General features: G+C 41.9%; 1 protein-coding gene and 2 long non-coding RNA genes across 6 annotated transcripts; 1 reads left to right on the top strand and 2 right to left on the bottom strand.

Moving 5' to 3' along the window:
* The first annotated feature begins 79,191 nt into the window (after window positions 1–79,191).
* On the top strand, window positions 79,192–218,562 carry NRP1 (neuropilin 1). Of its 4 annotated transcripts, XM_047739424.1 has the most exons (18): window positions 79,192–79,657; window positions 80,016–80,558; window positions 84,031–84,205; window positions 136,606–136,787; window positions 142,988–143,215; window positions 149,253–149,408; window positions 151,176–151,342; window positions 176,696–176,851; window positions 180,464–180,608; window positions 187,592–187,923; window positions 192,382–192,526; window positions 195,759–195,863; window positions 200,517–200,576; window positions 206,054–206,191; window positions 210,231–210,505; window positions 211,003–211,099; window positions 213,326–213,376; window positions 215,663–218,562. In XM_047739424.1, the coding sequence occupies exons 2-18, from the start codon at window positions 80,486–80,488 to the stop codon at window positions 215,950–215,952; spliced, it is 2,775 nt and encodes a 924-aa protein (XP_047595380.1). In that variant the 5' UTR covers window positions 79,192–79,657; window positions 80,016–80,485; the 3' UTR covers window positions 215,953–218,562. The 4 variants fall into 4 exon arrangements, with proteins under 4 accessions (XP_047595380.1, XP_047595382.1, XP_047595383.1 ...); XM_047739426.1 differs by lacking the exon at window positions 79,192–79,657 and having other exon boundaries at window positions 79,966–80,558; window positions 195,759–195,842; XM_047739427.1 differs by lacking the exon at window positions 79,192–79,657 and having other exon boundaries at window positions 79,968–80,558; window positions 195,759–195,842; window positions 210,234–210,505.
* On the bottom strand, window positions 163,709–166,032 carry LOC125106013 (uncharacterized). The gene is made up of 3 exons (XR_007129197.1): window positions 165,936–166,032; window positions 164,329–164,395; window positions 163,709–163,873 (listed from the first exon to the last, which is right to left on the bottom strand). It is a non-coding gene; the product is annotated as an uncharacterized LOC125106013 (long non-coding RNA).
* Window positions 172,649–179,192, bottom strand: LOC125106012 (uncharacterized). Its single transcript, XR_007129196.1, has 3 exons — window positions 179,041–179,192; window positions 174,595–174,717; window positions 172,649–172,758 (listed from the first exon to the last, which is right to left on the bottom strand). It is a non-coding gene; the product is annotated as an uncharacterized LOC125106012 (long non-coding RNA).
* Window positions 218,563–288,358: the final 69,796 nt, after the last annotated feature.

The following is a 288,358-nucleotide window of genomic DNA, read 5'->3' as shown; positions in this document are numbered from 1 at the left end:
TTCATACCCCACATCAGTTCGGGCATCTATGACCATGTCTTCCTTCTATCCATCCAACTGTGTCGCCACTAGTAACTGTGATCTCTCGATGACAGGCTGACGGCTTTTCTCCTCAGCAACGCTGCCAAGGCTGGACTCACCTTATCCTCCAGAAGAAGTCAGAAACTGCTCCATGGCTAAAGCTGCCCCTGTACTCTCGACTCTGGAATCTGAATCCCAATGAAACCGTGTGAGTCACGGCCAGAGTTTTAATAATGAAAAGTTCCCAGGACTGGTGTGCCAGTGTGGGCAGACACAGACTTCTTCTTCAGCCCTCGTCCTGATGATGACTCAACTTTTCAGCTCTCGTGATTTGCCGGCTCTTCCCTTGGTCGGCCCAGTTCTCCCTCTGAAACTTGAGAGGAATTAACTGATTAATTCTACCCATGCCAGAAAATTCAATTTCTTCAGCCAAATGTTTCCCCATCCTCGCTATTTTTCCTTTTCCTTCTTCTTCCTTCAAGCAGCAATGACCCTCATGAGGTCACATGTATATATCTCTTCCCTGGCTTTGGCTAGCTGCTCCTGCTAGAAGAAGCACCTCGAATTCTGGGGGGGAGCCTGCATTCTTCCATGACACCCTGCACAAGCCCTGATTTTCTCTGTGGCTCTCGCCCCATCCTTTTCTCTTCTCTCCCACCCCGTCACTCTCCGTGGAACTTGTAGGAGTGCTCTCTCTCCCTCCCTCCTCTTTACAGAGTGGCCTTCAGGGTTTAGCTTATGCATGGATCAGATTTTCGAGAACTTGCCCAGTGTATAAAACCTCAATCACATGACTGGACTTTTAGGGAGACGGTATTTCCCATCCATCCCAAACGGTCACTTCTAGAATGGACAGGGAAACTAAAAAATGGTCAATTTAGTGACAAAACTATTCAGAACAAAACAAAAGTCCTATAATCAAGATGTTGAATTACAGTAGCAGACAGAGTAGCAGTGAACAGAAAGCTATGAACGATCTTTCCTCAGGCAGATGGGCCAAAAGCACATGGTCATCTTCCTTCCTTCACCCTCACAGATGCCAGAATTTTCTCAATAAAAAGCTATTGGGATTTTTTTTTTTCCTAACCGCCTTTCTTTCATAAGCACTCTTGGTGCTACTAATGCTGTAAATGAGGGTAGGTGAGAATCCCTCCCTGGACAGCATTAGGGGCTCGCTAGGAGGAGGAGAAGGCAGCAGCTGAAAAGCCAGACTGGCTTTCTGTGTATCCGCATCACAGCTAATCAGTTTCCTTGTCAGATAAACAATAATCTCATGGATATTGCTCAAAACTCAGTCAATCAGAAACTAGATCGACTTTCCCCCAAAGCTGGCTCACTTTCTATCTCATTCCCCTCCCCCTCCACCCCCCAGTGAACTGTGGTATAGCCATTGTTGAGTTTACTAAGAACTTCCAGTAGGTCTCCCTTCCTTCGCCCAGATATCCAGCTTTTTAGACCCTCCCTCTCCTCCTCCTCCTTCTTCTTCCCCTTCTTTTTCTTCTTCTTACCCTTTTTCTCATTCTTCTTCTTCTTCTCCTTCTCCTTCATCATCATCATTGTCTTCTCCTTCTTCTTCCCTTTCTTCTTCTCCTTATTCTTCCCCTTCTCCTCCTCCTCCTCCTTCTTCTTCTTCTTTGGTTCTTTAATTATTTTACCTCTTGCCACATTAGATCGGAGTTTCACCAACTTACTCCTAGCTTACCACACCTATCTGGTGGATAGGAACTCCAGCACCTTGTGTTTCCTGACTCCTGCCTGTATTTTGAGGCCACCACATCACATTAACCTCCCCAAACCCTGCTCTCAGGACATCCTCTCTTGCTCAAGGGTTCGCCATGGCTTCATTTTACCTATATGCCAAAGCAACTGCAGTTCCTAAATTTAAAGGTGAACCACGATTTTGTACTCCCTACCTGATTTTTGTCAATCTTTGCTTTCTATTGTTCAATGTTTTCCATTAGATATATGCAGTGCACGATTGACCTGCTGTCCTTGTTCTTTCAAGCATTATATAATGTCCTATTTTTGCCCCCATTAATGTTTCAGCCTTAAATTCTAATTTGTCTTATTAGTATTACCAAATTAAATCTCTTTTGGTAAATATTTGTATGGTGATTGTTTTGTTTTGTTTACTCCTCTTCATCTGTTAATCTTTCTGTGTGGTTTTAAATTCTCTTTTAAGCAATGTACACCTAGATGTTTATGATATTATCCAATTGAATGATTGCTCACTTTTAATAGATATTTAACTCGTTTATTTTTATTGAGAATAACCATATATTTGGACTAATTTTCACCATCTTAGTTACAGTTTTTTCCTTGACTTTATTTCACCTTTGCCTTTCCCTGTGATAAAACGTTTCTACATTTTTGTTTGTATGCTTGTTTTCCTCCACTGTTCTGGTAATTGTAGCTTGTGTTTCCATTCTCTTAGTGCCAACCTTTAATTTTTTTAGCATATATATTGTGTCCTTTGATCCTTATGTCCTTCCCCATGACAGCCATATGACGTGAGTTAATAACCACGAAAAATGACCTCCTCTCCTATCTTATGGTTATTGGTTAGATTGTGTTTTACACTTTGTAGTTATTTTATGGTAAAAATAAATAAATAAATGTAATGCCTTTTAATCAAATTTTGTGTTATAATTGCTTTTAACTTACCCGTGCATGTAGTTTTTAATATGCTTTTAAATGTTTTCATTTTGATCTCACTCTTGAGATAGTTTAACTGGTTTTTAAATCATGCTGACAATTATTTTTCTCCAGCTATTTGTTTATCTGCCATTTTGTTCCAGATAATCTATCTTTTTGATGTTGTGGTTTTTAAAATGTGCTCTTTATCTCTGATATCTACAAGTTTATTATGAAGTGAATAGGTATAGATTTGTCTTTATTTCATTTTCTGGATACATAGAATGTACTTTCAATATGAATTGTCATGACAGTCCTTGCTTCCCACCTTTCTCCTCCATTCTCCTTTCCTGGAATTCCTACTAGATGCATATTTGAGCTCTTCAACTGATCTCCCTGTCTCTCAAAGGCTGCTCATGCATATTTTCAAGTTAATTTCTCTCTCCACCCTCTCTTTTGCTGCATGCTGAGTACGTTGTATTTTAGCGATGTCTTCCAAATCTGTGGCATGCTCTTCCACAGTATTGAGTTTATCCTGCCTTTTGAATTTTTATTTTTGTTTAATTACTATATTCCTCAATCCCAAAATTTTAGAATTGGCTCTTTTCCATATCTACCCATTCTAGTTTTATTTCTGCATTTTGCCTCCTAATTATATTTTATGTCCATATGGTTTCATTTATCTCTTCAAGCACCCTAAATGTAGGTCCTGGTCCAGACTTCACCTACGCTGATTTCTTATCCAGATTTTTTTTTTCTTGTATACTGTCTTTCTTACTATTAGGTTTCTCCACAGAGTTTAGAATTTTGTTTTCCTGGTTCACCCTGTTTGGTTGGTTTCTTTCCCTCTTGCTCCCCCTAACAGCCTCACCCTTTCTAGTCCAAATATTTTGTATTTGCTTCCACCTGGTCCCCGGGTCCCAAGTGCATATCCGGACTTTAAAATGGTCATCTGGGGCCGTGGCTTTTTGGAGAGAGAAGGGATGTCACAGATGGAATTTCTACTCCTGAGACTGTGCCTCTACCTCCTAGCCTCCTGGATTTCCCATTGTCATCATCTCTAGCCCCAAGGCAGCAGTTGATAACAATTTTTCCATATCCTTTTGAGAGCACGGAAAGCCCCATCTCAGCCCCTGGCTCTGGTCCGCATCTCCTGAAAAAAAAATTTTTTTTAATCTCCTTTACCCTGTAAGAACTTAACTCCCATTGCCTGCTACCTGACCCGGACTCCATCCCACCCATGGCTTTGACCCTGCTTACCACTTTGTACTTTTGTTTCACTTTTGGTTCATGGAAATGCTTAATGGTACTTCAGCTTAGCTATTGTAGTTTTCCCATTTAATAATCATTTCTTGCTATTTTAAACTGATGGTAGGTTTGCCAAAGGCCTGCCTACCTACTCTAGCTTGTCCAGAGTCCAACATTATTTCCAACTAGTCACCAAAATAAGACCTTTGGTTCACTTAGGAAGTCAAACGCTTCTGCCCATTCTGTAACCAACAGACTTTATAAGTCCTTTGAGCCTTATCCCAACTGCCTGGTTCTTGGCAGAGAATTCACCAACACTCCCAACCCTTTCACCTTCACTTTTCCTTTGAATTTCCCAAGCACTGTAGATCTCAGGTAAATGGAAATGTCACATCCATAGCTTAAGTGATTTTATGAACTATTTAGAAGGCCCAAACTTTACAATAACTTGTGATTTGCTATTATGCATCTATTTCTATATATATAATATAGTCAAAAGTTCATTTTAGTCATAGGATTAATTTTTAATAATGTAATATAGTGTTTAGTTCTACAACTAAACAGTTTTAAGCTTTGAATGGGACCACTGTATTTTTTAACTATATTTTATTGAAGTTCAGAAAGGAGACGAAATGCATTTATAAAGAGTATTTCCAAATCTGGAGGATTTACAAACATCTAGAGACATCTTTCATCAATGTTAAGAGTCTACTCATAAAACATTCCATTTGGTACCCAGAGCTTATCCTCTAATTTTACTTAAGAATTTCACTACTATTTTTAGTCCTTCCAGCAGATTATAATCCCCTTGGTGGTAGAGAATGTCCTACAGGGCCTTAAAGAGGGGGACTCAGCTGTTTGTTCACACAAACCCAGAGCTTGGCACAAGGTTTTGCACACAGATAAAGCTCACCAAACGGTTTATTGTTTGGTTGTTTGCTTTGCTCCAGTGCACAATCAGTTCATTTTTTTCTTCTTCAATCTTATCTGTAGTAGATAAATGAAAATTAGCCAACAAATGCTTATTATTTGTGAATGGCTTTGTTCAATGTGATGCATAAACTACAATCAGGAGTATATTCTTAGGACAGGACTCGCAGACCACAATGATATTATGAGCCACTATTTGGGTTGTTTGCGGGAGCTTTTCATGTATCTTAAAGCTCCTCAGGGACAAGGTTTTGTCTTCTACTTATTTTTACATCTCCCTTAATGTCTAACAAAGGAACGCATATCTACTGAGTACTCAACAAGCTCCTGTTGCATGAATGCCACTTTTAGAGACTCCTATGTGGTGAATTTGAGAGCTTGAACAGCTCCCTGGAGAAGACAACCTAAAATGATGGGATTGGGAAGACTGGCATCAGCAGTAAGGTAATACTTTATTATCAGGTGTTGGACTCCAAGACATACTCCTTTGCCAGTTGGATCAGCGTGTGAAAAGCCCATCTCCAGTGTTAATATTAAATACTCTATCTCTATGTGTACCCTTCCCCAGGTCCCCTAAGTCGTATGGCTTGACACTTTCAGATAATGCAAAACAATGGAAATGCTTGGTCTTTGTCTGATTTGTGATTAGTTTTTCTTGGTTATTTTCGTACTTTAGCATTTCATCTGCCTCTCGAGACTTTGATGCTAGGAACATATTTTATTTATCTGAATTTTAAAACGCTACCATCCTTTGTGAGAAAAGATAAGTAAAAGTGCTTTTTGGTCCCCCTATGGAGCTGTTCTTTGTTTTATCAGTAATGCATGTGCTAGAGAACAACTTTAATGGGATCTGTTCTCAGTGTCTGAAGGACATATGCAGATTGGAATTCATTCCTCAGTGAATTTTCCTCAAGTTTGAGAAGACTGCACTATCCTAGCTCTACCCATGCTTTTGTCTTTGCATGCTGTGGTAGGCTGAGTAACAGCCTCTGCCCCCACCCCCAAGATGTTCATGTCCTGACTCCCAGAACCCGTGAAGATCACTTGATGTGACGAAAGGGTCTTTGCAGATATGATCAAGCTAACGATCCTGAGATGGGGAGAGTATCTTGGATTGTTCATGTGGGCCCAATGTAATCACAAGAATCCTTAGAAGAGGGTAAGTGGAGGGATATTCGATAACAGAAGAGGATGAAGTGATGTGACAATAAAAGTAGAGAGTGGGAAGCACCTGGGTGGCTCAGTGGGTTCAGCATCTGACTCTTGATTTTGGCTCAGGTCATGATCTCAGGTTTGTTAGATCAAACCCCCATTGGGCTCTGTGCTCAGCAGGGAGTCAGCTTGGGATTCTCTCTCTCCTTCTTTCTTTGTCTCTCCCCCACTCAAATAAATAAATTTTTTTAAAAAAATCAGAGGGTGCAGTAATACTCTTTAAAGATGGAAGAAGCCACAAGCCAGAGAATATAGGCAGCCACTAAAGTAAAAATGGCAAGGAAACGGATTCTCCCCTCAGAGCCACCAGAAGGAGCCAGCCCTGCTGACACCTTGACTTTAGCCCTGTGAAAGTATACTCTGACCCCCAGAACCATAAGAGAAACACACTGTGTTGTTTTAAGCCACTGAGTCTATGGCAATTAGTTACAGCAGCAACAGGAAACTAATACACGCTCCATATAGCATCAGCATCCAACTTGCTTACAGAATGATGCAGAGCCCTAGAAGCTCTCATTTAAATGGATCTAACAGCCACAGAGTCCAACAGCCCAAGTGCTGTTTGAATCCCTGCTGGTTATCCATGGCAATAATCACTGGATGGAGAGGGAACCGTCCACCTGGCATATAGTCCAGTTTACCTCTGACAGCTCCATTCGGGGATCATAATACATGGTACAATAGTTTTTCCCAAGAGAACCTTAATACAATGGACAGAGAGAGTCAGAGATAGGTTTAAGGCTCAAATGCACCTGAGACTCCTCATCTGCCCAATGAGGATAAAATCATACCTTATATGGTTGTTGCAAGGATTAGAGATCCTAGCAGAATCTCTGAGCCACTTGCCAAATGATAGGCATCATAATTTTTATTGTGCACCAAATCAATTTCTCCTATAGCTTCACCCAATTGGACAATCCATACTTTGCCACTGTAGAAGAAAAGTCTAATCCTTCCTCTTACATGGAAAGCCTTTCAATACTAAATATAGCAATGTATCTTGTGAGACTTTATGTACCCCAGTGAAACCTTTCCAGATTCTTCAGCTACAGCTCCAATGTCCTGGTTTAAGTCTCCCTCATTATTTTCCAATCTCAAACTCTATTCCACACTTAGTATAAAATAAGGCATGTGGTTGAGTATCCATCTGAGAAGTTCATAGCCCCTTTGCTCGAAGAAGACAAGATACAAACCATTAAGTATACCACCCAGCTGCTATAGGTCAGTGTGGAAGATGGACCTATAGGTGATAACCTGCCAAATGATAACCTCTGTCATTGAACTGACATTGGAAGGAAGGTCTCTTTGTTGCCCAGTGTCCAGAGCATAAGCTAGACTTGAGAAGAAAACCTGATGGTTTTATATATATACATATATATACATATATATGTATACACACACATATATATAAAATAAATGTATAATAAATGTTGCATGTATATGTATGTATATATATATAAATAATCTCTAAAACACAGTGCAGTGGCCTCCATGATTTGACTTTCTTGGAATAACGAGCAAATGGTCTCAGCATGCAACAAATTATTCCCCTAGTTCTGTCTTTCTCATCATGTCATTGGCTTGCATCAGTTGATTAAGACATAGATAGCGGTCTATCTTAGGTGTCTAAGAAAAGACATTGAGAACTGTCTTACTTGGCTCTTGCCTCCTGCTATAGCCTTCACCTCCAGCTGCCTAGAACACATCCCCTATATTGCCACCATAGGAAACTTGCGGCAGCTTGCAAAGTGTCACTTGCCCTCTCCTATGAGCCACCCTGCCTGGCACAATCCTCTCCCCCACCTCTATTTCACCTGCTATTCCACCTTTAAAATCCATCTCAGTCTTCACCTCATTCAGGACTTCCTTCTTTACCCATCCTACCCCATTCATCATGGGGATGAATCAGAGCTCCTCTGTACATGGGCAATACTGTGTACTTGCTGCCATTATAACACTTATTTATATCTTATTATATTTGATGATCATGTGTCTCTCTCCCATGTGAGTTTTTGAACTTTTCAAAGGCCGGGATTTTCCATTTTTATATAGCATGTACTTAGCACAGAGCTAGACTATGGAAAGGGTTCTGTGAATACATGCTGAATGCAAAGGTAAGTTCTCCTGGGTTCTCTGGTACACCTTGGCTCTCTTTGTCTGATTTTCCGTCATTATGTCACCAACAGGGGTTGTCGTGCATCCATCCCACATGGTAGTCTAGATGCCAGATCTATTCTGGTGCAACTTCCCCAGGGAGCAAACGCTCAGAAAGACCCAGCAAGCCCATAACTTTAACAAGTGGAAATGATTTATCCAGGAAAAACAACATGGAGCAATCCTTTGAGCTCTCTAAACCAGTTGGCATCTCGCAAGCTAGAATGTGGTTTCTGATTGATGCTGGGTGCTTGAATTACTTAACCCTGCCTCTCCTTTATTCAATTCATCATTTATAAAAAAGGCAAAATAATATAAATGATTATTTATTTATTGCTTTGATTCCCTTCTTTAAGCACTCTCTAGACTAGTCCATATTTCAGTGCATGTCAGCTCTCTTCAATCATTGTTTCTTGACACACACTGATTTCAGAATTTGGTATTTATTGCAACCCATTTAATGTATTGTAATGTGGGGTAATTTTTCTGATAGCACTTAAAATATGTGTTTATACTTCCATAGGAATTGTTACTAATTTTTCAGTGAATCTTTATGTGTTAATTTTTGTCAAAAAGAAATGGCAAGGTCTTATATAATTCCTTTGGTCATATCCTATGCTGTGCAGAAAACCTGTACAAAAGGCTATCAGTGTAAGTTCAGATGGAGAAAATGGAGAAATCTTCTCTTGCCCTTTCTAGCACGTCTTTAGTAATTTGTATTCCCCTAAATTCACTTATCACTGAGGCTTGATCTTCTCTTTATTTAGTAAGTTGTATCAATGCTGATTCAGCAGTTATGACTTATTTAAGAAAGGCAAAATTTATGTCTGTCTCTTGAACCCATTGGATAAAAAACCACAAACAGTAAATCTAGGACACATTTCACACAAGACCCCGGAGGAGGTGAAGAGTATCAGATGCTGAATGACAGTCTCTTCTGAGTGAGAAAATTCTGTCAGTTTCTAATCAAACACAGGCAGCTATAATGGTTCTTCTCTGCTCCCTACCTGCCAGGCACCTAAGTGCTTAGTCAACAGTTTCCTTTAGAGATGCACAAATAATAAGCTTTCGTTGGGCCTAAAATCAGACTTTTTTTTTTTCCTGCTTAAGCATGAGCCCCATAGAATGAGTCTAAGTAATTAGTTGCTACTCAGCACTTGTGTATAACACAAGAGACTGGGAAACAGCGAGTGGCTTTGAGGGAAAACTAGCAGGCAGGACAAGTCCTATTTGTTTGTACAATAAAATGGCTCACGCATAGTAAAAGTAAGCCATCTAAATGGAATGTGTGGAAGTTTACTGAGACTTTTGATTCTCTTCCATGGAAAAATCTCCTTAGTGAAAACGCAAGATAAAATTTAGACCATTTTCTGATTAGATGAATGCACAAGAGGCTGGGAGTAAAAACATACCAGAATATAACAATCAAATTAGAAAATGGGCAAAAGACATAAACAGACACTTCACTGAAGAGGATATACAGATGGCAAATAAGCACATGAAAAGATATTCTACATCAGTAGCCATTAGGGAAATGCAAATTAAAAAACAACAAGATATCACTGCACACCTATTGGAATGGCTAAAATAAAAAATGACAAATGCTTGTAAGGATGTTGAGAAATTGGATCTTTCAGGCATTGCTAATGGGAATATAAAATGGTACAGGCACTCTAGAAAAGAGTATGGTTGCTTCTTGTGAAACTAAACACATGCTTACTCTAAGACCCAGAAATTATATTACTAGGTGTCTGGAACAGAGAAATCAAAACTCATGTTCGCACAAGAACCTGTACCTGAAAGTTTGTGGCAGCTTTATTCCTAATAGCTAAAGCCTGGAAACAACCCAGAAGTCCTTCTATATGTGACTAATTAAATGAACTGTGGTCCATTGGTACCGTGGAATACTATCTCACAAGAAAAAGGAACTTTGGGGGCGCCTGGGTGGCTCAGCAGGTTAAGCCTCTGCCTTCGGCTCAGGTCATGGTCTCAGGGTCCTGGGATTGAGCCCCATGTCAGGCTCTGCTCAGTGGAGAATCTGCTTCCCCCCCCCCTCTCCGCCTGCCTCTCTGCCTATTTGTGAGCTCTCTCTTTTTGTCAAATAAATAAAATCTTAAAAAAAAAAAAAAGAACTTTGAACTACTGATACATAGAACAATTTGGATGTATCTCAAGGGAATTATTCAAATTTAAAAGGTTATGTATCAACAGACAAATGGATAAAGAAGATGTGGTCCATATATACAATGGAGTACTATGACTCCATCAGAAAGGATGAATACCCAACTTTTGTATCAGCATGGACGGGACTGGAGGAGATTACGCTGAGTGAAATAAGTCAAGCAGAGAGTCAATTATCACATGGTTTCACTTACTTGTGGAGCATAACAAATAACATGGAGGACATTGGGAGATGGAGAGGAGAAGTGAGTTGGGGGAAATTGGAGGGAGAGAAAAACCATGAGAGACTGTGGACTCTGAGAAACAAACTGAGGGTTTTGGAAGGGAGGGTGGTGGGGGGTTGGGTGAGCCTGGTGGTGGGTATTATGGAGAGCATGTATTGCATGGAGCGCTGGGTGTGGTGCATAAACAATGAATTTGGGAACTGAAAAAATAAAATTAAATTAAAAAATTAAAAAATTAAAGTAAATTTTTAAAAAGGTTATATACTGTGTGCTTCTATTTATGTAATGCTCTTGAAATAACCAAATTATAGAAATAAAGGATGTATTGATAGTTGCCAGGGGCCAGAAAGCCTTTATTACCCACCTCCTGCTTCCTTCCTCCCAGTACTTGATACTTCAAGGATTTTAAACTACTTGGAATTTCTATTCCCCACTGCAAGTACTTATGCTTCCATACTTTGTCCAACTCTTCCTTCTTCTTTGAGTGATCCATTCCAACCTCTTGTCTTCCAGGCAATTTTTGGGTCTCCTGCAAAGACCCAACTTAGATACCATCTTCTCTATCTTACCTCCCTTGAAACTCTCAGTAGAATTTATCACTTCTTTTTCTATCTTAAACATACTGTTTAATTTGTAATATCGGCTCGTGGTTATTGTTTTGCATGTCTATTTCCCTTCATAGACTATGAACTCCTTGAAGACAAGTTTTATGTCCTTTCATCTTTATCTTCTTAGGATCACATACAGCATTTATTGAACAATAGACACTTGATAAATGTTTGCTGAACTGAATTAGGGAAAAACTAGGGAACTCCAGCAGTCTGACTGAATTAACTGTGGCCATTTGGTGTCAGTAATGGGAATTATAGCCTTGATTAATTGCAGTGATGGCCACAATTAATAGCTCCCAATTACAACGTGCCTTTGCAGTTTCTCCTTTCAGGAAGGGTAGTCTATTTCCTCATACCTTGATTGTGAGCTGGCCTTGTGATTTGATTTTCCAAACTGAACAGGACAGAAGCATCAGCATGCCAGTTCTGAGCCTGGGCCTTGAGAGACCGTAAGTGATGTTGCTCTCTCTTGGAACCCTGCCCCTCTTGGAACCCTGCCCAGCCACTATGTGAAAGAACAAGGCTGGCCTGCTGGAGAACAGGAGATCACATGAAGGAGACCCCAGTTGTCCTAACCAGACCACACCAGACAAGTCTAAAGTGAGCCAGCCTCTAAGCCAGGCCAAGAAACCCTATCCACATGACCTGAAGCTGACAGGATATATATAAGTGAGCCAGTCGAGACTAAGAGGACCATCCAAATAACCTGTAAATTCATGAACAAAACTAAGTGATTATCATTGCATGCCACTGATGTTTGCTTGTTTCTGATATAACATAAGTTTGGCAATAAATAGCAATATGGAAATTAGTACCAGAACTGGAATGTTGATGTCACCAACATCTAAAGTGTGTAATGTTGATTCTGGAACCAACGAGTGAGTGGAGGATGGGAAAGCAGTAAGCACACTGTTAGCAGAGGCTGGAGAGATGGTGTAAACATTGTTTGCAAAGTTAGAAAAATGGTGATCTGGGTTATGAAGCAGCAAAACTACTTGTAAAAAGATCACCCCTGCAGGTTACATGAAGTGAAAGAAGCCAGTCACCAAAAAAGCCACATATTATATAACTCCACTTGCATAAATGGCCAGAATAAGCCAATCAATAGAAATAGAAATTAGATTAATTAATGTTTGCCAGGGGCTGAGGGAAGGGAGTAATAGGGAGTGACTGCTGTTGAATGGAAGTTTCTTTTTGGTATGACAACAGTGTTCAACAATCAGATAGCAATGATGGTGGTATAAGCACTGAACTGTACAATTTAAAAGGATGAATTTTAGAGTATGTTCATTATTTCTTAGTAATGCTGTTATTGAAAAAGCTATCACCTGCAGCAAAATCAAATATACTTTATCAATTGATAGACTGATTAATCAGTAGACAAAGTAGCATATATAATACTTCATCTATATTTGTATATCTCCATATAGATATATATAGATAACATCCCAACAAATGCTTGGTTTTGGCTAAGTGGATTCCCCAGGCAGAATGTTGAAAGTGTTAACTGGTTGCCTCTAGGTGCATATGCTAAGGTACACAAGAAGATGAGGTGAAGAAAGAACTGGACAATTTATAAGCAGGATGACTTGATGGATTGAAAAATAAAATAGTTACTTGTTTATAATCTCTTCAGATAGCAAAAGATTCTTAATGTAAAATACTGCCTGAGGACACAGATCAAATCAAGGATATCACTGTGCGACCACTCGTTAAAACCTCTAAAATAATTAAGGGACATATTGTGAAAAATGACTCAATTGCCACTGAACCAAAGGACTTCTAAAATATTAATGGTATAATCTCAAAAACCAAATCCCAAAGTAGCAGTCAGTAAATCTAGAGAGACTTATCAACAGAACAATCTTGGGTATTAGCTTTGTCCTCTGAAGTGAATAAAATAATCAGATTATGCCCAGTACATTTTAAAGGAAGTTATAGAGGCAAAAGTGATGCTCTTCTACACTAAATTGAGTCTAAATCTAGATGGAGATTGTCCAAAATGTTCAAAAGACTCTCAGCATCCTACCTTCTATAGGCAGAAGCAGGCTAAGAAAGCCGTTCATCTGCCAACACGGCTATTTCTTCAGATGCAGCCAAGAACGATGATGGTGAGAAAAACAACTCAGAGTCTAAGAGCAGGAGCTCAGAGGATGGAGTAAGAAGTTAAAACAAATAAACAAACAAACAAACAAATCAATCAAAAAACCAGTCACAAGAATAAGAACCAAGGTCTAATCAGGAAACACTCCCCACCCCAGAGCTGGGGGACCGGGTAGCACTTACCCACCGAGATTTCAGAATTGTTATGGATCACTCACTGCTAGTGTCTCCCATCCTTTCTCCTTTTCAAAAGGAGTAATTATTGCAATTGCCTTGGCCCGCTGCCATCATTGTATGTTGGGTCTCTCTGGGCAAGTAACTTGTTTCTGCATTTCACAGACCTTCAGATCAAGAGATGCCACATTCAAAGAGCCACCTGCAGAACTGATATCGAGTTTAACACCATGTTCAGATAAAATTTTGTCAGTCTTAAAAGAGTGTGACTACATTTTGCCTGTAGGAGGAATGTGAATTATTGAGACAAGAGGCAGACTGCTGTGAATTGATTACACAGATAGCCCCAACTAACAGCATCCCTGTATCCACACTCCACAATATGACTTCTTGGCTATTCCCATCAAGAAACAGAGGCTAGCTCCCCAGCCCTGGGATCTGCTAAACTTTCTATTTGTTTTGACTAGTAGAATATGGTGAGACCAATGCAATGCCAGTTCTGTGCGTAGGTCTTGTGACCTTTCACACTTAGACTTTTAGAATCTTTCTTCTGCCATGAGAACAAGCACAACTGCCACAGTGACTTCCTACCCAGCAACTATAGAAATTAACCAGCTTCCAGATGCATAAAGAAGAATACCAACAACTACAACAACAACAACAACAATTTAAAAAAAAAAAAAAGGGCATGCCAAGATAAACCACACACTGAACCCAGTCTAAATCTCTAGTCCAAAGAATTGCAAACTAGGGGTGCCTGGGTGGCTCAGTGGGTTAAGCGTCTGCCTTCTGCTCAGGTCATGATCTGAGGGTCCTGGGATTGAGCCCCACATCAGGATCTCTGCTCAGCAGGGAGCCTGCTTCCCCCTCTTCCCCCTGCCTCTCTGCCTACTTGTGATCTCTCTCTGTCAAATAAATAAATAAAATCTCAAAAAAAAAAAAAAAGAATTGCAAACTAAATTAGTGTTCACGGTTTTAAGCTACCAAGCTTGGGGTGATTTGTTATATAGAAGTAACTTACTTACACAATAGCTAACATAAACTGAGCACTTACTCAATGTTAGGCATTGTTTTATGTACTTTGTAGGTATTAGTTCATTTATTCCTTATGAGAACTCGGAAGTAGGTGCTTTTATTATCTCTGTTTTATAGAGAATGAAACTGAATTAAAGAGAGGTGAAATGATTTGCCAAGGTTACCAGCCTAGAAGATAGTAGAACCTGGATTCACAGTCAGAAAGTCTGGAGCTAGAGTCCAAGCTTTTAAGCAGTATACTGTATGATGACTCATTGAGCAAGCAACTTAGGATAAAGACCTTGATTTATTTACTTTTGCTTTCCCAATGCCTGGCATCAAGTAAGAGCTCTATAAATAATGAATTTTCATTTATATCAAAATGTATGAGTCCATTCTTAATTTCTACATGTTACTAAACATAAGGAGCTTTTACCTGAAGAATAAAGTTCCCCTTTCTCTATATGCTATTCCTTGGAAGTTCTCCATGAGTACTATTTAGGCGTCCACAAGTGTTCAGTAAACATTGACTGAGTATATATGTTATGGTAGGGACTGGTGCTCTGGCTTTTATCCATTAGGGAGGACTCAATTCTCACAACTCTATGAAGTATTTTATTATAATTTATAAATGTGTGCAGGTATATTATTTTTAGGATACAAGTAAAGTTATAAAAACAGAGCCAAAATATCACCGATTTAAGCGATAAAGAAATTTATTTCTCTCTTGTTTAATAGTCCAAAACTAAACTGTCCAGGAAAGGCTGGAAACCCCACAAAGTCACAGATTCAGACAATTCTCTTATTGCTACATTATTCTCAACCCACAATTTTTGCTATATGACCCAAGATAGGTGCATCAGTTCCAGCCATCACATCTGGATTCCCATTATCAAAGAGAAAAAGAAAGGCAAATAAGAATTCATGCTCCTTCCTTTCAAGAAAATGACCCAGAACATACCCACATTTTTTTTCCATGTTCCATAGGATAGAACTTTATTATTAATCTTCACATCTAGTAACAGGGGAGGCTGAGAACTATAATGTTTAGCAGAGTAGCCATGTACCTAGTTTAAAAAAAAAAATTGTGTGTCATGTGAGAATGAGAAAATAGATATTAGGGGCAACTCACCACTGGTGTCACATCCACTGTGTCCCATCCAGGGCACAGAGCTAGAGAGAGATGGAACTGGGATTCAAAAAATGCTGGCCCACCTCCGATGCCTGCACTGGGTGTGCTGGGCTGCGACACTGCCCTCCTCTCTCTTGCTTCCTTAGCAAGTCATTCGTGCTTTTATTGGAGCGTTCATACCGCCTGTGTTATGGTTTTTCTGTGCCTGTTTGTCTCAACCATGAGACTTCAGGACTCCCTGAGGTTACAGAGCTATTTTAGTCCTCATTCTTGCTCCTAAGCCTTCGATATAATCCCAAGGATAATCGTGTGCCAGGCAGTGTGCCAGAGCCTTTGCATTCATTCATTCCTCACATGAAGAATATGGGATTGATATACTCATTTCAGAGGCCAGGGAACAGATACTTCAAGAGATTAGGTAATTTGCTCGAGATCATGCAACTAGAAAGTGTCCAAATGGGGCTTTGAATCTGCACTGCCTGCTTCCAAAGCTCCTTTTACGCTATCCCTCCCAGGCCAAGCTCAGCCACAGAACGTCATGATTTGCATACAGCTCTCCCATGCACGCGGTGAGCCAATTAAGGATACCTCTGAAACTATTCCCTGGGGAATTTTAAAGAATTATTTTTGCCCTTGTTCTCCAAGATTTGCTGGGTTGACTCCATTGGTTTTCTTCTGAGAATTTATTCCTTTTTACGTAGCCTTATACTGGGGGTTCCATTCTGCTGATCTTACTCCTTTCCGGGAGCTTCTTTCTCTCTTTCCTTTAAAGGCAGGTATCACACAAGTACCTTCTCTGAGGTCTGCTTGCCCTTCCTCGTCCTCTCCCTGGAAGATATCATCGGGAGCCCTCCCTGGGAAGCTCTGCTTGGAAAGTTCCTGCTGAGTCTCCATCTCAGCCCCTCCCTGTCTCCCCACTTCTCCCAGCTCACGCCCACCTGCCTATGGACACCTCCTCTTACAATGGATGCTAGCCCCCCAAACTTGCCATGTCCAAAATGAAACAGCCAGCCTTTGCTCCTCCTCCCACCCTAACCCCAAACTAAGATTAAATCGTAAATAAACTGGCTCTTGCTTATTTTCCTTCCTGTTATTATGTTGTCATTCTTTTCTGCACTACCCAAGCTTTTAATGCCATAGTTGCCTCTGACTTATTTTTCTCCTTGTCCAGTCCCTCCCCCAACCCTATAAAAGTACGGTTCTTTTTTTTTTTCCTCACTTTTCTTACTCTATCATTACCCCCCGCCCCCCCGCCACTTGTGACCAGGTATTGACCTCTCACAGACCTCCTTGCTGCCCCCATGTCAGGCCTCAAAGTGTGCAACCAGTGTGCGTTGGGACTTGGGGCCTATCTCCCTATGGCCTTCTGTCTCCCTCCTGGGCTCCCAGAGAACCACACCTGGGCTCCCTGGGTCCAGCTGGCCTCCTCTTCCCAGCTTTTGCCCAGGGAACACAGCTACCCTCCGCTCCCAGAAGGGGGCCAGCAAAGGCTCAGTGAAGGTCACAGTTGGACACATGTGCCTTGCAGGATCCCAGGATGGAGTGTGGCTGTGGCCCTCCCTGATCCAGGCTGGCAGGACCACCCACCATTGAATGGAAACTTGGCAGAGGGGAGTTTCTCATCCATCCTGATCCAGGAGCCTCACACATCTAGGTCCAATGCCCTGAGGTCCCCCATCTGCTGTGGGTTGGGCCAGCAGGCTGTGGAAGGGAAGATGCATGGTGTGACTTCCTCCCCAAGAGCCAGGGCAAAGCTCACTGGTACAGAGACTGCTGGACAACCCAGAGCTGCAAGATGGGCTCTTACCAAGTTGCAGAATGGGGCCCCCCAGGCACCATGGAGCACAAAGGTCCCCTGAGAGTATCTTGTGCCCAAGGATATGCTGGGCTCCCGTATATTATCCCTAATACAGCCCTTTCCTCTAGTATCTCCTTGCTTGCTGGACAACCTAGCAGATGGTCAATCTGCAAGTGCTTCAGCCCAGCGTGTAAATTGCTCCTTGCTCTGGGCACGTGAGCAAAGCCAGAATCATCTCTGCCTGTCTCTTTCCTCTTGCTTCCCTTTGCTGGGGCTGAGCTCCTGTGGGAAATACCAGTCCACGCTTCAGCCCCATTGGATTCTACCTAACCTAAATCCTGCTTGTTGTTCAGGGCTAGGCAAATACCCCTTCCATGAAGGCTCCACGATTCCCAAGGGATGAGCTCTGGCCTCTGAATTCCTGGGTCACTTCTGTACAACTGGCTATTTTATTGCCTTATGTTTTTATCTGTTACATATGTATTTCTTTTTGTTCTAAGGGCATTTTATTTTTTTTTTTAAGATTTTATTTATTTATTTGACAGAGAGAGAAATCACAAGTAGGCAGAGAGGCAGGCAGAGAGAGGGGGGAAGCAGGCTCCCTGACGAGCAGAGAGCCCGATGCGGGGCTCGATCCCAGGACACTGAGATCATGACCTGAGCTGAAGGCAGAGGCTTAACCCACTGAGCCACCCAGGCGCCCCTCTAAGGGCATTTTAAACCCTTTGAGGGAAGGGCCTGGGTCTTAAAGATCTTTGACTACCATCAATCTCTAGCATTGTTCTTGCAGACAGGTGAGTAGCTATTGGTTGTTTGAACTCAGACAAGGCGTGTGGCTCAGTCCGTGGCAGAGGGGCGAATGGTATCTGGGAAGTATTTACATTTAAGGGAGAGAAGGAGGGCGCAGGGAAGGGGGTGGAAGCTCAGAGAGGAGGCTTCTTGACGAGGGCTGGGGGCTCTGGTGGGGAAGTGGAGCGTTTTAAGGAGTCCCATGTCCCCGTACCTAATGACCATGTCGGAGACGTTCTCGAATCCTCAGCACAATTTTGCATTCCCACTCCAGTAGCCCTCAGGTGCTGTTTTCATACACTGATCTTCCTAATTGCATCTCACTGTTGGTTTGAAATGTGACTTGCAAATCCAGCCCACCGCCTCAGAGCCCGGGCCTGGCAACCGCCTGTGACGGATTCACACGGAGCTGTGTGAGGACACCCTCCTCCCCCCCACCTTGCACATGCTTGCCCAAGTCCTGTCTCTCAGAAAGGGCCTCCGTGCCACCATTTTACAATATTTTGGGTAAAATGTTCAGTTTCTTCTTTGTGATTCCAGTCAGATGGAGAAGATCTGAGCTCAGTGTGCAGGAAAGGGCACAGGCTCTGTAACTTTCCTTAAAACGGTTCTTGGCCAGAGCCCTTGTCTAATTTGTATGATGCATTGCTTGACAATGTTACGCAACACCATGCTGGCCTATAAGGCTAATTTATGGAAATTACAAACATGCACAATTGGGTTCTTTTTTATATCATAAAATGGTTTGACGTTTTGAATTTTTGTTGGCTTTTTAGTCGCCAAGGGATGAGTGAGCCCAGAAACTTCCTGACGCTCCCGTACATCAGAATCTTGCTAATCTTTTGGTGGTCTGTGAGTCCAAAGGCAGCAAAGCCTTTGAAAATGCCTCCTGCACTCTGTTCCACATTGCATTTCAAAGTTCCTTTTTGATGATTTTATTTTTGGAGGACCTTCAGAGACCTGTTTGTGAGTTGCCTGTTTTGTTCACCTTGCTTGAAATTTCACTAACATCTCAATAGACAGTACTTTCAGCCAAAAGTACCCTGGACTCATACATCAAAGAAATCCTTAATGAAAGGACATTAAAATCAGCCTTCAGGGTCTGACTTAAATCACTGGAAACACATTTACACTGTAAAAAACTTAATTGAAAGGATTTTCTTTCTTTCTTTTTTTTTTTTCAAAAATATATATAGCCATCTGATCCTAAGTATATTCCAAATCCAAGGTCATCTTTATAATAAAGCTCATAGCTACTGATTTGCCGAGCTTTGATGATAAATTCCATTTTTTTTCTAAGTACAGTATAAACCACCAAGGATTTGTCTATTAGAAAATGAGGATGACACACTGGGTTTTGTCTCGATTTAATATGTAAGTAATTGCTACCTGAGATAGTTTAAATAGGTCCTAGATATTTCTTTCATGCCAAGAAAGGTAACCTATTACCTGTTTTTTTGTAGGTGAACAGGGTTTCTAAATAATAAAAATATATTTTTTGCCTCTTTAATCAACCCCTTCTTCCATCTTAGAGACAATAAAAAGAAAAGCAAAAATCTTTCTTAAAGTCTTTTATTACTTTCTCATCTTCTCCTTAAAAACTCTAATCAATTTATTCCTGAAATCTTCCTTATAATTAAAGTATGGAATATCTTATTTTTTATTCATTCATTCATACCACAGACATTTTCCCTAAGAATTCTCATTTCTCCATTCCAATTTTGGCTTTGCAAGCAAGCCTGCTATTTATTTCTGGTACTGCTCGATGTCTCTCAATTTAATCCTCAAATAATTATATTCAAACACCCAAAGAGCACAAATGTAGCAGCCTAACTATTTAACTCAAATTCTAAATCACTAGTTATTCATGTTAATGGTTATAATGAGTTTTTAAAGCATATATTATCATTATTTAACATGCCAGAAAAGGAGTTCAGTGTTTCTTTTCCTCATGAAATTTCAAAAATCACTAGGATTAAAATCGCACCAGACACTTTTGGCTGACCTGTGGGTGTCACAGGGCTGTGGTCTTTGCGTCCCATGACTTATCACCCTCTTTCTCATTCCGTGTTCTCTTAGATAGAGAAGAAACAGCAGCAGAAGATCAAATAATCATGTCTTTTCCATTTTTTCCATATTTTGTCCATACATTCACACAGGTTTAATTGGGAAGTTATTAAACATGATGATCAATTTCTGAAAAGAGAACTTGTGACATCCTGGACATTCTCCATGCCTTTATGGACACACACACACACACACACACACATCCAGGCACTGTTACTGCTCCCTGGCCTCACACCCTTGTGAACTTGCCCCAGCTGTCTATGCTGGGAAAACTGGGGACACTTCTGTCCTCACTCCACAGCATGTCAGCTCAATCAGACAATGAAAGCCTGGAAGTTAGGACTTGGTATTTGGCTTTGTTCTTCTCCCTAGAAGAATGCAAATACCAGTACAGTGACCAGGCTCTGTACCCTCTTCACCACTTCCTCCCACTTACCCTGCCTCATTGAGGTCACTGCCAAACCCAAGCCTGAACAGAGGTGAAGACCCAAAAATCCTGGGGGCGCAGACCATAGTGGAGCAACAGGTGCAGAGGACTCAGTCGTGATCCCACAAGAGTTTCACGTCTTAACACTGCTTTTGTTATTGGACTGGATTGGGGTCCTTGGACCCAGCTACAGTAGAAATGAGACTGGACCCAGAATTTAAAAGTACAAGCCAAGCTTTGCTGGGGCAACAGCTGCTGCCAAAGGGAGACACAGTCACAACAAAGGTGTCAGGTTGGTTCCCTGAATAGTAGCCAGGGAAAGGTGTAAATTAGGGGCTGAGACGGGAAAGGGATGATGCATAAGCATGTAGGAGAGGGGAGTCCTAGGAAAGTGGGTGTGCAGGTGCAGTTGACAGAGCATGCTATGGGTGTGTTTTTTAGCATTAAAATGAGAAGGAAGATCAGTGAAAGGTCAAGTTCGGTGACCATCCTGTTTTGGATCTGTTTGAACCAGTCTGGGCTGGCTCCTCGGTCCTGCTCCACTCTGGAAGGAAAGTGGTAAGAGCCAGCATGGGGTGCCCTGGTTGCATAGGGGCTGGTTGTCAAGGTCATTTCCTTTGTGTCTCCTGTTGCAGCCAGTGTTCCCATGCACCGTCCTCTAGGGCCAAACTTCTGATTTTCTTTAACCTCTCTTAAGCCTTCTTCTCCCTGCCATCTATCACCATGCACTGTTTCTAGAATTTCTCTCATTTCTTTTCCAGAAGGTGGTCCGGGATAGACTACTGGAGTCCATTCTGTGGATTCACCCCAACTCATCATCCTCTCCTAGATTGCTGGTCTGCAGGGTGATAACTATACCTATGATTCTGGAAAGAATCTCCTTGTTGGATATACCACTTCTCAGTTGTAAGCAACAGTTAGCGGAAGGCTGTTTGGTATATGGGCCTTTGTGAGGATCACCTAACTATTGTGCCTTGCGATCTTATCTGGCACTTCTGAAACATTATCTAAGCCAAACACGATAACTAAAATTTCTACTCACTAAGAATTAGCTGCCCCACCTGCCTCTCTCAACACCAGTGACTCAGTGGGAGCTTCTTTCTATCAAGGTCAGAAGGTCTTTGAGATGTTCTTTTGGCTGTTTCCAATGTCATTCCAAAAAACGTTCCTTTAGTGCTATAATAGAGGCCAGATTTGGTATTCAATAGCACAAAGACTTCTCTTTCCTTCCTGCCAACTTGAGACATCCTTATAGCTGTAAAGGACAAGAATATTCAGTAACTGCCAAGACTGAATGAATCAGGCCCAAAAGCCATAGTGAAAATTATGTAGGCAATAGCTGGCCAAGAAAACCCAGTACAAAACAATGGTCATGTTAAGTGTAAATTTCATGGCCTTTATGTTACAAAAGAAACAAACAAATTAGTAGAGACCTTAGCCTCAAGGAAATTAGCCCAGAATTTAGAAAGTGTGACAAATAAATTTAAAGATTTTAACAAAAATTGGCATTTTTTTTTTTTAGCCAAAGCACAAGTCTTGTATTTCATCAAACTTCTCCTTAGATTATAAAGTGCTCCATTATGAATGTAGTGGAAACATGATGAACTATTGTTTTTGGCCTGTTTGCAAGAAAGCAATAAAGTTGCCTTTTTCTTGGCTGTCATCTAATTGTTGTCATTATCCATGACATTGCGTGAACCTGTATTATCTTTAATTTTGTTTTTGCAAACTAATAGTAATAAGAAAAATCTCCTTTTTTTCCACTTAGTGAGTTAGTTTATTTTCAGTCCCTTTTCTGGTATGATCTCAGCTCCCAGGGAAAAGGAGTTGAGGAACTTTAGGAAACTGACAAGGGCAAGCAGGTAGAGATATGACAAAGCCTTGGTAAATCTATAAAATTTTGGCTTAAATATCTTAAATACCATTGTTGTTCAAAACCTGCCCCAGTGTAATGGTGGTAAGAACAGATTTCCAAAATGGTGGCCAGCTGAGTGGGCATTCCCCTTCCTATGATGACCCAGCCCTGTAGGACGACGTTGCTCAGGAAGCTGAACAATGGTGTCTGACAGGTGTGTGAATGGAAGGTCTGGCATATGAGGAGAAGGGTTTGGGCCAAAGGGGCTAGATGGGTTCTCATTAAGAGAGCAACATAAGTTCTGAGACAAACCCTTTAGTGTCTTCATATTCACCGTCGAGTCCCAAGACCAGCCACTCTGGAATCTCGTCTTGTCTTGTCTCATTGCCTGTGGTTCAGGGGATATTATCCATAGACAAGTTGGGGGCTCATGATGGCAACAGAAAGAGAAAATGATTATTAAAGATATTTCAAGGACCCCTAATCCCTTGCAGGTTTAGAATATGCAAAAGGAAAGCAAAAGGAAAAAGCTTCATGTTTGTCAAACAAAAAAGCATCCTAATGGGGGAAGAAACATGGAAAGCTTCCCACTAAGTTAAGGCAAAAAACAACCAGGGCTGGTAATGTTGCCAGTCAAGGAAGGAGATGGGGGAGATGTGGGCAGACGCAGGTAGCATGTAGGGAGTGAGCTGGCTAATCCAGGGTGTTCCAGGTGGAGGAGAGAAGTGCTTTCCCAGGCCCTTACTTTCCTCTGTCTGTTGGGAGACACTTTATTTTAAAAGCTCAGTTAGTTAAAACTTTAACTATAGTAAAACTGAGCACCTTCCAGGGAAAAAAGGTACATCTATAAACAAGACCCCTGGCCTTTCAGGGGTCATCCTGGAGGATGACAGGAGAGTAGCATAAGAGCCTAGAAATAGAGACTAGTATGAGTACTGTGAGGGGGTCACTGAAACAGACCTTGGGGTGAAGGTGGGAAGATCCCAGAAATCATGCAACTGGCTCTAATCTTACAAATAAAGAAGGAAAAAGATTTGTTCGGGATCACACAGTTACCAGGAGAACCCGAGTCTTCTACTTCCTCTATTATGTGGCACTACCTATCCAGCACACACATTTCTGAGGAATAATGAGGCTAATGGAATTAAATAACTCATAACCCAATTTCTCGTTTCTCAGTGAGGTCAGGAAGGGAAATATGAAGTCAGGATGTGTGTGACAACAAGATAGGGCAGTTCAAAGAAGACCAAGGGTAGATGGGGGTTGTGCTGATATCTATCAGGGAGGTGACTCCTATCCAGGCTCTGGGAAATCTGCAGAGGTGTGCAGAAAGGGCTGAGAATTACAGCAGGTGTGCAGGGAACAGCCACAAAAGTCAGCAAAGCAGGCCAGACCAACCTGTTCAGATATGGTGCTGAGAAATGAAATATTTACTCAACCCAAGTCAAAGGCTCTTTGTCTCCCAGCTTTATGTTGTTAGAAACACAAAAGACTGTCCTGGAAAGAGGCATGCTTTACAGGTCCTGATAAATGCTACTCACAGAAAATACTGGGTATAGGCTTCTAAGAATGAGGATTTAAAGAAGCGAGCAGTCTTCCCAGAATAACCAATTAAATGAGAATTAATTATTGAGAAGAGTGTATGTATATGTTTATCTGGGTCTCTGGAAATAAATAACAAAACTAATTAGAGCTACTTTTCATCCAAAAAAAGAGGGGGAAAAAAAGAAATTTACTGGCAGTATACAAGCCACCTATGGAACCCAAGGTCAAGAAAGCCTCAGACTTCCGTGAGGGACTGGGAGTTGCCAGAACTCTCCATTTGCCCTGCCTGCTTTGCTCTGTGGATTGCTTCGTTCTTCCCTCTCCGCATTCTGACTGCCACTGCTGGCTATCCACACTGGGCAGGAGGCGGTCACCCCCAAAGCTTCCAAATCCACAGGTCACAGCCCAGCCACAAGCAGATTCTGATTGGCAGGACTGCAGGTCTAATGCCAGATCCCTGGGAAAGAGAATATGTTCATTCCAGCTCGATTCCAGAGTCCATCCCTTGCCTAAATGGCTATATCCTGGAAAAGTGCTCTTGCAGAGTGAGATAGAGTTGGGGGCTGAACAGATGGTTTCCGGAAAAAGAAGTGATGGTCGGGCTCTGAGGCATCTACCATGTGTGCATTTCTGGAATTTAAATCTGGGGACCTCCGAGAGCTTCCGGGCCAAACCAGCCATTTTGTAAATGAAGAATGTGAGGCTCCAAGAAGGGAAATGCTTGCCCAAATTTATAAGATACATATATTGCAAAGCCAGAATTAATCTAAAGTCCTCCTAGTCTCTCATTCATTCATTCAACTCATGTTGATCTACGGCTTGTCAGCCTACTACATGTCAGGCCCTCAGCCACAGACTGAAAATAAGTCTGTGTCGCACACCAGACAAGATCTTTTTCTCCTTCCTGGAGTATAGACATGTGCAGACAATCACACAAATAAATAAAAGTATAACTCTAATCAGTGTTAAAGAACAAAAAAAAAAAAAAAAAAAAAAAAAAACAGACAGTGCCAGTTCTCATCTTGCTGTTAGATGTCACCAGCCAGGTCAAAAGAGCAGGTCCCCACATCAGCATTCAGAAGAAGAGTTCCATCTAAAGTAAACTGTGACAGGTGTGACATCACCAAGATGGTAACATAGAAGGTCTCTGACTGGACTTCCTCCTATGGAACACTGAGTATGTAGCTACCCACAGATAAGTTGCCTCTGAGAGATGTCTAGAAGTTGAGTGACTCCTGCACATTGGATGATACAGAAAATACCCACATCAAAACAGGTTGTAAAGTCTGAGACCCACTCTTACCAAAAGTGCACCCAGGGCACAGTGACAAGCCAATGGGAGGGAAGCCCCAACTCTCACTTATCCTTGAGAACCAAAGAGTCTGGACCATACATACAGTATCTTAACTTTTAAGGCTGCCACTCAAGCTTCCCACCCAAGGGAGAGACTCCCAAATCACCTAGCATTCAGAGTCAGTGAGGCTGGCATTTACGAATCCCACGGCACTAGAACAAACAAAGAAGCGGTTGTTAAATGGACATGTGTGCTCTCCCCTTTGGCTATATCCCCAGCTCAGTGCAAAGGGAGCAGGCAAAAACACCCATCCGTCAGTTTCTTCCTGCAAGGTATTTGACCGCGTACTTTCCAAGCTGCTGCCTATGGGTCCAGCTTCTAATCAGCGTGTTTCTAGGTGCTGTCTGGGATCTTCCCCAGAGCCCAAAAGAGCTAGTGGGCACTTTCCTGCTTTCTCCCTCTGGCTCACTCCAACAATAAAACTGAGTCTCAACTTCCCAACATTTGTGGTGGCCGCCCAAAGGGACTGGCCATTAAATTACCTAGCTATGAGAGCCAACAGGGCTCAGCATTTACAGTACTGGATCAAACAAAAGAACTAAATTTCAATGGATGTGCAAGTACTTCCTGCAGCTATCGCCCACCCTGGGCTTAGCCCAAATACCAAATGGAAATAAAGAAAACAATCCCATTTACAATAGCATCAGAAGTATTCCTAAAATACTTAGGAATAAATTAAACCAAGGAAATGAAGATCGGTACACTGAAAACTATAAGACATTGTTGATAGAAATTGAAGAAGGCACAAAATAAAAAGATACTTTGTGCTCATAGGCTGGAAGAATTCACATTGTTAAAATATCCATACTACCCAAAGTGAGCTACAGATTTCAATGTAATTCCTATCAAAATTCCAATGGCATTTTTCACAGAAATAGAAAAAGTAACATTAAGATTCTTCTGGAACTACAAAAGACCCTGAATAGCCAAAGCAATCTTGAGAAAGAACAAGGCTGGAGGCCTCACGCTTCCTGATTTCAAACTACACAAGGCTATTATAATCAAAACAAAGTGTAGTATTGGCATAAAAACAGACACATAGGTCAGTGGAACAGAACAGGAGCTCAGAAATAAACCCATTCATGTTAGTCTCTTATTAATTTTTGACAGGGATGCCAAGAACACACAGTGGGGAAAGGACAGTCTCTTCCATAAATGGTGCTGGGAAAACTGGACACTCACACGCAAAAGAATGAAACTGGTCCCCTAGTTTTTTCTTATACCATAAATAAAAATTAACTCAAAGACCTGAATATAAGGCCTGAAACTGTAAAACTTCTAGAAGAAAACACGGGTGGTAAGCTCCATGACATGGGTATCGGCAATGATTTTCTTTGGCTTTGCACTAAAAGCAAAGGAAACAAAAACAAAAATGTTTCAACCTTACATCAAGATTAAAAGCTTCTACACAGGCATCTGCCTTCTGCTCAGGTCAGGATCCCAGGGTCCTGGGATAGAGACCCACATCAGGTTCCCTGCTCAGTGGGGAGTCTGATTATCCTTCTCCCACTCCCCCTGCTCATTGTGCTCTCTCTTTCTGCCAAATAAATAAATAAAGTCTTTAAAAAAAAGTTTCTACACAACAAAAGAAACCATTGGCAAAATGAAAAGACAACCTATGGAATGTGAGAAAATATTTGCAAACCACATATCCAATAAGGGATTACTATCCAAAATATATTTAAAAAACAGATACAACTCAACAGCAAAATAAATAAATAAATAAAATTTTAAAGTTAAAAAAAAAAATTAAAAATGGACAAAGGACCTGAATAGACATTTTCTGTTTTTCCAAAGGAGACACATATGACCAACAGGTACATGAAAAGATGCTCAGTATCACTAATCATCAGGAAAATGTAAATCAAACCACAATTCAATATCATCTCTCACCTGTTAGGATGTCTATTATCAATAAGACGAGAGATAATGGTGAGGATGTGGAGAAGAGGGAACCCTTGACTACCGTTGGTGGGAACAGAGAATGGTATAGCCAATATGGAAAATGGTATGAAGCTTCCTCAATAAATTAAAAACAGAACTCCCATACGATCCAGCGATCTCCCTTCTGGGTAAATTGCCAAAGGAAACAAAATCATTATCTTGAAAAGATATTTGGATTCCCATGTTCATTACAGCATTATTCACAATACCCAAGGTACAGAACCCTAAGTTCCTGTGAATGGGTGAATAAATCAATAAAATGTGATAGATGCACATATATACATGATGAAATATTATTCAGCCTTAAAAAGAAGGAAATCCTGCCTTCTGTGAGAATATGAATGGACCTAGAGATCATTATGCTAAGTGAAATAAGTCAGACAAAGACAAACAATGCATGCTTCCCTTATGGATGGAATTTTCCTTTTAAAAAAATAGCTTTACTCACACAAAAAGAGAGGGAGACACACAGAGGGAGAGAGTAGAAAAGTGGTTGCCAGGAGTTGCAAAGTAGGAGAAATGGAGAGAGGTTGGTAAAGGAGTACAAACTTTCAGTTATAAGATGAATAAAGTCTGAGGAACTAATACATTATGCGGTGACTAGAGTTGATAATAATGTATTGTGTGGCTGAAACTGGCTGGAGAAGTAGAACTTGGGGGTTTTCTCACATGCACACATGGAAAGTAAACATGTGGGGTGACGGATGTGTTAATTAACTCAATGATTGGCATCCTTTAACAATGGATACATGTATCAAATCACCACATTGTATACTTCATACCACAATTGTATTTATAATAAAATAAACTTGGCCTCTTTATATCTTTGTCAGTCAATACATCACATGTAGATACATTATGCTATTATAAAATCTTGAGAAGGGCTTAAAAGCCTGTCACTATGGCGCAGTCCTCAAACTGTGACCGTTTACCGGCAAACAGCATTGTATCGATAGACAATTATTTTGCTTCATTGGCATTGGCTGAACATTCAGAAGCAATGAAAATATTCTGTCAAGTCAAAATATAGTCCTTTTCAAAGATTCTTATAGTACAAGCATCCTAGCTATTTCTTTTTAGATGCTGGTGACTCTTTAACTGAGACGTTGTCATCAAAAATGTAAAAAGCCTATGAAAAATTAAAATGACTTTGGTTTGGCTGAGGCCCTGAGCTGGAAGGGTGTATCACCACATGTCTTCACTTCTCTTGTATGTATGGGATTATACTTGGGCAATTTTTCTTTTCTTCTCTTCTTTTTGACTGGAACCAAGTCAGTTACAATGTAGCCAGCTGCCGTCCTTCTTAGGAAAGTACTGTTGATTTCTGTGTGTATTGTTCTCTCCTATTACAATGCAGCGGTTTCCTTCTCTAAACAAGTGGCGTTCCCCATCTTTCCTTCCATTCCGTGGGACACAAACCGAGTTGGAAAAAAATAACTCCAAAATAGCATCCTTCTATTTTTGCAGTTTTATATGATTATAACATGCTAGAAATGTCACTATAATTATAGCAACAAATTATTTCAACAATCCTCACAAGTGATGCTATTTATAGACAATTGGAGAAGTGTATGGAGGATGAATCCGTCCTGGAAGAAAACCTGCTGAGTGTGGCAGAGCTGGAGCCTTGGGCTGGGACCACCTGGCTCCGGGTGATCTGATGTGTCCTGTGGAAACAAGAGGTTTGTGTGTCTTCATTCAAATGCAGAGCGTAAGACATGGAATAAATAAAAGAGGACATTCGACTGTTTCTAGCTTGGCATTCACTCAGCATTCCTTGTGTGTTAGGTACTGTTTAAAAAATCATAATCGGGGGCGCCTGGGTGGCTCAGTGGGTTAAGCCGCTGTCTTCGGCTCAGGTCATGATCTCAGGGTCCTGGGATCGAGACCCACATTGGGCTCTCTGCTCAGCAGGGAGCCTGCTTCCCTTCCTCTCTCTCTGTCTGCCCCTCTGCCTACTTGTGATGTCTGTCAAATAAATAAATAAAATCTTAAAAAAAAAATCACAATCGCTGCTTCGCTCTCTTTCAAGACTTCAACCCTATCGTCCTATCAGAGACACCTCGGGTTCCAAAGAGGTAAATGGCAAGAGAGAAACATTTAGGTCAGGAGAAGGAATGAGATAGCTATGCGTCTCTTATCTGTGATCACTTACAGATTATGAAAGCTGGAAAGAAGACAAACAGTTTTTATGGGCCTTGCTTACTTCCTTCATGTCAGCTTAACCAGGGGAAAAGAGTTGGCCGGAAGTGCTTGTTTGTTACCAGGTTTTCCCTTTTTAGTCTTTAGCGTTTTTCCTTTTATGGCTTTTATACAGTTGTACTTAACAAAGCTGTAAATTCAGGGATGAGGTAAATTGTGAAAGCCATTGTGAAAATGGCTCTTGAACCTCTACTACTAGGATGCTTTTGCAGAAACTTCATTTTAGCTCAGGGATCCCGCTTCGGACAAAGTTTAGAGAGGAGGGGAAATCATTTAACTGAAAGCCATCCCTCCGTAAATCACAATTGGCTCCAAATTACCTGTGTTTTTCCATATTGGTTTATGAATCTCTCTCCCCGGGTCACTGAGTAGAGTTGACAGTGCTGTTATCTGGACAGTGATAGGTGAGTAACTTCCCTTCCCTTCCCAAAAACCCAACCATGCCTCTCCGGGACACCTCCCAGGGAAGCATGGGCACCAGCTGAAGTAGCTCATAATGGGAACCCTATGTTTGATTTTCTTTTTCTAGCAGACAAAAAAGATGTCCCTAATTTTCCTAATCTCATTATGAATGTCCACCTCTGTGTCATTAAATGTTCATCTGGACTATTTTAGACTCCATCAAAGATTGCATCTTTCCTACCTGTGTTTCTCTAGTGTGCATTATTGCTTGAGTACGCAAAGGTAAATTTGCCATTAGTTGACTGTCATTATGTGGTGGGAGCGTACATACAGAGTGAAGCTTAATGCAGGGCCAAAGCTGAACTTCAATGACTATAGCATGGTGCCGAGAAAGTGATCTGGGGATACACCTTATGGGTAAATGACAAGTGCAGAAAGGCGCCTCCAAGGTGGAAGACAAAGATTTCGGGAATGAATTGCTAGTAGCTTCTTCTGATCCATGTCAAGGGCCAACCTGGGTAGGAAAAGTAATAACAATAACAACAACAACAACAAAACCTGAAAGCAATAACATGTGTACAGAAGGGACCGCAGCCGCAGCTCCATTTGGAATGAATAAACATGTGTTAATCATTAGAGCTTGAAACTGATCCCAGAGTACGTTGCATTATAGCTACAGACGTGAAAAATGGATCTTTGCACAGACAATAACTACGCATGTTTAGATGGCGACAAAGCCATGCCTAATAACACGGACCTCAGGATGAGCTGGAGAGGACAATGTGATGTAACAGGTCACTTTTAAGGAGGAAGGAGATGAATTTTCTTCAGAGCAGCAGGATGTTCCATGGCACAAAACCCACCGGCTTTGTAAGAGAGCTCCAGATGGATGCTGAGAATAAGATACTAAACACAGCAACACCATGCTCGTTGGACAGCTACCTGACAGCAATTGGAAGGAGCCTGCCGAAAAGGGTCCCTTCATTAAGCTAATAATACACCGGCTTATGTGGTTAACTGAAGCCAAGGGCTGGGGATAATTTTACAAAAAGGAAAAAATTTAGCTGCCATGGTAACCTAGACAGCGACAGATCTTCTGTATGTGACAAGATTCCAGTCTGAATTACACAAAGTCACCATAAGCCCAGAAAGCAAAATGGATTTAATTAGTTGGTTAAGTCTGCAGCACAGGAAAAATGGCAACATTTGTCCTTTATTCTCTTTCCAAACTAACAGTGTTTCACTAGCATGAGAGCATTCCTAGAAAAGGAGCATTTTTAGCTAAGCACGTGATGGCAAAATGATGCTTCGCATGGGAAATCCCCAAATTTAAATTCCCTCAAAACTCCAGATCCAAATTAGCCATGACTACTTGAAGGATGCCCAGAGAACAGGCTTCATTACATGTCATTTCTAAACACTGAACCTTCAAATGTCCCTCCCCATAGCCACAGATGCCAAGATTACCACTTCCTAATTTTAAGTTTATTAAGATAATGATAGCATGAGAACCTTCTTCATCTTATTAATCAAAATATATTTGGTAAGTACATATGGCATTGTATTGAATATTAAATAAAGCAACTCTCAAGAGAGCAGATTCCCATAAACTAAGATTTACTATCAAAATATCAGCCATGTTCTCGTAACCAGATCTGGGGTGGGGAGGAGTATTAAAAGGAAATGAAAATTTTTCTAAAACAGGAGAACTTATGGGGCTGTTGCACATGTATTTTGCCTTCTTATAATCCTCATTTCCTTGTTGTCTTAGCTGTGTTTTATAGATATTAGCATTACATTATTATTAATATTATTATCAATAGTAATTACTATTATTACTATTACTATTACATCTGCTTTTTAAACTCTTCTTTGGTTGTCATAACCCCCATCCTTGAGTACGCTCGGTCCCATTCACAGCTCTTCACAGAATCCCATTCTCACCTGCTCTAATGTCAGCATAGGGCCCTCACCTCCCCTTTCTCCAATTGACAATTCAATAGTTACATGTCTCCCAAAGCATCCTCACATATCTAAAGTGAATTCTTCTCCCTTTTTCCTTTATTTCCCTAGCCTTCTTAATGCTGCCATCACTCTTCTGAGGCTTCCAGTCAGAACTTCAGAATTGTTCGTCTTCATGTCTCATATCCAATCGGTCAACTAGTCCTGTAGGTTCTTCCTTCAGAGTCCCCCTCAAACCTGCCCGCATATTTTACACTTGGCTATGTCAAAGGAACTACAGTTCTGTACGCAGACCATGGTCACTCCAGTCTGCATTCCTCGGAGTATGTGCTTTTCTCAAGTATCATTAGGTAATTAGCAACAGAAACTCAACATAGTTCTCAATAAAGGGATCTGATTATAAAGCTTCAGAGAAATCTCATGGAACTTGAGGTGGGAAGCCAAGACCAGCTGGCATGCCTGGAGCTGAGAATGGGAAAAGTGCCAGGAACTAAGGGGGTGTTTCTCTAGACCTCAAGAGGTGCTTCATTCCCTCAGTTTGCTGGAAGGCCAACTCTGTTTATTCATCAACATGCAAATGACCCCCAGGCATCAAGACCTACCAGCTCTACTTTCTGTCACCACTTGGCAACATGCCTGGGTCTCTTAGTTCAAAGTTCAAGGGAAAGAATAGATTGGACCAACTTACCTGTTTACCCAAGACCACACATGTGCTTGGTTGCTGGACCATCAGTAGGCTTCCCTTGTCTCAGGTAGCATGTACCCCTTAAGCAATCAGCCCCAACTCAAGAAATGGGAGCTGTAAACACCACTGCTGTTTTGGGAGACTGTGGGTGGAGGATGGTCTTTAGAAAGGGCCATGGGACAGGCAACGAAACAATTCTTGTCAAAAATGCTGTTTCCTAGAATACTCTTTCCCCACCCATCCACTCAGAACACTCCTCCTACTCATTCTTTGAAACCCAGAAAGGGTCATTCTTTTGTCCCTCCATTTCACTCATTTTGTTTGAAACCCCAGCAGAAACAATCACACCAGCTCTGTGCTGTTGCTCTTTCTTGAGCTCATATCTGTTACTGCACATAAATCACTAAACTGTAATTATTTTTTGCATGATTGGGTTCCCCACTGGACCAGACATCTCTTAAAGACAGTTTTGAATTTTATTCATCGCAGTATTCCCAACATTGGGCACAGTGTCTGGTAGTAAGTACTCAACAAATGTTTTGTTGACTGAGTTGCTTTTAATATGCTAATTAATTAATTAATATTTATGAATGTTGTCTCCCAAGTCTGCCCCTCACTTTAGGGAATTAATTGTATGTAATTGAAAGGGCAGGAGTTGCAGTTAGAAGCAATGAATTAGAAGCCTCTATAGAAAAATGGACAAATCTTAAAAATCCTTAGTGAAAAACAGAAAGGAAAAGAAGACATATAATTAATAACATTTGCATAATTTAAAGATAAATGCACACAAAATGTAATAATATTTAAGAACACACACAAAAAATACACAACAAACGCACTGAAATTTTTGATTATTGAAAGAGTAATGGAAACAAGGCAAAGGAATTTTTAAAAGGGAGAAAAAATTTTTTTTAAAAAAGGGAGAAAAATAAATAAAGTAAGAAAGGGATCTTGCACAGATCAAAGATGGTAATGTGCCTTGATATGAGGAGAATGATTGACTCAACCATCTGTTTTGACTTCAAAATAAAGAATAATAAATGGAGTGAATGTAACATTATAGAAGTTTAGGTTCCTATCCTAGGTCACGTTTGTGGGTGCATTGATACTGAGAAAGTTACTTACATCTCCTTTCACCTTAGTTTCCCTATTTATAAAATTGGGATATTATTACCGACTTCATAGGGCTGCCTTAAAATTAAGTTAGAAAATGTATATAGAACACATGTCACAGAGTGACTCAAGAAATGTTCATATAAATGGATTCCTACACAGTCTACCTGCCTGCATTTGCCTTTGGGTTCCTCCAGTTCAAATTTATCCACTACCATATCGATCTTCTGAAGACAAAGACATCAAAATATTTCTATTATATCCTGCTTCCAAATTACCTATTTCCCAATTTATTGGAAATTGGGTGGTTAGTGGTAGCAAGGAAGTGTTGTTAGAAATGATATCTTAAATCTTAACTGTGAGTGTGATACAGCGGGGGAGGAAGTGACTGAGGGAGATCATAGAGAGGACAGGGAAGAATTGCCCCTGTACCACAGAGTTAGACCATGAAGTTGGCTACTGGAACACAAATCCCGCACCTGTAATAGGAGTGGAGTGTCACCCGGTGATCCACTAAGCAATGCTTAGTAACTCAAGGCCATTCTTACCAGCTTCCTTTAATAAGACTTGAGGTCCAGGTAAACTGATTTTGTTGTCATTCTCTCTGTAGGAGAATTGACATTTCCTGGTCTGTGACTTTACTGAAGATATTCCACACTTGGAATGTCTTGTCTTTTGTCCCCCTGTTTCAGTATTATCCATTCTTCAGGGACCAGCTAAAACCCCAGCTTCTGTACAAAACTTCCACAGAACACTTCAATTTTTGAATAAGCTCGTTTTCAAAATGGTCACACTTATTTGGCATTATATGCTACCTCCTCATAAATTTGAGTCCTCTGTTCAACCTGAATTATATTTATATTGGTTGTATAGACCTTTATTCATATGGTATCTTTGTACCTAAACAGATATGTTTGTAGTAAACCCTCAAAAATATTGTTTTTACAAAGAAATCACTTCAATAGCTTAAAATTACATTATTTTTCAGGTGGGTTACTTGAAGACTAAAATATCAACTTATTCAATCAGTGAGGAAGTAATCCCATCTATGAGTCAATGAATACATTTGTTCTTTTACATTTCAAGTTTCCCTGTCTTTTTCCTAATCCACAGAAGTTTATGGAGATATCATCTTGGGAAAAGACACAAGCACAATAAGCCTTAGTTTCACCAATTGTAAAATGAAAGTGTGTGAATAAAACTTTCTCCAAGCAAAATCTGACAGGGAAACCCAATCAACAACATACAAACGCACACATTCACACACAAAAGCATAGTTGCTGTGATTGACGTTGGGGAGCAGCTGAGATGCCCATATTCTTGTCCTTGCTCCATTCACTGGCTTCTTGGAAATAGAGTTTGAAAGCCCCAGAATGGATCTAACACGGTCTCTCAGACACTTATTAGTTGCTGACTCCATAACTGCAGGAAAATGAACACCCTCTTCCTTCTTTCATAACACCTTCCCATTTGGCTAGCTTTCAGGATGGTACAAATTACTTAATAGGCCATTCAAAGTAGTAGGAGCTTCACTGCCTTCCCAAGGTTCTATGAAGATCAAGTGAAATAACATAGGTTGAAGTGTTTGCCAATAATAAATCTTAACTTAAAGGCATACTGGTATTAAACATATTTAGGTGGTGATTGTTGTTGTTTTTACTATTTTTATTACTAATTTGCAGCACTATTTTGAGATACTAGTTTCACTTAAAGATGAGAAAATGGGGGCTTAAAGAGGTTAGGTAACCTCAAATAAGGCAAATTATAAATAATAGAACCTTGATTCTAATCACAGGCTTTTCTTATCCAAAATCTATATTTCGCAACAGCATGCTGCTTCAAGCTGAATTTAAAAGGGCTGCCTGAAAGGAAAGATAGTTTTTGAAAAATATGTTTAAAAGAACACAACTTATAATGTCCTTCATGACAAAACCATAACTAATATCTCTGAAGAGTTGGAGTCAGTCTTGTTTGATCCTTAGAGCCACCTTGAGACATGGGACATGTTGGGGGTGATGGTGTAACAGCTTTCCATGGGCTTGGGCTGCAAAAAAAGATGTCAGAGGGAAAACAAACGCTGGGTGATAGAATTTACCAGGAGCCAGATATTAGTGTTTCTGTCCTGAGTAAAACTCTAGTCTCTGGGCTAGTTCCCAGGTTCCTGTTTGTCATCTCCTACTCTTGGTAATGGCTGGACACATTTCCATGCTCAGTTTCTAGGCACTCCCAAGCACATCCTCATAAACGTAATCTTGGCTTCCCATAGATCTGATTAATACCTCACATAGATAAGACCTGCCCACATACACATACATACCTAACTGCCTTGTAATGTCAAACGTACGTACTTGTTTTTCACTCTTGCCAACTCAAGACCTATCAAGCATGACAGGTGACACATTGATATTGCCAACATTACTCAGATGAAGTGACTTGGTCAGGACCATGGGAACAAAGAGACAGATTCAGTGTCTAGACCCCAAATCCAGCTGTCTCTCTGTCACATAGGTTTTGGACGAAGCACTAAAAACTGGCCTGCATATTACTACATTGCCATCTGATGCCATTAGCGACCTATGGGCTATGGGAAATACAGTGTTTTCTTCCTTGGGAAGCCATGTGATTCTCATACAATCAAACACCAAAAATGTTTTATTTCATGTCCTTGCAATCAACATGGACGGTGGTGGAAGTGTGGCTTGTTTGGTTTTAAGAACTCTCTACATGAGGGATGAAAGGGAGCAGGTATTGGTGTATATCCATTTGTGTGACTTCAGTTTATTTTCTTTTGTAAATCCTTTTTTAAATAATTAGCTGGGCCCAATGAATGGGCCTTTCTTTTCTCCTTCCAACTCTGTTCTCCTTCCATAGCCCCCTCTGGGATCCCAAAGACATCCAATCAGAGAAGAGAGCCCAAGAGGCATAGAGAGGGCCATGCTCTGGAGAAAGCCTGCAATACCTGCCCTTTCATAGGGCTCCAGGTGTTTCAACAACTTTACTTCCAGGAAGTGCTAACATGAACAATCAGACTCAGGACAGAGAATCCAAAACCTCTACTTACAACCACCACCCTACTATTTCCAGAGAATCTAACTCTTCCCTCTAAGATTTCATTTTTGGCTACAAAAACTCAAAATATGACATATTTTCAATACAATTCACAAAGGCTGGTTATATTTCATAAATTATTAGTAAAAACTAAATAACTGACCTTCAGTTCAACAAAATATAAACCTAATGCCATTAGATGACTTCTGTATAGAATTTTTAGACTCAACTATGTCGAGTCTAAAACTAATACAAAGCTCTTTCAATTCACCAAATTTTAAATTTTGTATTTCAATTTAGGATTAGAAACAGGAAATGAAGAAAGAAAGAAAATTATTACAGTTTTAAATCTCTAAAAATGTTTAACTTTGTTGTTTTTTTTTTAACTTGGTTTTCATTTTATTCAGATTAGTGTAGGCACTGCAAATAAAATTTTAGAATGCAGACAGAAGGCCTGTGAAGCATAAATTATAGGTGTTTTCCCAACTGGTTTGTATAAAAGATTTGCTAGATCATAAAAGTTTAATTCACTAAAACTGAATTCTTCTGAAAAATAAACTAACTTGGTTTAAAGAATCACATTCATTCACTTTAAGGAATTTATATGGGGTGACTAGAATGTGCCAAACATTGTGCTTAGTACCATGGGAGACACAGATACATATTTCTGACATTAAGAGGTACACAATCTAGAAGTTCGGCTGGAGTTACTTGAAAAAGAGAAGGAGAGGAACAGAAAGATGTATCTATAATATTGGAAATGTTGGAAAATCTAGTTTTTGGAAACATGATATATGTTGAATTTCCTCTGCTGCAATTTGGTGGCATATGTCTTATTTATAAAACAAATGTTTGTCTATTTTTAAGCACTTGTGAAGACACAATAATCCGTCCTCAAGAAGTTTACAATCTTGTAATCAATTTGATAACGAGGTGATTTTCAAGAAAAAGGGGAGAGCTCTCTGTTCTCTCAAAGTAAGGGCGGAGAGCTCTGAATAGAGAAATTAGGGAAACAAAAGAACCAGGCAATATCTGCGTTGGATTTTGTCAAAGGGAGATGGTGTTCAAAAGACTAACAATTAACTTATGAGAGACGAGCTCAACATAGAAGAAAACTAGACTGGGGGGAGCCAATTTCAATTCCTGGGCCAAGAACTGATTATGGTTTGGATGGATGATCCAATCTGAAAGGAATCTGTGAAAATGACCTCTTTTCCTTCACAAAGCTAGATACTTGATCCTCAGTGCCCACATGTTCTTATCAATAACGAACTGGTACCCATTTCTGGTTACAGTGAATGATGACTCCTGTCCCCCGAAAAGAGGTTCAAAGATCCAAGACTGAAGCTCAGAAGAGAGAATTGCAGAATACACACTCATCTTGCTTCTCTACCTCAAGCAGAGTGCACAGGGCCAGTCCCCCTTCTCAGCATCAAGAGACAACTCTAAGCCACTGAAGGGACTACAACATGTCCACGTTAATAGTAACAACCAATTTAGATCCTTAATGACCGTCGGCCGGCGCTTTCTCCCTGTGCAGAATATAGATGAAATAACAACCACATTGGAGATGAGGAGAGTAAGAAATTAAAATCATAAACTTGGGAGCGCCTGGGTGGCTCAGTGGGTTAAGCCTCTGCCTTCGGCTCAGGTCATGATCTCAGGCTCCTGGGATAGAGCCCCGCATCGCTTCGGGCTCTCTGCTCAGCAGGGAGCCTGCTTCCCCCTCTCTATCTCTGTCTGCCTCTCTGCCTACTTGTGATCTCCATCTATCAAATAAATAAATAAAATCTTTTTAAAAAAATCATAAACTTGGACTTTTAAGACTATACCTTAGTGTAACATTTAAATTTTAGTGTTAGAGATAGTCTGTCTACTCATGATATAAAAATAAGACCCAGTAAGACATTTAAAAATCTGGGTCAAAAATTTTTTCCTGAATTGACAGATCTGAAATAGAATCTACGGCAATGTGCTTTCCTGAAAACTTACGGATCAATTAGAAAAGAATTCCAGAGAACCACAGAAACTTAAGGCACAGATATTACCTTAGGAGAAAATATCAGTAATTGATTATGAGATTCTCCCAGAAATTCTCTACTGGGAGTACCCATTCCATTCTGGAGGCTAAGCGTTACCAATCTTTCAATATTCCCCCAACATGTCCTTGACAACAACTGCCTGGGTCAGAATCTGTGTTACTCAACATTCCTTAAAGTGATTTGCAAATGGAATTCTCTGTTTGCCTCCAAGAGTTGGAACAGGGCAATTTTAACAACCACAAAATTTAATTTGATCTAGGAAACACATGAGGGAATTTAGCCATTCAAAGCAGGAAAAAAAAGATGATAAGAAAGGAAGCTTTTCTTTTCCCTCACTTTCCTCAAAAACTTGAACTTCTGGCGTGACGTTGTTCATTCTTTCACTTCTCAAACCCCCCATGCTCTGTTATGAGTATGTATCTTTTTCTTTAATTCCACATCCTCCTTATTTGAAGCCGAATGTGGAATTATTTAAAAGTCATGCTTTTTAAAAGAAATAAAATTTGTAGAATACATACCAAAAAAATGTACATTTTATAAATTAAAAATCTGAGGCATAAGGAATTTAGTGATTTGTTTGAAGTCATACGGGGAACGCATCAAAAAACCAGGAACCCAACTTCTAGGAAGATTATAGTCAGATAGACATTGGCTCTCGAGACAGAATAATAATGAGATAATGCTTGGAGATTAGCTCCAAACCTGGCATAGAGTAAATACCTAATAAAAATCATTGTCATAAGTTTCTGTCCTCAAAGATGTCAGGATGATAAATCCTACAGAGAAAATAAAAAAAGGTGAGGGGTGGAGAGTGGGAAGTAAGGAGGGTTGCTAACTTCATGGAGGGGGATCCTGTATCAGTTCATGATAACCCTGCCTCCTGCCCCTGACATGGCCCTCTTTTATCCTGATTCTTGGCTTTAACACCGTTTTTGCTTTATATCTCTTGCATCATCTACTTCTTTGAATACTAAATGTTGAATACCCACTAAGATAAAAAATACCAGCTCTGCACTCAATAAAGAGAGGTAAGTGACATGGATACAAAAACTACTCCAACAGACTGTGTAGAACTTAGCTTAACGTTTGTCAAATATAAAGGAATGATTTCAAGCTTTAAAAAGAAAATCCAAAATAATAAAAAAAAAAAAAACACTAAGTTTTGTTGAAGGTCCATTAGGCTTTGCTCGTTTGTCTCAGGATAGTTGCAGAAAGCTGAGATCCATTCAAATAAGCAGTGGTCCTTAACACAACATTTTCAAAGAATCATCTCCTCCCCCAAACTCCTCTGCCAGTGTCTCATTGACCTACTCTCATTTTTTTGAGTATCCATCAAATATAATCCCACACACACTGAATTGAAAAAAGAGAGAGCATTCAAGTAACTTAGAATTTCTATAGCAGCTGACATCTATTATTAAACTAATTTTTACCTGTGGAATAAAACTGAAGTGTTTTATGGGTATCTACCATCTTAAAACCTTTATTTTCTTTTTAAAATAACTGAATACATGCTTTGATAATCTCTCTCAGACCACTCTTCTATGAGGAGGGTAGATTCACACCAACTTTGGACTCTCAAGCAGGAGAGTACACTGAGGGACACAAATTTTAATGCCATTCAGAAGTGATCTCATCAAACCTAAGATGGCGGCATGAAGTTGTGAGAAAATCTTTGACCTGAGATTCTGGTAGGGTTGGGAGGGGAGACAAACCAAGGTGCCAAGTGTGCTGGAATTTCCTATACTGTATTTGAAAAGACACTCCTTCATTTTTCTAAGTCCCAATTTCCTCACTGATAAAATGATGGGGTTATGCCAGCTGCCTCTAAGTTCATTCAGCCTTGGGATTTTTGAGACTTTGGGATTTGGTTTCACTACCAAAATACCTTTCTTGTCTTGCCTTCTACCCCAATCTGACTAATGCCATGTACTTCATAAATGGAAACACCACTCACTCACACCTGTCACCTGGAAGATGTCTTCCATGCCTTTCTCTCACAACCCAAATTCAACCCATGAGAAATGATTTCTGAACATATACTAAATGTGGATCTTCCTCTCTGCTCTAATTGCATTCCAAGCCACCTCCCTTTCACTTCTCTTCAAAAGTATTTTCCTGTTCCTGCCATTTCCTGATGGCGCACGGGAGAAGGAGGCACAAACAAGTCGGCTGCAAGAGAAAGGGAGCAGGGACAACAGTAGAAAAGACTGTTGCCCTGAACAACTCCTCAGTCCCGCCTTTATTAGATAGAAACAGTAACCAACAGAAGAGCCGAAGAAGGCCAAACATTAGCCATGTGCCTTGTAGATAAACAAGAAGGAGGGCAAAATATGTCTGGATAAGCAGTATAAAGTTTATAGTTGAGGGCACCTGGATGGCTCAGTGGGTTAAAGCCTCTGCCTTTGGCTCAGGTCATGATCTCAGTGCCCTGGGATCAAGCCCTGTCGGGCTCTCTGCTCGGTGGGGAGCCTGCTTCTTCCTCTCTCTCTCTGCCTGCTGCTCTGCCTACTTGTGATCTCTGTCTGTCAAATAAATAAATAATTTTTTTTTTTAAAGTCTATAGTAGCACATTCAAAGGACTTATCTAACTAGCCACAGGCGTTCTCGGGGCAGGGGTTGGGGGAAGGGGGCGGAGATAACGGAAAAATGAAGCAGGCGGCATTCTGCCCTGAGCAGACCGGGCATCCCCCGCCGCTCACCTTCAAGGCCATACATCGTCGTCTCCCCCAGAGGCCTGTTGCCAGTATGTGTTTTTCTTAAGGCAAAATCAAAACATGCTTGGTAACTAGTAAAATTTCCCATGGGTTATATTTTAAGTAATACATTGTTCTGAGGGACGGTTGCATTTCCCCCTTTTTGTTTGCGCAAAAGTGGAAAAGTCGATTTTGCAACTTCTTGATTCATCAGTCGTTGGAGGGATTTTCATGTACATCTGAGGACTAAGCATAAAAAGATTATAGCAATAGAGAGAATAATCATTCCACCTATAACACCAAGACCAGTTTGTTTGATACAAGTAAAAGGGTTTAAATTAGACAAAATATGTTCATCTTTTGAGCAAAACTCACTCCTGGAACTGATTGTGATGATGAATGAGTAATGCCTTGAATAGTATCTTGAAGTTGTTTAATATCTAAAGTTAGATTATCACTTTTGTACAAATTGTGTGGTTTGAACAGTTTGATGCAAGGTTATTCCTGTAGTGGTAGCTATAGCAGTAATGGCTATAATTCCTAAAATACTTGTTATAAGCAACCCAAGAAATCTTTTTGTTCTATGGACCCAGTCCTTTAAAACTGTTAAAAGTACATGCATATCTGGAGAGCTTTCCCAAACACGGTGGTGTTTCACTGGTAACCAGATGCCTGTTCTTCTTCTACCTATGAGAATGATAGAATTGTCTGTATAAACATTCTCATCTACACAGGTGAACATTTTACATCTGGGACAGTTTATTTCTCTATTGTTATGATCAAAATTCATTTTTCCAATAACAAAAACATGGGGATCTCTAACACAAGCTTTTACCCGTTCTTCACCCATTAGGAAAAAGGAGGACGCATAGTTATTAGACTGATAAATGTAAGAACCGTTCCAAACTCTTATGTGACTTAAAGCGGTGGTGACCTCCCATAAATTCTTTTGTCTTTTATGAGAATTAACAAAAGGGGATGGCACCGAAAGTTCTTGCCCAAACCAGGCCAGAGGTGCATCTCCTGAGGTTAAGGTTTGTGGTAAAATGAGATCATCAAAAACTTGCCATTTTAAATTTCGATGAGAGAGGCAGGGTCCCCCAGTGCACTTGGTGACTGTCATCCCCTTAGGGGACCAGTCCCATACAATTCCATAGGAATCATTAATAATAATTCCAATAATAATCATTAATAACATAAATGATCATTAATAATAATTAATAATCAATAATCAATGTTATTAATAATCATTAATAACAATACTGGGGTGAGAAGCTCGACAATCCTCCCATAGAGGGCTAATTCCCTCATCAGACCACATTTGTGTCAGTTTGCATTTGGGATTAGGGGATGCGGCTGTGGACCCCGATATTCATTGGCTAGGAATCCTTTAGTGGAGAGTAAATGTAACTGAACTTTAGTCAGATAATTATTAGTAGGAAAGTCCACCAACCATCTTTGATCATCAGGGATAATGGAATGATTGCCAATACATATTGGTCTATTTTGATATCCTAAGGTAAGATTAATATTTGTGCCCTCCTCTAGGGCAATAGTGGCAATCTAGGATCCAAAATTCCAGGTACCCATTTTGATACATTCAAATAAATTGGTATTATATTTTCTCCCCACTCTACAGGACAGAGCAGGGGGAGATTGGGTATATAAACCCGATAAATAATTTGCGCATAACATCCAGGAAGACTTACAGCTACCGCGATGAGTGCCTTCATAGTACATCAGATGTACAAATAATAGTAGTTTCAATATGCTGTAAAACATACACTGTATATAAAGAATCAGATAACAGATTAAATGCAGAAGAAACATTTTGAAACAATGTAATAATCGCTATTAATTCTGATTTCTGTGCTGAGAGACCGGTAGTAGATACGACCTTTGAGGTAGGACCATAAGAACAGGCTTTGCCTTTGACAGAGCAATCAGAAAAGTAAGTAGGGGCAACTGTCATTAGATTTTTAGAAGTAATTTTACGAAGGACAAAAGCAGTATGTTTTAAAAAGGAAACAACAGGTAAAGAGGGATAACGAGAAGAAGTGTTTCCAGTAAAGCCACTAAGGGCAATTTGCAAATTTAAATTATTTTGGAATGCTCTTTCAATTTGTGTCTTATTTAAAGGCGGAACAATAACTTGCGGATCATATCCCTGTATTTGGAGATTTCTTTTTCTTCCTAGTTGAATAATACTGCCAATATGGTCTATATAGGTAGTGAGTGTTTTAAAAGTATTATTTGGAAGAAAAATCCATTCTATGATTAGTTTTTCCTGAATAATTAATCCAGTAGCTATATGTGGGGTATGAAAAATAAGAAGATCTAATGGTATCTCAGGTTGGACTCTATCTGTTTGCATTGATTGAATCTGGCTTTCCACAAATTGTAATTCTTTTAAGGCCTCTTTTTTTTTTTAAACAAAAATAAATATTTATTTATGTGCCTTAGATTATAAATTGAGAATGGATTCAAAGAAGCAGAAGAATAACAAGAGCTGGAAGAGCAAATAGTAGCTTTGCAGAAATGGCAGGTCTCCATCTGATACCAAAGGAATGAGCTGAATTTATTTTTTTATTTATTTATTTTTTATTTTTTTTTTTAATTTTATTTTTTATAAACATATATTTTTATCCCCAGGGGTACAGGTCTGCGAATCGCCAGGTTTACACACTTCACAGCACTCACCATAGCACATACCTTCCCCAATATCCATAACCCCATCCCCCCTCTCCCAACCCCCCTCCCCCCATCAACCCTCAGTTTGTTTTGTGAGATTAAGAGTCACTTATGGTTTGTCTCCCTCCCAATCCCATCTTGTTTCATTTATTCTTCTCCTACCCCCTTAACCCCCCATGTTGCATCTCCTCTCCCTCATATCAGGGAGATCATATGATAGCTGTCTTTCTCCGATTGACTTATTTCGCTAAGCATGATACCCTCTAGTTCCATCCACGTCGTCGCAAATGGCAAGATTTCATTTCTTTTGATGGCTGCATAGTATTCCATTGTGTATATATACCACATCTTCTTTATCCATTCGTCTGTTGATGGACATCTAGGTTCTTTCCATAGTTTGGCTATTGTAGACATTGCTGCTATAAACATTCGGGTGCACGTGCCCCTTCGGATCACTACGTTTGTATCTTTAGGGTAAATACCCAGCAGTGCAACTGCTGGGTCATAGGGTAGTTCTATTTTCAACATTTTGAGGAACCTCCATGCTGTTTTCCAGAGTGGTTGCACCAGCTTGCATTCCCACCAACAGTGTAGGAGGGTTCCCCTTTCTCTGCATCCTCGCCAGCATCTGTCATTTCCTGACTTATTAATTTTAGCCATTCTGACTGGTGTGAGGTGATATCTCATTGTGGTTTTGATTTGTATTTCCCTGATGCCGAGTGATGTGGAGCACTTTTTCATGTGTCTGTTGGCCATCTGGATGTCTTCTTTGCAGATATGTCTGTTCATGTCCTCTGCCCATTTCTTGATTGGATTCTTTGTTCTTTGGGTGTTGAGTTTGCTAAGTTCTTTATAGATTTTGGATAACTAGCCCTTTATCTGATATGTCGTTTGCAAATATCTTCTCCCATTCTGTCAGTTGTCTTTTGGTTTTGTTAACTGTTTCCTTTGCTGTGTAAAAGCTTTTGATTTTGATAAAATCCCAATAGTTCATTTTTGCCCTTGCTTCCCTTGCCTTTGGTGATGTTCCTAGGAAGATGTTGCTGCGGCTGAGGTCGAAGAGGTTGCTGCCTGTGTTCTCCTCGAGGATTTTGATGGATTCCTTTCTCACATTGAGATCCTTCATCCATTTTGAGTCTATTTTCGTGTGTGGTGTAAGGAAATGATCCAATTTCATTTTTCTGCATGTGGCTGTCCAATTTTCCCAACACCATTTATTGAAGAGGCTGTCTTTTTTCCATTGGACATTCTTTCCTGCTTTGTCGAAGATGAGTTGACCATAGAGTTGAGGGTCTATTTCTGGGCTCTCTATTCTGTTCCATTGATCTATGTGTCTGTTTTTGTGCCAGTACCATGCTGTCTTGATGATGACAGCTTTGTAATAGAGCTTGAAGTCCGGAATTGTGATGCCACCAACTTTGGCTTTCTTTTTCAATATTCCTTTGGCTATTCGAGGTCTTTTCTGGTTCCATATTCTTTTAAGGCCTCTTTTGATAGGATCCTAGGGCTGTTTAAATTAGGATCTCCTTTTAAAGAGGCAAATAGATGCTGCAAAGTATAAGTGGGAATTCCAATTTTGGGTCTTATCCAATTAATGTCTCCCAATAATTTTTGCAAATCATTCAAGGTTGTAATTTTATCTCTACGGATTTTAACTTTCTGTGGTTTAACTGAGGTCCTATCCATAATGAAACCCAAATATGAGAAAGGTGTAGTGACTTGTATTTTTTCCAGAGCTATAGTTAGTTTGTATTTTTCAAATTGTAATTGAAGGATTTTAAATGCATTCTGCAATTGCATGTTGTCAGAGGCTGCACATAATATATCTTCCATATAATGGATAAGATAAATTTGTGGAAATTGATTTCTAACCGGCTGTATAACTTTGGCCACATACTCCTGACAAATAGCAGGGCTATTTAACATTCCTTGTGGTAAAACTCTCCATTGGTATCGTTTGGCTGGTTCTTTTAAATTTACACTGGGAATAGTGAAAGCAAAACGGGGACAGTCTTCCTTAGCAAGGGGTATAGTATAAAAGCAATCCTGTAAATCTATGATAATTACTGGCCATTTGCGTGGGACTAGATTAGGTGAAGGCAATCCAGGTTGGAGAGACCCCATGGGTTGGATAATACAATTAACCATATGCAGGTCTGTTAAAAGTCTCCATTTTCCTGATTTTTTTCTTAATAGCAAAGACCGGTGAATTCCAAGGACTGTGAAATTCTTCAATATGCCCTTTTCTTATCTGTTCCTCTACTAGGGTTTGCAAAGTAAATAATTTCTTTTGTGTTAAGGGCCACTGCTCCACCCAAATAGGTTTGTCATTCTTCCAGTTTAACTTAATGGGTTCAGGAGCAGTGGCCCTCGGTGAAAAATCTGGGAATCCTCCTTAGGTGATGGTATAATGAGAGGGGCTTCCCACTGACTTAGTAAATCTCACCCCCAAAGGTTAATGGGTAAGTCTACAATATATGGCGGCAGATAACCCTTTTGACCCTCAGGTCCTTCACAGAAAAGAATATTGGAGTTCTGACACACATTGCCAGCCTGTCCTAATCCCATAATAGTAACAGAAGAGGAATTATATGGCCATTTTTCAGGCCAATGTAATGAACTTATGATAGAGACATCAATTCCAGTATTAATTAGACCTGAAAATTCCTTTCCTTGTTTTTAAGATGACAACTTGGTCTATCTTGATAAATTTTCTCAGTCAAATATGCTCCAGTTTTTTCAGTACTTCCAAACCCATTGGAGTTTCTTCGTTTGTTTTTAGATTGACCCTGGAGATAGGGTAAAAGCAGCAACTGGGCAATGCAGTCTCCTTTTTGAAAATGGTATGGAGCCGCCGTAGTTAACATCACTAAAATTTCACCAGTACAATCTGTATCCATAATGCCAGTGTGAACTAGTACTCCCTTTGAAGTAAGGCTAGATCTCCCCAAAAGTAACCCAGTGGTTCCCTTCGGTAAAGGGCCATAAATATTAGTTGGAATTTTAGTGGGAAGCTTGGCAGGCATTAAGAGATAATCTTTGGGAATGGGGATATCTAATCCAGCACTACCAGGCTCTCAAACAAAAATGTCAGATCTGAAAAAAAGTGCAAATGGTAATTGATCGTTCATTAGTACCTGGTCTTGTACTTGGGCCCATGGCCCAACACCCACGAGCTGCTCCATGGAAATAGAAACACTATTAGCTCTGTTATGGGTAGCTGCTGTTTTTGCATGATCTTGCCACCATGTTTTAAATTGCAAGAACTCACTTGAAGATAGAACTGTTTTTGCTAACAAGGACCAACCAGTCGGAATAAGTCGATTGCCTTCTGCGATGCCTTGAATGATTCCCGTTGTAAATGGAGAATTAACTCCATGGTTTTGTACTGCTTGTTTTAGTTCCTTCAATAATTTGGAGGGAAATGGCTCATGCTTGGCCTCATAGATACCATTAGGGTTGTCAGGATCATGTCCCGGAATGACATGTTCTCTATAATAACCCGGAAATTAAAATGTAAGGCATCTAGGTCTCTGGCTCGCTGTGCTTCAGGGAAGCCTTTTTAAATGGCTGATAGCATGGATTTTTCATCTTTTTCACTAGATGGTGCCTTCTTATAGAATGATGGAGCCAATGGCGGCAGTACCATTTGCACCTTTTTTCTGTTATTGGAGGAGGAGGAGGAGGAGATTCCTCCTTTATATATTCCTTTACGATGGCCTTAGTAATTTCTTTCTCCTCCTGGATGGCATGTTCAGGTTCCTCTTTTTTAGTTTCTCCTGAACATTCATTATCGCTCTCCAAATCAGGGGTTTGTAAAGGCTCCAAAATGGAGCGAATGAGGGTCCAAGTAGATCATATAGTAATTGGAATTGGTTTTCCTTTAGCATGCAAAAGTTTTAACTCACGACCTACTTTTTCCCATGTTTGTAAATCTAAAGTCCCTAATATGGGGGACCAGGAGCAATGTTCTTTAATCACTTTTAAAAGCTCTGTAACTTGGCCCTCGCTGACTTTTGCTCCTTCTGCCTATAGGAGCCGTCTCAGTAGGCGAATGTAAGGGCGATAATCGTTTGTGCTCTCTAGATTCCCCATACCCTGCGATAAGTACCCACAGCTCACCAGCGGGGGAAAAGGCGCAGCCGTGCAAAACTCACGTTGGGGCTTCTTCTCCTGTTTCATTTCTGGTCCCTGTTCGGGCGCCACTTGCCGCTTCCTGGCGGTGCACGGAGAAGAAGGAGGCACAAACAAGTCAGCCGCAAGAGAAAGGGAGCAGGGACAACAGTAGAAAAGACTGTCGTCCGGAACAACTCCTCAGTCCCACTTTTATTAGATAGAAACACTAACCCACAGAAGAGCCGAAGAAGGCCAAACGTTAGTCCTATGCCTTATAGATAAACAAGAAGGAAGGCAAAATATGTCTGGTCAAGCAGTAAAAAGTTTATAATTGAACAAGCACATTCAAAGGACTTATCTAACTAGCCACAGGCGTTTGGGGGTGTGGTGGCGGAGGGAGATAACGGAAAAATGAAGCAGGCGGTATTCTGCCCTGAGCCGGCCGGGCATCCCCCGCCACTCACCTTCAAGGCCGGATATCATCGTCTCCCCCAGAGGCCTGTTGCCAGTATGTGTTTTTCTTAAGGCGATATCAAAACATGCTTGGTAACTAGTAAAATTTCCCATGGGTTGTATTTTAAATAATACGTTATTCTGAGGGACAGTTGCATGTTCCCACTTTTCCTCTGGTAAGGTTTGTTCTCTACAGAGACGCCAGAGTGATCCTTTTAAAACATAAGTCAAACCCTGTCCCTTCCCAGAAAAAAAACCTCATCTACAAGCTTCCCTTCAATCTCAGAATAGCTTGGGAAATTCTTACCATCCTCTGCAAAGGCCTACATGGGTCAGTCCTGGCTATCCCACCAACTATATCTGTACTCTCCCTCTGCCTACTGGCCTCCAACCACTCTGACCCCCTTGTTGTTCCCACTCATGGCCTTTGCACACGCATCTCCTCTGCTAGAACCCTCCCCTCTCATACCCTCACGGCCCCCTTTCTATGGCACAGGTCTCTGTCTTATTGTCGCCTCCTCAGAGATTTGTGCTGACCTCCACATCTGAAATAACTGCCTATCACTCTTTATGAATCCCTTCCCCATTGCTTTATTTTCCTTAGTACCCTTTATCACCCATGTGTTAAAATTTTTCCATAGTGGTCCACGATAAATCATGGTTCCTGTGTCTCTGCACATATGTAGCTCCATCCGAGCCTGTGAGACATGAGCAAATATGAGGCACTTGATAAATGCTTGTCCTTTGGTGCCTGTTCCCAGGGAACCCTAGGATCACCCAGGGACAAAAGACCACATAGACATAGGAGTCCAGCCAGCCCAGCTCTGTCAGCTGACCAGCTGACCTTCCAGTTCAAAGCAGTCATATGAGTGAGCCCAGGTGAGGCCAGAAGGAGAACCGAAACTCACCCACAGAATTGTGGGAAGTAATAAACTGTTGTTTAAGCCACTTAGTTTGGGGTGTTTTTTTATATACTGAAATATAATCAATAGAGTTCCAATGGCATATTATTTTTCCTTATAATCTTCCCATTGGACTGTGTAGTCCATATACATGTAGGGACTTGGTGACAGAGAAAGTGATGGCAAAGTGCCAGTGAGGTTAAGAAAGGTATTTGAGAAGGTAATGCCAACCAGAATGAGTGCAGGGCAATCAGAAATGTCTTCACAACATTTCAGTTCATTCACACAGTCAGTGTCCAGGACCATTCTGTCTTCCTGCTGAATTAGAGTTCCCTTGAGCTGAAACCTTAGCTCACTGTATTATTGATTTCTAGAGATTTCCATCACTGAGCTTCTAGATCCATGGACAAAGAACAATGTATCTTTTAAGTAACAGTTATTTCCTTCAGGGTATAACTATAGTTATAAACCTGCCATTCCTCCCACCACATACTCGCAGCTTCTGGCCCTGATGAGTAAAGAAAACCATGTTCATGGAAGGGCTCTCATGATGGTGGGGAATATGGATTCAGAGGCCAGACACAACACCCTGTCCCCTGCACAGTGGCCTGGTAGAGCAAGACTGGGGGAACCAACCAGAGAAACAGGCACCGACGCTTTAAACAGAGCCTTAAGTTGAGCCCATAAGTGAGCTGAATCGGAGAGGACAGTAGACAGCAGATACCACTTGCTTTCCATGGCCACTGCCTTTGGGTACAGCCTGGTGTCAGAAAAGCATATCTGTGAACTAGGGACTTGCTTGCTTGGGAGATGCTCTCAAATCCTCCCACAGGCTGCATGGTCTGGGGCAAGTTCATTCAGCTCTCTGCCTTCCAGTTTTCCTATCTGCAAGATGAGGAAATTGTCCTAGATGAGAACTAAGGTCCTTTTATGCTTAGAATGTTTGAGCCCAAAATCAGTAATATCAGAAAGAAACCATTTACCTCCCACCCAAGAGATGAACAACGAAGTCACTATTTTTAACAATTGTTAAGCACAAATAGTCCTATGAAGCAAGCAGTTCGTATGAATCGGCTTCCTAGGTATTGTATTTGCATCCAAAGCAAACATCATGAATTGACTCATCTGGCATGCGAACACTGACCCCCAATGCACGTCTCCAACTGTGCTAGCACCGGGGCCAGGCGAGAAGCACGGAACACAGCCCCCCACCGTGGAAGGCTGCAGTCAGTTAATAAAGGATCTTGAGTCCCTAAGAGCTTTAAAGGAAGGATTTACTGGTTTAGAGGATGCTCATTCTGGTGTCAGGGCTGCTGGAGGGGGAAAGAGGGAGATGGTGAGGAAGCCAGTAAGAAGGCTGCTGCAGTACTGTGAGTGAAAGGTGAAACATAAAGGTCTTCATCTGTCTTGTAGGCAAACTGTTGTAATGAAGAGATCCTAGCATCCTACAGCTCAACGCAAGAGGCATTTCCTGGGCAGTAGGTCAGCACCAGGGGCAGTTCCTCCACATGGGTTCTGCCATCTGCAGCTGCCCCAGCCCACAGGGCCTCATCATGAGCAATGCTCAGTGGGCAGAAGATGAAAGAGCATGGAAGCCCTCTTCCAGCAGGTTCTTAATGACCACACCTGGAAGGAACACATGCCGTTTCTGTTCTGCATCCATTGCCATGGGCTGGATGACACAGAAGACCCTGGGAAGAGCATGTAGTCTCTGACATGCCCAAGAAGAAAAAAGAGAATGGATTCTGGAGAACTGTTGGAAGTTTCTGCTTAAAGACACAAGCTGAAAAAGTAGCAAAGAGGGTAAGATGGAAGAAGGATGGAATTAGGAGACATTTCTGAGGCTTAATCATAGAATGTAATAACACTTTGGTAGGAGACTAGGGAATGAAAAGGAGACATTTGGTGATGACCCTGAAATTTCTAGCTTGGAAAACTGAAATTAAAAGTATTGCCAGCAAGATAGGATTTTTGGAGGACAACTTAGTGTTATCCATCAAAACTTCAAATGGAGCACACTTTTCACACACACATTCTACTCTAGGAATTTATCCTACAGAAAAATTGACTCTCTATCTCTTATCTCTCTCACATGCACACATGCAAAGACATTTACTGCAGCATAGCTTGCATTAATCAAAAAAAGGAAAACTAACTAAATGTCCATCAAGAGGCTACAATATAATGAATTATAGCCTCATAAGTGACAACCATTAAAAATTTGCAAGGGTAATCTATATGTATCGACAAGAAAAGATGTCTAAGTTTTACTGTCATATTTAAGAAGTTATACATATATATATAGATATAGATATATATATCAGGATGATATATACAACTTCATTTTGGTATAAAAATATATGTATGCATATTCATTGAAAAAAAAACTCTAAAAGAATATACCGAAACCATTAAGTCACTACTTTGAGAGTTACATATTATTTAAGTGTACTTTTATAAAGTTTCTGTCTTCACTTGGATAATCAGGAAAATATATGATTAGGGGTTTATATATCTAACTATCTATCTCTCTATTTTACTTCTTAGAATCTGTAAGGCTGTGCCTGTTCAGATTTAGGGGAAAGGTCAAAATGTGAGCATATTATGTGTGCATGTGTGGATATATGTGTTATTTTTGCTGTTCCTCCAAAACACTTTGTGACTTCAGCAACTTTCCCGTTTTAGAAGAGAAAAGAGCCTCAAAGAAGCTAATGTGCTGCCCCAAAATCACAGGCATCTATCTGAAAGATCTTTCCTTGGGCTCCACGGGAAATATGAAAGCCTTCTTTTGCCGTCCTTCTCTGCCTAAGCCCTCCACAGGCAGGCATTAGTGGCCTGGTGGGACAGGAGGGTGGGTGGAGTGGGCAGGGAGAGAAAGGCAATGATCAAAATAGAGACAGCTGCGTCTTCTTTCTGAAGAACATGTGGAATGTCAGCTAAAACAACCCTCTATTTTCACTTTGCCTAGTTCTTATTTCCCTTTTCTCTTCTTGCTCCTTCTCTCTGACTCTCCCACATTTTTCCCCTTCTGCCTCTCAACAAAAGAAATAAGAAGATGATAAGAAAAGAGATGTAAAAGCCAACAAACCTTTCAGTGGTTTTCTCTATTTTGTAAATGTTGCGTTAGGATTTTTGTTTGGTTGGTTGGTTTTTGGTTTTGTTTCTAATCACAAGCCCTTGAGAGACACGGGTCATGCAATTTTGAAATTCTGTAGGGTGTCTCCTATAGGGACATAGTCATGCCCATAAAATTCTATTATTAAGCTCTTGATCACCAGTACCATCTGAGAAATAAATGGCAGTTGTTGATTTTTTTAGTTATATATTGATTTAATTTTTTGTTTTTCTCTCCTTTCTTCTCAATCCAGTCATCTTTCTCAAAGGCATTGAGTGAAATAAATAACAAGGGTGTACATTTTGTCTTATTGTCTTAATTTTGATGAATCATAAAAGGAACCATATGAAAAATATAAAAGCCATTTCATATGCAAAAGATTTCACAAAGAATGAACCTAAGACATAAAATACCATATATATTTGTATCAGCTCACGGAAGCCTATTATCTCCATGTAGTAAGACATTCTATAAGCTACATGAGAAATCTGTTTCTTAGCTTTATAGTCACTACACACACACACACACACACACACACACACACAGAGGGATACGGAGACTGATTTGGCTTAGCAAATATCACTAATTAGCCAGTATTATTGCAAATTCATCCTTATTGCTTTACTTATAAAATGAATTTAAGTATATATTTAAGTAAGAGGATGCTTTTACATGTAATGTAACAATAAGTTTGTTACAAAAATAATCATTAGAATGCAGATGGTGAGACTTTGTTTCTAAATAAAGTTAGCAACTGTTACTGAAAATGCTTAATTAGGTTAATTTTTAAGTAAATGAAAATGAGACTCAATGTGTGTAGGGTAAGTCTGTATCATGCAGGTTTACTTGGAGCATGAGAATGTATGCTTGCTTCAAAGTTATTGCAGTGTATTTAAATGAGAAGAAAGAAGGTACAATATTTAAATTTGTAATGAAATTCCATGTAATACGCTTTTCAAAAAATATTATTGTGTGAATATCTTAAATGGCTATAATTTCTAGGAATCTTCTTTAGCTTTCTCTGCCCTCAAGAAAATCAAATAAATTACACTAGACCAAGCATTAATTGGTTGCCAAGATTCATTTTTGTAAAAATCATTTTGGAGTTATAGATGTTCACAAAAAGACTAATTGCAAAGTGGTTTAAATTATTGTTATTATGATTTAATTGTTCAAAACAATTTTCCCTTAGGAGTATTTTTTCCAAGTCATTTATTTCACTTTGCCAAATGACCTTTTAAGAAGTTCTATAATCAGCACACTTTGTCAAGCCAAAATACGAAATATGCAGAAATACTCTGGAACTGTTTGCTCTCTTTTCTTCTCTGTTTCTCTCTCTTTCTTTCTCTGGGAAAGCCAGACTTCTTATTATTAAAGTAATTCGAAAAGGTAGCCACCTATAAAATTAAAAATAAAAGTTCCACCTTAATTCTGTTAGGCTCATTTGGCTTTATATGAAAAATAAAAACAGTATTTTACAGCAGGTTACAAAGTATTTAATATGGAAACCATTTCATATAGTTTAAACATGTTATATATAATGTTAATATATAATCTAAAATATAATACAATACACGATATTGAATGTGAATAGATTTATCTATATGTTTCTTTCAAACAAATCTTAATTGTCAGTGGAGTGTAGCATTTTGTACTTAAAGTCTTCCTTATTGGGGAATCTTTGAAAGGCCCAAAAGATTTTCCTTTCCACAGAGTACAATTTAGTAACATTCTCTCTCTGTGCACTGACTTGTACCCAAGCATTTCAATATTCAAAATATGTACAGAAAATGAAATTCAACTCAGTATATTTGCATCTGCCCACTGTGAAAAATTGTATTATTTGTCATCTGAGTTCCCAAAGCAGAGGTGAGGATTGGAACCTGACAGTCTAGCTCGTGGCTCTTTCTCTCCATACATTGAGCACAGGGTCCACAGGGTAAGTATGAAAATGTGGGCCGCCTGAGAACTTCCAATCTTATGAAGAACCTGAGGAAAGTAATAAAGGTGAGAAACAGAATGGGGTTTGTCTACAGATGATCAAACTCAACAATGTTTCACAGCTAAAAGCTGGGTGCATTTAAAATAGAATTTATTCTTGATAATAGTTTGAGAGTTCCATCTGTATAATATTAAATAAGAAAAAACAGATTTATCAGATTCTCTTTTAAATCGAGTCTTGATCTCTGGTCTTCAGACCAAGAGAGTGGTGACCAGTGTCGCATAGGCGCAAAAGGCATCTTCTACCAAAGAAATAGAAATAAATGAAATAACTGCTCTTTAGAATTAGGTGGCCATGGCAGGAATACAGAGGAGAAACAGAAGGTACAAATGTATGTGGATAAAAGGATTTTGTTATGGACTGAATTGTGCTCCTTCCCCCAAATTCATATGTTGATGTCTTACTTCCAATGTGACTACATTTGAATTATAAGACATTTAGGGAATAATGAAGGTCAAAAAGGGTCATATGGGTGGGGTCCTATTCCAACCGTGATGATGTCCTCATAAGAACAGAAAGAGGGGCACCTGGGTGGCTCAGTGGGTTAAAGACTCTGCCCTTTGGCTCAGGTCATGATCCCAGGGTCCTGGGATGGAGCCCGCATCGGGCTCTCTGCTCCTCAGGGAACCTGCTTTCTCTCTCTCTGCCTGCCTCTCTGCCTAGTTGTGATTTTTCTCTGTCAAATAAACAAAATATTAAAAAAAAAAAAAAAAAAACAAGAAAAAAACAGAAAGAGACAGGGGACAATTCTCCCTCCACTCATGCAAAGAGGAATTCCACTCGAAGACACCATGAGAAAGTGGCCAAGTGCAAGCTGGGAAAGGAAGTCTCATTTGAAACCAACCCTAACAGCTCCTTCGTCTTGGACTTCCAGCCTTTTGTTGTTTAAGCTGCCCAGACTGTGATGTTCTGTTATGGCAGCCCAGAAAGACTAATACATGTTTAAAACATGTTTCCATTCATTAGCTAATGGAAGGTGAATGAAAAGTTAAGACAAGCAACAACAGATTGTGCAAGTCCCAGAGGAGACCAGAGAAGATGGAGCCCTGAACACAGATCGCAGAATGCAGAACACAGGTGCTTCTCGTTGAATAAAGGTTCCAGACCCTTTTAAACAGAAGTTAGAGAATTTAATGAGCATTCTGACTTTGGGTAGGTACAGTATTTTCGAAAATGCTTCAAAGTTACACCCTTTCCCCTTTATCTCTGAAGAAGGAGCTCCTGTTCCCAACTAAACTTTCTGCTTATGCTTAGGATTTCAAAACTTCCCACACCCTGAAGACCTCTTAGACTTTCTTTTCATTACATTCCTCGCCAGGCTTCTCTTTGAGTCTCTCCAACCAGCACCCAGACCCACATATCATGTGCCCTGGTTCTGAATTTTCCAGCCTCTTGTGACTTGTGAACCCTTTTTATTTATTTTTTTTTAAAGACTTTATTTATTTGACAGAGAGAGATCACAAGCAGGCAGAGAGGCAGGCAGAGGGAGAGAGAGAGAGAGGGAAGCAGGCTCCCTGCTGAGCAGAGAGCCCGATGCGGGGCTCGATCCCAGGACCCCAAGATCATGACCTGAGCTGAAGGCAGCGGCTTAACCCACTGAGCCACCCAGGCGCCCCTGTGAACCCTTTTTATAATGATCTATCAAATCGTCCCCTTTAAAATTTCTTCACGATATAAAATGAAGAAATTTTAAATAAAAATAAATTTTACATTTTACATCAGTGTGTTATTAAAAACCATATTACAAAATACATTTAATATACTCTTCTATGATATTAATTCTATGTATAAAAATTTTAGCTTTTTCCATTTGCTATATGACATATATTGTTTGATTTACTTTTTTACATAGTAAAAATAAGGGAATGGTTTAGTAACAAATCTAAAAATGACAGTGCATACAATTTGGAGACTGATATATATTAAAATGTAGATTAAAATTTAATTACATGTTACATCATCAGGATTTGACTACTTTAGTAGCTGATATTTAGAACCCTACATTTTGTAGTTTAAAAATCAACTGGTTCATTTATATAATTGTTAAGTTTTAATGATGATATGAAAGGAGTTTTCAGGCTGTTACTTACAAACACTTTCCAAATAACATATTTTTATTAGATGAAAAGCCAGACTCATGATATCTTAATATATCATATCTTATGATAACTACTGTATTTTTATCTCCTTTTCTGTTTTTTTTTTTTTAATGCATCTGAGACATCTTGATGAGTTTTAAAGAATTTTGATGCATGAATTGTGGATCTGGTGATCACGTTGAGGCAAATTTGCAAAATATTATCGTGTGTGTCAATAACTTCTAACTTCAACATTTACTTTATGCCTTAAACCAGAGGTCCCTTTGTCAGCCCCAGTATGGAATTGAAAAAAAATCAATTAAAAATGCTTGAATAATAAAATAAAACTGTGCTTATTCCAATCTCCACTTACCACCACGTTTGGGGACCGGGTGTGTATATGGACTCTGGCATCGCGCGGCCATTGCTACCACGCTGATCCCATGGAACACCTTTGTGAATCTCTGGGTGTCTGCAGATTACAAGTCAGGACACATTGCTGTAGCCCTCTTTCTCTCAAACTTGGAAGTTCTCAAACTTGAATGAGCATCAGAATCAAATGAACAAATGGTTAAGGCACAGACTGCCAGGCCTCGGAAAATGCAACCTTTCTGATTCAGTAAATCTGGGGGCACCCCAAAATTTGCATTTCTTAACAAGGTCTCCAATGATGCTGATGCTGCCAGTTCCAGAGGCCTGCTGGAAGAAGCACTGGCCCACCATTCCAGACTCTTCATGTTTTCCATCTGCATTCCCAGCTCCATGCCTGGCAATTTCCCCCCTGGAATACCTCCTCCCACTCTTGTCACTCCCCAGTCCATCCTCTGAGCTCTCCCCTGGTGACAACTCAACTGTCCTTCAAGGCAAAATTACTGCTGCTCCCTCAAGCCAGCTTTCTATTCTTCCCAGAGTTCCCCATGTTCTCCTCTGAGAGACAGCTAGATGGATGCTTGCCCAGATGCACACATTGAGGACAAACTATGGGTTGGGCTTCAAGGAAAATATCCAGAGCACAAAGAGGTGTGAACTGCAGATCTTCCTCTTGAGGAGACCCCATTTATGGATCTTACTCTCATTGGCTGTGTTGAAAACTCCTGGATTGTGAAAACTATGTCTTATTAATCTTTATGTCCCCTAAAGAGCTTCACGAACATTTAGGCATTTAATAAGGTCACTTCTAATTTTAATTGGCTCGTGAAAAATATTATTTATTTATTCAACAAATACATGTTGGATGTGCCATGATGAATGGGGCAGACCTAATCCCAGCCCTTATAATAATAAAGACAGTCATGATGATTTATTGAGTGCTTATTATCTGCAAGACACTATACTAAGTGCTTTATATTTATTAACTCATTTAAACCTCAAAACAAGTCTATATGATGGGTACTGTAATTACTTTAATTTTACATTGAAAAAGTCTAGATAATATGTTCAAGGTCACACAGCTGGGAAGAAAAGGAACCAGGCTTTAGAGCCCAGGCAGTCTGGCCCCAGAGCTCATGCCATTTACCATGATATTACAGCTGAAGAAACCTATTTTAACAAGGGAGGTGGACAGTAATGATGAATGAATTAAATACAATCCTAATATAAACTATGAATAAGAAGTACAAGATGCTGTAATAGCATATGATGGGGGGAGGGGCAAACCCAGAGTTTGGGGTTGGTCAGGAAAGGCTTTCTTGAGGAAATAATTTCTAAGCTAAAACATAAAGCACAAACAGGAATGAAGAAAGCAAAAGGAGAGAGAGTCAAGCGGTGTTACACATCAAAGAAAGGCCATGTGCTTAGTTCGAAAGGAACTGAATGTTTATATATGAAAAGATGCTGCTGAAGAGAACACAGGGGGCAGATCATTCAGACACTTACATCCTGTTGAGGATTCTGAAATTCACCCTAGGAACAATGAGAAGCCACTGAAGTTGTCTATATAAGGCAGTTGTATGACGGGACCAAAAGCAGCAAATACAAATATGGATAATGGCTGGTAGGTTACTGCTATAGACCAGCCAAGAGAGGAAAATGGCTTATATTATGGTGTTGGCAGTGAAAACAGTGAGAAACGAATGGACTTTAGGAAGATAGAAGAGAGAAGGTAAAACTCATTGCATAAGTGAATTTGAGGGCTGAGGCAGAAGTGCCAACAAGGACTCTGATTTCTATTACACAGAGGGAGGTATAGGGAGTGACTGAAGGGTGACTTTTTTTTAAAGATTTTGTTTATTTATTTCACAGACAGAGATCACAAGTAGGCAGAGAGGCAGGCAGAGAGAAAGGGAAGCAGGCTCCCTGCTGAGCAGAGATCCTGATGCGGGGCTCGATCCCAGGACATCCCAGGACGCTGGGATCATGACCGGAGGCGAAGGCAGAGGCTTAAACTCACTGAGCAACCCAGGTACCCCTGAAGAATGACTTTTAAACTGAAGCCTGAATGATAAAGAAGAACTAGAAATGTAGAGATCTAGGCAGGGAAATTGCAGGCAGAGGTGAAAGCAAGTTCCAAAGCCTGATGTGGGAATGAGTTTGATGTGTGTGGGGAAGAGAAAGATGGCAATATGGAAGGGGGACATTGGGACAGATATTGTGTGGAGGAAAGTAAAAAAGAAGCCTGGTCCTGGATCATCTCAGCCTTGAGAGCCAAGGCAGAGAGTTCAGAATTATTTGAAATGAAATGGGAGCCACGGAGGAGTTTTAGACAGGACAGAGACATAGACACACATGTTTAAAAATTGTTTTAGCTTCTTTATAGAGAATTGTTTGTAGAGAAGCCAAAGTATACACAGGAGGACTTGCAAGAATCTCTAATAATAGATCTGGTGAGAGGTACTAGTGGCTTAAGTCGCTGATGGATTGTACTTAGCAGGTAAAAGAACATGGGTTTTGGATTTGGGCCTGAACAACCTGAAGATGGTGGTATTTGCTATTTACTAATATGGGGTATGCTGGGGAAGACCCACTCTGATGGGAAAATATCAAGGGTTCTGTATCCGATGTGTTGTTTAAGGCACCCAGAAGACTTTCCAGTGGCGTTACACTGACAAGTAGATATGTGGGGCCAGGACTCCAGACCAGAGCTACTAAGAGTACATTTGGAGTTTTATCTAAAGCCGTGGGATTGAATGGGATCACTGAGAGGGAAGGGGTACAACCCTTAGCTCTGGGTCACCTCAATTTGTCGATGTTGGGTAGACATCCAGGAGTAAGACATAACCAGGAAGGTCAAGAGAAAATCGGCAGACTGTGCTGTCACAGAAGCCAAGAAAAGGAGAGAAAGGTCCAACACGGGACCACTGAATGGTTAGGATGAGACTGGAGAAGTGCCATGCATATGGCCACCTGTATGTCATTGTGACCTTGACCAGACTGATGCCATTAGTATGGTGGCAGTGACAGCACCATGGAATCGCAGTGTGGAGAAAAAACATTGGGAGTGATATTGATTACTTCTGTCCTAAATTGTGTCATGACAAAACCCAAGGGTGCAGCCTTGGAGGGGGTATGGAAAATAATAGAGGATATTTGGGTGCCAGTGAGCAAGGGTCAGTGAATAAACTGATGATGTGACAGGGGTTGGGTAGAAAGACAAAGAGAATGAGAGAAAGAATAACTGTAGGACTAAGTCCTTGAGAAGTCCAAAGGAGGTGACAGATGTAGAGGGGATGGCTTTAGACAGAAACATGGAAAGCTCATCAATTGAAACGAGAGAAGGAATCCTCTGTGGGTGCGGACAGTTAGGTTGGTACAGAGACAGAGAGCGGTTGGGTGGGTAGATAAGGTGGAGAGAAGATGAATTAATTTGTTTTCACTCTCTGCTTACATTTTTTCAATGAAGTATGAGTTGAGGTCATCAGCGGAGCAGGAAGGGTAATTGAATATGGATACTTAAAGCAGATTAAAAGGTGTGACATCCTCATAGAAATGAGTGGAAAAAGAAACTACGAGGGGAAATGAAGCAAGGTGTACAACAATGTCCTTTCTTATGAATTTAAGTGAGACCAGTCAGCACAGTCATGTGATTTTTTACCTGCAAGATTCCTCATCTGCTTTGAACATGGACAGATGGCGAATTGGTTGAAACAAGGATAGAGATAGGCAAGGCAGGTGAAATGAAGGAGGAGAGGGGCAATGAAATGAAGGAAGTGGTTGTCATGATGGGTTGTGGAAATTAAGATGGGTGAGGAGGGAAGGAGGAGAGGTCACTAGATTTGAGATCGTGATAACATTTAAGAATGTACTAGAGTACTGGGAGGTACCAGAGCATGTGAGTTAGAAGGACGGGTTGTGGTGTCTCAAGTGGGTGAGGTTTAAAACCGAGATAGCTTCTCTGGCATTATAGCTCATAATCACTTATTCAAAGCTCCTCTGGCCAGATGTATTCACTATTCATAATTTTCAAATTTCTCAAAACATACGTGTATGTGTGTCATATCCCAATGGGATACAGGGACACCCTCCAATCAAACACATTAATATTTCTGTAGCAAAACCATGAATTTTCACACAAAGTAGGATAAAGACAGGCTATTAATAGCCTAGGAACAAATCAGATCAGGACATCTTGCCAAGTGAGTTGTCAGATCTGGTCAGATTTGGCCACCAAATGAGTAGCAAATAAATAAATGAATAATAAACAAACGAACGTGTCAGAGCTATTTGATTTGAGGATTTCAGATAAGGGATTATGAATACAAAAGCTCTCTCTGTCCCCAAGTCACTTGATTTTTAATTTTCTCTTGTTTTCTTTTTCTCCAAGGAACTTCATGTACTCTGTAAGACAGCCATAACACTCAAACAATAGGCATAATTTTAAATGTGCAACTTCTCTGAATGTCACACATGTGTACCATGGCTCATCCAGAGAAATAAAGCCTTACATACAACCCATGAGAAACTTAATGTCCTATAAAAATATGTGAAAAAAGTGGACTTGCTTCCGTAGGGGAGGGTGGGGTGGTAATTATCCCAGAGTACTCCAGCTCTGGAGATGTTCTGGGGTCACCTCAACCTTCTGGTTTATATTCGTGAGGAGGATCCACCCAACAGCTGTGCTTCCATCATCTGTAGAGACACTGTCTCCCATCCCCTACCCCAAGTTAGTGAATTGTAATAAAAAACAGAGTTGAATGTGCTGGTAAATATACATTATGTTCCATTGTGTAACTGTGTAATTACTGTACTATATACATGCTGTACCAGAAAATGACTGAAAACTGAAGAATTAAACAAGTTATGGCTAAGCCTGGACCAAATCCAGCAGGCAGATGAACAGGACAATCCTGATATTTTGCCAAGGGCACGGCTATAGATAACTAGGACGATAGAGCTAGGCATGCAGTAAGTGAAAGAATTAGTTGAGCGCAAATTCAGATTGAGAGGTTGATGAATGTGACAAGTTTGTCCAGAATGATCTCTTAGGATAGGTTGTTAATACAAACAAACAAAGAAAATCACATGAGATATGAATACTATTTTACCAATCAATAAAAAGTTATATAACCTTAAGTTTTAATAATCTATATATCAAGCAATATTTCTATTCCAACATTTAGCAGTGTTTCTTTGCGTTGTTGAAAGTACCAACCTTCTTCTTTTTTTCTTTTGTTGTTTACTGAGGTAAATCTATTTTCTTATATGATAATCTTCCTAGCTCAACGTTACTGACCTGCCAGAGTTTGCAAGAGTGGTCCATTAAAAATTTCATTTTTCCAAAAGCTTAAGAAAACCATATATTTAATTATGATAAGGCTAAGAAGCTAATTAACCCTGCAAGTATATTCCAGAGAAAGAGGGAGTGAAAGCAGAAAGGTAGAAAGATGTACATGTCCAGGGAGTTCATTCCAGAAGGACAAAGTGTGTAGGTTGAATTAATGAAAGTGGAGAGCAGAAATGAATGTCACCAGCCAGTTCTGACGCTCTTAAATGTTAGCCTCACAAATTGGAATTTAGTTAGTTTGTTTGCAAAGGTAATACAAAGGTTTTTGAATAAGACAATGGCATTATCATATTTATATAGCTTTTTCCATAGAATTCAATTTTTCCATAGAATTCACATTCTTCTGAGTCATTAAATATGTCTGTGGCTTTAGGGTAACATCAAGTTAATTTGAGTCTTTGTCCTAGTTTTTACTGACTTCCAAGACCTGGAATCTATAAATTAAGTCTGCCAGTGACTCAAACTCTCTGAACTTCATTTTACTTCTCTGTAAGTGGGGATAATAATACTAATTTTATAAAGGCCCTGTGAGGATCAAATGAGAGAATATGTAAACCACATTGTGTAGTATATGGTACAAAGCCAATGTTCATTATAAGTCAGTTCCTCTCCCAGGCCTTCCATGTCTTCTAATAATTAGAATGATAACATCAGAAAGAAAATATCCCCCATGTAAGCCTTTTCATTATTTCTTTATTCAATTTGAGAGACTTTTATATGACAACTTCCTGGACCCTAGGACACAAAGATGAATAAAATAAGACTCTTTCTCTCAAGAATTCCATAGCCTACTGAAGGAGGCAGAAACCACATCAATAAGCAGAACGCCATGTAAGGAGAATTAACAAAATACAGGGGGCTTCGAGGGTGGGAGCTAATCCTAGCCAGTGGATCTGAGATTTCACAAGAAAGCTGATAGTTTAGCTAGGCTTTGAAGAATGAGGAGGTAGACGTGTGAGCAAATCACAGAGGCATAAAAGGGGAGTTCCTCAAGCAAGAAGGCCAATAGGGTGCACAAATTCAATATGACTCCAAAAGGAATATGAGACCAGGTAATTAAGGAATATATTTATCCTACTATAAGTGTGAGTTTTATCCTGTACACAAGGAGAAACCACAAAAGGTGTTCAAGGAGATTTGATATTTTAGACAGTAGTGCAATAGGATGAACTAGAACTCCAGAGCAGGAACACCTCCAAAATCCATAGAGACCTTCACATTTCCAGCATTGATGTCATGACAGAAATTGTAACCAAGATGAAGGGTTCAAGAAGAAAAGTAGGGGGAAGTGGGTTGAGGAGTGAGATGAAATTATTTCAGATCCCTTAGACTTGAACTGGCTATGGCCCAACAAGACAAAAATCTGAGTTTGAAGTTTAGGAAAAACTCATTATGTGTTCAAGGAATCACAGATTATAGGTGAGGGCTGAAGCCAAGCATGTGACCAGGTCCAACCATGAAAACTTGGAGTGTGAAGGAAAGAGGACTAAGAGTAGAATGATGGGACTTACAGTGTAAACATTGTGTGGAAAAAAAAAAAAAGAGTGATATCAATAATACAGGGGCACCTGGCTGGCTCAGTCTGTAGAGCATACAACTCTTAATCTCAGGGTCGGGAGTTCAAGCCCCACGTTGGGTGTAGAGATCACTTAAAAAAATAACATATAAAATGAAAATAAAATAAATAATACAAATGGAAAGGAACCAAGGAAAAAGAATGTCTAGGAAGTCAACGGAGAAAACCAGTAAAGACCAACTACATTTTAAGCAGAAAGAAGGTCAAACATATTTAGAGGCAGAATACATATATATGTCTTTTTCTTTTATTTATTTACATATATACAAAATAAAATATAATATATGATAACTACATAAAAATAAATAAGTACATAAAATAAATGTATACCATATGCATGTATTACATCAAAAAATATTTTTACTAGCCATTTAAAAAACAGGTGAGGGGCACCTGGGTGGCTCAGTGGGTTAGGCCTCTGCCTTCAGCTCAGGTCATGATCTCAGGGTCCTGAGATTGAGCCCTGCATTGGGCTCTCTGCTCAGCAGGGAGCCTGCTTCCCCTGCTCTCACTGCCTGCCTCTCTGCCTACTTGTGATCTCTCTCTGTCAAATAAATAAATAAATAAAGTCTTTGAAAAAAATAAATAAAAAAAATAAAAAACAAAGTGAAATGTTTATCTGATTTTTTCCATTTCTTATGTAATGGCTCCAAATAGAAACATTTCCTGAGGAGAATATTAATTTTTCTCATTCTTAGATGATCTCGATGTCACCATTCAGTCTTCCTGTGTCCACTCTCTTTATAATACAATCAATCCCACATAGTGACATAAGATACATTTTCTTGAGACTACCAAACTGCTACTTTCTTATTCAAAGAACTTTGAGCTCCTCCTAATTGCTTACAGGATAAAGAATAAATCCTGATGCTCCCTCTGCTTTCTAGACCTTCAATCATTTTTATTTGGTATTTATCAAGCCAGAGACCTGAGGATCCGAGCTGGGCCCCTAAATCACTCTGTAACCTTTGGAAATACCTCGAACTCTTAGTTTACTCATCTGTAAAATGAAATAATTTTCAAGATTCTCAAGTTCCAAAATCATTTTGTGAAAGTAAGCATTAGCTTCTAACAGGGTACCTGGAGACCAATAAAGAGGCAGTCGTGACCACTATCAGTCAGAGGCCCTTCCTGGAAGCAGTCCACAAGAAGTCAAACATCCAAGATGGCAAGTGCAGTAACAGGAAACTTCTGACCAAATTAGGAAGAAAAAGCATGAAACCCTGCTTCCCACCCCAAGTAATGAATATTCCATCTCCTAATTAACAACTACCAATACAAGATAGAAACCCAACCCCCAGGCCATGCAGCTGTCTCTCTCCCTCCCTCTCTCTGTCACCCACTCTCATATCTCTAGAGTATACTTTTTGCTTTCATAAACTTTCCTGCTTGTGTTGCTCATCTGCTGTGTTTTACGTCTCTCCTTAAATTCTTTCTTGAGACAGGACCAAGAACCTTTGGATCTAGGCCCCAGGTCCCGGGGACTCCGCAATTCACCCAGCAACAATTTGACCCTACATGCTGCAGTGTATGTTTAGCTAAAGAGATAGGAACAAAACCAAACCAAACTGTGTTACTGGGTGTGTGCACACATCCAATATTCCAGCAAGGAATGAAATTGAGTATCTTCTAAAGAAATGAATGTGATGATAACTAGGATTTTTGCCAATGAACTTGGGTTTGGGAAAGAACATATATACAAAAAAGAATGACAGTAACAGTCATGAATCAATGCAAGCATATCACAAAACTGGAAACTAAAGGCCTTGAACAAACTTAAGCTTTCAAAACCATTATCAGTAAAATAAATTTAGGGGTCCCTATTGCCTGACTTTGATCTTTGATGACCTCTTGAGGCTCATCTCATATTCCCCTCTCATGCACACTGTCATATATATATATTCTTTTTTTATATATATATTTATTTATATATAATTTATTATATAGATATTTATATTTATATATATTTAGATATAAAGAATATTTATATATATATATTCTTTTTTTCTCCCTGAATTCTCTCTCTTTCCTTTGTGTTTATTTTTCTTTTCCAGTGTTTTGCTTTCATCTTGTAGGATTTTCTCAAATGATTGGTGATCTGCAGTTGGTCCTTCAGACTTAAGATGAGGGAACAAAAACGTTGTTTCTGTATCTGCTTTTCTTACTGAGAAGTAAGGTCTCTGACAGAAAGGATTATGCTTTGCTATTACCTTTTTTCCCCTAAAATGCTTTTGCAAAATTGGTATGCAGTATTTGAATGGCAATATTTAGAAACAAGAACTGACCACGCTTTTCTATTCACACCATATTTGGAGTAAGGGTAACGTGAAAAACCAATGAAGAAGATGAATCGGTTATGAAATCTCTTCTGTCATCAAAAGTTGAATGAATTGAGAGGTTTCACTTGGAAAAGAGGAGGCAGAAGTAAATAAGGGAAATGGAATATGAAAGGAAAATATCTGAATGAGTGTGCATGACTGTTGTACCAATACCTTGTACTATGATGGACACTTGTCCTGTATCAGGCAATATCCTGAAAATTAAATGTGTAACTCTTTCAATCCTATGAGGTAGGTATTATTTTTTGCCCCATTTTACAGATGTGAGATCAAAAGGCAAAAATACTAAGTACTTTGCCCAAAGCCACACTGTTCATAATTGGCAAAGCTAAAATTTGTACCCAGGCTATTCCTAGAATAGTCTTTTAATTTCTGGAGACCTAATTATCATACATTAAGGGCTTTAGAATTTAGAAGTGAGTGAAATTTATTAGAATTTAGAATTTCAATTAGAAATTCAATTCAATTAGAATTTCCCAGTGTTGAACTAATAGAATCAAATGGCAAGGATGTCAAAAGGGCACATTTGCAGTGGTCGAGAAGTTAAGACTTCAAGATCCACTAACAAATCCAAGAGTCTGATGGCAGCTATATGCACATATATGTAATTATTGTCTCCAAATACAATGTAAGATTTAGAGGGTATGGATAAGTTTTTTACCCTTTTCCATGTTCCATGTTCTTCTCTCCATATGTTCTCTACTCATAGTAAGCACAAATATTTGTTGTTTAATTTTGAAATACTTTCCACTGACTAGCCTTTTAGAATGGGGTCGATTATCTCTTCTCTGTGATGTTTAGCATGAAGGCAACAGAACAGATTGATGACTTCTAAAGCTCCCTTCCAGTGCTGTGATTTGGTAGGGGACAAAAATAGACAGGAAAAGGCACCAACATCCTTATGTCCTTCTGTGGCACAGTGGGAGAGTGCTATGCCAGGGTTTCTGATTTTAAAGTTGTTTTAAAAGAGAGAAAGGGAGAGATAAAATGGAATTCTGAGCAAGTCTCAAAATGGCTTATTGATCATGTCATGCAGGTCTTCTAAACTCCATCCTGGATATATACAAGATATCAAATACATGCTGGGAAAAGGAGCTAAGCTTTCTGATGGCCTCAAGGATGTGTCAAAGAGGAGAGCAAGCTATCTAAATATTTCTGGACTACAACATTCAAGACAAGACAAGAGAAGCAATCACAAAGATTTTACAAAACAATTGTCAGCAATAAGAACGTATCTGACAACCTATAGCAGACTTGGGGGTAATATTTCTTAAATGTCTCTCTGGGTTGTTTAAATCCATTTGAAATCATCATTTTGCCTCCAAACAATGACAATTTGATATTACAAGGAGCACATTGTAGTGATTTTAAAGCAAAAGTTCCTGGGGTCACCTTCAAACTCACACTGCACTTGAATACATTATGTTATGTTTTTAAAGGCTAAATGAAAGTGCCAGAGATATTATTGAGTCAAGAAAGGGAGAGTATAGGATAATAATAACCCTTTAAACCTGGTCTTGAAAATTTTAAAATAGTACATTATATATAACTATTTTCATCCAATAGCAAAAGCCTAAAGACATGATTTGAGCAAAGAGAACCAGATGTTCTTGTGTTGAGAGGAAAGTGGAAAAGCATACGTCAAAAGTGTTTGAAAGCATCAAACAATCCTCTAATAGTGAGATATGGTTGCTTGTGAAGTTATAATTATACCCACCTCGATGAAAACAGCTCCTAACCTCCAAATAAGTTGTTTACAAATAAGAAACAATTTCTACTTACCTGTGCCATCACACCCACCCCCCACTGCCCACCATTCCCCAAACCACAAAGCTGTCCCTGGCCTCAGATGTGAGATCAAAAGGCAAAAATATTAAGTACTTTGCCCAAAGCCACACTGTTCATATTACCTCGGACCCTCTTCTTCAAGGGCATGTCTCCATCTTTTAAGTCTCTTCCTTCCAGGAATATGAGTACTGTTAGGACCCCATCCAAGCCACTACTTTGGAACCCCACTATCTAGAAAATTCCCCCTCTCAATCCCAGGAGAGGAACCCAGCTGCCAAAACCTGGCTTTTGTGAGTTTTCCCCTATTATTACTCTATTGACTTAGTGTCCTCATCCTTCTTAAAAATAACCAGGTCTCTCTTAAAAATAACCAGGTTTAGGATCATAAGGGGCCTCACAGCTCAAGGCTACCAATAATAAAAGTTCAGCTGTGGGTGAGTTTAAAATGTCTTAGTGAACGGTCCTGTGGCCTATCTTTTATAACCTTGTCTCTGTAGGGAACCATGTACAACTCTAATCAACTAGTTTTGAAACAGATATCTAGAGCATAACCCATTCCCAGGCTAGGGAACCACCCATAATAATTATCACACAAAATAAGCAGCAGGAGCTGAAATTACAGAATTGAAAATATTCCACCAGAGAAAGAAGAGGAACTAAGATATTGGGGATGTATATTTAATAGTTGTAGCTAAAGAAAGAGAAAATAAATTGGAAAAAAAAAAAGAAAGAAAAAAAATGAATTAAGAAGACTTTTTAGGGCGCCTGGGTGGCTCAGTGGGTTAAGCCGCTGCCTTCGGCTCAGGTCATGATCTCGGGGTCCTGGGATCGAGTCCCGCATCGGGCTCTCTGCTCAGCAGGGAGCCTGCTTCCCTTCCCCTCTCTCTGCCTGCCTCTCTGTCTACTTGTGATCTCTCTCTCTGTCAAATAAATAAATAAAAATCTTAAAAAAAAAAAAAAAGACTTTTTAGGTGAAACTACTAGCTAATAATACTGTCATGGGAACCTTGATAAAATGCTTACATTGCAGTCTAACAGATCCCAGAATCCTCTGATGGTCTAGGAAATCCAGTTATTGAAAACAGTGTCTTTTGTATTTAGAATGTCTTCTTTGCTGTAGGCTAAAAAAAATGTGTCAACGCTAGATGTTAACAATAACTAAAAGGAAAAGAAAGCAAACAAACAAAGACAATAATCAGTCTCTTTCTTCTTCTTTTCAAATGGAAGTACCAGAGAAAACAGAAGCATAACAAGGCCATGGTACTAATCTAGTCGGAATTGAAAGAGACTTAATAAAGGTCACAATTGTGGGGAGTGCATGAACTCAACACCAAGAGGATTTGGAAGTCATTTGGCTTTGACTTAATACTGTAAAAGTGTTTTTGCTTAATTATGGAAGCCCTTGGGGGCTCTTCCTTTTCCCCTTCAAATGTTGGGAGTCATCAGTAATGGAAATTACCTGGTTGTGAGATTAAGGAAGACAATGTACTGTTCACCAATGAGGGGCCAACATGGTTCTGACAAATTACAGCCAAGACTCTCTTTTAGGGCAGCAGGATATCACTCTGGGGGATTTTTCCATCAGCCAAAGTACACCTACCTGGATCTTTGTAGATGTGACCTTCAATTAAGGCAACGATTTCCTCATTGCCCATTTTCCACAGGCTTATTTTACAGAGAAGCTCCCAGGGAGCATGAAATAAGAAAACTCAGAGGGAACAAGAAAGGGGATTTTAAAATCAGGATAGTCATTTCAGGCTCAGGAGAAAAGGAGGAATGTTTTGGGAGCCTTTATAAAACTTTATTTTATTTATATTGTTTTCCAAGGACAACTTTTACTAAGGGATGTGCTTGTTAAAATCACAGCAAAGGTGTGCTCTGTCAGACAGATTAAGCAGCTGTACTGGGATCCCCTCATGGTTTGGACCAGGATGACACTGAGGAACATTTTTATGTTAGCAACAAAACCTACCTCCTGGATTTAATAATATGGGAATATCTGTGAGAGCCAACCACAGTTTAGTCAGCATGAGCCCTTCTAATATTACTATGAAGAACTAAAAATTGCCCCAGAAAATGCTCCTCTGTCAAATGCATGGTACTGCAGAGGTAGACCTTTCAACCTCATGAGCAAGATGGTAATTAAGCTCAAGATTGGTCTGAAAAATAATATACCCTTGATACAGAAGCTACAGGTAACATAAAAGGAAACCCACAAACCAAACGTGTTCTCATTTGTCTTCAGCTTGACCTAGAACGGGCAAGGCTCCATTATTGCTCTCCTGAAGGGAAGTGGGAACAAAGGAGCAGAAACCCAGTCTGGTGCACATTCTGCTTCCACTGATAAGGGTATCCAGAAAGGCGGAGCATTTCCAGGAGCCCATGATCACAGAAATGGAAAGGCAAACAGCCATGCTTTAACCTGTACTTTCTCAATAAACTTTTGCTCAAATTTGTAACCTAGTTGACTCACAAGAATCCTTCATGAGGGAAGCACTCCTTTCCCCAGCTGAATAGGAATCCTGACTTGTTCTATACTTACGAGAAGTCAGGGAGAGAAGAGTTTTGGTGAGGGGTGTGTTGTGGTTTCTTTATCTTGCTTTCTGTTGTGGTTTTGGTCATTCCCTGACATTCCTCCAATAGTACTATTTTATTTTATTTTAAATTTTATTTTATTCTTCCTGAGAGCTGACAGTATATACAGATAGATACAGGACACGGTCTCCAAGTCCATTTCAGAGCTTCATGTTCCATGTTAGAAACACAATTCAGAAAGAAAATACACTGAGAAAGTTTTAAGTATCAGATAAGCAAAGGAGCCATTTCATGCGAGCTACTCCATGAGATGTCTTGGTGCAGCACCCCTACACTCAAGGTCTCACAGAATATTGGATGGTGACAAGCTCCCTCTAATTTTAAAAAATAAAAATAAACAAAAAAATCCCTGCTCTCAAAACAGCAGAATTATCCAATGTTGCAACAGATAGGCCCTGAAAGATTACTGAATCCAATGACTCTCTTTTACAGATGAAAACACGGGTCACCCAGCAGGACGAGGCGATGTGTTCAGAACCTTACATAGTTGTCGTAAAATGGTAGCCTGGACCATCTGGGTCTGGACTCTCAGCACAGTACTCTGAAATTAAGTTGAGCTTTCTGTTACCTGCTGTCGTAGGTGAGAGTCTCCACTGTTCCCATCTCTATTTAAGCATGTATTTCTTAAAAATTTGAAAGGGTCACATTTTATAAAAACAAAAAACAAACAAAAAACAGAAAAACAATCTGGCACTATAAATGTGTGTGGGCATGTTCCAAATATATCTCAATATAGCCAAGTAATTCTTCTGTTCCATGAGGCTTAACACACCTCAAGCAAACGTACCACACAAGATTGGCAGAAGAAAATACTGTTCCAAGTTCCTTTTATGATGTGATTGCTGTTTATTACAAACTTCATACCGCAGTCTACCAATCATGTCACCCTAAAAACCTTTCATTTGTTGAAGAAAACAAGTTGTTTTATAAGTGATTCTTAGGCTCTGTCTTCACACTCATCTCTCCAAAGTAAATATGTCCCAATTTCCCCCTCCAAGGCAGCTTAACACTTTGGAACCCCAGTGTTGTATTCTGACACTAGTGTGCACAGATTCTTTATTCGGATCCTTATAAGGGTATCCTGGAATGTTCCTTGCCTCTTAAGCCTTCCCCACTTGGATGACATGTCCCCTGAAATCTCACCATTCTATGGGTTAAGTCTTGTGTTCTTGCAGTGATCTATTTCTCTAATGACCTTTGTGAAGGAGCAGGAAGAAGAGAAATAAAATGCAGGGAATTCACTGAAAAGAAGGTGGAATTAAAAATGAACTCCTTCACCTACTTTATCATTTTATTGACACTAACCCCAAATGAAGCTTGAAATAAGAACTATGGACTCATGCTCTCTGACACAGATGGATATTTGGGTAAAAACTAAAAACAGGAGCACCTTGGTGGCCCACTGAGTTAAAGCCTCTGCCCTGGGTTCGGGTCATGATCCCAGGATCCTGGGATCGAGCCCTGCTCTCTGCTCAGCGGGGAGCCTGCTTCCCTCTCTCTCTCTCTCTCTCTCTCTGCCTGCCTCTCGGCCTACTTGTGATCTCTGTCAAATAAATAAATAAAATCTTTTCTAAAAAAAATCTAAAAACAAAGGGAAACAAAACAAACACAATACACTGCCATCAACCTGGATAAAAACGAAGAATGGAAAGTTGCATACACTGTCACTCGAAAACAACAAACAACAACAGAAAGAATGGTCTGCCCAAGAGTGGACGCCTGTGGTTTCTGGTGACCTGGGACTCCTTCGGATTTCCTCACAGAAACCAGAGACCCTATTTTTTTTTTCTCTTGGAGAATTCCGTCTGTCATGCGCCCTCACACTCTCATTCCCACAGCCTTGGTGGGCGAGCAACACAGGCTGACAAGATGAACCCACCCCCCCTGACAACTGACCACTCCGGGGATGGGCACGTAATCCAAGTGGAGCCTTCTGGATTTTATGGAAGAGAATTCCATACCTTGGAAGAGAAACTACCCTATCTCTGAACACTTTCTCCTTCTGGAAAGAGGCGTTAAGCATGGAGCCGCCATTAGCCTTGACACTGCCCGGAGAGTGCCTGCTGGAGAATGAAGCCAGCTCAGATGAAAACACAGATATCCTGCTGACTGGCACCAAATGAAACTTTGGCCCAGCTATGCCTGTGCACCTTGATTTCCCAATTATGACCATTAAATCACCTGTTTGTTTAAGCTAATCTGGTTTGACAATTGACAGCCCTGATTACCCCTCATCATGTATCCTGGAATTTATGAGATGTTTCCTTTCATACATGACAGAAAAGTTGCTATTGTCTATCTACATAATAAAAGATATTCACCTCACATGATTAGGACTAATATCAACTGTAGAGATATCAGAGTTGATCTGTCTCAGATAGGTTCCTGCATAAAAACCCAAGGCAGACAATCTCAAACCAAGGTCCAAAGAATCTTAAAAATCAATGAGACAGGAGTTTGTTTGGCAGACACATTAAATTTGAATATCTTGGAGTAAATCTGAGTACAAGTGAAATCTGCGTATGTTTGACTACATCCAGTCCTTGTCTCAACATAATTCCGAAGTCTGAGATATCACATTAAAAATCCAGAAAACAAGCTATAATGGAGAAATATGCCTTTGCATACTAGACTAGAGACAATAGCACAGTATGAATTTAAGATGCCATTTGACTGTATAAAACACAACCTAATGGATATTACTGTAAATTTTTAAAAGAATAAACCAATTGTGTTAAACTTATTTTATAGCTTTACTTCTATCTTCTTTAAAACACAAATATAAATTCAAAACATGAGTTTCCTACAGATTATTCATCACAGAATTGCTGCATAATCTTGCCAAATTTGAACTTTCAATGTATCTTGGTTCTTTTACCTGGCATAACAGCAAGAAATGACAGGTTTAGAGGCTAGTGAGACCCAGGTCCACTTTGAAACCCTGAATGCAAATTATAAGTAGAAAGTTCTGATGGACACTTTTTTTTTTAACTTTACATTTCAAAATGCAAACCTATATATTTTGTCTACTTACCTATCACTTAACAACTTTGTAGGCCTCAACTTTTAACATTTCTGTTATTTTCAATTTCTACAACTAAAAGTTAACACTGAAAAAATTGAGAAGAGAAAATGCAGGAGGGTTTCTTACCAAATATTTTTCCTTCCTGTCTACATGCTATTCCGTCCCTGCCGAGATGTTTTCAACAGTTGTGCAGGAGGAGAATGTGCCTGCAAAAGGTAATAGTCTGAAGACTTTTTAACAATACAAAAGTTCCAAAAAGGCCTGCCTAGTTTTGCATGACTTCCTCAGATCATGCAAACATTGGTGTGGCATGAGGACAAGGCCATCAAAGCAATGACTTTTGTAGCTGAAAATCAACCAGCAAGTATTAATTTATCACTTCTTAAATAGGAGGCAAGGCACTTTGACAATCTGAAGGAGGAAGGCTTTGTTGAAAACGATGTCTGCTTACAAGTACTTACAAGTAGTATACTCAATACACTGGACTGAACTTGATAGGTGGGAAATTGTAGAACAACTCAAAGCAGGCAAAACAATCCCGTATGTATCTATCAAAAGTGTGTGCAATATTGTTGTTGAATCTTGACTTTACAAAATTGAAGAAACGTTTTAGTTTGTTTAATATAGAATATCCAAACAAGCAAGTCTGGGGGTGTCTGGTCTAGGGGGAGAAGGAACATTTAAAATTCTTCTTGAGTCATCTCTAGAAGGATAAAGGACAAAGAAGAGATTAGGTGGGAGTGGATGACACTATTGCAAAGAGTTATGTGGAGGGACACTTTCCTGTACATTAATAGACACATTCATTAATTTGTTATAAATAATAGTTAGAAAATTCCTTTTTCTTCAGTCACTGTTGAGCCCTACATAAGCAAACTTTGTTCCATGAAATAGTAGCCAGTTTTTCTGGGAAAATGTGTTCCTAGCCCAAACTTGCAGCCTACAAAATTATCAAAACAATAACAACAACTTCTCTGGTCAGTCTGCTCTTCATTTCAATTACATTCCTCTCCGGAGACTTTCAATATCTCTCCCTGTCCCTCTTATCACATGAGACAGGAGAAATGGAAGACAGTAGGAAAAAACTCCTAGAAGGACAGACTTCCTTGCAATTATACTCATCAGCTCCTCTTTCCCTACACAGCTATCACAGAGGAGCTGTCCCTCTTCCAATCTAGGGTAAGTCTGCCCATCTGGTCTCTATAGGGTATAGTACCCCTCCCTGCCTTCTCAAACAATTTATATCTTGATTATCTTTTCTGTGACATATGTTCAGTATCTTTCCCAGTACTAGATTCTACCCATTAGCATTCAAGAATGTTTAAGTGTACCCATCTTAAAAGTAAACAAAGAAGACAAAGAACCAACCTCCCTCCACATCTCTTCCTTCCAGATCTATTGTCTGTCTCCCCCACCTTCAGTAGAAAGTTTCAGAGAGAATTATCTTTGCTCATTGTCCCTATTCCCTTACCTTCCCCTCACTCACTGGTCCACTCTACTCTGGCCTCTGGCCCTGTCCCTCCATCACTCAACTGAAAAGGCTCTTGCTAAAGTCCCTCTCAGTAACCATCTGGCACTATACCCAATTGCATTTAAGTCCTTGTCCAACTAGGACTCTCAACAGTATTTAACTCATTTGTCTAGCACTTCCTTTTAGAAATCTCCCTTCTACTTGACTTTTATGACAATATACTCTCCTGGTTTTCCTCCTACCTCTCCAGCTGCTCATTCTCAAGATCTTTTGTTGAGTCATCCTGACAACTCAGCCTTTAAATGTTCTTCATGGTTCTGTCTTGGCCTTCTTTTCCAATTCCCTTAGCAATTTCATCCATTCCTTCCATTGTGACTACTAAATTATTATAGTTATATATTGTGATATCATGATATATTACTACATATCAGCAACTCACAAATTTATACCTCCAATCCAAACCACTCCTCTGTATTCTTACCTCACTTGATTGTCTCGAAGACATGAAACACTAAATCTAGACCAGATCAGACTCATGATCTTCCTTCCACACTAGCCTTCTAGAGTCCCTTGCCTATTTAAAGGCTAAGATGGTTCTTTGACACAAATAAAAATATGCATTTTCAAATTCTAGCCCTGACCTCTAACACCAAAAAATGTTTGGAATCCACTAACACTATCCAAATTTTAGCATTGTTTTCCTGCATCTTATTATTATTGTACATGCTTTAATACAAAAATTCCATATGATAACTTTGTTTTAAATGTTAGATGGTAGAATTTTCTCCAATGTTCGAAGAATTTTGTGAGATTTATTTATTTATTTTGGAGGGAGAGGAGAGAGGATGTGGGGAGAAGGAGAAAGAGCCTCAAGCTGACTCATGTTGAACAGGGAGCCCCAAGTGGAGCTCAATCTCCTAATCCTAAAATCAGGACTTTAGCCCAAACCAAGAGTGGGAGGCTTAACCGACTATGCCCCCCAGCTACCCCAGCAGACGTGTCATTTTTAATAGAAATTTTAAAAATAATAATAGGGGCTCCTGGCTGGCTAAAGAGCATGTGACTCTTGATCTGGGGGTTGTGACACCAAGCCCCACATTGGGTCTAGAGATTACTAAGAATAAATAACCTTAAAAAAATAAAATAATAGTAAATTAATTTAAATTTTGATTTTTAATCTTTTCCCAGTTTCACTTCTCCCATTCTTCTATTTCAAATGTAGGTTAGCTCCTACTAAAAATATGTTGTTTTATTGCTTTTCTGAAATATGTGGGTTTGATGCTTTAAAAAACTTGACTAGACTTGATATAGTTTTGAAATACCAACCTCAATCTCCATATTGCATCAACCTGAAATACTTTGAGGAAGTTAGTGGCTCAAATGGCCCTCTGGGAGCAATGGATCTCATCTCATTTCTGACAAATTGATGAAAGCTTGATAAAAAGAATCTAACATTTACCATCCAGTCTATTCTTAATGATGGGCAACGATTTCAGTTCTTCTCTGAAGGTCTGAGCGCCTTATTCCTGCCGCGGCTCTGCGTGGACGTCTATGGGGCTGGGACTTGCCCACCCAAGGCCAGGACTGGCATTCTGGAAGTGTGCTCCATGAATCTTCGCTTCAGTGGAACTGGATCCTATCTAGTCTAGGGATTTGTGATGTCAGGAAGAGTGATGTGTTCCTAAGATCAAAATAAAATCAACCTAGGAACACTGCCAAATTCTTCCTCTGTCTATCACTTATTCTCATATAAAGGTCGGTCTGTCTCCCGTGCTGGAGAATTGCAGAAATCTAAGGCTGACCCTTTTCAGCACTTTAGCGGAATATAAGGCAGAGGAAAGAGGTTGTTAGCAAGGACAATTTGCTCTGTACCAACCCACTAGCTGGCAATTATCAATCAGTGTGGTAGGGCTCCATTACCCAGTACTGTGGAGAAACTAAGAAGCCTAGAAAAGCCTCAGATCAGGTAAGACCAGAAAAATCAGAGGCAGAACTTAAATTCGGTATTTCCCTCACAGTACATAGTGCATGTCTTATTAGTTGGTTGGAGAAAGCCTGGCAAAAGTGCTCAGACGGTGAGCAAGAAGGCAGATGGGGGTTTCCTGCGTGTTGACAAACTGGAGGAGTCCTTCCCGGGAAGGGCGGAAAGGGAGCCAGAGGTACAGAGGTTGCGGAGTGGGGGGCAGTCCCTCTCTGAGTGCCTGATCCGGTGGCTTTATTTGTTAGCGTGGTGGGTCCAGGCTGGGAAATGCACACTCAGCAGGGAAAGGGGAAGGGAGATTGGCGGCAGTTTTATAAAAACAATACAGCTCAAGTCTCCCGCGTGTGCCCCCTCGCTCACCCCGCCGAAGCACAGTCGGGTAAAAAACGGCTCGCTGGAGCGAGTGCGGCCCCCTAGCTCCCAGTAGGAAGAAGGCGGGTATTTGTGACTCGAGGACGCCCTGACCGCTGCACACACCCCCATTCCCCTTCTCTGTCAACCCGCCAGTTCTAAGAGGCGCCTCTCTCTCTGAGCCTTGGACTAAGGTCGCTCGGGGTCATCCCAAATCTGATGATGCGGCTCAGCCCCCCGCAGCTGGGGACTGGGGCGGGGGGGGGGTGCGCGCTGGAGGCAGAGAGGACGCGGGGAGGAGGCGACTTGAGCCCGACGGAGCCCAGAGCTGGGGTTTCCCTCGCAGCGCTTGCTCCCCCGGGTCTGCGCTGGGCGCGGCTGGCGCCCGGGTCTTGCCTCTCCCGCCCGCCCGCCGCCGCCGGGGCCAGGACTCTGGGCTGCCAGCGGCCCCGCCACCGTCCCTTCCGCTCGCCCCAAGCATTGATTGCCAGGCTCGAAGTACCACCTTCCCACCCAGCGCCTCCCGGAGGTCCGAGAGCCGAGACCCGGGAAACTGGTGAGGGAAAAGAGGAGCCCGGGGGCAGGGCCAGCACTGGGCGCCACCGGGCCGGGTCTCCAGCTTGGAGGCGGGGGCTCCCCGCGAGCGGGGAACCGGGGAGAGAGCGCGGCGAGCGCGGGCGCGGGGGGTGCACCTCCGCCCGGCGCCGGGCCCGCCCGCCCCCACCAGGGGCGCGCTTCATCGCGCCCAGCCGTACCCGCGGGCCTCGGGCTGCCCTTCTCCCGTCCCGCCCCTCGTTCTTCCGCCAAAACCCTTGACCAGAGTCTCCTCGCCAACATTCTTAAATGTCTTTTGCCAGCTCTTTGCGCCAGGTAGGAATAAGGTTCTGCTTTCAGGGTGTGTACCTAAACGCCAATTCCCAGAAGGTGTAGCGACATTTTCACCTTCCCCATGAACTCCTTGGGAGGGGGGGTCCACGGGCATTTACCCTCTCGAGGGCCAGACTGTTTCTGGCCGAAACCTGTTTGTTCCCTGAAATGTCTTTGCTATTCCTATCCTCAGAGGCTCCTGCAGCAGTTCCCGGAAAGCCCCTGGGGGTGGAACTGGGGGGCATCCAGCCCACAGTGAGGACGCGCCGCCGTGAGAGGTGGGGGAGGACAGGAGCTAGATGTCTGGCGTGACAACTGCCTGTGGCCTGGGGTGGGCATTGTGCGACCCCTGCCAAGAGCCCTCCTCCCCCGCCGCTTTCTCCCTTCCCCAGAGAAACAGAGGCCACTGGACCCCTAATTGCCACCTCCCCCCCCCAACACCTGGGCTCCAGAGAGACGTGAGGCTGGGCGGGGTCGGACGACGGCTGCCCCCTAGCTGGAAGGCGCATCACCTCCCACCCTCCAGCTTTCCCTCTGTCCCAGAGGAGAGGGCCCCAAATCTCGGTTAACAATGGAGCCCCCGGTGTGCGGCGGGCACCCGGGCACGACCGGCGCCCGCCAGCGCGCCCCGCTACGGGGCAGAGAGGCGGAGCGCAGCTGCAGCCCAGCCTCGCCCGATCGAGTGGTCTGACTCTGCTTCACGCGGCAGCGACACTGTCGACCCTCGCCGGGCTCTGTGGTGCGCCCACCGTTCCAGCCTAGCTTTCCCGGGTCTCCCCCGTCCCGGCCCCGAGCGTCAGGGTCGCCCCGCTGCTCTCTGCCCCGGGTCTCGGACCGGCACTGCGGGAGTGACGCGGCTGGCCCCGCGCTCCTCGCCGCCGCGGGCCTGGAATTTGGAGTTGTGGGAAGCCCCAGCCGTCTCCACGGCGCGCCGCCTCTTCTCTGGCGGCTGGATCCCGGAGATCCTCCGCGGAGCTGCGGGTCTCTCCCCCCTCCCCGGGTCCTGAGCGAGCACGCAGAGGTAGGCTAGCCCGACCCAGTCGCTGGCACCGACCTCGCAGCCTCCTCTCCAAACACACACCCACACCCACACGCGCTGGGGCGCAGACCCCCTACGCCTCCCTTCCCGCGGAGATCCTGCAGGGCCTTCGGGGGAGACGGACAGACAGAAAAGCACACGGAGGCAAACTTGTTCCTCCCAGACTCCTGTCAGGCAATTACTAGCGAGCCTGTGCCGGCAGAGGGGAGGGAGGAAGCGAGGGAAGGGCTCCAGAAGGGGAGGGGGAGGACGGAGGAGGTGGGAGAGGCGGGGGTGCAGTTGGTGAAACTCCTCTGTCTCTCGCTCATCTTTTCATTGCTTGCTCCTCTCCTTCGCGCAGACACCCCGGATCTCCCCTGGGCGCCAGCTCCTCGGCTCCAACGGGTCCCGAAACGAGCCGGATTTTTTTTTTTTTTTTTTTTTTCCTCCTTTCTGGAAATTGGCTTTGGTGTGTTTCCCTCCCTCCCTCCTCCCCCGACTACCCCCCGCCTCCTTTTTTTTTTTTTTTTTTTTTTTTTTTTTTGAGACATGGCCCGGGCAGTGGCTCCTGGAAGAGGAACAAGTGTGGGAAAAGAGAGAGGAAACCGGAGCTAAATGACAGGATGCAGGCGACTTGAGACACAAAAAGAGAAGCATTTCTCTCGGATCAAGGCATTGCCTCGCTGCTCTCTTTTCTCCAAGACGGACTGAGGATTTTACAGCTCTAGGCGGAGTTGAAGCTCTGCAGATTGTTTAGATTCCCCCTTTGCTCTATTATCCGCCGCACGTTCTCGTTCTCCCGCGTCCGCCTGGGGATCCGGCGAAGGGAGAATGGAGAGGGGGCTGCCGCTCCTCTGCGCCGCGCTCGCCGTCGCCCTCGCCCTGGCCAGCGCTTTTCGCAACGGTAAGTGACAGGCGGAGGCGCGTGTGACAGCGCGGCGGCCGGGCTCCCCGGTTGCCCGCGACCGGCCGGGGTTCGGCTTCCCGCCGCAGCCGCGGGACTCACGCAGAGCCGCCGGGGTGAGCCCGCAATAGCCACCTCCCGGGCGAATGAAACTTTCGTCCAGGAGGAGAAATAAAGAAATAAGATCAGTGGGCTTAGGGCAGGAAGATTTCAAGTCCACTGCCTCCCTTCTGAAGTTGGTTGTTTGGTTATGGGGTTTTTCCTAGCTCTGTTACACGGCAGAGCTGCCTACCTTCTATGATCAGCACACCAATTATCTTAATAATGTTTCCTCCCAAAGGCAATTAGATGAGACTCCCTTTCAAAAATTTGATGGCTGTTGAAAGTTAATGAACACTTTACCAGGAGAACTTCCTGGTTCTTCTGCAGCTCTTCGAAACCATTTCCTCTGGTGGGTGCCTGCAAGGGATAGAGGTTGTGGGTTTTTTGTTTTTTTTTTTTTTTTTTTGGTGGATGGAACTCCCTCCTCCGCCTTTGCAAATCGCCTCTAATGTGTCAGAAGTATGAATGAAAGTTACATAGTGTCAATGAAGGAATCTGATATATACAGTATAAAACACCAGGATATCTGAAAATCCCTAATCTAGTTGCAGCTTCCACTTAGCTTTTAAAACCACTCACTGTTAAGTAAATGAAAGACTGCTGGGTTATAAACAGTATCCCCTAAACTAAATAATGTATTTTAAAATGTGATCTGGTTGTAGGCTGTTTAACTTACACTTTAAAGTAGGTGAAGGCAAGGGTATGAAATTATCTTTACAGTAAGTCTTCAGCAATTATTATTAACTAATTATCAAATATTTACTTTTGTCTGGCTTAGATTTCAATCAAAGTAATTAGAAGAAAAGAACACCCACTACTAACTGTGGTATATTGTTTTAATAAGAGACCACAAGTGGAGGGGTTCCTACCAAGAGGAATTTAAATCACATCTTTATGATGGAAGTTAATCTCACTAATATGCTTTTTGGAGGTTTTGTGATTGAAGCAATAGATTCCCCCCCAACAGCTACCAAGCGGTGTTCTAAAAGATATGCTCAGAGGCAACACACGCACGTACAGACACACACACACACACACACACACAACTGTGAATGTGGATTTCAATTTATTAATGAACCTGAGTTGGTGGCATCTTTCTCTAATCTGGCAAAGGATGAAATAACATTCTCCTCCAATTGGAAGAGGTCAAGTGGTTAGACTTTAGAAATTACAGGAACCCAACCTCTGCCCTCTACAAGTCCTGAGATGAAATCCGTAGTCTGGATGGTCACAGGACGGATTTGAAACCTAATGGAAATAGCTTCCAGACTTTAGGTTGTGAACTGCATGTCTATGTGTGTGTATATGAACACACACACACACAAACACACACACATATATATATGAAATATATTTTTAAATTTTCTTAGCGGAAGTCTGGGGAATGTTGAGAACCTGAGCCTCTGTCTGTGAGCTTGTCTGGTTAAAGCCATGTTGCTATGATTGCAGTGACCAGAGCCAGTAAAATGCTTCTGTGACACAGCAGACCTCTTAAAGCCATGTCCACCTCCTCGGAGTACCAGTGTCTGCTAAATTAATTCATTAACCTTATTTAGGTCTAATGGTCCAGAGTCATTAGAAACTGCTCTTTCTTAATCAACTGTTAGAGAGATGTAACAGAGCCAGAGAGTCTAGCAGTCCACATTATCTTATTACACTGTCACTTTCTCAGAAGTCACAGATTAAAGAGCTCTGGTGTGGTACCAACTCCACCTAAATGTCTTCTGAAGTGGCTCGTGGAGTGACTAGAAGCAGTGCTGTTTTATTTCACTCCTCTAACGGATGCCAGACTCTGCCATGATGTTTGTACAGAGCTGGAGGAGACTTAATGAGATGGGGTCACTCTCCAAGTTTTCTGCACATTTAGAATAATGGAAGAGCCTCGGTAGAATCACGTAACAGAGACCAATATGATCATTAGTTGAGATTTCGAACTCCAGTTGCAACATTTCTTCTTGGCAAATCTTAAGCTTTTAAAAGCCAAGGCAAAGGAAACCAGCATAAGGGGACCCCCAGGTCTAAGAAACATGGTCAGAAACATCTAGCAATTGAGAAAAACAATATGATTTATACTGTCTTCTTTTTAATTTATGGCAAATGATTTTTGTAATGCATGTAGCTTTATGCATTTTTGATGGGCACTTCATCTTTCATTTCCATTTGACCTGGTTTTCCTGTAATAAAATTCTGTAGATTTATAAATTCATGCTGAGAGCAAAGAATGCCATTCTCTTTCCACAGGGAATCTATTAGATGCAATATTAAAATCTATATATACCATTACTGAAAATTTGTGATTGATAGGCTTATATATTTCATTGCTTTCATACCTATTCCTCTTACGTAGTTTATGCACCAAATTTTTATTGCTTAAAATTAAGCATCAATAAATGTGGCAGCATTCCCGGCTGAGACTCTCCAGCATGAAATCCATCATAAAAAGTGACAATGAGAATCTACACTGAACAATAAAGCAGCCCAGTGACTGGTTTATTTGGCTCTCAGTGAATCGCTTCAGCATTTGGGTTTTTGGAAATGAAGGCTCAAAACCAGTCAGCTCACCTTTCCCAGAACACGAGACCATGGCTTACCATATATGATACGCAGACCTCAGTGTGGTGGGTTTTGGTCCCCCCCCCACCCCAACATTTAGGTCATTAGAATTAATGCTGTGTGGCTATTTTGCTTTCTGCCCAGTTGCTTTGATCTGGTCTCTAAGACTGAACAACTTTCCTTGGAGCAGTAGAGCGGAATTATTTCTGCTTCACCAAATACACTTTGTTCTCTGTTGATCTGGATCTCCAGAGCACAGATAACTCAAAATCACTTAGATTTATGAGCAGATAAAACAACAACACAAAAGGTTTGGCTTTAAGCCAATCGAAGTCTTGGATGACAATCCCCACTGATCAATGACATAGAACAGGCTTATCATCAAAAAGCCACACAAGGGGTCGAATAGCTTCTTTTAGTCACCTTCCACTCAGAACTTGCTACTTAATGCGATTACACTTCTTGGGGGATAATTAAGTCTAGTAGAAGCTCCCTGGGGACCATGTTAACATCTATTGAGGGGATTTAATGTTTTTAACGCTAGAAGACCTTTTTCTTGGGAAAGGAACTTTGGCGGAGGGTGGTAGGTGGAGTCTGTCACCTGTCAGGTCTCAGTCTCCTTTCCCCCCCACCAAGCTAACCTTTTTGGGATCAAAGAGTGTTCCTGGGCGGTGGGGTTGTATCAACGCCACCTGAAGGACCCACGGGGAGTTCCCCCTAAAAAGTTATGGAATAATAACCAGTAATTTATTTATAAGGCTAGATCACCGAAGTGGTTGTCAGGGAAAGATTTACCAAAATGTTGTTTTTATTACAGATAAGTGTGGCGATACGATAAAAATTGAAAGCCCCGGGTACCTTACGTCTCCTGGTTATCCTCATTCTTATCACCCAAGTGAAAAATGTGAATGGCTGATTCAGGCTCCCGACCCATACCAGAGAATTATGATCAACTTCAACCCTCACTTTGATTTGGAGGACAGAGACTGCAAGTAAGTGAGCAAGTATTTGAACAGGGCCCCACACCGCCATCTAGTGGTCATGGATGTCTAAGGGGGAAGTCTGTGCCTACAGTATGGAATATAAAGGGATCCAGGAGGGATTCTAATCTAGGCCAGATCATATGTCAATGGTATGGAAATTATGTTAAGCGATTTCTGAGTTCCCCAAACTAGGAATATTATGTTGAAATGTATAATCCCTCATATTCTTTTTCCTGTTAACACTTTTGTTTTCGGAACTCTTTTGTTAAGAAGCGTGTTTGTGTGCTTCTTTTTTTTCTTTTTCTTTTCCCCCTGAAAAGGGGAAGAACCAGAAACCCAAACTTTCACTTGAGTTTTTATTAAATATTGTGGGTCACTAGCATATATATCACCAACAGATGGTGAGGTTGGCTATTTTTTAACAAATCTCTGACACATTTTGTGATTTAAGGACTGTGTCTTACTGAGTTTGACATGACAAAAGCAAATTGTTATTGAATAAAAATGAGGCATAGAGTATCAGTCAGATGAGGGTTTTTTTTAGTAGATTAATGATTGCAAGTCTTATGGTAAATGCAAAAAAATGGTTAATGCACAGTGAATACAATGGGACTCAAATATAAATCTGTATTTCATCTACCTGCTTTAGCCTTGTTAACTCCCTCTAGTGTTAAGTAATTAAGAATCAACTTACCCCAGATTTCATTATTATGAAAACATTCTCACTATAGAGACAGACTAAATTATACTTCCTCACTTTATTGGAAAGAATTAGTTGTGCAGGTTTGGCTTTGCACAGTATGGAAAATGTATTTTAACTTTGCGGGCGCAAGCAGTCCACTCAGAGCCAGGTTTGCTCTTCTCTCTGGACACCCAGCTGACCACCGGTCTCTGTCTTTTCTACCTTACCCCATTCTGCCAATCTGCACAGGGTATATTCTCCAGACAGGTGAACCTGAATATCTACCTTTAATGAAGTTTGGATATAGAAATAGTTTTAGCGAAGGAAAACAATCTTACTTAAGATCAATTCCAAAGTGTTTCTCTGGAACTGATAGGTTTTCCAAAGTTTTAAAATGGGTCAGTTTGATATAATTGTATACAGTGTAAATAGGTTACGAGTTCTATTGGATATAAACATTATTGTGCTGGGACATTCATTATTACAAGTGTTCTATTTGCAAATACATAGCCCTTTTAGGGAAGAACAGAATGATATGAAAATGTTCCCACTTGTAAGAGGTCTTTAACAACCTGTTGAGTTGGTATGGTAAAACGAGTGTTTTGTGGGCAGGGAAATGAGGTCATCTGGTTAATTCAACATTCTGGTGCTAGAGAATTAACATATATTCATTGATCAATTTCCAGATAATCAGCATACACTACAGTGTAATAGAATTATGCCGATTCCAATTTAATCCTTGTTCTGTGTTTCAGGGCGTTATAGTGACTTCTGAATCTTGTACAAAAGTTGCCATTAATAGTGTTCCAGCGACTGCTAGGAAACAGGGATTTTGTTGCTGTTGTTGACGATATTCTGTATGGTGATTTTACAATGTCAATCACCTAGACAACATAGAGATTTGTTTTTTCTTTCATTTTATTTTAGTTTGTTTTATTTTTTTGCTTTTTGACAATACTTTTTTTTTTTGCTTTTTGACAATACTTAAACGGCTCTAAAAGATAATTTGTAAGAAACTCAACATAAAACATACTCAAGTAATATAACATTATTCCAAAGATAAGGCGCCATTACAGTTTAGCAAACTCATGCCTGCTAAGTCCTGATCTGAGAGTGGTGCCCACGTCTGGGCACTATTAACTATTATCTATATCTAACTATAAGATAATAGTTAATAAATTCAGAATAATCAGGAGTCACTAGCAGGGATGTGCTGATCAATGTGGAATGACCGGATCTTGGAAGGGTATGGGTCAGGTCCTCATCTGTAATATTTACCAATTTCTATAGTGTAAATATTCCCACCATGACCAGTTTCAAACTATCCATGTGATGTCACTGTACACAGACTTGTGTACTCATGTACTCCTAAAGAGATGTGTGGGATGGGTTCTTGTGAGCTGGTGCAAGCCGGTTCCAGCACAATAACCCAGAAGGCCAGTATGAAGGGGAAGCCAGTCAAGAGAGTTAATACGTGTTAAGTGCTTATAACAGTGCCTGGTACACAGTGTCTTCAATAACTATTTGTCATATCATGATGTGAGGTGGATTATGGAATTGGAATCTTCTTAGTTTTCTTTCCTCCTTTCTTTCTCTTTCTTTTTTTTCTTTCACTTTTTGAGGCCTTCTTTTTCTCTTTAAATTTATTTATTTATTTTGAAATACAGAAGAAGCATGCACAAATGAGTGGGGACAGGGGTGGAGGCAGCAGAGGCAGAGGGAGAGAATCCCAGGCTGACTCCCACGCTGAGCATGGCACCTGATGTGGGGCTCAAACCCAGGACCCTGAGATCAGAACCTGAGCTGAAATCAAGAATCAGATGATCAACTGGCTGAGCTACCCAGGGACCCCTCAGGTTTCCTTTTGAAAAATGACAAGAAAAAGGATAATCATTGTTTATAGGAAGAGACAGTTTTAGTGATATCAGCATGGTTTCAAGAAACTGACATGGGCAGGAAGATTGTTTCTGTCGTTCTGCTGGTGAGACTTTTTTAAGGCTACCCAGTGAAGTGGTTTCTTAACTGTATAACTGAGGGTTTGTTCTCTCTGAAGGTGCCATCTCCTGGCCAACCTTGAAAGGCTGATATATTTAGCCTGATGAAGTCAATGGAGATGATGGCATAGAAAATACCTTTCTGCCATGTTGCCACCTGATTGTTTTATCAATGAAAATTCCAAAAATGATAAAGGAAGAGCAACTGAAGACATTGCTGTCACTATCTTTCCAGGCTGGTCCACGTAACTCCTGGTCACTGTCAAAGGTTATACTGGAGAGTCTACAAATGGGGCACAATTCTTAAGGCTTTTCTGAAGGCTGCAAGAAGAATCCACAGCTTTAATTTAAAGTTAAAATTCCCTACAAAAATAGAAAAACCAATAACCCTTGGAAGAACAAATTCATAGACTTCAATTTTACACTGAATGTGCAAAAGCATGGTTTTGTTTTTGTTTTTATTTTAGTGGGTTTGATTTGTTGGGTTTTTTTTTTTTGTAATTTGTATTAGGCTACCTCTATAAAAGGAACTTGAGATAATACAAAATTAGGTACAACAAACCACATTCAACGAGCTAGCAAGCTTGTAGTTATCATTCCTGTTGAGCTCAAGCTGATAGTCTTATTTGAGATATTTAATATCTCTCCTTGTTTCAGCTATATTATATGTCTAATAACAATAAAAAGAACTTGCTTTACCAATGTCAACAGGTTATTGGTAAGATAAAATGGGGTAGTGGATAGGAAAGCCTTTTGAAATGTTGAAAGCTTCCCTCAAAAGAAGTTATCATTGCTATTATGATATCTTAAACAACTTGGTGATGGTTAGAACATATCAAGCTAAATATATAGATCCAGTAATGGGATGATCCGCATAAAATACACCCGGCAATTTCTCTCGAAACCGTCCAGTCTTTGTATAATCAACTTCCACCATGTGAAAGCTCAAGAAATTGATTCCTTAGTACATCTGTTTATTGAGAAACATCCTTAAAAGCCAAGTAAACAATTTTTTTTTTTTTTTGGTAGAGTGTAGGGATGGATAAGTAATTAAATAGATGACTTCTGGGAGGAAAAATATTTTTATTTACATTTGTATTGTTTTATTTATAATTGAATTAAAAACTATTTCATAGTTTTAACAATACAATAAAGGGTACACAGTTACAACTTTTCATGTGAAGAACATGACCATAACTACGAACCTAAACTTACAAAAAGTTTTTAGAGTGAATATCAAGGGGCATTATTTCCATAGGGAAAATGAATGTATCAGGTTGTGCCTGATAGTTTTAAAATGCAACAATCTCTGTTTCAGGTTCCATTATGAGTCAAGTTTCTAGACAAATAAGCATCAAAACCATAATATTATAACTCCCTGAATTCTTTAATTGAACAAAGTGTGGTATTGATCAATCGCTCAATCAAGCAAGCAGGAGAACATCTGTCTGCGGGCTAATGTTGTGCCAAGATGTGTAGCAAAATGGTCTAGTCTGGTTTTATTGTTATGTTGATAAAAGGTGGCTAGAGAATGTTCCAAAGGAGAAGGTGTGGAGGGAATTCACCAGCACAATCCTCCACGCTTGTGAAGTCAAAGCACAGTTACAAGCAGAAAAGAAAGAAAACCTGCCGAGTGTTTTTCGAGAAAGCAACATTCGTTGGGCACTGTACATGGTTTCCTGCATTTACACTGAGCTAGTTAGATCTTACCCAATGATAGTTTCCTTCGGGGGTAACGCAGACATCTTGAATCTCATAAAACTTTATATCTGCATAATAAACAAGAATGTCATTGATACAGTAGTTAGAATTTATGGAACTTTTCCGGTTTCCCAGCAATGCAAACTATCAGCATGATAATTTATAATGGGTTGTGACAAATACTGCTGAGCAAAGAGGTGTGTGATTACATTCAGATCAGATGTCCTCATCTGGGGAGCAATAAAAATTTCACAGACATTGGGTTAAAAACATTAAGAAAATGAATGTGGAGCTCCAGAAAGAGTCTAAAAAGGTGGTAGTGTTGGAGGGAGAAAGCTCAGTAGTGGTCTTCTTACTCACTGGTTCCTGACTTCAGTGCCTGATTTGTCAGTGCTGTTTTGTAGGATTTCACCAAGACACAGGCTAACGTGGCACCGATGCTTTTCTGTCTATAACTTAGGTGTGTATTCCCTTCTTAGTGGAACCAAAAAGTGGGTTGCTGTTTTTTTCTAATTCAGTGCAGTCAAGGGAGATTTCACTTTTGTAACTTCGTATGAAGTTTAATTACCAGAAAATTTTAACTAAATAGAGATGTTATTCAAGTTTTGGAATCTTGTTGGAACAAATCACACATCGTTTCTTTAATGCTACTTTTAAAATTAGCTAAGTTATTACAAACTTTGAAACACCGGTCATTTCATTTATTGTTGTAGACCATAAAATCACTGAATGAAATTAATCTTCCATTAGTTTCTCAGATTTGATAATTTTCACACATTTAATTATACAGTGGTCACTTTGTCATTTATTGGCAATTTGGGAAATACAAGGTCCATTTTTCGTTTCCCTGAGTACTATTTTTTGTTTTGATCCTTGCTTTTTTAACTTTGTTCAGCTACAGGTTTTTTCATTAATTTTCTTTTTTTTAATGCATTAAAATATTATTTATCTTGATTGGTGAATTTTTGGCTTTTTGTACCTGAGGCAAGTGCCTTACTCTAGTCCCAGTCTTGTGTTTTAAACTATCACTTAGACCAAAACAAAGCCTTTGTTTTATGGAAAACAGTGGGTATTTTAAACCAAAATATTTTTTCCATTTTCTATATTAAATACAGCAGTATACATACTTTTATTAAAGTACAAAGTGTATGTAGAAAAATACAGTGTAAAATTTGATAAAATTTTATAAGGTGAGCACAACCACATAAGCAATCCGAAGTAAACATTTCCAGCTTCCTATGAAGAATTCCCCTTTTTTTTTTGTTTTTTTGTTTGTTTGTTTGTTTTTTAAAGATTTTATTTATTTATTTGACAGAGAGAGAGATTACAAGTAAGCAGAGAGGCAGGCAGAGAGAGAGAGGAGGAAGCAGGCTCCCTGCCTAGCAGAGAGCCCGATGCGGGGCTGATCCTAGGACCCTGGGATCATGACCTGAGCCGAAGGCAGAGGCTTTAACCCACTGAGCCACCCAGGCGCCCCAGAATTCCCCTTTTGTTCAACTAGCCTTTGGCTTCAAGGAAAACTACTGTCCCAACGTGTGATTCAATTTTTATAAATTTCAAAATAAGACAAAACTAAACTCTTGTCTTAGAAATCTGCGGGCACTATCCTTCAAGTGTGGTAAAACTCTCTGGAATAGAGATAGAACAGTGCATACAGTTCCCCTTCTGATAATATAATTAAAAAAAAAAAAAAACAAAGTCATACTGAAGTGTATGCTAATGTTCTTCAGTGACTGCTGTAGAAATATCTCGTATTTGTTACATATACTACGGGTTTGTTAAAATACACACAAAGTTTATGAACTAGAGCTTCCTTTGATGCAAGGCAAATACAGAAAAATCTTCCCTGGCTTTCTTTTTCAGTTTTTCATTGTTGGTTTTCATCTCAAGTAACTTCCCAACATGGGCGGTGTGGGAGGCACCACCACCAAGCTCAGTTTAATTAAAAAACTTTTGAGTGGTTAAGAACGAACCCTTCTCAGAACAACTGCCAGTATTGTTGCTACCGCCTGCAGCGTCCTTGGTTACTACTCAGGCAGATAATTATCTACTTTCCTCCTTTTGATATTTTTCCCTATTAGCACTGATTTAATTTGAACAAAACCCCATGTGTTTAATAGAATTAATGTTCCTTTATTATTTTTTACTATAAGCAATCACATTGTATCATAATGAATTCTGAGTACTACAGGGTTGTTGTGTGTTAGGCATTTCTGTAATTTGAAAGAAGCAACCTTTATGAGACGCTAAAAGAGAAGGTTAGTTGAAATCTTATCAAATTGAATCAACATGTGCATGGCATTTCCAACCAGATTTCACTTGGGGAGCAGACACTTAAAAATTGATCCAAGTGAGACATATGCCTTCAGCCGGCATGCATATTCTCAGCTCCTTTTTTTTTCCAGCATAAAACTTGATACTTGCATGCATGCTGACATACTCCAGCAGAAGCACACACACAAACACATATGTGCATGCGTGTGTGTGTGCTTGTAAAGGAGGCTACAAAATAAACTTAGCTAATTGCCGTTGTAGTATTCATCAAGGCTGATCATTAAGCCCAAAGAAGAACAAGAGACAAGATTAGTGTTCAGATCAGGTTCCAAATGCCTCCTAATTGGGTGTTTGTAATCAATCCTGATTGTAGGAGTCAGTGACTTGGCAGAACTTAGCACCTCAAAAAAAGATTTTCCCTGCTATTCTGTGGTTGATGGAACCGTGTCTAGTATCTAGGTCAGTTAGGGATGGCGTGAGGTCGGGATAACTCGCAGATTGGCTGTGAAGCCTGCCAAACATATCATGCTGGCTTATGGTTGAAATCACTTAGTCTTTGCAGTTAGCTTAGCAATTGAACTTCCTTCAATCAGAACTCTACGAAATTCTGAAGAAGAGCAGAGAGGAAAAATAATCTTGGCTTCTCTCTACTCAGTTGTCTTTTAACTTAGTTTTTCTCATGTTCGAGCCTAGGTCTATATTGTATGCATCTTCTATCTTATACAGTCACCATGTTTTTTTCTCCTTTAATTTAAATAATTAATAGAGTGTTTGGGAAGGAATGGTCACAGCTGGTGCTTCCTGTCGGGTCCTCACTCTACGTCCACCATGAAATAAGTACTGTGCACACAATTTCACGCAAGCTTCCCACCATCCCCATTTTACAGATGGCAGCACTAAGGCTTAGAAAGGTTAAATCAACTGAACCCAAACGCTCAGCTGCTGCACTAAGTATCTTTCCACCTTTGTGGCCGATGGGGCTTGGGATGAAGTTCTTATCAAGTATTGCCAGTCTATCTGGTACTCACACAGCCCTTTTCTTCTATGAAATACCTCACAAAACTCTGAATACAAACCACCTCATTCTGAGGAAGGACTTAATTTTTAAACTCTCGGTTCGGGTTAGGTAAGAACTGCTAAAAACTTTCAACCAAGCGGTGATTTTCCACTCAGTTAAAAACTTGCCTGAACCTGGGGATGAAATCCTGGCAGAAAATATCTAAATTCCGGTCCCTTTGGTTGATGGAGTTTGACAGCACAGAGCACATACAAACACAGTATTTACTTAAAGCCTGATAACCAGGCAGCACAAGGGTTCGATTTATACAGTTGGTTCAAGGGATGCGTGAGTTCCCAGCTGCGGGCTCCACTTCCTCCCAGACCTGGAAGTCAGAAGGCTGCCTTGTCTTCCAAGCATCGCTCATTTACTTCATCTCAGCAAATGTTGGGAAAGCTTTGCTCTCCCACAGCTCCCCTATTTGTAAAGTTTCAATACTTGTATTTGCCATGGTGACTCTGTAAGGGTTAAAAGGGAGAATGTTTGCTCAGGCACTAGATTCCTATGAGAAACAGAGGAGTGTTTTTTGAGAAGAAACAGATGCTCCAGAGTATTTTGTTTTTATCTGGTCAGATACTTGTATAATCAGCCGGCCAGGTTGGAGGTGATGGCTTGTTGCTTCTGTGAGCGACTGGCATGTCACGGAGAGATCATCCAGTCCCAGACTGAAAGAGGATGCTAAATGTCTCCTTATTCAAGTTCTGAAATTTCTTTAGAACAGCCAGAAGTGGCAAAGGCCAGTCCATATATTCCTGATTCCAACTTCTTGCCTAACTCTCCAACCAACAGATGCTACAAGCTGGAAAGCTATTGTGTGCAACAGAAGCAATCACTGAAATGGCAGTGAAAAAAAATAAAATGTGGTCAAAACCTTAGTCCTCCAGAGATAATTTTTTTAAAAAAATTAAAAGCACTAAATTCCCAAATGTAGAGGAAAAAAAAAAAAAAAAAGAACATGCTCTTGACTTGAAGAAAAGAAATATATAATAATAAAGGACACAAAGCCCCCCAGGCTTGGTAGTTTGACTTCCTCTCACTGGGGGGGGGGGGGGGCATGCTGTTTTGGATGGAGCGACACCTGAGGCTGCTGTTTGGCCTTTTCTCTCAGTTCAGACCAGCCCGTCCGTACTTGAATAACTTGGGAAAGTGGGCATTTATTTGTAATGCATTTGGTCCTAAAAAGAAAGATGATGAAAATTTCAATTTCCAGATCAATCCACTCTTGGAAAAAATGGCAGCCCCTAAAAACGACAAATCTGTCTGAATTCAACAGCAATGCTATATTACGCATGGAGCTCTTGGACCCATCTGTCCAGGTCCCTCATTCTAACTGTATAGATAAGGGTTCATCTCCCTCACTGGCTGGTGAACTCTTTGTAGGCAGACACCATGTCTTCCTTACATCTCTGTTCTCTACAGTCCCCATGATGCTTTGCACCTAGCAGGCACTAGCCTAACGGAACGCCACAGTGGAGAGTTTTATTGAAATTAAAGTCCTGAAAGAATAGAGAGAAAGCAAACAGTGTTGCCTCAAGTAGAGTCTACAGTTCACGAGAGGCAGTCTGGATGAAAGAACAGCAAAATTCAGCGAAGGGAGAGCAAAAGGGGCAATTTTGATAACTACAGGTCAGTGGTCTGAGCGCCAGTCTTTCAAAAAGACATGATGGCAGCCACTTCCTGGACACAGAGATGGTAGCTTCATTTTTGCGTTCTCAAAATCTGTCCAGGTCCCTCCCTCTCCGTCCCCATCCACCCATTCAGAGACATCAGAGCTGGGAGTTTGGCGCCTTGGTTTGCAGCTACACAGGCAAGGCCTGCAGATTGTCTGAGAGAGTGAGAGAGCAGGAGGGGTGGGCTCTCCATGGGCACAACCTGCTGCCCTTCCACTGTCTATGTTTGAAACACATTTTAGCGTTGCTTTTGCTGGAGCCAAAACATCCCACAATTCCCCTAGGAGCTTCTTCACTTCTACAAGGGGTGGCCCATAATTTTATTTTTCACTGAAGGTTGTTGACCCTGGACAGAGAGAACAGTAGGGGTTTTAGCACTGATTGGATTTTCTTCTTTCTTTCTTTCTTTCTTTCTTTCTTTCTTTCTTTCTTTCTTTCTTCCTTCCTTTCTTTTTTTTTTTTAAGATTTTATTTCTTTATTGGAGAGTGAGAGAGCTCACACACACAGGAGTAGGAGGGATGGACAAAGGAAGAGGAAGAAGCAGACTCCCCACTGAGCAGGGAGCCCGATGAGGGACTTGATCCCAGGACCCTGAGATCACGACCCAAGCCAAAGGCAGATGCTTAACCAACAAGCCACCCAGGCACCCCACCCCTCTTTTTTTAAGGAACAAGTTTTACATTTTCCTTATCCTTTATTCCACTGCCAATTTCTTTGTTCCTGAGTAACTGTTCGGTGATCTTGGTTTAGTCCTTTAAGACCCATCCTCATTTCCTTCTTTAGCTTCCTAGCCTCATACCTAGTGCATGTGTTAGTTCATTAACTCGAGCTGGGGATTTCTGATTGTCAGGGGACAGTGTTAGCAGCTCTGTGAAAGTGTTCTGGTGAGTATCAGGGGTGTGTGGATCATAATTGCATGTCTACCCTTCATCCCCATCTGGGAGGCAGGATTCAGGGTGGGAGGACTGCCTCACCATTCATGAATGGCTTGGCTATGGTGCTGTGAATACCATGGCTTTGACCGTGTTGACCGGCACAACTCAGGAAGGTGTAGCAATCAGGCTCTGATGGACTCCCACAACCCAGACAGAGCCTCAGTTCACCTTTTTTCTTCTCTTTCTGAAGAAAAAAAAAATGTTTTCCTTCCCCTACTATCTCAGTGACACAGTGCTGATGACATAATGAAGGTGGAAGTATCTTATGAACACAAGAGAAATAGGTTAAATAAAGCCTAGGTATTACTATAACAGGAAGTGCATCCGTGGGTTTTGTTCCTTAAAATAAGTTCAGACTGTAAACAATAAAGTCTGCATCCTCAGGAGAAGGCACTTATAAATATTTCAAAAGCACTGCACATGTCCGCAACAGAGATAGTATCTCGTGCTCAGCGTGTACTCAGCAAACAAGAGTTCCTGAATGTTCTTATACTAAGTTGGCTGGATAAGTGGGTTATAATTGCCATCCTCTAAAACTCCTGATGGGTGGAGTTTCTGGAAAAATCCCACGGAAGATGCTATCCCAAGGTCCCAAACTTGATAATAGCATTAATGGGTTTTTAAAAAAAAAAAAATCACAATTTTCTCAAGTGTGCCTGAGGACTTAGAAATCTATTCGGCACACCCAGATGGTAAAGCAGTCCATACTTTATGGAAGGTGGGAGCCAGGATCATGGTGGCTGTTACAGTCGGGATGCTAGTCCTTTCTAATCAGTTAACTCTGCCACTAAATTCATGTGCAAGAAAGAGGAAATTAGGTGGATTTTGTATTATAAATCCATAGAGAATTTATGGGAAAATACACGTTTTTAGATTGATGGTCCTTCCCATTCTCGTTCCTGTCCCTCCACTTCTCATGTCCCCAGATCCTTTAACTTTGCCATCTCCTTCCCCCATTTTTGGTTGGGACAGATTTCCCAATAGTGAGGAGGGTCTCAGTGCTAATGAGGAAAAGCCACTTCATCTAGCAGAAAGGGTTTGCTTTCCTTCTTGTGGGACCATTATCAGCCTCCTCGGGTCAAACAGATTCTGTAAGACTTTCCTACTCATGAGTAAAAGAAGTCCTCCTGGGAACTTGTTACCCTTCAAACAAATATTTCATCTTCTGCCTTCCCTGGTACTGCCATGGGTACTGAAAGGAGTGTCTACTACCACTCTGCCTTCTCACTTAACTTTTTTCAGCATCATTCCTGTCCCTTCCAGTTTACTGAAACTGCTTGCTTAACTGCTCCATTCCAATCACTCTTCTAATGCCCAGGCCACTGGCTTTGCCTTGGCCCTGAATTTTTCGCCCTTTGTACAACATTATATGCTATTGACTACTCTCTGTACATCGGAGCTTTCTTCTTCTCTGTATCGTGTCATACTGTACCATCGTGGATTCCTCCCTACCTCTCTTTTTGGTCTTTCTCCTTTTCCTCTAACACTAAAAGATAGGCATTGGCAAAACCTTTGCCCTGAATGTCTTCTCCCTGAATAGCTTTATTGATCTCAGCCACTCAGCTCTCCCAAATTTCTGTCCAGCCCTCCATTGTCCAGCCCTAAACATTGGACTCAAACTTCCAAATCCATTCCAGACAATGTTGACTGCCTGAGTGGTAGACCATTGCCACAAATGAAAAAAACTAGTTTTGTAGCACCCCTGCCTTTTCATTTTTTAATTGACTCCTTTCTTTCCTGTGTATCCAAACTTGACACTCTAGAATCTCTCCCAATTCCTATTTGTCCCCCAGGTGCAGTCAGCTTAAGGCCTCAACATTGCGTATCTACAATGCCCTTCCTGTCTATCTTTTCTGTTCCATTTCCACTGCTACTGCTCAAATCCTAACACTTTTTAACCCACTCTCAGTGCTATTGCATTAGCGACACAAAGGGACTTTTCTCAGTTCTTCATCTTTGCTTAGAAACCTTGAGCTTCCTGTTCCCCACCCTGCTTCTGCCTGTGTTTCTCAGTCTTCCACAACATAACTTCATCCTGTCCCTCTGCTCTATCTCCTGTGGCATCCCGAGATATTCTTGCCAAAATATATTGTAGTTCTTTAGACTCACTCCTACTTTATCTCCCCATGCCTATTCATTGGGTGTTTTCTTCACATACCTTTTGTCCCTGTCAAAATATTGCATATCATTCTAGTTCCATCTGAAGTGCTCCTTTGTAAAGCCATTTCTGAGAACCAATGACCAATTAAATGTGGTCTCTCTCTCTCTGTGTCCTCCTGGACCCCAAGAACTGTGTTTCTACATCTTTCATGCTCTTCAAAATATTCTGTCCTGTCATAATGTCATAATCATTAATATTCTGCTACTCTTCACCCAACTAGCTCATAAGGTGCTCAAGAACAGAGCATGATACTGTTTTCCACCACTAGAAGAGCCTAGTGTAGTGTTTCGTCTGTAATAGGTGCTTAATTAACATTTCTGAATCGAATGGACCAACTGACGTACAACTGAGTCTTCTCCAGCGTGTTCATCTAGTACGGAAGAACCAAGTCAGCTTTTTAGGAAAAGCTCTGGCTTTGATTAAGTCTATTAAAATGCACACTTATGCTTCTCATTTACATGGTAAACCCTTCCTTTGCCTGGGTCGTGGAGTCAACCTCACATTTTTCCTCTAAAAATCTCTATTTTTTAAATCCCCTAAGATTTCTACATGTGAATAGCTTTAGCTAAATCTTGACAAATATGCAAAGGTAGCGCTTGACTGAAAGCTTTGCTTTCTGTCTCACACTCATCTCCACAATCTGTTTTGGAGTTAGAGACATCACATGCATTAACAGTAGAGACATATGTCCCGATTGTTGAGTGTTTTCTAACATCCCCGCAACTCCCAGGACTTCATGTCACTACTCTAGAAACTTTGTCCATTGTATGTTCATATCTGGGCACATGGCCAAACCACCTTTATATAAATTTAGCGCAATAATTTAGAGCCTTCCCGCATTCTAGCTGGCAACCCCAATACGTGCACATTAACTTCACAGCAGGCTTGTTGGGGAAGTTGTATAAAGTGAGGCTCTCTGGAACAGAAGTCAACACAGGATGGATCCTGAGCAGAAGGGTGTAAATACATTAGTCCGTATTACCAGATAAATACCAAGGCCCAAGTCTTGGTGCAGCTACATGAAGATACCACTCTGGGGAAGAGCTAGACTGAGCTAGCCCAGAGGTTGCTGAAATGGACAATAAGGGGTTTCAGCTGCTCCCCTGGTTCACATCATCCCAATGTTTCCTAAGTGTTTCTTAAAGACCCACAGTGAACTGGGGTCAACCCAAGAGGAAGAGACGAACAAATGGCATGGGCACGGCTACCCCTACAATAGTGAGTCATCCCGGCCACCACAGTTCATTTTTGTATTTCTTACCAGCTTTCACTGAGTTCTCTGGGTTACCACCAAATGTTTCTGTTCTCTGTCTAGTCTAGAAACCCATAGCACACCCCCATCCTCCCATCTCCAGGTTGTCCGCAACCAGAGAACACAATGACTTAGATGATAAACTCTTGCATTTCCATGGAGGTAAAGGATGAGCTGGGGCAGAGGCAGAAGTGCTGCTTGACCGTGCCTTCATTTTATTCTCCTTTGTGCCAGTCCCATGGTGACCATCTTCGTCGTTGCCTTGGGTGACTTGCTTAGCTAACAGTGTGGTCTTCATGTGTGATGCCGATAGGATCCCGTCATGATCCTGAATTCTAGAAGTGACTCAGCCTTTGTTTTGTAGAGCTGTGGGCTCCAGTATTTCATCTTTCTGGGCCTGCATTTCTTCATCTGGGAAATGAGAGAGAGAGGTTCTGTGCTTTCAGCCCTTTGGCCTCTAATCTAACAGGATTCTGTGTGTGCAGGGGAATCCTGTCACCATAAAAGCATATTCCAAAGATGTTTTTTCTGATGATTTAGCCGGACGCTTATCCTTGGTCCTTCCTTTGTCTTTGACAAGACCCCCCTACACCTTTTTTCTTTGTCTCTCTTTAGCTCTGAGCTACTCCAGCTCAGTCCAGACCCTCCCTGCCTTTTGCAAAACAGCCCCTCCCCTTTCCTTACCCCTTCTTTTCCTCTGAGACACTTTTTTATGTCAGTTTTCTAGCCCTAAATTTTATCAGACATTTTAGATTCTATCTCGGCAAGATTTATTCCAGAGAATTGCCCATTTCCCCACCTTGATCCTAGTCTTCTCCATTAACAGGGGAATATTTTAACTCATCGGTTATTTGGAACAACTGGGAACGTGTTCCTCAGAAATGCTCATTTCTTGTTCTGCTGTCACTGAATATGATATTTGCAGGCAGTGGAAATTCTGTGCAGGAATAAGCTGTTTATTCTTGAAACTAGATGGGCCACAGGCCAAGTTCAAGGCGTAATTTAACTGCAATTGATAACCTAAGTGTTAATTGAGACTCGGATTTGATCACTAACACAGAAATAGCTCTACCTTACCTTTCTGCTCAACATAGCTTATTAACATTAGATTGTAAAAAATAGAAATTGCATTGGAAAAAATACAGAGGAATGACAACAGCGATTTTGTTAATGAATCCCACCTCACTCTTTATGTCTCAAAGGCAGCTAAACTATGTAATAAGCTATGCATCTATTTGTAAAACAATCTCGAATTAAGGAGCTTATTCAGATGCCATTGTAAAAATAATTTTCTGAAATTGTGGTCTATCAACAGGAGATAAGATGGCACTTTGTTGTCGCCTGCTGAGGCCCATTATGAATATTCTATTTCAGAGGCAAATCACACTGTAAATACAATGTTCAGATTCATTTATTTCCACAATAGCATTTTTGCAAAGGTGCAATTTCATAATTTGACTTAGCAGTGATAGCACATCATCATTTCGAAGCTCTTTATAACCACTGGTTAATTCACACATCCTTGGGAATTGTTTATTTGTACCAGATCCATTTTAAAGTGAAATCACCACAACATACAAAGATAAAGAAACTTGCCAAAGGCTAAACGGGGACAGAGATTGTGGTTAACTGTCCTTCTACCCATTTCCTTTCCTTAGCACATGTGACTAGGCACTTCTGAACATGCATGTGTTCCCAATAAAAACCAAGGGCTCTATTAATGATTCTATTACGGGCAGGAAGCATGGTTTAAAACAGTAAATCCAAGTCATTCGAGATGCAAATGCCAGCAGGACCTTAAATGTAAGAACATATTAATTGTACTTTTCTCCTCTGTTGGGGTCCCCCTAAGCCATATTTTTATTAAAGCAAATGATCAACAGTGGATGAAGAATAAAGTTATTTAGCTAATTCCCAGCATTAATTGGAAAAGCTCTACTATTTCTAAACATCTCAGTACAAAAAAGAACTTCAACTGCCAACCTCCATTATTTTTGTCACCACATCTTTCCTAGGACCGTCCTTGAGATTTAAGCTCTTCATGTTTCTTATCTGTGTTGTTTTAGCGTTTGGTGTAGATACTGATTATACAGGCCCTGAGATGGATGACGAGCATGAGTTCACTGTTTAACGCCCATCACAACGTATGCTTAAAAATATATATATATGTGGTAATAAGTTCCTAACTTACAAACATGTAAGTTGAGGTAAATTCAGGCACTTTCCAAAACATTGCTTATTTGGACACCAGAACTCTTCCCCTGAATGTTGCCTGCTACTTCAGCTGTTGCCTGCTACTTCATTCATTCATTCATTCATTCAGCAAGTGATTATTGATCACAGAGTATGTGCTGATTACTGTTCAGTGACAGAGCAGTGAACATAAACAGACATCGTCCCCTGCCTTCATGGAACTTACATTCCAGAAAGATGATGAAAAACAAAGGAAAGCTGTTGATCAGGAGCTGTCCTTTGTGTTCACCCTGTGCCCTTCCAACTTGTTCCTCATTATCCTCATCGGCAGTTCCAAGATAAGCCCAGTCTCTCTGGGACCTGATTCTCACTCTAAACAAGACGTATATTAAAACATCTGTCTGAGGCAATTGTGGGTTGGCGTCACATTTGCTCCTGGTGGCTGATGCTCTCTACTTGTAACCTCTGCTGGGGTTCCTCTACGATTCAACTCTCAGCCACTACTCTTGCTTCCCAAATTCACTCAGTCTCCAGCCCTAAGTACTTGACCCGCGCATGTCCACTCTCCACACCCAGCTAGCCAGGTCTCCCTTCACACCTTGGTTCCTTTGCCTGTAGTTATGGATCCCAGCCCATCCTCTTTTACTCTCCAGGAGGCCCTGAGTGACAGGCCTCAGGAAGCAGTGGACATGGACAGAGGGAACATGTGGCTTCCAAAGCTTCAGGGCAAACAATACATGTTTGCCAGAGCTGGCTCAGCAGGGCTGCTGGGGAGATGGCCTCTGGGTGATTCGTATGTAGGAATCTCTCAGTGGGGACCGAGCACGGTCAGCTCTGATGTTTTGGAGCTGGTTTACAGTCTCAGCAACCATTTTACTGGCTCTTCAAGTGGCAGAGACTAAGTTGAGGACAGAAGGAAACTATAGGAAATCTTTTCTTCCTCATATCCCTAGTATAAAAATAGTAATTCTTTAACAAAAATATTAATGACTAAATGAGCAGAATGCTTTATCTTACCATTCCATCTTCACCTCTTTCCACAAAGGTCCCCCATCCACTTCCTGAATGTAGCTAGTGGAGATAGAAACAGAAAGGAAGAGATATCTTTAAGGAGACATGGACCGAACTTGACCGTGATTGGATTTGAGGGGAGACAGAGGATGGGCATTAGTGACTTTCAGTGTCACTATCTTGACAATAGTCAACAATAGTACCAGCAACATAAATAGTAAAAAAGCAAGACGGTAGGCCCCGCTGTGGACATTTTGAGATGCTGTTGAAATAAACACACAACATTCTATTGCTTTCAAAGTAAGGTGATCAAGTTCAATGGTGGTAAAATTGGTGACCACTTCGTATTAAGGGAAGAAGAAAAACTAGGATTAATTTATCAAGTCTGTTACGTAGCCCTGTGTAGGATGGCAAATGTGTTTAGTATGGATTAGCAGTGGCCTTTGGTAGTATATTTGAGAAAACTGCTTGGCAAGGAGGCACAGTGCACTGCAGTGCCTCCCATGGGCTTGAAAAGACATGGTAGGGGGGCGCCTGGGTGGCTCAGTGGGTTAAGCCTCTGCCTTCGGCTCAGGTCATGATCTCAGGGTCCTGGAATTGAGTCCCACATCGGGCTCTCTGCTCAGCAGGGAGTCTGCTTCCCTCTCTCTCTCTGTATGCCTTTCTGCCTACATGTGATGTCTGTCAAATAAATAAATAAAATCTTTAAAAAAAAAAAAAAGACATGGTAGTAATCTCCATCTTTAATCCGTACACAGAAGGGCCTCTTCCGGAACGAGGCTAACCACAGAATGTTAGAGAAGAGTTTTATTTAGAACAGACATTTTTGTTATTAAATTAAAAGTCATGCAACTTATTTTTCTTGAGCACAGAATTATCAGAAATAAAGTCTTACTTAATTGTTATCTGACAAATTTGGATTAATCCCTTTGCTTTAAAAATGTCTAATGTATGTATTCTATAGAATCAATTTTAAAAACTCAAGAGTTGTAGATACTGTAAAAATATATATCATCATTCTTATAGTTCTAAATAAAGATTTGCTCTGTGGTTTGGCAAACCCTATGTTCTGTTTTGCACAATAGGCCTTTTACAGAGACATGTACACCACACTGGGGTTGCCTATGTCTGATGGAATTGTGCCGCATATTTTTCCTCTGAATAAATATTTGAAAAAAAAAAGACACGAGAAAATAAGTCACCCACAATCTTACCACTCAAAGATAACCCTATCTTGATTTTGTATATCTTTTTTTAGCCTTTTCTCTTTGCATCTAGAAATACACATATGTTAAAAAAATTGAGATGATTCCTTACAGTTTTTATTCCACCATTTTCTCCTAAAATTACATTTTAAGTATTATATCAGACCCTTAAATAGTTTTAAAACATGCCTTTTAGAGATCACATTAACTTCGCAAAATAATAATTTTTATCAAACTGCTTAGGACATTTATTTTCAATGACCTAAAATTATAAGTAATAACAATAATGGTGAAATGATTTCTCTATGCATATCTTTATGTATTTTGAGGATTTCTTTAGAAGATATTTCTGGAAGTACGATTTTTGAACTGAACAATAAGGACAGTATTAAGACTCTTGATACAAATTACCAGCTTATATAAGAGGGTAATTCTTGGGGATAAGGGAAGTTAGTGACATTTACTTTAAAACTACATCTGCATTTCAAAGAAGTTGATATTTGTGTGACATAAATTGATATTTTAAATCAAGAATTGGCACACTTGCTGAAAAGGATCAGATAGTAAATATTTTAGGCTTTGCTGACCAGATGGTCTCAATCTTAACTTCTCAACTCCTCCATTATAGTGTGAAAGCCCTAGACAAGTAAATAAATGAGCATGGCTGTGTTTCAATAAAACTTTATAAAAACAGGCAGTCAGAGAGATTTGGTATGCAAGTCATAGTTTTCCACCCCCTGTGTCTTAATTGAAAATTCTGCCATGCTGTGAAAACATCCAAATTTGTCATGAGCAAGATTTTGGAGCCAGTGTTCCCTTTGTAAAAATTTGAGCTTGTAGGATTGTGAATCTCAACTATAGTCTAGGGAAGGGAGTAAATTTGCTTTTGTTGCAAGGCAATTTGGAAACCAAGCAAGGAAGCTATAAATCAGCCTGTTGTTTTAACATATGTAGAGTATGGAGAAGTCTATACAGTTAGGCTTCTGTTTGCCTCTGTTAGGCAGCTGAGCTCTGCCCTGTATCTTTTCTCAGTGTGCTTTCTTGAGGAATTCACTCTAACTCCCACAAAAGTAGTTACATCTATGTATACAAGCTAATTTCACTCACTGTTGATTCAATCAAGGGCTCCGTCACTCATTAATACAATCATTACTGCACAATTCCTAGGAAAACAAAGCTGACGCTAGAAGAAAAAGAAAATCTTATGAGAAATAACTTTGTTCTCATGAAACCTACCAACAGGAGATATTTTTCCCAGATGTTAAGCATGCAGTTGCTTTTCCTTGGGTGACCCTTTATGAAGCAGCTAAAAGACTACCTTTAACAAAGGTGTAAAACAAAGGAAATAAACCAAGTGTAATCTAAATAATCCTATTGTGTCATAGATAATTAGCAATTATCTGTCAAGGAAATTAGTAAACTGGCCAAGGGGATAATATATGTTTTATCAGTCTCCATGGCAAAATAGAGGATGAAGGAAATTGCTTCCAGGGACTATCGGATCTTACGTAGATGTGCGCACGTGTGTGCATACACACATACCCTTCTGACCTCGAGAATGCAAAAGCAGCTGCTTTGGTAAACACCACATCTGAGTCCAGCAGTAGTTTTATGCTCATTGTTTCTGTCTCTTTTATTTATGCTAGAGAAACAATGCGAGCTAGATGCAAACAGCTCTCTGCCAATAATAGAAGTGTGTTTGCCGGCGAGCCCAAGCAAATAACAAAGAATCGGAAAAAAATGGATTTGACCTTAGCAAATTAATATAAACAATGACTTCCCTGCACACACACACACTCATACAAACACACACACACACACACACACACACACCATATGACAGCTATAGTTACAATTTTGACTAGAAATACTTTTTTTTTTTTTTACTAGAAGACCCCAAATTGTGTACCCATCCTAAGCTTTTAGGCCTAGCACACGGTATTTAGGTAGATGTTATAAATACATATACTGCCTGCCAGTGAGCTAAGAAGGTAACCCCAGACTTCTATTCTGCCCCTTCTGTTTGATGGATGAAGAAACGCGTTTTGACAGTGAAGGACTTGCCCAGGGAGTGGGGCTGTGGTACAAACTTGTTACTCCTGATTCCTGAAAAAACGATCTCTTTACCCATACCCTTTCCCTCCTTAGCGATGTTGCTTTTCCTATTTGCTGTTTGGCCCAGGCAGCAGATAGTCATCATTTTGCTGTTTGGGCTTACGTGCCTCCTTTTCAGCTAGTCCTTCCAGGACTGAGAACTTCCTCTGTGTCATCCTGAAGGGTAGAAACTCTAGGCCTAATACACCATAACAAACCTTCTAACTTTCATAAAATATGACTTTCTAGGAACGTATGTTCAATCTTGAGCTCGTTTAACTTTTAAAGTTTACACATTCAAAAAAAATGATTGTGGTACATTATATATTTTGTACAAATGCAACTCAGTACCTTATCATAGTTGTTACATGACAGCAGATCTTCAGGCAGAGTTATCAGCAAGGGCGCCCTAAATCACTGATTTTGCTACCACTGGGAGCTGTGGATGGGCCACGGTAATGCCACAGAGAGCCCATTTGTAGCCTGGCAGAACCCACCATTATGATGTACATTTCTACAGCAAATCACTCTTCATTGACAAAGAATTGATTCAAGGGGCGCCTGGGTGGCTCAGTGGGTTAAAGTCTCTGCCTTCGGCTCAGGTCGTGATCTCAGGGTCCTGGGATCGAGCCCCATATCGGGATCTCTGCTTGGTGGGGAGCCTGCTTCCTCCTCTCTCTCTCTGCCTGCCTCTCTGCCTATTTGTGATCTCTGTCTGTAAATAAATAAATAAAATCTTTAAGAAAAAAAAAAGAATTGATTCGATTCTTCACAATAATTTTAATCAATCTGGTTAGATGGATGCTCTTGCTTTTGTTTTTTTGTTTGTTTATTTGTTTGGGTTTTGGTTTTTTTTTTTTTTTTTTTTGGACTCATTGTTTAGACTCAAAGTATATGCTTTTTTATTCCATTTCTACTCCAGTGAGGGACTGTCTCATGGAGCAGTGAGCTCCCCTTCCCCCAGAAGCTTTCAAGCTGTGGCTTGCTGCCATCTGTGAGGAGTGTCCTGCATTTCTGTAAAGATTCAGACCTAGACTGTAGTGGGTCCACCCATAAATGGAGATGCGTAGATTGAGTGCCAACTCCACGACCACTGGTTTAGGAGTCATTTTCATTTCATTCCCCAGAGCACATAATGAAATACACAGCTTATCTCAGAGCTAAGTCTGAATTCGATAATGACATCACAATGGCTGCATGGGGACAATCATCATCGTGTTGTAGAGTCCTGTGCCCCTAGGTACGGAGGAGCAAAGGAACTAGTGAGGCAGTATTGGTTAAAAATAAGTAAAAAAAAAAAAGGCATCCCAGCCAGGAGGGATCTTGTAGAGCAGGACAGACATAGCTGACAGAGGACCTCATTGAAGACAAAATGCTACCAAGTTTCTCTTATGGTGGCATTTGTTTTCTTCCCCATTCTTCTCTTAGCTTGCTCAGTTTTTCCCAGTGATGATTTAGTAATACTTCTGGGGGTAGAGGTTCGATTCAAATAAAGAAAAGTAAATCAGTGAAAGAAGAGGAAACAGAAGCCAAAAATAGAAAGTATTGCGGTGAAAACATGTCTCGGGTCAACTCCTAAACTAATTATTATAAGGGATTTCAGTTATTTTCAACTGTTGGGCCTTTGTTCATGTGTTGACCAAATTACCTTTCGTTATCTCCCAGGAACCACTAAGCATCACACAGAGAATACTTGTTCCATCATACGATTTGGTCTATTATATCTTTTTTCTTTTTTTAAGATTTTATTTATTTATTTGACAGGCAGAGATCTTAAGTAGGCAGAGAGGCAGGCAGAGAGAGAGAGAGGGGGAAGCAGGCTTCCTGCTGAGCAGAGAGTCCGTCATGGGGCTCCATCCCAGGACCCTGAGATCATGACCCAAGCTGAAAGCAGAGTCTTTAACCCACTGAGCCACCCAGGCACTCCTGGTCTATTATATGTTGATGGAAAAACAGACCCTCAAAATTTGAAAAAAATCAGGATCTTCATTTCTTCTTTCTCATCACCATGCCAATGTTGTTTAATCATATTCAGTAGCAACAACAAAAAAAGACAGGGGTATGCATCGTATGGCAGTCTCACAGTCAGTCCTGGGCACGGAAAGACAAAGAATGTCTCGTTCACTGTCCTAGAAGGGGTTACTGCAGATGGGGGACACGGGAACTGGTAAACGGATATTCTGTAGTTTCAGATGGCAAATGCTGTAACCGGTGTGTAAACGAGATGGTTTCCAAGTTGCTACCCAGTTTGGTTGTGTGGGCAAAGCTTCCCTTTCTTCTCCTGCCACTTCCACCACATTTCACATGACCAACCCCTCATTTAGAGAGGAAACTGAATATCCCTCCCCAGGCCCACAAGGGTTGGCCCCGTCACTTCATTACCCTATTATCATCAAAGAAGGCCCCAATCATTGTCAACTGGAAATGAAACGAGGCAGCATTTAAACGTGAAATTGTTACTGATCTGTAGTACTTGTGACGCCTGGAAGGGAGAGACAAAGAACTGTACCCTGGGATTCGTCCCTTGGGACTTACAAGTTTATCTTCTCTTTGGGAAGATGGAGTTTATCCCAGTAATGAGATAGCGAAGGAAACAAGGCCGTCTGTAAGTAAGTGCCAGCCGAGTGTTACACAGGAATGTGCGATAAGCATTCAAAGTGCCTGTTTTCCTTGTCAGGTAATTAAAAAGAAGAATGAGTTCTATAGATAAGACCAATACAAGAAGGAAGGTCTCCTAAAAATGTTTGTTTGTTTGGGTACACTTTGATCTATTTGCCCAATTTAGAAAGAAGATAACTGATAGCGTTGATTGCTTTCTCTCTCCTTCACTCTTACATAATGAGGTTCTCACACAGGTGTGATTAACTAGAAAGGAATGCAAAATATCACCAGCGTGGAGGGACCCATTTTGCCTGAAACTGGTAGATTGTAATGAAATCGCAACTTTGGAAATGGGAGCTGTGACTATAAAGTAATAAAGTTTCCTCGACAAATAAACAAACCTGGAATTTTTGCATGGAGTGAGGTCTCCAACCTTTAAGTCATTGACTGTGCTCCCATGTCTCAAAAACACTTTTGAAGTGGACTCAACCAGGAGGGGGCTGCAAGCCTGGGCCTTGGCTCAGAGGAAATCTTTGCTTTTCTCCCGGCCCCACCTCCTCATTAACAGACAGAGCCGCTGCAACTTACCCTTCCTGTGATTCCGGTGGGGCCCTTGCCCTCCTGGCAAGATGCCGGCCCCTCCACCATGGATGGTAGCATGTGTCTTCCAAGAGAACGTCTGATCTGCAAAGTGTTAATGGCTAAAAACTAGGGGGAAGTCCTCATCCAAAAGCTATCTTTTGATCAAGGAGGGGCCCTCCGCCTCAGAGGAAATCTTTCCTGTTTACAGACTTCTGGGCCCTTTGAAAACCCTTGGCAGGTTATGGGCCAGGCTCCTTAGCTTTTACGCAAAGGGGCAAACAGGATGAGACCAGGATGGAAACTACATATCACAGGAACCCAGAAGGGCAGGAAGTAGCAACATAAGAGGGAACTCTTGATTAAAAGTATAATTGGAAGAGTTTGTGTGAGGTAGGAAGGGGATAATGGCATTAAAATATGTCTGTAGATTTTGTACGTGTTTGTAATAAAACAACCACTGGCCCACCTTTACTTCGGTTGGTTTTCTTTGTCATATTATTCCCCACTTTGGAGAAATCTGATTTTTCTCCCCCTTCTTAGAGATTCTGTGCTAAGTCTGTTTGGGAGAAAAGACAACCAAACTACATTCTTTTTATTATTATTAATTTCTATGTGAAATGGAACTTGGGAAAGACCTTATTATCCTGCATAGGATTAATTATTCTAGAATAAATAACTGGGAGATTGAAAAGAAAAAACGGGTGTAAAGGATGAGGTCACGATTCAGTACATTCTGTGAATTTGCTACATTCGGTTCTCTAAGAATGACATAGATGTTCGTGAGTTCTTTAAAAAAAAAACAACGGCTGAAAACGTAGACATTACTATGAAAGGAACAATTCTTTTGGCTTCAAAAACTTTGTCTGTGGTGGTGGCAGTGACGGTGAGGGTGGTGGCCATTGAAATTCCACGTATGAGTGGGGATGTCCACAAAACACCCCTCTAATTGTATAATCCCTTGGCAGGATCCAGGCAGCCTGCACATGACCACGAGCCACACCCACCCAGCTCTACAACCCACACTACAGGGTGAGCCACCATCATGTGTTTCCAGACAGAAGTTAGTAGTAACATGTTTTATAATTGTAGTCCTATGCCAACTAGAGAATAAATTGTCATTACCAGATGGCTCCCTGGTGCAGAAAATGTGCTCATACAGAATTCTGCATCAGCCTCCTTGACTTGCACCCAGCAGGTGATATTTATGGACTGTTTACAAGTTGCTCACATATGGCATTCTAAAGAGGTTTGTAACTTTTATATGCTGTCATCCAGTTTATTTATTTTATGAAAATCCCACTCCAAAGGTCAGCCTCCCTCTGTCTACCTCCCCAACTTTCAGACTAGAGGAAAAATCCTGAATGGAATCTCGGGGACAGAGTTGCTAAACAAAGAGGCTTTCCGGCCCTCCCAGTGTTGTGCCCCCCACACACGTCCCTGATAGGCTGCTCCTTCCGACTGCTGGTGGGACCCCAGCGAGAATGGGGGCAGTGTCTTTTACTGATTCAAATAAGACAGCATTTGTATTCTGTGGTGTGGAAAGGTCTGTCCGCTTTGGGTTTGTTTTAGCTCATGTGGAGGAAAGAATGGGGCAGCCACCCTGCAGAAAGGAGGGTGGTCAGTGGCGTGGGAGGGTGTGCAAGCCACGGGCACCTGTGGCGCCCTCCCGCCACACACCCCTGCCTCAGTGGGCCCAGGTCGACAGGTAGGAGCCCTTCTCAGATCTTCTCCTGGCTGCCGCCTGAAGTGGAGTCCCAGAATTCCCACCAGAGGCAGCGACAGATCTGCACCTGAAAGCAGTTCTTCCTGACACAGATGGGCATTGTTCTGGACATAGCCATTCTTGACATGATCACCCTCGGTCCGGGTGGCCACTCAACATGGGTAGAAGTTTTATTCTCTGTAGGTCAATGGAAATAGGAAGAAGGTATCTTCTTGTCCTCTTGAAAATAAATCTAAGGGAGTGACATTATTTGATCATTGGACAGATTTCAGTACTGAGATGGACATAGGGTGTCCCCATGGTGGAGAAAAGGCAGGCTGTGCAGGAGCCCTGGGACTGTGGGGATGAAAGGCATCTTGTAAGTCATGTCAAGTCCTTCACCTGCATTTGGTAGGAAGTAGGAGACAGCAGGAAATATTTTAGAGCATGAACTTTCTCAAGTGACTTTTCCAAGTCGCATAGGTCATCTTTCCCTTTTCACGTAATTCTTTAGGTAATTAGAGAGCATTTAATAACACAGAGCACAGATGGGGAAAAGGAGGAAGTCAGGACTCTACAAGCCTATAGGGGCTGTAAAGCCAACCAGGATCCCTTTGTGATGCTTAAACCAAACACACCCCTGGAAATCAGCTGCCTGCAGCCATTTTTTAAAAATACCTGAAATTAGGCCCTGGAACGAAGAGACTGGGGATGGTGCTCCAGCAAGGATGGGAGACCGTCCCGGTGAGCAGCACCTAGGCCTCTGGCCCGCAGGCCGGTGTGCTGCACCCAGCCTGCGGGGCAGATGGACCCCTGCTTGGGCGAGCCAGTGGGTGGGAGGAAACAGGGCTCTAGGGGCAGACGCAAGGTGGAGGACGGAGCAGGTTCCGCTCAGCCTCTAGAAAGAGCTCAGCACGGATCAGCCAAGGTCAGCCGCTTTCTCTGTGACTTCGGGCAGGGTGACCTCCTTAAGTCTCATTTCTCTCAAGGACAAAGTGCACCTAAAAATAGTACCTCGTGGAGTTGTTGCAGTATGCATCGAGATGGTAGGGGGCAAGCCCCCAGAAAAGTTGCTGGCACGAGCAAACGCTGTGAACAAGAGCAATAGTGGTGATAGCACCACTTGGATTAGTGAGGAGAATGTGGAGTTGGCGTTCTGGCACCATTCCAGCCTCAACCTATAATAAAAACAGCCCCCGTTCACATGGCATCTACTGTGTGCCTGACTGTAGGTGCCTATCTTTAATCCTCACAAGCACACGGCAAGATAGTGTCATCCCCGTTTCACAAAAGAGACATGAAGCATAAAAAAAAGGTAAAAGCTCTGGCTAAGAATGCAGAACTTGAAGTGGCAGAAGAAGGCTTTGAAGCCTGGTCCTTCTGAGGCCAGCCCACCATACGGTCTGCAATACCGGACCAGACACTGAATCATGGGGCCCCGTGTTCCTTCCGGCTGACCAGAGCAAATCTCAGAGCCCCGCCCCCGCTGCCTGCATGACCGGTCCTGATGAGCTTATATCCTGGGCAGTAACTGAAAAGCACTGGGATCTTAGCAATTCGGCATGACATAAGGTCAGGATGTGAAGTGGACCCTTCAAGTACGAGGTTGGAAATTCATCAGGCTTTTCCCAGGGTGAAGGACAAGTGTGGAGAACGGACAGAGGCTGCGTAGAAGGAGCACAGCCAGCTCCCTCCGATCCCCCAGACTCCCTCCAGCCCTGACAGCATGCCCCAGTGAAGCGGAGTCTACAGGAGTCCCGCCCGCGTCTCTGGTGGCCCAGCCAGTCAGTGCCTGGTCAGCCAGTGCAGAAGTAAGTCTAATGTGACATTCACATGCTGCTCCCGGGACAAGGGCTGAAAATAGGATCTCTTGCAGTTCCCTTTCACCAATTGAAAAAATATTTCCAGGAGATCCCAAGATCTTGAAAACCTGCTTGGCTCTAGAAAAACAGATACACTTCAACGCCTGCCAAGAGTAATAGAACTGAACGTCCACTGTGAACTGAAGTCGATAAGTATATTATTAATAGGAAAATGTAGTACTCATTTTCAGAGAATAATGTAATTCCTGTGACTTTTTTCTTAGAGCAGTGTCCAAGAGTCTAATTGTCTAGAGCTATGAAACCAAACTCCATCTGATGAGACCAGTAGCTCACCGAGCAGGCAGCCCTCTGTTTCCCCCTCCTGCCCTCTGCCCTCAGGCCTGTGCAGTTTAAGGCGGTTAACCCCACCTTGAAACCCAAAGTGTTTGAAGGAAAAGTAGGTTTTCTGGAACAAGGTATACTTTGACTACGTAAGATGTAAGATTGGAGGTAAAAGCTGCAGAGGCCCCAGAAATATTGCAGGATCCATATTTCTATTCAAATGAAATCTAAAGAAACTGAGGAATTCATAGCAAATGGCTTCTAGGAACATTCTTGGAGAAAACTGTTCATTCAGACTATAGATGAAATATTCACCCCTTAAAAGTGTGCGGCTTCTTATAATAAGACCCACAGCCTGTGGCTACAACTAAAACTTGCCATCCATTGTATGGCATCACCACTAAGAGTAATGTTCAGTATTGGGTTTGCGTTTAAGATTGTGTGGACTTCCAATCTGTAGTTTATAATCCATTTGTAGAGTATTTAAAGTTGCATTGAGTGAAAGAGTTTTCCCTGTTTAAATTGGATTATTAGGACTGAAATGCTAATCCTGTCTGGGCTCTGGTGGCCCCAGTAGGCACCTCCCAAGGAACTGACTGACTTGTCCAAACCAAGCATGGTGTGTAGCCTTGGAGCCCTCAGCTGCCAAATCACCTGGTTCCCATCCTACCCCTCCAGCTCTAGAGTAAGAACAGACCCCTTGTGCCACCCCCGGAGCCGTGACTGCTCCAGATTAGCCTTCTCGGCTCTCCTGTCTGCATCCAGGTCAGCCCCCGACAGTCCAGAAACTTCTTGTCCTTCTCATCAAAGAGCAAGCCAGTTTCCAGATGGCTCTGAGCTGGCTTGGGCATATGAAGCAGGATTAAGATGAAAAGCATCATTTTTCATAAGTCCACTTGAAGTAACTAAACGGGAAAAGGAGACTCTAGAGAGTTCCAGAACAATCAGACTAACTGGAGAGGTCAGTGGACCAGGGGGCAGCCTGCTTTCAAACAGACCTTCCTGTCTGGCTGTCAGTTCCTGTCCTCACTGAAAAGCCTGAGGATAAAGCTCAAAGGAAAGTATTTCCCAAACTTAGGAGTATGCTGACTACCCTTTCAAGAAAAGCATTCCCACCAACCTTTAGTGTTGAAAATTGTATTTTTGTTATATTTCTTATGACATATGTACGAACGAAGTACCCATGTCTTATTTATGTTTAGCATTCCCAGAGAATAAATAAAATAAGGCCAGTTTATACATTGATCCCAACATAACAACAAAATAAAAACATTCAGATAAGAACATCAATTTGACGTGATGAATCATGGTATTTGACAGAAACAAAATCCTCGTCATTGGATAACATAATAATAGTATGATGTGTTTGCAATTTTATGCTTTACTTGGTATTAACTTAATTTCCTTGAGTTTCAGCATGATGGACAACCCTTTTAGCTATTATCATGGTCTTTGCTGGTTTTTCAAGATTTTTTATCATTTCATTTGTTGTAGCCACTGATGGTGGTTTAAAGTAATAGTGCATTAACAATGCATTCACTTAAAGGTGTAGCTCAAAATATCACATCAGAAAACAAATACCCTTGTAATGAAAAGTTCTTTACTGCGTATTTATGTCTAGAGTTGCTACTTATGAACCTCTGCTTATGAGTTTCCTAGTCAAACTGGGAATGGCCAATGGCCAGGGTGCCGGTGCTTTCAAGTTTTCAGTTTATGTCACTTCTGTTTTCCCAGGTGATGGATGACTCACCCATCCACACCACTTGTATCTATTTGAATGAATGGGAAGCTTCTTTCCCACAGAGAGCAATGCCTTCATGTGGTCCACCCTTGGCGCTCATTTAATCATAAACAAATCACACATGGCCACCAAAAGACATGGCGGTGTGTCTTATTTGGTGGTTATCTAGGCCACTGAGAACATGTTCGCAGGGCAGTTTTTAAAAGATCATTATCAGGGCGCCTGGGTGGCTCAGTTGGTTGAGTGGCTGCCTTCAGCTCAGGTCATGATCCCAGAGTCCCAGGATCCAGTCCCATGTCAGGCTCCCAGCTCCATGGGGAGTCTGCTTCTCCCTCTGACCTTCTTCCCTCTCATGCTGTCTCTCATCCCCTCTCTCAAATAAATAAAGAAAATTAAAAAAAAAAAAGATAATCATCAGAAGGAAAACATAAATTTTTAAAATTCTTTTGTAATTGTTCAGCACTTGAAGAAGGAATGGCCTTAGGTCCAACTGCCCATATCTGACATAGTAGAGGTGGTTTCTGGGCAAGTCACAGGCTCTAGACCTTGATCAGAGCTATAATAAAACCAGAGCCAACGTGACTGTTTTTGAATCCTAGTGGATTGTTAATGGAAAGGACTTCTGAGATCTTCTAGGGCAATCCCTTTAGGTCTCAGATGAGGAAACAAAGACACAGAACGAAGTCCTCAGAATGAGGACGAAGATGCATTAGCAGGAAGTCAGATGTCACGTTGGATTTTGTTACAATTCTCACATTCTAAGAGCTTACCCGAAGCATTTAAAAAATGTAGGAATCTCACCACTACATAAAACGTCACATATACATAAAAACCAGTAAGTGATCAACATCTTCTATTGAAAGAAATGCACCAATTTTAACTTGAGGTCACAAACCCCACTCTGATTGTATATACAGTTCCGCTTAGCTGAATTTGCTCACTATGGTATTGTTCAGTACTAACATGAAGTAACGAATGTCTTTCATTGGTATTAGTGACCTCTTGGTTTGCCTGAAGAAAGAACATTATCCACACTATGACTGGGATGGATAAAAGACTATACACATTGGGTACGGATGAGTGAAATTCATTCATTCACATGGTAATGAAAAAATGGATAAATCCACAGTATGGTAATAGTGTCACATCCCTATTATACAAATCAGCTTTGTTTTAAGGGATGTTTGTGGATTTAGAGTGCACGCACGTGTGGATGCGTGTGTGTTCACTGTTAACAGAGGCCAAGCATTCTTCCTTCAAAGATAATAGATATGCTTTCTGTCTTCCCTTTTGCTGAGTGCTAAGTGAGTGTGTTTTAATAGAAGCCCTGGATGTAGGAAAGAGAATCCAAAGTCCAATTCTGTTGCTATCTGGGAGTCATACGACCTGGAGTAGTCCACAGGGGCTCTGCTTCCTTATCTGCAACATTTAGGGGCAGAGAAGATGCCCTCCAAATTCCCTTCTGTGATTCTTGTTCATGAGTTTTCTTTGTTTCTAACACAATGAAAAATATTGTGTGTGATTAAATACGCCATCACCGTTAGTCCACACAGGTTGCAAAGCTCTAAGGAAGTACACTGTTTCTGTTTTCCTCTGTACTAGAAGCCAAGATATCTACTAAAGATGTTAGAAGCAAAATTGGCTGGGCCAGAAACATTCCAGGGAAGGAAAAGCCTGGAAAAGTCCCTGTCCAGATTACTGTGTTAAAGTTTATATTTTACAAATGTCTCTTATCTTGTCTGAAAAGGAACAGAGAATCTAAGTATTCTGGTATAAAAATAGAATGTGTTATTTAAGTGTATGTGCATGTGTATATTTAAATAAATTGGAAAAAAGAAGAAATGTTCTGAAACTGAAACGAAAGAGATTGGAACCGTCTTCAAAAATTTTCTTCAAATTTAAAAAAAATTTTTCTTCAAAGTAGAGGTCACAGAATGCAGGAATAAGTTACTAGGGATGCTGTGGGATTTCCTTCTTCAATGGGTTTTTAAAGTAGGACAGACATGGGGTGCCTGGGTGGCTCAGTCGGTTAAGCCTCTGACCCTTGATTTTGGCTCAGGTCATGATCTCAGTGTCCTGAGAGTGAGCCCCGCATTGGGCTCTGCATTGGGCATGGAGCCTGCTGGAGATTATCTCCCTCTGCCCCTCCCCCGTCTCTCTCTTTTTCTCTTTCTCTCTTTCTCTCTGTCTCAATAATAAATAAATAAGTCTTTAAAAAAAATAAATAAGGAAAGGACAGACACAAATCCTCTCATCTGCCTGAACTGGATTAGGTTGTACAAATGAACTCAAGCCTTTTGAGGTTCATTCCCGCTAAGATGTTCAGATGCCTTTCTCTGCCCATTGAGGTTCAGGGTCAAAGTCAGCAGAGTGGCACATGCATACAAAACTTAACTTTCTTTCTACCTTTATTTATAATTAAATACTAACTGAGTTCATCAGAATGCTTAAGATATTTAGTTTTGGGGGGTGGAGATTTTGTTTTATTTTAATTATGTTACGTTAGTCACCATACAGTACATCATTAGTTTTTGATGTCGTGTTCCATGTCCCTTTGCTTAGTGTTCGAAAATAATGCTGGAGATAAAAGAGAGCCCACAACTGAAGAATTCTGTTCTTCAAGAAAAATCGGGACAGAAATAAATTTATAGAGAAAGTTCACATTCTTGAACTGTACAAGTAGGAAACATATTTGGAAACTCTGTGGAAAAGTAGTAGATAGAGAATCAGAAGACCTGAGCCTTTAGACACTAACACTAACTCTGTGATCTTTTTTCCACCTCTGTCTCAGTTTCCATATTTAAAAATAAGAAGATCAAACCTGACAATTTTGCAGGTCATTCCAACTTGAAAATAGATATATATAACCTTCTCTCCAGTCTCCCTTTCTCTTTTTATACACACACATATATATGACCTGTATATTTATATATTATATTACATAAATTGTATATAATATATATTTATATAAATAAATATAAGATTTATATTTACTTATTAATACATATAAATGTATAAATAAATATATTTTTATATTATGTTATATACAAAATTTATATATAAATATAAGATTTATATTTATTTATTAATATATTAAATATATTTATATACAATTTATACAATACAATTTATAATATATAAATATATAGGTCATATATGTGTGTCTGTAGATACATATATAAAATTCGTCTAAATTTTGTCCCCATTTAATTGATTTCCTGCTTCCAGGAAACATTCTATGACCTGTGCTTTAAATGTTTATTATAGAGGAGTTTGCAAGCTCTCTGAGTTTTCTCCAGAATTCACGCCAGCACTCTTTCGAAGGTTCTGTTTGTATCTACTCTGCGCACCCCCACTAATATCTTGCTGTACTCCATGTCTCCACAACACAGCTCTGTTCAGTGGCGCGCTGTGGTTGCTGTTGTTCGCAGTTGTCTGGAAAAGTCTTGTCTCCAAATTACAGTGGCTTTCTTTTTTCTTGCCCTGAAGCAACGAACGATGGGAGAAATATGTGTATGTTTCTGTTCTACAGAGTCAGAGCTGCCTCGAGCACAGAATTCTTAACTCTCTAGTTTATTCCAAATGCAATGAATCACTAAGTAAATGAGAACCCTGAGCTGCATATCAGGGCAATTGTGTAAGTTAAATTAATTTTTAGAACCAGATTGCATTTGTTAAGCCGGGGCTCTTAATGTGTGCCGACAAAAATGTCCAATCGGCCTACCAAGGTGCCTGAGACGTATTGCCCAGATAATAGCTGAAAATTTGAACTAGGTAGTTTTATGGATTGGTTTGTATCTAAAAAGCAGGCAGCTTTTAAAAGCCCTGAATAAACATTGCTTTCTGTGGACACCTATGGCATGACTATTTATAAAAAAAGTACCCAATCTTTTTTCCCCTCCTAAATGTGCTACTGGCAGAAGAGGGCTTGGTATTTAATCCGTAACCTGCAACGCACTGCACCCTACAGTGGCAAAGAACACACAGAGCCCGAAGAAAGAAATCAAGGAAACATTAAAAATGTCAGGCCACGAGATTATGTTTAAATTATGAGGTGAGATCCCGTCCCGCCTTTAACAATGGCTGTGCACACCTCGAGGCCCAACCTCCTCTCCACTTGCTCTGTTCTGATGGGTTCTCGCAATCTGTTCTGAAATTGAATTTCAGTTGGTTTCAATAGCATTTTGCAGTAAATAAGGGGGACGCTGCTATCTTGTTTGTGAATCTTGATGTAATAATCAGAGGTAATTGAAGCATGCACAAGCCACAGAGACTTATGACATGTTTTTAAACAAGTATTGACTGATAGGAAACTAATTTAACGGAAACTGGAAATCGGACTCCTCTGAGAAGGCGTGCGCAGAATACAGGGTCCTTTGGAGTTGCAACCAAATTAACCTCTAAAAAAATGGCTTGTTCGGGTTTCCTTACCTTTCCTGAAGGAGTTTGGGTGCAAGTTACTGGCAGGCAAGGTTGTGACCCCACGAAGAGGGCTCATCATCTGACGACCGGGATTAATCCCTTGTCAGCCCTGTGGTTTGGAGTCACTGCGGTCGGTCATCCCCTAGTGCCTCCTATGGATCAGAAAGCCTCTTGGTGTCAGAGGCACACAAAATCAACTCCAAATGGCAACATTCTGTGTCTACCAGCACAGCTCTGGAATCTTTTTATTTTGTAAATTAATTATCCTTAGATAAGAAGGCAATCTTTTGTATTTATGCTCAAGCTTACACAGTTATACGCACTGATAGACAAAGCCCACGGAAGCATTATATACATTCTCACTTGCAAAGTGCCCGCTGCACTTATATTCCATTTTAATGCTAGTTAGATATTAAAAAAGAGAAATAAAAGAACAAAACCTGTAATTTACATCTCTAAGCCTTAGTACAGACAAAGATTATTAGAACAGGTCGTGCTATTCTCCTTAGGCTCTGGATTTAAAGTGTGTGAAAAGCATTTGAGGATCAGAATTTGAAATTCAAATGATGAAAAAAATAGTCTAAAATGTTGGCTTCCATAGATACTGACCGTAGGTACAAATGGTGGTGAATTTTTTTGTTCATGCACTAAAGAGAAGAGAATAGGTTGTGTGTAGTGTCCTCAGAAGATTGGTGTTAAAGTCTCTGAAACCTTTTGCTGCTTGTCCCCTAATTGAAGCAAGTAGAAAAGACTGATAATGCAGGGAGGGGACATAATGGGAAGAAAATAATTAGCAGCTTCATTAGGCAAATTTTACCATTTGAGTGTGTTTCTAGCACACACTCATGTCAGTTGCATTGAGACTTTATGCCGAGCAAATGTCCTGAAGAGACCATGAATTACCACATACAATTTGAAATACATCTGTACCCCCCTTATCGGTAACACTGCCAGAGATCCAAGAATAGTCGAGACCTAAACAGTTTATTTTTCTAAATAGAAATCTTGAAGACATGGACCTCATTAGAACTTATCATTCCACCTGTGGAAACTGAAGCAGGACTGACAGAGTGACTAGGGATTTATAGACGTAATACTTATTATCGCTAATAAGAGTTAGGTACCCAAATCCCAGGACGATAGAGGCGACTATGCCCTTAAGTATTTGGTATGCTTTTCAGCAGAGGTGTTGTTGTCATGATGGCTATTTTAATACAGTTTCATGTAATTGGAACAAAAGCAGAACCACCCAGTGTCTTGGCGTTTTCCCCAAAGTGATTTATATCAGTTGCAAAAAAAATTTCTGAAGGGGTAAGGGTAAGATGTTTTCCTTCAGAACCATTTAGTAAACAAGGTAGAGGATTCAGTGTCACTGTTATTAAACTCAGTACAGTGCAGTTGCACTACCTGAGTTATGCGATGCTTGTTCTGGCTTCTCTTGTTGTTTCTTTTTCTCCATAAGCATGAACTTTTTTCAAGGGAGCAGTTTTGTCTCTGATTCTCATGAAAGCCCAAGATAATAAATAGACATATTTTCTACCTGCAAGAAGGATGATTGGGGGGCCTGGGTGGTTTAGTCGATTAAGCATCAGACTCTTGATTTTGGCTCAGATCATGATCTCAGGATGGTGAGTTCAAGCCCCGCATCAGGCTCCACACTCAGCACTGGAGATTCTCTCTCCCTCTGTCTGCCTCTCCCCCATTCCTGTGTGCTCTCTAAACAAACAAACAGATAAATAAGTAAGTAAATAAAATCTTTAAGAAAAAAAGAAGGGAGGAGGAGGAGGAGGAGAAGGAGGAGGAGGATGACCCCATCAGGGAAAAAAACTATGGCATGGCAACACCAAAACAATAATTCCAGTGCAGCACTGGACAAACATAATTAACTGGTCCATACTGGCTAGGTTAGGGCTCCAGAAAGTCAGGTGGGGGAAACACTTACAGGTGACTGAGTATAAGAGAATCCTCCCAGAACAGATGAATATTGAGTTGGGCTTTGAAAGAATGGAATTTGGTTCTGCAAAAATTAAGAAGAGAGAAACTTCTAGGAGATTTGATGCCAGAACAGTTCTGTGCGGTTATTCTTAGGTGAGGAGCATCAGGGCAGCTATCTCTGATCTCTGGAAGAGCTGGTACCATCCCAGGGGTGGTGACTGGGGCAGAGGCTCAGAGCAGAGACCCAAAGGACTCGCGGGGGGAGCCTCCTTCTGTTTGTGCCTTAAAACGAGAACCCCGCACATGCATTTGACTGCAAGTCGTCCTTTCTAGTTTCCTTTTTACCCTGCCATTTCTCTACTAAGATTCATGGTTATCTTTTTCCTTTCTTAAGGTCATTATCCAAATTTGTTTTATCTACATTTAAACACTGTTTTTCTTTCCTTTTTTTTTTTTTTTTAAAGATTGTATTTATTTATTTGAGAGAGAGAGTGTCAGAGGGAAAAGCAGACTCCCCGCTGAGCAGGGAGCCTGATGCGGGGCTCTGGGATCATGACCTGAGCCGAAGGTAGATACTTAACTGACTGAGCCACCCAGGTGCCCCTACACACTGTTTTTCAAGAGTCCAATTAGAATAAGAAGGAAGTGTTCCATGGTGTTTGCAGTCTTAGGAGAACCTGGCTTAACGCTATCTTGAGCTCTGAAGCTTGAATGAGCAGAGCGTGTTTGAGAAGCAGTAGAAAACACATTACTAAACAAATGTCATCGAATTATCTTCAACTGGTATGACTTTTATTTCTTTTACTTCCTCTCTGGCATCCATGCTATGGGTTCACTTCCGGGTCACTGACAGCGAGGTCCAAAGCCAAGAATGAGGAGGCGACTCTGTCTGTCCCACCACTTATCCCTTTAACTCTATTCCAGGCACTTCTGTGTGACTCTAGGTGAACAATTCAGGAGTTAATGCAGCTAATTCATCAGTCAGTTCAGGAAAGAATGGCCTGTGACACCAGTGGCTTAACGAACTCGATGGGCTATTCTAGACGCGAGTGGACACAGTTGCAGTAAAGACACGCTCACGTCTCATAGGACACTACCTGTTCACTCTCTCCTTTCAAGCCTACATAACAATGCCAAGTCTGAAAGCTCTCTCAGCTTTTCAGAAAAGAGAGCTACATAAATATAAACTATTATTTTTTCACCAAAATTATATACACATATACATGTACCTCACATGCTAAGATTACTTTCCTCCTTAATTGCAAAGAGTAATGGGAGTAAAAATCAAAGCTTTTGCTAATGGTCTAACATTTGTACAGAACATTTCCACTGAACGGATCAATATTATTACTGTTCAAACATTTACGCAGTCTGTATTTAACATGCCTGTCACCCATTAAGGAGAAAGCATTTTTGAAGACATTGGATTTTTAAAGAAGAAAAATTAGAAAAACATCAAATTGAAGTTATTATTTTTAATGACTCCCAAACTCAACATTATTTCTGCTTTGATAGTATTTGAACTGCTAACCTATGTTTCTGGAGTGTATGTTCATCAGTGAATAATTAGGGAGGAATTCAGTAGTAAGTAACCAATATAAAGGCCATTTGACTTATAAATTTACAAAAGCCTATTTTAAGGTTGAAAAAATTATGAAGGCTATATGTGTGCTTAATTAGTGAAAATGGGTATTTGTCCTATGTCTGGAAAGAAGAATTATTACAAACTGTCATTAACAAAAGTATCCTGAGGGGCACCTGGGTGGCTCAGTGGATTATGCCTCTGCCTTCGGCTCAGGTCATGATCCCGTGGTCCTCGGATTGAGCCCCGCAATGGGCTCTCTGCTCAGCAGGGTGCCTGCTTCCCCCTCTCTCTCTGCCTGCCTCTCTGCCTACTAGTGATTTCTCTCTCTGTCAAATAAATAAATAAAATCTTAAAAAAAAAAGAAAAGTATCCTGAATCAATGACATTTTTACCATACAGCCATAATCTTATTATATTACACACACACACACACACACACAAATGTTAACGGGACTATCAGTTGGCATAAGATTACATAGTAGTATGAGGAAGGAGGGAGTAAGAGAAAAGTCAATATAGAAATTTAACAGTTATAAAAATAGGAACATTCTCAGCCCAGAATTTGGAGTTCTTGGCTGGTTTGCCTAGTTTGTAAAAGAAAAATCAGCAGAATAAGTTAAATTCTTTCTCTGGCTTCAGAAAGCCAATCCTCAAAATGGATGTGGAAAATGTTTGTGTTAAATTGTGACCCAAGCATTTCCATGGCCCTCTGCCTCCTCCACGGAGAGACCCTGATCCTGATCAGCCCTTCATCTGCCCTGCACCTCTCTCCATCCCCTGGGTCCCTGTTCCACATCCAGTTTGTCATCCCCATGGCCAGAACCTGTGTCAAGATTGCCAAGTCCCGAATCAGTAAGAAGGGCAGAGGCAGGAGAGTGTGGGAATGGAGGGAGAAGGAAGGCATAGTGGGGTGTGGAACAGAAGTCTAGCCACCCACCCTGTCTTTTGTGACACAGACACTACTCCAAGCCCCTAACAGTTACAGAGCCTTTGAAATACATACATGCTTCTCAAAGGGCTCAGCAACCTTGTAATTGCTAAAAGAAGGTTGTCTGGACAACCTTTGAGCAAGTAGAGAAGTGGTCTCCTTACTTGTTTATGATTTCATTCGTTTTTTAAAAAGTGTCAGTCTCATAGATCAATGTTTTAATTTTTTCTCTTCTTATAGTACCAAATATGTTAGATACTTAACTGCAGATACCTGAAGGTCTTTCCTGTGGAGGAGTAATGAAACGTAGTTTTGGGATAATGCATAGAAGCTACACTAAATACTGAGGGAACATTTATTGAGGGAACAGAGCCAAGACCAAGTAATGAACACAAAGTAATCATCAGGGCGCCAAGGACAGAATGAGCTCCCTGTCCGGACTCACGCGCCTTCTCTTCCTACAGGTTTTGGAGCAAAGCTGAGCATTTCCCTAATAAGAATTTCAAATCAGAAGCAAACCCGATGAACACAGAGACCTTTCTCATCATCTCCTCACAAATGAGATGTAGTGGTTTGCTTTTCATCAAAATATAGTAGAAGGTATTATTTCTTCTGTTAACAGGATCTGAAATATTCTTCCAGTCCCTGTAAGTGTTCTGGGCTTTTGGCTCTCTCATCTGTGGACTGCAGTGTTGGCCTACTGTCCCTTAGATCTCTCCCCACCGTAAAAGTTTGCCCGTTCTATTCATGGTGGTCACCAATACACGAACTGCATAGGGAAAACCAGGACATTCCCTAATTCCCTGCTTGCAGAGAAGCAAACTGGAGTCATCTAAGCCAAGTGCATCTGTCAGCCACGGCCAGCCTGTTTTACCAAGTATAGGCAGTCTTCGGGATCAACATTATAGTTGTTTAGTTAGACACAGTTGCTACAACAGTTCCCCAAGCACTGAGTAAAGTTAAATTCCTAACATCTAAGGCAAGAAAGAAGGAATTAGGTTGCCAAAGTTATCTCCGTCTTCTCAGATTTATGTCATCATTTACAAAATTGATTCCCTTCATGACTGCTGACCTGTGGCTAGTACAAAGTCAGTGACTTTTCAAAATAGGAAATTGAAAATACTTTCTGATGAACATGGGTTCCATAGGTATTATGTAATAAGAGTCTTAGGATCAATGAGATAGGCATATGTTGGATTAAAGCAAGTTAAATCCAGGTTTCATACTTGTGGGACTTCTCAGAGCCTTTAATATACTGACGTAAATTGTAAAGATTCATGAAAGGAACATTATGACATGCAACATTCCCAAGCGATTTTGGGGAAAAAACCCTATTTTTCCCTTGAAGCATTTCATAAGATGACTATTCTTGGGAACACTATTTTTGGACCAATTACCTACTATTTCTGCTTCCTACTACCAAAAAAAAAGGGGGGGGGGTGGGCACTTGGGTGACTCAGTTGGTAAAGCATCCAACTCTTGATTTCAGTTCGGGTCATGACCTCAGGGTTGTAAGATCGAGCCCCACATCAGGCTCTGCCCCTGGGTGAGGAGGCTGTTTCAGATTCTCTCTCTCCCTCTCCCCTTGCCCTCCACCCCTCACTTATCATGCATGCCCTCTCCCTCTCTTTAAAAAAACAAACAAGGGACGCCTGGGTGGCTCAGTTGGTTAAGTGGCTGCCTTCAGCTCAGGTCATGATCCCAGAGTCCTGGGATTGAGTCCCACATCGGGCTCCTTGCTCGGCAGGGAGCCTGCTTCTCCCTCTACCTCTGCCTGCTTCTCTGTCTGCCTGCTTCTCTGTCTGCCTGTGCTCGCTCACTCTCTCTCCCTCTGTCCCTGACAAATAAATAAAAATTAAAAAATCTTAAAAACAAAACAAAACAAACAAACAAACAAACAAAAAAACCAAACAAAGACAAACACAACAGACTGGGATGTGATGAAACTAATAATATGATCTATGTCACTTGCCATTACTAGAGAAAAAAAATCAAAATTAATGAAATATCTGAAATGGCTATCTTTAATGTAGTAGGACAATTTCAAGAACATACAATGTTTTAAATAAGTTTTCCCTGGAAGTATTCTCAAAGGGCCTATTTTATTGTCCGTTTATAAGCAAGTATGTACTTGTCCCCAAGTAATTCAAGAGCTAAAATGCTGTAAAACCACCTTGCTATCTCTCCCTGTGACTTGACACCATCAATTGTCTTCAGTAACTTTTATTTATAGATAAGTGCAGTAAACTTGAGCCCTCTACGTTAAAAGGAAACATTGATTTCAAAGAACTTAGGCTGTTTAAATGGAGGGAAATGTTAAATCATTTTATGTCTTCTGGTTTGTAATGCAAAAAAAAAAAAAAAAAAAAGTCACCTTTCCTTATGGAATAATTAGTCAAAGCAAGGAAGGTAAAGCACAACCTTCTCCCTCCTTGGCCTGCCTGTCTTGTTTTTACAGCTGAGTCTTTAGTGTCATCAAGAGGAAATTTTTTATGCCTTTGTCTAGCTTATGTTGTGCTAAAGAGAAGAGTGTATTTGGAAATCCTCCCTTTATGCTCCCTCTTATTTTTAGTGAACTTGACCATATTCCTTTTTCTTTTCTGCTAAGCTTGCCATAAAGATACCTGGGGGTCAGGGAGTTCTTTAGATGGTAGGTGAGAGATTGTCTGATCTCCCGGTTGAGTTAAATCATGCTCCAAGCACAGAGCCATTCCTGCGAGCTGACCCTCTTTGTGCTCATATGGTTAAACTTAGGCGGTGCTCCTCCTCTTAGGCTACTGGCAAGGTTTATGGCCACTGCTTTCTTTTCTTCTAAACACACAATTACTCCTTAAGGTCTGTATAAATCATGAGGCCGCCTAGCTCATTAAAGTCCTTTCTTCCCTCCATAAGCTCCCTCCTAAAGCAGAGACTGTTCAAGTCTTGCTCCTATACCAATTAATTACTGAGTCTGTCATGCAAGTCAATGATAAGAAAAAAAAAAACGTATAAACTAATGTTTAGCCCAGTAACCAATAAGTCTCTGAATATTTTGTTTTTTAACTGAGTTGCATGTTGTAATATAGAAAAAAAAAAAAGCCCTAGTTGACATTTGAAGTATTATTTTATATCCACAGACCTCCTTCTCATTATATAAATTTTTCTCCCTATTATGACTTGACTTGGGGTTTCGGAATACATGCCTGTTAGGCATGTATTAGTAAATACACACAGAAAACATACATGTAGGCATGTACTAGTAAAACTGGTAGCAGCCCAGGCATGTGCAGCTGATACACCTGCTTTTTGAGTTAATAGAATTCTAAATAATGAGGAAAAATAGAACAAATACTATAAGTATGGGTGCCCTGGACTGTAAAGATGACTTATTCCAAACAGTATGTTGCTTTCAGTGAACATTAGGGACTAAGGAAAAGGCAGATCTCCCTGTGACATGATCTATTCTTCTCATGTGCATTTCTTTCTCTTATCATAAACGTATTAGGCTATACCTAAAAGAGTCATATTCCTTGGTTTTGCGTAGCTCTGTAGTTTGTACCCTGAATAAACTTTAGGGTCTACTGAACAGAAAAGCTGAATTCCAACTTCGGTCAATGTCCCTTGCCCATCTTAAAATTCAACTCCAGGTGGCTTTCCCTACTGGTGTCACTAAAAGGAAAAGAAACCTAATCTGTGTCACCAGACCCATTTTTCTTCAGCATTTTTTTTTCTTTTCACTTTTTCAGAAGACATGGGTAGTCATTTCAGGGTAAGTGACTTCTGCATCCCAGAATGAGTAATCTCACCTACCTGACACCAAAAAGGGTTTTTCCTAATTACTGCCCACCCCCCCCGAAAAAAAAAGAAAAAGAAAAAGAAAAAACCTTTAAAAAATGAATATTTGCCATCTTTAGTTCCTGCGACATTGATTTGCAAACTACCTAGATCCCCACTGAATAATTACTAATTAATCAGGAGGCTTTTTATTTTTTATTTTTTTATTTTTTTAAAGACTTTATTTATTTGACAGACAGAGATCACAAGTAGGCAGAGAGAGGGAGAAGCAGGCCTCCCGCCGAGCAGAGAGCCCAACTCGGGGCTCGATCCCAGGACCCCGGGATCAGACCTGAGCCAAAGGCAGAGGCTTTAACCCACCAAGCCACCCAGGTGCCCCAATCAGGAGGCTTTTTAAAAAAAAGATTCTTAAAATTGGCACATTAGGTCATAGAGTTTAAAATAAGATTATCACTTTATTTATTTTTCCAAAGGATGAGAAAGGAAACTTGAGGATTCTGATGTTGTGACTCCATCAGCCAGAGTCACTGACTTTCTAGAACGGGCAGCTGGACCCTGGGAGCCTCTATCGTACTTAATAATTAAGGGGGTTTTTTGAACAAATTCAGCACTGCATGTTAATAGCACCAATCCAATGGCAGATCATTAAATCAGTTGGATACCTCAATAAAAACACTTAACAGATTTAGTGATTTTAAAAAAACATATCGTGGATATATATATATATATATATATATATATATATATATATATATATATCTTTAATTCCATTATTGACAACGGCTTTCATTGATTGATTCTTGGTGGTAGTACTGGGGTAGGACCTACTGTCATCCCAGATAGTACTTTGCAGAATAACAGGTCATATCCTGAAAGTTAACCATCTGACTGACAGTTCCCCCTGGGAGCTAACAGTAGCTACATTCTCTGCACTCCCTCAACAACAGTCTGCTTTGAACTGGGTAGTGTACCTTTTGGAAGACAGAACTGTGCTCCCTTTACTTTCTACGTATTCGACTCTTTACCTTCTCCTGCATTCCAACCTCACTCAGGAAGGGACATCAAGCTCTGCAAAGGCCATTACGTGCATTATGTCATCTAATCCTCTCTATCATTCCATAGGTTAATTATCAAGTTGTCCATTTTTCAGGGAGCAACTGAGGCTCCCAGAGGTTGGTTAGTGACCTACCCAAGACACTCGGGTGGTTAGGGACCGAGTGTGAGGCCTTGGATCACAGTCATCCCACTTTGGCTAAATTGACTGCCTGATGACTTCTTGTCTCACTGGCCCCTTTGACACTTGGGGGGAGGTCAAATACCGTGATACTTTTTGATAGATCTGAGGTGCCCGAGTGGCTTCTGAGGTTCAGAGCCTCAACCAGAGCCAAGTCCTTCCTGCCCCGGTTCTCTCCACTGGACCAGTTAAAAGAGGCTCAATTAACTTAAAAAAAAAAATGTATACACACACACACACAAACTCTGTGGACGGTTGAGAGGAGAGGAGCAGAGAAAATATCCTTGATAGGAAAAAAAAAAAAAAAACTTAAAGAAGTAAGGATTTAAAATAAGTAGGAAGGAAGTAAATGTGTCCAAAAGCCCCCTCTGTCACTTCCTGATGGCTTGACTTGCTATATAAACCCATCTTGAGACAATCCATACAAGCAGTTCCTTTTTTTTTCCCTGAGAACAGTGGAAAGTTGGCAAGAAGTAAAAATTTTCATGAAATAGGGAGGCGAACAAGTTGTAAGTGATGTTAATATCTTCCAGATGGCACAGTTTTACTTGGGAACTGAATTTATTGTAATTAAAGGCATGTGAATTTTTCTATAAATACTGAACTTTGCAAGTTTGACACTGGAAGACTCTGTCACTTCTAGAACATAGTTGCTTTAAAGGAGGCATTCCTTGTCTTCCATTTAAAATGCATCATTGGATTTCATGATCTGAGTTAAATCATAGAAATATTTTCCCATGTGAAGGACTTTTTTTTTTAATCTTCCATGCCAATAAATCTTAATTACGAAGTGAGATCCCTCAGAAATGAGAAATTTAAACTCTAAACATTTTCTATTAAAATTATATATTTTGACCATTATTTTACACCACATGTTTTGAATTCCTTTATATATTTATTTTTAAATTAAGCTATTATCACTTTTCTGTCTCCAGACATATGTGTTGGGCAATCTTGGAAGTTCTGTTTTTGCTTCAATCAGGAGAGTCTGGCTCACTCCAGAACCTTGCTTTCCTTACACTACAAGCAAAGCTTACAGGCTTGGAGTTCCCAAACCAGCATCCAACATGACACGAGTACATTAAAACAGCTTCCACGATGACTTCAGTTTCCTAATCCCACCCTTCATCTTACCCTGGATCTACTAGTTTCTCCTCTATGGGGTGATGCAAATAGATGATCCCTCTTGGCTTTGGTTTCTACTGTGGCTTCCAAGCTGCAGGTGTCCTACCAGAGCTTGGACCATGTCGTAGGCAGAATTCAAAGAAGGGCCCTCAGGCTCTTCAACCCCTGGGACACCCACACCTCCTCCTAGTCATTCATTAGTACAGGTGCTGCTATGAAGGGATTTTGCAGATTTAATCAAATTACCAAACCAGCTGACCTCAAGAAAGGGAGACTATTTTGGATGAGCCTGACCTAACCAAGTGAACCCCTAGAAGGGATTGAGCTCTTCCTGAAGAGCACGAGGCATGAGAAGAATTCACTGTGAGGCAGATTTCCTGCTGTTGGTTTCAAAGCTGGAGAGGGCCACATGACAACAAATGCCAGTGGCCCATAGGATCTGTCCCCAGCCAGTGAGAAAGTGGGGACCTGCCCTAACAGTGTGGACTGTGACAAGGACACCAAGCTCAAGATAAGAAGGCAATCCTGCCAACACCTTGATTCTGGCCTTGGGGTACCCTGAGCCAGGAACCCCTGCCACCCCATGCCAGACTTCCGCACTATGGACCTAACAAATGTGTGTCGTTTCAGCCTCACCATCCGTGGTGATTTGTTATGCAGCAATAGGAAACGGTCTATTACCTGCTGGATATTTATTGTCTGTTTCTCTCCCATGCTGGTCTATGCTGGTCTTGACTGGCCTTGACCCACGGTGGCCATCGGGGTCAATTGTCATCCCTTTGCACTACTCCAGGGAGAGCCATTTAAGATCTCTTTTAATTTTACTCCAGTAAAACTTTTTTTTTTCTTTAACATTTGCTTTCTTCACTTTCGTAATGCCTCATTTCCTAGGACTGTTAACTCTCATATATATTATTATGTTCCTATCTAGCCTATTAATCATCAGCTTTCTATAGCTGCAATAAAGTTATGGATATTCATTATTATGACCCTGAGGCATCACAAAAGCTTAAAGATGAAAATTTTAATGTGTGAGATTAGCTTTATGAGTTTTACTGTACTCTGATTATTGTGAACGAGTTATCAACTACCTACATATAGAAACTCTTACTATACTGAATCAGCAGAGCCACCTTCTGGAAAAGATGCTAGGGAGACTGTATTGTGTTGGGATTTCCTGGAGAAGAGTTATCTGGAAGCCTGTGGACAAGTGCAAGATTAACAACGTTGTAGGCCTTTGAGGAGAACAATGACAAGACAAAAGCCAAAAATGTTTGCAACAGTTTTTTTGTTCCAAGAGAGCTGAGGGCATTGGCCTCCCATTTATCATCAGCTGGTTGCAAGAGAGATGGTTTGGCTTCGGTATATCCAACAGCCACTGAGCGAAGCTGCCTGTTCTCTTTTGCACCAAGTACTTCCCAGCTGTGCAGCACGGGCCCAGCCGGCCAGGGCATCCTCCTTCCACTCTGGAACTTGTGCTCTGTACTGAGGAACTCTGAGGTGGGGAAATGGAAATGCTTGACAAAAACACTACTTTCCTACAATGAATGGGGTCACCAACATGGCAGATAGCTACCCCAACTGAAAAACACCTCCTCATGCCCTAACAGTGTCAAGAACATATTACTTAAGCACAAATAGGCATAAACACATGATAGGTATAGTTACAGTAAGAATATGGACTGAGAGTTAGGGATGCATCAGAAGGGTAACTAGACTTGGGATGTGTCAAAAGGATTGCCAGAATAGAAGCAGGGGAGACTGAGTTTTAGAAATGGCCAATACGGGGCGCCTGGGTGGCTCAGTGGGTTAAGCCGCTGCCTTCGGCTCAGGTCATGATCCCAGGTCCTGGGTTCAAGCCCCACATCGGGCTTTCTGCTCAGCAGGGAACCTGCTTCCTCCTCTCTCTCTGCCTGCCTCTCTGCCTACTTGTGATTTCTCTCTGTCAAATAAATAAATAAAATCTTTAAAAAATATATATATAGAAATGGCCAATACAAGTGAAAAGGAGCGCTAGTTCAAAGACTGATGTCCTACAGTCCTGCTTATAGTAATAATACACAGTGTACGTACAGGAAGAAAAAAATGTGTATATGTGAAAAAATATATATATATATCTTTAGGAAAATGTATTTAACGTTATTTTCATGAGGTAAAAATTACTTTCTAACTTAGAAACAAACCTTAAAGGGGACTATGACAAAAATAATAAACAAAGCATTATCTTGTCTATTGTACAAATTTTAAAATGTTGTCAGATTCAGAATGGCTTTCGTAGAAATTGGCACTGGGTAGAATTGGCCAGGTCACAGCCCAGCCCCTCTGTTCCTCTGAAAACACGGAGGGCTCTCTGGCCAGGTCCTCTCGCCGCTCTGAGTTTGGAGTGTTGCCAGCTCCTCCAGGACGGGGAGTGACCCAGGTCAGCTCTGGCCCTGGTGGTGGTCAGAAGGGCCTGCCCTTCCCACTCAGCCATCCTGGGGAGCGTGGACGGGCCTGCATCATCTAGGCTCTGCCCGCGCCCCAGCCTCGCTGTAGCTATTTGTGCTCAGGCCCGGGTGCTGGCACTGGGAAGAAACCCAGATTCTAGATGCTCTTCGACACCCTTCCTCTGTTTCAGGCTGGGCTGGGCTTCTCATCACATGGTCCCTGAACAACTGGCCGAGCAGGGGGACCACGACCAGGACTAGGATAGCTAGGAGAGCTCTAGAAGGAGGCCCATTCAATTGCCACCATCAATTCCACTGAAACTTTCGACTCATGTCACTCCCTGGAGGCCGAGGGCTCTCTTTGCTTCTGTCTCTGTCTCACTCTGTTCTCACATACACACATGCACATAGACCTCTGCACACACCGAGATGTCTGGATATATAGCTCCAGCATGATGGTAAGAAAAATCAGTGAAATATTGGTTGATGTGGCAAGTTTCTAGCAACAATGACCAGTTGCAAAATGAATTATGAGTTGTGAATGAATAATGCTAAATTAATAAGGTCATACCCATCCTCTCCACCTCCCAAAAAATATGTATGAAAGGGAGTAACAAGAGCAGAAATTGGAATCAAATTTGCCCAAAAGTAGACAATGTCAAAAGGATACAAATTTTTTAAAAATTTAATATTTTTAAATTTTTAAAAAATTTTTTAGATTTTTTAAAAATTAAAAAAAAAAGGATATAAACTATTCCATCTGTATGTCTCCCTTCCCAGTGCTTCCCCAAGGCCATGCTCCCACTGGGCGGGCACCCAGTAGGTGCCTTCCTGGGATCACCCTATAGACTATGGTAGACAGTACATCTGACAGCACTTAGTAACATGGAAATTACTGTACAAATGGCAATTGTTACTGTCAACATTTCAGACAGTATAAGATCAAATCTCATTCATTTTAATTTTCTATTACAAAAAAAAATAAAATTTTGAAAAAAATTTTTATAAAAAGCACCCTGAGACTTTCATTGATCCAGATGTTAAAAAAAAAAAAAAAAAGGCAAAGCCTTTGATTTACTTCTAAATAAAACATCATAAAAAAATAGTGTCTTCTGACCAAGAAATAAAAAATTGTTAGCTAGGCAATAAGGTATTGATTTGCTACTTTACATATAGGTAATGAATGCTTTTCAAAGTAACTTCCGTTTGGTTACGAAGGAACATTGACCTGGGGTGCCTGTGTGGTTCAGTTGGTTAAGTATCTGACTCTTGATCTCAGCTCAGGCCTTGATCTCAGGGTTATGAGTCCAAGTCCTACACTGGGATCCATACTTAAATAATAAATAATAAAAATAAATAAATAAAAGAACACTGATCCATTGTAAAAATTTTGAGAAATATAGAAACAACTAAGGGATGTCATCTCACTACCCAGAGATAATCACTTAATCATGGCCCAGCATACTTCCTTCTGGTTCTCCTTCTGTGAACTGAGACTATACTGTAGATAGGGGTTGATGTTCTGATTTTTCACTTAATGATATCTTAACATTTTTCCTATGTTATAAAAATAGTTTATCCAATAAGCTTTTTAATGACTGCATAATATTCCATGATATGATTTTATATAAATTCCTTCTTATTTCCCTCCTGCCTGGCCCATGTTATTCTAAATAAATCTTCAGGCATTGGTTTTGCATAAATATTTGATATTATTCCAGGTTATTTCCTTTGCATGGATTTCTAAAGATTGCTTTTACTAAATAAGGGGCTATGAACCTTGTAAGCCTCTTCATATATCTTGATTAGGACACTGCAAGCAAGCCAGAACGTAGGGGCAAATCGCATGTAAAATCGCTCAGTAACACAGATGCAGACTAATTGGCTCCTCCAACCTCCGTCACTGTGTATTTTTATTTCCAAATCCTCTGTCTAATGCTCTGAGAGTAAAGCCTGTTCTCTTCTGGGGAATATGTAAGGTAATTCTTGGACAGCGGCGTGGTAATCGTTTACAGGTTGTTCAGTAGGGATAGCTATTAATTCCTGGTGCAAAATAAACCAAAGATCCAAAGAAACACATTTTTGCAGGTGAAAATTATGTTAGCCAACATCATTTCTCACTCCGGTTTATGATGTCAGGTATCAAATTTCTCCATTATTAATGTGCGGACGCACGTGGGGGTAGAGCCTCTTGGAAGGAGATGAAAAAGCCGCCAGCACCTATAAACCCCTCTTCCTAATCATGGGAGCAGGTCCGGGAGCGGCGAGGGCTGGGTACAGTAGCTCCCCCGCACAGACAACACTGTGCAGAGGATCAGCTTTCTCTCCATTAGTGGGCTCCACCGTGGAGAGTCAGGGGTCATTCCTACTCGCCAGAGAAACCTCGGCTTGAGTAAAAGGCGCTCTCCATCTGTTCAGCACCGCTTACCTATAAAGCTTCTCCGACTGTTCCTTAATGACTGAATGCATTCCTCATTTTCCCATCATGTCTCCCCCTACTTGGCTATTTTCCTAAAACTGTAATTCAAACTTTCCAAAAGAAAAAGTAATCTCTGGCTAATCCTTTCAAGAATTCTTCGAAGGAAATCTTTATTCTTTTATCACTCTTAGGGGAAACCTAACTCGTGATTAGTATTAGGATTCAGAGTGTTTTCACCACACGCGTATACATAAGTAGGGTGAGAGTATGGGGGCAGAATGTCCTTTAGTGCCACGAGCTTGCACTGGAAGCCGGGGACACTCCTGAGAAGAGCCACCGGCGTACTCCACCCTAAAATGGGAGCCATGGGAAAGGGTCCTTGAATCGTAAAAGAGTTCGTTCCTAGTAAATACCGGCTGCTTTACCATTATGAGCACAGAAAGGGAAAGCATTTAGGCAGGAGATTTAAGAAAAGAAATGGCAGGATGCCTAAAGAAGGAGGAGTGGTGGTTTGTGCTCTGAAATATTCCAAAAATCCACATGACATTTACATGCCTGTGATGATAAGTGGGCAGGATGAGGTTTGAGGAAGGGCTTTCCTGGGTGGGACCCATGTCTGCTCTGGCCCAGGCCCTGGCACAGAAGGGTGGTGCCCTGTGGACTCAGACGGGGCTCCTTGGAACCTGGAGGATTCACTTTCTGGAGCCGGGCTCCGAACAGACAGAGGCATCCACTAGCTGACCCCAGTGTCTCCAGCTTTGGTGCGTCCGATCCCCTAGACACAACTCCCAGCTCTCCTTCCGGCAGCCATGACGTGTAGGTTCAGAATGAGAGGCACACACGTGCCCCTGTGGTCACCTGTGTAGGTCCCGCCATCGTGACGGGGGATTGTGACATTCCAAGAAACGCACTGTTTGCCACACTGGAGCAGTAACAGAGCAATGTGCAGCAGGCTGGGCGAGCGAAATTTGCAAACTCAGGATCCTGGGCCTCAGGCCAAGGCAGGCTGGGTGCGTTGCTGTGGTGACACATTTAGTCTCTAGGGAGGGATGCTGGCACACCGGCTGCATTCCTGGCACCATGTTTGCCAGCAAGAAACTTATGGAGAGGAACTGGTATCAACTCCAGAGGGAGATGCAAGCTGCTTTCTTAACTTCCTTGGCACCACCAACCTTTGCAACTTGTGCACATAAACCCTCCTGAATATTTACATGAACTGCTATTTGTGACACTCTTTGGGGCCCTGTTGGATGGTGCTTTGAAGGGAAGTGCTAAAACGATAGCAGCATTCCAGTTTATAAATGTAACTATTGTATCCCTGAATAATTCAATCTCCTAAAATTGGCACTTAACGATGCAATGACTTATCTCTTGCTGGGAGGGGATTCTAATCCCGCTCCTCCTTTTAAAAATAGCTTTTCCTGTTGCCAAGAGGAGAGCCTGGTATTTACTATTAGAAGATATGTGAATTAAAATACCAGCTTCTTTCCCTGTAGCAACTCACTAGCCCTATATTGGCTGAGCTGTCTCCTACCTGGGAGAAAAGGCTCCTCCCAGAAGCAACCTGAGTTCTTAGGAAAGCCTGACCCATCTCTCTTACTGGATCCTGGGAAGCAAAATGCCCTTGGAGTTGGCCTCTTAGTATTCAGACCATGTCAAGATTCAAGTAAAAAGCATCGTGACCAGGCCCAACATAGCCCAACAGTTCAAATCACAGTTAAATTATAAGCAAGCATGGGGCAAAGCTTGCAAATCTGTCTAGTCAATGAAGCAGTAGAGATAAAAGGAATTACTACATAAATGCCAACATGGAGGCTTTAATGAATACAGAGATGGTGTTCTTTCCAGACTTTTCCAGACTGCCCCCCCCATCAGCTGTAAAAGGCTCTCAAAAATTTTGAACCTAATGCTTTCTTCCTCCTCCTCCTCCACTTTTTCCTCTCCTCCTCCTGCTTCATCTTTTAACATGCAAAACATCTCCCAAAGTATTGGGAACCAAACAGTTCCTCTGTGTAGGTCCATAGGCTTGCCAAGGGACGGTGACGCTAGCCGGCCAGTGATTACTACTGGAAACATCAGAGGCAGCAAAGGAAATGCAGTTAATACAATAATTCACATATGTTAATGTTTAGTTCCATCAATGTCAGCTTTCTTTTCTTCTTGATATACACAAAGCTGGCACACAATTTTAACTGATGAGGTAATGTCATTTTTAATTTAGAGAGCCTTAAGCTGTCCACTCTCACTAGTGATATCATCTTTGCCGTTCTCTCGGGAGATTTTATGTAAACATAAGTAATGTGTCCTGGACAGTTTGAAAAGGGATTGTTAAAGATGACATTGGTCATCAGGAAGATTTCCCCCACTTTGATCTCTTTTAAATTGCCAGATATAGTTTATATTGCTGCCATATTTTAGCCCTTCCTGAAATTAATATATCCCAGGACTTTTGAACCAAGTTAAACACAGAAATAAAACGAAGGTTTGAAATGAATGGATTGTAATGTTTTCATGTCAGGGCTGGAAGAAAAACGGAAGACAGCTCAGGTTCTCTGGCTCCTAGGTGACTCGGTAAATAACAGGAGAGGGAAGGGAAAGACGCTGAGAAATGGGTAACACCAAGCAAATAAGAATCTCTCTATTTTCCAGAAGGATGCTAGTCTATTGGAGACAGCTCCCTTTTGGAAACAAATAAAAAAATGTGTTAACTCAGTGCAGTGTTTAGAATAATATTTTATCACAACTTCCTTTACCATTTGTCTCCTCGAGGTATTGTTATTCAGCCTGAATGTGTTTTTTTTTTTCTTTAATCACATCGCTTTGGTGACTCCAAGTGTGCCACATTTCCTTTCCAAACAACAGTGTTCCTTTAAAGATTCAGGCTGGTGGGTGTAAACAAAGTAACTTTCCATGTTTAAATAAGCGTTTTTCTTCCGAGAGATGATGTTCTGCAATTCCAGATAGTCTTGGTGCTGATGATCTCTGTCTTAACCACTGTGGGTACTGAGAGAGGTTTTTTCCCCTAAGAGGTCTGGAGTTTGGTAGAATTGAGTTAAATCGTAAAGAATCTGTTTATTATTCTGTGGCCATATGTTTAGAGGGTCGCTCACAGAAATCAAAGTATTGTTCATGGAAAGCTCCAGCCAAGGAGACATTTTGAATTCATAAAAGAACTTCACAGTTTGAAAAGAATGAATAGCATTATATATTGACACCCCACCACCATAGACAAAGGAACACAATTTAATACTAGAGAATTGTGCTCGTGAGATTTTTCTTTTTCTTGTTAATTGGTTACTTAAAGTGACATTGTCTGCAAGTATAATGGACACCATTATTCTTAATAGTTCTGTGTTGCCAGATGATGTACACAGACATGATGTAGTCCATTTCAATTATTTCATTTTGCTGAATTTTTCTCCCTCCATGAAACACAGTGGTGCATGCAGATAGCACTGTTTTCCTGACAGACTGTGCTGCATAGGGCTGCCTTCTAAATCACTCGAAATTACGAGGGCATTTCTCGCTAACCTCTTCTTTTCTTCCGTATTTTGGTGCTAGGTATGACTACGTGGAAGTCATCGATGGAGAGAATGAAAATGGACGCTTGTGGGGGAAGTTCTGCGGAAAGATTGCCCCTTCTCCTGTAGTGTCTTCAGGGCCCTTTCTCTTTATCAAATTTGTCTCTGACTATGAGACACATGGCGCTGGATTTTCCATACGTTATGAAATTTTCAAGAGAGGTGAGTGACTTCCCATAGAACAAGTATGGCTCAACGTTCATTCATGTTGTTTGGTTCCATGAAAAACCAAAAGAAAAGAAGACAAGACGTAATGCTTTTATCTTTTTGTGAAAAATCGTGTATGTTCCCACTACAAAACCGTTGGAAAATACTTTACCCAAAGAAAAATTACCCGATGTGTGGAGGAAGTTATGTTTAAATTTAAGTATTTCAGGACTCAAAATTGCATCATTCTAATATGCTGACCAGTGTTTATAAGACATATGTTCTGTAAAACTCTTTTAAGAGCCTTTATTCTTAGCTTGCTTTTTCAAAAGTAAGTCTGATCTGCCCTCGAAGTTTGAGTTCCTTCATTAAAAATGTGTGAGTCCCTTTTACCTTAAAGTCTTGTGCATCCTGTTCCCTTTTTTTTTATTACAAAATTCACAACTGGTATTTTCCAGGAAAAGCAAAGTTGTCCACTATCCTTTGAGTTTTCTAAAGCTATTGAAGGAAGAAGAGCTTTTCTATTAATGTCTGTTAAGAAGAGGAATAGTTGGGGAAAGAAGCTCTTGGAAGAAACCGAACAGTAAAACTTTAAATGTTATTCCCCTTAGGAAATAAAGGTCCTTCTCCCTCTCCAATATAATCACTTAGTCATCTATTCCAATGGTATATATTGAGATAGATAGAACTGACAATTTCTAGCCTCCCAGCCTTAAGAAATTGAATGCATATATCAGTCAATTGATAAATAATGTATCTTTATCTGGATGTCACTGTTTTTCAACAAGAGCTATTAGATTCCTTTAATGTGTTAAATTCAGCTTTCCCTTTTAAGTTGACAGTAATGTGGGGAGTGGGGGACCAATCCAGGGCCAGAGGTTCAAGATCTGAGTATGTTGTCCTAGAATATAGGAGAAAACCTTTTTTAATAGGAAAAAAAATGTAGCCATGCCAATTACAGATTCTCAGCAGTAACTGAGAATTTAAAAAAAAAAAAAAAAAGAGTCATTAAGTTTCTGGGATCATTGGTACAACTTTTTAAAATTTCAAAGAAATCTGGCACTGTCCCCACATAAGTATGGAGAGAGGGAGACAACTTTCTTCAAAAATTTATATAAGCATATACTTAGAAAACCTATAGCATAAGTAATAGTCTATATACAACATCAGTATATACAGCTGATTACGTATGTACTTATTTTCTTGTGTGGAAAGCTGCTGGACCTGTTCTCTAAATCATATTGTACATGTATGCATATGTACACACACATATTGTACTTGTATGCATATGTACATACACACATATAAACAGGTCTACATTTGCTTGCTTACCTGCCTATGGCACTATCAAAGAAAACATGGGGTTAGAAAAGAGTTGAGGAGTAGCCTTTGATTTGCACTGCTTCTCAAAGATCTGAAGATGGTTGAAAAAGAGAGTGAGAGCTCGGTAACTAAGTCATTAAGAATTCTTCTTCATTCCAAATGAACTCAGCTCCCTACACTTCCATTCCCCGGAGGTACTGTCCTTTCCCTGCCCTGATCTCCAACACCACCCTTGAGACTTGAAGCCTTAATTCTTCTCTCTCTTCATTTCCCTACATTCAATGTGGCTTCTAGTTCTTTTGAATTTGTATCCACAAGTCTCCAAAAGTCATGCTGCCTTTTTGCGTCCACAGCCACTAACTGAATCGGCCCAATTTGGGTTCTCCCTATGTTTTCTTATCCTACACACAACTTCTCGAATGGTCATCAAGCCATTGACCCTGAGGTGCCTTTGGCAGCTGTCCATCACCCATGGGGTCAAGCTTCAATATCCCATTGGGTCAAGCTCAAGGCTTGACATCAAGTGTTCCCGACCTTCTCCAGCCTCACCTCGCTCAGATCCACACTCGGCTTCCTGCCCAAGGACAGTGTGCTGGGTTAAGTCCAACAGACTAAATGCGAAGTTAATTCTGCCTTTGACTATCTTCGTGAATGTTCTGAGCCTCAGAATCCTCATCTGGTAAATGGATAATAGCGTCCAGGACTGACTTGTGGGGAAGACCGGTTGAAATGCAAACATGGGAAACATGGAGCCTGTGCCCGTCACCAAAAATGTCTTCAGTAAACACGAGCCATGACGACACTCATGGATATGGCTTGTGCTATCAGATTACAGAGCCCTTGCTCCTTAACCTCCACGGAAACCTGGCTCTAAACTTATTCTTGTCGGGAAGCTTTTTCTAATTCTTCTACTTTTTTTTCCTACGTGTATACCCGACTTGTTCCCTACACATGCGTACAATACACACATACAATACACACATATGCATACCATACACACACACACACACACACAGAGATGTGTTTTACTAACCATTATGTTTCTCCTTAATATTTTCAAATTTGTTCATGTGTGCATAGTTCATTTTCCAACCAGATTGGTACCACCTGAAAAATGCAAAGAAAATATCTTACCCCCTCCCACCTCACTGTACATACTGCATTCTTACAGGGGCTCCACAGGAAGTCATTAGCTAATACAGTACACTAATGCATACATATACTAGTTCTTGGACATTTTTTTTCCCTAAAAAGCCATTTAATGATATTATAGAATCCATGAATCTCCTTTAAAAAAAATACCACTTCTTTCAGAGTACAGCAATTTCAATTTTCCTCAAAACACATACATTATACTAATCATAGTTGAACCAATAAATGAGACTTTCACCAGTTGACCTTGAGGTTTTCTGGCAATAGATTACAGTTCTAAGAAAACTTTAGGCCATTCCTGGCATCCCTAAGGTTGCATTTCTAGAAGACCACCTTTGCCTGACAGTCAGCAAAGCCCATCCCCTCCTCTTCCCATGCCTTCTGGAGACACCCTGGACACACTGCTTTTCTCCCCAGGTTCCCCACTTTCCCCTCGTCCATGTCTTTTCCTAGATGCTGAAAGCTATGGCCACCCCCCTAAAATTATTCCCACTCACCAAAAAAATTTCTCCAGGAAACTCATGCTTCCCTACCTATCACTCTTCCCCTGTCCTTCCCTTGGCCTGAGTCATCCAGGCTCAACGGCTGGAAGAAGCTGGAGACATTTTCTGTGGGTTTCTATGTGGGGAAGGCACATTTATTGAAAGTGAGATTGGGGGCACCTGGGTGGCTCAGTGGGTTAAGCCACTGCCTTCGGCTCAGGTCATGATCTCAGGGTCCTGGGATCGAGCCCTACATCAGGCTCTCTGCTCAGCGGGGAGCCTGCTTCCCCCTGCCTCTCTGCCTACTTGTGATCTCTCTCTCTTTCTCTCTCTCTGTCAAATAAATAAATAAAATCTTTTTAAAAAAAAATTTAAAAAAAAATAAAAAAATAAAAAAATAAAGAAAGTGAGATTGGTCACTTCATATATTATTTGGTTTAGAGTCTGCATATTTAATAATAATAATTAATAATAATTATTAATAATAATAGGCACATTTATTGAAAGCGAGATTGGTCACTTCATATATTATTTGGTTTAGAGTCTGCATATTTAATAATATATTTAACAATGGGGCATGGCCTTCTTACAGCACAAGGTCCCCTAAGTCTTACGAATAACCTTGAAAGCACAGTGTTCAAGGGCTGTCAAGGCCAAGTGTGCTCCTCTCACACCAGCACCTTGCTCACTCGTAGGCACACGGGGCTGCTCGCCCTCCCTCCTGTTTACTGCTTGTGTACACTCTGCAGTATTCCTTAACCCACACCACTGCCTTGATCCTCTTTGGGAAGTGCTTCCTCAACAGTGGCAAACCTACACAACAGTGAACAAGAAAAATGTTAACACGAATCTTGATGTTTACAGGAGGAAGCAGGAAATTATAGAATCTCTTTGAGCTTGAAGGGCTTTTTTTCCCCAAATCCCAAAGCCCACCTCCCATTTGTTATTCACAGAATCTGAGGACCAGGAATGTTAGGAGGCCACCTAAGGTTACACAGCAGGTTAGCAGTAGAGGTTGGACTAGAACTCAGATCTGGGGCTCAATCCAGTTCTCTTCCACTACCCCCATAGAATTTCTCCAATTTTTGTTGCATACCTGGCTAGTTTCCGTGAAGGTGTTGAAATTTATTTGATTTTGAAAATATGCCCTTGGGGTGCCTGGGTGGCTCACTTGGTTGAGGATCTGCCTTCAGCTCAGGTCATAATCCCAGGGTCCTGGGATCAAGACCCGAGTCAGGCTCCCTGCTCGGTGAGAAGCCTGCTTCATCCTCTCCCTCTACCCAATGCTCACCCTGCTTATGCACTCTCTCTCTGTCTCTCTGACAAATAAATACATAAAATCTTTTTTTTTTAAAAAAGTATGCCCTTAATTCCTATCATTTTTTTTCCTCTCATTAAATTTTGATCTCACCTAGGCAACTTTATCTTTTTAAAAAGGAGAAAATATTAGTACTGAATTAAAGCCTGCTGTCAGTTTGCCTTACAAGGGCCTAGCCAAAGCATTATTTTTGCCCCAGGCAGGAAGCTGGAGGTCTCCAGGGTCATTGTTCCTAAATAAAAGGGCTTCCAGTATCATAAATCTATTATTTCAAATGGCTGATTTGCACTAGCATAGTCACTGTCATTTTAGAAGCAAGCCTCTCACTTAGAAATATTATAAACAGTACAGCACATTTCATAATCTTCTCACCTGTAACTGACATGGTAAAATGCCACATATTAGTAACCTTAACTAGAATCAGATAAATAAGTATCTTCAGCCATCATGGCGAAGGGTGAGCCACAACTGAGAAGGCTTTCAGAGGCATTTTAAACCAGTCAGACCTCTACAGGCCGGGTTTATTGTGCACAGCTAATAAGTTTTATTCTTCTGCATGTCTAGTACCATAGACATCTAATATGTACATGGGGAGCAAGCAATTGATTTGTTTACTCAAAAGGCTGCCAGATACACAGAGTTGGAGATTCAGAGTACCAACCCTAGACACTAAAAATAGAGATCTGCTATTTAAATTTAATCTGTATTGATGACTACACTGTTGCCTCTAGGACTTGGCTCTGTGGGAGAATATTTAGTTAAGAACATTCTCAACAAACCTCCTTATTTAGAGCTGAACCCATGCATGCCATCACGGGACGCCCCTCAGTGAGACAATGGCCCAGGAGAAGAATGGTTGAACTTAACTTTCCCCCAGGTTGGATCTTGAGGTTCGAAAGGGTCAAGTCATCTCCGATTCCAGGAGAGTCTTAAGATCTCTTTGGAAAATCATGCCAGTGGTGGCAGTGATAAGGGGCCAAGCTGATGGGCTCACATTCTTGCAGATGGGCCATTTCCAATGGTGGTTAATACCATCCCATGTGGTCCTGGCTGCCGTGAATTGAAATTGTGGTCATCCGTATGGTCAAAAGGTCAACTTGCAATACATTTGTGTATGAACTTGACCAATGTAAATTACAAATTAGCATAATTTGTAAAGTATTGATAACACTGACTAGTCATTGAAATTATACTCTATAAATGTGTGCATTACACACCCACACATATATGTTAAAAAATAATTTTAGAATGACACTGTATCTGCTACTTTGGAGAAGGCAACGATGTCAACATTGATATCAAGTGACTTCTAGCAACATGGCCTGTAATCACAGTTTATCGTGCCCTCACTAACAGCCACACTTTACCACCACACCTGTGTCAACATCACTCAGAATGAGTCACTCACCCTGGGTACATGTACGAATTACCTTTCACATTTAGTTTGTCAAAGAGGCATAGGTCACATCTGGCAGAGTTACTGAGTCACTGGTGTAGGAATCTGAAACCCAAACTCCCTCCACTGAATTCTCTCCCTCGCCTTTGTAAATGTTCTATTTCACCAATAAAGGGCTGTCAGCCTCAAGATTTAAAGATTTAAGCTTGAAGGGGCTATAATTATTTCTCTAGGGCTCTGTCGAGATTTCTGTAGCTTATTCATTGTTCCCACATGATTTTATATTTGTCATTTTTTTTCTCTGCAACAGCAGAAGTTTTTAAATTGCTTCACACAAATGGAAAACTAAGGGGAATGCAATAAATCTGAACTTGAGTTTCCATACTTATCACTCCTATGAAAAGGCTGAGTAATGAATGATTAGGACAGTGATTGTAATGGTGAGCTTTTATTAGAAATATATGTTGCCTTTGCTCAGGTTATTTCTTGATGAAGTCGTGTGAGTGGGATTTTTACTTTGCTCCTTCTTTTCTTTTACTCCCAGGTCCTGAATGTTCCCAGAATTACACAGCATCTAGTGGAGTGATAAAGTCCCCCGGATTCCCTGAAAAATATCCCAATGGCCTTGAATGCACTTATATTATCTTTGCACCAAAGATGTCAGAGATTATCCTGGAATTTGAAAGCTTTGACCTGGAGCTCGACTCAAATCCTCCCGGGGGAATGTTCTGTCGCTATGACCGGCTAGAAATCTGGGACGGATTCCCTGATGGTAAGAAGGGCAGGAAGCATCCCAAAAAAAGGAAGAATCTGGGGGAAGGGCCCTTGGACACTTTTACAAGTGTCATGATACATGCAACATTTTTTTAAAAAAATAGCTCAAAAGGAGGAGGGAAAACAAACCAAAATGGTAAGTCTCTTTATGCAAAGCAGCAATGAAACATTTCAGTTCAAAAGACCGTAATTATCTTGTTCAGTTTCTTCATTTTATAGACAAGGAAACTGAGGATGAAAGATTATACATGGTCTTATGGCCTCTTTTTTTTTTTTTTTTTTTTTTGGTGGTAGAATTGGGACCAACACATGGTTTTCCTGACTAAAGTATTTTGCTCCTTTCATTGACCTGCCTACTGGTCATTAATTCATAGACCCTAAGAGAGCAATTAAGTCAAACCATTCACTTTACAAATGCAGAGATTAAGGACCAGAAGGTTAAGTACTCGATACAATTTTAAGGATGAAATGTGCATCTATTATGCAGTTACCAAAAATTTAGAAACTTAGAAAAGGAATGAGAATGTTTGGACATTCCTAATCTGGGGGCAGGGGAGGGGCATTGCTAATTTAGAGAGATTCCTTGTCTGCTCTGAGGCAATTTTTATCTTTGGCAATTTGAATCACCTCAAAACATCCTCTATCTACACTGATTTTATCATCTAAATTCATCCTACATTTAAAAAATATTGACTGAACACCTACCATGTACCAGGCACTGGTCTGGCCACTTGCTAAATATAACAGTCAAAGATGGCTGCCCTCTCTAAGCTTCAGTCCTGCCAGGGAGAATGAGACAATAAACAATACACACTCTAGATGAATGACTTATGTGGTTAGGATGTCAAAAGGTGAGAAGTTCTATAAACAACAACAACAACAAAAATGGAAAGAAAGAAAAAGAAGAGGAGAGCAAAAGCATGAAAAGAGCTAGGGTTAGGAAGAGGGATGTGTATGTTGAAATTTTAAGTAAGGTGGTCAGGGTCAGCCTTAATACAAAAATGACATTTTAGCAAAGATTTGAAGGAGAGGGTGGGTAGCCATGTGAACAGCTAAATGAAAGTTTTCCATGTCAATCCTTGTGAATTAGGAGGTGCATGGCAAAAATACACACCCAAATCCTGAACAGAGGGAGATAATATCAAATAATTTGTTGCAGCTGCATTGCTTGTCTTGTGTTTAGTCTGGTTTAATATTGAGATTTCTCTAGAGAACACACTCCACACAGATCAGAAAGGGCAGGCTAGAAGTTCTTACAAGTCATGCAGTTAGAGATATATAACCATCTATAAAATAAAGCCAGATATTATGATCAGGCAGGAGGAAGGAATATTTAAATAAATATTAAATTGTAAATGAAGGGCAAGTATCACATGAAAGAGATTGCCTTTGCCTTTGAAATGACATTAAAATTATCAGTGTAATTCAATGTAGCTGTGTTCCTCAACAGTAAACAGCAATGGAGATAAACTGGGTTTAGGGAACGCTTATATTGTCATTGGGGTAAACGGGTGAGCTATCATTGGTTTAGTTTTTTCTTTGGTCTATTACTATATAAATAGGGTTATGATGATCTTATCGAAACTCCTTCATTAAGTAATGAGATTTGCCCAAACAGAGTGCTGATTGATTTCCAAGTAGTCAATCCGATAATTAGGAAAACAATATTATAATAGTATTGTAATAATAGTTGGAACATTTAATAATGGGTTTATTTGTTCACAACTCAAATTTGCAGCCTTCCTTTCCAGAACTTACATTTAAATTGACATCTGAAAAGGAGGTCCAATCAACCAACTATTTTAGAATACTTTCAGAAAGAAGCACATTGTTATTAGTGTCAAGGGTTTCTTAAAGTAGTAATTTTCTGGCTCTAGAAAATCACTGAGTTGAAGCGAGAAACAATTAACAATAAGAGTTATCAGCCCTGCAATTCACTCATGTTTGAAACTATGGTGCACTTGACTTACTCCCAGAGAAAACTGGCCTTGGAATGTGAAAACTGTATATTTGTTAAAAGTTAACTGGGTTCGTCCAGCCTACTCTAAAGTAACAGCTCTCTCCTTTTTAGGCAAAATGGCAGACGGTCCCTCCTGGGTTTCTCATCAGTGGCACTAGAGACATTTTTGTCATACTAGTTCAACACAGTTCCTTGCCAGCAAAATTGCTTTTATTCTTTGATTCCCCTTCTAAAAACAACAACCAGGAGGTGCTGAAGGCTGTAAACCATCACGTGATTTTAGGTTGCATTTTATCATACACAATGCATGAGAGGACTAAGTAATTGAAAGCTACCCATTGATTTAGACTGACTTTGAAGAAAAGCGATTTACTCCAGAACTCAGAATCTGAGACACACATGGGGTGAATCACACATCCCCATGGATTGGTCTCGGAAGCTCCACGGATGACAGCTCACAGGTAGAGACTCTGAAGTGACTGATGGAAGTTCGCATATGGTTTGTGAGCCAGGAGCTGAGCGTGCCACCCTGGTGGGTGTCACAAGTGTTTGTGCTGAATCATGGAGCCCAGCGTGAATGCTTAGCTCCCATGGCATGAGCCCACATGAAGTCAGCTCTAGTCTAGGCTGGCCAAGGAACTGGAAATGCAGTTGTTACCTACATTCCAAAAATTATCAACTGTTTGAGGAATAGGTTTCATGAAAACTAGATTGAGCTCTGTTTGGTTTTTATTGACTTACTCTTAATATTAAAATTAACCTTCGGAGGTAGAAATAGAAAATAAAAATGATACAAGCATAAAATATACACATTCCAAGATATAAATGACACAAAGGTGCAGATTTTTTTTTTTCTGGGGAAGAGTTGCAAATTCCCAATATCCTCCAATAAAAAGTTTACTATTGTAGAAGAGCACATGGTCTCTTTTATACCTTTATACCTTTTCGAAAAGATTCCCTTTTTTGTTTGGTTATTCAGAATTCCTCATTTTAAAATGAGGAGATTGCTGCCCTTTTTTTTCCACATAGAAAGGAGGCAGAAAGCCAAGTTGTCTGATTCTAAGGTGGGTTATAATTCCTGGAAAGATGAATGGAAAAATACAGAGAACCGGGTACTGCCATTCAGGGTTGCTGGTGTATCTTTTAAACAATACAAACCCCATATCGCCTTCACACTTGAAAAGATACAATCACTGCGGACCTACTGTCCCCACAAGAGATTGCTTGGCACATGTTGCGGGCTTAAATTCTTCAATAATGCAATTTTTGAGTTCTACTGCTGTCTTTGTGACAGTTTCCATTCATCTCCTTGGCCTTTGGGTCTACGATAACGGAAGTAGGAAATCCAATAGCTGTGTTCATGTAAATACACAAATGAGCACACTCAGGAGATAGATAAGAATCCTGCGTGCGCTCCTGCTCAGATCAATATTGCATTAGCTTGCTCGGCTAAGGTCTTGCTGTTGTTCAGGAAAATTCAATACTTCTTTGTCTTATGGTCGAAAAAGCCTTTTCACTCTCGTATCTCGAGGGCTCCTAAAGAGAGTTGTGCACTGCTGTCCGGGGGCAATGTTCTGAAGGACAGAAGGCAGATTTACCCAGCAAGTCTTCAACATTATAAACCAGTGAGTCATGGAGACTCTCTAAATTATGAGTCTGCATTAGACAAGTTCTCTTCTGTTTGCTCTTTCAAAGAGACTCCCCTTCCCCCCTACTTCCCCGGAGGAATGGGGTAGTAGTGGAGGGTGAGAATCTGCAGCTTAAGGGGGGGGGGGGCGCAAGTGCAGCTTTCCTTGTGCACTTGTATTCTTGGAGGGGTCAGTGGCTGTGGGGATCAGAGAATGGCTCCAAGGACTCAGGCTGTAAAAGTTTGCCCACAAATTAAAGAAACAGAAAGTTATGAAGCCACGATAATGGAATTTAAATGAGGAAAAAGAGTGAGATCATATGAATGGACTCTAGGCTTCTCATTAAGATTGCACATCAGAAATGGGATTCTTTTTGTGGAAAGGGAAGACCCGAGTTCATGGCTCTAGCATGATGTTCTCATGCATGTGTCATGGGCAACTTTTGCGTTCCAAAGGGAAGGAAAAAAAGTGTTGGATCCATTCAGGTTGAAGAAAATCTGGCAAACAACTAAGACATGTAGAAGCTGAGGCTCAGACTGAAACTGGAGAGAAACAAAACAGTTTCCTCTCCTGAGATGCTTTCTTTTGCCAACTGGGAAGTCTGATATGACAACATTTTCTTCCCATGATGCAGAGCCACTGTTCGTGACCACGTGGCACCTTGTAGAAAACCGGTATCGATGCCCCTAATGGGCTCTGTCCTTGTTTTCTTCATGACAAAGCAGTCCACACACACACACACACACACACACACACACACACACACACACACACGGTGTTTGGTTGCTGGAGAGGGAGGGGTTACTGTAGGGAAAACTCTTCGAATTCAATCAAATCAATTACTGTGAACGCGTGGAAAAGTTACCAGATATTCAACGTAACCACTCTGCACTAACTCCAGCATGGAAACACTTTGGTTGGTTTTTTGGTGTTTTGATTTTTGTTTTCTTTTGTTTTTAAGTGGGTTGGCCAAGAGCTGGAAACCTGTTGGCCAAGGATCTGAGTACCCTAAAAAGCAGGGTGTTCAGACAAGCCAGCTGCCTACCAGGAGCTCAGAGGGTCCATGTGGCTCCAGGGAGATCAGCTCTTCTGAGGCTCACTTTTTCAATCACATTTGAAGCTTCTCCTAGTCCCCCGTCAACTGCCTTCTGCATCCAAGTTACACACACGGGCCTTGGCACACTGTTTCCCTGCCGGAGGCCCACCCCTCCAGAGAGGGGACCACTCACTGTGCTTCCTTGGACAAAGCAATAACTCTTAGTTGAAATGCAGAGAACCATGGATTTCTTGGAGGAGAAAATGGTCCACACCAGATTGTCCTTCTAAGCCCAAGCCATCTGGTATGTTTTTACCATATGTGCAATTAAAAAAAAAAAAAAAAGCCTAGAAAAAGAGGATTTTTTTTTTTTTCTTTTTTGCCTTACTGTTGATCTGGACAGAGAACTGGAAAGATTCTCTAAGCCCAGAGGGCTTGTGCACTGTCTATAAGGTAACTTACAATTACTAATTACCAAGGTTTATCTAACAGCTCTTCAGTAAAGGGGTGGCCGATCTAAGCCAAACAGCAGTGTGACTTATCAAAATTAATCAGTGTTCCCAATCTTTCACTGTCTTGGGTCCTTCCTCTTTTTCCCCAGCATGCATAATCAAATGGCTGCATTGGGTCATCTTTTGGCCACAGGACACAAATTCAATGCAGTCACCTCTCCTGCGTTTGGGAAAGAAAAAATTGGGAGAAAAGTCAGATGCATTTTCTTTTCATTTGGTTTACAACTTATTGTTATGTATAAATTATTAGAATCTGTAGCTTCTAATTTTTTTTAATTGTTACAATTATTAGTTGGCCTGTAGATAGAGCTCTGAGCAGGATGCGGTACATCATCCTTTTTCCGAGATTGTGATATTCCTCATAATAAGGCTGCAGGACTAAAAGGTGGAATGAGGAAGGACATCGGGACTATTCAGTGCTGGATCAGATTCCTGGTACTGGTCTAGTTCCATGCAGGACCAGTTCCCAGGATCTCCTCCTGCGGTGGGAGAAGTGAGTAAGGCAACTTCAGGAATCTTCATTGATCACAGCCTACCAGGCATCTCGGCCCTGGGCAGTGTGTGCAGTTTGCTCCTGGAGGTGAATGTCAAGGTGCCTCTTGACAGCCCAAATCTCATTCTTTGCCGTTGAGCAAGCATTTCGATTCTGTTCCTGAAAACAGTCCTGCTCAGTGGGGAATGTAGCTACATTTGTGACTGCCCTTCTGAGCACACTTTAAAATCCTCTCCATAAACCTGATCCAGTATGTTCACCACAAAACAATTAACCAGGGAAGACTTGGTTTGGGTAAGAAGACACTTCTGGGTTCTGCGGGGACCCATGTTTACAAAATGGTTATTCTTGCATCTGCTGTGGAACAAAAGCTATTTTAATGTTCTCTGCATTTCTCCCTTTCTAGTTGGCCCTCACATCGGGCGTTACTGTGGACAGAAGACCCCAGGCCGGATCCGTTCCTCATCAGGCATTCTCTCCATGGTTTTTTATACCGATAGCGCAATCGCAAAAGAAGGCTTCTCAGCAAACTACAGTGTCTTGCAGAGTAGTGTCTCAGAAGGTCAGTATTTATTCATCTTGCAAAGCACTGTGGGAAACACTCCATATTCTTCCTCCTCACACCCCTTGTGGCCACAGGAAACACTAAAGAAATATTTGGTGAATTGGAGTGCCTAGTATTGTTTTTCTCTCTTAAATGGTTTTTGTGAACATCAATAGGAAGAACTATTTAGTGTGCCTTCTTAAGAAAATCGTGGATGAGAAGGCTGCTTCTAAGCCTCTGAAATCATGGGAGAAAGTAGGAAACAGCAAAACAGTGACTTGAAACAATGAACTAGAGCCAGACCTCCTGTCTGGTACCTTTGAATATATATTGGGCTGAGAATCATACAGAGACAGGCATCGATCAGAAGTGATAGGAACACATCTGTGGTGGTTTATTGACAGGAAGTCTTACAAGGTAGATACTGACACATGATGGTTTGGGTCATGAAGACCCAGAATGGAAGCCATTTTGTTTTTCTTTCTTATGTGAATAGAAGTGGATATTCGGGTGAAACAAGCATGTTTCAACTTCTGTTCTAACTTTCCTCAAAAGAAAGAGAAGGTAGTATGTTTCACATCTTATTAAAATATGCAATTCAACCAACTCAAATCTTCCTCAAAGCTTATGTGGTGTTCAGCTCTTTCAAGGGCCTAAGGAAAACATCAGAAAAAACAATGAATGTGTGATTCAACATGTCTAGCTGTCAGGTTGGAAAGTAACCTAGTGAAGAGGACAGAGGATGTTTGGAAACCTGTCCTACAGACTAATCTCTTTTTACCAGGAAAATAAAAATGCCAATTAAATTACAAAATCATATTTGTACTTAATTCGATCAATTAATTTACGTATCTCTGTATCTATAAATATATTTGTATTACAAATAACAAACCTAATCTTAAAAGCATGAAACTGGTGAAAGAAAACCTTTTATGCCCTATAACCTGATCTGTTATGACAGAAAATTCAGAAAATGTGAAAGTTTGATTGAGATTTTTCTTGATGGTTGAGAATCTTTCATCCCTAAAACTTTTTTTTTCACTTTATTACTTTAGATTCACATTTTCTAAGGTTGATTATTCATCTCCTTTTATCATATTTCATATCAATGTCATATTTCATTGTTTCACTGAGTATATGAGGCCTAATGGAATACATGATTCATGACTCATAGTCCTCACTGTGAGCATTATTATTTTATGTTGTAAAGCAATGGTCCTCTTTGGGACCATATGATACTGCAGTTTACTTCTGACGGGTACTCCCATGTTTTAATGATATAAACTAGGGGCAGGAGGCATGAGAAAGAAGGGAGTCAAGGAGAGGTGACCTGGGTGTCAAATAGAAGGAATCTGAAAAACAGAGTTAAGATCTGCTGTCCACCTAATATGGATTATAACAGACATAAAGTTTTTTGTCATTTTATTAGATATTGAAAGAATTAGTAAAATTTTATTAATATAGCTTCTATATTAAACTTTGAAAGTAACTAAAAATTCCCATCATTTCCTAATAAATTTCTGATGGTATTTCTGTCAAGCTAGATCCAGTGAGGAAAATAATCACTATGAGATCTTCATAGCCTTGCTTTTAAAAATTATTACCATTATTACAATTACTGTCACATACCAGTGCTGCATCCCAGTAAGTCCCTCACTGTCATCTTCTGTAAGATACTCTGTGAACATCAAAATGAGTGTTTTCATCTGCCAAGTTATAAAAAGAAATATGCATCTCGGGTCCCTTTTGTTTTGATGACTTCCGGCCCTTTTTCTTCCCCTTCAGATTTCAAATGTATGGAAGCTCTGGGCATGGAATCAGGGGAGATTCATTCTGACCAAATCACAGCTTCTTCCCAGTATAGCACCAACTGGTCTGCGGAACGCTCCCGCCTCAACTACCCCGAGAACGGGTGGACTCCTGGGGAAGATTCCTACAAAGAGTGGATTCAGGTACGTGGCACTAGACTCAGCACACACAGGGTTGAACATTTAGGTTATCTAGAAAGGTTGTTGACCTAAAGCAGCACCATTCCAAACACCTTCAAATGGAACAGTGGGTACCCAGTGTACGCATTCTGCAGAATCATCCCGTCACCACAATCGGGGAGAAGCAGGCCTGGTGGATGTCCCCGAAGATGCATTTATTTTCGCAGATACTTACATACAAGTCTTCAGAGAATTTGAGCACAGATGTCTCACTTTGGTAACAACTAAAAGATCTGATTTTTCCCCACAACTACACATTTCTATTCATACGCTTCCTCTGTCAACAGATTTTTATTTCCTTGATGAAATACATTAGTTCTGGCCGACCTGCATGAAGTAATTGCATCTAAGTATGAGGCTTCTTATTTGTTTGTTTGTTCTGAGAAGAAGAAGGAAGAAAGGGGTTGAGGCTTACTTTTCCTACAGGTACACATAATACATGCCCAAGGAAGCAGTCTTTGCGGATTCTGTATATACACAGATATGTATGAAATGAACACATTTGTATCCTTATTATGATGTTGCTTCTGCTGTGCTCTCTTTGCCCTAGCACTCCCTTCCCTGCCCTTGTCTTGCATTCCCCGGGACTCTCCTCCCCTGCACCACGTCTCCCCTGCCCCCCCACTCATCCCTGGCACCACTCCTAATGCCTCAGCTTGTCCAGCCTTGATGTCTGGATACTCCCACCCACGGCCTGACGCTCATGTTCTTGACTTTTCCACCCACTGTCAAATGAAACATCCCTATCTGGCTGTGGGGGTTAAACTGTGGGCAAATTAGACAGAGTTATTTGCTGAAGGATCCAGGCTTTCTTTTCAGAGAGTAGGCAAAGCTTGTCTTACCATTCATTGCTGGATATATAAAAATGACTAATTCCCAGAGAGAGTTTCTAAGCAAGAAAAAAACCCACGATGATTAATCCCCTACTTTCTACATCTATGGCTGCTTCAGTCTTTTGAACACAAATACCAGATTTTGTTTTACTTTGAAAAGGTCAATATTAGTTTAACATACACTTAAAGTGAAATGGCCTATTACAGGAGACTGAACTCCTGCTAACCTCTAAATGATAATTCTGAGAAATGTGTCGAGGGTGAGAAAAGATGAGACTTTCACCTGAGGTTTGCTGAATCCAGCTCTAGATTAAGTCAGAAATTAAATGAATTTGCCTATGTCAAAACAGCTCTTGGTAAGTTATTTTTCCACATCCCCAAACCAACAAACGTTCCATATGATTGACAGACGTGCCTCTAGAGGAGAGCTTGCATTTTGCAACGGTAAGCATCTTTGCATGGTAACGTGGTCCTATTCTTGGTAATGTGGAGCGTGCCAGATAATTTAGGGACAGGGGTCTCGCGAGCGTTCTGAAATTGCAGCTGTAGCAATTCTTCTGTGCAGAGCAATTCTGTGTCAGGAGAAACATGGAGACAAAATGGGCTCTCACAAAGCATTTGTCAACAGGACAGGATTCACATCATGCTCAGGAATTAGGCAGAAGAAAAGAATCTGAACGGCCCAACTCTTTCTACCAAAGCATAGAAAGCAGTGGTTAGGAGAAGCTAGGTAACCCGAACCCCCAAAATGAAGTTTAGTTCAAGCTCAAGCCTCTTGCCTTCTTCATCTCCGGTCGGCTGGGGGTCTGCTCCACATTTGACCCCAGGACCTGGAGAGAGAGAGTGGCGGTCCTCTCAAAGGTTGCTTGTCACCAAGCAGAGGGAAAAACAGCACGGCCGTCGCGCTAGCTCTTAAGTTCCCCTCGAAGAACACTTCCACCACTTTCATTGCCAAAGCACGTCTCACAGCCACACTTAGCTGCTGAAGGGTGGCACTTTAGGGCGTGCTGGAGGGAGCAGCACTAGAAATTTGGTGAACAGTCTGAATGACAATTGTGCCATTCATAGAAAAGTTGCGGTTTATTAAGTGTTTACTATGGGACCCGACTTCAGCTGAGTACTTGACATATTTGCTTTTAATCCTCCCAGCAATCCCTGGAAGGAGGTGCAATTATCCTCATTTTAAAAATGAGGACACTGATAAATAAAATCTTAAAAAAAAAATGAGGACACTGAGGTTGAGAGAGATTAGTAAATGCCCAAGGTCACAGTGAATGACCGGACTTGGAAGCGGGGTCTGTCGGACTCCCAATGCCTGCTTCTTTAGGCTTCGGTCCGCTCTGTCTTTATCATTCATCACCTTTCATATAAAAGGTGTGTCTTGTGACACGCCTCCCTTTATGCTTTTCCTCGGGAGAAGACACACCGAGATGAGTTGGGTGCTTACTGTTTCTAAACCTAGAATTCAGTGACTTTATGCCTCCCCATCCCTATGGAAGATGAATGTCAGAGAAGCTTAGCATCAGTGCACCTTGAGGTAAAATTATCTTTTGTTCCTTCTGGAGCTCAGCGGGCTCATTTCCATGCTTGTTGTGTCTGCGTACATGGTAGGGGTTCTTATCATTCACCCATCACCTAATTATGAATAATTTCATGTGTTTTCAGCTTTTCTGAAACTCCTTGGAAGGGGTTGGCTTTTTGTTTTCTCTGGGTAGATGTTTTAAATTAACCAACAAGTAAAGCATAATTGAGGCAGAGGGCAGGAGACTCGTACCTCAACTCACAGGAACGTTAACACACATACATTCCCATTGATATGTACATCAGTATGCTCAGGGTATTTGTTTCCTTTTTTCACTTTTTCACATTTTTGCATGAAATATACCCCCACAAAACATGTTGCTGTAGCAACAAGGACAAACACTTGCATGTGTTAAGTTAATAAGGCAGTACTGGAAGCTGACTTTCCTTCAAGACAGGAACAGTCTTTGGTTGCCATTGTTTTCTCTAGGAAATTACTGAGTGACATAAAAAAACAATGCGTAGTTAACCGTGGGTATGAACGTCCACCTTTGGGGCTTCCTGTGAGATCTGTTGTCTGCCAGAAAGCTAAAAACAAGTCAAGAGGCAATTTAGTGGGAAGGGGCGTAAGGGAAGTCCCGGCTCAGAGCTTTATGGTCATATCCTGCTCGAAAGGCCACTTCATATCCTGAGCAGCTAAAACCTCTTAATTGTCCACGGCAGAGTTAATCATACTGTGAAATTTGTCCATGTTTTTCAGGGTATCCCATTCTGTCCTGTGTCTTAGAACTGCTTATCTTATTGTTAATTTCATCTTTTTTCTCCCTTTTGTTTCCGGTTAAGCAATCAAGGATTCATAGTAGAGACCCAGGATATTAGTGGCGCTCTAACAAGTCTTCATTTTCGAGCACCTCCTTTAGAGCCCAAGCCGTTAACCTCCTTGAAGCTGGGTTTCTTTTCCTGTAAAAATAAAGGTACTGTAGGCTTCTCCATTCAAGCTCTAGCAGTTCATGATACTGTGAATCTCGGAGAAATGCAGTCTCCGTTTTCTTCTCCTCCCTGCATACTAAGTGCATAGTGTACTGTCTGTTCAGGGACCATGTTCTCATTGATCCTAAGTGTAGCCATTCACACACAAAACAGAATTTAATTCGTTAATTATTTCAATGTTTTATTAATGATAGTGTTCACCACACTGTAAACAGATTTATCCTTCTCGCTTTAATTAAAGCTCTTGGGAGCGCTTTCCTCAAAACAACTGTGACTTTTCCCTGATTAAAATGCTAGGAGACAAGGGGAAAAAAAATGCAAGAGATATAATGCCTGGATGGGATATGAACTTTGTTGATCCGAGGACATAAAAATGGCGCTAGGGACTAATCGATTACCACACCCCCCTACACTGACTTTGGAAATAGAATTACTTGGTAAAACAACTCAGGCTGGAACTGCACTCTTCTCCAAATTGGGGGGCATTGTCTTTTGTGAGATAATTTTGGGTACTAGATTATTTATGCTCTCACTTATTCCAGAGAAGCAGAAAGCGAAAGCCATTGGCTCCTAAACCCTATCCTGTTCGGTTTGGTAAGACAGCCCTCATGGAGTAATCACACAGGAGAAGGAAGCCTCAGGAAGACACTTTGCAGCTCTAAGAATACATCAGCAAGCCCCCGGAGCAAAAGTTGCCCTCTCTTTCCAATGCATTTCCTAGCACAGATGTTCATTCTGAGGAATGAGGAGGAGGAATGTTCCAGAAGAGAGGAGGTAGTGCTCTCTTCATGAGGAAGCTTGTTTCTGTGTTTTCCTTTTGCCTTATATGTATTTCTCTTGGGTAATATTCCACAGTTTCTAACTGAAGGAACTCTTAAAGCAGGCATGCAGCAAAAGGCCTTAGTGTGTGGAAAGGAGATAGTTAGAGCTGAGTCAGAACACGCCCATAACAGCTCACGCACATTCCGTCAGGTTCACTCACTGGCAACTGTAGCATCAAAGACAGTAGGTGCCCTTGATCATGTTTAATATGAGAAACTGGTCAGATCCAGGAGGCCTTTAGGTTTCTTTGTGGATTTTAAAATCCATTGTACGTTTTGTTCTAACAACAAAACGTGCTTCTATAGCACATTTCCTTTCTTAAAGCACCTTTTTGGACACATCCTATTTTAGTCTTCAAATGTACGTTAAGTAGACCAAAGAGTCACATCCCCATCTTCATGTGAGAGAAGCGAGGCTCAGAGAAGTTCAATAATTCATGAGTCCCAACGTGGGGAAAAGATGCGGCTTGTGGGAAAGCTCAGGCTTACACAATGGAAGTGGACTTCCTTCCTCAGACTTGAGAATGGAGTCAGTGGGCACAGAGAGATCTGGAAGGCAGACAGCAGCTGAATTACCACTTGTGGTCAGGCCTGACACAGGGCCAGCGTGCAGCTGGCCTTTGTGGAGCTCTCCGGTCATTCGAATTACGAGTCTTTTTACCTTACGCTGCCTCAAATGAGGTAAGAGGGGCAATTCTCCCACTCCCCCTCTCCAGAGAAAAACTACAGAGCCTTTGAAGTTGTGGTGCCTTCAGGTCCCAGAGGAGACTGTCATTCAAATAACTGGGTTCCTAGAACCCCCAGCCCCAGAAGCTTTTCTCTGTGCAAGGAGGCTCACTGTCCAGAGACTCTCCCAATATCCCTCTGGGGCTGTGAGCGGTATCTCCCAGTAACTTCCAGAGTGGCTCTGTCATCACTCAAAAATGGAATTAACAGTTACAGCTTACTGAGACCTGAGATAAAAATTAATTTAATGGCATGGGCTTGATTTCAGGAGCTAAGGAGGGGCCAGCTGGATGCCCTGTAAGTAACAAATGGAATGAAATAACTCATGAATTCTTGAAAATATTCCCCCTGACATGTGGAATTATTACACATTTTTAGCAAATCTTAGGTTGGAGAAGTGAGTGCTGCTCATTCAATGAGAAGAATTCATTATTTGGAACCCTGGTTTTTATCTTTAAAGTTAGTTGTCTTCCAAAATTAAAAGTAGAAACTGGAGACGTTTATCTTAAAGCTTTAGAATGTCATTTATTTTAACAAGTTCCGTATATAATTTTCTTTCCTTTCAAACTTTCTGGAAACATCTTTTGTTCTCATAATAATGTGTTGGCTTTGAAACAGGTATCTCCAATGAAACAGTTTTTGACTTTTCATTCAATTGCGAGTTTTTAGCACGTTTATTATCTGTAACATTTTATTCAAAATTGGTTCCATGTGCTAAATTGACTAATCCAGAACATATATTAAGCCAGGTTATCCTGATTGTAAACTTGCTGCTTATAAACCAGACTCTTTAGAGGGTGTATTATCTCATTCAGATCATTAGTAAATTGCTGAAATTGCAATAAAATGATCCTTTATAAGTGTGTAACTCGAGAACCGGCAAAAATAGCTCACTGGGTTACCCAAATGTGGAACGATGCATATAAAATGTAATGTTGGCAAATTTAGGGAAAATACAGCTGTTCAACTGAACGTTGATTCCCCAGGTGTGCTCTGTGTGTGTGTGTGTGTATGTGTGCGTATTGCAACTAATATTAATATGCTATTTTAGCTAAAACGTTGATCTGGAAGAGAGACAATTTGCTTTTTTAAAAATCCCCCAGGTAAGCCTTTGGTTGTCTTACCTGGATTCTGCAGTGACTTCTACTTCCTGCATAAAACGAATGCTTCACGTCCTATCCTTAGTGCATCATAGGTCTGTTTTCGGTGACTAGGTTCCACCCAGGAAGTCCCTGTTCCAAAAATTCTCTCTTGAGGAACTTTTCTTAATGCTTTCTCTGGTACCTTGTTTTCTCGTGGTATAGGAAGTCATTTGAAGGAAATACATATAGGAAATGCATATAGGGATAGATGAAATGCAAAGTTTTTTGCTGCTTTAAAGGTGGGTATGATTTAGGGAACACAGATAAGCATATGACATAATTATGTAGATTTTTTTTAAAGATTTTATTTATTTATTTGACAGACAGAGATCAAAAATAGGCAGAGAGGCAGGCAGAGAGAGATGAGGAAGCAGGCCCCCCACTGAGCAGAGAGCCTGACGCGGGGCTTGATCCCAGGACCCTAGGATCATGACCCGAGCCAAAGGCAGAGGCTTTAACCCACTGAGCCACCCAGGCGCCCCAAATATGTAGATATTTTTAACTGAATGTTTTGTCATATAGAAAATACCAGGACAATTTTAACCATTTCGATTAAGTCAACTACTTACTTCAGTTTTAAAAATCAGTCAGATGATTTTACTAATTAGTATTTCTTATCCACACACCTAAAAGAAAATGTATGACATTTAAAGAAACCTCTTCAATTTTTATGATGAAACATCACTGGAAAGACAATATTGAAAGAACCACACCTGTTCAGCTAAAATTACACTTAAAATAGATTAATTTGCATACCATACACATTCCATTTTGCTTACCATTTTGGTTTCTTATTATTTTATGCTAGTGTCTATTTGGAACCAAAATTCATAGTTACATTCTTTAGAAGAACTGTTTTCTTTCCAGGATGGCTCAACTTTAAGCATAAGACTAAAAGCAAAGGCAAACGTCATCTTGTCTGAATTCCTTATACTGCATAGGTCCAGAGGTTAAGAGATTGGCAAGACCACAGAGCAAGTTAATGGACTAGAATCCTAGTAGCCTTGCTGTCACTGCTTTGTTGCAGCTTGGGTGTACTAATATGCAAAAATGGATTTGGATCCCTCTTGAAGATGGTATCCTGATGACTATTTATATACCTGCTCAGTTACTGATTGGTAAATGATGTCTATCACCTTGAACAGTCACTGCAGAAGCTTTAACTTAAACCAATGACTGGATTGTGTCTAGAGCAGGTTTCTTGGCCTGGACAATACTGACATTTTAGAGTAGATAATTCTTTGTTGTGGAGGCTAGGCTATCCTGAGGGTTACAGGATTTTTAGCAGGATGCCTGTTCAATAGAAGTGAGTAACACAGACACACACACACACACACACACACACACACACACACCTCTCTAATTTTTGATGACCAAAAATATCTCCAGGCATTGTCAAATGTCCTATCAGGGGGAAAAAAAATCATCCTTGGTTGAAAGCCACTGGTGTAGAAGACACCGTAAGTCCTAATCAAGTCATTTTTTTAAATAATAAGGTTGATTACTATTTTGAAAGAAAAAGTAAACTGGTTGCTTGGCTGTTTTTTGTCACTTTTCAACCTCTTATCATAGATATCATTTGAACAGAATCGTAGTTCTTTTGTTTTCCAAAAATATTGATGCATCTGTTTACCTTATGTAGGAAAATAGCATCATAAGCCTCCTTGCTTATTTATCTTGAACTTCACTATTTTTAGCTTTTAAAGGTGAACTGTTTTTAGCTAAGTATATACAGATGCGATTTTACAATACCACAGCCTGGGCTTCCAAACGCACTGATAAGGATTGGATTAAAGAAAGGAAACACAAGGATAAAAATCACAAGTCATCGTTAACAAGATTTAGGAAAAATAAGACTGAAATGAGCTCTTCCACACCTGGATGTTGTGCGTCACTGACCTTTGTGGACGTATTTTAATTTTTTTGCAGTATGTAAATCAAATGCGTGTGTGTGTGTGTGTGTGTGTGTTTCCACTTCCAAGGTAAAGGAGAGTAAGGAAGTGTGTTTGAAAAGCTTGTCTATTGCTTATTACCTTATCTTTTCATGGGAAAAATACTATTAAGTTTCCAATTTTGTAACCTAAACAACAACACATTAAGAGCTATCAATTACCCACCAGTTTCATATCTGTGGACCAATAAGAAGGCAAGGTTGATGGTTTCACATCTGTTTTGGGTGAAAGGCTGTTCCTGTCTGTGGTATTTAAAATTTAAAGAACTTCTGTTATTATACAATAGGGAATCCTCAGGGAGTAAAATGTTAATGAAATCCATAACATGCCCAGATTTTATGATAGCAGTTTTAAGAAATTCCTTTGGTGGGGTTTGTTGATTTCTGTCCTGGTGGTAATAATTGTACCTTTTACAGAGTGCATTAATGTTCACGTTTAGGAGCAATGCCTACGCTTAGGCAGCGTGTAATGTAACACACGAACTCCTAAGCTTTAAATAACTTTCATATCGTAATTTGAAAGCCCCAGAGCAAAAAATGCATGTTCTTCAGAACTGGCACAACCCGCAGTTTAAAACTTGTCCGGCATGTTTGAAGCAACCTCCCGCAAAGGTGAAAAGGTACAGCCTGGAAATTCCAAAGCCGAGATGGGGATGGGTCTCCCATGCTCTCATGAAGTTCTTATTTAATGCACCATTTGAAAGCTCTACATCAAAATGGCAATTTTGATCCACATCGAAATGACAATTTGGGATGTTGACCGGCAATAGGGACAGAAACCCATACTTTTTTCCTTTCTCCATTCCCACTCTGCCCCCAGCTTTCAAATGTCATTCAATTCTATGTTCAGATAAAGAGTAAAGTAGATTAAATAAAAAATGCTCTCTACATCCCAACAGTAATAAAATGCATTATGCTTTTATATTTCCAGCTATTGAACAGAATAAGCATTTGAGATTAATCGCACATGTTACGACTCAGAATAATCATATACATACTTGGCAAGTGATGTGAGGGTTTGTTTTGGTTGTTTTTGTGGGGGTTTTTTGTTTGTTTGTTTTAGGGTTTTTTATTTTTTTTAATTTTGTTCAGTTTTTATTTATTTTTTAAATTTCTTTTCAGTGTTCCAGAATTCATTGTTTATGTACTGCACCCAGTGTTCCATGCAATACGTGCCCTCCATAATACCCACCACCAGGCTCACCCAATCTCCCACCCGCTGCCCCTCCAAAACCCTCAGATTGTTTTTCAGAGTCCACAGTCTCTCATGGTTCGTCTCCCCCTCCAATTTCTGTTTTGGGTTTGTTTTTTTTTTTTTAACTCTCTTTGCCATAAGGGGTTAAAAAGGCCATTTATGACACTTTTCTATTTGCCTTTCTTCAGAAGGATGAAGTGTTAATTTTACCAAAGATTTGTTTTCTTACAATTCTAATGCTTCAGATTTCTAACTACATTTTCTCGATTTTAGGTGAAAAATAGATAAGCCCCTTTATTCTTTCAGCAGGCCTGAGAAGGGCTAAAGATAAAATTCTTCAGGGGATGGGTGATTGGACCAGACAGCTTCTGATGTCTTTTCAAGCATTTAAGATTCTGTGATTGTATTAAAACTAAATGTACTTTATCAGCTGGTGCCCTGGCCTTGCCTAAATGAGAGCATAAATATAGGAAGCATAACGGGAATTCATTTTAATACTACTGATGATCGTGGGAGGCAGCACAAAGCAAAAATTTACTTTTGATTAAAAAGATTTACTCTCCTTAGATCAAGTAATTATTTAGGATGGCCTCGCCATGAAGCTTCTCTGAAGATTTCACACAGAAAGTCCACTCGTGGGGTCTGTTTTCCTCAGTTCTTTGGTACCAGCTTGCAGGGATGCAGAGACCACTGGGGGTATAAGATGAAGCCCAGAGAGTTCTTTCGTGTCTCTCCAGTCTTTGAAGAGCTCTCGGTAAGGTGTAGGCTCACCGGCCATGACAGACTGTTCACACCTTCAAGTCCTGCCGATACCCAGTCTTTCTTTCCTTAAGGAGACTGAATACCACATGCAATTCTAAGGCTGTGATAGGTCATAGTAGCCCAAAAAAGTGAATAAAAGAAAAGCAGCCCTGGGATCCTGGATGAAGCTATAGGATAAAGGACATTACAGTCGTCTTATGCCTCTCAGACTTAATGTATTTACTCTGGGCTAAAGCTGATGCTTCTGGATCCATTTCCGAAGTGAGAAAGACCGGGACCCGTGTAGACACCCAACCTTATGGCCGTAGGTACAAGAAATCAGGCAGAGCCTTCCATTTGAGAATCTGGGAATGAAACGTAAAATTTGCAGTGGGAAGTACTCATGATAATAGAAGCAAGAACATCATGAAACATGAAATACTGAAGAAAATATTTTTGATATTTTAGGAGGTACACCAAGCTCATGTGGAGAAGGGAAAATATTTTCTTAAGTTCCCAATCTTAAAAAATGAAGATAGAGCATGCAGGATTTTCCTGGCCTAATTATTTAAATCCTTTTAAAAACCCAGACTGCTCTCAGTCAGCAGCATTCTATCGCATACATATCACACTATTTCTGTAGTTTGGACATACGTTTCCAAATATTGCATTCATTTATAAGGATGTTCTTATTTATTCAGAAAGCTCTGGTGCCAAGATGGCGAATTCATTTATTTAACAATTCGATTTCTGTGTAAAGAAAAACCAGTCAATACATTTGTGCATTTAACATGATACTTACTCTCCAACAGCCACGAGGAAATAAATGAATCTCGTTTATTGTGACAAATATGGAAGGCATCTTATATGATCTCCATCTACACATTCCTGTGTTCTCTGGGCAGTTAGACAAAAAGAAGGAGGCAGGAATAGGTAATTTGAGGTTTCTTTATCTGCTAAAATTCAACTGTGATTATCAACTTCTATAATACAATAATCCAGCCCCCTTAGTCTAAGAACATGGCTGCTTTCAAGAAGAATTTACATGAGCATGTTTATCTACTTACCTTTCTTTGAAGTGTGTAGGTTTATAATATCCTTCTGTGTCATATACAATTCATCTGAATTAAAATCTTTTGTGGAAAGTAATTCGAACAGATTACAAACCAGCTCATTCCATTTCTTTTTAAATACTGGCAATTTTATTAAACCATGCAAAGCGATATGTTCTTATCCTTAACTTGCATCTAGAAGTATAGTAACAGGATGTCTGGGTGGCTCAGTCGATTGGGCATCTGCCTTTGGCTTGGGTTATGATCCCAGGGTCCTGGGATCGAGTCCCGCATTGGGCTCCCTGCTCAATGGGGTCTGCTTCTCTCTCTACGCTTCCTCCCTGCTCATGATCTCTCTCTCTCTCTCTCTCTCTCTCAAATAAATACATAAAATAAAATAAAATATTAAAAAAATAAACAAAAGTATAGTAACAATGGGATAGGATTCTTACTGTCCTGAAAACCTGCAAGGTTATATGAGGGGAATGCTTTCTTCGCATTTCCAAATATGTGCTTCAGCTCCCTGTTTTTCTGTCAAGAGGCACCCCTCCCACATACCACATACACACACACACACACAAACACGCACAAAACAGTGTGCCCATATTCACCAAGAAAACATTTCACCTCTTGTCACCTCCGAGGATATGGCTGAAATAGGTGTACCCAACCATGTGTTAAGAATGGTTCCAGTGGATACATGCAAGTCACAGCTTTCATTGTGTTAAGGACTTTAGGCGATGCTGGGGGACGAATAACACGATATGCTGAGTGTAACATCTGTGCTCATTCTCCTGTGGTTTGAAAGTAGTCGCACAGATGCATTTTTCCCATTGTGGGACCCAGGCTGAAATGCATGAAATTAATATAGATTTTTTTTTTCACACCACATTTGGATCGCAAAGCAGCACATCTTTAGAGCACAGAATGATGCTGTGCTTTGCCCCTTTCTTCCAAGAGGACTCTGGGAATCCCTAATCATTACATAACATTTCCCCTTTCTTTGTTTTCATTTCCCACCTCCAACACAGAGCTGGTCAGTCCTGCAGAAATCAGTTGTGAATTGTAATTGCAAACAATTCTCTTAAAGAGTAAAAAAAAAATTTTAATGCATTATTTCAAGGCTTTTCTTAAATGATCTTCAAAAAAAAAAAAAAATCAGTATATACTTCCTGGCTGAATGGCCAGCTTGAACAGGGAAAACACAGTTGACCAAAGAGTAAATCGTGAAGTTCATTTCATCCGTTCTCAGGAATGACTGGCATCCCTTCCGAGACTGAGTGTTTACATGCATTTTCGGACAGCCAGCTGTACCTAGACAGCCTGTTCTTTGTCTCCTTTCTTGTCTCAGGGGCAGCATTCCTTATAACCTTAGGCGGATGACCGACTTTAATCTCAATAATCCCATCAGCTCCTCGCAGGATTGTTAATGCCAAAGAGAGGAGTTTTCTTGGACACCTGCACTTGCAGATTCTCCATCGGCACATGAAATTCTCATTAACGTGACAGGCCCACCTAGATCCCTGAAGAAATACATGGAAAATCAGTGTAAAAGGACGCCGTCAGGGTTTCCAGGCCAAGAGGCTATGATTTAGACCATTGCCCCCATCTGCAAGTCTTTAGTTTCCAGAAATTCATCCTTGTGTTTGTTTTTGAAACCAAGCTTTTAGGAGGAGGGAGAAAAATTAAAGGCTTGACTTACTGGAAAACTAATAATAAACAAGTCATGTGCTCGCTGTTTGAGTACAAATGTGTGTTTACCCGGAGGCATTTAGGGATCTCCTCATTAGTGCAGATGAAACTTCATGAATAACATGGAACCACAGCTTCTGAAACAGAAGTATACTTGACCTGTGCAGGACGTTTAATATTTTCTGGGTCTTTTAGATTTAAAGTCTCTTTGAACCGCTGATAGATTGGACAGATGTATGTGTCCATAACTGAAGTCACTGCTCCTAGAAAAATTATGCCACCTCACCTGGGGGAGGCCCCAGCTCCAGAATCTCTCCCATGAGGCTTGCTTGTGAGGCAGCTTCTCAGAGACCCTAAGATGGAAACACAAAAATCGCAAAAAGCCCGAAATCTGCATTCATTTCCTAGCCACACACAGCTATAATTGCAACATCTTTTTTTTTTTAAGATTTTGTTTATTTGAGAGAGAAAAAGAATGAGAGTGAAAGAGAGAGCATGAGAGGGGAGAGGGTCAGAGGGAGAAGCAGACTCTCCACTGAGAAGGGAGCTGGATACAGGACTCGATTCCAGGACTCCAGGATCATGACCTGAGCCAGAGGCAGTCGCTTAACCAATTGACCATCCAGGTGTCCTATAATTGCAACATCTTATAAAGACCACACGTTAATTAGGTAAAACCGTAGAGAAATATAATTAATGTAGTGAAATTTTGATGTCATTCCTTTTTTAAAAACACAGGAAGGGTATAAGAAAAGTCTAAGACACCAGATACATAAACACTCAATGTATAAACATCCTGTGCACATCACGCTTACACATAACTTAGCTCCAAAGCAAAAAGTTTGCATGAGGTTGGCAGCATGACTGATACTGTGAAAAAAATTTTCAAGTCCTGCTGTTCTCTGCTGTCCTGTTAAGTCTGGGGTGACTTCTGGGAGGAAGGACACATACTAAGCTACTGAGAGGTCATTTGAGAAATAAGTAAAAAGGAATCCTTCACACAGCATGAGCTGAGCCAATGAAACTCATTACTCAGCCGACTTCAGCATCACGTAGTGGACTTTTCAAAGGACTGGGAAGTGTATGAGTAGTTGTACTATTTGCAGTTATAAACACCAAGATGGAAATAATCACCTTCCTAGCTTACGTGTACAAGTTAGTTGCTCAGACACTAACTTCGACTTTAACGACAGGCAGTTGGCTTTCGTTTGGAAGAAAGGAGTTTCAGGCCTTGCCGGCAAGGCTGGACTGACAAGGCGTTGAATTTAAATTCAACAGAATATTTGAGCATCTGCTAAGGATGAGACACCAGGTGCATTTGAAATGAAAGATTCTGTCCGTCCTTCAAAAGAGTTACAATCTGGGTACCATAGGCAAAACCACACACATACACACACACAATTACCCAAGTGACTAAGAGAAAAAAAATATTGGGGTCACATTCTTATGGTTAATGTGTGTACAAATGCTTCATAATGATCCTCATAATAACTGTGGGTTGCCCACTAAATGGAGTGAGCCTTGGCATTTTTGTTGGCGAGAGGAGAAGACTAAGGCTTGGGGTGGTTAATTAACTCACGTAACATTGTCCAGGTCACTTTTTAATGTCAAAGCCGCTGAAGTATTTCTGGGGTCTGTGCTTTATGCCCCCACATGCTGTCTGCATCCCCCCCAATTTTTTTCCCTGTAGTCTAGAATGTATCGAGCATTTTTAATGCAGTCTACCCGCTCTGTATGGAGATTGATTGTCTACTTGACTTTTTCCCTCACTGGGTAAAGGGCAGGAATCTGGGAACCTTCCCTCTCTTTCACCTAAGTATCCAGCACTTATTTGTGTGATAAATGAGTAATTGCTGGTCACCAGCTTCCCTCCACAGAAACAAAAATACTCACCATTATACGCTTGTGGTCTGAACTCATTGCCTGCTCCTTAAATGTTTGAGGCGTGAACGGCATGATTTCAACAGCAGTGTGAATCCCTGAAGTAAACCTAACAATTTTTTTGCCACTTTGCTGAGATGTTTTCTTTTAAATGTAGAAATGAAGATAGGGCAAGTCCAGACCGTGGCGTGTGCCATTAGGGCCCCGGAGAAAAGTCCCTGACTCATGCAGAGTGAGGCTGAGGTGTGTCCCCAGGAATGCTGGGAGTCCCAGAAGCAGGAAAAGTGTTCACTGCAACACATTTACCCCAGCAATGCCGTGCACACTCATGAGCAGAGAGCTCCATTTCAAGTAGGCTTTCCTTGTCTCTCTGTCACCAGCCAGGCCCTTCCTGGCCTGGACCTGTGGACCACATGAAGGCCCACACAAAAGGTGATATGTGCTGGGAGGAGGGGGCAGGTTGGACCCTGAAACTTGCCCTCTAAAAGCAGCTCTGCCAGGAGATATTAGATAGAAGGAAAATATTCATCATATCAGATATTTCGAAACACAGGCATCTGGGTGGGATATTTTTTCAGCTGATTCTGCCTTGAGCTCATCAGTCTTGGCCCCTTCCCAGGCCAAAGTCTCACCCTATCTTACAAGATTGGGTGTGAATGACTCGATTGACCTCTCTTCCTTAAAGCCCATTTTTCTCTTTCTTCAGGGAATCTTTCTTCTTTGGGATCCCATAATGCCTCCTTGGTCAGCATGTGGCACTTTTTACTTTGTCTTGTATTATCATTATTTCCACATAGGCCTACTTGCTTCCAGAACCTGGAAAACAATAAACATGTGTTGAGTTTCATGGACTAGATGTTTCTATCTGGATACTCAGCATCCTTCGGTTTAATTTCACACTTGGAGTTCAGGTACCCATGTCATATGCAGCACGGTGATTGTGTAAGACACATGTGAGCATGCCCCCTGCTCCCTTTGTTAGCTTGTAGTTTGCCCCCAGATGTTTTAGTAAGAAGAGCAATAATCGATGTTTCTCTCCATAGTATAATCCTACTGAAATTATGCACAGAGATAATAAATTGTGCTAAATTGTAAAATGGTTGTAATCCAGACCATCCGTTATCCATCCTTCCATACTGTACCTTTTTGGTTTGGGCAGAGACAGATATCAGGAGCCAGAGATCTGTCTACACAATCTGCTTGATCTTACAGCATAGCTAGTGTTATATCCCTGCGGTCGGATAGATCAGTTCCACTGGACCTGCCAGCTTGCTCGTGCCGACCTCCCGCATGCAACCTCCTAGTAGAAGACTTCAGGTCCAGTCTTCTGGAAGTCTTCTATGAGGAGAATACTTTCCGAGTTTTTGTAGGTCTTATACATAAGCAATTAATAGGAGGAACCGAGAGTTATGGCGGGAGAGCACCACGCCAGCGCGTGCCCTCCATGTAGTAGACACTGACTGCATCTTTGCTGTGAACCCATCTAGCAAGAGCACAACTCTCCCATGAGGCTTGTCACTAGGAGACCTACACAGTGTTTATACATATTTGAACTGGTTACAATTATTTCTAACCTGTAGCATACTTCCTTTTCTCTCTTAAGAAATCCCAATTAAACAATTTTTACTGTAACATTTTTAAGTTGAATTCTTAACAGAGTTTCTAGAAATTGCATTTGGTCTGTTCTGAATACTTGTCCTCTTCCCACATCAAAGGATTAGGCTCAGGTTTTAAATTTAATGTAACTTACAAACATGCGTTCAAAAAATGTTAATTGGAAGTACTAAGTCCCTGAGTCCTTTACTGCCCAGCAAGAGTCCCTGAAAATCTTAGTTAGAAAAGGGGTTTTTTGTGTGTGTGTCGTCTTTGTGACTGAGCTATTGAAGGTTTCAGAGGTACCCGTGTGCAAGGTGACATGGTATTGAAGCAATGAAGCTTCTTCATTTTAAAGAAGAAAGGAATTCACAGGCATGTATATGTCTTAAGAAGATTAATATATTTTCTCAAGATCTAGGCATGGGGGTTTAACCAGCCTTTCTCTTCATCTCTACCGGAGAGTTTCAACTGGTCTTAGATGTTTATTTGTATCCCAGAGTCTAGAGAAACCCTAACACATTTCACTTTCTCCTTCTTTTTTATCAGAATAGATTGCGTCCTGATGTCCAGATTTTACAGGTTTCTCATGTAGGAAAGGAATTAAATGGAATATCTGTCTGATTTTTCTATACACAATTATATCTGTCTAAGAAAATATGGAAGGAAAAAAAAAAAACTCAGGTTTCGCAGAGGGTATGTGAAGACTTTTTGCCCGTACATGTCTTAAATATGTTTCATAAACTAAAGTTGAGCATTTTTGGGGTGGGCGTCCCAGTTCCAAACCAAAGGTCTTCAAAGCCTGATGCTGTCTCCATCACACTGTGGAAATGTAGACCAGCAGTGGTCCCTCTATTCTAGAACATTTGATCTTTATGGTTTCTATACTGGAGTGATTTGAGTAGCTGGATTTTGGAAATGTCTGTAGTTGAAATATGAAAGTATTAACCTGTTGCACGGAGTCCCTTTTGTTTCTTTTATTGTCTGTGCCACTTGCCAATTTTAACAACTACAGCAGATTTTACTATTTAAACAGAACCAGATGGAACTCCAGTTCAAAGAACGTATCAGAATTAAATATTTCTTTTTAATTAGTTGCTTCTGATTTATGCAAAAAAAAAAAAAAAAAAAAAAAAACATGAGATCGAAAGAATGTGCAATGAATTCAGACACAGAGGAGCCCACATAAACATTATCTGTCTTTATCAGCCAAAAAAGACCAAGGTCAGCCCTTATTTGGGGCTTAGTTTTTCTTGCCCCTTTCCTTGTTCTTGTGCTATAAGGACAGTGGAAAGTCTAGGAAACATGCTTTCCACCGCATTTGTGCTGTGACAGCCTTATCTAATGTTATTCTAAGTGGCTGGCTCATAGCTTCCGATAGAATTCATCTTTCATTCACCTAGTATTGTTTTACTACCAGAGTTTTGTTACAACCAGTAGTTTGTTTCCACCCAAGGAAAGGCTTTCCTTTAATTTAGCAATGAAAAAGAGAGGGGGAGAGAGATTAATTCAGTCAATTAAGACCAGAAAAGAAAATTGGCAAGGAACTTCCTGCATTACACTTTTCTCATACTTGGATATTTTTACTCTTTACCAGCATTTTAAAAACGTTTCCTCATTCATTATCGTTTGCTAACAATGATCCATCTCTACGATCTTGTTTTTCAACAGCGTAACTGAATCATTTGCAATGGTTTGCTTTCTGGTAGTCAGTGTAAATGTTAAACCCATGGTCAAGGTCAAGGTCATAAAGGGTTTCAAATTCTCTGTAATTATACAAATTTGTATTTTTTAAGAAGAAGAATCAGATTTTTTTATTATTGAGGAAGCAATCTCTTTCTTTCGATAATCACTACATTTTGCAACAGGAATGGGGCAACAGCCTGGGTGTAGTGTTTGTACATGGGCCATGGATCTGATCTGGGTGAGTCCCAGCTCAGTCACTGGTGAGTTATGTGACTCTGGACAGGGTCCACACATCTCTTTGTTCCTCAGTTGCTTTGTCCATAAAACCTTCCATGTGTGACTGTTGTGAGAACTGAAAGAGGTAATGATTGTAAATTTAGCCCTTAGTAAAATGCCTGACACAGAGGGATTGCCTATGATTTTTCTATTAATATAGTATTAATATAGTAACTTTAGCCATCAGTATTTTTTTATGTGATACAGTAATAGTGAAAAAATACATAAAGAGATAGAGAACTATGTCACTGGCTATAAAGTGATTATATTCCAGTTGGTAACTATACAAAGTCCAAGAGATTAAGGAACGCAAGGATCAGATGCTTGAATTAAGCCCACAGATCCTAGAACAGCACTGATGTTCAAATGCTCAGGCTCTATCAGAAAACATGTGTGTTATCTAAGGAAATGAGACAATTGCTTAAAAATATTTTCTTTAGCTTAGAGTGTCTAGTGATGAGTTAAACAGCTCTTTGAGTCATCAGAGATGCTCTAAAAAAAAAAATCCGACATGCTCCCCCCGCTTCAAAATATTTTCCTGTTTTTAATCAGACTTCAGTCCTTTGTCTTGTATTTTTTCAGGCTCTTGTCTTGACCTGCTTTGGGAATGTTAAGAGCTGGTAAATGCTCCCTGCCCAATGCTAGCTCAATGGGAAGTATTTTATTGAGCAAGACAGATTTTCATTTTAGAAATGAGGCTTTCCACATTATGACATTACCAATAGCTGGTTATGTATTATTACAGAAAGCCACGATATTCATTTCATGGCTCGGAAGCTGCATGCTGGTGTTTAACCAGCAGTTCGCAGAGGTTTGCTACATGATTAACTACACAATGCTGAAATGTGCGCTTTGTCCTCAAATGATTCCCAGTAGAAAGTGTGCCTCTCCTGGCTTCTCTTTATCTGGGGAATGTGTTTCCTGTCATTACTAAGACAATGCCATGGCCGTAAAGAGCATGTGGATTATACACATAGACATCTTCCAACAAAGAGCGAGTTGGGATCGTGGTCAAGGTCCATGCCATGGGAGCGGCCCTCACCCCCACAGGAGCGGCTAGGACCCCATCCCCGGCCCCCCAGAAGCAGGTGAGGACCTCTGTTTTCTTCTACGAGTGTGCCTCTCCCCAAACCCAAGATGAAAGTTGGGCTTTCCTCTTCTGTATCTGCAGTCTAGCGATATTGTCTCCTTGGGGGTGGAGCACAGTGAAAGTGAGACGTGGGTAGACATTCTAGCAACAGTGTTAGAATTTTATATTTGCATTGGAAACAGGATATAGTATTGGGACACTTCTGCTGATGGGGCTACATAAGCTAACTTAGAGAGTGGCCGTGAGAGTTCAAAAGGAGTGCGCTAGACTTCTATAAAATAGTCTACATTCGACCAGATAAGTACCAGATGTTTATGTTCATCACACACACAGAGTGAAGCATTTGACAATTTTAGCAAGTGCATTGATGCACGGCTCCGTACATCCCCCGCCTCCCATCCTCACACCCCCTCACCATCACCCTTAATGTTAAACAGAAGTGCATCAAACTCAGATGTGAAATCACATCCATCTTCCAATTAAAAATAAAGCAGCTGTGAAATAATGATATTCTTTCAAAATGAGAAGATAGTGATTGGAACAGAGCTGATTGGATTTAGGGAAAGCAGGTTACTTAATTATGGTTATTGTGTGTCTGAGTTTTTATGGAAAGAAAGGAAGTATTGTTCAGGACGATGAACCCTCCAAAACACAGAGGGGTGGCATTATGTAAAACCGTTCTGGGGTTGTAGCTTTGTCTTTCCAGCTGCCTGTCTTGGGTCGCCAATCTTGTCTATTATGATGTGAGGTTGGTGAGAGCTCATCATAATTCAAAAAGCTAACCCACCAAGAGGATGGCCAGTGGCTGATTTTGAATAGTCTTCATAAAAACTAATTATGTTGGCTTGAAAATGACCAGAGAATACTCTTAAAAGAGCAATACACTTCTTAAAAAAATAAATAAATAAATAAAAACGAAGAGCAATACACTTCTTGACAAATAAGGACTACAGTGGTGAGGGAGACACAATAAGTTGTTTAGGGTCCATTTATTTCTTTCATTCATGTCCTCCTGCTTCCCTCTGTACTTCCTGCTCCTTCTTCTCACCAGAACATTCTTTGCCTTTTGTGCCATTTGCCAACTTCTACTGTGTATCCTCCAACACCTGTCTTAGACATCAGAGTCCACTGCAAAATGTCTGCAGTGCCCCAACTTCCACGTGTCTGCATAAAACGTTGACTCCTTCCTCCGAGCAGTGCCCCATTCTGTCATCGCGTGTGTGTGTGTGTGTGTGTGTTTCTCACACCCATACTGTTTTTTTGTCCTCACCACTTACTATAGAACTTAGAGGAGAAGAGGTATGAAGTGTCCACTGAGTGAATGTCAATTAAGTTGAATAAAAATGTTCATGGGTAGTGGACCAATCAAACAGATTATGCAAAAGCCTGGCTGTGGAATATAATCCGAAGCCATTGGAAAATACTTTGGATATAAAAAATCTAGCCATCCAACTAAGCAAAAAGCAAGTTCTCAAACCTAGAGGTAATACAACCTCATTTTGATAATGAAAAAACATACATACAGCATCCACATGTATTTTGCATGGACAAGAATATTCTGGAACGCTCTTATCGGTGACTATTTCCAAATGTTGGTCTTACGGAGATTCTATTTTCTTCTTTAATCTTTTCTGCCTCTTATACATTTTCACTAGGTAGCTATTACTTTTCTCTATCAAAAAATAGACACTGCCTAGAAGAAATCACAAAATTCTGGATGGAAGTAGAACAAAAACACAGCATGATAAGTTCAGCGGTAGAGATGCAAGCCATGCACCAAGCATCCCCAGGGGGAAGAAGGGACTTCGCGTTCTGCCTACCAGACCAGGAAGAGGGAAAAGTGATTTGTAGTCAGAAAAGAGGAAAAGGTTATTTTAGGTCAAGAGAACTTCATGTGGCAAGGCAGGGAAACAGAAGGGCTTATCTTGTGTGAGGAGTAACAAATAATTTAATGTGGCTGGAAGGTGCAGTTGGAGAGCAGGTGGGACTCAGAAGGTCAACGGAGGCCAATGTCATGATTAGCAGAGCCGACTTCACTGGTGAGAGGAGTGTAAACACCCAGGCTTTAGGCAGTAAGGCCTTCTGGGTCTCCTGACACCACGAAGGAAGTGTGAGCGGCGGGGCTTCTGAGGCTGATGGCGATGCATCTCTGCCAAAGCCGAACGCCGTGAGGGCATTCCTCGAAGATACCTAGGGAGAAAAGACTTGAAAGAACTTCGCTGGTACTGCCGGGGAGAGCTCCCACGGTGCTAGGGAGGCTGTGTCTTGTTAGAGTTCTGGGTACCATCCGGTTTTAATTGCAAAAGTTCAGGCCCCAGCCCTAATCATTTGGGAGGTTGTCATTCATCCTTGCTAAACCCAGTGGCAGTAATGTGAGGAAGAAAAATGAAATGAAATTTCAAGTATCCCAGTGTGGGATAAATAGGAGAATCTGCAGAGTTTTAAAGCACAGCAGGAAATTTTATGCAATTACAAGGGGAGGTTGCCAATGCATTTCATTGCTATTGAGAAAGGAAAATATTGTTTTCTTTTTTTACAAGGGATTCATGCATATGTTTTGGGGCCTTTCTACCTGGGATGCTGGACATCTCCCGTGTTGGATACCTGGTTAATTCTTGTCAGTTACTCCCTCCTTTAAAGTCCATTGTTTCTAATGCCTAGGATTTTTCTAGTTGACAACCAATTAACTACTTTCCTACCTGGTAACCAAATTTTACCCTAAAAACAAAATTTAAAATATAGCAGAAGGGACAGCCTGGGGATGAAGTTCTAGAGTTATTTCAAATCAGCCTGAGCTGAATATGCAGTCTTGGGGATTTAATCGTTTCCAAACTGAAGAGCCATTTGTAAGTTTGACAGGAAGAGTTTATTTAAATAGCTCTGCTTCATGCTCCCTTGGATGTCAAGATTTTAAGCGCCCTTCAGCTTGAAAGTGGATATGGCATTGGGCATGACTCAATGGATAGTCAGTAAAGCACTAAGTGTTCTGAGAGCATTTGAAAACAGTTGAAATTGTGGAGTGCAACCAAGTCCAGAGTGCCCATTAACTTTCAGACTGCAGTGTTAGGAAATCAAGAGAGTTTTTGCAGCAACTTAAAATCCCCTGATTATTTGTCTGAAGTAGAGTTACATTTAGGGTTCCCAGATAACATGGAGAACATCCAGTTAAATTTGAGTTTCAAGTAAACGAATGACCAGCTCTTAGTATGCCCCAAGATTGCACGGGACATACATGTATGAAAAATAGGTGTTGTTCCTCTGAAATTCAAATTTAATGGAACAGACTCTATTTTTATTTGCCAAATCCAGGAAACGTGGACTGCCTCCCTTTTTTGAAATTTGTGTACAAATTCATACAAAGTCTTACGGCTCACATGTGAAAAAAATTCAAGTTTCAGTTAATGAGTAGAGGTGCTTGGTAAAAATGTGTGGGGTAAATATTTATTTGTTAAATTAAGATTAAAGCACCTACCATTATTATCCTAAACTCTTAATTTCTATTCAAGCCTTCCTCTTTTTTCCTCTTAAATCTGGCAAAAGCCCGAGCCTAAACTTTGTATCTTTAAAATCAAGTAAATGAAATAAGGACAGTTTTACGTTGAATGGTGCTCCCTTCCTTTACAGATGAAATCTCCTATTGTTGAATTGTGTAACTTAAGTTGGCTTTTATGGGCTAGTGATATAGCTGTTTTTCCTGGATGTAACTTTTTGTTCAGTTTTTGAAGTGAATTGGCAACATGTTGATCTAACTACTCCAAGAGCCTTCAGGAAAAAGGAATTCATGAAAGACAATAGTCATTCTTCATGAGGCTGACTGTACATAAAATGGAAATTCTTTAGGTGTTCATAGCCTATAGGACCGGAGGGTTAATTGGAATTTTGTTTTCTGAAAATTGGGTTGTCAGGCAGTAAGTGGAAAACAGTCTTCAGAAGTGCTGGAGGTGGGTAGGGGGTATGTTTGGGGTTTTTTATTTTTGTTTTTTTGGTTTTTGTTACTGTTCTCTTTGGAAAATGACATTCTCTTACCTCTTAATAATGAAAGTGCTGTTGAAACATCTTCTTAATGTTGAGTAGTTGTAATGTGCAGTTACTTTCTGTGTCCTTTAAAAAGTATTTGCCGTATGCTTGGGTATCTTTTCTTTAAAGTATCTGCATTATACACAAATAAAATAAGCAGAAGGTATAATAAATAGAAGGAAACAATTTTTTTTAATTTTTATTTTTTATAAACATATAATATATTTTTATCCCCAGGGGTACAGGTCTGTGGATCGCCAGGTTTACACATTTCACAACACTCACCATAGCACATACCCTCCTCAATGTCCATAACCCCACCCCCCCTCCCAACCCCCCTCCCCCCATCAACCCTCAGTTTGTTTTGTGAGATTAAGAGTCACTTATGGTTTGTCTCCCTCCCAATCCCATCTTGTTTCATTTACTCTTCTCCTACCTAGAGGGAAACAATTTTAAGCAAAAAAAAAAATCAAATGTATCCTTAAGAAGAAATTAAATATATTTTGAATGTATAGAAACTAGTAATGATTTTTGTTTAAAGATTATTCTTGGTTACTAATGATGGAAATAAGAAAAGAATAAGAAAGAAAAAAAAAAAACAAAACTATAGTTGACCCTTGAACAACCTGGGTTTGAGCTGTGAGGGTACACGAATAAGTGGATTTTTTTATAGTATGATACTGTAAGTGGCTGTCCTTATGATTGCCTTAATAACATTTTTTCTTCTGTAGCTCACTTTATTGTAAGAATATGGAATATAATATGTATATAAAATGTGTCTTGATCTATCATTTATGTTATCTGTGAGGTTTCTGGTCAACAGTAGACTATAAGTAGTTGAGTTTTGAGGGAGTCAGAAGTTATACGCTGAGTTTCAACTACGGGGCAGGTTGGCACTCCTAACTCCCCACTTTGTTCAAGGGTCAACTGTATTTTACTTTACTGGAAACATGGAATCATTGGAAGTCAGAGATGAAAGGGGCCTTCTGGGTTATCTTGTCCAACTCCTTTATTTAACAAATGAGGACTGGAACCCCAAAGATGAAGTGACTTGCCCAAGGCCTCACAGCTAGCCAGTGGCAGAACCAAACCAAGACTCCTGAGTGCCCGATGCTTAGATCTTTTTCCTGCCCACTCATGTCACAGGGTCACAGGAGCAACCCAAGCCACTGCACACCTCTGGCAGGAAATCATGGACCTTGAGGCTTTGGTCACCTTCTGTCGTCACTGTTGCGATGCCCTCCGAGCAGCCCAACCTTCAGGGGTATGAGACAGGCTAGTGAGAGACAAAAACCAGGCTCTGGTGTTGAGGAACTTCTCCCTTGGAAACTTACAGTCAGAGCTCACCAGCCCCAGACATTGTCACACGGAGGCATCAGTCCTTCCCAGATGATGCCTTGGGATCCACCTGCCTCTGGAGCTGAACTGCAAAGAAAGGCCGTGGGAAGACAGGGGGGAGGAAGAGATTTAAAGATGAAACAAAAATCCTTACTCTATCTTCCTTGTCTCCCCTCCATTCCAGATTATACATCTCTGGCCCACTTTCCAAACCACAACACTCATGGTGGTTTCAGAGTTGTATCGTATCTGTCTGCAATTGGTTTGTGAGAGGGCAGACACTTCCGAGTGTAATGGGAGCCCATTAGACCTGAGCTCTAGTCCAAGCCTCGCCAAAGTCCAATGTGCAAATTAATCTTGTCTTGATTTTCTAATTGTAAAATGACATATATTACTGTGTTCTTTGAAAAGTATTTTTATTTTGTAAAAGATTGTATTTATTTATTTGAGAGAGAGAGCACGAGCAAAGGCAGAGGAAGAAGCAGGCTCCCTGCTGAGCAAAGAACCTGACATGGGGCTGGATCCCACGCCCTGGGATCATGACCTGAGCCAAAGACCAATGCTTAACTGAATGAGCTACCCAGGCGCCCCATACCTGTGCCTTCCTTTAGAAGGAATGGAATGGGGAAGTTAGGGGTTATTGATGCCAGGTGGAATTAGGGCTTATTGCTCTCAGGTGGATGAAAACTACACTGTGGAACCCACAGGAAAAGACATTTCCGGTTATGGTGGTGCAGGGTGAGGGACTGACCATGCTTGTATTGTTTTGCAGGTAGACTTGGGTCTTCTGCGCTTTGTCACAGCTGTTGGGACACAGGGAGCCATTTCAAAGGAAACCAAGAAGAAATATTACGTCAAGACTTACAGAGTAGACATTAGCTCCAACGGGGAAGACTGGATCACCATAAAAGAAGGAAGTAAACCTGTTGTAAGTGTGACTGCCGTTCCCTTCCTGCCCCCACCACCAACTGAGTCTTTGAAATGGATGATCAATTTTTACTTGTTTGTTTGGGAGCTTTCTGTCTGGCCTGGTTTAGTTTTGGATTGATTTAAAATGAAAAGTGCAATTAGAGGTTTATATCTGACCAAGGGGGTCTCATGTTCCCAGATCCAGAAGCCAAGAGGAAATTATACAGATGTTTCCAAGAAAAGTCAATACCAGCCAAATTAAGTGTCAGACTCAAGAATCACTTTAAACCTCTCATGGGATATGGACAGTGCATGGGACAAGCACTGTCCTCTTACAGCCTTAGGTGCATTGTTTGGTTTGGTTTCCCTGTGTTTCTTCCTTCTCTTTCATAGACTCCTTTCTTTCAGTAATGGGCTGGTTTTAGAAAACTCCTTTTCACCTACCCTCTGTGGGCTCACAAACCTATTTACAAGTGTGTTTGGCTGCTTCTGTGAGAATGAATCGAAGGAAAGGCAGTTCACAGTATTCTCTCAGATCACGCAAACGACAAGACACTACCTCCTCACTGCCCTTAACCAAAGAAGCCACACCAGCAGGCCTCGCCCGGGTGCCCTGCCCTAACTCATTTGGAACTGACATATTCTTCTCAGTCTGCCTATTTATTTGAAGTTCCGCTTGCTCTGATTGACTAATCAAAAGATTTCTGAGAACTCTTACTCGCTGTCTCCCTCAAATTAAAAGCTTTCCCTGAAGCCAAGTAAAATGCATGGCATTGATAAGGATAGTAGCAAAGATCCAGGTAACTTGAAATTCTGAGTTTGGGAAGAGGCCAATTAATGTGTCTTTGTCTCTCTTTTGAGCATACGTGGCCTGGTTTTTTCCTCCTGGGTCTGGAACTAAGAAAAGCCTCCTGAGTGTGAAGATAATTCCCTTTGATTAGCTGTGAAGCCCCAACTCTTATTGAGGGCAGACAGGATGAAAGCAGATATATAGACAGCTCCCCTGTGGGAGGAAACTTCTATGGACGGCAAGTTCAAGGCCACTGTCTAGCCCTGGAGGACACGGAACCAATCCTCCATCTGGGGATGAGAAACCCTCACAGCCAATGCTTTTGAAGCTTTAGCAAGTAAATTTTGACCCTAAGTTTCATGACTTACTCTTGAAATATCTTTTGGAAGACATGCCTTAGTTTCAAACAAACAAACAAAACACTAATGCCAAGGACATACCAACAAACAAAAGAATCCAGAGAGAGTAAGGAGAACTGACCTCAGGCCTCCAGGCCATTTCTCTAAAACATGAGGGCTGGTTTCTCCAACATGTCCTCGTCAGCTGTTGGCCATCAGTTGTCTACATGGCCCAGACACCATGACGGGGACGTGTCGGGGAGCATGCACAAGGTCTGAGGAGGTGTCTGACAATGCATAGAACGAGGCCCACAATCCAGAGCATCCTGGGATGCAGAAGGTCTTCCAAAGTGGGAGGCAGATGGGTTAAAGAAGGATTCAGCAAAGATAAGGGTGTGGCGTCCTTCTGAGCACATTCATTGAAGTTAATGCAATCCGATCCTCCGCCTGGAGTCTCCTTGTTGTTGCCCACCCTCCTTTCCCTATTCTGCGGAGGCCCTCCTGGCCTCCACGTCTTCCCGGCCTTCTTCAGGGAGAGTTGGCCGTAGCTCGTCAAGAGCAGCCTTCAACCAACAACAACTCCAGTCATCCTCTTTATGTTAAATGGAATGTCTGCACTTACATGGTTTTCAGCAAACATAAAGTTCCCTCAGTGTGAGCCAGAGTTCACCCCCACAGCCTACGCTGGAGTAGGCAGCCCTCTTAACTGACTGCCGGTCTCTCCCTGAAGAGGACTTGTTGACCCTTCAAGCATTACGGCTGGGGACTCTACTCCCTCCGGCAACTACCCATTATTCTTTGTCACACAAAAATGCTCCCATACAGATTGTTTCCCAGAGAGATTTGCTGAAGTAGGACAGAAATCTAAAGGCCATCACAGGCCAGGATAAATTATGATATTAAACCATCTCTGGAGAGAGATCAGGCTAACAGCCAACTTTCTAAAGCATTTGACCACCTTCCTTCATGCAGGCCACTTAAGCTAAATGAAGCAAAAACATCATCCCAACTCTTAGAAGTCTTTTCTCCCAGGGTTAAGAACAAGCCCTGGGAAACTGCAGTCCTCCTCTGAGAACTTACCTGGAAAGGTGGGGAGGAGCCTCTGAAGGGACCCAGTGACATCCAAGGGACACATCCTGACAGGAATATGGCGTGGCTGTGTGATAAGCAGAACACTAGTAGCTTTTACTTTTCTGTGGGCTCTCCCCAGCACAGAGCTGAAGTAAATGCCAGAGAAGTGGAGGTTTTCAGCTCCTCCAGAGAGAGGTCTAGTGCCAGAGTGTCCCAGCAAAACAGTCTCTGCTCCTCAGAGATCTTGCTGGAGAACGGGGCTGTGGCACCATGCCTGGGCAGCGTGGCCCGTGGGGAACTTGTTCATGACTGGCACTTACTACTATATTTGCAGTTACCTGCTTCATCCTTTCCTAGAATAAAATGACTCATGTTTAAAACTAGAGGCAGGGGTCCTGGAAAAGCTGATTTCCAGTTGCGTATCATATAATTCGGCTTAGATTTTGACCACTAAAATGTGATTTGAAAAAAGATGGAAATTATTACTTAACATTAGGGATAAGATTTTCCATCAAGAAATGGAGTTAAGGGGCGCCTGGGTGGCTCAGTGGGTTAAAGCCTCTGCCTTCGGCTCAGGTCATGGTCCCGGTGTCCTGAGATCGAGCCCTGCATCGGGCTCTCTGCTCGGCGGGGAACCTGCCTCCTCCTCTCTCTCTCTCTCTGCCTGCCTCTCTGCCTACTTGTGATCTCTATCTGTCAAATAAATAAATAAGATCTTTAAAAAATAAAAAAAAAAGAAGTGGAGTTAAAAGGGGGGAAGCTACTTGCCCAAGTGCTGTAGCTGCGAACATAACCTAGAATTTTCCAAAAGCCGGACCCTATACTGAACTCCAAAAGTACTCCTTCCAGGGGTTCCTGGGAAAGTAAAGTGGCGTGAGTTCCCGTGAAATGTCTAGAGTATTCTGTAGGTCCGTATGATAGAGTTAATAATCTCCAACTTTTTTGGATGATAGCATGTAGCCTTTAACAAATTTTACCTTTGAGGGGTGCCTGGGTTGTTCAGTCGTTAAGTGTCTGCCTTTAGCTCAGGGCCCTGAGATCAAGCCCCACATCAGGATCCCTGCTCGGTGGGAAGCCTGCTTCTCCCTCTCCTACTCCCCCAGCTTGTGTTCCCTCTCCCACTGTCTCTCTGTATGTCAAATAAATAAAAAAAAAAAATTTTTAAGTGTTACCTTTGAATAGTGCTTTTGGAGGTTCTAGGCTCTCAGAGAATTGAATAGATGATTAGGGCAACATTCTGTATTACACGTGATTTTTTCTGGTGGCTATCATTTGAAAAAATAGCAGGACAAGTTTTTAATGCCGCCTCAACTGTGATAGCCAGTGCTGAAGTTGTAAATAATTTTATAGGCATCTGTGAAAACGTATTTTTGTATTTGTCTTAAATCTAAAGAGTCTGTTGTTAAAGGGACTTTTTTCTTTTTCTGTCTAGATCTTTCAGGGAAACACCAACCCCACAGACGTTGTGTTTGGAGTTTTCCCTAAACCACTAATAACTCGATTTGTCCGAATCAGACCTGCGACTTGGGAAACTGGCATATCGATGAGGTTTGAAGTTTATGGCTGTAAGATCACAGGTAAGGTCCAGCTGGAAGATAGCCTCGTTTTGACTTATGGAAACTTTTAAATATAGGCAGAGTTATCTCACACAAATGGGGTCATGTTTATTTGGTGGTTAAGAGTATGTCCTCCAGATTTAGACAGATCTGACTTTACCCATGACAGATGTGTTTGTGCCCCTCGCTGGCTTATTTGGTGAGGGAACTGACTGTCTTTCAAAGCCTTTGTTATCTCACCTAGGAAACAGTCACGACAGCAGACCCATGCAGGGTTGTTGGGATAATGGATTAGCACGTGGGTCTAAAGCACTCAGCACAGCCTGGCGTGTCGCAGGTGTTTGCCACTGGACGGCAAGCTCCATGAAGACAAGCACTGAGCTTCTGTCCCCGTGTTCTGGGTGCACAGCCCACGGACAAGTGCTCAGTAGATCTACAATTAAAAATTATTACATGACATGCTGCTCTCTGTCACTTTATCTTTCTATTTTTGAAGGCTACCGGAGGCTGTGTCAGCCAAGATCAAGGAGGGGTTTACCTCCTTTTCCTACTAACTCCTCTGAAAACTCTGGGTCTGGGTATCTAGCCATTGTTTGTGGAACACATATACTATTGTTAGAAATCGATCTGTCAAGGTCTCTAGTTTTTTTGTTTCCTCTGACATGAATAGGACTTTAAAAGTTTCTGTTCAATTGATGTAAGTACAGGGATTCTACCCACTGGAGAGGTGAAGAAGACTCAGTCTGGAGGCATTAAGTGACTGAAAAGGTAGGCCAGGCAGGGCAGAGCTGAGAATAAAAGAACCATCACGACTATTATTCTCCTTGTATTCCTGTGGCAATCAGTGCACTTATGACTTGTCCACCAACCTTCCTGTGCAACCCTGCTGTATTCTGGAGTGAATAGCGGTCACACCAGAATTCCCTTCCATTGAAGTAAATACATTGCAAAGTATCATTTAAAAAAAAAAAAAAGATAATACAATGTAACCTTCAAAATAAGATTAAAAGTTAAACAGAATCAGTAACTGATTCATCAAAAAGTCATTAAAGGTGAATAAGTTTTAAAAAATCTCTGAACTATCTTTTAATATTACGTTAGGGTATTTACTTTCTACTTCCATGAATGCCAACACTGTTGCTTCTATTTTTATCCTCTTTGCCATAGTTATGTCTAGAGAAGGAAAACAAATTTTTGATGCTGGGGGGAACACCCACCTGGGCAGTTTTCAATGAAATTAGAAGCCATTTGGAGAAAAGCACAATGAGAAAAAACTAAGGAGAAAAAAACTATACTAGTTTATAGGAGAGTCCATTTTGGAAAGAAAAAACTAACATCTGATTTCTTACCAAAATCGTATTTATTTCCATCCCAGAGACAGAATTATTTGTTTTAAGATCGCAGACTTAGAAAGTTCAAGGCCGTGGAGGCAGGAATTAGTCGGAGAGGTTTGGAGAAAGAAGGAACATTGAAAAGTTAGATTTAATCTTGGCTTTATTTTTGATCAGCGGTTAGGTGAGGGAAAGTTCTAGGTAATTTTCAGATCATTACAAATTTGAGAAACTACCCATAAATTCATAGGAACAAGGTCATTTGAGGTCAGGTTGGAAATTTCCGTCTCATTTCTAATCTTATGTCACTATACCAAAAAAAAAAAAAAAAAAAAGGAAGAAGGAGAAGAAGTAACTTGGTGACTCCAAACATATTGATCCGAACTCAGACTCCCGAGGTTCTCCTTTTAGTTAAATAAAACATTCACTTAAACTTGAACTGCTCTTTTCCATTTTCACAAGGATTTCCATGAGAGTTCATTCTAGGTATGTGAGTCTTCACGTGTAAAGAAGGTGAATAACTTACTGGGTTTTTGAAATAAAAATATCACATGACTTAATGTTACATGTTAAAGGACTAGTTAAATGACCTATTTATTTAAACATCGGTGTCTACAACAGCATATTCTTATTTTCAGACATATTTTATTTTGCAATTATTTAAAGAGCTATTTGTTTCCCCCAAAAGATACTGTTTTAGGCTAAGAGTGCTAATCTCTTTATCATGACCCCTGACATATTTTAGATACTCCTGGCTAGTACAGTAGATACAGTCTCTAAATAATGGATGGGTTTTGGAGAAGGCAGCATGTTATAATGACAGTCACATGGACAGAAAGTGTGCAGACATCTACCCAGGCCTCACTCTGGACTGTCCACTTGGTGAATGTGTGACCATGGGCAAGACATTTCCTCTCTCTGACCTCCATTTCCTGGTCAGTAAAACGGACTTTAATTCAGCTGTAATGAAGATTAAACTGAAAGAATATAACACACTTGGCTTAGAGTAAGTGCTCACTAAATGGTACCCCATAAATGAGAGAAGGCATGGTGTTCCATGAGCAGGGCCTAGAATAGGTCTCAGCAAGCAGAGTCTCTGAGGAGACAATGATATCAGTGTTTTCTTCTCGGTTGCCAGAAACAGACAGTTTTCATCTCTTAGAGGCCACAGTCCCCTCAGAGTGGAGACTGATGCGAGAGAAACAAGGCTTCAGCATCCTTGCTGGACCAGAAGACCCGTAAAGCAGGGGCCACGCTTCCCTTATTTTCTATTGTGTCATGTATGCCTGGACCATAACAAGTGCTCAATGCATTTATTTTTATTAATTAATTATTAATTAATTAATTAACTAATTAATTCCTGGATGACTTGCAGTTCTCTCTACAAACAAATTACTGAATTTCAAAATATCACCCTCTCCTCTTGGCTTGTCAAATCCTAACCCAAACTGGATTAAAACAAACAAAAACTATTGAATTAAAAGTTACCTCATGAATACGTCACTTGACTTCCAAAGTTTCTGGAGCCCTCAAGTTTTCACCTAACTTTTATATTCAGAAATTCTTTTTTAAAAAATATAATAATCAAAAAAAAATTCAGAGTATACAGTAGGTGTCACCCCAGAAAGATATAAAGAAAAGAAGATTGGGGCAAACCATTCTGCTTTATAGGTGATTGGACAAAGGAGCATTTTCATTATTTTGACAAAGCAACTTCATCGTTTGGGCAAATATGGATATTGAGGAAAATAACCTTGGAGAGGTATGACTTGAAGTATCAGAACATACTGCAATTCTGTTAACTTGTGTTTATTAACCGGAAGTCTCTTTTTTTTTTTTTTAGATTTTTATTTATTTATTTGACAGAGAGAGATCACAAGTAGGCAGAGAGGCAGGCAGAGAGAGAGGGAAGCAGGCTCCTCGCAGAGCAGAGAGCCAGATGCGGGGCTCGATCCCAGGACCCTGAGATCATGACCTGAGCCGAAGGCAGAGGCTTTAACCCACCGAGCCACCCAGGCGCCCCAAACCGGAAGTCTCTTAACTGGCATTTCTGCACATATCCGTGTGTTCCCCTGTTAGCCAAAGTTTGCAAGGATGACCTCAGGCACCACAATACCCTGAGTCATCATGGGAAGATTAAACTATGCTCATTCAGTTTCACCCATCAAATGCACCAATCTCCTTCTCCTCCTTGGAAACTGAGTATTGATTTACCAGTATATCTCACTGTTCCTGTTAAAACTGAGTACAAAGATTTTACTATAAAATAATATCAATAAAAAGAACTACCTTAATTCCCCACCACAGAACTCATCTCTCCCTTCCATCTGGAATTGCTTGTAATCCCACACAATGCCCCCATAGGGTTGCCAAGTAAAGTACAGAATGTCCAGTTAAATTTGATGTAGATAAGTAACAAGTCATTTTTTAGTACAAGTATATCCCATGCAGTATTTGGGACATACTTGCACTAAAAATCATTCATTATTTTAAATTCTAATTTGGTTTGCCATCCTGCTTCTTCTTTTGTTATTTTTGATTGTTTGTTTGTTAAATGTGGCAACACAACTTCCAAAGGATTTGACATGTAACCAGGCACATCTGAGCCAGCCAACTATGGAAGAATAGAAGTAGATGTTAGCATCTCATTCAGACTTTGAACGGTTAATATAATTTTTCTCCTAATCATTGCTAAAAGTGAGTCAAATAATTTTTAGTCAAGGGCAAATCAAGGTGTTTCTTCATTGTTCTTTTTGGGTAAGGCTGACTTACAGAAGGGATGAGTAACTAACTGTACTGTGGATATGTTGGCTGAAGGGGACTGGGCATCACATGGTTTGTGGGTGTGTAAAAAGCACCTTAGCCAAGTCTGCATTAGAGAAAGCGCGTTAATCTGGTAAAGGTTGTGCTCGCCTTACAATATTCAGGTTAATTCTGTTTTTCTCCAGATGGTCACATCTGATACTTATTACCAGCTAAACATTTTCTTTATAAAGGCTGATTTTGAATCAGTCAGGTGTGACCACAGTGACCAAAAATGTGACTCCTATTTTTAGCACTATAGTTTTATAGACCCTCAGTAAAATACTTCTTATAATTTTTTTTTTCATCCCCATTGAGTTTGTTCTGGGTTTCCAGATCCCAGATTGGAGCAAATACTGTGACTGAATTACAGGAAGGAGTGCTTAACAAAAAATGACAGCTGCCTTTATTGTATTCATAAGTTGATTCATTCAACAAATATTTGTTAAGTAAATACCATAGAGAAACCAGGCTTGAGGAATCATAGAAAATTTTTAGATATGGTGTGATTCATGTCTCCAAAGAATTTAAAATCTGGTGAGGCTAATAGCAGCACTCCAGGGCAGAATATGGTCATCTGTATAGGAGAAATGCAGATCAAGGGCTAATAAGAAGCTCAGAAAAGGAGAACCACACCTAGTTGGAAAGATGGGGAAAATTGTAGCACTTGAAAACGGTTCAAGATTTTTAGTGGTTTATATAGTGGGAAGGGCAAGATAATGGGGACTTTCAAGTGGAGGGAAAGGAACAGAATGAGAGAAAGCTTCCCTCCTTCTCACCACGATAAGGAAGTGCTTTATTTCACTTGCCTCTAGCAAAAAGGGGTAAATGAGGAGGGGCTTTGCAAAGCCATGATCTGGAAAGCCTGGCAGGCTTGGTTGACAGTACATCCATAATTCTTGGTTGAGCCGGGACTGAATGCTTGGATAAAGAAATGACATGACCTGAAATGTACACCTCATGTGGAAAGTATCTGAGTAATTCATTCTTAAGGGCAGCTAACATGGACACAGTTTAATTGCATTAAATGTATGCCTCTCGGTTAAGATGGTTATATTTTTAAGCTGAATTTGAATTATATTATGCAAAATTGAGTATTTCAAAGAAAAATAGATTATCGTTCTTATGGATGTCCTTGAAAGGAGAATGATTGATCAGTTTGTTATTAAGTCACCAATCAATTAATCAATGATTGATACTCTCCTTATGCTCAGAAGCTATTTGGGCTGCTATAGAAGATATAGAAAGATTTGATGCTGTTCCTTGCCTTCGAGGAATTTCTAATCTAGCTGTGGATACAAGATGACCAGTCTTAAAAACAAGGAGAGAACAGTTTAATACAAAACTCTGTGCTACTTCTTGCACGGACCATCATATTTCTGAGGAGGGAGACTTCAGAACAAAGGCTAGAGTAGTTGGGGAAGTTTTCATGAAGAGCCTGAGGCTGGCTTGTAAGGTTTTAGTGGACCTTACTTCTGTCTGCAGGAGGACAAGGAGCAGCAGGAACATTTTGATCAAAGGCAATGATGATGATTAGAGAAGAAAATGGATTAGCTGGAATATACTGTCAGTAAGAGGAAATAAAATTAGAAAAACAGTGTGAAACCAAAATAAAGGTCTCAAAAGCTGGATAGAGACTTTTTATATGGTCCTATAAATAGTAGAAAGCCATAGAAATTTTCTAAAGCACTTTTATTATTGTGGTAAATATGCATTACATAAAATTTACCATTTTAACAATTTTAAGTGTACAATTGAGGTGTGTTACATACAATCACAGTCCTGTGCAACCATCACCACCATCCAACTCCAGAGCTTTTCATTATCCCAAACTAAAACCCTGTACCCGTTAAATTCTACCTCCCTATTCTCGCCTCCTACCAGCCCCTGGCAAACACCACTCTTCTTCCTCTTTATGTGTTTGACTATTCTAGGTACCTCATATTTGTCCTTTTGTGTCTGGCTTATTTTACTTAATGATGGAAGATTTTTGAGCGTAAGGATGATATTGCAGAAAAATGTTTAGGAAAAATGAATTGGCAGTTACGGGTGGTATAAATTCACAGCTGGGGTCTGACAAGACAGCCAGACCATTTAGCACCTTGGCCTGGAGGGCGCAGACCAGGATGATGCCGAAGGAAACGGGGACCACAAGTCTGGGCCAACAGACTTCTTTTTCTTTTTCTTTTTTTCTTTTCTTGATTTCTTTTTTTTTTTTTTTTAAACAAAACCATGACAGGTTTACATAGCAGAACAGGAATGCCAAAATGTAAGATAGGGGTAGACAAGATGACTAAGCAGGAACTAGCTGGTTGGCGGTTCCACTGGTTAAAACACAGAGTTTGGTAAAGGGTTTCAGCGTCAAGGGAAAAGGACCGTTTGGATTTGGACACGGTACATTTGAGATAACAATGGATATTTGTGTGGAAAGCTCCTAATGCAGTTAGAACAAGGGGTGGTCAGGACAGCTTCCTGCTGTTGAAATTACTGACTTCACATCTCCCACCTGTCATAAACTGAACCTCCGTTGGGCAGGGCCTGTACTAGATCTGGGAATAAGTTCTGGGTACCAAAGAGACTGCAAGATCAATACTTTTACATTAAACTTGGAAGAACTCAGAAAGACGGACGTGTATGTCTTTATGGAAGATTTTCTTAATTGGAAAGTGCGTCTGGGAGGGGAGTTCTGCAAGTGTAGGAGAAAAGTTTGAGGGAGGGAAAGCTCTGGTTTAATATCAAACGATGCAGAGACTTAAACATGTGTATGAATAGCTACAGACAATGGGCCAGTTCAATCTGTGGTATTCTCTTTCTAAGCACAGAGGCTTGTAGAAAACCATCTCATGTCATCTATTTCATTCTACCCTCTAGATTACCCTTGCTCCGGCATGTTGGGTATGGTGTCTGGACTTATCTCGGACTCCCAGATAACAGCATCAAACCAAGGGGAGAGAAACTGGATGCCTGAAAATATTCGTCTGGTAACCAGTCGCTCAGGTTGGGCACTGCCACCCGCACCCCACCCATACATAAATGAGTGGCTCCAGGTGGATCTGGGGGAAGAGAAGATTGTGAGGGGCATCATCATTCAGGGGGGGAAGCACCGGGAGAACAAAGTGTTCATGAGGAAATTCAAGATCGGATACAGCAACAATGGCTCAGACTGGAAAATGATCATGGATGACAGCAAGCGCAAGGCTAAGGTGAGGTCCAGGGATTGGGGATGAAGTCCTTTCTCGAGTCGTTGACCGAGGTCAAGGACCTCCTGCATTTTCCTGAAGAAGTACGACTTCATATTTCTTTTAAGTCGTGACATCAGTGGAGGTGTTTGATGGTGTCCATAAGACCCCCATTCTAGGGAAGCTGGAAATGAAGTACTGAACATGGTTTCTGAGAGCAACACAGGAGAGCATTATTGATCACCGTTCATCCCTTAGGGAACAGCAGAAAGCTCAACACTCAGGAGACAGGGTGGCCCAGAGGTTGGGGGTCTGGGGGTTGACAGGGCAACCCAGTAGAAACTGCAGATCCTAATCTGTTAGCACCCCCTCCCATTCCTTTCCCCTTCTCTCACACTTCCCTTATTTAAATGTTTTTGGGTTGTTTTGTTGTTGTTGTTTACTTTTTACTTGTGGTGAAAGACACATAACATAAAATTTCCCATGTTAACCTTTTCAGCTGTACAGGTCAGTGGTGTTAAGTACATTGATATTGTTTTGCAAACCATCTCCAGAACTTCGTCATCTTGCAAAACTGAAACTCTAGACCCACGGAGCAATAGCTCCCGTCCCCTGACCCCCCATCTCCTGGAAAACACCATTCCATTTTCTATCTCTATGAATTTGACTTCTCTAGGAGCCTCACATAACTGGGATCATACAATATTTGAACATTCATGACTGTCTTATTTTCCTTAGCACAACGTCCTAGTATTGTGGCAGGATTCCTTTTTTCTTTTTTCTTTTTTCTTTTTTTTTTTTCAAGCTGAACGATATTCTCTTGTATGCACACACCACACTTTGTGTATCCATTCATCCACCGACGGGCCCTATTGTTGCTTCTCCCTTTTGGCTTTCATGAATCGTGCTTCCATATGTTTTTAGTACATTGGAACCTTTTTAAATATGGTTGGTTCTTGACCCAATGGAAAGGGAGATATTCCAACATTCCCCACAGATCTTCTTTAGTAATTATGTTTTAGTTGGACTGATGGTCAAACTTATTTGCATATCCTGAGCCCACAACACCAATCAGGAGAGGACACCCAAGAGTATGCTGGGGGACCCAATAGCTGGTTTGAGGATGAAATAACTAGCAAGCCACAGCCCGTCCATTCTGTCTGCTCTGTGGGAACGGTATTCAGCCATCAACACACCCAACACAATTGGCTTTCCTTGCCTCCTTTGCCCAAGACCCACTCCTTTTGTGAAAAGATCTGAGCCCATTGGCGGGAATGTTATCCTTGCTCCCACTCTAAGCAAGCGTGGGAATATGGCTTGATAAAAGTGACTCAGGCCAAGGGTGTTGCAGACAGGAGACAAAATCCCGCCAGCACCGCCAGCTCCCCCTCTGTCCAGATGTGAGGCTCTGTAGAGACCTCCTGTCCCCCCATGGGCTGTGATCAGCACCAGTGTGGCAGGCCACCAACAGCCACGATGCTGTCGGAAATGTAAAAATTTCTCTCCCATCTCACCCCTGCTTCACTTGTGGTTTCCAAAATATTTCCAGTTTTTGTTTTTGTTTTTTTTTTTTCAATCTACATGCATCTACTCTCTTTCATATGTTCATTTCATTTCCCCCTTTTATGTCTGGCCATCTTGTTTTGGTAAAAGAAAAAGTAAAATAAACATCAGACACTGGCGTTCCCCTAAGAGCCAATCTCTTCTGAGGAGTAGTGAGCCTTCTGACTCGATCACCAAGTGAGAGACTGCCACACATCAGCAGGGCCAATGCTGTTGTGACAAGTTTGTTCTTCAACACAAGGGTTCCACGACAGAAAGAAAACCAAGTGCCTTATGCTTTGGATAAGATGCCTCGTCGCATCTGCAATTAAGTCCAGAGCTAAAGCTATCGCTCTGGGGTAGTACTTTGCTTACAGAATTCCACCCTAAGCCAGGACACAGTTTTCAATTCCAACCAAAAAACTCCGTTCATGAGTACGTGAGATTTTTCTCCTCAAATATTATTTTATCCGTCATTATCGTCTTCCTGTGATATTTAAAACCACAAAACCGTCTAAATTATTTACATAGAGCCCAGTCTGCGACTCCTGGTATGTCCCTCTCCCGACATAAAATCTTTAAGATGCAAAAGGGCGCGGGTAAAACCTTCAGGTTAGGAGCATACCTATTACTGAATTGTACGACGATATTTAACATATTATATTTAACGTATATAACAATAACGTATATAACGACATTTAATGTATTATATTTAAACTTACAAAGGAAGGTTACCTGCGTAGAATGCCAAGTATCTTTTATGTCATACTAGAGTGAGCACTGTTTTTATGAATGCAACAGGACTTTGAAGGATTGAAAAGACCTTGCTTCTCACTTCCTACCCTCCAGTAGCCATAATGAACAAGGTATATTAGAGTCTCTGCATTAACTAGACTTCTCAGGAGCAGAGAGGGGATCTAAGGCCCCAGAGCTCTCTTCTTCCAGAACATGATTCGTAAAAGGACGCAAAGATACTTCACAAACAGCCTCATGTTAACAAAGTTAGCCCAGTTCCATATGGCTCTTCACCGCTAATACTCTTCCCAGCTCATCCCCGTCAGCTTTTATAATGTTTTTACATTGTGCTAATTCTTGACTCGAGTTAAAATGAGAAGAAGAGCCCGGATTCCATAACTCTAAGTGCTTTTCTCCTGTGATTATTGGAGCTTTGTTAACATCAACAGAACAGGCATGTGTAGCAATGTTGTTTTCATCATAATTATACCTCACTGACGACACTTAATTGGGCCTAACAATAACGTATGTCAGATTCTCAGTGACTGGAAGCCAACTGTGTTCCATCAAGAGTGCAGAACCCCAATTGTGAATTTACTATTATTTACGTGAAAATAATAGAAGGAAGCTTTAAGGGGGAGAAGTGGGGCTATGTTAACCATGTCCTTTTAGATTCCTGGAGGCTTTTCTGAACTGGAAAAGGGTGATTAATTTCCTTCCAGAACTCAGAGAACCTCTAGTCATGTCACAGCCCACCCAGTTGTTCTCTCTTCTCTTACATGTGTGCCCCCTTCAGCCCTGATATTTCTCCTGCTGAATGATCACATCTTTTGCTGGTTTGGAACGTCTTAACCCAGCCATTGGGTATTGTCCCTGCTCCTGACTGACTTGGTCTGGGGCTGGCCATCCACTCAATCTGATCTGCTAGGTTTGGTAGTCCAAACTGCAATACATTTAAGGAAACATTAAGAAAACTAAATATGTTGCCTTGGTTATAGACCTCAGTTTCCTGAATTTAATGAGATTAGACTAGATCCTTTCTAAGGGCACCAGTCAAGACTACGTAGGTTTGAACCCTGGTTCTGACACTTATTATACATAGAGCCGTGGGCAATTACTCAACTACTCTGTGCCTTATCTGTAAGCTGGACGTAATGATAGAACCTACCTGAGGATTAAATGAATTCTTCTATTTCAAGCACTTAGAACAATGCCTTGTACCTGTAAATATTGTGCAATGTTTGATGCATATAAGAGACACTCTCAATGATAAGGTGGTTTGTTTTCCTAATCCCCCTTCCCCACCTCCCACCCTGGACAGGATTAAGAATGAAGTTGAGAGAAGAGGACGTAAGAAGTCTTATCTGTTTCTTGCAAAAGTTATTGTTCCAACTTCTTACGATTCCACTCAAGGATTTTGACCTTCCTGTCCATGTAAAAAGGGGACTAAAATAATCAAGTCGCCGCATCAGCCGTGGGCTGCCTGGCTGCAGAAGAATGCCACGGCATCTTCAAGTTAGGAATGTACTTCATTTACTCTGCAGTTCAGCCGGCCCTCAGGACCTCACTCCATGGTCAGGACCCTTGTTACCTTCCTGAGATGAGAAGGTCTTTTATGTACAAATGCCTCCCTCCCACGGGTGGTACTGCTTCAGTAAATAGCAATTTCAGTGGGTTGGAATAACCCCAGTTCCTGACTAAATTGCCTTTGCACGGCATTACATTTAATATCTTCTACTTCAGGAGTTTAATCCCTTCTATGGATCTTAGCAAAACTAGGACCGGCTCCTTTAAGAGGATGTAACAGGCATCGTTGTTGGAAATGTGCTGTCTATTATCGCTCTGAAAAATGGCAGCTTCTCTTCCTGAGTTATCTTCCTCCACCTCAAGGAAGTGGTGGAAGTGTCGCTTCTCCCAGGCACATCAGCATGTCATTGAAAACATGTCTCATTAAACCCTCAGGTTCTGGGATAGCCTCCGTGTGTGCTCCGAAGTTTCTGAGAAATAATATCTGTCACCTCTTGGAGAAGCTTTAATTGTTGTTTTTTTTTTCCACTTCCTCATTTATAAAAGAGGTGTCGGCCATTTATGAAGCGGTGGGGTGGAGTCTATTTCTCTGCCTTATTAAGAGTCCTGAAGGTGGGGGGGGGACTTTTCTGCCGAAAGGGAGGTTTTATCAGTAATGGCGTTTCTCATACTTCACAGTCTTTTGAAGGCAACAACAACTACGATACACCTGAGCTGCGGACTTTTCCACCTCTTTCCACACGATTCATCAGGATCTACCCTGAGAGAGCCACTCATGGAGGACTAGGGCTGAGGATGGAGCTGCTTGGCTGTGAACTGGAAGGTAATTACAATTCCCAGAGTCCCTTCTAGTTCCCCAGTTTTTAAATCTCTTACTTCATGCATTTATGCCCCTGAGGGTGCTGCTGCAAATGGCTAGTTTTTCCCCCGGGGGGTTACTGCCTCTGGGTCTGCCAGTCCTGGAGGCTCAACATTCCAGCACACTCCACGCAACAGTGCCTTGGTTGTTTTGCGAACAGTGTTTTGGTTGTTCGCAGAACTCTCCTCAGGTTCTGTGGGTTGCCTCCTTTGACTTTTTAAAAAAATATTTATTGAGATGAAATTCGCATAATAGGAAATTGATCATTTTTAAGTGAACAATTCAGGGGCATTTAATACATTCACAATTATGTATGCAACCAAGACATTGTTCTATCTAGTTCCAAGATGCTCCCATCACTCCAAAGTAAACTCCCCTACTCATTAGGCAGTTTGCCCTCAATGCCTGGAAACCACCAGTTCTTTTGACTTTTCCAGTCTTGTTCAGCCATCTGTCTGATTCAAGTTTTTGTCTGCAGTGGTAACTACCATCACATCCTAGTGGGAAGGGGCATTTGACAGACTGAAATAGCAGAATTACCCTGAATGAATTTCTCAGACTGCTGCAGAGAAACAAAACTTTACATGAGATAATATGTCTGAATGGGCACTGAGATCCATTCAAGGATATTACTGCATAAATTTATCATATGAAAGTCATGCCAAGGACAAATTCATTTCACACACTGACCTTGGAACTGCACACAGCTCTGCCTTTTTATCACATAATAAATAAGAGGAATGTTTGAAAAAAAAATGATGCCGTGTTTGTTTATTGTACTATCGAATGCTTTTGTGCATTAGAATTCCCATCTGCCTTAGATTTGAGCATCAATGAGTAACCAACTTTTCCATCCCCATAAAGGTCTTTCTTCAGGTTAGCTCTGAGGATGGCTATTGTTGGTTCCCAGATGTTAATCAACTGAGCATATGCTCATGGTTGTTTTGAAGAATGCTTTTTAATATCACCTTCTCGTGGTTTCAAAATTATTTGTGTTTTGATCTACCCAAATATAATTACATTCTTGAGCACATTAAACATCATAAAACTTTGCTTATGTACTAGAGAATCTCAAGCTATAAATCACCATCCTAGTGAATAATTCATAGCTACTTTTGTATGTATTTATTTTAAAGCAGGCCATTATCTCCCATTCTTTACTGTGTAGTTGTTTCTATATCTGGAGCCATGTCCAGACCTCTGAACTATCCAATCACTATCAACACAGACTAAGAATGACTATGTGCCAGGACTTTGGCAAAGGTACCGAGAAAGAGAAGAGACAGGCAGATCAAACCAATTGCAGACATGTTCATTCCATTGGCTAGAAATGTGCTCATCTGGAAAAGGGAGTCTGCCACTATGGTGCAGGTCATTAGCCTGGATTCTGGAAAGCAACACTGATTTAAGAGGTGGAATGAATTGTTGGTTGAAAAGATTGAGGCTGGTGGCAGTTTGCCAGTGTCAACTCTTGTAGTGAGGTAGAAATGGTTGGTGAAGAGATTTGCTGCAGATGTTTCCAAGGGCTCACAAAAGTGAGGAAGTTGCCCGGAGCCATAGGAGAAGCCAACATCCGGGGAAAGTAACGTCAAAGCTTTTTGACACAACTGGTGAAAGGGAGTGATTTTTTGTTTGTTTGTTTGTTTAATTCCTTAAAATGATTAACAGGCCCTTAGTAAATATCTACTCCATGCCTTATACTCCAGGAGATACCTAGAGGAACAGAGAAAGACAGGGGGTTATAACTCAGCCTTGCACACATGTCCATCCTACTTTGGGCTAGCATTTATGAGAAATAATTAGAGAATCACAGAAGAGAAAATACATTCAAGTATTAAAGTTGGGATATTAAGATTATTCACTTTCTACTTTTTCAGTTTAAACCATGTCCTACCCTGGGTCTCTTCCGATGAAGAACTCCTTCTCGATAAATACCGCGTAAGGAAGATGAATAGAGAGTTTTAAATACTTGAAAGTGTCACGAGAGTCTGGACCTCCAGGAAGGGTTCTCTTGATTCAGTGATAGCGACAAGTGGAGTCCAGAATGTGTGCTTGGCATTGTACAAAGTCTACATTGTACACCTGGACGGAATGCACATTCTCCCTGGTTATTATTGGTGTGTGTCCTGGGCAGTTAGGGAAGTTGAAACTAGCTACGTTTCTATATTTGTCATAATTCTGCTCAGTAATTAAGCACAATTACAAAGAGTATCAAATTTTTATTGAGAAAGAAGCAGTTACCAATACAGTCCTACTGGCCGGAAGCTCTCAGAGAACAGCCCCTCCACCCCGTCCCCACACACACCCGCTCCCAGTGTCTTGTCTGTGTTCTCAGACATCAAGAGAGCTGTACCTTATCTCAAGTCTTGTAAAGTGAAATGTAATGCCGAAAACTGTAAAATATTAAACAGATTGCAAGAATGAGTAACAGGCTGAAAAATAATAGACCAAACTAAATTTAAAGAACTTCAAAAGCCGTCTTTGATTAATGTTGGCTACTTTTCAACCTCAAGCTCAAGGATACAGGACTACCTGCCAGGGTTGGAATGCAATCCCCTAGGGAGTTCAGGGAAAATGACCCCAGGATATCTAAGACAACTCCTCTCAAACACCTGCCCCCGAGAGGGGGGTCCCAAGTTGTGAAGCTTACTTAAAGGAAAATGGATTAAATCTAATTAAAAAATAAATAAAGAAAGAACACTATTGTCCTAAAAGAGAATCTTGAGACTCCCTTTTGGGGAAAAATTATAATACCAACTTAGCAAACTTAGCAAATCCTAGGAATGTAAAAGAATTCATGATAAGCTAGTTCTCTAGCACATTGAAAATGAAAGGAGAAACATTTGAAGCAGGATCTCTCTCATCAAAGTTCTCAATTCCAGGGTCATGAATAAATAACCAGTGAGAGAACTCAAGCACTTTTCAGAAAAAGGATGTTTATATAGATAACAATGTATAAAATGCTAAGGCTGCCAACTCTCCTCCGCAGATAGTGATCAAATACCAAAACAAAGCAGTCCCCAATGCATTCTGCTAAATCCAAGTATATTTAGTGCCTGAAAGAGAGGCAAGCCATGCTCCTGGCCTTCTTACCATGGATTAGAGTTTTCTGCAAAGGCGTTAGTGGATTCCCTAGCCAGAGCCCTGTAAGTACATTGCAGAGGTGTGAGATCATAATCCTTGGATCCCGTTTCAGCACCTACAGCTGGACCAACCACTCCCAACGGGAACCTGGTGGATGAATGTGATGACGACCAGGCCAACTGCCACAGCGGCACAGGTGATGACTTCCAGCTCACAGGTGCAGAAACCATCCTCATCCCATTGCTGTGCCATTTCAGTCATGTTGGGGTTGAGACCGGCTAGTTCATGTGTGTGTGTGTGTGTGTGTGTGTGTGTGTGTTCACGTAACTCCTCCCAGCCGTGACCATGGCCGGGGTCCGGGTGGTGGCAGAGCTGCGGAGCCATCTTCCTTCCCGCCATCTTCCTTCCCTCCTGCTGTCCTGCCACCACCATGCAAAACAATAATTTGAGCCGTTTCCAGAGCCAGAGGCTAGGATGGTCATCGAATAAGAATTTCTCCACCATGGCTAAATGTGCATGACTCATCCTTATCTCCAAACCCCCACCCTCATACCACACGCATGGCCCATACTAACCACACACTTTAGAATGTTTCTTTTCATTTTCTAACCAGGATGAAATGTTTTGAGTGGAACCTTTACCCAACGAATTGATGAAATTGGGCTTCTATTTGAAATGCAGCTTTTAAGTGGGGATTTTGTAAATCCTGTTACATTAAAACCTACAAAGGCAGAATTCTTATTTCACATCAGGAACAACTAGCAAATGTATCAGGGATGGTGTGTGCCAAATACCTCACTAATTAATTTAGGGTATTACTCCGTAACATTCTAAAACCTTGAGAGCTCAAAAGTGACCTTCTCTTCTCCTTGGAATGGTAGAGGAAATATTAGACAAGGGGGGGGAAATGGAATTGTACCAGCTGGAAATGCGCCAAGGCAGTAGGATTTTCACCCGATGGTGGCCAAAGGCACTGTGGGACCTTTACTGCCACCCAGGTCAAAATGCAGTTTCATCTAGCATCTGACTCTCATTTTACATTAAACACGAGCCCTTGGCTGCAGGTCTGTATTTTTACCCAGAAGGGACTCAGAGAGCCCACATAATTAATTTCCATGGGCGAAAATGAAGGCGTTCCCATCTAACTTCATAAGAGTGCCATGTTATTGGGTAATGCATTAATAAGAAATCTACAAGGAAACGTCCCACAGTACATTTCCAATTACTTCAAAAGCTCTCCTCTGAAGGAACGAGAGAGCTCCACTCTCAGATAGAATAAGGGGTCAAATCAAGCTTAGAAATGTACCATGAACCAGGTTTCCATTTAAATCCCAGCTTCTAAGGCTGCCCCCCTCCAAATTTCTAGGATAATCGCTTACAGTCATAGGGCCAATAAATGTTACCATGGGCTTCTGAAAACAAATCCTGTATGTAAGTAGCCACAAGCCACAAAAACTAATTAATGCAGAGGCATTTTCTTTGTGAGATGTCAAGTTCAAGCTGAAACCTCTACAGCTGGTGTTAAGAACAGAGTACCATTCTATGAACCAGGTCCTGTGGAACCTTCCCAGGATTGCTTGTAAACATCCTGCCACAGACCTCAGGGCTTTCGTGGACCCCATCACACATCCGTAGTGAAATTCCTCCTAAAAAGGAATGACTATACTCATCACAGTATACCCTTTTAATTGCCCTGTTGTGTAGAGGGTTCTTTCTTTATAAACCCTAAAGTGGTCAGTTAATATTGATTAGAAACAAAGCCTCAGATTTGCTCCTCGTTTCAGAACAACCAACCTTCTTATTTTTGCATCAGTTCATGACTGAATCAATTGAAACTAAAGCCTTTGAATGAAACAGGGCAAGTATGTTAGCCTGGAGCAAATTATGTACAGCAATGAGTAACACGCCACAGAAAATGGGTCGTTTATACTGGAAACACTGACAGTCTTCTAAGAGTTACAAGTTTATAGTTTATCTACAGCATTTAAAATCATTTATTGGTCACACTGAAAAAAGTTCTAATTTTTTTTTCATATTACCGTGGCAAAAAAAGAAAAGCCATTTTCTCAAGTCAGCCCATTTGTCTCAATATCTCTAAATACATACATATATTAGGAACTTCCAGAGGTCTTGTTAATACCCGCTCCCTGCCCCCATCAAGAAGAGGTGATTACAGTAGGAATCTCATGTTTCGACTTCATTGATTGCATTAACAGCCAACTTGAGTTTTGTTTTTGTCTTTGTTTTTGTTTAATGGAGCTATGGGTTCTCCTTCTCTGAGAAAGGGTGTGCGCATGTGTAGAAGTTTTTGTGGGAAGCAGAAGCCTCCCAGCATCCAGGTGTGCTCTCGCATAGGAACAGCTCACGTTTAGGCTCAGGTGCAGCTCTGCACCTTCCTTGCTGCTTCTGTCACAGTCTTTACCGGTAAAGCCTCAAACTGGGCACGTTGAATATAACGGAGCCAAGGTAAAAGCATCCTCACTTTAACCCTGAGCGGAGGGAAGGTAGAAATTAGGGTGAATGCTCTCTCGCACGGTGATTGGTTCCTTCACACAGATTGCGTCACTTCAATCTCTCCTCCTGGGGTAATACTTTGAATATGGTGGGAAATAAGTATTTTAGCAATATGCTTGTTACTTACAAACAACGGTGAATTCCAGGTGAACTGTACCAAATGCATGGAAATGAGGAGAGATTGTGCTCTCCCATACTTGCTTGCCAAGGTGAAAATTCACCCCTGAAGTTACTCATTTGCAAATGTCTTTGAAGTCATTAGATAATACAATTGGTTTCAAAGGCACCGGGAGGCCAAATTTCACATTGGATCTGTGTGTACTCAACAGCAGAATTTGGCTCCCAACCTATAACAAAACTGATAATGCATATCAGTTTTAAAAAAGTGAATTTTCACCTTGAGTCTTTCTCCCCTAAGACCACTGGGAACAGAACACTAATGTATTCTGGCCTCCCTCCAATTCTGCCATTATAGATTCACCTTCTTAACCCATAATATATAAAATTCCTTCTTCCTAGCGCCTGCCTCACTGAGGCCACGCACACCTGTGACCGCTCATCCAGCATATTTATGGGGAGACCAAGGGTATCATAACTTGGTACTGCAGTCGATTAACTCCAAACTCTTCCTACCATCCCAAGAGCATGATTTTACGGCTCTCTGATTCACAATCAGGATGATTTCTGATCTGTGGAAGCTGCGGGGCCTGGGCAGAATAGAAATGATCACAGAGCTTGACTGAGCGATACTACTGGAAGGTGTACATTGACACCTGAGAACCGCCTCCAAAACTCTCCATGATTTGCATGAGCCCACCCCTTGCCCTGTCCTGGAGTCTGCCCAAGGTCTTATCTCTTGGGGCAACAAATACATGCTCTCTGACCATACCAGACACAGGCAAGGAGAAAGGGCTTTTCTCAAACACCTAAGTAAAACAGCAAGCCAGTGTCTCCCACATGTAGTAGGTTCTAACACTCACCTAAGGAGCTTTCAAAAATTCAGATTTCAGGGTGCCTGGGTGGCTCAGTAGGTTAAAGCCTCTGCCTTCGGCTCAGGTCATGATCCCAGGGTCCTGGGATCGAGCCCCGCATCGGGTTCTCTGCTCTGCAGGGAGCCTGCCTCACCCTTTCTCTGTGCCTGCCTCTCTGCCTACTTGTGATTTCTGTCTGTGAAATAAATAAATAAAATCTTTAAAAAAAAAATTTCAGATTTCAAGGCCTTACCTCTGGACATGCTGGTTCGGTGAGGTCTGAGGAGGATTAGTGGATTGGCAACTACAGCTTCAGCAGGCCCTCAGGTGATTCTTATGGTTGGAAAGTTCAAAAACTCAAAAACACTACCTTAAAACAGAGATTTAGGGGTGCCCGGGGGGCTCAGTCGGTTAAGCGTCTGCCTTTGGCTCAGGTCATGATCCCGGGGTCCTGGGATCCAGTGCTGCATCAGGCTCCATGCTTGGTGGGGAGCCTGCCTTTCCCTCTCCCCCTGCTTGTGCTCTCTCTCTCTCTCTGTCAAATAAACAAAATCTTAAAAAAAAAAAAAAAAAAAAGGCAAACCAAAACAAAACAAAACAAAAAAACCAGAAGTTTAATGAGGAGGAGCAGAAAACAGTAGCAGCAAGATGCAGAACAAAAGAGGGTGAAGCTGAAATGTCACCTGATTCCTTCGCCCGGAATCCCAAAGTCAACCCCAGCTGATTGGAAGCTGACTCGGTTCAGGAGGTCATCCGCACCACCTTCCAGGGCTCCGGGCCTGTGACACAGTGTTTCTGCTCCTGCCTTCTCCCGCAGCTTCTCCAAATCACATGCTGGGCAGAATATTTGTCCTTGGGAAAAACAAACCACTTCAGCTGCTAAAGAAAGAAGGAACTCCTGCCACCCACGTGAAGCTTCAGTTTTCCAAACAGACTGTGGGGAGCAGCCCGGCGCCGCCCCTGAAGGCGCGCATCTGAAACCTTGGGAAACTATTTGAAGCTCAGAGGCCCAGGTCGAGTTCAATTCCCAAGTCACTGAGGACGTGTGGAGGCTTTGGCTTTTCCATGGTTCCAACTGTGTAGCACGCTTAGCCCGGGGAGTCAGGGAATGCCCTTGGAACGAAGTCTTGGGCCCTCCGTACAGCCTGGACGCTTTTAGGAATACATGTATTGAGGACAAAATCGTGGTTTATGCACGCTTGATCTTGTGGTGGGTAAAATCTCAGTAAAATGGTTTCCAAGGGTGGAATTAAAGGAAGGATTTTCTGGGGAGAAGGTTTGCCTTGAACAGATGTACCTGAGCCTACAGCATTTCCTTACTGCATATTATGCACAATGCTTCCTCTTCCTGATTTTCATATGTTACTTTTTTGTGTGTTTTTCAGGCGGTACCACTGTGCTGACCACAGAGAAGCCAACTGTCATAGACAGCACCATACAATCAGGTATCAAAAAAATAAAAAACACAGAAAATAGGGTAGATTTCACGTGTGCCTCTCCCCTCCCCCTGCCCCCAAGCAGCGCTTCGCCGTGCTTCTCGGTTTCAATTTCTCTCAAAGTCCTAGAAGAGAGATGCCACGCAGCATCTGGTCTCCAAGCATGAGCCATAAATATTGCTTTCCTTTCATCCACATGTATATGCAGCAGGGAATGAGGTTTCCTTCTCCATCAGTAATTGCCAAATGGTGACAATCCCAGCTCTCGACGGAAGGAACTGGGTAACATACTTTGTTTAACGCAGCACATCTAGGACATGGACTGTGTTTGCAAACTCCAGGAGAAGGAAATCTCACAGGCAGCAGCCTGACTATTTATTTTCATCACAATCCTGCAAAACCGAGACAGGCAAAGTTTGTCAGTTTTGCCTGCCACGGAGTTGGCAGTGTGACAACAGCGTTTCCAGTGGGCGTGCCACGAAATGGGGGTGCTGGAAACCACGGCTATGATTGTGAGCAGAGAGAGCGGCACCCCGGGGAGCACCCTCCCTCCCCACCTCCTTTTATTAATAGAACAGCCTAATGACTTCTCAGACCCGTGACTTGCTGTTTACTGGGGGCCAGCAGCAGTTAAGTGGTAACCTCCGCCCCCCACCTTTTGTATTTTGTTAGGATTCTGTAAAATTCTTCCCCATGGACACACACGAAGGGAAATCGTCAGTGCAAGCAATCAGAGTTTTTAAATACTTTCAAGTTAATCATTAGAGTAAGGTGAACAGGTCAGTTTTCCAGCTTCTCCCACTTCCTTTATCGCAGCGCACTGAGCCTTGGCCCCCACGGTCATTTATTAATGGGGCGTGTGGTGTATATCAATGTTTCCTCAACAGTATGACACTGCCCAGCGAGGCAGAAAGTAGAAAGGGCTGCTCTAATTAGTATGCTTCCTTAAAGGATGCTGTCACCATTGACCTATTAAACTGCAAAACAAACTTCTCTTCAGTTGAACTTAACCCCGAGTTTCCCTGTGGTGGGCTCAGGTTGACAGAATTCCTGTGACCCCACGCCTCACATACCCCCAGCGACCGAAAGGTGAAACAGAAGAGCATCTGTTCCCCTAAATTCGGAAAACACTGTAGTCCAAAGGACATCTTTCCAAGGTAGAAGATAGGGCCTTCGAGGTTGTGCCATGACCCTGCATGGACCCTCAGGAGTCTGGCCTCTCCTGTGCGTCCTGCCTTCCCTGAGGGTCCTGGGCCTTCTCAGTGGTTCTCTGTAGAGTAGCACCGGCTGGCTCTCTGGGACCCTCTGTGATAGGGAAGACGGCTGAGGGGACAAACTGAAGTTCTGGTAACCTGACAAACATGTTAACTGCCCTATTAGTTTTTTCTCTTGCCAGAGTTAATTAAAAGCCCTCTGAAGTTGTGAGAGAACTTATCTCATCTATTCTGTCTTCTTGCCTATCAAAAGAGCTAGGGATCATTGAAAAACTGAAAGTTGACAACAGCTCTGGAGACAATAGAAAGGTCTACACCAGATTCCAAAGTGGGGTAATTTACCCCTGGATGCTGGATGTTGAAGGTCAGCAATGGCTTCTTGAACACATGCGGTTGGTGTATGAGTTCAAGGGCCAGCCATCCAGTGGGGTGTGCTGTGGTCAGAGCACCGATGGGCAAATCCTGAACCAGGAAGACCCATAGCCACCACCATCTGAACCAGTTCGTGTCAGACCACAGGACTTACTGAGAGAGGGGGTCTGCTCTGGTTTTGAGTTCCACAGTCAGCCCAGAGTCCTTTCCAAATCATCTCGGTTTCTTGTTTTTCCGTTGTCTGATTCATGAATCTGTCTCCCAGTGTTTGCGGATAATGGACCTTCTTCGAGGGGTTCTGTTCATTGTCACCTTCTAGCTAAGCCCATGGTTAGAGCAGTTCATGAGGCCTTGCGTGTGTGCCAAGTCCAAGGCCAAGTCTGGCTTTGAGGTGTTCACCCAGTGGTGGGACCCACCGCTCTGATAATTTGATCCAACTGCTCTGCAGGTTTCAGATTCTTCAGGCATATTTACAAGCAGCCAATTGGACCCCTAAACTTTCATCTAGTCTGACTTTGCTGAAGCTGTCACAGACTTGAGCTGAGTCTTAAGGTTTCATTTTTGAGGATTCTTTTTTTTTTTTTTTTTTTTTTTTTTTAAATTTTTTATTTTTTTTTTTTTTTAAAGATTTTATTTATTTATTTGACAGAGAGAGATCACAAGTAGATGGAGAGGCAGGCAGAGAGAGAGGGAAGCAGGCCTCCTGCCGAGCAGAGAGCCCGATGCGGGACTCGATCCCAGGACCCCGAGATCATGACCTGAGCCGAAGGCAGCGGCTTAACCCACTGAGCCACCCAGGCGCCCCCATTTTTGAGGATTCTTATCAATATCATAAACTCGGTAGGCATAGAATACTCATATACTGTCTGGGTTGTGATCAGACCCATCAAAGCCTGTTAATGCTCTCCCAGAAAATGATGAGAAACCCTGCATTTTCCAGCCAGCTCCCCTGGTGTATCTTCAAACACCCCTAGAGCAGCTGAGGGTCAATTCGTGACCCGGGATTGTAAGGGCTTGAGTACCTCCACTTATTGGACTGAAGGACCTGTCTGAGATTAAGCTAGTTAACATCCTCAAAAGAAGTTCTGAATACCAGATTCCAAAATTAAATCCTTGTGCATATACGGTGCTAATGATTCAAATGCGGGCAAGATAGGTTCCTCGAGTGCAGCTGGGCTCGGCACACAGCGGCTATAAATTTGTTTTAAGTTCAGAATATTGTTTCCTGCTATTTTTAAGAGTCAAGAAGGGATTTAGCCAGATTATTCCCAATGAATTTAATGAGAATTGTGCAGCCACAGGGCCTGGGTAATATTCAGAAGACTGAAAGGTCACTAGTCCTATATACTTACTTCATTCGTCGGTTTGCTTTTTTCTCTTTCTTTCTCCTCTTTGCTCTTCTGCTTCTCTCCTTCTTTCTTCTTTCTGTCTCTTTTTCTTTCTTTCTCCTCCCTGTAAATGTGTGATGTTTTATGTGTCTCGTAGCCTTTCTGGCCAGGCGTGAACTGTCAACATCTTCTCACTCCACACCCCTCCCCGACCATATGCATGGATTAAAAAAAAAGAAGAAGAATATTTCTTCTAAATTAACAAGCTTGCCATAGATTATATGGCCAGGACAAGAAGATGAAAGGGCAGTAAAACACAAAAGGTTAGAGCAGATCCCCTTGTTAAAGTCACAGAATCTGAGAAAACACGAGAAGGTCAATGTGGACGGTCGCTCAGGGCAGCTGCAGAAATGCTTGAACCCTCCTCTCAAACAAGGCTGTCCTATGTCCTAGTCATTAGCAACACACCCAAACTCCTAGATTTTATGATATCACCAGAATATTTAGAGCCAAAATAATGCATGGTGTGGTTTCTGTACTATACAATAAATTTAATGTATTCGCCAGAAATACAACCAGAAATGTGTGTGCTGTAATGGCTCACTGCCCTCCTGCCTATGCACGTCTTATAAACTACATTTAAGGAGGAAACCCAAAACCACATACGTATTAACATTTTCCAATATTAACATTTCCTAACAGGAGATTATGCAACAGTACATTCCAGGTTCCTGGGTGTTGACATCCAAGGTCACTCAACCATTCAGTCACTGTTCAATAGACTGTAGTTCATCTGCATAATTCAATCTTGCTGCGTAAAAGAGTGGTAAATTTTGGAGAGGGTTTCTCATGCTTTAAGAAGCCCTATTTCGTGGTTATGATAGACAAGACATGAAATATATCTCTCCAGTGACACCATAGCTGTGAAATACAACCCTTCTGCACTCACAGAAAGTATGCACCTTAGCACATCATGGGGCTGGCCCAGAGTGGCTTTCCCCAACTGACTCTGCTCACCCTTTGGGAGGTCGTACTGTCCCTGGAAGGGAGAACCCATCCTGCTCCGTTTTGACAATGCATAGGGTGCATTCCTTCCAAAATTCCACATTAGCATTTGCAAAAGGTTCCTTGGAAAAGAAACATGCAAAGTACATCATCCTTTATCTATTAAATAAATCTTCCCACAAAAATCCTTCCCACCGTTGTTAACGTGGGGGAGGGGGCGATAGCGGCCAGGCTCCCAGAAGAAGGCAAGCAAGCCCTGTCGTGTTAAACACGGACAAAGTTAAAGAACAGATCAAAACAAGATCTGATCTGAGCCTGACCCTAATACAGCATTACGATACCTATACTTCCCTTATTGTACATACGAATGGTTTTGAGACATGTTCAAGATCAACTGGCAAGATGCCTTAGGCACCTTTCTCTCCGTTTCAATGCTGCCATCTTGTGGACTACCTAAACTCAATGAGAAGCAGTGACCTCCCTTCATTAGAGAAAATAGTCCCTTTTGTGTGTTTAATTTCATTTGGGGGGAGGAGTAGGACTGACGAAAGCATGAGAACTTTTATCTTTAGGATTATTTTAATTATTAGCTTCAGTTTACTGAAAACACATTCCAAGCCACAATGATTTCATTTCTTTCATATTTAAAAAGTTAAGCTACTTAAAAAAAAAAAAAAAAAAGCGAGGGAGAGTAAAAAATAAAGCTACAGAGCCTTAAAAAACACAACAATTCAAATAACACCTTGTAGAACGCAAGAGGCAAGTAATTCCGGAGAATCCATTCATACTTTCTTTTAAAATTCCAAAGGAGACTTTTTTTTTTTTTTTAACATTAAAAGAAATGTTTAAGGGGGCAGCTCTTTAAAAATGCTTGGGCTCTACGCGAACCTGCACAGAGGTTTTAATTTACATCGAATTTTAAAATTCACTAAAAAGGCAGAAACTTACCCTTAAAATTAATTGACCTGATACAAAGCACAGGAGACTAAATAACCTTAAGAAATGCTTCAGAGATTTGACGTAAAGACCAGAAGCATTACCCAGTGTGGTGAGAATACAGATAGCTTCCGGAATGAGGTGTCCAGCCAAGTCACATTTCTAGACTTTTGAGGTTCATGAGTCAACCGGTACTCAAGATACTTCTCATTGGTGGATATCGATGTATATGATTCATCCTCAAGAACAGAATATCTTTCATATTAAATATCGTGGGCATAGGAAGAATGCTATACATGTAACATGTCTGCCTTGGAAAGTAACCTTCCCGGAAATTTTATGTAAAACCAATTTGACAGGCAGTCCATAATCTTTTTAAAGCTGGATTTAAACAAACAAAAAAAAAAAAGAAAAAAAAATCTGAAACGTGATTTTGCAAACATTTTGACATCACCATGGGTCTTTTGAGTTTCCTGGTAGTCCTGGGTTTTGTGGTTTTCCCAGAATTTTCAACCAGACGTTAAGTTATATAAATTGTGCCTTTCGTGAACAAATTAAGGGCCTTGCTGACCTCAATGATTAAATTTGCCTTTCTCTGCTTGTCTCTATTTTTCCTTTCCACCCACTGCAGAGTTTCCAACATATGGTTTTAACTGTGAATTTGGCTGGGGTTCTCACAAGACATTCTGTCACTGGGAACACGACAATCGCGTGCAGCTCAAGTGGAGTGTGCTGACCAGCAAAACCGGACCCATCCAGGATCACACAGGTAACGCGGAGTTCACTGCGGCCTCGGTTTCTCTGAAAGAGAGAAGGCGTCCCTGTGGGGGGTTTCTGGGCTCTGTGAGATGAGGGGTGTTAGAAACACTCCTGAGCATTCACTCGTGCTTTCATTTCCTGGAATTACTGAGATCTCCTTTCCTAGAAGAGACGGTCCTACTCCGGGTAACAGACAAGGATGATTAGATCTGGCAGCGGGTGGCCTCTTGGAAAAATAGCACAGTAGGCAAAGATGTGTGACTAAGTACCTGTTTTATACTCTTCCTGCACCATTTTCATGGAAATTCCGAATACATTCAAAAGCAGAGAAGACTTAGTGACCTGAACCCTCCACGCATATCACCCAACTTCAACTGGCACCGAATCACAGGACTGTTATTTTATCTTGAGCACCCCTGGCTCTGGATTATTTTGAAGCAAATCCAGGCATGTGTCATATCATTTGTTTTGCAGCTAAAGAAACAATATGTGAGGCTCGTGCCCCCTCTCTCTTGACCCTTGCAGTGGAAGTAGAACAAAGTGGAGCGGAATTCTTTTTCTTTTGAGGAAGAATGTAAATCTGGCCCCTTTTTTTCAGAGCAGGTGGAAACCTCACCCTGCCCCGCCCCGTCTCCTGTCTTACTTTCCTGCTAGGATTACTTAGCGGCAGAGGGATGGCCTGGGGGGGGGCAGTCACTAGAGGCTGATAGACACTCCAGTGAACTCTTTGTCTACCGCTATCTTGCTTTCCCTTTAGTCATTTTGTCATCCAGCTTGAGATGCTGCCTAAAGATTGGGCGGTTGTCCTCACAACGCCCACACGTACCCAGGCTCCCACACGCTCACCACAAACACTCAACCATCGCCCTTCCCTCTGACTCAGTGAAACTTACAGGACTGTTGGCTCGAGAGGTGGCTTCCCCAACGATACCCCAGAGGGCCGTTTGCTGATGCTGAGAAATCTCATTAAACAAAATTCCTCCATGCTGGGGCTTTGGATGAGTGGGTCAGTGGGCCAGCGGATGGGCAGAGGGCACTTCATGCCTTTCCCATTTTGTCATTCACTTTTCTTTTCCCCCAGTGAATATAACCATTAAGTAGGTTGAATTGGCCTCCTTCCACCACAGCCACCTCTTTGCCTAATGAGAATGACAAGGAAATTGGATAAAATTGGACTCCTTCAATTCTGAGACACTTTCAATTGAATCTTAAGACAAGCAGTTTTAGAAAACTTAAAATACTTTGACTGTAAATGGCACTGTACATATAAATGGCATCAAATTAACCAAATGCAATTAGCCAAAATGAAGGCAGTAATGGTGGAAAAATTGATGCAAAGTGAAGCAAAATGGCTCAGTAGGATCTGACATTCAAAGGAGGTTAAAAGCTATGTTAGCCAGAGACAAAAGCTAAAAGGCTCGCAGAAGTAAAGTGCTAATTGAGAAAATGAAGACAGAGTTCCTGACCCAGAACTGTGATAAAACCTCTGAAAGGAAGAATATCAACGCTTTATGAGTTGAAGTATCAGAAAAGGAGGGCTTGTCTTAGAGGAGCAGCTGAGAAGTGTGATTCCTTCAGAAGCATTTGTCTCTTTTGTTCTCCCAGACACCCAGATTTACTTGGCTGTGGTGCCAGGTCTGCTCTGATGAGAAAAAGCCTCCCACAGTCCTGGAAACACGAGCATTTGCTGAGAGAGGGGGGTGAGCCCTACATCTGAAAGGCATGGACTTGCTAACGTAAAGAAACTAGATAAAAAGGGCCTCTTACATGCACATAGATGGACATTAGACCGTGTTCCACATTTTGCAGATCAGACATGGAGCTTTCTTTAAATTAACTCGATCTAGGTAAAATATCCTGCTGTCCAATTTGGAATTTATTGGAAGGAATCCCACTTGGTTTTCTGCATTTGACTTGTAAGAGGGAAGCTATGCACCTCCTTCCAGAGGATTCCTGAAACCCAGCATCTTCCCTGGTTCATTGAACAAGTGTTCTTTGAGGAGCCCTATTACTTGGTACATGCTGAACTAGACATGTGGAAATAAAGGAGGGTTGGGGGGCGGCAGCTCTGGGGAGCTCACAGTCTGGTTACAGGTGGGAAATGATTACCATGCAGGGGGTGAGTGGCGATGGGAAAGAGAACATGGCAGCTCAGAGAAAGCAATTGTGTCCCAGAGAGTCTGGGCTAGGAATGGCATGTGCGGACACAGAGGAGGGATGGCCGGGGGTGTACAGCTATATGGGGCAGGGGGTGGTGTAGCCTCGGGTGCCGTGTGAAAAAGTGTGGCTAGGCTAAGGGTAGTGGGGAGACGCCAACAAACTTCGAGCCGAGGAGTGACATGAGCGTGTTTTTCAAAGACCGCAGTGGTGTCACGGCGGAGGCCAGGAGAGATTTCCCAGGCAGTCTTCCTCCCTCTATCCAAGACTGGTTTCCTCCTCTTTCTACCACCTCTTCTCCAATGAGCCAAAATAAATGTCATGGGATCCCTCGATGTGCCCTCTATTTGCAGCATCTCCAACTTCAGGATTTTTCCCTAAGAATGGGGGACCGGGACGCTACTCACCTCAGTGAGATAGCGCTGTCACATGGTTAAGGAACCACCACTTGGTAAAATAGTGGGAGAAAGCAAACCCCAAGAGCATCTGGGTCCTTGTGGCCACGAGGGGGCGCTCTGTAAAGACCGTGTCAAACGTGCTGCTGGAGCTGTGAATTTTATTTCCACCCTCCTTTCATTATTCCACCCGTTGGTTTTCTTTCTTTTTTTTTTTTTTAAAGATATTATTTATTTATTTGACAGAGAGAGATCACAAGTAGGCAGTGAGAGAGAGAGGAGGAAGCAGGCTTCGTGCTGAGCAGAGAGCCCGATGCGGGGCTTGATTTCAGAACGCTGGGATCATGACCTGAGCCGAAGGCATAGGCTCTAACCCACTGAGCCACCCAGGCGCTCCCCCCCACCCCCTGTTGGTTTTCTGAAGAGGGTTTTGGTGCAATCTCACGTACGCAGCCAGGGGAGGGAAGCAAGTTGCCTGCTGACACCCCCACTTCCTCTCGGACACCGTGGACACAGGCAAGAAGATACAAGGACGAGCCCACGTGTGCATGGGGAAAAAGGATCTCACAAACATGCAAACCCCTTGGGCAGCAAACAAAACATCCCGCTGCCCACTGAGGCCCGAACATCACATTCACACTTACCTCAGGTGAGGCATTACAATAGGCATTTCTATTTACAGAGCAAACAGTGAAACATGAGTTGTGTGTGTAGACCAGGTGGTGGCAGGAGGAAATGTTCCCACCGGGGGTAATTAAAAGCAAAGCCAAGAGTAAGTCCTTGCAGCTCGGCAAGGATCTATGTCGCCAAAATGGCACATTCTAATAAGCCTTAAAAATGCAGCCTTGCCTCTCCTTGAACCAGAAGCCCACATCAAACAGGAGTGAGACTTGTAGCTGAGAGTCAAACTCTCAGGAGTATGTAAGGAATTTATAAGCCATTAAAATATGCTAGGGAAAAAACACGTGAATTTGTGGGGAAAAAGGAAATCACTAGATGATTTGGAAAAACTGCAATGTTAGTACTATCAGGCAGTTATAGTAACAAAGTATCATCACCCAGCTCACATGATAAATAAGAAAACATCTAAATTATTCCATGTCGTGTCTGTGTTCGGATCCGTGCTGCTGAAACTATTTAAAATTTTGCCTGAAAAATAGTTCTGCCCTCTGCTTTCAATGTGCTTGCGACGAGGCAAATGCCAATCGGAGTCCTTGCCCATGGCCATGGGACGATGCTTTCCAAATCCAGACTGCCCGAGTTGGTGTTGTTTCACAGTCCTTCCCCATCCAGCACCCACTCCCCACTCGGGGAAGCTTGGAGCGCAACGTTAGGTGCCAAAGAGGTTCCTCCAAAACCACACACCCTTCCCTTCCCGCTGCATATTTGTGTTTTTGGTGCTCAGCCCCGGAGAGAAGGTTGGAGTCATGAACTTGAAAGAAGAGATGAAGAAGTCGTTAACGTGGCCACTCTCCCTAACCTGGTTTTTTGTCACAGCAGGTGATGGCAACTTCATCTACTCCCAGGCAGATGAAAACCAGAAGGGCAAAGTGGCTCGTCTGGTGAGCCCCGTGGTTTATTCCCAGAACTCCGCCCACTGCATGACCTTCTGGTATCACATGTCTGGTTCGCACGTGGGCACACTGCGGGTCAAGCTGCACTACCAGAAGCCAGAGGAGTACGATCAGTTGGTCTGGATGGCCATCGGACACCAAGGAGACCACTGGAAGGAAGGGAGGGTGCTTCTCCACAAGTCTCTGAAACTCTACCAGGTGTGTGGTCTTCCCTGGGTGGAAGCGCAGCTTCTTCAGGGAGACGGGAGATGGGCATGATATTTTGGAAATTATATAAATGAGATGCAGGAATTATGCCAGTCATTATTTCAGGTGTTTCCCAAACCTGGGATTTTGCTGCGGTGCTTTTACTCTCAGTAGTATATTTCAGGCTCCAAGATTATAGGAATAGAACCAATTTGCTGCGAAAGAGAGGAGAATACTACTTTATAATCTATTCCGGGGCTGTCACAATGACCATTCCTTTTCTTCGCTGCTTTCCCCAGTTTTAAATTTTGAATCACAAGAAGAGAGTGTTAGGAGAAGTTTTATGCCATCACCAGGCAGTTAATGTAGAATGATGAGCAAATCTCCTGCTTAGGTAAAATCTCATGAATTTAATTTATGTGCCATAGATTGAACTAAACAAGCATTTGTAAACACTGCTCCTCGGGACTGCACATTTCAATACTGTGAAAATGATCTCATTTTGTTAGGTGATTTTTGAAGGCGAAATCGGAAAAGGAAATCTTGGTGGGATTGCAGTGGATGACATTAGTATTAACAACCACATTTCCCAAGAGGACTGTGCAAGTGAGTATTAACTGCTGTACAAGCCAGTGACATGCTTGCCCAGGGCGTGAACAGTTTCCTGGGAGGGTCTTTGTCTTGCTCATTTAGACCTAGAATTTCAAATTTCAATGTAGACTGTAAGCACATCATATGAAGTGCATATTTTGGTGCAAAAGGGCATAAAGTCAGGTCATCTTACCTTTGGCTACCCCATCCCCTAACCACCTCATTCATTTAGCATCTGCTTGGTACTTGCAAAACCACATAAATGATGTAGAATCCAAAAACCATAGCTAAAAAGAATAACTCACCCCCCCCCCAAAAAAAGAAGAAGAAGAAGAAACACTCACAGCTTACAGGCTATATATACCTTGCCAAAACATTCTGATGAAAAGTGGAAAACTCAGACATCTGGATAATTCCAAATATCTGGGTGCATAAACAAAACAGCAGGTCTTTGAAAATTTTGAGCACAGCAAACTTAATTAAGATTACAATGTTAATGGATCATAGAAGCCATAATTCTCCTCTCTATTATAAGTAAATAGATGTTTCTGACTCTAAAAATAGTTGAAATGACTCAAAAGAATAAATGAAATTTTGAGACCTTGCCTAGTACTCCAGAGCTTATGGTTTGTGTTGGCCTGGTATATGGGTGAAAGTTGATGTCAAAAGCCAATTCGTTTTCCCTGGTTCTTGATGTATAATTATAAATAGCATCGCTAATGGCAATGTAATAGCACAGTAATTAGTCTTAAGCTCCATTTGCTACACTTCAACTTTTACTATATATCATATAATAGGATGTTAATTATAACAAAATGGAATAAGCCTATTGGGCAAATTTAAGACAAAGGAGGTCTGTTGGCTCTAATAGGTTTTTGGTCATTTCAGCAATTTACAAAGCTTTTATTACACAATATATCGAATATTATGTAATCCTAAAGTGGCAATAATTTGATATGGTCGATTAAAGAAATTGGGGAAAAAGAGCAATGAATAAGGATCTGCTTCTTTGTACTATGCAAGGAAATCTACTTAATGCCACACTACTTAGCTGGTCTTTGCAGGAAATGGTAAGACTTAAGATGTTGAGATTACACTACAGCTTGCCCACACCCAAGTCCACACTGTTGTTAAAATATTTATTTCATGTAGTTACACAGTGTATGCGATGTTGCTGCTTTCCTATTCCAAAATGAAAATGAGGTTTTTGAAGCTCCACAAACGGAAACAAAGGAATAAAATTTGATTCCATTCAACAAGTTTTAATGGACTGCATACTGTACGCAAAGCAGCATCCAAGTGCTCCCGTGAATATATATAGAGATAACACAATTCGATGAGCCTGTTTCTTTTCATGGGACTGGTCCACACGGCCGTAGCGGTCGCTGGACCTCATACTCAGAAAGTCACAACTGAAACACCATCAAAATACTCTATGTTGCTGCCCCGATAAAAAGATGCCTCAGATAATTGTATAATGAGTCATCAGATATGTGTCCTTGAATATTTAGCTATGGATGCTATGAAACTTTCAACTCTTTATTAGTTATCCACACATTTATGGAACAAATATTTTTGAAGACACTTTTTCTGTTCTGTTACAAATGTTGGGAATACAGCAGTGAATAAAGTCCTCAAAACTCCCTGCCCTCCCTCTCCTCAAAACCACACGGGCTATTGGGACTTTACTTCCAGAGATTTCATTTCTTTTAGTTTATTACTATAATTATTGTTATTTATTATTATTATTATTATTTGGGGAGGGGAGGTAAGACATAGAACACAGTCTCTTGCCTCAAAGAGCTCATAATACAATTTGGAAAAACAAACTAGCCCTTGCCAAATTCGGGAACAAGTTCTCTAGAAAAGCACAAGATGGCAGCCATCGGCACAACCCCGCTACTGCTGCCTGTTTCCGTCAGCTTTCCCCCACGCTCCAAATGCCAGAACGATTTCACTCCATTCTTCTCTTCTCCTGAAACAACACACTCTGCTAATAGCAGTGCTCGCTGGTTTCGATGTGACCCCAGTTTCCTCATCCTTTGACACCACTTCTCCATTGTTCTGCATTTATGTGGTCGGGTTGGATCACACTACAAACTCCCAAGGAAATCCAGCAGAAGCATTGGTCTGAGTGTGTGTGTGTGTGTGTGTGTGTGTGTGTAAGGGTTTATGTAGTTTGTGTGTATTGGATTTTGTTGGCAGTTCAAATATCTCTTTCAATTTTGTTTGACTTGTCAGAACCGGCCGACCTGGATAAAAGAAACCCAGAAAATAAAATTGATGAAACAGGTAAGTCTGTCTTGATGACCAATTAAAAAAAAATTTACTGTGGCTTTCATTATATTATGAAGTAACTTTCTGGAGGTCTAGCGCACTGGTAGATCAAAGCACTTCAAATAAAATAAACATCTCGGGGCGCCTGGGTGGCTCAGTGGGTTAAAGCCTCTGCCTTCGGCTCAGGTCATGATCCCAGGGTCCTGGGATCGAGCCCCGTATCGGGCTCTCTGCTTGGCGGGGAGCCTGCTTCCTCCTCTCTCTCTGCTTGCCTCTCTGCCTACTTGTGATTTCTCTCTGTCAAATAAATAAATAAAATCTTTAAAAAATAAATAAATAAACATCTCTGCCCATGGTGCCGTGTGTTGGACTCTTGTCACGGAGGGCTGTCTTCAAAGCTGTCCAGAGATCTAGGGGAACACGGAGGCCTGGTGGGGGACATGCTCGCCCTGGCCTTGTCCTGTCTGAGCTGGAGGAGGACCTAGATGATAACCACGTGAAACACTCTCCCATTACATCTGTGGAAATAGGAAACCACTGAAGCCCATGACCTACCCAAAGACCAACAGATTTTTGTACAAGAATTTGAAACCAGGCTAAATTCTCATCTGATCGATATCCTGATATAATCTTTGAGGACCAGACCCCAATTTTTGTGATAAGCTGTTGTGTTTGATCCATGTGGCCTCCTCCTCTCCAAGGGAATCACACTTCATGATAATGAAGACAGTGATAATGATGATGGTGGGGATTTATTGAGGAGCAAGTGTGTCCCAAGCACCTGAAGGTGCTGTCGTGTACGCTCTCTGAGGCAGACTGATCCCCATTTCGCAGATGAGGGGGCTGAAACCAGGAACTTGCCTTCAGTAGCCCGGTTAATTGGGAGGTAGCTTTGGACTTTACACTGATTAATCTGAAAATGTGTGTTTTCCTTGATTACTTTGTGATCAAATACAGGACATTTGACCAGAGTTGGGCCCTACCTGATATTATTGTATTTCTAGAAGCTTCCACCCCTCCCAGCCAGCTTTTGTGGGTTGTTGGACCCCCGCCTCAGCCAGCATCACTCACAGCTGCTGTCAGCAGCTCCGTGTCCTGCCCATCAGCCTCAGCACCTGTGGCCGGTAGAAATGTGGACCCACCGTAGTCAGTCTTGGACTTGATAGAGACAAATAAATGCGGCTGTACTAAGTCATTAATAACATTAACATGCGGCTCATTGAGCTTAGTTACGCAGCCCATACCAAGATGTAAGCTTTATTAGAGGTTGTTTCAAAACAATGTTTCAAGGGAGAGAACATTAATATGCCCCAAGTCTTGTTTTTCCCTGTTTAGGGACTTGCATCTCATATTTTTAGTTTTCTTTGATTGGAATCTTTGTTGACCAGAACACCATTAAGTAAACACTATGCATGTTGTGCATTAACATTTCAGTCTCATTTCTAGTACCACGTAATTAGGCTCAAAGCTCCCATGTTAATAATTTCTCATGTTTCACTCTCAAGAAAACATTTCCCCAGTGACTGAACTGCAGGGCAGCATGACTCTCTCCTGTGAAACCACCAGGGCTGCAAAGACTCTGATTATTAAATGTGTTCTATTCAGCACGACACAGACACGCTCTCTAGCTTTGAGCCATAACCCATGTTAAATGTCAGGGGCGAGCATCCGCTTTGTTCTGAAAGATCTGTCCTTCTTGAGTGAAACTGGTGGACCCCGGGGGCTCAGAATCTGTCTGAATGGAAGATTTTACATGTCGGGGAGCAAACACCTGTGTACCCCGTGCCCAGACACACTGGAAATGGCACGATACAGAGGGCAGTTTGGAAGGTCTCCCTGACCCTGGTTTGGGGGGCAGGCACAGACAGGCACAGGGCAGGGTGAAACACACACCCCTACCCCCTCACCCCTCCAACCCCCCGCGAGCCGAATGTGTGACTAAGCCGTTTGCAGAGCTTTAGTGACCTGGCTTGCAAACACAGATTACAGTCTAGGGCACACAGTGGGCTGCACAAAATCCGAATTTGATTAGAACCTCGCCCTCCCCTGTTTGTCCAGAATCTGTGGTCCCCGTGTGCCAGGCCCTGTATGGGAATCGTGGCACCTGCCACACCTCCATTCACAACAGGTCAAACACAGATGGTGTTTCCTGGCAAGGGGAAGCCACATTCCACTCTGGAGAGAGCACAGACCCACATGGAGCCTGTGATTGGCTTTGTCTGTCCTTTTTCTCTGTTCTCCTGTCCGCTTTCATCTGGTATGTTGGTGGTGCTCACGGGACCCATTCTGCTTTTCCCCTAGGGAGCACCCCCGGCTACGAGGGCCCAGGAGAAGGTGATGAGAACATCTCCAGGAAGCCGGGCAACGTGCTGAAGACCTTGGATCCCATCCTCATCACCATCATAGCCATGAGCGCCCTGGGGGTCCTCCTGGGCGCCGTGTGCGGGGTGGTGCTCTACTGTGCCTGTTGGCACAACGGCATGTCAGAGAGAAACTTGTCTGCCCTGGAGAACTATAACTTCGAACTTGTGGACGGCGTGAAGTTGAAAAAGGACAAACTGAACACACAGAGCACTTACTCGGAGGCATGAAGGCAGACAGAGGCAAAGACGCGTCGGAGGGCTGCCGTGGAAGGACAGACCTTGAACGTGCTGGGGAACCGTGGGTCTCTCGCCGCCCAGGCTGGGACGTGCGTCCGTGACGCTGAGCCAGGCTTTTCTCAGGAGCTTCGACGAGTACGGCCGACAGGCGGGAACAAGTTCGCTGTGTTCACAATCAGAATCATGTGCAGTCAGCTTTTTTCTGTTGGGTTCATTCGAATCATCAAATGCTGGTGTTGAGACCAAGTATGAATGACTTAATAATTCATTTCCACTCTCCTCTCCCTCCCCTTCTCTCTCCTCTTCCTTTGATGGATTCTTTTCGGAAACTGCAAAATCCAAGATGCTGGCACCAAGTGTATTCAGTGGGGCCCTTTCGACGGACATGCTACCTGCAGCCCAGTGCCCAGAATATCGTAGAAAAACTGCCCTTCGGTGGACTCCTGAAGCCGTCCCTGTGTATAATCGCCCACGTCGTGCATAGGCAGAGAAGGATTAGGCTGTTTTATGTGAACGTACTGTTATCGCCTCCGTACTGGTATCGTGTGTCAGCTCTGTTTACAAAGCAATACCGTCAAATTTTCTTGATGTTTTCCAGTGTTGTACTAAACCTCGTGCTTGTGAACTCCATACAGGAAACTGTGCCATCACCAAACACGGCTGGCAACCGCAATGAAAACTCCTTGGCACTGGCTAGTCTGTCTTCTCAAGTGCCTTTTTGTTTGTACTGGTTCTCATTGTGTTACATTAACGATCCGCTCTGTTTCTCGCTGGTGAAAGCCCTACTCTTTAGTCAAACCCTGGTGGCCCACTGACTAAGAAGAAAGTATATTTTAGTGTGAGATGCTGCCCCCCTCCCCCTGGGATGGCAAGGGCTCCGAAGATTTGGCAATGTGGCTTAATTGCTCTGCTTTTTTCCGTAGTTCAATTTCATGTCTCTTGACCCTTTTGTATAAAGCTGCAATATTCTCTCTTATTGGTCTTTCATATGGAATGTATTTTCAAATGTAAACTCTTTCTTTCCTCTCTCTCTTTCTCTCTCTCTCTCTCTCTCTCTCTGTCCTTTTTCTCTCTTAGAATTTAAGCATTTGCCATTGTCCAGAAAAGAAACTTGCAGCTTTAACCTGCTGGTAATGGCAAACGATTTTGCTAGACTTTATGTTTAAAAATAAATAAATAAGGGAAATTCCTAACTTTGCCCTCCAAAGTCTAACTTTGGTTTTCTTGTTAACTGGTTAAAGTGACAGTATCTTTTTTCCTTAAGCCATTTGTCTGTCTGCTCCAATCAAAATGATCTGTGATAGAAGCGATTGCATTTAATAGAAAGAGTGATAAGCTGAGGGAAGAGTTAATACTAATTGGCTTTCAAGTGATACCCAAAGGAAGGACTGAATACAATTCTCCAAATACCAAAAAATATGAAATTTTTACATCCAAATCTACAAAATGACCCGTGAGAACCTTCTTGTTTTGCTATTGAATCAGACGCAGGAAGTAGAAGAAAGAACAGTTAATTTAAGAAAGTGACTATAAATCCTGCTGCCTGGGGTGAAGTATTTTAAGATAAGACCGGGAAAGAAAATGAGTAGAGTCAAAACAAATCTTTAAAAACATCCATTTAGGAGCAACCCTGAAAAAACAGAGACTTGAATGAATGCATCTAGAAACTTCCGGTGGTTCACAAAGAAAAGGCCTGCCGTGGGGCTGTTAAGACGGAAACCTCGAACAACAGCACAGAGAAGTAAATATCTTATCAGGCAGCATGCGAATTAATCCAAAGAAGCTGTGGTTGTTTTCAGAATGTTCCTATCAGGCAGGCCATGGTGTACAGAAGAATTTTTAGATTTTCCTCCCTTCCTACCTTGCTGTGGGGTCCCGTTCAGATACATTTGTGGGAGTCACATTTGCATCATGGATGGGTCAGTCCATTCATCTTTGTTTAATTGGATTAAGGATGCCTTTTGTTTCCAGGAGAGTATCGATCACTATGAAAAAAGAATAGATTTTTATCCCCAGAGGCATTCATTCGGTTGTTCCAATCGTATGGGGATGAAAGCACTAAGTAAGACCTGTTTGTTTTTTTTAAGGCAACAGACTTAAAGTTGTCCTTAGCCAAGGAAAAATGATACTGCGACTTTAAATTTTAAAGTATCTTGCACTGATAAATATATTTAAAAATTATATGTTTATAAAGTTATTAATTTGTAAAGGCAGTGTTACAAATTGTTCAGTTTATATTGTTTTAGATTGTTTCGTAATTTTTAAAGGTGTAAAATAACATATTTTTTTCTTTATTGAAATCTATAAGACTTTCTGTAGTAAAATGTTTTCATTTTACTGGTATATGATTGCTTCATGTTTTGTACCATCATAAAATTTTGTGCAAATTTTTTTTACAGAAATTTTTATTTTCTATGACAATATGACACTTGTAAATTGTTGTTTCAAAATGAACAGCAAAGCCTTAACTTTAAATGACATTTGTATTCTCAGACACTGAGTAGCATAAGAACCACATAGAACCGAACTGTAATTTCAGTCCCAACCTATGACTACTACATTCCAAAGAGACAGTTGAATTAAACATTTTCATAAAATACCCACACCTGATGGCTTTTATTCTATTAGCTTTGTTATTGTTAAAGAAATTGGTATTACTCCAGCATCGGTTAGGTTTCAAGATTTTTTAAAGTTCTTTTTTGGAAAAGTATATCCTAATAAGGAGAGACGATTAAGAAGACATATCCTGAAAGTAGACAATCCACCCAAATCGGACACTGTCAAGATAAGGAAGAGAGAATTCAGCCTTCTACGATGTTCTATCGCTATTCCACTTGGTAAAGCTTTTTTTTTTTTTAATTTAAATGAAATTTACAAATATCTGTTGGTAAGTTTCCTTCTTGTAGAAAACAAGTCATAAACTGACAGCATTTATGTGCATGCCTATGCTAACCATAGGCATAAAGCCAAGGTGAGCATGGCATTGTAACTGACTGTTTGATCATTCTTGGGAAAATTCTAATTCCAACTGGGACCAAAATAATAGTAATAATAACAACAACAACAGCAGCAACAACAACAACAAAGCAACAGATGTGTTAAGCCAAAGTTGCTGAGTAGGGCCCTTTACAAAACTTGCTCTAACAAAATTGGCCTACACTATACTCTACTCTCCACAGACCAGTAATTCTTTCTTTACCTTTGCAGGGAAATTTGAAAGCATAGGAACTTCTAGAAAAGTGGGCGGCTCTGTACAGCTCTTTGCAGTGAATCGATATTTCTGATTCTCTCTGGACATTTTTGCCTTTTGTATCTTTCCAGATTTATCTGAGAATAGGATATTTTTCCTGTTGAGGGGACTTTCAGAACTCTCTGCTTAGAAGAGCTGGAGAGAGACAGAGCTAGGTAACATTTCACTGAAGTTAAATTCTGCCTACCTTCAAAGATGTTTCCAGAAAGCATGCTAACTTGCAAGGAGTCTATCAGAATTAATCTAGAGATGCCTTCTGAAAATTGCCAAGGGCCCTTGAGTAACATGATCTCCATTTCATCGTTTGAGAAAACCTTAAACCCTACGTGCTTTTCACCCCTCCATCACCCCTGGTTAGCTGATAGGCTAGGTCCTTCCCTTTTTACTGGGTTAAATGAGCTGCATCACTGTACAATATTTCCCAAAGTCAGGAATTAAATGTGTCATGAGGGTTGAAACATTTAACTTAAAGCATGAAAATTCTTTATTGTTCCATCTCCTATCCTCCCTAATAACTTATTAATTGCCACTCGAGCTGAATTGCACTGGTTCTGTCTGCAAATCAAATGGATTTTGTAACATTCCATAATGCTTCTGCTTCCCAATGGTAATTAAAGCTGTTGTGTGACATTAAAAAGCAGTTCTGCTAAGAAGTAGCTCTATTTCCGTAAACTATATCCACTAAGGGATCTTTACCAGCTTTTCAACTTCAGGGTTGAGAAAGGGAGTGAAGGGAGCCCCAAAGTGAGTAGAACCAAGCACCCAAAACAGGCAAGACCAGACTAATAACATTTTTAAAAAACTGTTTCAATACTTACCTGGTAGGGAAGATACCATGATCACAAAAACCTGCTTCAAAGAAACATTGCAAGATGGGGCAAATAAGAGTAGCATATAATCACATACATTCATCATGTTAGCCATACAGGTCCAGATCCTAACATCTTAGGCAAAAAGGTGTAAACTCCACTTCACGAGAATCTTCTCTGGCCATGTCATTGTACTTCTTTGAGAGCATTCACTATTCTCACAGCAGCTCTGTGAGTAATCCAAAGTGTAGGGAAGTTTGAGTGGTAAGTTGAGTGTGGACCTGATTTCCTCTTTGATTGCTTCTACCACCTCCCAGCCCTGCATTGTCTTGCAAGGTGCTCACCTAGGGCCTTGCTACTCAAAGTGGGGCCCAAGAATCAGCATCAATGATGGCATCATCCAGACACCTCTTAGAACTACAGAATCTCGGGCCGTACCCCAGACACGCCAACTCATGTTAACAATAACCCCATTTGGGTTTGAGAACGGGCAACATAGTCTGCAGCTTCCCTGAGCCAGGAGTGAGAGTGTGCCTTGCTTCCAACGGTGATTTTGAGACCCTCAATGATGGGGGAAATATCCCTGCGACTTTCATGGAGCACTTTTCAGAAGAGTCCAGGCATGATGCAGCCTGGAAAACAGACAGTAAAATTAATTAACAAGAAATCCCCCTCTGAGCACTTTGTGGCCACTCTGTCTGATGGCTTGGGAGGGATCTACACATGAGTTTTTCTGAGGGTGAAGAAATAGTGCTGACCAAGTATTTTGCTGGGAAAACATTTGAAAGTGCAACAGGGCACAGCAAACACTCTGTTCCTCATCAGAGTGTGGTCAGGGACAAAAAGGAGGACCTGTTTGTGAAAAACCAAAGCCTCTTCTCCAAAAGAAGTTGCCTTATTTGTTGGACACACACAGTTTACTACTTTACAAAGATGTTAAAATCCTGAATGGTCAAACTAGACTGAACCCTATTTAATCTTTCTTTGATGATTTCTGATCTTGTTCCTTAAAGTCCTTGTTACAGGTTACGACCTACGCTTTGTTGTCAAACAGTGACTCCTGAAGAGGGTTTTCCTCTATAGAAAGGTTGTCTCTCATCTGTATAGCTGAATGGGATGGTGCCTATTATGATACAGGAATTCAAGAAATGTATGACATGTATAGCCGACACCTAAATGTATCACTGCCCTATCCAGCGTTCATGGAGTTGGGAAGTTGCTTGCTCCCGCAGAGTGTTGCATTGGGAATGAACCTGCTGTCCTGTGAGGAGAGTTGAGTCTCGCCCTGGTGCTACGTGAATGAGACGACTTGCCCGGATGGAAAGCGGGCCCTGGTCCCCTGTGATGCTCCTTTCAGTGATTTGGACATCTCCCCCACCCTGCCATTTCTGACATGCGCTAATGCCACGCTCTTCTTCAAGGCCCCATCATCATCTCAGAGAGATGTAATGCTGGCACAGCTAATGATCTTGATGTAATCCTGTCGGGAAATGGTGCCATTGTTAATTAGGGCTATCATTTCCCTAATCTTGTCCAACTTCTGAAAAATCATCAATGTTCATTAAATTGCTTCTTGGCTTTGAATATGTGATATCTTTGAAGCAGATTCAACCATTAGCCTCAGATCTTTCTTGTAATTCTTCCGTGATTCAAGCCCTCCATCTAAAAGGATCTTATTGTTGGAGTCAAACATAATTTTTGTTGGGTCAACTTATAATCCTCTATGTCACCTAAGTTGCTATTAGTTGTAAAAAGAAATATTCTTTCTGGCATCCAAATAACAAACCAGCCCTTTGATTTAGTTTCACCTATTGATGAGGAAGTTTGGGTAGGGCGAAAGGTCCAGGAAGTGGCAACATCTTTTCCCCAGTCCCTAGCATACAGAGCTATGATATCGGATGTGTTTGCTTCAACTAATGAGCAAGCACATGACTGCATCTACTTTGCATACATTTCTGAACTGCTTATCATCATAATCACTACAGGTTCCTGAATGTTCACTGTGTACCAAACTTTACTAGATGCTTCAAGTAACGGTTAAAACAAAGCTACTGTGATTGAAGGCTATACGACTGAAGTCCAGAGACACTGAGAAATATAATTAATGTCACACAACTAGTTAGTAAGTGACATTTCCAAGATTCAAACCCAGATCTAACATTCTAAATGCTTCTCTAATCCGCATCCTCAGCTGAAGGAAAGATCTTCTTGTTATCAATGTCAGTTGTCATAGGAATGTTCTGGAATGTAAAGAACTGGGATCTTACTTTACTATCAGGCCAAGTATTAGCTTAGGCGAGGCTATCCAGTGGGAGAAATCAGTTTCCAAGTATTACTGGCTCAGCACATAAAGGTATATGTTCTTTTTATACAAAGGCTACTGTGAATCAGGTAACCCTGTGGGACACTTGTATTCCAAGCAGTGACTCAAGGAACTGGACTGTTTACCACTTTCTGCAATACCAACCAGAATGTGTAGCTTCTAGTCTCCATGCAAGAGAGGACTAGAAATTGTTCACTGTCTTTTACATGCTACAGCCTGGGATTGACACAAGGCCCTAATTTTAAGGGCTCTGACAAAAGTGGAGGAGTACATGTGGACGCAAGAACAGGAGGGGTCTCTGCCACAACTTGCAAGTGCAAAGCCACCCTCTAGAAGGGAGCTGAGATTAGTCATTAGTCACTCTGCCTGCGTCCTAGGGAAGTGAGGTCTCAGACTGCAAACTTCAGGGAGAGAAATAACTAAGGGTGAGCAGTCACATGAGATGAGATGTCCCCTATCGAAGACGAGACTGCTGAACACTGGAGTAGAAGGGGGCATCCTGAATATGGAGGCAGGTCGGGAGACAGGAGGTGAGCAAACGAGGCTAAGGGCCCATGGAATTATTTCAAACCATCGGGTCCAGAGAACAGGGACCTTAGGAGATAGTTTGTGAGAGGTCTCTGTGAGTTTGGGGAGCCAACTTTATATTTCTCATGCGTTCTGTGTATTTCTACTTGATTTTCCTTTAATATTTAATCCTTTAGTCATTTTAGTACTATTTAGAAACTTTTAAAGTCCCTATGCATCTCAGCTATCCAAATGGGAGACAGGGAAAGGTTTTTGCCCATATGCATCCAAAACATAAGAAAAGAAGGCAATGGGGCGCCTGGGTGGCTCAGTGGGTTAAGCCGCTGCCTTCGGCTCAGGTCATGATCTCAGGGTCCTGGGATCGAGCCCCGCATCAGGCTCTCTGCTCGGCAGGGAGCCTGCTTCCTCCTCTCTCTCTGCCTGCCTCTCTGCCTGCTTGTGATCTCTCTGTCAAATAAATAAATAAAATCTTTAAAAAAAAAAATAAGAAAGAAAAGAAAAGAAGGCAAATGATACCCAGAGTGCTACCTGTCCTTCTCCATTGCAGTTCCCATGTCCACTCTCTATTAGATTTCTTTCCATGGAGTTTATCACCTTTTTGCATAGTATATACTTTATTTATGTCTGTAATTATTCATCCACTGAATAATTGGAATGTAAATTCCTAATTGGAATGTAAATTCCAAATTGGAATGTAAATTCCATGAGGGCAGTGATAAATATTGTGTTGAATAAAGGAGCTGGGATGAGCAGCGGATATAAGAGAATTTTGATAGAAATGAGACATGAAGAGACAAAGTTGGGGGGTGGGGCTAACCAACCGGGGGATTCTTCTGAAGCAAGAACTAGAAGGGTTGGTATACCACAATTTTTTCTCAAAAGGAATTTCTTTCACACACTGCTTGTTACGGATTTCCTCTATAACAGGATGGCATCTCCCCTAATATTTATCTCTCGCATAGAGACAAGCCATCCTCCTGCCTAAATTTCTCTTTTTCTTATTCCTACCCAATGGCAACATCATCGCCACATAAGATTCATCAAGTGAGAAATCACCCATGGTCTCCTAGCCGCCCATCTCCTAGAAACCATGGGAAGAAGAACTTCCTAGATACCCTGTTGAAGATGGCCTGGCAGTTTAGCTCTGTGGATGCCAACACTAGAGATGAATTTTGGGAACACAACTGGGGCCACCCACAGGATCAGTGAGGGAAGGAGACATCTTCTCAAGTGATATTGCTTGAGGATTACTGAAAGATCTCAGAATACCTAGCTTTGACCCTGCTTCTGATTCCAGAAGAGCGATGAAGCATAAGCTAGTATTTTCTATTCTCCCAAGATTTCAATTTATATATAAAAATGATACTTGCAAAATAATAAAACTGTGGTACAGCTAGAAAAACAAATACACTCGCAGAATGGAAAAGTTGAGGAAATCCAGGAAGATGGAAAACAAGCAAGACAGACTCTGGATCTTTTTTTTTTTTAAGTTTTATTTATTTATTTATTTATTAAGATTTTATTTATTTATTTGACAGAGAGAGATCACAAGTAGGCAGAGAGGCAGGTAGAGAGAGAGGGAAGCAGGCTCCCTGCTGAGCAGAGAGCCCAATGCGGGACTGATGCACCCTGAGATCACCACCTGAGCCGAAGGCAGCGGCTTAACCCACTGAGCCACACAGGTGCCCCTACCCTGGATGTTTTGAATTAAAATAGCGATTAGTTTTAACGGCCTCACGTAAGTTCAGGCAAGAACAGTAAGCAAACAGGGAGACAGAGAACATTGGGAGGGAAGTTTAAATAGTAAAAGGGAAAATAGAGAAAAACTGTAATTAAAAAACCCTGCATCACAAAGTTGCCCCTTTTGATGAGATTAAAAATAGCAAAAACCAGCAAAAATAATCATGAAAAGCAACTGAAACTAGTAATGACTTAAACCTACTCCAATTAGCTTCAAAACCTGGAACCCAACAAACAAAATTCGAGAGCAGCCAGGTGCAGTAGGGGCGTGAACACAGCCCGGCTTCTCACCTGATTCTACCCCCAGAGGGACCCATCAAGGTGACTGGAAGACATACCAAGGGCTCTCACTTAGAGCGCCTACTATTGAGTTCAACGGATGTGCTCATCTTTTCTCCTTTTTCAACTGAGAAGTGGGAACAACTTTGGAAACTATTTGCCAAAATAAAGGGAAAGCTGGTGGGCTGGGAGAGGAGGGCACCATGAAGCTCTATGAACCGGGAAAGCCATCTGAAGCCCAAGAATACACCCATCCCGGGAATGTGCTAAACTCCACCCTTAGGTGAAGAGAAACTTGGTGAGGCAGAACCAGCTGCTTTTCCAGTTTCTTCCTTTAATAATGGAATTCCCAAATTTCACCTGCACGCAGGACTGCCCAGAAGAAAGACTACATTTCCCAGCCCCTCTTTGCAGCTAGGTGTGGCCATGTGACCATGTTCCAGCCAATAATATGGAAGAAGTGTTGATGCCTTAGGTGAATGGCTTTAAAAGAGAGAAAGAGCGGTCCTGCCCTTTCCTTCCTCTCTCTACCCTTGCACTGGTTGGACGCGGGTGTGCTGTAAGAGCTGAGCGCCGCTGCAATGTGTAGAAAGCTGGACAGACGACTAGAAAAATTCGGAATACCTGTCATTACAGAGCTGCCACAGTCTCTGCACCACCAACCTAGACCGCTTACCTTTATGTAGTTAAGTAGGAGAAAGACACATTTCTTTTTTTTTTTTAAGATTTTATTTATTTATTAGACAGACAGAATCACAAGTAGTCAGAGAGGCAGCCAGAGAGAGGAGGAAGCAGGCTCCCCGAGGAGCAGCGAGCCCGATCCGGGGCTCGATCCCAGGACCCTGGGATCATGACCTGAGCCGAAGGCAGAGGCTTTAACCCACTGAGCCACCCAGGTGCCCCGACACATTTCTATGTTATGCAAATCACTGCTGTTTGGGCCTTCGTACCTGTTTCAGTATCATGTCTAACTCCGGATTAGATACGTAATTTAGAACTAAATTAAACCAAATTTGGATTAACCATATCCTAGAACTGAGCCCAGATATGACCAACAGACCAACCGAGATGACCTTGCTTCCTTTCTCATTTCATTTTCTTACTTTTTGTTTTTTAAGATTTTATTTATTTATTTAAGAGACGGAGAGAAAGCACGAGTGGTGGGGGGGGAGGGGCAGCGGGAGAGGCAGAAGCAAGCTCAGTGCTCAGCAGGGAGCCCAATGCGGGGCTGGAGGCGGGGCTGGATCCCAGGAACCTGAGATCATGACCTGAGCCAAAAGCTGGGACTTAACTGACTGAGCCACCCAGGCTCCCTTCCTTTCTCATCTTCTCATGCTATGGGTCAGATATTGTGGGAAGAGAGTCGAGAATTGCCCACTCTATATCAGTGCAAGGGAAAGGTTCAGGCCAAGTGGTCCAAGCATAAATAAGGTAAAAAGAAGCACAGTGGCACCAAGCCCACAAATAAGTGAAAACACAAGCCCAACATGAAAAAAAAAAAAACAACTAACATACTCTAGAAGAAACAGGAATCAAAAACCAAAAGATATTTACTCACAATTACTAGGTCTTATGTAGAGAACATGAACATAATAAACAAAAATATAAAATGACAGAAGTGGGGCTTTCAAACTTAAGAACATTGAGGAGCAAAATAGCATTATTTCAGGTTTAATAAATAACTTATGAAAAATCAAATACTATTGAAAATAGAATTACTGTCATAGAAAGGCAAGGTTTGAGATAATTATGATAACTGCAGAGGAAAGAGAAAAATATATTAAAGCAATTTGATTAACACTACTATAAACAGAAAATAAAAGGCAATTCAATATAAAGACACATTGTGTCCCTAAATGAGAGAATGCACCTAAGGAAAAGAAGATGTATTGAGAGATAATATAAGAAAATGACCTTGAAATAAAGAAGATACTGAATCTGCTTATTGAAAAGAATACTGTGTTTCCTGAAAACGTGATATAGTGCTGCCACAGAACTAGATCGTAGTTAGGCTGTCAGACTACAAGAATACTAATGAATGCTTCAGATATCCAAGCAATAAAGGCAAATTACTAAGAGATAAGGGGGAAAGTCAGTTTGGCCTCAGTCTTCTTCAGAATAATATGCAAGGCTCCATTTAAAACAATGGAGTGAAGCCTACACAGTGCCAAGGGGAAGAAAATGTAACACCAAGAAACTCTGCCAATCGAGAACCATCATTCAAAAGTAAACCATGAGAGACTGTGGACTCTGAGAAACTAACTGAGGGTTTTGGGGGGATGGTTGGGAGGGCCTGGTGGTGGGTATTATGGAGGGCATGTATTGCATGGAGCACTGGGTGTGGTGCATAAACAATGAATCTTGGAACACTGAAAAAATTAAATTAAATTTAAAAAAAATAAAGCAAAGAGACATTCTTAAAAACAAACAAAAAATGAGAAGAGCACAGTACCTGTGAGCTGCTGTGGAAAGAACTACCAAACACTCACATTCATACAAGTCAGGGGTGTCTGGGCGTCCAGTCAGTTACACGTCTGACTCTTGATTTCAGTTCAGATCATGATCTCAGGGTCATAAGTTTGAGCCCCATGTCAGGCTCCATGCCAGACATAGAGCCTGCTTAAGATTTTTCTCTCTCAGGGCGCCTGGGTGGCTCAGTGGGTTAAGCCTCTGCCTTCGGCCCAGGTCATGATCTCGGGGTCCTGGGATCGAGCCCTGCATCAGGGTCTCTGCATAGCGGGGAGCCTGCTTCCCCCTCTCCCTCTGTTTGCATCTCTGCCTACTTGTGATCTCTCTCTCTCTCTGTCAAGTAAATAAATAAAATCTTTAAAAAAAAAAAAAAGATTTTACTCTCTTTCCTTACCTCTTTTCCCTCTGCTCTTTCCCTACCTGCTTGAATGTACTCTCTCTCTCTTTCCCTAAAAAATAAAAACAAGTAGTATACTTATTAAAAAAAAATTCATACAAGTCAAAGAGGAACTGAAAATAAGAAAGCCAAGAAGAGAGAGAAAATGGGAAAAGGTAAAAGCTACTTGGGAATTCAAGTCGCACCACAGAATGTAAATGTTATATATCTAAATAATGTAGAACTAATCATATGGCTAGAATACATGTATCAGGATGTAGGGAGAGTGAGTAGAGAGAGCGTGAGAGATTGCTGATACCCTCTTTTTCCAGAGCTAGGATTCAGAACATGTCGCATTAGATTACAAAACCTGTTCATTATTTCTCACGACCCTGACTTCCTCAAACCCCTTTGTTGAACATAAACTCATCTTTTAGTCACTAATAGTACTGGTAGTAAAGAATCATTTTTTGAAGTGCCACATTTCCTTCGTTTTCCTTCCATTTTTTTTCCCATTAAGTTAAACTGAATTTGAGTAAACTAAAATTTAATTTTCATTAAAACTGCATCTACAATATAATCCCATTTATATAAAATAATTCTATCAATCCATTTACTAGTGTGTATCATATCTTTCCTCTTCTAAAGTTAGGAATACTAATGAGATAACAATCTTTTAACCTGTATTTTTCTGTACTTAAAAAAGAAATTTACAGGGTAGTGTGCATGGGTGGCTCATTCAGTTAAGCGTCTGCCTCCGGCTCAGGTCATGATCTCAGGGTCCTGGGATCGAGCCCTGCATCGGGCTCTCTGCTCAGCAGGGAGCCTGCTTCCCCCTCTCTCTCTGCCTGCCTCCCTGCCTACTGTGATCTCTTTCTCTCTGTCAAATAAATAAATAAAATCTTTAAAAAAAAAATCTTAGAGTGAGAGGGAAGAGGGAATAGATTTTGGTCTCACAGCCTGAGTGTGAGAACAATGAAGAAATTTTCAAACAAAATTGAAATGAGTATTTATTACCTTGTAAATAAGAGATAAAGTGTATTGTGAAAATAACTAAAAGCATCACTCTAAATTTAAAGTCCCCATGTCAGTTCTTTTTTTAAGGCATTTGCATTACTAAGAAGATTATGTAGGATTTGGTTTATCTCATAATGCTAGTTTTACCCTCTATCACTGATGGAAAGTGTGGCTCTTAGAAGATGAACCCTCAGGTCAAGAAGACCATCTGGAGAGGAGGGAAACCAGGAGCATGGCATGTTGTCCAAACTGGCAGAGGACACGGCTCTGTGGGGAACCTGGATACCTGGAGAAAGTATCGAGAAGGGAAAGAAGATTCAAGAAAGGGGAAGGGAGCATAAAAGCCAAAAACAAATTGTATTCTCATTTCTCAAACAGGTATCAGGAGAAAGATGAGTTATTTGTTTGCTTCTTTTTCCAAACCAGTAGGTTGTCAGTCCACACTGGGATCACATAGTGAGTCAAAGTGTTGGACCAGCCTGGCAGTGAGTAGGAGCTCAGTGGGTTAAGAAGTAAATGGGAAACTTTATAAATAAGTTAATAAATGATTGGAAAATTCCATAACCCATAGAATATAAGGTCCCATCAAGTGGGGTGGAGATGGTTGTATTTGGCTGGCCAATGACTTGACCAGTGTAAATCACAAGACAGAAACAACTTTTCATAATAAAACATCTCAATGTTATCAGCCTCAAGAGCATCATTGCTTTAGAAACCATCCTGGGGGTGCCCTTGGGTGGCTCAGTTGGTTAAGCACCTGCCTTCCACTCAGGTCATGATCTCAGGGTCCTGGGATCAAGCCCTGAGTTGGGCTCTCTCCTAAGCAGAGCCCCTCCCCCTCAGCTTGCTCTTTCTCAAATAAATAAATAAAATCTTGAGAGAAGGAAGGAAGGAAGGAAGGAAGGAAGGAAGGAAGGAAGAAAGAAAGAAAGAAAGAAAAAGAGAGAAAGAAAGAAACCACTCTGGGAGTAAGATAATTTCGATAGGAGATGCTATGACAGCACGTTAGAGTTAAATGGCCTGGATCAGCCTTGTCTTTCTCTACCTGAGGGCTGAGACACATGGCCCCCACTCTCTACCAGTGTGCGTTTGAGAACCCGTGGCTGACAGACCCTCCAAGCTCTCTGACAGGTCAAAAGAGGGTACCATGCCCATCAATCTCACTCCATCATCACACTGCATTGTCAAATCCTTGGCAGTTTGACCTTTGAAGGTCACCTTGAAAGTGGCATTCTTTGTTCCTTCACTTGACAGTCTTACTCCACCGAGTCACTCAAATTGGTAAGTCCTTGCTATAAGGACCTGCATCTCCCCTCTTTTTAGCTTCTGCAAGCACTTTGCAGGTAAGCACCTTCGAAAAGGAGCTTTTCAAAAGGAAATGTTATTATTAGGTCCAATCTTCCCCATCATGCTCAGAATTCCTTTTGAATTCCGTGAAAGCTCTCTGTGGAGTACCCCAAGCAGCATTGTGCCTGCTTACCTTGGGAGCCGTTCCTGTCCTGGGGGGATGGGGCAGGGAGATGGAGTGAATGTTTACAAAACACACGTCCACAGAGAGACACTTGCAAGGGCAAGGTATTCTTATTATGAAATCATGAGGTAAAGAGCACCTCCTAACACAGACCAGTCTGTTTGTCACACAGGGCGACAGCCACTTTAGGCTGTTACTCTGAGCTTGGCAAAGCACGTGTCAAATGCTACCATTAAGCCCCTCTGACCCATTCTTGTTAGTACATTGGGCAGACACCATAAGTGAAAAAAGTTACAAACACAATGATCTATTATTTAAATCAACTAGAGTGCTATAGATCTTAAAGAAACTCTAAATGATTCCATGTTCAAATAAATAAAGGATTGTTAAATGACGGAAAACAAAGCAAAATGTTAATGTTTACATAGTGACATTTCAATCCATTCTCACACCTAGTTGGCAATAGGTATCTTGAATGATCTGCACTGTACAAATCTTATTTCAAAACTCACACACTGCCCTTTAAGCAGTGGAGATGAATTTCTTTGTTAAATTTAGCATTAACTCTTCGTAACTCATGCAAACTTGCAAGTCAACACATGCTACTTTAAATCAATATATTCATATTTCCTCACATAAAAGAAAGATGGAAACCAGAAATGTATCAGGATAATTCAAGGTGGGCTCATACCTTGCCTTTGTTCTGATCAATAATGTTCAAGGTAGCATTTAGTATAGAGGAGAAGACAATGGCTTTGTCTTTAGGAGACCTGAGTACTTATTTAATTCCTCTTTTCCCAACTTCCCCTGTCTCCCTCCCTCACTCACTCCTTCCTTCCTTCCTTCCTTTTTCCCTCCCTCCCCCCCATTCTGTCCCTTTCATTTCCTTCCTTCCCTCCTTCCTTTCTTCCTCTTTCCTTCCCTTCCTTTCTCCATAAATATTCATTAAACACCTACCTACACAAGGTGTTATGTGGTATAAAAAGATATATAAGATCCAGCTTGTGCCCTCAAGTGATCTGTAGATTTGTATGGGAAATATGAGTGACAGGATGATAAAGACATCACATGGGTTTGAAATTTACCAGTCTTAGATGAAAATGCAAATGTAGTTGTGCATGGACTGTGTAACTTCATTCATATTACTTAACTCAGCTGAACATTACTGTGTACCTGGCACTATTTTAAGCATGTATTATTTAATCCCTACAACGGTTCTGTGAGTTGGGGATCATTACGATCATTGCCGACCTCACTTACAAAGTCTGAAACTTGGGCACAAGGAGGTTCAGGAGTATGACAAAATGGACCCAGTAAAGATGTGGAGGCAGAAGTCAGGGATAAAGGATCTGGAGTTCAAGGTCACATCAAATGCCTTGCTAACCTGCCATGTCTCTCCTCACCAGAGACCCTTAGTCTCTCTTTTCCTGAACTTCCAGGCCCCAAACAAAAATCTCTTCCTATTTATTTCTTGGTGTTCAGAAATGTCAGTTTTCTTGTCTTGTCCTCGCCCAATTCTGTGGTCTTGACTAAGGCAAGGCACGGTCTTGGGTCTCTGACTGATGTCCTCCACTGGCCACACTCCCTGTTGCTCTTCCTGGAATGAACCTGTTTTTAGCTGATTCTGGCTCTGCCTGGGCAGGATGGGCCTCCTCCCAGGACTCTCTGGAAAAAATATAGGTGCCTTGGTGTCCCCTTGCCCATAACTGAAATCAGACTGCCACTCATCACAATCTGAATATAAATAACTTGATTAAAGGTGACTCACAGCCAAGTCACTCATTAATTTCCATCTGAAAATGTGCCATCCCCTAGAGTTTATTATAAAAGGATTGAACCTATACCACTGTCCCTCAACATCAAGAAAGAAATCAATATACTAATTAACCTTGAAATAATAAAAAATTTCAAAGACCCTAAAATTTTAAAGACTGTCTCTGGCAGTCACCTTCCGACTCTTTTAGGGACTTCTACTTTTGTTGTTTTGGTTTACTTTCCAAACTCATTTGCCAGCCTCATGTTGGTGCTAAAATCCCTTTTTGACAGAGAAAGCCCAAATGTGGTAACCATCTGAGCATCCAGATCCTTAGTGGCCAAGGTAGGAATGAATCACAGCTTCTTCTAGAGAAACCTGACCTCTGAAACCAGCCACCATTTGTCTTAACCTCCATTTGCACTAAACCCTGTCTCAAGGACAAACCTTGCCTGTTTCAGGACAGTTCCTGAAGGAACTGGTAGTGAGACGCAGACTGGAGTGAGAACAATAAGTTTTGGAGGGAACAGGAGGAAAATTGGGGGGTCTGATCATATTAAATCATGGAGAGGTGATCATGTAAATTCCTGGAATCTTAGCAGTTCACAATTCATTAGCTCTTAGAGGAATAGTATCAAAATACGGCACAGTTCCAATGGGACTGAAACTTGTCAGGTCCTGTTGAGAACACTGATTTTTATTTACTAGGTGTCAAGGAGTCAGGACGCTGTTCTAACACAAACGATAAGGTACATTGGCAGAACAGCTATTGTAAAGAATATTGGGGATAACATAGTCACTTTGCACATAGAGGGTGGGATCTCTAGATGCTGCCACAGGGCATTTTCACCTCCCTGGTGCAAAGATTCTCCAAAAAGCAGCTCATGGCTGTCTCACTGTAAACATGAGAAAAAGGTAGACAAAACACCACTGTGTTGTAGAGCGAACAAAGTAACTGAAATTAGTGGGCTGATTAAAGAAGACAAACAGGAGCGAAAGTCTCCTCACCAAAAGTCTCCTCACAAGAAACCTTGTGAGGAGAAACTTCTATAAAAAGGATGCTTTGGACTGATGTTTTTGAGAAACAGTACATCCAACATCCTTCTGGAAGAAACCATCACAGCTGCTTTGATATGCTAATGTACACTTTAATCTTTAATTCAGGATTTCCCACACTTATTTACCCATGGAAAAATTTTGTATGTGCAACACTTTGATAACATCCATGTTCTAAGGAATGGCTAGATAGTAATAAACTAAAAGATATATTTAGTTGCATGAACGAAAGACAGAAACATTGGGGCACGTCATGGTTGGAAACGTTGCCTCAGAATGATGTGGCCCTTTAAAAGATCCTTTGTTCTGGTTGAGCTGATAAAGGACTGAAAAACGCAAGAGAATTATTGATGAGGGGGCACAGATGTTTAGGAATTTTAGGCAAGAACTTACAGAATTTACAACTCATTCCCTAGTCCCTTCTTTCAACAGACTGTTTATGCTAACGAGCCCACATTACCGCTCATCATCATCTCCTTGCTTAATCGCCCTTGATTGCCTCTGTTGTGCATTCCTAACCTCAGGTTCGACAACGGCAGACAAGCCTTTCCTCTTCCCTGACTGTGACAATGTATCATAATTGAGCCATTTCTGCCTCTCTGGTCACCCTCAGCTTCTCCCCAGCGCATCCGCCGTACGTTAATCTGCTAGTTAAATATTGATGGCAAGCGGCTCCCTTAATATTTACTTTGTTGCTCCATTATTGCCACATACAGGCTGATTATTTGTTTCTGTCTTCCCAGCCTGTTTAATCAGAACTGAGTCAACTTTCCTCTGTTTAACCTTCTTGTCCAATCAGAGTCGGAGTGCGGCTGGAGCGGGCGCCAGTTCTGAGACCAGCTTCTCCTCCTGGTGCAGGTGCCATCATAGCCAGCAGGGGTCAGGAGGGCATTTCTCTCTGGGGTCAGGGGGCTGGTGGGGAGAAAGGGAAACCCTGGAGGTGGCGTCTGGAGTTGAACATCTCTCTTTGAGCCTTGTCTCCTAATGTAGCCTGAGAATCAGAGCTGCCCTGGCAGCTTTGGAGAGAGAGAGATATATACACATATATATGTATGTATGTGTGTGTGTGTGTGTGTGTGTGTGTGTGTGTGTGTGTTTTAATGGACTGTTGGCCCTGGAGATCCTGGTAAAGTGGGAACAAGAACGGCCACGCCTACCAGGACCACGGAATGGTGGGACATGTCCCTACTATGAATAATAAATAAAACTCCACCCAACCCTTGGTCTTTAAGGAGAGTCTTTTGGAGGCTGAACTGTCTCCATTAGCCTCACGTAGACTTGTGGATGCATTAGGAGCTAAGTGAAGAGGAAGCGTCTTTGAAAATACCCTTTCCTCGGCTGCTAGAGCACAGAAATGTACATAACCTCCTCAAGGACAAGCAAACAAATACTTCTGCTTTGTATTGATGGGGGGAAGGCAGGCATCTGGATGGCTTAGTTGGTTAAAGGGTCGACTCTCGGTTTTGGCTCAGGTGCTGAGCTCAGGGTCCTGGGATCAAACCCCAGGACAGGTTCGGTGCTCAGCTGGGAGTCTGCCTGAGGTTCTCGTTCTCTCTCTCTCTCTCTCACTCTCTTTCAAATAATTAATAAATAAATAAATCTTAAAAAAAAAAAAAACAACACTGTGAGCAGCAGTCTTCAAATCTTTTTTCTCTAATAGGAAGCTTCAACCCTGCCCCCAGCAAAGAGACCACTGTTGCCTTGTGTAGGTGTGTATTGGGGGGAGGGGGGTGATGATTAAATTTGGGACACATTTATCTTACTATCAAAAGAAAAATATTAAGCAGGTGTGCTCTGGGCTGATTCTAAGCCCTGGGTCTGGTTGGTTTATAAGTGACTTGGAAAGTGTCTCTCTGCCTCTTCGCCCCACGGCGGAACAGAACAAGGTTGCCTTGCAAGTAGAGATTTTAAGTAACATAGGAATCATATCCAAGTGCAGGGGTTTGCTGATATGGCAAATGGTCCTTTGTGTTGATGGAGTGAGTGGGAGGATGCTGTGCTAACTTTTCCATGTGATTCCTCCCCTCCTCTGCATCCTGGGGAATTTAAGGCTTCTGGGGCCGGAGTGACACCTGCAGTCACAGAAACTGGAACTTAAAGAGCTATCCCCTGAGTAGTTTCCTTGTTTTGTGCCTGGTCCATCCTTCAGTGGGTTTTCATTATAGGACTTTCCTCTGAACTCCATATTCTATCCCATTGCCATACTTCTTGCAAATGATTGGAACCTCTCTCCTCGCCTGCTTCCTTTCCCATTTGATTGTCTTGGAACTTCCTCCTCATTCTTGGAGCTGCAATTCAAATTTCCCATTTGGTAGAAGCCTTCCTAGTCCCCACGAGTGAGAGAGGGTCGCCATCTAGGTCTCCATAGCACCTTGCACAGACTCTGTTAATGGCTGCATCACGTTACCTTTAAAACTATGTGTTCAACTCCCTGAACTGGTCAGCCTCCATAACATACAGCTCACTCCAGGTAGTGCAATAGGAGAAATTCGGTGCAATAAATGAGTCACAAAGGTGTTGAAAGAGTTGAGAAGCCACAACAAGAAGGAGATGATGCCGACTTTAATGACTCTAGAAAGGGCCAGCGAGCTGCCAGGACTGGATTAACAGAGGTAAAAGGAGTTGTTATCAGAGCCCAGAAGCCAGGGCCAGATCTGGTTCATGAGAGCTGGGCCAGCTGCGACACCACTCAAAGCAGAGAGATGGAAGCAGTGATCTGTCCACCTCCCTAACGCCCATCCTCCAATCCCTCAGTGCTCTCACAGCCTTAACTGTGGTCCAGAGCCAGTTGCTAAGAGGCCTGGAAAAGGCAGCTCTCAGGAAAAGGTCTGAGACAGGATCTGAGAGCCAAGAAGGTGGTGACTGGCTTGCCTCACTTTTCTCTCACAGGAGACTGTAAGCTTCATTTCGGCATCTCCGCATAAGAAAGACACTACGTGAATCTGTTGAGTAAAGTCCTGAAGAAGCGAGATCTACTTTCGTTGTGTTCTTGCCAAAGGGGCTTACACTTCTCCAGAAAAATAATATCAACCTTCTTGGCCTACCTTAAACCACTTTCTTTTTCTTCATCACATTGAAAAGTAGGCTTTTTTTTCTTTTAATGATGGTATTTCCATCTTTGTCTGTTGGCTTTTCACAGTTCCTGCATTCCCAGAGTTCCAAGAGGACGATAAGATGCCCCAGGTAACCTTGCTTGAAATTTGCATCGTGCTCAGTCATCAGTTTCCTTGGGCCCTGCTCCGTCGGCGGGTCAGGCTGAGAAAGGAGCTGCTTTGCTGTCAGACACTTTTTAAGTCTTTTCATTACCAATCCACAAGGATGGCAGCAGACAGAGTCCTTTCCTCTGCCAAGTGGCTGCACTTGGAGCTGCCACATCGTAGACCATTATCTATAATTACCTCATGCGTATTCCGCAAAGATAATTTTCTTTGTAGGATAAAACAGGCAGGTCTTGAGGAAGGTTTTGCAGATTAAGCCCAGGGTGAAGCATGATGAGCTGGTGTTGGTATCTAAGTGGAGGTGTTGCTTTTTTCCAGAACAAAGCCATTCGGCCTCTGCCATCGCCATGAAGCTGCCGTCAGTGAAGCAGCCATGAGTGAAAGCGAGCCGGATGCCTCACTTCTTGGCTCTAGAGCTCGGGGTTCCTCGCTCTTTGCCAATTTTTACATGCAAATTCTCAACCCATGAGCTTCTATTTCAGTCATAACATTCCTCAGAACTTGCTTATACATCCGTGAGGAGCCAGATGCCTCCCACAAATTCGGGGGAAGAAAAGAACATAGGCTACCCCATGGAGAAACAAATTCTGAAAAACTCAATGGAGGCAAAGAAGAAGTTCTTGCTTGAGGAATGCGGGTGAGGAGGTGGCAGTGGTGGGCGGGCACCCACTTGGCCGTGCTTCCCAAAGCGACTGTGCGCGGGTCTTCCCACGCCCTGTTCAGTGAAGCCACAGATTTAGCTTGAAATGGATCCAAGGGGATGTACTGACACCACCACACACACTGGCAAGCACAACACATCAGGGCTTCGTCCCTTTCTTTTCCTTTCAGAGATATAGTTGTGGAATATTTACCAGTGCAGCATCCTGGGGCGAAGAATCCCATTTTTTGCCAGTGTCTGCCCTTTGAGGAAGCCCACCGGAAACACACCCGCAGGCAAACAAATTCAGTTTTATGAGTTTCCTGCACCAAGAGTGGTGGGACACTAGGGGCGCTGTGGAGCATCTCATTGAGATAGAGCAGAATTACTCAGCATCAGAGAAATACAGATCAAACCACCTCACACTGGTCAGAATGGCTAAAATTAACAACACAGGAAACAGCAGATGTTGGCATGGATGAGGAGAAAGGGGAACCCTCTTACACTGTCGGTGGGAATGCAAGCTGGTGCAGCCACTCTGGAAAACAGAATGGAGGTTCCTCAAAAAGTTGAAATAGAGCTACCCTATGACCCAGCAATTGCACGACTAGGTATTTATCCAAAGGATACAAACGTAGTGATCTGAAGGGGCACGTGCACCCGAATGTTTATAGCAGCGATGTCTACAATAGCCAAACTACGGAAAGAGCCCAATGTCTATCGACAGATGAATGGGTAAAGAAGATGTGGTATACATACACAACAGACTATTACTCAACCAGCCAAAAAGAATGAAATCTTGCCATTCGCAATGACATGGATGGAACTAGACGGTGTTACACCAAGCGAAATAAGTCAATCAGAGAAAGACAGTTATCATGATTTCACTCAAATGTGGAATTTAAGAAACAAAATAGATGAACACAGAGGAAGGGAAGGAAAAATAAAATAAGACAAAAACAGAGAAGGAGGCAGACCCTAAGAGAGTCTTAACTATAGGGAACAAGTTGAGGTTGCTGGTGGGGAGGTGAGTCGGGGGATGGGGTAACTGGGTGATGGGCATTAGGAGGGCACTTCATGGAATGAGCACTGGCTGTTCTATGCAATTGATGAACTACTGAAATCTACCCCTGAAACTAATAATATGCTATATGTTAACTAAATTGAATTTAAATTAAAAAAAAATTTTTTTTTAAAGTGGGAGTTGGAAGGGGCCCATTGTGGGCTTTGGGCTCATGTAGAATGATTTTTAAGAGGGACTGGAGAAGGCGGGACAGGGCTGCATCAGGGGCTGCCAAAAAGCAGAGGCAAGACCCCAGCGGGGTGTGCAGCAGTCGTCCCGTTGTTTAGGAGGCAGAATGAAGCAGGCTGAGGACGCCACTAGGAGAGAGGTTGCCCTTAGGTTAGGAAGCAGGGACGGTTCAGAAGGAGAGAGTTTACCCCATCATTTTGCAGCTGTGGTACTGCCTTGGAGATATCCTCTCTGTGTGGCCTTGGCCACGTCCCATCAGAAATTCTTTTTTAAGGTTCTATTAGGAACATCACAGTCTAATTAGCAGCAGTCCAAAGAAGGGAACTCGGGGTTCTATTTTCTTGGAAACCAACAAGTTAAGATAACTGTAGAATGTGGTGTCCACACCAGCTATTGCTGTGGAATCCAAGGCTGCGTCCCTGTGTCAAGGCGACCCACAGGCTCAGATCCTCGAGGCAAGAGTGGGTCCCTCATTCCCATGAAGCGAATCCAAAGCAAAGCTTCTCACAGCCTAGGATGTGAGAAAACACAGCTTCTCGGCATAACTTCATTGCTTTCAATGAACAAGAGCAGTTTCCCCCGGTTCACACCTTCTACCAACTTCTTCCTGCTCACCCATCATGAGTTCAGACTCACTGGTCTGGCCAGGTTTCACAGGGAACATGGCTGCATTTTTACCCAAAATGTAGGCAGAGTGAAAGTTTTTAAGAGCTCTGGGTCTTTAACACCTTTAGTCTCCAGCGCCTGGCACAAAGTAAATACCTAATAAACACTCGTGGAATTAAACGCTCTGGTCTGGGGGGAGCTGGGAACAGAAATGGGACTGTGAGCACTTCTCAGACCACGCTGTTTGGACACTCTGCGCTCTGTACATTTATAGGTTGTTTGTTACCATCCCTGCCAAGTTCCTTTTTCTGTCGAGGGGGCCACTCCAATACCACACGGATAGGAAGGAAAGTGTGGTATTTGCAGCTGTGCCCTGTAGGTGTGGTCTTTGCTACAAGTAAACACAGAGCCAGATTGTTTTCTAGAAATTGAGATCCATATGGCCACAAAAGATGAGAACCTTTCGGCCGGGTTCCCCTTAATGTTGTCCACCAACCACCTGCGCCGGGCTCACCGGAGAGGCATGCTCACAAAGCACCGAATCCCGTTTTTAGCCCACATTGGCTAAATTGGAGCCGCCAGCCCTGGAAACTGGGGGTCTGAGGTTTTCACAAACTCCCCTGCGTGTTGTTTGTGCGCAGTAGGGTTTGAGAACAGTTCATCCAGACGATGCTATTTTTTTTTTCCTGTGAGGTTTGCTCATCTAATAAAGCGATGGAATCTGTTGATTCACTCGCCCATTGAACCAACATTCACTGAGTGCTGGGAACAGAGATAACTGCAGTGAAAAACACTCTTGGCCCCAAGAACAAATAATCCAATCAAGAAATGGGCAGAGGACATGAACAGACATTTCTGCAAAGAAGACATCCAGATGGCCAACAGACACATGAAAAAGTGCTCCACATCACTCAGCATCAGGGAAATACAAATCAAAACCACAATGAAATATCACCTCACACCAGTCAGAATGGCTAAAATTAACAAGTCAGGAAATGGCAGATGCTGGCGAGGATGCGGAGAAAGGGGAACCCTCCTACACTGTTGGTGGGAATGCAAGCTGGTGCAACCACTCTGGAAAACAGCATGGAGGTTCCTCAAAATGTTGAAAATAGAACTACCCTATGACCCTGCAATTGCACTGCTGGGTATTTACCCTAAAGATACAAACGTAGTGGTCTGAAGGGGCACGTGCACCCGAATGTTTATAGCAGCAATGTCTACAATAGCCAAACTATGGAAAGAACCTAGATGTCCATCAACAAATGAATGGAAAAAGAAGATGTGGTATATATACACGATGGAATACTATGCAGCCATCAAAAGAAATGAAATCTTGCCATTTGCGATGACGTGGATGGAACTAGAGGGTATCATGCTTAGCGAAATAAGTCAATCGGAGAAAGACAACTATCATATGATCTCCCTGGTATGAGGGATAGGAGATGCAACATGGGGGGTTGAGGGGGTAGGAGAAGAATAAATGAAACAAGATGGGATTGGGAGGGAGACAAACCATAAGTGACTCTTTTTTTTTTTAAATTTTATTTTTTATAAACATATATTTTTATCCCCAGGGGTACAGGTCTGTGAATCGCCAGGTTTACACACTTCACAGCACTCACCATAGCACATACCCTCCCCAATATCCATAACCCCATCCCCCCTCTCCCAACCCCCCTCCCCCCATCAACCCTCAGTTTGTTTTGTGAGATTAAGAGTCACTTATGGTTTGTCTCCCTCCTCGATGTCAGCCACAGCAACATCTTCCTAGGAACATCACCAAAGGCAAGGGAAGCAAGGGCAAAAATGAACTATTGGGATTTTATCAAGATCAAAAGCTTTTGCACAGCAAAGGAAACAGTGAACAAAACCAAAAGACAACTGACAGAATGGGAGAAGATATTTGCAAATGACATATCAGATAAAGGGCTAGTGTCCAAAATCTATAAAGAACTTAGCAAACTCAACACCCAAAGAACAAATAATCCAATCAAGAAATGGGCAGAGGACATGAACAGACATTTCTGCAAAGAAGACATCCAGATGGCCAGCAGACACATGAAAAAGTGCTCCATATCACTCGGCATCAGGGAAATACAAATCAAAACCACAATGAGATATCACCTCACACCAGTCAGAATGGCTAAAATTAACAAGTCAGGAAATGGCAGATGCTGGCGAGGATGTGGAGAAAGGGGAACCCTCCTACACTGTTGGTGGGAATGCAAGCTGGTGCAACCACTCTGGAAAACAGCATGGAGGTTCCTCAAAATGTTGAAAATAGAACTACCCTATGACCCTGCAATTGCACTGCTGGGTATTTACCCTAAAGATACAAACGTAGTGATCCGAAGGGGCACGTGCACCCGAATGTTTATAGCAGCAATGTCTACAATAGCCAAACTATGGAAAGAACCTAGATGTCCATCAACAGACGAATGGATAAAGAAGATGTGGTATATATACACAATGGAATACTATGCAGCCATCAAAAGAAATGAAATCTTGCCATTTGCGATGACGTGGTTGGAATTAGAGGGTATCATGCTTAGCGAAATAAGTCAACCATAAGTGACTCTTAATCTCACAAAACAAACTGAGGGTTGATGGGGGGAGGGGGGTTGGGAGAGGGGGGGTGGGGTTATGAACATTGGGGAGGGTATGTGCTATGGTGAGTGCTGTGAAGTGCGTAAACCTGGCAATTCACAAACATGTACCCCTGGGGATAAAAATATATTATATGTTTATAAAAAAAAAAAAAAAAACACTCTAAGGGAGCTTCCAGGCTTCCAGGAAACTCATCGGTCAAGACTATGGGTCATGATGTGAAAGAGATTTTGTTTTCCTTTTTTTAGACCAAAAAGAAAAACAAAATGGCACCATGTTTGCTGACCAATGATTGGAATTGCCAATGTTCACAAGCTAAGCTGTTCACGGTGGTTACTTCTTTTTTTTTTTTTTTTAAGATTTTATTTATTTGGCAGACAGAGATCACAAGTAGGCAGAGAGAGAGGAGGAAGCAGGCTCCCTGCAGAGCAGAGAGCCTGATGCGGGGCTCGATCCCAGGACCCTGGGATCATGACCTGAGCCGAAGGCAGAGGCTTTAACCCACTGAGCCACCCAGGCGCCCCTCACAGTGGTTACTTCTCAGAGGGTGGGGTTCCTTGGCAGTGTGAAGAGAAATGGACTTCATTGTACCATCCCCAGTTTGACAGCGTCCTCCACTCTAGTCCCCTCTCCACATTCTGACTCCACTGACAGCTTGGTGTTGAGCCTAGCACCCAGGCCACCGGCTTATCTCTTCCCACTGCCAGCCACCTCAGTCTCTCCCAGGTTTTGTAGCACCAACCATGGCGGTCACTGAGGCAGGAAACGGAGCTCCCGTGCCTTGGCCCCATCTGTACAGACTCCCTGCAAAATCTACTTCTCTCCTCACCTCCAGGTTCTCAGGATGCTCCCTGTAGTATGCAGGATCTCACTTGCTCAAAGGCTAGTAGGGGAATGTAGTGTCCCACATAGGGCAAACTTTGACTAATAATGGATAAGACAAGCAATAGCCATCAGAGAAAAATCTAGCTACCCCACCTCCAACGTGCACACCCATGGACTGCTCCAGGCAAGGTGGTTCCTGAAGTCTGTTGGGAGATGCCTGTCCCTTCCTTTCCTTTTTTCATTATTGCTGCCCTAGGAGAGTACCCCTAGGTACCAGCATATGAGCTCTGCCTCAGGCTCTGTTGTCCAAGGAAACCATGCTAAGACAACAGCTCCACTTAAAAATTAATTTCTTCCAATTTGTCTACTAAAATATTTAAAGTGTCTAACTGTGGCATTATGCCCGAGTGTCCATCTCTGTCTTGAAGGTGGGGAACGGGTGGTGCCTGGCTCATATTTGTTTCTCCAGCCCAAAAATCCTGCCTTCAACATAGTAGGAAGTCAGGAAGCATGCATTTGATTAAATAATGCAAAAATCTCTGCCTTCAAGAGGCTTGTGATCAGAATTGTCAAGCATCTGGAGCCATCCTTGAAATGAGGTTGGTCCCCTCAAACAGTCATGCCCCTGGACAGTGAGCTAGAGCTGCCCTATGTGATCATACAATGACAGGAGTCAAAAATGGGTGGGAGCATGGCAAGGAAATAACAGGTTATTGATGATAACTTTCCAGTTCCCAAAATGAACTGCTAAGGACCCTGTGATTTTCCTGGGCTCTGATAGTCAAGCCGTGCACCACAGGCTCATCTGAATCACTTTCACACCAAGAGGAGTCAGGTGAAGGTACAGAGAGCCTCATCCCATGGACAAGGCAATCTCTAGATTTTAATGTGCAATTACCCCCAACCTTATCTTCCCAAGAACTTTCTATTTCGTAGATTTGCATACATTGAGAACACTCTTTTTGGTTACTTATATTTTTGTCAAACATAGATTTTGCATCCTCCGTGGTTTTTTAAAAAATCAGATTGTTTTAAAAGGCTGTCTCCTACCCCTCCAGTCCCAGTGATCTACGTGCTGTCCCCAGAGCTAACTATAAGCAACCCTCTTGAATGTGCCCCCAAGTATTTACGGTCATGTTTCTAAACAATAGATGGCTATTTCTGATTCTTGATTGTCCACTTTAGACATTAAAAACATCTCACTACAGTATATTAGACATTAACTATTAACATCTCACTATGGTATATTAGACATTAACTATTAATATCTCATTATGGTATGTTAGAACTGTCCTCTTACTCCCCATTTCCCTGCTGCCTTCCCCTACCCTTTGGACCAGACTTCTCACAGTATGTAGCTGTATCAATAGTCAATTACATATGCTTATATAATTATCATTCACCACTGAGACCATTAGCACATAGGTCAATACTCCTTTCCTACAAATTTTTGTCCTGGGGTTAATAATTACTCCCATTTAATTCATTTGCCTGCTTTTCTTTGTGTCTATGCTTGTTTCTCTCTAGATACTCCAATAATTCTGTCCAATGTCTATAAATTTTCCTCTGCCATACACTTACAAATACGTCCCCATCCCCAGTTCTCCATCCTGTTTGGAAAATGCCTGGGATCCTTCTGAGCTTGCCTAACCCTGTAGCTGTCACCCTTGGACTCCTCTACTTCGGGTCTTCTGTTTCTTAGATTATTTCCTGTCCAATAAATTTAAGGGTAGAATAAAGACATCCGCTGACAGGTAGGGACTCAAAATGTCCATTTCCCTAGGAAACTATTAGACGATGTGCTCTTGTCCAATCAGAGAGTAAACCAAGAAACAGGAAGTCACAGACCCTAGTCACAGGCGTTCGAAAACAGGAGAATGGCTAAAGGAAGCTGAGTCACTTCTCTGCTGGGACAAGACTTCTTTAACACTATCCCTAGGAGCTGATGACCACAATGTATCCATATTATCAAATCACCACCATGTACACTTGAAACATCTTGACAATTTTTGTATGTCAGTTATAACTCAATAAAACTGCAACTAACAACAAAAAAACAAACAAACAAACAAACAAACAGAGGAACCAAAAAAGCTTTTAAAAAGTGATGGCAAAGATTCTTTCTTAGTCTGATTGGCTCAGAGCAGAGCCGTGGGAATAAATAATCTTACAAGAATTCAGTGTAGACATCAATGAGATTACCAGTATATATTCTTACCGGTTGGTGGAGCAGAGCATTTGAGGTTGGAAATCACTTTCCCTGGGCACACTGAAGGCCTCGGTCCCTCATCTCCTAGCTTATCATGTCACAATGGAGAAGTCTGGTGCTGTTTCCATTCCCAACCCTTTGTATGTGCCCTGTTTCTGGAAACTTTCAGGGTGATTTTATTACTCCAAGTTCCATGATGTTACATCTCGAGGTGGGCCTTTCTCTAGTCGTCCGAGTATCATTGTGAACGCTCCATGGGCCCTTTCGATCTAGATAGTCATGCCCTTTGGTTCTGGGAAATTGTCTTGAATTAATCCCTCTTGTAATTCTGTGCACTTCGTTTGCTTTGTTTTCTGTTTCTGGAACTCTTGTCAGTCAGCTGTTCGACCTCCTGACTTAGTCTGTAAATTCCTAGTTCTTCATTTCCTTACGTTCATTTGTCCTTTTATCCTTTCTTTTCTAGGGCGTTCCCTTCTCTTCTCTCCTAGTCTTCCTAATAAAATTTGGAAGGAGGCATCTCTTAGTTTTAATTTCCATGATCTCTTTCCTCTTGTCTGATGATTCCCTTTTTTATCTTTTTTTAACATTAGGGACAAATATACCTAGCACATGGTGGAGAGCAGAGATGGGAGGTTAGCTTTCTGGTGACTCTTACAAGGACACTCATCCCATCTATAAAGGTTCCGCACTCATAATCTCATCTAATCCTTATAATTAGCTCCCCAAAGGCCCTACCTCCTAATAACCATTGTTCAAGGTTCAGGTTTCAACATAGGAATTTGGTCGGCAGGGGGGCGGTTGGGAGGCACAAACATTCACTCCATAAAAACATCTCATCTAACCAACTATATTTTAAAGCAATAATTATGAGCCTCCCTGGGTGATGGGGGCAAATTAGCTCACCTCTCTACAGTGACTCCTCCTAAAAGCTAGGTTTCAGTTTCTTCCAATTTTCTAAATCATCATCACCTCCATGGGCTATTCGTTTCCCAGGAATTTATTAGGATGCTTTGCCCACTGTTGTCTTCTGCTGCCTTTGAGAGTTTATATCTTTCTTTTTATTATTATTCCTTTGCTGGAATATTGGGAGAGGAAAAAGATAAATGAGATCAATTTACCTTGTCTTACCAGAAGTCTCTACTACCTTCCTGAGCTCCTGCATGTCCTTTTCTTTGTGATTGCTGTAGCTTACCATTTCCCAAGGGACATTTAGAAGAACAGTAGTTACATGGGCTGTTAATAAAGGTACATAAAGAAAGGATCTCATGGCCAGATAAGCATGGGAGACATCAGACCACAAACACCTTCCAGCAATGCCAATATCTTTCGAACAATTTGAATAGCATTCTTCAAGAAATGACTCCGGAGCCAGCTCAAAATCCACATAAGAAAACCATTCTCATTGCATATGGCACACCTCTTTTGTGATCACATGCACACACCACACACAATTTATATTAGACTCAGCTTGCACAACTATCTTAGTTCCCAGATTTGACTCTAAGTTATTTTAGATCTAAAATATTCAAAAGAATGTGCTTTAGTCTCTGCAGAAGAATTTCAGGCATGTTCTGAGTGATGACAAAGTTAGCTTAAGTCTTGAGCCACCAAAGATAAGTACTTTGAAAGGGACAGCACGCCATCAAATTCACAAGCCCTGCTTATGAATATTTTGTAAGTCTTTTGATTTTATGGCTACATGTTATACTCAAATGAGGCACATCCTGTTCCAAATCCCTAAGAAAACAAGGATTAATCTCCTTCAATGACCAATGAAGTCTTCTTTTCTGACAGACATCAAAATCAGCGAGGGTTTGGCCTCTGTTTTCTTTATTCTTTCTGTTAAGCTCTTCCTATGAAGTTGTCCCACATTTGATGTGTCCTTTGTTAAATACCACTCATTCTCTGCCAATTTCAAAAAACACGCTTCATTTCTACTGCTACAGCTGAAAGGGAGAGGAAAAAAGGGTCTGGGATTTTTTTTTTCAAGAGTGGGTGGGGAGAAGCTTTTTCCAAAGGCACCCAGTGATTTTCTCCATTCCCAATTTTGACATTTCTTTCATGGTTTGTCTCTTTTCTGAGGAAAAGACGCTTCCTGTATGCCAAAATGCCACTTGTTACAAATGCAGTCAGTGTCCCTGAAACACTCAGAGGGTAACTTCATGATCCACTGAAGTGTCTGGCTGACACACAGTGCAGCTCAGCTGCCAGGACCCTAAATGAATGCCGATTACAATTAAATGCAAATTAGCCGCAACGGTACATACATAATTTCTTCAGCTGTCTCCATATTCCAAGGCACAAATGCCATTCCAGACTGTTATAATTAATTACCCCCGGAGAAGTATACAGTAAGGATATCCCTATCATTTCATCTTTCATCATCGATTTACACGTCTGACATGGGGAGCATGTCGTTTGCCAGTTAGGCAGATTAATTAGGTTAATCGACGCAGCCACCAAGATGCTATGGAAGTCACTAGACTGGTTGCTACCCACCCACCTTGTTTTCCTGCAGTGCAGCACGCTGGTGCAGGACCGCCGCTGAAGCCAAGCACCAATCCAGCAGTGGGCAGCCCTGCCCTTCGCCAGCCTCATGCCCAGTGTCTCTCCAGGGCTCAGAACGGTGCCTGGCGTGTCCTAAGTGCTTATTAAATTCCTTCAATAAATGGATGAATGGATGTTCTAGAGGCTTACTTTCCTCACTGCAATGCCTGACTTCCATGAGAAATCAGAGAAGCCCTATGAACAAAGGGGCCAGAGGATGTGAAGAGAGAATAGCGGGTGAAGACAGAGCCTGTGACCAATTGTCCTGTCCTGCCACATTTCTACAGCCACCAAGCCAAGCCTACGGTCTGCCTAGCCCGGGGGTTCTACTGGAATGTGTTAAAGGTGAAGAGTGTCAGAATGCCATCTGGGCACCACATGGTCGCACTTTCCCATTAAGCAGAACCTCAAGTGCTCACAGTAGGGTGCTGCTTTCTCTGCCAACACCCTACAAAGTGTCTTTGCAGATGTCTCCATTTGACCAATGAAGCATTACAATGGGCCCATTCATGAAATGAAAAAGCTCCTTATTACATATGGCAGAGATCCCTAGCTATCCCCAGAATGTAGGTTTTCCTACCATCCTTGTCCCTTTCAAGTGGCTGCCCAAGGACTATATTGTCTAAGCTGGTCTTGCATCTAGATGGCTTCATTCAACTAGTGCTCATCAACAGAATTCTGGCAGCTCGTATTATCTAGTCCTCCACCCCAATATGTCCCATTTCACACAGTCTTACAATGGGATGTTGTCTTCCCGCATCAAGCAGTGGACTCTCGGTTCTCTCCCTTTCATCTGGGTGAGCTTGTAAAGTTTGTCAGGCCAAATCATAAAAGGACACAGCTTCTTCCCCATCCTCTTGGGACACTCACACTTGGAACACAGTCACCGTGTTTTGTGGCCCCACACACCACAGCCCCGCAGCCATGTGGAAAGTCCAAGCATGGATGTCCAGGCTGCAGCCGCAGGTGATGTAGCAGCAGACACCAGCCTATAGGAGAAGGAGGTGAGCTGGCCCACAGACTCTAGCCCTCAGACTTCAAGCCATGCCAGGAGACACCAAATGGAATGGAAGTAAGATGTCCACACCAAGCCCTGCCCAAATCATAAATTCATGAGCAAAACAAATGTCATTGTTATAAGCCACCAAGTTTGGGGTCATTTGTTATGCATCAGTAAAAGACCGGGACAGGATTGTGAGTGACAACGATGTGTGTCACTTCTAAGACAAAGCTTTGAAGAACTAGGGGTGTCTTTTCTGTAGGTACTCTTTCTCCAAGGCCCTAGTGCAGGTGGGCCACAAGAGGGAGTGACCCAAGTATCTTGATGGCCACTCTGTGGCAAGCTCTCCATCACTCAAGAACGCCTGTGTCAAACTATTTCAGAGATAGAAATAAATGTCTGTTAAGACATTAAAACTCAAGAGTTTTTATTTTTATAGCACCTAGGATTATCCTACCTAATTCAATATTTTTTTTCTAATCTCCCCCAAATCTTCTACTCTGACCAGTATCTTCCTCTCCTTTAGTCTCCCAGTTGTCTGCATAATACTGACTGTTGTCACTTGGGCTTCTATTCAGTTATCCTCAAACAAAGATGAACCTGTGTGTTATCAGAAGGACATTACTTAAAAACTTCAACTCTCATAGAGGATGTATAGGTAGGGGGCAAAGGAAGGGTAGGAACTCATCCCTCCTAACCTTCCTCAACACCTCCACAACGAGGGCAGCACTGACCCAGGACAAGAGGGAGGGGAACACTATGCTCCATAGAAGTGAGCCAGCAGAGGTCAATGGACAGGCTCCCCAACACCCCTTGCAGAGGCAGGCTTCTAGACTGAGGACAAAACTGTCACATGCAGACCATTAGGAGTAGACCTGCCATGTTTCATAACCAGTTCAGAAGGAGCAGATAGACCTTTGGTTCCCATACGCTTTGATGCCAGACAGAAGGCTAAGAAAATTCGAGGCCCAGCCCAGCATCTGCACCCCCAGTGTCTAGCCCCTCATTGACAGGTCTCAGGGACCTGGGTCTAATGTTCATTCCCTCATCTGTCCCTTAACAAGAATTTTCCTCCTTCCCCGGTTCTGAAGGACCACAGGCCACCAGACTCTCCCAAATCATGACAGTGCAATGTCCCAGAGCATCATCTCTGGCACTTAGGAACACAAGAGCAGAGAATGCTGGCTCATTTTTAAATATTAACAGGAGTTGGTGCTACAGGAGGTGATGATGAGCCTCAGTGGGTCTCTTTCAGGGTTTCTGAATTCTGAGAGATCCCCAAAGATCTTGCCCTCTGCCTAACATTAAAATCATTCCCTAACCTGAAACACATTTGGAAAAACTGGAGAAATTCTGCTGGGGAGCTCAGATTGTGTCCCTGACATTCAGGAGGGGAATCTTGGTGTGAACCATGCTGTTCCAGGAAGTGGCTTTTTGAATGTGCAGCATAAAATATGTTTAGCATAAAATATCAGTGCCTGACCTTATACCTGCCCCATGCATCCTCCTAGCACCAGGGGACCTGCCCTACAACCACCCCCAGCTTCCTTCCTGATGATACCACTCACCTCTATTACTTATAGCTGCCTAAAGCCTTCTCTGCTTAATTTTTATTTTTCTTTGCAACACTGAATGGCAGCTGCCCAGAGAGCACTTGGGATCCAATCCAAGATGAAAAAGCTTCACCACTAAATGGAAAAGTACAATAAAAATACCCCTGGTTCGTGTTTACTTTTTGAATTACTTCATCTATGAGTTCCAAACCCTCTCAACTCACAACTGCCTGGCATCTTGGGGTACCATCCCAAGCAAGGGTCCATGGGCTTTGCTCTGTGTTGCCAGCCCAGGAACAGTATGAGACGAGATCACGTGCCATTTCCCCAGATGGCCTGTGGGAGAATTTTTTGGTTTTTATGCTTCAACAGAGACCCCAGAGTGGAATTCAGCTTTTCACAGTTCATTCCTAAGTTGAACAAACCCTTTTTCTAGGGGGACCTCAAGAATGTTAGAGATTCCCTCATCTTTCCATGGTTCCAAGCATGGTCTAATCCCTTATCTCTCCATGAGCTGTTTGGCTCATGCTGTTTTGATTTTACCGGAACGGCTGAGCCTCTGAGATCTCTAGCTCTGGCCTCCTCTCTTCAATGGGTCCCTCTGGGCCTCTGGGCTTAATGTCTCCAACGGAGATCTTGTGGGATAATGTTTCCAGATTTGTTTTCCAGAGCCTCAGTCCCTGGGAGCAGACTTGCCTGGGTTTTGTCAGTCCCTGCCCAGCCCCCGCCCCACATCAATCTCCCCTGGCCCCCCTTCTCCTCCATCAGCAGCTCCCTCCCTGTTGGCTCCATCCATCACTGCTGACCTTGGAGGAGCGATAGGCTTCGGTGGCTGTGCTCAGCTGGGGAGACGTGGAGGGACCAAAAGCCAATTTCTAGTTTTTAGCCGCTTCTAGCTCCTAACAGATTTGAGGGTTTTAAAGGCTTTGTCAGTCCAGGAAACCTCTTTCCACCCATCCCTGTCCTTGAAGCTCCTTGCAAAAACACCAGCCCCCGTTGATAAGACTCAGTCCTCTTAGGCCGGATCTGCTTCGGGCTGCCCAATGCTGCCAAGTGAACGGTGGCCTCACCAAACCCCCAGGACCAGCTCAAGCCACTACCCCATTTCTGGTGTTCTAGTTGGCCTGAAAATCATGTGGGTGCCAGGAGGGTGTGGGAGGGATCTTCCTAGGTAGCCTGCCCACCACTGCTGCCTTCTCCCTTCCTACAGACCTAGGTCCTGTCTGCACTCCCAGGTTTGCTGGGCAGGTAAGAGCATCTGCCTGAAGCAAAGGAGCCCAGAACCTTGACAAGTCCAGACTCTCTAGCAAATCAGATGAAGAGGAATGTAAATCAGGATGGTGCTCATTACGCCTTAGACCCCGCGTCACTCAGGTCATAGGCTTCCAGCTGTGTGACTCTTTTCTGCCTTCACGTAACAATCAGGTTTCAAAACTAACCCTCCACACCCTGACCAGCACCCTTCATAAGCAGTAGCAGTTCAAGTCTGAGAGTCACAAAGGCAATGAAGGACGGACCGCTCTGACCCTGTCTTTGCCTGATGCAGACACCCACCCCGAGGGGACGGCTCCATCAAAGCCACCTTAGTCATCTGAGCACTTGGTTTAGGAGCACCTATAAAACAGGGGCTTGACCCAGCAGGTAGATACGGTCCCTGGTTTTTAGACACCACAGATCATTCTGATGTTCTTGGGGTTGGGATGTCCTGAAAGTGTGCCCAGAATGTGATGGCAGGGAGGAGGATAACAGCTCACCCATCTAGAGGGAAGGGGAGAGGAGTTCAGAGGACTGGAGGACTCTCAAGAAGCCATTCATTCAAGAATTCATTTACTGAGAGCTGATGACGTGCCAGCCAGTCTCCTGAGCACAGGAACTATGCTGTGTATGCTGGTACACGAGAAAGATTGTACAAAATCCTTGTTCTCATGGGCATGATGGACCTTGGTCTTCTTGAAGAGGGTCCATCTTGGGGGTAGGTGAGAGGGAAAGAGGGGATTCTACATTCAGGGTGAAATTTAACACTTACAAAGTGGCAGAGGGAAGGTATAAATGAAGGCCTCCCGACCCCACTACCCACGGCTACACAGAAGGATCGGTTAAGATGGGGGTCACGGGGCCCTAGAAAACCCACACCGATGCTGGCATTTCATGTGGTTGGGAGTTTGGTCCTTCAGTTGTTTTTCCCTTCTGAACAGAACTTTCTGGGGACACAAGGGTTACAAATGCTCTTTCGCTCAGCACTTTTAGCATTGGCTTCCAGGCCTATCGGGCAGAGATATTCATCTACATAAATAACACAATTCCCTTAAGGAATTCAAAACATTTTAGAATCTGCAATCAAATTTGTAAAATAAGGCAAAGCATAACAAAAAAGAAACAACAACAACAACAAAAAAGTTATGTAACCCTTTTTTTGTTCTGCAAAGCTGTAATTAAGAACAAAAATTGGACAGATATATAAGGAAAGAGCATAGAGTTTATCAGTGTATTATTTTGCAGACAAAGTATAAAAGCAAACATGCGTATTCGGGGGGTTTCATATGTGTGATTCCCACACAAAGACTGAAATTCCTGTTTTAACAGAATTACCTCCCTCCCCTGGGAAGTAAACCATGGAGTACACGGGTACTTTCCAGCCATCACTTTCTTTCAATTCTAAACTGGTTACAGGAAAGGACACACTTTGTTATGGAAACAGAGCACCAGCTTGGTTTTAAGAGGGAAGCTGAGATACCTACCTACCTACCCATGGTTACTTCCGCTTGAAGAGAAAGCAAACAAACCCCAAAGCCTTGAAGTGATAACCAACGGTTAGTTTTACTTCACAGGTGATAACAATGTGTCCTTTCATAAGCAGAATATGCAAAAACAGGGCTGTGTGTTACTTTGTTTTCAGTGGAAGGGCAGGTCCGCAGACTTGCCTTCTCTGACAGCGACTCCTGTCTCTCTGCCCGGCCACCACTCAGCTCCTATGGATTTACTCCATCTCAATGTCACTTCCCGTGGGCACAACCTAGACCTTGCCATCGTCGGCATCACTTTCTGTGCCCCCACCTCCCTGTCTCCTCGGTTCTCCTTCTTCCCCCCAGTGTTCCTGCTCTGCACCTTCACAGAAGCCCCCGTCTCTAGGCTCCTTTTCCTCCCAATCACCCCCTCTCTGCCATCCCTACTCAGTAGAGCTGTTTTTCATCTATCACTTGCCCCTCTCCCTTCTCGCTCTACTGCTCTCCGTCTTTAGAATTCCCTCTCCTTCTTTCACCTCTCCACCAAGCTGGACTCTATTCAATGAGGTCAAGGTGTACCATCTCAGGGATGAGAACAGAGATTTTTTTTTTTTTTATCTGTTTTGTTCACTGTCATAGTCCCAACACCCAGAAGAGTGGCTGGCCCATGATCAGCTCTCAATAGATAGTGAATGAATGAATGAACGAATGAACAACTTCACTGCTTAACTCCCCTGGTCCTCTGCACCATTCTCTCTTTCCCTTTGGATGGGTCACCTGTCTTCTCCTTCATTTTCCCATTATATTCTGTGTTCACTTCCAGGATTTCTCAACCCTGAGCGAAGTTTGGTGCATAGCAAATGCTTGCCCTGGGTAGCTGTGTAAATATCATGATCCTAATGTCTGCGGGTCTTCTCCTTATCCCCAGTGGCCCACTAGTCTGACAATCAATCCCAAAGCCCGGACAAAGCTTCTCCCGGACAGTAGAACCTCAAATTATAGGGGAACTAACATTCTGACCATAAATCCTAGAGCCCCTATTGCAATATGGTAACATGTGCGTGGGGTCCCAAATAATCCTAGAAAATAAAAGTCTTATTCTTTTGATGTGTATGATTTTCCAAAGGGAGAGAGTATATTTCAGAGGGAAAAGTATAGGGTTTGCAGACCTGGGACTGGGATTTGAGATCTGTCTCCTTCTCTTCCTAGCTTTGTGATGTAGGGTGGACTCACTTTGCTTATCTCAGTTGTCCTCATCTGCAAAAGAGGCTATTAGCCCTCTCCAAGGATTTTGTTAGAATTACATATAAATGTAAAAATTCAATGTCAACACTGACCCCAAAAAAGGGACAAATCAGAACATAAGTAAGGATCCCTGAATAGTTGCTAATTAAGCTCTGTTTCCCTTTCTTCTCTTGTCACATTCCTACCCGCCAGCCACACACCCAACCCCTTGATCATTTCAATGCATCTTCCAACAGAAAGGATGTATAAGAAGCATCCATTCTTAGTTTTAAATCCCAATAAATTACTTAGTGGAAGATAAATGAAGCTATGTCTGTTTGGGTTGAAACAAGTTTTATGAGCGAGCGGCAGACTGTTTGGTTAGCCATGCCCGCCCCACAGTTTCCATGGAGAGAGGCTGCACTCAGAGCGTACACCTGTCTCCTGTCATGTTGTATCTGAGTCGGCTCTTCATTCTACAGTGGTAGGCTTTCTTTCCCAAAACACTCCCACTTTGCTACTACATGACCCCCTCTCATGCAGCGGGAGTGTGCCACGCACTCATCAACCTGGGTCTGTGCTCATAATTGCATCTTTTCCGTGGCTGGCACGTCTACCCTGATAGCTTTGATTAGTTTCAGTCTCTCTTAACGGTTAACAGTTGCATCTGCCAAGGGAGGCTAGACTTGAGCTTCGACTAAACCAATTAGCAGCAAGACCCCCCCCCCCACTCCCCCTGCCTCTCTGCTCCTGCATCAATGCTCTGAATTGACAGTACGAGCATCTCCACAGCAGCTGCACCAAGTTCTAAGCCAGGACTTTCGAAGCCCTTGCCTGGCCTCCGTCACCTCTAGACATCACCTTTGAGAGCCCCGGCCGGTCTGGGCTGAGCCTCGCTGTCTCTGCCATGAGCTACCTTTTCTGTAAGGTGCTGTTCTGATGGTTTCTGTGGCTCATAGAATGGGTTGAATGTTGGCCTCTACCTAGCTTCACCCAGTAGACCGAGGTGGCATGGTTGTCTTAAATGAGATTTCAGTTATAGAATAGTCTTTAAGCCCCAAAGCCACTTGAAAAGGGAAAAGCCACCAGTTTTAGGTCAGCACCAGGGGGCTGCCCTGGTGAGAGGTGAGCCACAGCCTGTGTGTAAGCTGGCAAAGAAGCTAAAAGTGAAAGTGGGAGCTTTGCCACCTCTGGTCCCTTTGAGCCGGCTGAGCCTTAGAGCTGAGCTCCAAGCAGAATCTAGAGATGACTGGTTATCTCCTGTTTGTTGATGATCTTGACTGGAAAGTATTACTGAGTGTTGAATGGGCACAAGTCTACCTTGAAATGACTAAATTTGCACCAGCAGAATGAGTCACAGGCACTGCCAACTTGCAGGCACAGGCCCCAGGCATGGGTTTTTATTACCTCGTTGAGGGTTCGGGCTTCGTCCAATTAGGACTGAAGGGCTGCCTCTCCCTTCTTCTTTTATTATAAAGGAGGTGACAAAGCGGAACACAGCACAGGGTCAATGGCAATTTTTAACCTCTGGGAAAAGTGAGATTTCTGCTTCCTGCTCATCATTTCTGTTAAAGATTTGGCAAGTCTACGGGAGCCTTCGCCCCTTGCTCACAGCCAGAACTGAGTCCTCTGTCTGATAGTTGGAGAATTTATTCCTTTCCTTATTTGGTCACTAGATCCCAACTCTGAAACCTCAGATTTACCTGCAATGACCGGCGTGTCATCTTCCTCCACTCTTTGTATTTTATTTCCAAGGGGGCAAGACGGCAGTGGTGTGGTACGTTTTTATTTAATTAGCTAAAAGGGTCTGTGTCTACCTCCACTGCCCATAAATTAATGCCCATTGTAAATGCCATGTAGAGAAACCTTCAAGGTTAGGATTAGCATGTCAAGAGCTAGAGCTCGATCTTCATCATCAGTCCCTGTCCTGGCCAAAGGAAACAAGTGACTGATAGACCAAGGGCAAGGATCTGTGAATGATGTAACGTCACAGAAGCAGAGCCAAGTAGAAAAAATATTGTCCCCAGCTAAGAAGGGTTGCTGCTGGACTGAAGGTTCCAATGGCTCTGCTAGTGGTAAATTCAGGGTGCTGTGGGCACCAGGGAGGCACATCGACCCAGCCTGGTGGAGTAAATGCTGGAGGTGTCCCCTGCGTCAAGCCCTGAGGTTCAGTAGGGATTGGCCATGTGAAGGAGTGAGCTTACCATGCAGAGGAATCAGCAAAGCTGAAAGCTCAGAGGAGCAAGGAGGTGCGAGTTGTCCCTGTGAGAAGGTTAACATGTTAAACTGGAAGCTCCCAGGCTCCTTGACTTCTGGTCCAATGCAGCACGCACGCATGTGGTCTAGTTCATGGGTGTGGGCAGTTGTAGACCCCCCGTGCACCATGTGACCTTCAACCCTCACTCCCAGTGGGGACACAGCAAGATGAACTGCAGGTAAGTGTAGTGCAGGACTCGGAAATGGGTCAGCTACTAGTTTTCTCTGAATCACATAAACACAAAGGGAACTGTATTAGCGCACACCGTCAAAATGCTATGCAATTCATGAGATTAAAAAGACAATGATCATTTTTGTCCCATGAAGCAGAAACTATAGCTTACAAATACTGAAAGAGCTGACTGGTAGGATTCCCTGTTGCTACATTAGTAAAAGCATCAAGATTCAGGTAGCCAACCAGTAAATAATTAATAGCACCTATTATGTGAAAAAGCATTTAGGAGACGCAAAGATGCGGTGATGGCCCACATCCTCAAAGAATTTGTAATTTTAAAGACATCCGTGAATACAAATAGGTATAAATAAAGGTAATATTTCCCAAGTATCGAGAGCCAACTATCCCCCCAAACCCCAGGGTGGGAGAGATTACTTCTGATTGGGGTGATGGGAAATCATGAGGGGCTTCACAGGCCTAGGGCCTCCTGGACTGATGATGGTTTTTTGAATCAGACTAAACCTTTGAGCAAGAGTAGGATTTCATTCTAAATGCCACATGGGGTCTTTCTGCCATCATGAAGTGGTAAGATTACAGTCAAGTCTCAAAGGCACACACTAGGTCAAATCGTAGGAAACTGCCATTATTTTAGAGGCAGAAATGGTTGAAAATCCACAAATCTCATGAAATTCAACACAATAATCCTATCTGGTCTGAGGCCTCGGTTCAAAGAACCCCTAACAGGTGTGATCGTTCCCACAGCCTGCTGAAGAGGCGTGGCCCGAGGGAGCAACTTTCCCAGGAGCCCACTCCTTCCACTGGAACAAATTCACATGGTTGGAAATCTCTGGACAGTTTGGAAAATTCACTGCGTCATCCCCCAGATTCCCAGTCTCATGGACAGTGAAGGAAAATCAATTTGGGTAGGTCACATTCTTGATGGTGAATGCTCCTGACAGGCCTTGTCTCTGAAATTCTCACTAAAACAAACTCTCTTAAGCCTCCGCAGCTTCTGGAAAATCCATGCCATGCTAACTTCTTGCTCAATCTTTGGTGGAGGAGATTAATCACAAGCCTACCACCACCGTCTCAACCCTGCTTTGCTAGAACTTGCCCGGTGTGGAAAAAACTCCATTTGAACCCAGACCTGCCATTCCACAGGAGAGTCCTATAAAGGCTGAGGGCTGAGTCAGGCTTTTTGAAGCATGCTTTTTGGAGCTGACCAATTACAGATGCTTTCAACTGATAAGGACCTAATCATTCCCTGAACCAGAGGTCATGAACTGAGAGCTTATTTTTAAAAATGTAATATTAGAGAACCATTTCAATATCCATGCAGAGATGAAGAAAAAGCTTTTTTTAAAAAATAAATAATTTAAATGGTTACATTTAGGCCCTGCCCAGGATTGTGGATTCAACTGTAGTTTGTGGATGGGATTACTGTTTGCAACATATTTAAATTCACCCCACAAATGGCCCTGTTTCTTTTTTTTTTAAAGGGACAGTCTCATTCTAGAACTAGAAAGAAAAAGGCTTTGGAGACCCAATGATCTCCCAAACGTTTTCAGACATTACTTCATTGGCCCCCGGAACACCTTTCATAGCTCCTGCTCGGCTCCTTCGGATGCTGAGCTGGAGTGGGGAGCTGGGCCAAGGTCACACCCCCCTGCACGGCAGGGCTGTGCCTGGCGGAGGGTGGCAAGCGGGCTGGGCCAACCAGAGAAAACGCTGCCTCAGCAGCTCGGGGAGATCAGGAACTGCTTGCCTTCTGTCCCCGTGGCACCAAACGTGGGCAGGAGAGAAAGAGAAAAACACTGTTAGAGCTGGCTTCAGTGGTGGAATGAGTTGGTGACTTGGAGCCTGGAAGCTCGTCGGAGCCCCTCTGACGCTGCCACCACCACCCCCCACCTCCGCAGGCTGGCTAGTGGGGACAATCTGGCGAAGCCTCGAGGCCGCTGGTCCTCACTTCTGCAAGCTCAGTCCTCACTTCATGTCCCTAAGCTGTAGTCCCACATCCTGCGTCTGCGGGGGAGGGAAGTGAGGCCCAAGATCTCTTGGTTTAAAAAATAATAAAAACTGAGCAGAGAAGACAATTTGGGCAGAGGGAGACCGAGAGAGAAACGAGGGAAGACGGGAGAAAAGGGACAGAAGGAGGAAATGAAGCCTTGGAAGTAGGATGCTCATGTGTCCCTGACGGTGTCTGCGGCCTGTCGGCCGCCCTGTGCGAGCCTGCAAACGGCCTCACCTCACCGATGTCCTGCGGGACCGTGCGGCATGTGGAGGGCCTCCAGGCGGACAAGAGAAGCACGAACCCCGGCCCCTGGCCTTGTGGGACCGGAGACCCCGGAGCTGAGCTCCAGCACTGTCCAGGGCACTGCGCACAGAGCTTCATTCAACACCGTGGATGCTTGTTTTCCGAGGGAGTGAACTGCTCCGGCTCTCGGCCAGTCTGTGGCGGCCCCGCCCTGCTCCGGCGGCCCAGCCCTCGCGCGTCCGCACACCTGCGGTAGGCGAGGACCGTGCACCTGCGCGTCGTGCTCCTGGCACCAGGCTCTGGACCGCAGGGGGAAGGCAGCGGGCGGAAAGAGCAAAGGAGCTGCTCTTGCCTCCTTTCTTGCTATGATCCCATACAAAAATCTTCCACGAGGAAAGGAAAGGAAAAGAAAGAAAAGGGAAAGAAAAAAAAGAAAAGAGAGGGGAGGGGAGCGGAAGAGAGGGGAGGAAAAAGGTCCCCAAGAGGGTGGTAGCATTATCTTCTCCCACACTCGAACCCTTAATGTCTGCTATTTCCTGGGACCACGCGTGTGTGTGTTTCAGGGAAGAGGACATCTTGTTTGGTTTTCGAGGGCTGGATGGCGAAGGCGCTCTGGACTGATGGAACCTGAAGGGAAAGGCAGCGCTGTCCTAAGCCTTGCACGGTGCTGACTGAGGCAGCTGAGGCAGCACCTACACAGGTTCCAGTGTGATGGTGGGGACCTGCTGGGCAGATGGAGGAGGCCCTGGGCACCTGACCCTCCGGAAAGCAGCCTAGCCCCTGGCTGTCCCTCTGGAGTCACCCCTGGGGTCCCGGACAGCACTTCTCCCACATCTGAGAAGAACATGGGGTCAGAAACACATGAATGGAAAAGAGAAAGTCCTTGTGCCTCTGACCCAAGGTCGTGTGTGTCAATGGTCTCTTGCAGGGGCTGGTAGCGTGGTTGAGAGTGACCCTGAAAAGAAATATTCTAACATGCTTTGCTTGCTAATCATTCTTCCTCGTGACTCCCAAACTGGGTTACACTCTCCCTGAGGTCAAGAACCTTCCAAATGATGGTCCTCCTTTCTGGAGCTTCAGAGGGCAGTCCCAGAGAGGCTGGGTGTCCCCCGGGGTGAACAGGAACACAGCGGAGATCCAGCATTGGCTAGAACTTTGAGGGTAGGAGACAGAGTGGGAAAGCTTCACGTCCCTGTCATTGGCAGGCCGGAAGTGTGAGCAGGTCTTCTGTTCTTCTTATGGCCCAGGGCAGGACTGACACACAGGATGTGTCCCACGTAGACCTGTGGATAGTTTTGGGAACAAGGGTGAGCAGTCTGGCCGTGTTTCTGCGGCTGTGTCTTATGCCAGGGGAAACCCCAGAACGGCGGGCTCTATTCTACTCTCTTTCTTTTAGCAAAGGATCTCTTGGCCTGACCATAAAGTCTGAACTGACTTCCTAAGAATATCTTTGGGTCTCAAAAAGAGAAAGGTCACTGCCTGAGGAAGTCCCGCCACATGCCACGATCTGCTTTCAGAGAAACGAGCAGGAAGTGGAGGCGAGGACATGGTTTGTGGAAATAGGTCAAGCAAAGGCAATGCCTTGGAAAATCACTTTCCATTTGCCGTTGGAGGCTATTAAACACGAAAGGAAATTCCCAAAAGAAGAGGGGAGGTATCTGACCCAGTCAGTTTCTACAAATAGCCTAGATACTCAGCGTTCTGGAATGATTCAAGGCGTCCTGGCCCTGGCTGAGGGCGAGGGAAGGATGAGGCCCCTCCTCCAGGTCCTCTGCCCACAGGACGACGCCCTAAAGCTCTGACTTTGTTGCCCCAGCCGAACTCACAAAACACATCCTCTATCTGAGCACTATTATTCATTTTATATAAGGTCAGCTGGCCTTCAAACAGGGATTCAAACTGTGTGGGTCCACTTTGACAGAGATTTTTTTTTCTTTTTTTAAGGATTTTTATTTATTTATTTGACAGACAGATCACAAGTAGACAGAGAGGCAGTCAGAGAGAGAGAGAGAGAGAGAGAGAGAGGAGGAAGCATGCTCCCCAGTGAGCAGAGAGCCCGATGCGGGGCTCGATCCCAGGACCCTGAGATCATGACCTGAGTCGAAGGCAGAGGCTTTAACCCACTGAGTCACCCAGGCGCCCCGATAGAGATTTTTAAAATAAATATGTCATAGTCTTGTAAATGTATTTTCTCCTTAGGATATTAATAACATTTTCTTGTCTCTCTCTTACTTTATTGTAAGAACGAAGTATAGCACACATATAACATACAAAGTATGTGTTAACTCACCGTTTATCAGCAAGCCTTCTGTCAGCAGTAGGCTATCTGTCATTAAGTCTGGGCAAGGGGAGTCAAAAGTTACTGGTGGATTTTTGATTGCACGGGGCGGGAGGGAGTGGGAGTTGGCCCTCCAGCCCGTGTGTTTGTTAAGGATCAACTGTAAGTTAATAAGCATCCCCGGAATCTTCCTGGAGCTTTGAAAATAATACCCCGCCCATCCGCGCTGGCCAGGAGCATGGAAGGAAGATGGATCTGCAGACCGGCCTACCTTGTGGCCCTCGGTATTTATGCCTAAACCCCACTCTCCAGTCCTGAGTGTTTTAGCTCTACTTCTGTGCTTCTGATCTTGGCTCTTCGTTTCGCTCCATTCTCCAAGCTCTGATGACTGGGCAGTTCACCTATTAATCTTGAATGGAATGAAGTCTCTGCCACTTCCATTTGAAAAAGAAATAGCTTTGCCTTTTCCATTTGATTCAACAGTATAAAATATTTATGATTCCTCTGGCACCTCCAAGCCCCCTTTCTCCCATCGATTCTCTCAATCAGCACTAAGTGCTCACTTTGAGGAAAGTACTTCCCGTCCATCAGGGACAAGCCCAGGATGACAACATGCCATGAGCCCAGCTGCTCCAAGTCCACAGGGTCCCCAGCAAAGCTCCTGCGGCTTCCATCGGGGGCTTCTGTGGGTTTCCAAGCCCCCACCCTGGGGCGCTGGGGGCCTGCTTTTCCTTATTTTCTTCCACCTGGGTGTTTCTGCTACACACGAATATAAGTGCCATCCCTGAGGGTCCTGTGACTTCAGGGGCTAAGTCAAGATGCCTGGGAGTGAGTTTCATCTGGGAGGCCCCCTGCAGATTGAAGAGGACACGTACGTCCAGGCACAGTGGCTGAGCCAGGTTGGGTGGTTATGTCTTTTTTTTTTTTTTCTTTCTTTTTAGATTTTATTTATTTATTTGACACAGAGAGAGAAAACACAAGCAGGGGGAAGGGGAGAGGCAGCCTCCCCACTGAGCCAGGATCTCAATGTGGGACTCAATCTCAGGACCCTGGGATCATGACCTCAGTCAAAGGCAGATGCTTAACGATTGAGCCACCCAAGCGCCCGTGGTTCTGTCTCCCAGAGAGGAAAGCACCCATATCACTGTTCTTGGGACTGGCAAGAGGTTTGTCTCTTGCATCTCAGGAGTCACTCCTGCTCTCCCCTTGCTGGTCCCTTTATAGGACTCCTGACTTCCCTGTACCAGTAATTCCTCCAAACCTGCTTTACTGCCCTAGGTGTGGAAAACATGTGCAAGAGGTGGTATGAGACACTGATCCCAACGGACCCACAGAAAGATAGAAAGCTTCTGAAGTCCCTAAACCTTTCTGTGCCTCAACTCCTGGGGATTATAACAGAAGTCACCACCCTGAGTGATGAGGAGGGTTACATGTACTAAGTATAAACAGCTTAGAACTGTCTGGCACTCACTAAGTGCTCAGTAAGTATGAGCTACTGGTGCTGCAGTTGTTGTCAGTTTCATTTGACAAACCATCATCTGTCCCAGCCACTGATGACAAGGGTGTGTCTCTGGAAGATGGCAGGGAAACACAGTGGGCTAAAAGCCAGGGAATGAGAGAACCTAACATGGGCCCGCCTGGAAGTCCCTGACGCTTCCTGCCTTTAGTCCAGAGCCCACGGGTAGGAGCAGATGAAGCGTGTTGGGCTGTGGGGCAACTGGGCTAACCACACACCCGTGCCTGGTATCATTCTCTATACATAGGGTGTGCCAATAAACCCCAAATGTGTGGACCTATGTCCAGCATCCCCCCACTTCCTATTTTTTTGCATCTTCTTAGGTCCTGAGTGTTCTCCCTAAGGAAGAATACCATACTCTTTCCTCCCCCTTCCCTCACCACCAAAACACACCTGTCGGGTATCCCAGACGCCCATCCTCCCAGGTTTGCCAATGGCACAACCCTACACCGTAGCTGCCAAGTGTAAACAAGGGTTTTAGGGTAAGACAGACTTGGGTTCAAATCCTGACTCTGATAACGTCCCCACAGTGCCTAGAGCAAGCTATTTAACCTCCAGAAGACTTGGTTTCCTTATCTAGGAAATGAATAATAATAGTGATGGAACCTCAAAGTTGTCACTCCTAGAGTAGGGATTTCATGAGATGGCAAGAAAGATCAGCCAAGTATTTGGCACATTCCACATGCTCAGTAAATGCTGATTATTATGGCAACTAGTGCTTGAGTTAACACACTTAACCGGAGGACGTTCGCATTTTCCTGAATTTTCTAGAGGTGATGATGCCACAAAACCCATCAGTGGTAGACATTTTGTCCAGACCAGAGGGAGAGATTTTTGGAGAGGTGATTTTCTGGGCAGACATCCCTTCACTGGTGGCAATAGAGGGCTAACTGCTCTGTGCCCGCCCAAGCAAAGCAAAGCAAAGCAAACCGAGCTGCTGGTCTGGAAGGTGAACTGAGCTCATGCAGTCCTTCCTGTGCCAACGAGGAAGGATAGGAAGAGAGAATGAACAGAAAACTGATTCTGAGTCAAGTGTGCTCAACCTGGCAGTGGGGTCAGTTTCAGTCATGAAGTTATTTTAAGAGGTGGCTAGCAGCAGGAGGCTGGTTTGAGGTTGCTTAATTGTACTGCAAGAAATTCAAAGGCTGGAGAACACAAAAGAAATGACGAGAAGCCACTGGGGCTAATGTAGTGTATCCCCCTGAATGCTCACACACGGGCTGCTGCTCGAACGTCTCTTGAACTGAAATGGTGCCCTCCACCCCACTAGCCTGTCCCAGGTGAACCCTGAGGGAGGCATTGGCTGTGGGCCTCCCCGATGTGAAACTTCTGGGTCCTCCTAGAAAGGGCTGAGCATACGCAGTTGCTTAATGTGGACTCATTCGCCCAACCAGTGTCAGCATGTTACTGCATTAGAATGGATTACGCTGGGCCACACTGGCACTTTCTCCATCTGTTTACATTTAGAATGGGACTCATTGCCAAAGATTAGGAATCCCAGAGCCCACAACCCAGAAAGCGCAAGCCAAAGGGTAGAAATAAAAACAAATTGAAAAACTACTTGTAGCTTAGTTGAATTCAGAAGGACTGGGAATTTTTTTCCCTAGAGCATTCAGTCCTAGAGAACAGGACTTCATGGCAGAAAGTCCAAATGCGTTTCTCAGGGTCCCTCCCCACGTTTGCTCTCCTTGACTCAGGGCTGCCTTTTCCGTCATGACCCGACCCTGAACTCAAGGCAGGCAGGGACATGCCGAGTTCTTTCTCGTCTTCCCAACCTAGAGCCTAGAATCTGTATGTAAGAAATACTGGTTAGTTTAATAAATAAGTGAACTACAGTCAGTTCTTTGTGTTGGTTTTCAAACATGGCTACAAATTCTTTGACACTCTTCCCTTGAAAAGTAACCTCTGCCTTCCCTCCCCTTGAACCTAGATTCGATTCTGAGTACTCTCCCTATCTGAGTTGACCAGAAGTGACATTTATGAGGCCACAGCTAAGCGATAAAGGCTGTGTGGCTTTTGAACTTGTCCTTGGAGCCTAGAGTCACATATAAGATGTTCCACACCCTGAGCTGCCATGTTGGGATGTCCCGTGCAGTGATGACATGGAGAGGTCTCGATGCTACCTAAACAGAGATGCCCAGCATGACCTCAGGCATTTGACATGTGAGCAAAGAAACCTACAGACAATGGCAGCCCAACTGTGTAAGTTACTCCGGCTTTTTAATCTTTCCAACTGAGTCCTCAGTCACTGTGGAGCAGACCCAAGCCATTCTCACTGTGCTGGTTTGAATCGCAGACCCAGAGAATCCATGAGCACTGTAAAATGGTGCTGGGTTGGGTTACACCACGAAGCTTCAGGGCACGACAATAGGTTAATGTTATACTTTCTTTGAGACTCAAGGCAGAAGAGACTGTGCTGTTCTGACCCCTTCTAGTTGGTAAAAATTGCCACGGTCACGAAGTTGATCTTAAAAAACTTCAATTTTGTCTTTAGTTGAAGTTCATAACTTCAGTATTTGACCTCTGCAGAGATGGGTAACAGCTGGTTCCCACTCTCATTTTATCACAGGCCTTCACATGCTTGAGAATACTAAGTAGATTTTCAGTTTTCCTTCTTTGGGTCAAATACCCTGAAATCTTTGCAGATCCTTTTATCTTTCTTCATTTTACCTTGTATGTGCCATCCTCTAAAAACAGATGTCAACAGCTTACAGACAGATGGAGAACATCGTCATGAAATGAGAGCCTTTTAACAAAATAACAATCCTTTCGGCATCTAAGGCACTTTATAATATGTAAATCATTTTCACCTGTATTATCCCCGGATGCCCATAACTACCCAGTGACATGAATGAGCTGGACACTTCTTCCCACTTATTAAAGTTAAGCTCCTGGGACACCTGGGGGGCTCAGTCCAGTAAAGGTCTGCCTTCAGCTCAGGTCATGATCCCAGGGTCCTGGGATCGAGCCCACATCAGGCTCCCTGCTCAGTGGGGAGTCTCCTTCTCCCTTTCCCTCTGCCCCTCCCCCTGCTTGTGTGCTCTCTCTCTCTGTCTCTCTCTCTCAAATAAATAAATAAATAAATAAAATCTTTATAAAAATAAATACCGTTAAGCTCCTTTCTCAGAATCGCATTTGTTAATAGCTGAGCTGAGATGAGCAAACACACCTCCTTGAGTTGCAAGTCTAGCTGTGCAGGACAGAAAAGAAATTAAAAAGAAGAAAATCAGCTGATGTATTTGAATAGTGATTATTTTCTCTTCAATTTTCCTTGATTACAATTTCATCCTTTCAATAAACAAAATCAGGACATTTTTTAAAAAGAAACATGGCTTTTTATGAAGTGTTTGGACAGTATTGAAATATTTTGAAGTATGTAATTTTAAACATAAATAACTCAAATTGTGGGCACAACAGAAACTACTTAGTGAATTATGATCTTATTGCTGTCATTGACTTTAATTTCTCTAGTTCTGGAGAAAATGGCAGGAAATTTGCTGTGGTCAGAATTAGAAATAACAATACATTGAACTTCACAGGGTTGGTATATATATATATATATATATATATATATATATATATATAAAATCTGTACTTAAATGCCAATTGCAAATGTGTTCTATTGCATGAACAATGTAAGTATTAGAATGTAAAGAAGCACCAGGATTTTTTTTTTAAGATTTTATTCATTTGACAGAGAGAGAGAGAAGGAGGAGCAGCAGGCAGAGGGAGAAGCAGGCTCTCCACAGAGCAAGGAGCCCAATGCGGGACTCAGTTTCAGGACCCTGGGATCATGACCTGAGCCGAATGCAGACGCTTAACCAACTGAGCCACCCAGGCTTCCCAAGAAGCATTGGATTTTATGGCTACCACAGAACATCTTCACCAACAAGTTCATGAATGGAAGTCCCGTCCTATCAGTAGAGCACAGCAAGACCTAATGGCCTATGCTCTGTAAGGTAGGCATGGGTTCACACTTACTCTCAGTGTCAGACCTTCCACAGGCATGATAAGGCAAACAGCTAGGTAGGATGTGTATTTCCGTGCCCTGAGTAGAGCCAAGGGAGCAGAGAAGTGATGATCCAGAGGACAGAGTGATGGAGGCTGGGCATAAGGAGAATAAGGCTCACCAGTATTCCTACCCAGCAGATGCACTCTCGGAATCATATCTGTCAAAGGCTGAGCTGAGACTAGAAAACAGAAAGAAATGACACTTGCCTGTGGCTGTTCCACCACAACAGCAAGACTCGCAGACTCGCACTTGTCTCCACCATGTTCCGCAAAGAATGGCCCATGGAACCTGGAATCCCAATCTCTGCTGGAGTGTTGGGAGAGAGTCCAGAGTCTGTATTTTAACAAATATTCCAGGCAATTCTGAGGCACACTAAAACAAGTGTGCTCATCATGTCATCTTCTCAATCAGTCATCAGGTAGCAAAGAGTAATGCAAGACTCAGAGAGGTTCTAGGGCGCCTTGGGGGCTCAGTTGGTTAAGCATCTGACTCTTGGTTTCTGCTCAGGTCAGGATCTCAGGGTCCAGAGGTTAAGCCCTGTGACAGGCTCACTCTCCATGCAGAGTCTACCCAAGATTCTCCTCCCTACCCCTCTCCCCACCTCTCTGTCTCCCCCACCCCCCACCAGTGGCTGCATCCATGCACACTCTCTCTTTCTCTCTAAAATAAATAAATAAAATCTTAAAAAAAAAAATCTCCAGTTCTATTGAGCAGTGACTGGAGGATTCAATCTTGAACCCTTCAGAGTTTAGAAGCAGACTCTATACCGCACATCATCACAAGTGGCAAGACTTGACACTTCTCTGCGGTTCGGTGTCCTTGTGCACAAGGTGAGAAGTTGGACCACGTTAGCTTTAAGAGTTCTTTCGTGGATGACATTTGAGGATGACTTGAGATGAAAACAGTGGCCGCATCCAAGGCACCCATTACAAGGGGCCATCTTGGATTGGAGAAACTTGTACAAACGTCGGGCCCCATGTTTTTCCAGTGGTCTCTGAATCCCTAGGATGGATTTAAAACAAGAATAAGTACATGGCGCATTTATATCAAGATCCAGCTCTAATTGGCACTGGGTCCACCAGATCTTGCAGAGATGATTGCCACTGGCAACCCAGCTGCAGCGGAAAGGATGTGGGCACAAACCCTTCAGACTTGGGTGTGTCCCTTTAGACCAGGCCAGGACCATCAAAGCACTGAGCTCCCCTCCACCCTTTCCGATTGCCCCAAGACTGGCACAGGGCTTACTAAGAGCGAAAGTAACACTTGCCTATCTGGGGGCCAACAGTCTTATGTAGGTGGTTGAATAAGGTGCCAGACAGAGCCAGCAGAGAGGTGAATTTTTCACAGCCTCAAACCAGATACTTCTTCTACCTGATCTGCCAGTCATGCAGGCCTGACCCTTGTGCTCTACCGGGCCCCACTGCGACAAGGCCGCAAGCGCACACTTACCATTGGGATTTGCCTGTAAATTCTTGTCACTTTAATTTGTCATTGCAGAATATATAATGGCCCCCACTTAAGCCATAAAGTCTTGTTTCGCCTAATGGGGTTTTAGGGAAAGATCGGCAATGGGAGGAAGTCTGCATTGTCATAGGGCTGACAGTGAATCCCACGTATCAATTTATCAGTGCCATTTTGCAAGAAACGGTCTCTAAAGATGACACTCCATACATAACGGGGAGGGCTTGAGTCTCACTTGGCTGCCAGCACATTACATAATAGAACGTGTCACCAGGCCTCAGACGAAGCAGTAAGGCTGTGTGTGTAGGTGACACCAAAGCCAATATGCGATTAGCCAAAAAATGATTCCATGCCTTCAGAATGCAGGATGCAAAATGAGATTGTGTAGGGGTAGAGAGGTCAATGGCGGCGGAGTGTAAGAGAAAGATCTGACAGCTCCCCAGCCCTGGGCAATCTGTTCTCAGTTAGCTAATAGTGGGGAGGAAACATGGACGGATGAAGAACTAATACTCCCCAGCGCTTGAATCAGTTTCACTATTTGGCCCGATTTTATGTGTCTGTTTCCCGTCCCTCCCTGACTCCTTCTTTGGGCTGCAGAATAGGCCTAATGAGGCAGTTTGGTCATCATTTAAGCAACTTTAAAGGAGATAAAACAGCAGTTAGGGACTGGTGGGGAGAGAACCAATCTGTGAAGTCCCAGTGAACTGCCACGCCAGACGACCAGCCCTAATTAATCAAGGGTAAATGAAGGCTGTCGATGGTTTTCTTTTCTTTTTTTTTTTTTTTAAGATTTTATTTATTCATTTGACAGATAGAGATCACAAGTAGGCAGAGAGGCAGGCAGAGAGAGAGGGGGAAGCAGGCTCTCCACTGAGCAGAGAGCCCAATGCGGGACTTGATCCCAGGATCCTGGGATCATGACCCGAGCTGAAGGCAGAGGCTTTACCCCACTGAGCCACCCAGGCGCCCCTCTCTAGCCGCGTCTGGGTCTGTACTGAATGACTCAAGCCATCCAGGTCACCTCCCAGGATCTGTCTTCTGCCACGTGAGCCTGAGGGATGTGGCCTTCTGCGGGAAAGGACTGGGGAGGAACGCCTGACAATTACGAGGAAGCCCCTTGCAACATGAACGTGCTGATGAAGCAGTAATGAGCTTGGACGGAAGTCCGATTTTTCGTGGGGCAGTTGCTTTGATTGCTGCTGTTTGTTATTGAACGGGTGCGGGAGTGAGGAGGAAGGTTGGAGGGTAAGCGCTTTGGTGGTCGCGTTCGGCCGCCCCAGTGTGGTTTTTGCAGATATGCAACACTGCCCTCTGTCGGCAGCCAGAATATTGATACGCCCCTGAAGCCGAGCAGCCCATCTTCCTCCCCCCCGGCGGCGTCTGGGTACCTCACAGCGGAGGCCCAGAGAGCTGGTGTGCAAGGGCCTGTGACCGGCCCACGCAGCGGAGGGCTTTAGCTTCATAGAGTGTGGTGCGTGTCCATTAGAAAGCTGCTGAGTGGAAATCTTATTCCCTGGGATTTTAAACAGCCACATTTTCTGGTATTTGACATCAATGGGACATTGAGCAAATGGAATGCCAGATGGAGCTCCTGGCTGTATTTTCTGTTAGACACTTGAGAGTCGGAAACCTCCGGATGTTTGCATTCGATAGGCTTGCTCACTGCAGGCCTGGCCACGGCTCAGCGGACGTGGGGCGTTCTGTGGGCTGTGAGTTGAGGGCAGAGCTGGGACGCACGGGAGGGTCAGAGGCAGCTCTGCGGACAGCGCTACACAGGAAAGCATCGTTGCTCATTCACTTTAACGCTCAGACACTCGCTTCTCTACCGTTATCGGACTTTGTGGAAGCCACAGGCAAAGAGGCAGGTAATAACTGACTACGGCTTTCATAAGCCTCGGGAGGAAGGGAGGGCTGACCTTGGTTGGCACCATTCTACAGATCAGAAAACCGGGCCCAGAATGGTGAGGGACGGGCCCACAGTTCTACACCTGACACGAGGCCACATACACATACAGGAGAACAATGAGGTCTCAGGTCTTCTCTAGCGGCAAAGCAGCCGCCCACCACTTTTTACGTGACCCCACGGACATATATAAATCATTTTGATATTTAATGTTACTAATTCCCATCCACGTGAATCACAGCCCAAGGTTATAGGCCCTTGAAATTGCTTTATTAGTCATTGTGTTTATGAAGGCTTGGAGAAAATCTCAGTGGTGATACTCTGAGAGTCTTTGATACGTTCAGAATTGTCCTGTAATTATGCGGAAGTTGGTTGACAGTGATCAAGTCCATGAAATAATGACTTATCTGAGAAAGAACATTTGGATGTTTTCTTCTCATTCAGTTGCCAGGGTCTTTGGTGTTCAGGCAAAGTAGATGTCCCATGGCTTTCTTAAACTGGCCTGCTATAGAATGGCTGTTGTTCTTTGTCATGTGTAGAGATCACAGAAAATTCTAGAGCTCTGATGTATCCCTGGGGATTTTTTTACTCACTGTAACCAGAAAGTGTTTAGGACGCAACCTGTTAAATAGGTGTGGCCCTGTCTTTCGGAAGTTTGCATGCTGCTATTTTTAAAGATGTTCTCCTCAGTTCCCACCTAAATGCAGGTCAGGGGAGTTACTGGGAAACGAAACTGTATTTCCTCTGTTTCTCTCCTGCCTGCACGGTTGACTTGCACTGTAAGCCCACAGATATGCTCTACCGGTTGACACATGAGTTGTTTATCCCCTCAACCAGGAGACACAACGATCACCTGTTTTTGCTGGCTATAGGTAATGGTTGCGTCATCAGTATACGGGGAGATGGTCTGTAGATGGGACACATCTTACCTTTGCCTTGAATCGCCCACAGGGGACTGCTTCTTTCAGGAAAGGCTGCACCCAGCTCTGGTGGCTCCTACAGAGGCAGCTGCAACACATGTCACAATGTCAGTTGATTCCCCACACACTAGACAAACAGCCTGCTCTGCTCTTGCTCCAAAACAAAAAACCTTATCCCATATGACTGTCTCAATGACAAGAAGACCAACGAAGGGGACCACCTGGGTGGCCCAGTCAGTTAAGTGTCTGCCTCCCGCTCAGGTCCTGGGATCGAGCCCCATGTTAGGCTCCCTGTTCAGCAGGGAGCCTGCTTCTCCTTCTCCCCCTGCTGTGCTCTCTCTCTCTGAAATAAATAAAATCTTTTAAAACAAAATATGAAGAACGCTGCTACTTTTTCAGGTAAAATTAACAACAACAATAATAATAATAGCCAAACAAAAATCTTCCACACATATTTACCAAGATTCCCTCGGCTCACCTACATTGACCATTAGCAGTTTCGGCAAATCTGAACTTTGGAAGAATTTTAGCGAGCGTCTGTTCCAATCTTCCCATTAACACAGAAAGGCACTCCCTTTCTGAATACATCCACTGACCAAGAGTCCTCCCTTTAAAAGGTTGTGCATTCTGTTTCTGCAGAGCTCCAACGGAGGATAATCAAAAGGAAAGTCCTTTCTCTCACTGGACCTTAAAAGTGATCCTTTGGGATATATTCAGAAGGAAAAGGAGAGTGAACTACACGACTCGAGAAAGGGCCATTTCTGTGCAATGACAACACAAGAGACCAAAGTTGATACAAGTGATCAATCTTTATTTGACTGTGAAGGTAGAAGTCTTACAGAAGCAGCCCTGGCAAAGCCCTACACTGACCCTTTTACGTGCTCAGTGATCATCTGGTTGGAGCTGTGGAATGTGGCATTTCTGTCGGTCCAACACAAGCCCCGAAGAACACAGAGCATACACCCAAATTAAGTGAACTGCTAGTGAATTGGTCCTGGAAGTCTACAAAAACCAACCACAGGACTGTAATGAAAGAAAGTGATGACAGACACGCTATAATGTACAGCCAGCCAATTTCTGAACGCCGTATTTTGGCTGACTAGTCTGAGACATGGGAAGAATTATGTTGCTCAATTTACAACTTATTAAAGAGGGAGAGAAGCCGTCAATACAGATGGCTGGTTCTATATCAAAGAAGACGAGGGGAGGTGATCTTACAGAGCTTCTATTGAGCAAACTGCCAAGCGGTCCTTAACTCACTTTTTTCCATACTTCATCATTAGAAAAGAATGAATTTTCAAAAGGTGAAAAACCTGCAGGATTCTTAGGAAGCCCTGGCTTTGCTCCCCTGTCTGCAGAAGCCTGGGTGTGCTGGTAGGATCAGCTCCGTTCCTTAGGCGGGGCAGTAATTGCTTTTTCACATGGTACAAGTTCCTTGCCAGCAGTTGCCAGCAACATGCAAAATGGAATGAATGCTTTTGGGGTGGTGGGCGGTGAATTGGAAGTTTACGATAGTGTTTCATGCTAGTAGATGAGATCTGCTCCCACATCTACATAAAAACTACTTTCCATTTACCCGAAGAAACATATGGTACCTTATGGACAGTCTATGAACACTTTTAGCCAGTAAGCCTCAAAAGAGGCTCCAGAAGTGTGGGGTATATGAAAAAAAAGAGCCATCCTGGCCCAAAAGGACTTTGAATTTGTTTTATTACTCCATAAATGAAATTGTGTTCACTGTTGCTTTCAGTCAATGGTGTGGAAGAGCCAGAAGACTCATATAGGCATGAGTTAAGCATGTGAGCCTGATTTCGGATAATCTCACAGAGGCCTAATTTGTCTGGAAAACCGGCTTAAACGCTTTCCAAAATTCATTCAGTCTTCATATTCTGTAATTTAGTCTTCTTGGATGAATAACTTCACCACTTAGCAATGGGAAACACAAGACATCAGAAAACTCTCACGTGCCTTTGGTCCATTGGTGGGCTTCTCAATAATATATTCCAGAAAAGGAATAGGATGTTAGTCACCTCACTTCTGTGTGGGCACAAATTCATCATCATCCCACCACTGAGTCATTTCTGCTTTCAGAGAGATTCTGAAACTCCTTCTGCTTTTATCCATTTGTAAGTGGTGATCCAACTGCTTATACAACCAGATCTCATTTATAAAAGTTAATTAGATAACATCTTACCTTTTTTATTCCATGAAAGTAAGTGTTCTAAAAATGTAACTAATATTTATTTTTTTAAACAACAACATGTAAGCAAACTATTGTGTTCCCCTTTATAAGTTAAACCTTCAAAAAGAATATTTTGAGTGCACTGTTGACTCATGAATCGGTTATCATTTTTATTTACAACCATGATCTTCCTGATTCCCCCCGCCCCCCCAGAATTTACAAGCTGTTTATCAGAATAAGTCACCAGCTTGGGCCATATTTCCTTTTCTTTGCAAAAGGATTTCACATGGTGAGTTGGAATTTCCTTAATTTAAAATGCTTGAAAAATCTGGAATGGTCTGACTGGTTCATTTCTGGAGCGAGGGTATCCAACCGAGAACCAGAACTTGACATTATGCCTATAAGGGCTCTTCAACATGGTAGTAATTTGTATTTTGTACATGAGAAGTTAATGTTCAGCACATGGAGAACCAAATTTCATAGGATTCACAAGATAAAAACTCCCAAGGCGGGAACACCCAGATCTACTTCAGAACTGGATAAAGGACCCGTCACATCTCCAAGAACAGCTGTGTAAACAGTGGATAACCATTGGGCTGTAACTGCCATTAACAAAAAAGTGCAAACAGTTCCCTGGACATTTGCAAGACTCAGTAGTAATTACTTGGTTTCTTTCCTTCTGTTTGATTTGACACATCAGTCTAAGTGGGGACCCATTTATATCGCATTTTAATATTTCAGGATAATAAGCTATGTCTCCTAGTAATCTCACCAGAACAAGATGAGAAGTGATTGACTATTTTTTTTTAATCTGAAGTTAACTCTACCGTAACTTTTCTTCACCTTCAAAAACCCAGCCACAATTTAGACCAGCAAATAGATTCAGGCCTTCTGTGTGTATCACCTTCTGTGGGGAAACGGGCAGTTCATTTCCCACAGGTACCCCAAATTGAGAAATACTTTAAGCCAGCATTATTTTTAGGAGTTAGTCAAAAAAATCTCATGGAGACCCTTAGTGAACTGATCTATCTCTGGAGATGAAATATAACTCTGAGAATCCCAGCATGGGGGAGACCCCTGGAGGAGGAGGGGGTGGCTTCCCAGCTGGGCACACCCCCTTCGGGAAAGGGCCCCATGGGGCAGTGGGCCAATCCAAAAACACCACTGAGATGGCAGGACCCAAAAGGACAAGTGAAAGAAAGAAATTTCCCGTGTGGGGTCTGGCAAAGGGAAGTGACTGACTCTGCGTCTTCAACTTTGTAGAGGACCTTGACACTCTGGCAACAGTGGGGATGGGCTCCACCACCCTGAGGATGTGTCTGGAGGAGGTGGCCGCAGAGGGCAGCGCCCAGGGCTTGCATTGGGCCTGAGGGACATGCTTCCTGATGGGCAGGGCTGGTCAACACCAGAACGAGGAACCAGGGGAGGCCGGAGGCTCCATTGTTGGCAGGCTTAGAAATGAGATGCATTCCTCTCGGCAGGAATCCAAGCCACAGGGAGAGAACTGAACCACCTGGAGAGAGCCCTTTGGAGCAGCAGAATCCACACCACTGCGGTGGGAGGAAAGTAGCGGACATTAAAAACAAAACAAAACAAAACAAAACAAAAAAAAACGGAGCGAGCTCTCAATTGACTCTGTTTGTACCTTTCTTTTTTCTGTCAAAACAAGAATTTTTTTTTTCCTGTGCTGAGAGGATGTGTATCCTGAGGAAATTATTATTTTCTATTTGCTCTTGATAAAAATAGTGCTAACCACCTCTGGGGTTTTAGCAGAAGCCCTGGTGGGGATGATGGAAGGCTTTGTCAGAGGCTGCCACAGCTTGGATTGTGAGTCCTCCAAGAAGTGTTTCGTGAAGGCAGGCGTGAGGCGCCAGGCCACTCTGGGCCAGTTTGCACAGCCCCTTAGGATGTGTATCTGTGTGGTTCTAGAAAAGAAAAGGGAAGGAACGAGGAGGGGAGGGGAGGGGAGGGGAGGGAGAAAGAAGTGAAGGGAAGAGGAGGGGAGGGGAGGGGAGGGGGGAGGGAAGGAAAGAAAAGGGGAGAGGTGGGGAGGGGAGGGAAAAGAGAGAAGAGAAAAGAGAAAAGGAAATTTGAGTTTTCACCTGGCAGGTACTGGAGGGATTGGGTCACTGCTGGTCCACAGAGCTCTGAGGTCTGAGCAAATGCAAAAGAAGACTTTTCAGGCTACACTTGCTCTCAATGGGGGTGCTTCTAAGAAAACTGCACATGTTTCTTATAAGCTTCCAGATAAGAATTGTGTAGAGTTGTATTCCATCAAAACATGTGGTTTTCACACGTACTGCTGTACACATCACAGGCTTCAGGCACTTACAAGAACATCTCGGGAGAAAGACCAAGAAGGAAATTTGAACCCCTCCAACAGACTTTTCTTCCCATTAAGATTAATCTTTGCCCAGATGTCATCTGCCCCACTCTCGCTGCTGCCATGCCTTAGACCAGTTGTGCTATCCTTTGTTAAATAAAAACGGAGCCATTCCAGTAAGGATGGACGGGAATCCATTTTGTCTCTTTTAAAATATAAAGTTAATAGTAACTTCAAGATTGTTTCTACAGCCTTTTTGAGGGAAGCTGAAGCAAGTGCCCTTAGGGAGTGATTATCTAGTCTCTCTTGGTTGTTGTTTAGGGTACAATATGTAGTTTTCCCCTGGCAGCTGGAAAATTATGTTGTGGCAGGAAGGACATCATTCTGCCTGTCTTGAAAGGCTTTTCCCAAGGGATCTCAAGCTGAGGCTGTGTTGATAAAATATACATAGAGAAGAGATCGTTCTTTCTTTCTTTTTCCTTTCTTTCTGTATTTCTTTTAACTTTCTGGTTATACATCTTTGGAAGGAAACTGAAGGCAGAAATAAAATGGAGAAGAAAATTAAACACCTAATTTGATTTAGACAGCCTCTGCCCATGCAGTGAATGAACTAAATCATGGCAATTTTCACAAAACCGTTTCAACTGCAAATGGAAATTGGCCTATTTGTAGATTGGGGCATCTGTCGGCAAATAAACCAGTTAAACTTCTTCAAAAGTATATATGCACATACATCTGAAACCTTTAGCTCTCAGCAGGTTGATGAAACCCCCAGGAAACTAAGTTGTCCTGCCTTCATATGCTTTCCGGACTCTCAGAAGCTGTTTCAGAAGCTCTTTCATTCCTCCCTACTACTGAACTTCACTGTTAGACTTGTTGTGTTTACTGGCAACCACAAACCACTTCAAGGTCCCATCCCTAAGTCACTTACATCGCAGGTGGTTTTGAAGAGTCGTTCTAATTACTCTCCATGAAGGAGGACAGCACCCAGTTAACCATGACTAGAGCCTTCTGTGAACAGACCAGGCTTTGGAAATGAACGCAACAAAATAAGTTCTTGGCACTCTTTGGAGAAATGAATTCCTCTTGCTTAAGCTATTTCCATTCCAATCTCAGAGACCCTGGATTAAGTCAGATGCATAGGCATTGTACTCTGGTACCTCTGTGCTTGAACTTCACCTACTATGTCTGAGCTGTATGACTTTAAACAAATTGTCTACCTTCTGCAGTTTCCTCATCTGCAAAATGAGTAAGACCTTCCTTACAAGGTCACTGTGAAGATCAATTGAGATGATATACTTGAGGCACAGGGTGCAAAGTAGGCACGTAGTACTCTTGTTGTTGTCCTTTGGTCCACTGGTAAGGACAGGTCCAAACCCTAAACCTATACAAAGACTCCTAGAAGAAAATTGGAAAGAAGATTCACAAGATTACAAAGGGAAGATAGATCCGAACAGTAACACACTAGACTGCACAGAAACCCAGTTAGTCCATCTTTCCATCTATCTTCTTGTCCTCTTTCTTTTTCCTCCTGGATCATGTGCATGAGCTCCCAGATACAGAAGCTGGTTTAAATTCTGAAACTTGCAACCCTATTAAAATGATTCAACTGATCTGTTCTCTTTTTCCAGAAGAGTTCAGAGTGGCTTTGACCACAGGCTCTCCTAACCAGTTCTCACATTACTGGTTTTCCCATTCTCTTAAAAAAAAAAAAAAAATGACCTTCTGGCCCGTTCCAACTGGAAGGCTATTGTAACTTCCTGGGCCAGGGTCGCCTGGGGTCAGGTACATTTATAGTCATTCCCTCCTCTGAAGCTCCCTGGGAATTTTACAACCCTCCCTGATCCATGGTAATGAGCCTTACTTCCCATTTTCAAAAAACTGTGGAATTTGAGCTTTACCCATTATCCAGCAAGGCTACATTACCCTCCCTGCACTCTTCCTTCCAACCTCATCAACTTATCATGCACCATTTGATAATCTGAGAATTTGCTAAGTCTTCCATCTCTGCAAAACATTTCCTCTTTAAATCTGCTCATTAAAACCAAGTCCTTTTTCAGGAAGGGCTCTACTAACAATTTATTGATAAGTCTCCAAAGTAGTTAGTGTATTTATTGAACACATACTTCATAGCAGACATGGTTCTAAGTGTATCACCTCAGTTTCTCTTCCCAACACTTATGCAACAAGTGCTTTTGAGGTAGATAAGGAAAACAGACCTGGAAGGTCACAGAAGTACCTAAATGTAGGATACCGAACAAACTCCACCACCTGGTATCAGAGTCTGAGCTCGCTCTGCTTTCCTCCCGTGCAGTTATTAACCCAAGCTGCTCCTTCTGCTGCTGAGTAAGCTCCGCGTTGGTATTTCAGAGAAACTAAAGTCAACCATGAATAACACTGACACAAAACCAAAGAAGATCCTGGAACTGTCAGAAAAAAGACTATCTTTCTGCTTGAGCCAAATCACCGTAATGTCTGCTTCCAAAATCCACTAGGTCTTCCACAAAGTTGAAAGGGTCATATAGGAATTTAAAACCATTATTAGGAACAAACCACCAAAGTCACTTCCTTTTGCTATGGCAGTTGTCTAATTATTGTGCCCAGATTTCATCTTGAGCTACAACAGACAGATTCCTACTTGGGGGGAAACTCGCACAGAAACCATATAGAAAATGTTAAGTTTCCATGGAGTACAAGAAGCAGTTTCAAAACCATCCCCTAAATTCTTAGTCTTCACAGACCTCTTCTGGTTCTTGCTGGCTGTTCTAGCCACAGGAACCTCCTAGCAAGGTGCCGGTGTAGGTGCCTAGAATCTTGCAATAATACCCAGCACAACCAAAGCATCAAGGACATTTCTAAAGTGCTGAATGTCACCTATGCCAGAAGACATTCCTTGATCTTCATAAGTAATGGATGTTTTATTTTAAACAAAATGCTCATTTGCAATGTTGAACTTGAGTTTAAAACAGTGCTAGCCATCAGTTTGCCTCCAGCTAATTAGAAATCCACTCCCAAATGTCCTCATATCTTCAAGTACCCCGTTAGTAGGACCAAGTCTGAGGTCTGCCCTGTATGTGCAGTTTAAGAGTATGTTATTTTCCCCCTTCTGATTCTACAATTAATGGACATTCATTGTAGGAAATTTGTAAAGTAACAAACATACCAGCCATAAATTCCATCATCCATATTGTACACATGTGTTAGTGAAAATGAGCCCAATATTTTTCATATATGTCTTGAACTACATAGTCCAAGTTATTTAGTAACAATCTGCTATTGACAAATAAGAGTATGCTGTGACTATTTTCCCATGTTACTAAATAGTCTTCTACTTTGTCATTTCCACAGCTGACCTATAACCTACCACAAGGGCATCCATAACTTTATCCCACAAGCTCATGAATAGTGGATGTATTGCTGTATTATAAGTTATCTAAAACTTAGTGGCTTAAAACAGCAAGTATTTATTGTCTCACCATTTCTGTGAGTCAGAAATCTGGGCACAGCTTTCCTAGGTTCTCTGACTTGGGGTCTGTCCTGTCACAAGGCACAGTCCAGGTCTTGGCTGGGGCTATTGTCATCTCAAGGCTCAAACAGGGGATCATATGCTCCAGGCTTATTCACATGACTATTGGCAGATTTCAAGTCCTCACTAACTTTTGTCTGACAACATTGATTCCTTTCCACGTGGGCCCCTCCAGAAGCTGTATCACAATGTAGTAACTGGCTTCCAGAGCAAAGGTTCCAAGAGAAAGAATGTGAAAGAGGACACCCAAAATGGATGCCATGGTCTTTTTGTACCCTAATCAAGGAAGTGCTATTCCATCACTTTCACCATACTCTATATGTCAGAAGTTAGTTTCTATATCTAGCCCACACTCGAGTGGGCGGAATCACAAAAAGGTATGAATTCTTAAGACAAGAATGACTTAGAACCATCTTAGGATGGTTCTTATAATTTAGAACCTTCTCAGAATGACTATCACAGTGGACACTTAGAAATACATGCATATACACAGTTCAAACATTAATAGAGAAATATTTTTAAAATATCTTGGAGGAAATGACCAGTTGAAATTTTCTAAGACTCGACTCGATGTTCTAAACATTGAGTAAAAGCAAGCAAAGATTGTCTTGGCAGATTTTTCAAGTCAGCTCAGAATATGCACCAGAAAGATCACCTGTGAAATAGGTAATTTGTAAACGTTTTCTCAGGGAGATGTTGGATTTAAAGAGCCAAGTTCTACATTAATTCACTTCATCTTCTTCCTAAACAAAGCATTCATCACCCCAGTCCCCAGCTCATCTTCATCAGGCTGTCATAGTGATGGCAGAAAAGTCAAAGTCCTCATCCTAGCATTTAGCTCATCCACAACCCAAACACTGGCTGTTTACCAATCTCTTCACTGCACAGACTCTCTGGTCCATCCACAATCTTAAAAAAGTGCCTTTGCATTCCCTTCTTTTCCACCTCTCTGAATCCTATCCATCCTTCTAAGTTCAGCCAAATTAAGACAAACCTCCTTTCTTCCTCTCTGTGACATTCCCTACCATTGTCCTGGCAATCACTTGAGTCTCTGCTATGGTTAGAGGGTTCCAGAATTGAAAAGAATGGAGAGTAAGACTCAGGACAGGGAATGGAGCAGCATAAAGAGAAACCATAACATCTACACCAACAATTGTCACAAATGCAGCAACGGTAACAGGCCCAGGGACACTTTGAAGATGCCTTGAGCTACTGAAAGCCTTGAGAGGTCCTCATATCAAAAATTAGGGAAAGTTGAGTACGACTCAAGAATTAGGAAAGCAAAAATCCAAGAACACGATATTCAGAGCTAAAGCTAAGATGTCGACTTGGAGTGAAAGGTGATCAATGAGGGACAGCTAACCCCAGCCATGATGACAAAGAACTGCTGATTACAAAAGAAGACATTCTTTTGGATGTCTTTTGAACATTACATATGTAACCAGTCATGCATTGCTGTATAGTCCAACCACGATGTTTGGCTGTTCTCACACACTTACTTTTGTAAATTGCTAAGTGAGAAATCACCATTGAATCCAAAACAGGGAGTGTGGTCCATGAGTCCAGATGCAGAGATGTGGGTTTGCATAACCGGTCTCAGGGTCCCCCAACCTCCGTTCCTCCAGCAGTGTGATTCCATCGGTATTGAGGAGTAACAGACTGTACTACACGATTAGAAGGAAGTGAACAAGGCAGCTTCTCAGTCTATCACTTGGAAAGACAGCAACCACTCAAGTGCTGATTTGGTGCAAAAATGGGAGCTCAGAAACAGACCGACTGGTCTTCAGTCCCTGGACATGCAAGAACACGGGCATTAGTCTGCGGACTGCAGAATTACTAGAGACGGCCCCTGCATCTCAGTGGCCTTTTCCCTGAAGGCCTTTTAGAATCTGCAACAGCTATAGGGAGAGTTTTCCATCCTGCGTGTATCTCTACCCACTTTCTATGTTTATAGCAATTGATGGGGGGCTGTGAGAAAAGCAAAGATGAACAGACTATAGTCCTTGTCCTCCCAGTGCTTACAATCCAGTAGGTGAAAAGAAGCACGTTCACTTTAAAAAAGAAGTGACATATGCTGCACGGTATGATGAACTACCGAATGAGGAGGCCATCAATCAATGGCGGGCCAGGCTGTTGATCTGCACGCTGGCCTGCCAGCTCCAGCTCAGTGCACAGTGACATGAGTCAGGATGCAGGGATCCTGTGGGTAAAAATGACTCAAGGCACTTAGATGTATATAATCAACCCAGAAAAGCAGCTACATCAGGGAGGGGAAGGGGGCAACACAGGAGGGGGAGCCCCCCCATTCCTTTCCGTCTCCCGCCTCGACTTCCCCTCCTGCCACCCTTTGTGAAGAAGGATCCTTGCCTCTCTTCCCATCCCCCACCTCATTATAGGGAAGAGGTGTATTTGGGTTCTTTTTCACTTTTTCTCAGCACATTTCAGTTCTGCTTTTCTGCTTGTTCTATCTCATGCTCATTAAACATGATTTAAAATATTTTACCTTACTTCTTTATTCATTTAGTTCTTTAAAGTTTCCCTTCCCCAGTTGTGTTTTATTATCACCTCTGCATTCTAATCATGTTCCTAGCTGCAAATACCCTCACACAACCTTGTCTTAGCAATAGATTTCTTTTTCTTTTATCTTCTAATTGGAATTTACCTTCAAAACCTTCCAAGGCTCCTTCCCCATTTTATTACCAGCCTTCCCTATGATTCACACCCTCTCATGTCCAAACTCCCTCCCTTCAGGAAGCCAAACATTAGCATTTTCGCTAGGTTTCTCTCTCTTCAGTTACTCATTTCTTAGAAAGAGCTGCATAAGAAATTCACCATAAAACACTCAGTTTACATTGTAATGAAAACCGGCTAATTTCTATAGAATGAACGAAGAGTTCACCTTGATTCTACCATTTAACAGCCAACTACAAAGAAGAGTTGAAGGCAGAAAGAACAGAGAAAAAGAAATTATACTTGATTATAATGGCGCCCTATGTGGTTTTTTCCCCTAAGAAACTAAAAATAGAAAATCCATTCCATAATATGCTAGTGAGCAGTATCCAGATGGCAAGGAACAATTGACTATTTAACTCTGCACAAAAAGAAGTGAAGTGTGAGCATGTCAACCCATGACTCGAGGAAAGGCCACATATGACTGTCCCCAGCTAAAGGCCATCTGAGAAACAAGGAAGAACTTGTTTCTGTCGGGACCAGACAAGTGCCTTCTAGGAGCAAGGATTGCCAAGACAGGCTGTAGGGGCAACAAAGAGGGAGTTGATCCTTCTCAGTTATTTTTTTTCAAATTTTCCCACCCATGATAAAATGGGCCAAGGATTTATCCTGAAGAGGCAACTGCTCCATTTAGAATTAATATTCTAGGAAGGGTGGCGGTGGGAGGGACAAATGTATGGACTAAATCCTGAGAAATTTGTGAACATGGGGAATGGACGGACCTAAATGCTAACTACATTTGCAGTTAAACTTATCCAGAAATGAGATACAGTCTCACCATTTGATATTCCATAATCTATAATCAGGATGCCTGGAAATTTGACACAAAACAATCAGCAGCTTGATATTCTTTAACCATTATAAACAATTTCCCTTTAATAATTATGTGAACTCAGAAGGAAAATAGAGCATTGAAAGGTATATAAGTCATGGGAAGAAATTCATATATATTCGTGGTAAACAGCTCACTCACATTGAATGGTGATGTCGTCCATCTCGGAAAGTCCTGGAAAGTCTCCTGAACTATATGTAGAGTCTCCATATCTAAGAGCAGCACTTACATTTTATATAATCCCCCTCACCTAGCCTCTGTCAATGGCATGGAATTAGCATATGGTGTCAGTCTTCCAGAAATCTGTAGTCAGCTGTTTAGAATCTCTTTCTTGACCATTAGAGCCATAGGGAAGGCCTTTATATATAGTGGCTGTTTGATAAACAAGTATGAATGACTAGATTCTCCACCAATATCATAAACTGGTCAATATTTTGTTCTGTCCCTAGGTAACTGTATTTTGCTTGAATGTGCTGAGGGTTCTGATGAATGCAACTACTCCGTTGAAGTCTATGATTCTGTGAGCTAAAAATACATCATATGGTTGGACAGTAAGGGGACCAAACACAGAATCAGAAGAATGACCATCACAAGGACTGAGAGAAAGTCCAGTCTAAGAAGCAGAGCTGGTGTACTAAAGGCAATGAGCAATGAGCAATGTCTAGACAGGCAGTTGGCAATGAGATCCATGACAAAGAAGGGGGTGTCCTGAGATTCAAAAAAATCAGGGTGACAATTCCTATGCCTGACAGCCATGAAAATAAAAAGCTTGCTGTAGATTAGAAGAAAATCATTTGCAAAACACATCCAATGTGAGTCTTATATCTGGGCTCTAGAAAAACTCCTATAATTCAATAAGTCAAACAATCCAATTTGAACAAGTAAAACAAAGATATACAGATGGCATTTAGATACATGAAGAGATACTCATCAGTCATCAGGGAAACGCAAATTAAAACCACAAGGAGATACTGGTGGGTACCAGTGGGTACTCAAATGGCTAAAATTAAAGACTGACCTACAAAGCGTTGGCAAATCTGTGAAGAAACGGAAACTATCATATATTTCTGGTAGGAACATAAAATGGTAAAATCACTTTGGAAAACAGTTTAAGCAGTTTCTTACACAGTTAAACATACACCTACCCAAGCATATAACCTGGCCATTCACCTCCTGGGTTGAGAACTATCATCATATCATCACAGGAAGACTTGTAGACCAATGTTTAGAGTAGCTTTCTTTATGATAGCCCAAACCAGAAAGGTCAAGTGTCCACCAACAGCTCAATGAATAAACAATTGGAGTACATTCCTGACATGGTAAACTCTACTGCAGTGAGAAGGAACAGATTACTGATATATGTCCTGATTAGAGGATAATACTGTATGATTCACTTATATAAAGTTCTAGAAACTACAAACTTATCTGTCATGATATAAAGCAGATCAGTGGTTGCTTGAAGATGGGGGAAGTGTGAGAAGAGGCAAAGGGAGAAGGTGTTGAAGGGCACCACGAAACTTTCAGGGGCAACGAAAATGTTTCTTATCTTGGCTGTGCTGATGGATTCACGAGTTATACATATGTCAAAATTCATCAAATTCACACTCTACACATATGCATTTATTGGGCTTCAATTGCACATCAAAATGGCATTAAAAAAAAAAAGAAACGCCCATGTCTTCAGATGTTCTATTATTACATAAGAACTGTAATTTTATTTTACTTCATAATTTTTGGTGTATACCCACAAGAAATGTGAAATCATAAAGGAGACACCAAATAGTCACATTAACCTTGAGGGATATTCAGGTACATCTCCATAGGGTAAAGGAAGCTGAAATCTGGACTAAATATTTTAAAGCCTCAGCACAAATAACAGGAACACATCTGAACATGTATATTTAGACGATGAATTAGACAAAAGAAGGATTCTGATGGAGCAGGAGGCAAAAAAAAAAAATTGGTTGACAACAGTCTGGGAAAATGTCTTATAATAAGAACACCTGAGTTAAAACTTTAGTTTCCGCAGGTGGTAGCCTGTGGGACCACAATCAATTTCAACACTTGTGAGCTTACAGAATTTTTATAAAATGCATAAAAGAATAATATTAAAAATATCAACAACATAGGTGGTAGGGAGGATCAAATGAGAAAAAATATGTGGAAGTTTTTATAAAACTATAAAGCATATGATAATCAACCGCCGTATTCTGATTATAATAAGTAGCAAGTGCCAGGCACATCCGAAGAGCTTTTTACTCAGGTGCTCTTGCCAACAGCCCTGGGAAGTGAGAACGGCGACTGTCCCCGTGTTACAGAGGATTGTCCAAGGCTTTAGAGACTTGGGACGATTTGCTCACGGGCACACATCTCGCACATTGTGCAGCTGTGATTTTCCCCAGGTCTCCCAGATTGCACAGCCCTTCATCGTGAGTGTTGTATAATCATGCATTCTCCTGTGATTTATGCAAGAACAGAATCCAAGTGCGTAATAGATGTATCCACGCCCGGGGGGGGGCCTTCTCGAGCTCTGTGGAATGTGATGTTGGCTAGAACATACGAAGTGCTTCACTGTAACTTACACGTGGTATAAGGTGGAATTTCGAATGCCTACCTTACCCATATGCGTAGGTAGAAACCATCCCCACTAACAGAATGGAGAATGATGCCATTCTTATTTTGAAAGGAAGGAAGGAAGGAAGGAAGGAAGGAAGGAAGGAAGGAAGGAAGGAGCAATATGTGTGCATGCTTGTTCCTAAATCCAAGGCAGCCATTTTCATTATCAAAAGGAATAGGCCCAGATTAAAGAGTGGCTTCCCAGGGAGCACAGCAGGATGGACTAGCAAAGGCACAGGAAGCAAGGTTTTCTTCTCCCACACCTGGCTTTGTTTATTGTTTATCAGGAACCTCATTAGGCTTTTCTGAATCATTCCCCCATTTATTTCCCTGCCCATTCTTCTATTATTTCTGCTTTTTAAAAACCCCTTTCAATTCTCCTCTTCTGCTTCCTACTGTTCTTAACACTGGCCAATCATTGATGGGTTAATTAAATGTGTCCGATACCTTGCAATAGCCAATGAGATTGTTTTATAAAAATAAAATGGAGAAATGAGAATGAATACTAGCTTAAAATGATATCCAGCCAACTGTCAATTTCCCCATTACACTGACAGAAACAGAGAACACAATCACAAAAAGAGACTCCAATGAAATCATTAAAAATACTACCATAACCTTCTCTCCAATCAGCTGTTTAAGTAATAATACTTATTCTCTTAGACTACCACTGAATGAGTTTCAAAATGTGCAAACAAATCATAAAAGATAAAGAGGGAAGTTGAGCAAAAGGAGAAATAAGAAACTACATGCTCTACTACGCTACGTTATGTATAATATGTAATTAATTATTTATTGTTTGTTAAGATGATTACATTTTATACATCATATATTAATCTGTAGCATATATATCATGCTATAGAATAAATTATGTATCAAACGTGTGCATAATATTTATATAATTTAGTCTGAAGAGCAAAAGCTCAATATAAATATCCTTACTGAATTTCACTGATTTGTTTTTAAAATCGTGTATCCACATATATATGCTCCAATGTGCCTCCCTAGTGTAACAGAAAAAAATTCCTATTATCATAAAGGAATTGGGCTCTGTATATATTTCAATCCAGATCTTTACTGTTTCCTCTATAACATTATTCATTGTTTTGCATAATTTTCTAGAGGAAAAATTTTAAATGCAAGAATTTGATCTCAAGACAGCCTGCTTGCTACTTCCCTAACTCAACCCTACTGCACATGAGCCCTGTATCTTACGGAGCTGCCTCTCTTAGGGAAACAATCAGAATGCCCCCCAAAGTACACAAAAGAGGGATATTCAGGTACATCTCCATAGGGTAAAGGAAGCTGAAATCTGGACTAATTATTTTAAAGCCAAATTTTGTTTGCACTTGCTTGAGAATTTTACCCTCATGTGTGTTGAGTTTTCGACTTGAGTTAGATTTAAGTTTCTGTGTATTTGGGGGTATCCAGCATTAAGAAGACCGCTTTGTGTACCTGGGGATTCCCCAGTTAGGTGTTGGTGAGAAACAAGACCAGCTCCCACTACTTCTCCACCGCCTAGCCACATGGTACAAGCATGGGGCCTGGGCTCAGCCAGTTGAATTTTAAAACCGAAGCCAGTGATCAGAATGGAGCAGGGAAGCAGCAGCTTTGGTAGGTGCAGAGCCCACAGGCCCAGTTCTGGTGGGGCTTCAGGGCGGTGCCACCGGGCGGAATGGCCATGGGGGGCAGGGGCAGAGGGAGCCTACCTGGCTTGCGCTGGGCGCGGCCTTAGCTGTGGTTGCAGCCACCCAGCTTCCCTTGGTGCCTGTCATTTAGTTCTTGAGTCTTTCCAGTGATTTTAAGAAGTCCCCGACATCATTAAACCAATTCCACTCTGACGTCAGTCAAGAAGAATTTGTCCTCTAATGTAAAGCCAAGAGCCCTGAAAGTATAGTGTAGAGACATCTTTTTCTTAAATGTGTATTTTGTCCCAATGCAACATTTGTTTCCATAGTAACATGTATTCTATGTAAAGCAAATCGCAACTCAGAGGTAGGGGCACTATCTAACTACTAAAAATACTAAATTATGTGGGTTTTCTTTTTCCTAAACGCTTAGTATTCCTCTTAAATGCATGAAATGATTGGAATGAGCTTTATTCTAGTTCCTAGAGGAAAGTGATGCAAACAAATGAGCTCTGCTTGGGGCGCCTGGGTGGCTCAGTGGGTTAAAGCCTCCTACCTTCGGCTCAGGTCATGGTCCCAGGGTCCTGGGATCGAGCCCCATATCGGGTTCTCTGCTCAGCGGGGAGCCTGCTTCCTCCTCTCTCTCTGCCTGCCACTCTGCCTGCTTGTGATCTCTGTCTGTCAAAAAAATAAAAAAATATTTTTAAAAAAAATGAGCTCAGCTTAACATATACATTACCTGTTAACAAAGAGCCACTCCTAGGATTTTTAGAGTATATTGGAAGTTTGGTATCTTGGGAAATGACAAATGTCTCACAGCCTGTGTCTTATTTGTTTTGGTTTTTCGTTTTTCATTTTTTTTTTTGAAGTGATACTAATTCAGTAAACAAAACCTCAGAGGCTATGAATTGTTTTTAAGAAAATCAGTGTGAGAGGAATCAAGACAGTCTTCCTTTCAAAACTGTTTTTCAGGGTCAAGGCTTTATTCCTTCACACAGGAGAGGGGATGTAGAGCTGCTTGTTGAAAATGCAAATATTCCTGGATAATTGATATCTCGCTGAAAGAGTAGAGAATTTGATTGTTGTCCATTAAGAAAGAGGAAGTGGGAAAGAAGAGAATTCTGTTTGAAAGAAGAGTGCTAGAAATATACAAGACAAAGTGCCACTAGGGTCCCTGAGGGGACACTGAGCCTCAGAGAGAATCGTATCTACTCCCTGGACTGGCCAAGAACTATGTAGTTGAGATTTGGCTTATTTTTGTTTATTGTTAGTATTGTTCTTGCTGTTGCATTTCCCCTCATGAATCCCTCCTTCAGATCATTCGTCACTGCTAGGACTCTTCTTGAAATTTGCCACAATCTGTCCATATTGCCCCAGCCCTTAACAAAACTCTCCATTTGTTGCTTTGTTCCCCGCTTAACTCGCCTATAAGTTTTGTAAGAGGTAATGGAAACGTGAATATTAATGTCTGTTAAGCACAGAAGTGCAGCAAGTATCCAGAGGCTGTAAACATCACAAGCCAGTGAGCCTAATTCGCCCAGAGGCCCAGATGATGGTCATGGTCATCATGGCGTCACAATTGGGAAGGAGCAGGGGAGGGTGCCTGACTAGAAACCTGAGGCCCGCCTGGCCAAGGTTTCTCAGGATGAGACTTTCTAACCTTCCACCCATTTCAGAGGGGGGAAGCAAAGGTACAGAAGATTATTTTAATACCGGCCTGAGAAAATATAGTAAGGGATAGAACATCAGCAGACCTGAGTTTGAATTTCAGATATTCTCCAACTAAATGACCTTAGTCAAGATCTGAGCCTTTACATATCTGTCTGTCAAATGGGATAATAGCAGCATCATGGAGGTTTGCAAAGATTAAATAATATATGTAAGATGCCTGGAACATTTGTGGCATAAAATAAATCTTAGCTTTTTAACCCTTTCCTTTTCTTCCAATGGGAAGTGTTCATTTTGAGAATGAATATTGTACTTATTAAAAGATAGATAAATTAAAATATTAACATAATGTATCTGAGAATGTCCCATAAGCCCTAAAGAGTAACATTAAACAAAGCATTTTGAAAGCTAAAGCACTACCTAAAACAGGGAACTTTTATTATTAATTATTATATAAATTCACTAAATTAATCTTGTCTTAATTTGCTCATCTTAACAGAGCACAGTATGCCCAAAGAAGCTATTACTTATAATCTATAATTGTTGAAAGGAGTCATGGACTAGATATTCAAAGAAAGTAGATAATCGAAAAGTCAATTCTAAGGTCAGCTGCCCTTTGAAATGCATTTTATGTCACTT

The sequence above is a fragment of the Lutra lutra genome, chromosome 8, assembly GCF_902655055.1.
Source record: "Lutra lutra chromosome 8, mLutLut1.2, whole genome shotgun sequence".
Classification (NCBI taxonomy): domain Eukaryota; kingdom Metazoa; phylum Chordata; class Mammalia; order Carnivora; family Mustelidae; genus Lutra; species Lutra lutra.
The sequence above is the reverse complement of the archived record's forward strand: the minus strand, read 5'-3'. Positions and strand labels throughout refer to the sequence as shown.

Bases quoted from the DNA above. Each gene is read 5' to 3' on its own strand.
- NRP1 (XM_047739424.1), top strand. From the start codon at position 80,486: ATGGAGAGGGGGCTGCCGCTCCTCTGCGCCGCGCTCGCCGTCGCCCTC. The intron at 80,559-84,030 runs GTAAGTGACAGG...TTTTTATTACAG, and splicing joins GGCCAGCGCTTTTCGCAACG to ATAAGTGTGGCGATACGATA. The intron at 176,852-180,463 runs GTAAGTGTGACT...TTTTCTGTCTAG, and splicing joins AAGAAGGAAGTAAACCTGTT to ATCTTTCAGGGAAACACCAA.